Consider the following 273,867-nt stretch of genomic DNA (forward strand, 5'->3'; position numbering starts at 1 on the left):
GGGGTAAACCCCCAGGGCACAGGTAGAGAGGACATCTGGAGGCTTGTGGTGGCCAAATTCTAGAAACAAGGGATGCCTTCCTCACCTATCCTTCCCAAGCTGCTCCGCTGCCCCCCACCCTTTGTCCCATTGCCCTGGACCCTTAAAGTAGCCCCTTCGCTGGCCTCCCCACCTTTGCCCAAACCAATTTGTCCAAAGCACAGCCAGAATGACCCTTCTGAAATTGGGTACAGTCCATGATGCCTGGAAAGAGTGTGGGACCAGCTGTGTGGCCTGGGGCACAGCCCCTAAACCTGGGTGTCGACAGGCAGCACATCAGCCTCCCTTCACTCAATGTCATTGCCTGTTCTCAAGTTTTAAAGTCTCAGCTACCACAGACCCCTAAGAGTTCCTCCCCTGGCCTCCTTCCAAGGTCTGTTAGCAGGGCCCTACCCCCCCACCCCCCCAACTTATGACTTCCAGTTTCCTTTCCCCTTTTCTCCCCAGGGCTGTTTCTCATCTTCATGAGCCGAGTGTCACGAGGGCCGCCTGGGGTCGATGTGCTGGGGCGTTGGCCAGGGTTGCTCCCTCGCCTGCCTTCCTGCACGGCGGCCTGTGTGCCGTCCGCAGTCCACAGCGGCCCGCTCCTCACCTGCAAAGCCGGCCCTGCCTACCTGGTAGGGTGGCGGTCGAGATGAACTCTTGTAATCACGTCTGAGGAAGCCCTTTTCAAAGAGGGCTACACAAGCGTAAAATCTAAGGGGTGATCTCCCGGCTTGAAGACGCCCCATTACTTGCAGGATTAGATACGAGTAGAAACACCTCACCCTGAGAGTTCAAGCCCCCAGCACGTGTCCATCTGCCTTCCCAGGCTTGCTGCCCACCACCTTTCTGTCACCTTCTGTGAAGCAGCTGAACCAGGGGCCCGGGATGTGCCCTACTGTCCCCTCGCTCTGAGGCCTCTGTTCTCTTCTCTTCCACTTGAACCCCATTCTTCCGCTCCACTTGTCAAGGTGCTCCCTACCCCTTTAGGCCCATTAAAAACAAAAGTTTAGGCTGTGTTTTTCTGCAAGTTAGGAGAGTAACGCACACATACATTTTGTGATAGAAAAAGTAGGTCTCTGGCCCTGGCTGGTGTGGCTCAGTGGACTGAGTGCCGACCTGTGAAGTGAAAGGTCGTCAGTCCAATTCCCAGTCAGGGCACCTGCCTGGGTTGCGGGCCAGGTCCCCAGTGGGGGGCATGGGAGAGGCAACTAACTAACTGATGTGTCTCTTGCACATGCACATGGGTGTTTCTCTCCCTCTCTTTCTCCCTCCCTTCCCCTCTCTCTAAAAAATAAATTTTAAAAAAAAGTTGGTCTTTTTCTCCCTCTCTCCACCCCCCCCCCCCAGGGTTACTCCACGAACAGGCCTCCAGAGGGTTCCTGTGGCTCTACCAGCATATGCACGGAAGTTTCTTTGAACGTAGGTCAATGGAATTATACTAAACATGCACCTCGCTCTTTTTACTTGATGTTGCGTGGATGTATTTCATGCAGCACTGAGCGCGGCTTCTGCTTTTAGGAGCTGTGCGACACCACGACCAGTCACGCCCCTGGTCTATCCCACACCGCCCCCTCCGCGGGCAGGCGCTTGCCATTGCAGCCAAGGCTGCGATAATCACCCACACCGCTCGTCGCTGAGCAGGGGGCCATGTTTCTGAGGGGCGGCTCGGTACCATAGAAGGGCCTGAGTGGCTGGCCACCGTCTCCTTCCTGTCATGGGGCCTGTGGCTTCCACCTTCCCTACAGAGTGCTGGCCCTTTGCACACAGGCCATGCTGCACCCCCCACCCCCACGCCGCTGCATTTGCTCAGGGCCTGGGAGATGGGGAGAAGGAGACATGCCTTTCTCTGGACAATCCCCCCTCCCCCCTCTCCATTTCTTAACCTCCCACTCCCCTCCGGCCGGTGATAAACAGGAGGAAGGGGCCTCAGAAGCTCTGTGAGGAGCCAGGGTTTTGACCTGCCTCTGAGACCAGCCAGTCTCCAGAGGTCCAGACCCCCTCCTCCCACCCCCTCCCCCCAGGCCTGAGTCTTTCAGGCAACTCCGCTCAGCCAGGGAAGGGTGCGGTGATAGCAGCCAGTGGGATGGGTGTGACCCACAAAGTGAAAGGTTGCCTGCTGGATGCCGGTCAGCGCACAAGCCTGGGTTTGGGCTTCCTCCCAGTCGGGGCGCCTGTAAGAGGCAATGTTTTTCTCACACACTGATGTTTCTCTCCCTCTCTTTCCCCCTCCACATCTGGCCTGGAGGCCCTGGACAAAGCCATGGGTGACTTCTGTGCTAGCTGGGAGGCCAGCCCCCATTCTGCACCCCCTGCCTCCTCCCCACCCCCAACTACCCTGCCTGCCTGGTGGGGTTGGGGGTGAGGTGGGGGGGGTGGCGCGGGGAAGAGAGCAAGACCCGCCCCAACTCCAGAGGGGCTCTCCAGGCAGAGCGCATGAGAGATTGCTCAACATGCAGGCCCTAGAGTGATAACAGCAAGTTATAGCAACGGTTGCAATAGCAGCCACGTGCCCTTCAAGGGGCGCCTGAAGCGGCTAGGCCTTCTCTCACAGGGTAGGAAGCGGAGGCTGGGGAGGGCGAGGATGTGTCCAACACATCCCACAGGTGTAAGGGGCAGGGGCCGGATCTGAACTCGGGACTTCTGGCTCCACAGCCCCCACCGCCTCTGGTAAGAGTCGCATTAGCCAACAAGGCTAGGCCTGTTTCTCAGGTGCTTTTCACACCCTTTGAGAAGGCCAGGCAGGCTTAGCTCCTTTGCAGATTAAGAACTGCTTCGTAAGGGCTAGGCCCAGGCCTCCCTGCCTCGGAGGCTGACCCCGCCGCCCCGCCGAGCCTCCGGTCCGCACGGCGGGCACCCGCGGGAACCGAGGTTTTGCCCACGCAGCACCAAGCAAGGGCTGCAAGCTTGTCCCTACGGCAGACACGCTGCACGCTGTTGTCAGCGCCCCCTCGGCGCTGGGAACCGGGAGCGGGGGAGGGCGAGGGAAGTTGAGCAAGACCCGGCCTCAGCGCAGGAGCGCGCGGAGGAGGGCGGCCCGATGTAGTAAGGCAGAGCCGCGGTGGCCGAGGTCACAGAAGGCTCCCCGGAGGCGGGGACTGCCGCGGGATTCGGAGGACCCGGGACTCTGCCAGTGCGTGTCAAGGCGAGGGTGAGGGCTAACAAGAGCGCGGTTAGGCCCCCTGACCCGAGAATGGGGGTGCTGCGCGCAGGGGAGCGGGAGGTGGCTGTTCCTGGAGTGGGCTTTCCTGAGGGTGACAGGGTGAGGCCAGTTCAGACCTAGATTACGCGCTGTGTGAGATTACGAGGGGAAAACGGCGCCCGGAAGACAGGAGCTCCGGCGGAAAACGGCTCTGCCCGGGCAGGGCCCCCGCTGGGCGGAGCGGGGCGGGGCTGTGCCAGCCAGCCCCCGGAGCCCAAGAGCGCTCCGCACGGCGGCTGGTGCCGGCGGGAGCCCCGCCCCCAGGGCCAGGCCCCGCCCCCCGGAGCCCGGCCCCGCCCCCGGAGCCCGGCCCCGCCCCCGCCGGCGGCGCGCAGGTAGGGAAGAGGCGGGGCACCGGGGCTCCGCCCCCAGGCGCCAAGGCCCAGCTGCGCGGCTCGGAGCTGCGTCCCGGGGACTTGGGGCCGCAGGGAGGTGAGCACGGGCGACCGGCGGGACCGGTCTCTTCGCCGCAGGGCCTCAGGTGCCGGAAGGGCGCGAGGGGTCGCGCCCGAGTCCGCCCTGGGTCGGCGGTGCGAGGCTGGCAAGGGTGCCCGCCCTGCGGAGCTCTCGGGCCCCACGTGGGCAAGCCGGACGCCAGAGGTCGGGGTGAGGCTCAGACGGGGCTGTGGGACCAGGACTGCCGGCCCCCGGGGCTCAGTTCGGACTAGACCCCTAGGGAGTCCCAGGGCCAAGGCCCTCCCGATGTGGTGGCACGACGATTGGGCAAAAGTTTTAGAGCCCTGGGAGGAAGAGAGGGGACTGCCCCAGGGCAGCAGCGCGCAGTCCCGCCTTGGTCCCTGTAAGACCTGGAATTCACATCCTTCCCTCCCCTCTCTCTGGGCCGAGCAGCGTGTCCCAAGGTGGAAACAGGTGTGGGAGGCTGGACAGGTGTCGGAGCTCGGAAATTGGACACAGGCGTCTTGACTTACGGACTAAGGGCCTTGGAAAGGTTGGCCCCTCTTTTTTGGATTAGGTTAGAGGGATACGTCCCTTAGGGGACATAGGCCCTTCACTCCAGGGCGGAGGTGGAGCCCAGGTCTCAGCCTCTGCCTAAGTCCGTGAAAGACTAAGGTAAGGGAGCAGGCTGCAGGGTCGGAGGGTCTGCAGGCTTGACCCCACATGTGCACTGCCTGCTGGTTCCCAAATGGCTAGCTAGATTCAGGACTCCTGTCTGTGACATTTGCTGGTAAAATAATGAGCCCAGTATCTGTGTTATGTTTCTGTCACTCTCTATAGGCAGGGCAGAGGGAAGAGTGACAAGTGAAGCTTGTGGCTCTGGACCATGGGGGTGATTTTGTTGGCCAGAGGATGTTTGGGAAAATGCACGTTCTGGTCGTCACAGCTCAGGGGAGGGTGGAGAATGTTGCTGCCATTGGACATCTAGTGGACAGAGGCCAGGGGCCTGGCCAAACACCCCGCGATGGGTGAGACAACAGCCCCCACAGCAAAGAGTCATCCCACGTAAACCGCCGGCGGCACCGCGCCGCAGCCTCTGGTCCGCCAAGGAGCAGGCGCTCCTCCTTTTACCGCCATTTGCTTCAGTACACTTCACAGATGTTGCGGGTTTTTTTGTTTTTGTTTTTGTTTTTTTAATAAATTGAAGGCAAGAGCCTCCACCAGTAAAAAAGATTATGACTGGCTTTATTGCGGTAGCCTGGAACCAAACCCACAATATCTCTGAGGTTTGCCTGTGCTGACTGACTCCCCTGCCTCCGCCTCAGTTTCCCCAGAGGTTTGGAAAGGAACTTGGAACAAACCTAAATGAGATAGACCAGGAGGTGCGCGGGCAGTTATTCCCCCAGCAAGAGGCTGCCTTTGGAGCCATGGGCCTGCCTCTGCCTGTTCAAACCAAGGGCCCTGCAGGAAGAAGGTCAGGGTGCCACGGGCAGGAGCTGACACCAGGGGCAGGGGGCAGTCCTGGGGTGCTTCACCTCTCAGGCAGCCTCCTACAAAGGAGCCCAGATGTCCCTGGGTGTCAGCTCTGTTCTCACAGGTTTTCCCAAAGCGGGATTGCTGATGCCGTCATGGACAGCTGATGTCATGTGACCCGCTGAAATTTTCCCTTCTAAACACACCTAACTCCTCCAGTATTTACACCGGGAAAATCACACCCAAGGGGTACAGCAAGTTTTCTAATTCCTTGTGGCTCCCCAACCTGCTCCCCCGCTGCAAGAAAAAACTCCACTGTGGTTAGACCAGAGCCTGGGGAGTGGGAGCAGGACACCCCACAAGTGGTTGCCGAACCAACGTGAGAGATGGGGGGCATCAGAGCCGCAGGGCAGGGGGACCCTGGCAGGGAGAGCTCTGGATTGTTGGCGCTGGGCTGAAGGGATATGCTCCCAGCTCTTGGGGACTTGGGCTGACTACGGGCAGGGTGAGATGGAGCAGCCACCTGTGCCCAGGTGCCAGGACCCCACCCCCCACCCCACCTTCCTTCCCATTTCCTGGCAGTATCCGCTGCCCCTTGTCGTGTTCACTTCTGGACGCTGGAACCCTGGCAAGGCAAGAAGGCAGGTGGCTGTTTCTGGTTTGCCTACTGCATTGTGTGTGTTTGGTTTTTTTGTTTGTTTGTTTTTGCCTTTTAACTTTAAAAGGCTGGAGTGAGATTCCCATCTCTCCAGTAAAACAAGAAACCAGAGCAGTGACCCCCATCAGCAGTGTGCCTCTCAGGGTGCAAGGCGACCCCCACGCTTGCACAAGGCCGCTCTGGAAGTCGGCGGGGGGTGGGGGGGCAGCATTGACCCTGGGCTGCCCTTTCCCAGGCCCTGCCCTACGTCCTTGTGCCACCTGCTCGCGAACTGACCACTAGGTGACTCTCAGCGGGCTCGCTTGTTTCCGAGCTGCAGCTACACCTGGCGTCTCTCACGTACTCGCTGCTCGGGACGAGACTTCTGATCCTCTAACGGGGAGGTGAATCACACCCCAAATGCGCTGCAGAGGCCGCGGGGGCCTGAGTCTGATTCGGGGCCAGGAGTAGTGTTTTCACTGCGGCCAGAGCTCTGGACACTGCTGTGGCCGCGTCGCAGGGTTCCTGTCGACTTGCTGTGTAAACTCTGTGCCCGACTAGACCCCAGCCGAGAGCAGGAAGAAGACAGGGTGCGTGTGTCTGTGTGTGTTCACGTCCAAGTGGCTGGGTGCCTCCCCGGCGTCGGATGTGAGCGGTGGTGGAATACGGTAGCCCCGGCGCCCCGCCCCGCCATGCAGTGTCGGGGAGATGTCCTCTCCCGCGGCCTCTCCCCTAGCACGTCCTGTGGGTCCCTGTGCCACCCACTTCGGAGCAGGCCTCGGTGTTGCCCTGGCTGCCTGTGGGGATTTCCAGAGTGAGCTCACACGTCTGCTCCCAGTTTCCTACCCTGTTGAGCCAGGCGTGGGGGAGGAGTGGTGGGGCCAGCAGCACCGGCGCAGAGTCAGGGCAGGGAGCCTGCCAGGCGAGGCAGCTCCCAGGACACAAGCCGAGCCGGGAGGCGGTGTCCTCCTGGCTGCCCCTAAAGTCCCTGTCTGTCAGATAGGCAGGAAGGGAACCTCAGGGAATTTCAGAGGGCCACCGTGTCCCCATTCCCTCGTTCGGGAGATGTGTCCGGGGACCATCCCAGACACTGGTCATCTGAGGTTCCAAAGCTGCTGGAACGGGCCCCCCAGGGAAGTGGTGGGAAGCCGGCGGACCAGCCTGGGACACTGGCCCAGAGGGCGGGGGGAGCAGAGGGAAGGGGCAACATGCAAGGCCCAGAGGCCAGCAGGCACCGTGGCCTGGGAGAGTGCGGTCAGTATGGTGGGGGTCGCTTGAATAGCCTGTGCCTCGGTTTCCCCCTCTGTGCAACGGGTAACGGCAGTCTCCGTGGCAGGGTTACTGTGAGGATCCAGCAGCAGTTCTTGTAAAAGCTTGGCCGGGCTGCCACGCGAGGAACATGGCATGGGAGCCATCAAGATAATGGTATCGGCATCTTGACCGCTTTGGGAGCTTGGGAGCCGGCGGCCTGCGCCCCGGGGTCATCGGGGTTGGGGGGCTGCAGTGCCCAGGTTTCAGCCTAGGAGCAGAGTCGGGCGTGAGCCACCACCCCCGCCCAGGGGTTTTCCTGCCTGCCTAAGCGAGTGTGTCCTCACAGTGTGTGTGTGTGTGGGGGCAGGGATGTCACGGAGGTGGCGACCTTCATCTCTGCCCCTGGGCTCTTGGGGCCGTGTGCAGGGCAAGTGCCCAGAACCTTGGCTTTCTCCTCTGTTCCCCACATGTGCCCTGCAGCGCCACCCGGAGCACCCTCAGGCAGTCCTGCTCGTAGCACCTGCAACGGGCACCTTCTCCGGTCCGGACGGCTTGGCTCTTGCTAGGCCATGCCTTGTGTGGTCCCAGGAGGCCTGGAGGGGACGGGGGTGGGGGGGGCCTGTGTTCTGGAGCAGGACTGGAGTCTAAGTTTATTACCAGCCAAGGAAGATAATGAGATAAGGCCAGAGGTGAGAGATTGTGAAAGCCTTTTGATAAGTTGAGAGGAGCCATCAAGCGCTGGGTGGTGCCTTTTCTGCGTGAGGGGGTAGGAGGGGCTCATAAACCAAAGGCCTAAGCTCCAGGGCTGGCCAGACCTGGACTCCTCCCAGAGTCACGGCCCCAGCCCCAGGCTTGTCCTTTGGCCACTTTGTCCCACCATTTGAGGTTGACAGGAGGCTGCAGGATGTGGGCCCCACCACCTCCTAACGAGGGGCTTTGGACAGGTGGCTTAACCTTCCCGAGCCTCAGTTTCCCCACCTGTTAAATAGCGATCGGTTCCCTCTGGGTTCTTGGGTCAGGTCCAGAGACCAAGCGAGCAAGGAGGGCAGAGGTCAGCCAGGATGTCAGTAACTGGCCACTGTCAGGGCACCATGTGCTGTACATTCATGATTTCATGTCACCTCCACTGGATTTCGGGGGCGGGGCATCACCCCATTTCACAGCAGAGACAACTGAAGCTCAGATGAGGCTGCTGGGCCAGGTATCCCCGCAGGACCACCCCTTTACAAGAGGACCCACCAACGGGGGGGATGGGAAGGAGTGATGAGTAGGTTGTTTTTTTTCTTTTTTCTTTTTTTTAAGGGAAGGGAAGGAGAAAGAGGGAAAGAAACATCGATCTGTTGCCTTTTGCACACCCCAGCCGGGAACTGGCTGCCGTAACCCAGGCATGTGCCCTGACTAGGGATCGAGCTGGCAACCTTTTAGTTTAAAGCAGGACAATGCACAACCCACTGAGTCACACCAGTCAGGGATACGAGCGGGTTGCTTTGCAAGTCCCCAGGTGGAGTGGCCTGGATGGGCCCGAGGCCCGGTGCCCCGAAGCCCTGGCAGCCACGGCTGAGGTCAGCCTCCTCCAGCAATCCAGCAAGCCGCAGGGCAGGGTTCAGGAAAATCAGGTTTATTAGCTCTTTAATGACTGTTTACAAGCTAAAAGGTGTTTGCCTGGCATGTTTCCTCCCTGCTGGGGCCACCCGGCACCCTCTCTGAGCGTGGTACGGTCCAGGACCCAGGGCAGCTCAGGGCCAGACTTCCGGCTGGAAGACCCAGGTCAGGTGCTTACCCGTCTGTAAAAGACTTTGTCCCTCAGCTGGTGGGCCTCCAGGGCGAGCCCTGGCCAATGGTGACAAGGGCACCAAGCTTTCAGACCCCTGGGAGGCTACGCAGCATTTTCAGCATAAACAGATTCAGAGATGCCAAGTGGCTCGTCCAAGATCACACAGCACTTAGGGCTGAGCCTACACCCATCGCCCCAGTTGGATGGCGTTTTCACCGTCTGGAGCCAGGCCACAGGGAGCGGGTTGGAAGATGGGTGGGTTCCACCTTGGCAAACACGAGGCAGCCCCATGCTGGGCTCCGGGGGTGGCTGTGTCTGGAAACAGCCTGGTCACACAAGGCAGTCAGGGACCCCCCGAGCAGGACCGCAGTGGGCTTCCCTGTTCCCTACCCACATGGCACCCTGTCTTTCCCTTGACCACTGAGCACGTGCAGGCCTCTGCCCCTTGCAAGGACCAGTGAAAGCCCGACCCCTGGGGCCCCGAGATCCCGAGAGAGGCAAGTCCAGCGCGCGGCGCCCAGAGGGCTGTATGCACCCTCTCCAGGAGCCCTCCTGTGCCCAGGCGTCGGGTCCAAAAAAGACCAGGGCCTTCCGGGCCCCCAGGTGCTGCGTCAGGCCCTTCCCCTTGCCAGCAGTGCTCAAGGGGCAGCAGGGCTTGGCGGGGACGGCGGGGGGGGGGGGGATGGGACGTGCCACTGTCCCTAGGGAGGCTCTGGCCCGTGGGCCCCTTCTGCCTGAGGCCCCGAGCCATGGTTGCCTCCAGGCTCCGGGAGCCACCGCTGGTCCGGGTGTGGAAGGGCACCATCCCAGGCCTCCGGCCAGGCACCTGTGTCCCTGCCCTGCTGCTGTTCCCTTGTCTGCTTTGACCAGCAGCTTCTAGAGTCCCAGAGGGGCCCCTGAGAGGGCGCCCTCCTGGGCAGGGCCAGCAGCGTGTCCAGCTAGGGGCCCCTGGCGACGCTCTCCCTTTCCATGGTGCCTGCCCTGTGTGCTGCCAGCAGCCTCAGCACCCCGAGGAAGCCTGATGGGGGGTGCGGAGCGACCCTGGGGTCCGCACTGCTCCAAAGACACAGCCCCGCCCCCGCCCCCCATCATGCGTGCGCTGCGCCCATGGCAGCGCCCTGGGACCGGGCACCCGCTTCCCGTGCCTGTGGTTGGCCACACCACCCAAGGTGCTCTAACTGGGTCATGGGGAGCCCAGAACCTGGGGGCTGATGGGACAAGCCAGTGGGTCCCCAAGCACCTGAACCTGTCCCCCCCAGCTCTTTCTCTTCCGAACCGGGTTTGAGCAAAGCCTGCGGGTGGGGCGGCGGGGAGCTCGGGGCTCCCTGGGCAGGATGTCGGTGGTGAGTGGGACCCCTCCCCATGGGACGGGGGGCACGAACCCGCAGGTGGATCTGTTCTTGCTCTCTGTTGGGGGCAGTGCCCATGCAGGGTGCTCGTTTGTGTTCAGCTTGTGTCTGTGGACCGGCCCCTCTGGGAGGTGGTGCTGGAGGAAGGGACCCAGAGAGCCCCTTTCTTCCCCCGCCCGTCTCTGACTTTGATGATTGGGTTTCAGCCTCCAGAGGGGGCTGTTGGCTTCCTTCTCTTTCTCCCCAAATCCAGTCCTTCGCACTTTTGCTCCGGTTCCCACTCCTGCTTGCCGGGCGGGGAGGTGTGCAGGGTGTCACTGGCTGTGCAGGCAACTTGGGGACCCGTGGAGTGGAGGGGACCGGAGCCATTCCCCGAGGCCAGCAGAACCAGGAGTTTTGCGGGGATTGTGTGGTGGGGAGGGCCCCGCTTCCTCTTCACCGCTTTCTAAAAACGACCGGTTCCCAGAAGGGCTGTGGGAGGGAAAGTCGGGTTTCGGTTTCTGCGGCAGTCAGGGAAGCAGGGAGAGGGCCACTTCCTCACTCCCTCCCCCTGTCATCCTGTGAGTCAGCAGGGGACCATTGCGCAGCCCAGCCTCCCCTGCCCTGGGCCTGGCCACTGGCTCCCAGGTGGGGGGGCGGGGCGGGCGGGGCTGGCAGCTGGAAGTCACTTCTACCTCCCTGCTGAAGGTCCCCTCAACTTCCTGGTCACACCTCCTGATGAATACAGACCTGCCTCTCTCCTCTCGGGAGGGAGGGGCGGCTTACCTCTTGTGTCCCCATTTGTGGTCATGGGCAGTTTGTGCCCTCCTGCCTGTGGCCTGCCTGCTTCTGTCTGGGAGCTACTGCCGGCTCCTAAAGTCCTGGGCGGGGAGGCTCAGGGCCTGGGGGCATGGAGACCCCCTCCTCTTTTAGCGAGACCTGGGAGCCTTCAGGAACCAGCTAGTGTGTGTTGGTGGCAGAGTGAGAGGGAGGGGACCGCAGCTAGTCTCCTTGGTGCCATGGAACTGGGGGCAAGCAGGCAGACTGGGCGGGAGGGACACTGTGTACCCTGCTCTGTGTTGGGACGGGATTACCTGGCAGTGTGTCCAGCCCCGCCCTCGGTGGGGAAACCGGCTTCTCCTGCCGCATCAGCAGGTGGGTGCTGCGTCTGCAGTTGCGTGGAATGTTCCAGGTCCTGGCTGCCACTCGCTGGCCTCAGGCTCCTGGGTGTGAGGGTGGTGGGAGCGCGGAGTGGACGCCTCGGCCCCCACGGTACCTCAGGGTGGTTTGAATGCAGCACTTCGCTTTTTCTGGGGGTCTGCCCCACCCCTACCCCTGCAGGACCCCGCCCTAAACCCCTGCCCTCTACCCAGGCCCCTTTGGAGTCTCTTAACTTGACTGGGGCAGAGCCTGAGGCCCCACCGAGGCCGGGGTCCCGCCCAGGCAGGTGGCAGTGGCTTAGCTAGGCGGGGTGGGCAGGCCCTTGGACTTCCAACCCCACTCGCGGGCTGGGCGCTGCGGCAGGCCAGGGGGTCTCATGGGCCAGGAGGGAGCCCGGTCCCAGGATGTCCCAATTTCCTGAAGTGAGCAAGCACTTCTGGGGCGCGGGAGATGAGTGCTGGGCAGGGTGCCCTGAAGCTCCAGCCCTTTTTCTGCCTGGGCCCCCGCAGCCTGGGCTCCTCCACCCACTCCCCACTACTCAGGTTATGCCTGGCGCCCAGGGTGGGTGTGTCCACCCTGTGCTGGCCCCGCCCACCCTCACTTCCGGGCCCTAGGGGCGGGGCGGGGCTTCTGGTGCACAGGTCGGGGCAGGAGGTCTCAGGAGCAGCACCCCCCTCCGCCCCCGCCCCGATGGAGAGGGGCTTGGGGAAGGGAGTGTTTTTACACCACAAGTGTGGGCTTCCTGAGTGTCAAAGCCAGCTATCACTTTATCCAACTCCCTTGCTTGACCGAGAGGGAGAGAGACAGGGAGGGTGCTTCCAGGCCAGGACTCGCACTGCCCTACAAAGGTGGGGAAAGCAGCTCTCCTGGGCACCACCCCCTTCCCAGAAAAGGTGTCCCCACCTGTGCCTCTGCCCCCAGGGTGAGGCCATTTCTCCTGGGGACACCCAGAGTTGCCCTGGGGCCAGTCCCAGAGACCCAGTCCTTCAGCCTGCGCCAGTGCCAGCAGCACCGTGGGTCCTGGGCCAGGGGTCCCCGCAGGGGCGGTGCGGCCTCGGGATGGACGGGCTGGCCCGGGAGCGCGTGCTGTGTGGGGGGTTGGGACAGCAGGAGGGCCTCGGGGGACTTGTCCAGGGCTGTGTCCTCCATCCTTAGCCCTGGTGGCAGGGCCAGGCGGGACAGGCAGCACTCAGCGGAGCCTCCCCGAGGACCCGGCTCCGGGGCTGGCCACAGAACTGGGGGTGACAGTTTCTGCGCAGGGTTGCTGTGGCCACCTCCCACCTGCCTTCCATTCGGTGAGCGATGAAGGGGGCTAACTCCGTAGCTGTGAGGACACGGACAGGTGGGCTCCTCTCTGCAGGATGCTATGAGAGAGCAGGTGAGAAAGCGGTTGATTCTGTCTGGTGGTGACAAGGAAGACTTCCTGGGTGAGGTGACCTTTTTTCCCGTAAAGCAGTGTGTAGGTGTTGGCCAGGCAGCCAGGCAGGCCGGGTACAGGGCCTCTGATAAGAGGAGGTAGCAGCTGGGGGGATGCGGTGTGTCTGTTGGGGTGTGGGGACAGGCTCTGAAAAGCAGGGGGTGCCGACTTGTGGGGGTGTGATCAGCTCTGAGTTCCAGAAGGATCCTGCCTGTTTGGTGACCTTACTGGAGCTTGGCCTGGCAGCCCCATGCCCACCCCTGGCCTCCATCCCTGGTGCTGGTTTCCCAGGACAGCGCTCACCTGATGCCCTCTCTCTGCACCCCGCCCCAGGGAAGGCCAGACCAGGGAACCTTCCGTGCAGGGGCCCCAGGTGAGGCTGTTGTCCTGGAGCTGTCCCTGGAGCAGGCTCAGAGTGGCATCATCACGTGGCGCCTGCCCAACGCCGAAGCCCATCTTCCCCGGGGCCTGCAAGGCCAGGACACTCAGCACTTGGGTGTCGAAGGAAGGGTGCCTGAGCTTGTTGGTCTAAAGGAGCAGGGAGCGTCCTGAGCCCCCTGCTTTGCCTTGGCTTGCCCTCCACGGCCCTGCCACATCCAAAGCTCCTCACCTGAAGCTGGAGGATTCCAGCAACCAAAGACCCCGATCCGATAGATAAAGCGAAGGGCAGCTGCCCTGTGGCCCCGGGGGTCCCAGACCCCTGCTCCAGCCTCTGGTTCACCCCGTGGCAGTTCCTCGGGCGCCTCTGGGTGGCTGGGCCCGTGAAGAACACAGTTCGCAGAGAGCTCAGGTGCTGCCTAGGTTTCCCTGGGGATGGGACTCTCTGCTCTGTCTCCCTGAGGGGAGGGTCTTCCAGCCCTGAGCGCACCCCAAGTTCAGGGAAGGTGGTACGGCAGCAGTTTCCCAAGGAGACCTCAGGCCCTGGAGCCAGAGCAATGGCAGTCCCGGCTGCTCCCCTTCCTGGCTGTGTGACCTTGGGCAAGTTACTTGGCTCCCCTGATCCTCCGTTGCCTGCCCACAAAATGGAAATGACGGTGACCTCTGCGCCGAAGGGTGTGTATGCGCGGGAGGGGCGAGCAAGGCCCGGCGCATCTGCGGACCGGACCCTGCCCCAGCAGCCCTCGGTGACCTGCCCCAGCAGCCCTCGGTGACGCCTCAGGACGGCTTGTCATGCTGCGGGCAGCAGGACTTCTCAGAGACAAAGGGGGCGCCGCCAAGTTCTTCCCTTTTAAATGCCTGATTTTACGTTCGGGTGGATTTCATACCAATGACTTACTTAAAGCAAAACAACCACAATAAAGCACTTGCAGTTCATTCCAACACTGCCTTAAATATCTGGCCCTTTCAAATTGAAAAGAAACCTTAGAACACAGCCAACAACTCCTGGGTTTTTGAAGTTAAATGTTTCTGGTAAAGTGATGTAGAAACAAAAAAAAACCGTCTTGATTTTGGGTTCCCAGCCAAGAGCAGGGGTTTGCAGGTGAGCACCCTGAGGCTGGAGCCCTGGGCTGCGTAGCTCACCACCACCAGGGAGGGACCCTTACTCGGGGGATGGGGACACACCTCCTTTAATCCCTCATCCTTGAGGCCGGTGGAATTACCCTCCCATTACGGGCGAGGAGCCTAGGTCGGTCAGGAAGGTGCTCAGGCTCGTGTCCCTGACACAGCCCTTGAACTTGCCCTTCCCTTCTTACAGGCTTGCGAGCTGTGTGCACAAGGCGGCCGCCCTGCTTGACGGAGCCATCTCTTCATCTTTCCATCTGTCCCTGCATGTGTCCGCCTCTCCACACAGCTGAAGCTTGACCCCAGAGCACCCGTACAGAGTGAGGAAAGGACTAGAACATGCTCTGAAGACCTGCAGCAGACCCTGAAGCTGTGAGCTGAGCCCAAAGTCTGAGGGTAGGAAGCTGGTGGCCAGGAGGGTGGGCCCGCGGCGCTGGCTCCTGAGGGCCGGCACCTGTGGGCCAGCACTCTCCTGACATCGGGGAGGCAGCAGTGAATACGAGGCAGCTGCTTCAGGCAGTCACGGGGGGCTCCTTGGAGGAGGTGGCGCTCCAGCAGGGACTGGAGTGATGAGAAGGCCCCGCCCGCATTGTCGTGTGATGATCTGGGGACGGAGGGACCAGCACCGCAGAGGCCCGACATTTATGAAGCACCTACTTTTTTTTTTTTTTTTTAAAGATTTTATTTATTTACTTCTTAGAGAGGGGAAGGGAAGGAGAAAGAGAGGAGAGAAACATCCATGTGCGTTTGCCTCTTGAGCGCCCCCCCACTGGGGAACTGGGCCTGCAACCCAGGCAGGTGCCCTGGCGGGAACCGAACCAATGACCCTTTGGTTCACAGGTCGTGCTCAGCCCACTGAGCCACACCAGCCGGGGCTTGAGATGTTTTTTTAAACAGCATTATTGAGATGTGAGTCCCATAAAACTCATCCCTTTACGTAGTGTCCATTCAGTGGTTTTTAGCACATCCACAGGTATGTAGGACCGTCAGCACAGTCAGCCTCCGAACACTTGCAACCCCTCCGAGTGTGACCCCCGTCCTTCAGCTGTCACCTCCCTGCGGCCCCGAGCAAGCTCTTCTTTCTGGGTCTAGACTTGCCTGTCAGGGCCTTGCTCTGAAGGGACTCCGGTAGCACGTGGGCTCTGTGTGGCTCTGTCACTGGGTGCAACACCCGCAGAGCTCTGCTCCTGCTGTGCCCGGGCGCTGATCCAGGGCGTGGCCGCAGCGGGTCCCGTGGGAACAAGGGGGCCCTTTCCCGCTCTTGGCCTGACGAACACATCGCCGTGAACATCCCTGAACAGGTCCTGTGCAGATCCACTGCGCTCACGTGTGCCATATTCATCCTTTCGAGGCTCAGGAGGGAGGCGGTAACTCTCCCGGTCGCGGTGAGGATGTGGTGACCGTGGTCAAGTGCAGGCCCGTGTGTGCAGGTCAGGCCCAGGCTGCAGGTGCCAGTCTGTGCTTCTGACCCCGACCCCCAGCGCCTCCCTACAGCGCTGGGTGGGGGGAGACAGTGGGGGGCCCACCGCAGCGGGGCAGGTGGGGGTGGGCGAGGAGACAGAGCCACGCACGGGCCAGAGTTCCCAGTGAGAGTCTGGGCTTGATTTTAGGTGAGAACAGGGAGTCATAGGACAGTATTGAGCAGGGAGTGACATGGTGTGATTTGTGCTTTTAAAGACGACTTCCGCCGCAGCGTAGAGAGTGGTCACGGGGCGGGGGGCCCGAGGGCAGCAGGTAGACGAGTCGGGAGGCACTGTGACGATTCAGGTGACAGAAGATGGTGGCCTGGGTGGGTGCCGCGTAGAGACAGAGGAGAGGGACATTCGGAACACACGTGGCTGCCGCGTTGCCCTGTCGTCCCACACCTTGGCCCCGCGTCCCTTGGCCGGATGGCTCCTGCGTGACACTGCCCTTAGCCTGTGCACAGCCAGGGTTGGCACCCTCATCGGAAGGTGGCGGTGGAGTCCCTGGCCTCGTGCGAGGCCAGAAGAGACCAAACCTGCCCCAGGAGCCTTGGGAAGTGGGATGAGGAAAAAGCAAAGGACTTTGGTGAGAGAAAAAAGGAACAGGGCAGAGTGAGTGACGGCAGGCGAGCACAGGATGGGCAGAGCATGCTCATTCCAGTGGCATCACAGGGGACGTGGGGATTGGAGCGTGGGGTAAACTTACCCCGATGGGGGTAAATTACCACCTCCTCTGGGCAGGGCTATTTGGCAAGATCCGTCGAAATCTGGAACACACTTACTGTCCAGCCTGTCCAGCCTGGCAATCCCACCTCTAGAGCTGCCCTGCGATAGCGCTCAGACGGGCGCGCGGCGTAGTGGGGAGCGCGCGTTAACGCGGGACGCGGGTCCGAAGTGCTGGGTGCACCCCGAATAACCCCCAGCCCGGAACCCAGCGCGTCTCGGGGCAGTCCAGTCCCTGAAGCCTCTGCAGTCGCCAGGGCAGTTACGGCCGGTCGTCTGTCTGTCTGTGTTGGTGGGAAGTGTGCGCTCCGTGGAAGAAGAGGTGTGAGTGGGTGTGAAATAAGCGCGTGGCTTCTGTTCCAGGTGCAGAGAGGCATCTGGAAGGACAGGCACACGGCTCCTTCCCAGAGGGCGGGTGGCCAGGAGCTCGCTGTCTGCGTCCTCTGGTCTTCTGAGCCTGCTCGCCTGCCTGCCTGCCTTGCGTGAACCTATACCATGTTTTGCTGTGTGTGACGCGCACCCACGTTTTAGTGCGCACTATACACAGGGTTATTATACCCATAGTATGTAATCATTACACTCATGTATAATGTGCACCCTTATTTTTCCCTCAAAAATTTGGGCAAAAAAGTGCACATTATATCACTTTTCTCATTAAGGTAGAACATTTTTTCTCTATGAAAAGAAAAGTACGAGACATGTGGCAGTTTCAGTTACCTTTGAAAAAGGAACTGGGCAGCCACAAGCAACAGGGACAGATGGCTTTCTAGTTTCAGCCGCCACCTCCTCCCCTCCCAGCCCAGGGGCTCCTGTGAGAATTGAGCGGTGCCTGTGGAGGGGGAGGCGCGGGGTGGGGGGGTGGCTGTTAGTGGCACAGGATTGTTCCCTGGCCGTCTTGTCCTCCCCCAAGCCCGGCCCCGGGGACGAAGGCAGGGCCCAGCCGCCTGGCAGTCAACATCTCTGCAGGCCCCCGTCCCTTGTCCTCCTGCTCCTTTCTGTGTGTGGTCCTTGCCTGAGCTGAGCCCAGGGATGAACTGATGTGGGGAAACTGGGGACTTTGCGGACCCTACTGGTCCGGAATGCAAATAAAAGGGGACAGAAACAGACCTTCTCGCCATACCCACTCAGTTCGGTCTCTGCCACATGGTATAGTGTCTGGAGTTAGAATCAGCTTTTGGCAGGTGGTTCTCAGTCTGGGCTGCCCGCCCTGGCACCTAGGTCCCTGTGTCCCCTCCGGTCCTCAACACACCTGTGCCCCCCCGCCTCTCTTCCAGCCGTCCTGCCCCCCTGCCTGCCATGGCCTCTGCGGACAAGAATGGCGAGAGCGTCTCCTCCATGTCCAGCAGCCGCCTGCAGAGCCGGAAGCCGCCCAACCTGTCCATCACCATCCCGCCGCTCGAGACCCTGGCCGCTGACGAGCAGACCAGCATGCTGCCCCCGGTAAGGGGCGGCCGGGGCTGTGCCCCGCCCCAGGTGACAGATGTGCCCACATCTCACGCTTCGGGCAGTTTCGCTTCCTGGTGGAGGCCCCTTCCAAGCACGGCGGTCTGCGTGGCCCCCCTCTCAGGCCCGTACCCCTCCCTCCAGGCCCTGAGCGTCACACGCAGGGAGCAGACCCTGAACTAAGGGTCTCATTGGGGTGCAGAGAGAAAGAGAGGACGGGTCTGCCAGTCCCACTTGGGACCTGGCTGCCTCCATCTCCTCGCCCAGGCCCTTCCGAGGGGCACAGCTGTCTGGGACTCGGGTGAGGGGGGCCCTCGTGTCCTCGGCATCAGCGGCCTCACCGCCCAGTGCTGCCCCTCGGAGCATGGAAATGAATCAATGTGTCGGACAGGCCAGGCCATCGGTCCATAAAGAGCTCATTGAAAATGGGCTCCACACGGCGTGGGCCATGCACAGCCTGCAACATAAAGGGGACTATGTCGGTGCTGCCCACGTGCCCCGGGGGCTCTGCCACACGCAGAGAAACAGGCCAGGGCGTCACAGTGTGACGGGGGAGCACTCAACAAGGAACAGGGAAACGCCTTCTAGGGTTTTCTGAAACACATTAGAAAATGGCGAGTTTGCATTCAAAATAAAAGCAGCTCCGGGGTGTCCCTTGGGGTTGAGGTTTGTCTCAGAGTTTTCACATTGGTAACCAAAGAAGACAGAGCCCAGGGGCGGGGCCCCGTGAGGCTGCTGTGCGTGTGCACACGCCCACCCTCTGCTTCCTACCCGTCCTCCCACAGCAGCCCAGGAACCCAGCCTACTTGAAGAGCGTCAGCCTCCAGGAGCCACGGGGACGATGGCAGGAGGGCTCGGAGAAGCGGCCCGGCTTCCGCCGCCAGGCCTCCCTGTCTCAGAGCATCCGCAAGTGAGCCTGCGCCCTGCCCCGCCCAGCCACCCGCCGACGGCCCCGTAGCTCCGCAGGGCCTGTCCTGTGTCCCCATCATAGAAGGTGTAGGCTGGCACTAGTGAGCAGCCTCTGTGGAGAGGGGGACATGCTGCAGGTGGGGAGGCGGAGGCCCAGGGGCATGTGTGCCTCACCTAAAGTCACAGTGGGATTCCAGGGGGTTCGAGGAGCCGGCGGTGGACCACTGCCGCTCCAAGTGGCTCTCAGGGGCTGTCCCAGCCCAGGTTCTCATGCTCTGGACTTTGGCCATTGGGTACCAAACCAGGGGCTCAAGGGAAAGCTGATCTGTGCACACCCCCACCCCCGCCTCCTCTGCTGCAGGGGCACCGCGCAGTGGTTCGGGGTCAGCGGCGACTGGGAGCTGGCGCGGCAGCACTGGCAGCGCCGGAGCCTGCACCACTGCAGCGTGCGCTACGGCCGCCTCAAGCCCTCGTGCCAGCGCGAGCTGGAGCTCCCCAGCCAGGACACGCCCTCCTTCCAGGGCACCGAGTCTCCAAAGCCCTGCAAGATGCCCAAGGTGGGCATCATCGGGCCTCAAGGGGGCGGCCGGCGACGTGGCCCGGGGCCCTCGGCCCTGCTCACCTCGCCCTGCCTTCCAGATCGTGGACCCGCTGGCCCGAGGCCGCGCATTCCGCCACCCTGACGAGGTGGACCGGCCCCACGCCCCGCACCCGCCGCTGACGCCGGGGGTCCTGTCCCTCACCTCCTTCACCAGTGTCCGCTCTGGCCACTCCCACCTGCCTCGCAGGAAGAGGATATCTGTGGCCCACATGAGCATTCAAGCGGCTTCCGCCCTCCTCAAGGTGAGGCGCCTCCTCCCTTCCCCAAAGCAGCCCCCCAGAGCTCACCAGGCGCCTCTGTCTGTGCTCAGGGCCTGGGACCCCAGGGCGGAGAGAGACGCCCATGTCCCAGCTTCAGTTCCCTCCCGAGCCCCTGCCGCCTCTGTCGTGTGGGCAGTGGTTTCTGCCCCAGCGCAGAGGCTGGGAACTAGACGTGAAGCCTGTGGTCCGCACTCACCACCTGCAGTCCCTGAGGCCAGCATTTGCACTGAGTGCGGGGACTGCAGGCTGAAGGGGGCCCGTGTCGCTGCCCTGCAAGAGCCCCCAGCCCAGGTGAGGGGGGACGTCACCATTCAGGTGATGAGTGCAGGGCCTGGCCAGAGGGGGTGCTGCCTCACCTCGCCCAGGAGAAGGGCTGATGTCAGGGAAGGCACTGTCCCTGAGCCCAGAAAAATAAGGGAAAGAATGAAGGGAACAGTATTCTCAGCAGAGGGAACAGCTTATGCAAAGGCCTGGAGCCCTTGAGGCTTGAGGTGGGGAATTGGGGACTTCCCAGTGGCTCAGGTGGTTGGAGTGTCGTCCTACTATACCAAGGTTGCGGGTTCAATCCCAGGTCGGGGCACGTGCATGGGTCACCAGTGAATGAATGCATGCATGGGTGGAGCCAGTGGGTTGATGTTCTCTCTCTTCCTCCCCCTTCCTCTAAGATGAATAAATTTAAAAAATATATTTTTTTAAGTCCTGTAGGTAGGAGGGGGCATGACACTTTGGGGGAGCAGCGGGTGGTTCCCTGTAGCTTTAGTTACAGTGGCAGGAGATGGGCTCAAAAAGGTGGGCAGGGGCGCAGTGTGCCGTGCCAGGGCCAGGACTGTGGGGAGGCGGCCCGCGTCTCGAGAACAAGGACGCAGGATGAGTGGGCAGGTGCCCCCTGCCCAAGCCGGAGGGCACGAGGCTGCTGGGAAGAAGATGGCGGCACACCGTGGAGAAGGGACGATGCATTCGGGGCTGTGGTGGAGCCGGTGCCTTGTTCCTGGCCCTCCCTGCTCCAGGCAGCGTCCCACCTCCCGAGGCACCATCCCCAGGAGGAGGGTGGGCTTGACCGTTCCTCTGGTGTTGGGGGCGCCCGAACTGGGCCTGATGCCCATGCCTCCGCCCGTGCGCAGGGGCGCCCGGTGCTGGATGCTGCTGGACAGCGGTGCCGGGCAGTCAAGCGCAGCTTCGCCTACCCCAGCTTCCTGGAGGAAGATGTGGTCGATGGGGCAGACACGTTCGACTCCTCGTTTTTTAGTAAGGCAAGCGTGGGGTGTGGGCCCTTGGGGCAGGGGGACAGGGTGGCCTGGGAGCTAGGAGGGGTGGCCTGGCTGTGACCATTCCCTGCCAGGAGCCCCTGAGATCCAAAGGCACTTGGGCGGGATGGGATGTGCCAGCTTGTGGAGCTCCTTTTGGTCAGAGCAGGAGCCGGGGGTGAGGCAGGACGCCAGCCAAGAAAGTCGGCCCAGGGCCGAGCACCTGAACCTTCCATCCCCCTCCTGAAGAGCCTGCTCGTTCTGCCTTATCCTGCCCTCGAACTGCGCTGCAGGGGCAGTAGCAGGGGCGGGGACTCCTCACCCTGTCTCTCGTGTCCCCCACTCCACCGCCACCCCAGGAAGAAATGAGCTCCATGCCTGACGATGTGTTTGAGTCTCCCCCGCTCTCCGCCAGCTGCTTCCGGGGGATCCCACGCTCGGCCTCCCCGGTCTCCCCCGGAGGGGTGCAAGTCTCGCTGTGAGTTCCGGCAGTCTCTCCTGCAGGAGGAGGAGGGTGGCGTGGCCAGGAAGGGGCTCCCCCAGAGCCCTGTGACCCTGCGGGGGGCCCTCCAGGCCGCAAGTCCCTCCTGGGCTGTATGAGGTGGGCATCGGGCTGACCGCCACCGTCCCCGGCAGGAGGGAGTATGGCCATGCTCCGGTGCCTGCAGCCAAGCGCGGCAAGCGCATCGCCTCCAAAGTCAAGCACTTTGCCTTCGACCGGCAGAAGCGGCATTATGGCCTGGGTGTGGTAGGCAGCTGGCTGAACCGCAGCTACCGCCGCAGCATCAGCAGCACAGTGCAGCGGCAGCTGGAGAGCTTCGACAGCCACCGGTGAGCGGGCGGGGCCCCGTCCTGGGCCTGTGCCCTCCACGAGCACCCCAGAAGGCTCCTGGGCCCTCACTGCCTCTTCTCTACCCTCCCCAGATTTGGGCTCCCTGGTGGCAGTGCGTCACCAAACATTCATTGAGCTCCAGCTCACAGGCCCCGCGACTGAGCCCCAACAGACCAGAGCAGGGAGGACTGGGTGGGTCAGAGGGACAGTTAGAAGCTGTGAGGGGTCTGTGGGGGAAGACACATCCAAAAACCTTGGAGGAAGCCGGAGAATTGGGGGGCGGGGGGCAATTCTCACAGAATGGACGATTGTCAGTGACCCAATAGACAGTGTACCTCAAGTTACAAAAAATGAAGTAAAAACGGGTGTGGCGAGTGTCCCGAGGAAGAGGACAGAGAGTGGGGAGTGGCACTGGGGAGGAGGACAGCTGGGGGTGGGGTGCCTTCAGGGAGAGCGTCGGTGGGCTGGCTGAAGAGAAACGGGGAGAGCACCCCTGACAAAGGAAGCAGTATGTGCAAAGGCCCCGGGGCAGCGAGGAGAGGAAGGTGGCTGGGGCAGTGGGTGGGCACAGCAGGGCCTGGCAATCAGCGGGAGGGGGCAGATGTTAGACTGGAGCCCACGTGCAGCGGGAAGCCACCCGAGGGTTTCAAGCTGGGAGGGAGGCGCGTGCAGGTGCCTTTTGGAAGTCCCTGGTGGGGGACGGGTGGAAGGGAGCAGAAGCGGAGGGCAGGGAGCAGATGAGAGCCCGGCGTGGGGCGCTGACCCTGGCCTCTGCCGCAGGCCCTACTTCACCTACTGGCTGACGTTCGTCCACATCATCATCACGCTGCTGGTGATCTGCACGTACGGCATAGCACCCGTGGGCTTCGCCCAGCACATCACCACCCAGCTGGTGAGTGGGGCTGAGGAGGTGGGACTCTGCCTGGGGGAGTCCCAGCCCCCCCAAAAGGCTGCAGCATTGTGGGCCACCGAATCCTCCTATAGCAGCATTTGGCCCGGGTGGGAGGGTGCGCTAGGCTCCCATTGCTTTGCCCCTCAGCCCCTTCCTGGGGGACAGAACCCCCTGACCTCTCCTTCCGTCCCTTCCACCGCTGCACCAGGTGCTCAGGAACAAAGGTGTGTACGAGAGCGTGAAGTACCTTCAGCAGGAGAACTTCTGGATTGGCCCCAGCTCGGTGAGGGCCAGGGAGAGTCTGTCCGTGGGGAGCCCTGGGCCCTGTCTCCCCCGGCCGGGCAGGGTGGGGGTCGGCTTACCCAGGAGGCCCCCTCCTCAGGGAGCCTCAACAGGGCGGCCAGTCTGGGCCCAAGCTCACCCCCTCCCCCCACCCCAGATTGACTTGATCCACTTGGGAGCCAAGTTCTCGCCCTGCATCCGGAAGGACAAGCAGATCGAGCAGCTGGTGTCGCGGGAGCGAGACCTGGAGCGGGACTCGGGCTGCTGCGTCCAGAACGACCACTCAGGCTGCATCCAGACCCAGCGGAAGGACTGCTCGGTGGGGGCCCGGGACCACGTCCCTCGCGCCAGCCTTGTGGGGAGGGTCCCTACACAGGGAGGGTGCCGGCCTCCCCAGTGAGAGCCGGGTCACCCAGCTTGTGGGGGCCAGGGAGATGGGCCTGGGCCCTGGGAAGCTGGGGAAGAGCCCTTGTCCTGGAGGGTCCCCTGACCACCTTGATGGGCGTGGCCCTGTCCTGGCATGACCAGCCTGCCTCCGTCCCCCAGGAAACTTTGGCTACTTTCGTCAAGTGGCAGGACGATACGGGGCCCCCCATGGACAAGTCCGACCTGGGCCAGAAGCGGACGTCAGGGGCCGTGTGCCACCAGGACCCCAGGTGCGGCCCCAGGGTGGCCCTCGGCAAGGCTGGCTGAGGGGGCAGGGTTAAGGGTCACGTTGCCTGTGCCACCCACAGGGACATTGGCAATGGGTGTGGCAGGCTAGGGGAGCCACAGCCCTCATTTTGGACCCTCTGACCTCTGCTCCCAGAACCTGCGAGGAGCCGGCCTCCAGCGGTGCCCACATCTGGCCCGATGACATTACCAAGTGGCCAGTGAGTACCCGGGGCAGAGAGTGGTCAGGGAAGGGGGAGGGGGCTCCTGCTCACGGGCCTGCCCCCGCCGGTGCCCCGCAGATCTGCACGGAGCAGGCCAGGAGCAACCGCACAGGCTTCCCGCACATGGACTGCCAGATCAAGGGCCGCCCCTGCTGCATCGGCACCAAGGGCAGGTGAGCGGCGGGCCCGCCCGGGCCTCCCTGAGCTCCCCCACCCGTGCCGGCCGCTGTCCTCCCTCGTCCACTCCGGGGCCGCCTGTGGTGGGAGCAGGACAAAGGGGCGCTTTCCCCAGAGCCTGGGTCTCTGCAGAGGGGCCCCACCATCGGCCGGTCGTGCTGGCTGTGGCCAGGCACCGGCTCCAGGCAGGGCGGGCAGGGGTGCCTGCTGGGGCCCTGACTACCCCTGTCCCCCAGCTGTGAGATCACCACCCGGGAGTACTGCGAGTTCATGCACGGCTATTTCCATGAAGAGGCGACGCTCTGCTCGCAGGTGAGACGGGGTCTGGCAGGGGCCTGGCGGGGCCCTGGGCATAAGACACTGGACATGGCCGCTCGGGAGCTGGCCTCACGGTGCCACCCCGCACCCCACGTCGGGGCCGCCGCCCGGCCAGGCCCAGGCACCAACCTCCGTTCCCCCGCCCCCAGGTGCACTGCCTGGACGAGGTGTGTGGCCTGCTGCCCTTCCTCAACCCCGAGGTCCCAGATCAGTTCTACAGGCTCTGGCTGTCTCTGTTCCTCCACGCTGGGTAAGGCTCCCCGGGGCCCGCCCCCCCGACACCTGTGGCAGCCACCTGCTGGACCCCGGCAGAGGGGCCCCTGCGCCAGGGCACCGCCGGCGCCGCCCGCCAGGCCCCCCTTCTGCTGGAGCACCGGACTGGTGGCTGGGGGCAGTTGTGGGGAGGCTGATGCCGGTGTGTCCCCTACGCCAGCCTGGTGCACTGCATCGTGTCTGTGGTCTTCCAAATGACCATCCTGCGGGACCTGGAGAAGCTGGCCGGCTGGCATCGCATCTCCATCATCTTCATCCTCAGCGGCATCACCGGCAACCTCGCCAGTGCCATCTTCCTCCCCTACCGGGCAGAGGTAGGGGCTCGGGCAGGGCAGGAGGGTGGGGAGGGCCAGCTGCAGTGCTCCCCGCCCTCCTGCCCGGAGTCTGCCGCGGGCCATGTGGCCCCTGCCCTGCTGCGCCCCGCAGAGGATGGACGGCTAAGCTGGAGGCTTATTGGCTGATCCTTTAATCCCGAGCATTGAGGGAGCGTGTCTGAGTCATGCTCAGATAGTACCTCCACCCAGACCTTTCTGGACTCTCTCCCTCATTCTGTTCCTTTTCTTTGCCTCGTTTCTTATGGCCTTGCCACTGCCTGCCACCCTATCACGTAGGCTGAGCTGGAGGAAATTGCCAGGAGGGTGTGACCGTTCTTGACCCACAGGAGTGTCGGTTTTTGATCCATTCACCCTCACGCTGTTGCCCTGTTCGGTGTTTGGCCCCTCCCCCAGAGCACCGGCGCGTGGTTCTCCACCTTTGCCAAATGGGCAGGTGGAAGCAGCCTGGCCTCCGTCCAGCAGCTCGGGCCAGCCCCTGAGCCTCGGGGCGCCCAGACTGGATGAGGCAGGTCCCAGTGTTGTGGCCTGGCTGTGCCCAGGGCTCCCTGCACACCTGGGACCTGGAAGCGACCCTTCTCTGCGGCCATGCCACCCTGAAAACCACCCACCTCCTCTCCCCTTTGCACAGGTGGGCCCGGCGGGGTCCCAGTTCGGCCTCCTCGCCTGCCTCTTCGTGGAGCTCTTCCAGAGCTGGCAGCTGCTGGAGCGGCCTTGGAAGGCCTTCCTGAACCTGTCCGCCATCCTGCTGTTCCTCTTCGTGTGCGGCCTGCTGCCCTGGATCGACAACATCGCTCACATCTTTGGCTTCCTCAGCGGGCTGCTGCTGGCCTTCGCCTTCCTGCCCTACATCACCTTCGGCACCAGCGACAAGTACCGCAAACGAGCCCTCATCCTGGTGTCGCTGCTGGTCTTCGCCGGCCTCTTCACCTCGCTGGTCATCTGGCTCTACGTCTACCCCATCCACTGGCCCTGGATCGAGTACCTCACCTGCTTCCCCTTCACCAGCCGCTTCTGCGAGAAGTACGAGCTGGACCAGGTGCTGCACTGACCGCCAGCCCGGCGGGGCCGGGCGAGGCCAGTGCCCGCAGCGCCGCGGACGACATGGGGGCTGTGCCTGGGACCGGCTGCCTGCCTGCAGGGCACCCCACTCACACTCCAGAGACCCACCCATGGACTCAGTGCCCAGGCCCTGGGCCCTGGTCAGAGGCGGCCGTCAAGGCGGGTCCCCTGGGGGCCCGAGGGGACTCCGTGCACCCACTTCTCCGCGGCTCAGGGCTCAGGCCCCGACTCAGCTGCTGTCAGGACCGCCTCCTGGGAGTGGGCTTCTTTCTTCCCAGGGTCCTCAGGCTGCTGCCACCTCCCGCCTCCGCCCCCACTGTCACAAGTGTGCCTTCACCAGGGACGAGGCCTGGCATCCCGCCAGGTCCCCGCCCCCGCTTCTCCTCCCCCTCGGCCCTGCAAGCCCGTGCCTCCGCGGCCTGCTGGGTCTGCCTGGAAGGCGACCGGACGCTGTGGCCCGGTGCAGCGGAGCACACGGAGGGACAGACCGGGGAGCCAAGAGCCTTGGCCTGTTTGTAGCAAGCCGAGGCTGCGCCCCCTCCCCCACTCGGTGTTCTGCGTCATGGGGTTGGCTCAGACCACGGCCAGCCCTGACCCCCTTTGCCTCACTGCCCCCCAAGTTGGGGCAAGGGCCGGGTCACCCCATGGACACACTCCCAGGCATTGCCCAAAGCTCACTCAGGCCCATTTTATACTGGTTTATATCATGGTCCTAATTTTTAAAAGGAACGCTAACTTTGGATGGATGATGTCTAACACGTATTAAATGATATTCTTCAGGGACTGTTGTCTTTTGACCTGAGGACTTGGGAAGGGTGAACGCTGGAACCTTACTTTGGGGGTTGAGGGTGGACCAGCCAGGAGGAACTTGGGCGCAGGGGCTTGGCCCGAAGGGACAGTGGCAATCTCGCGGGACTTCTGGGAATTTGGAACAGAATCTAGGTTGGGGTCACGTGGGGGGTCCCTCGAGGGGTGGGAGTTAAATGTTTAGGCCTTTGACATCCCCCAGCCCCACCTGCCTGTAGGGGCGGTGAGGGGCTGGCCACCCCGGGCACCTCGGCTTGCTGGGCGTGGGCATGTGCCTCTCCCAGCCCTTTCCCCCAAGCACGGGAGCCACCAGGAGACAACGGGCACAGCCACTTCGTGACTGAGGGCAGAGGACCCGGGGTACCTGGGCTCCCGTGAAGGCGAGGGCAGCACCCTGGTCCTGAACCCCATCTGCCTGCCTGCCTGCCTGGAAGGCCCCCGGTGGCTCCTGAGGCGGGGAGCTCAGGCCGGGCCGCAGGAGCCACCCCCATCCCGGGCACGTTTGGAGTGTGGAAGGTCCAGAGGGTCTCATGGGGACAAACTGCAGGACACCACTGGGAGAGACAGCCATGTTCTCTTTATTTTGCACCTCCTCCCTGCCTGGGGCACAGCCTCCCCTCAAGCTCAGCCCAGCCAGGAGGGACTGGGCCCGGGGTGCTGCGGGCTGCCGCCCCACAGCGCCCTCCTAGCCCAGTCGCCAGCTCAGCAGCTGTTCCTCCTGGAGGCGGCCTGGCCCCGCAGGGAGCACCAGAGCTCCATGAAGGTCAGCGGGCCCACGGTGACTGCGCAGGGGCCCACGGGGCGGAAGCCAAACCTCTCATAGAACGGCACCAGAGGTTCCTCGCACATGAGCACGGCCCGGCGCACGCTCGGCTGGCCGCCCAGGTGGCACAGGTAGCGCCAGAGCAGGACGGAGCCCTTGCCTTGCTGCCGGAAGTGGCGGTGCACAGCCAGCACGAGCACGTGGGCCGTGTGGCCCCAGGGCCTGTGCAGCGTCAGTGACTCCTGGGGGCGTGCGAGGGACACGAGTCCGTATCCCCTCTGCTGGCACCCGCGCCCGTACCACACCACCCGGGGCCAAGCGCAGGCGTCCCCTGAGTGCTTGCAGTCAGGGCTCCCTCTCCCCCTCCCGGAGAGCCCCAATGTGGGTTTGCACCCCCAGCCTCATGGCAGACCCTTCAGGAGGGCTTTTGAGACCCCAAAGGGTGGGGAGCTCTACCTCTGGAAGAGGATTCACGGTCTGTGCTTGCGTGTCTGGTTTAGGGACAAAACCGCAGGTCTGGGCTCCCCTCCCCTGACTGTGTGTGGGGGGCCCTGCCCTGCCTCACCTGCGTGAGTCTCTCCTCATCCCAGAGTGAGCCAATGATGAAGGCCACGAGGCGGCCCTCCTGGAACCAGCCCAGGGAGAGCTCTGGACACACGGTCAGGAAGTGCTGGATCTCGTGGAGGTACAGGGGGCACTCCCCTGAGACGGAGATAAAGGCTGCCGGCCAAAGCACATGGGTGGGTGGCTGGGCCACCGCACCCCGTGCCCTTCCCACGACCCTCCCCACAGGAACGCAGGTGACTCAGGACTGAGTGTGCCCACAGAAACACGCACGTTCTGCTACCCCAGGGCCCCGGGGACAAGGACAGGAGGGGCAGGAGTCTCCCCCCACAGAGCGCCCGGGCCCTGGGTGGGCTGCTCACCCTCCCGCTCAATCTCAAGGACGCTGGCAGCATCCTGCGGGGTCAGGCAGCGGAACTCGCTGGCCGGGAGCGTGTGGCGCCGCTGGCTGCTCGGGGGCTTTGGCATCCTGGGCGGCAGGCGCAGGGCCACCGGCGTCCAGCAGTGGATGTTCTGCACGGACGTCCTCGCCGTTGGTGCTACCTCTGGGCGCCCTGGCTCAGGAACCGGCCTCCGCAGCAGAGGAGGGCGCCCGGCGGCTGCAGGGGAGGAGTGAGGGCCGGCGGTCGAGTCCTCTCCTCTAAGACGGACAGGCCAGGGGGACGGCGGCTGAACCTGGGGTGGGGCCGGCCCCCCAGCTGTTGGGCACACTCCCCGGTGCCTGGTCCCCAGGGCTGTTCGGGGGACTGTACCACTGGAGCTCTCTCCCCACTTCCCCGCTCAGCAGCCCCTCCAAACCTCCAGATTCTCGCCTCGCAGGCTTCAGGCATCAGAGCCCAGGAGACAGAGGAGGGCGGGCAGGGCTCGGGCTGAGCGGGGGAGGGGCCGAGGGCCTCCACTGATCGCTGCTAATGCAGCTGTGGGTTGGGGGGCGCGGTTTGTCTTACCTCCCCAGAGGGAGACTTTGCGGTCCTTTGGGTGCGCGATGGTGAGGCTGAGAGCTCTCCAGCAGCCTCGGCCCTTGGCCCTAGAGAGAAGCCCTAAATCCAAGTGACTCCTCAGGGAGCCCCAATTTGCCCATGCAACCTCTGACTGGGCCACACACCCACGGTGGGGGGGGGGGGGTGAGGGGGTTGGGGGAGCCTGGGGGCGCGGGGAGGAGCCAGCATGGGCCTGCCGATGTCCGGTCCTTGGGGGAGGCCAACCCCCCTCACAAAGCCCCACAGTTTCCACGTCTGCCCTTCCTCCTCCACCTTTTCTCCCCATGTTGCAAAGCCCCATGCCAGGTATTCCTATTTCTGAAGGCTGGGGGCCAGGGGTGGGGGCCACTTACCAGGGCAAAGGTGCCCACGAGAGTCAGTCACCCCGGGTGCTGCTCACAGGTGCAGGAAGCAGGAAAATAGGAGACACCCGGGTGCTGTCACGTAACTGCTGTGATAGCAGGTACGGCCTGGCCCCATGTGATGTCCTCGGAAATTTCCAGTTGCCCCAGCCTCACCTCCGAATTATATCCGGCAGCCCTGTCACATCCCTGTCCCTGTGAACTGAGAGTCAAATGTCACCGTCACTGTGGCACACTGGGCAGGGAGGGGATTATCGTGGCCAACAGAGGCCCAAGGGCTTGGGGAAGGGCATGGGACTAATCCCTGCTCTGGCACCAGCAGGGAGAGTCATTCACCCTCTGTCCCCTTGGAGCCCGGGCAAGCCCCCTCTGAGGGTCCTTCCAGCTCAGGCAGCCGAAGAATGCTGCCACTTATAGCTCTCGCTCGGGGCCAAGCCCCAGACGCAGTCTCCTTTAATCCACGCGACCCGCGAGGATTAACCCCATTTTACAGAGAAGAAAACTGGAGCCAGGTCCAACAGCCGGAGTGGAACGCGTGCGGCCAGGCCAGGTCCGCCGCCCCATTGCACGCTGTCTCTGCCTGAGCCATTCGGCCCAGTGCTCTCCCAGATGGCCCGCTCACATCCTCCTGGCTCTCCTGGTGGCCACCGGGCAGTGTCCCCAAGTCAGAGCCGACCGGCGCGAAGGGAGGAAATCCTAAGTCTGGCTCCAGGACGTGCAGGTAGAGCTGAGGAGCCTGGAGAGGCAGACGGGGCTTGCTGTGTGGACAATGGCAAGCCACGGACGGGGAGACCTGTCATGCTCCACCCCAGTCACCCACCCCACCAGGTATGTGATCAGGAAGTCTGGTTCCCTAGGCGTGATTCTCAGGAATACCCTCGGGAAAATTCCCAAACCAGGGGTCAGTCCTCATCCCCCCCCCCCCCCCGAGCTCTCACCACACCTGCCGTCGCTTATCCAGCTCTTACAAAAACCGACTCAAACAAGCAAAAGGCCCTGAAGAGTCACGCCCTCCTGCCATCCCGGTGCCGTGCCTCGCCTCGCGTGCCTGCCATCTCTCGAGGTCCTTAAGCCGGGGGTGGTGTGGTCTGGAAGCCTTGGGAAGAGGACCTACCAGAACTGGACTCACACTCACCTGGGACCCACAGTCCCACTCCATGTACTCGCCGAACATTAAAGCAGCAGCAACGTTCTCTAACTGGAAACAACCCAGAAGATCCTCAGGTGTGGAAGAGACTGTGGACTATACGCCCAAGGGAAGGTCGCCTCACAGAGAGAGCGGGCAAACCGATACAGCACAGAGGACCGTGGACGACTCTCAGCCAACGCCGTGGTGATGGAAGAAGCCAGAGCACGCGTGTCGCCGTGTGGCCCCACGGCTCCTGTTCCGATCCGCGTGTGAATATCAGGAGAGTGGCTGCCCAAAGCGGGGCTTTAGGGGCTGGAAGTGTCACGTCCACCGAGCGTGGACGTCCTGGGAGCGGGGGCAGCAGTTCATCAGGCTGCCCACTGCGCGCTGCTGGAAGTGCACCGAAGGGTTCGGGAGGCCGCTCTAACCTGCGCGTCCACTCCCAAGGGCCTCGACGGCCAGGGGCCTCAGCCCCGCCCCACTCCCACTGCTGTCCCCAGGGCTTGTCCGCACGCCCGCCGTGTGAGCGGCTCCTCTGGAATCCTGAGCCCAGCAAACTGCCTCCTGGTCTCCTGTCCCCCCTCACCCCCGGCCCCAGGCCCCTCTCTCAGTCCCCAAGACCCCCGTTCAGCTCACAGGCTCCTGCTCCCGTAGCTCTTCCCGCGCCACACGCGCCCCTGCCCCGCCAGGGCCTGGCCTCTGCGCCCGCACAGCAATGCTGGCCCTGGCCCACCCGCCTCGGGGGGCCTGCCCTCCCCTGTGACCCGGGAGAAACCGTGCGGCCAGCCCTGCCCGGCGCTGCCGGGCCGACATGGTCCCGACTCTGCGGTGGCCCCGGAGCAGCCCCCGCACACCCACGCTTGTCCTTTTCTCCCAGGGTCCCCCTGCTCTCTGAGGCCCAGTAGAACCTCCAGAGCCCAACGCGGCCCCTTCCAACAGCCACCAGGCAGTTCTCCTCCCACCGCAGGCCTGTCGGAATTGGCGGGAAGACCTCCTCAGGCTTGGCCTTCAGGCCTGGTCGGGGGAACTTGTCCGGGACCTGGGCTGGGCACCTCTGACCTCAACATCCCGGAAAAGGCCTCCTCTCTCCTCCTTGGACGCTGTGGCTCCCCTGCGCCCCCTGGTGGCCTAGCCGGAGAAGGGCGGGCAAGCTGTTCCATCTGCCTCTTGATTGATGATCAGATGGTCCTATCCTCTTTAGAAAACACCTCTGGACACGTGGAAACCCCAGGGAACAAGAGGAGTCAGTGCAGTAGGCATGGCTAACCCGCGGGAGCAGCAGAGGGGAGGGGAGGGGAGGGGAGGGGAGGGCGATCACAGGGCCTCTCCTGGTCAACTGGGAGAAAATGACAGACGCTACCACCGATAGGGTGATGGGGACGAAGGTAAGCATACCCTCTGCAAGAAAATGAAGAAGAACATCAGAGCACCCACACCAGGAGTAACGGCACTCATCTCTAGCCTCAGCCTCGACAAGTGACAATCTGCTGGGACGTTTACATCACCCGCCTCCTCCGGCGCGGTGCGTCCTCTCCACAGGCTGCAGCCAGATCCATCCGCCCAGCAGAGTGGCCTCAGGAAAGGCCCATCGCAAGGCTGCTGATTCAGCAAAGGACAATGCGGGTCTCCCGATGAGATTCGAATTTCAGGGACGCAACAAATAATTTTTTAAGTATGTCCTGTGCAATATTTGGGACAGGCTTATACTAAAACACTGTTTATATCCAAAATCCTGATTTCACAGGGTGTCTTGTATTTTACCTGGAAACCCTCTCTGTGAGGCGCGAGGCAGGGATGGTCAGCACAGGCCAGGGCAAGGGCAGCGAGGGAGCCAGGAAGAACCGTGCACCATCACGTGGCCGGTGGGGCGCTGTCTGAGCCTCCGGTGGAGCCAGAGCCCTTGGCCTCCAAACCCCTATAAGGCACATCCTGGCTTGAGGCCACCGGCCATTCCTGTCTGCTATTCAGCTCACCTTCCTTCAAAGCAGCGATTCTACACCACCTGGCTGCGCACTGGAATCACCAGGGAGCTTTAAGAAACTCCTCGCACCTGCGTCCCCCTCAGAGCTGCTGATTTTAAAGTTCTGGGGGAGACCGTCAGGAGTGCAGCCGGGGCTGAGAACCGCTGCCCCAAGTGCCTGTTCTCCAAGCAGCGTGAGGCCCTAACTTTGCATCCTGTGTGTCTTCCTCGAGGGAAGAGGGTGCTGGCCCCCACCCGGTGCCCCGCCTGGGGCTGTGCGCCCAGAGCAAGGGGCACACAGACCTCTGTAGCCCCAGGTCTTTTTTCAAGTGGAGGCTTTGGCAGAGGACTGGAATGTAAAACAGCAAGAGCCGCCTGGCTGGGACTGTGGCAGACTCCATGAGGGTCCCCAGAGGGACCTGTGGGACAAGGTGGGCGGCAGTGTAGGCCCCCGCGGGGACGCCTGGAGAGAAATGGAATTCCCCAGGATGCAGACCCAAAGCGCCCCCAGCCCTGCCTGCCCCTTGGGCCAACATCTCCACGCGCACTTCCTTCCTTGTTGTGATGCTTGGGACTTGTGTCCAGGGCTGCTGAGAGGCTTCAGAGGCTCTGCCCTGGCTCAGGCAGGGGCCAAATGAAGGGCAGCTCTAGCTGTGAGGCAGTCACAGGGGACATCGGGAGCACTCTAACTGCACAACCAGAGATGAGAGGACGAGACGATGTATTTAATATCAAATCGACCTAATCACACGTCCTGGTGCGGGGACCATTGGCTCAGGTGTTTCTTTCACACCCAGATCGATACGGTCTGACTCTAAACCACAGTCTTCCTCCAGCACCTGGTCCCATGAAAGGGTCCCCTAACCACCTCTGCCCCGGGGGCTGAGGCTGCTCATCCTGTCCCCACCAGGCTTCTGCGCCTGTGATGGCCCCCTCAGGGGTCCCGCTGGCCACTCCCTGCAGCCTGGCCTCCTGCGCGGCCTTCCAGCCCAGCAGGCAGGTCTAGGTGCGTCTGAATACCAGCCCCGGGCTGGGCTCCAGTTCTCTCCCACGAGGCTCTCTGGCTCCGGGCAAACTGTGGGCTCGACTGGGCCCCTGCCTCAGCACTCCAGGACATCCTATGACAGTTCGAAGCCAGGTTGTCCAGGGCACACAGAGAACCCCCAGAGGGCACGTTCCCTTCCTCCCTCCGCCCGCAGAGCCTCGCCTCTCACCGCTGAGCTCCCATCCTGCCGATGGCCTGACGCGGCAAGGACGAGGGGCACAGATTTGGCTCTCCTTGTGGTCAAGTAAACAACTGAGGCCACGGTGGGTGTCTGGAGAGCGTTCTGAGGGCCCACGTGTCACCACAGGGAAGTTAAGGGAGGGACGCTCAGAGGGGCGGGGCAGGGAGCCACTCTCAGGAAGAAAGAGGGATCTGAGCAGAACCAGGATCGGGACGTGTCCCAAAGCCCCAGGGACAAGACAGCCAGCAGCGTCACAGGGAGCCAAGAATGGAGAAGAGACCTCAGACTCTCGAGAGGAGGCCTCCGGAGCCTTCAGGAGAGAGGGGGGCAGGGAGGTCAGGAGCAGAGGAACAGCCTAAGGGGACAAAGCCGAGGTGGCCGCAGGGCAGAAGCCACCGGTTAAAGGCGCACTGACCCACCAGCATGGGGGTGCTGGAGAAGACTCCCCCACGGCGCCCCCAGCGCTGAGCCTGCGGCCGCCCTAGAGAGCCTGGCTCGGTATGGTAGCCAGCGTCCACCTGGGCCCAGGTGAGCGACACCCTGGTCCCTGGCCCCCCACCAGTTCCCCACAAGGGGCTGCTCCCGCTCCCCACTCCAATGTGACAGCTGCCCGGTCCCCATTCCAGCACCCAGAACATTCCACCTGAGGGACACCAAGAGGTGGGTCCCATGAGTGACGGCGTCCAGAGACACCCTGACGATGCCTCTAAGACCCTAATAATTTCCCAGGCTGAGCCCCATGGACAGGAGAGGCAGCCCTCTGGGCCCTTGCACGACAATTGCGTTTTTTGGTGGTTTTGACGGTGGCTTCTTTCTCTGAACCCCTCCCCCGCACGCACACTCGGCACGGAGCACAATTTGCCCGATCATCCTTACCTTCTCGAGCTGAGTCCGTCACGCAGGAAACCTAGGCCCGGGCTGCTCCCTTCAGCTGAGGGCGGTGCCTGCAGAAAAAAGCGGCGTAGAGTCAGCAGCAGCCCCGCCCCTGCGGGGTCGAGGATCACGCTCTGCAGCAGGGCGCGCCGTTGCGACGCGCACTGCGCAGCACGAACTTCCGGGGGCCTCGCGGAGGTGATAGATCCTGCAATGCGGAAAAGCGCTCCCATAACCACACACTCTGCGTATCCAACTTCACGGGCTGCCCCTCTGGACGGGGCATTGTCCGATTCCTGTCCTATTCGTGCCCAGGCCAGTGGCACCGTTGGTGAGGACCTGCGGCCCCTTCCACGCTCAGCCTTTCCTCTTCTGGGCGGCCCACTACTAAACCAGCTCCGTAATGTTGTGACTTAAATCTAGTTATTGATATCGTGCAAAGAGGGGAGGTAGAGTAGATCCTTGGGGTGAGGGTGGGTGGGGGGCAACCCACGTCTTGCAAGGAAGGGTTGTGGTCTTCAAGCAAAGAGAGTGCTGACCTCTAATGGGCTGGAGAGGCCCGCACCTGGGAGTGTCTGGCAGGCTCACGGAGAACCTGGTGCTTTGAGGCTGTTCAGTGCGGCCACCCAGATACCCCCGGATGTCTCAGAGCCCCGCGGCTTTCCAGTCGGGATCCTCTTTAGCATAGCTGGCTCGCTAAGGTTGAGAATTCAGCCTCGTCTGGGACCCTGCTACTCCTATGGTCTAGTTTTCTCTGTCTTCACGAGGTGAGTTTCTTTACATACAGCGGCTTTTATACTGATCCTTTGACTGGTAACCCGTCACCCACAGACTTACACCATCTTGCTCCAAGGCGACTACCCCCAAGGACGGCCGTGGGCTGCCACAGTCTTTAGGACTGCTTCCCTGACCTCTTGACACCCTCTCTGTCCCCTGGTATCCCACCCCAGCTCACTGCCCACGAACGTCTTAACGATTTCACCACTGCAGCCTGCTGGCGTGCGGAAGAGTCCACCCACCACCGGTGAGCAAGCAGGTGACCCAGCCCCGGCATTCCGGCTTTTACAGTCGGTTCTCTGGGACAGGCCTGGCACCAGCGGCTGTTACAGGTGATATCCCCAGGACACAGACTTTTTGACCCTGAGTTCTACATGAGGAGGTTTGTTGGGAGTGCTCTCGGGCCAACCTCTGTGAGGGAGCGAGGTCACAGATGTGGCTGGAGGTGTTGTTGACCTGAGAGGATGCAGTTGTAGCAGAGGCTTCAGCTGAGGCCAAGAAGAGCCCTGAAGCTGGGGTGGCCCTTCCCAGATGTCCTAAGAGGAAGCGAGAGGACCAGCCTTCGCCCCCCCGTAGGGAAGGCCACTGCCGGGGTGAGGCATCCTCTTTCAGCCGAGGGCAATCCTTAGAGAGGGGTGCAGCTCTGAGCCTTGGCGGCCGACACCCGGCGATGGGGGGAGGAGCTGCTTGGACCTGAAGGCGGACTCGGGCTCTGCACCACGATTCCCCCAAAAGCTGCCAACCCCTGGAAAACAGAGACTGTGTTGAAAGCGTGGCATTGTGCCACCCACACTGTAGGAGTCTACCGACTGTTGACTTCTGCCGAGGATGGCGCTAGGCTGCGTGACTTCCTGGGGGGTTATTTTGAAGCCTCCTTTGCATAGATAGGCTGGTCCACTGCTGGGCTGAGCCGGCCCATCCTTATTTGGGGTTCAATTTCTGCCATAGTACAGAGGCATTTCCTCAGGAACCTTCCAGACCTTTCTGGAATGACGTCAAAGGCAAGAAGGGATCGCCAGCTTCTGGAGAAAGAAGGGGCCTACAGCTCCCTGCACGACTGCAGTCCCTCTGTCTGTCCAGTGGAAAGATCATGTGAACCCTGCATGATTTTCAAATTTCTAGTAGCTACAAAGAAACATCTGAACTTGATTTTAATAAATGCTATTGGACCTAATACCTGTAAAGTATTGTCACTTCAACAATTAATCAGTATAAAATTGTAAGATATTTTATATTTTTTTTTGTTTGTTTTGGTACCAAGTCTTCACAATTCAGAGTGTGTTTTATACTTACAGCACATTCAGCCCGGCCACATGTCAAGTGCTCAAGAGTTGCACAGGGTTAGAGGCACTGTGATCAGCGACACAGATCTAAACGCCAGAGGCTAGGGAGAGGGCAACAGTGTGTGCGCAGGGTGGGTGTGGATGTACGTGCGGCGTGAGTGTGCATGTGTGGGCGTGGTTTTCACACCTAAAAAAATGGAGGGCTGGGGGGACTTGAGGGAAGATGGAGGGGTCCCAGAGACTTGATGCGCTGAGGGCTATTGGGAGAGGTTGGCTTGTTTTGTTCCATCATTCAACAAAAATCCATTGATCACGTACTGTGAGTTAGATCGGTGCCGGCTGCTGGGATACAAAAATGAAGAAGACATAGTCCCTGTCCTCAAGGTTCACAGTTCCGTGGGAGACACAGGAGTAGAAAAATGGTGGTAATAGAGGGTGAGAAATATAATCACACAGGTATTACCAGGTAAGTGGGGGGATAGTTGGGGAATGGGGCTCTTGGAAGCATTCATAGCTAAGAAGGCCCCTGATTCTTGAGCAACCCACAGCTGGAGGCTCAGGCAGACGTGTTCCTCCGGTCAGCCACTAAGGGTGGGGGTGGGGTTCTGCGGGGTGGCTCCCCGCCACCAATCCTTGTCAGCTGAAGCCCCCAGCGCTCAAGGTACCCTGGAGCCCCCAATCACCCGCTCCAGGGTGGATTTGCTTGCACAAAGAGGCTTGGAGAGGTGAGCTGGCCAGGGCTTCCCCAGGGGGCAGTGTGGGGCCCGTGCGGACTTCGTGGGTCTGGAGAGGTGGCCCAGTGGCCAGTGAAGATAAGGACAAGACGGGGCCTGCTTCCTCTAGATCAGTTCACTCCGCTGCCAGCTCTGCTGCCTGCTGAACCACACCAGTTCCTTAGCAAGGGGAGTGGCCAGGCTGGCTCAGTTTCTGGCAGGCACATTTGTAAATAAGCAAAATTCCCCTGAGAAGCATCCATAGCCCCCAAGAAGGACTGGGTGCTGGGGCCATGAGAGGAAGGGGTTTCTCCACTGGGGAATGAAGGATTTTTTTTTTCATTCAACAGTTATGAAAATCAAAACTAAGCAGGCACTCCCATCTAGGTTTACCCCACTTGCCAGCCCGGGTGTGCACAGACCATGGTTGGGGTCCTGGAGTCTGGGAAGGAATCGAGCCTGAACCCGTATCCAGAGCATTTCAGGCCTGACTGAGGTGAGGAGGAATGTACTGAGCCTTTCTCCCCGAAAGGGCCCACATGCAGCTCAAAATGGGGGCAACAGAAGGGCTTAGGCATAGCACAGCAGTTCCTTGAGTGTATGGGGGGTGGTATGTGGGGAGCTTACCAAAGGGAGGGACAGAAATCTCAGGCATTTGATAGGCACTGCACTAGGCGCCAGCATCACACACACAAATGCAACCTGATCCACATTCTCAACAGGGGCTGAGTAAGGGAGAGAACAGCATTTGAAGTCAAGGATTCTTATCGACAGCTTAGCAGGTTCCTGGTGTGTGTGTGGGGCAGCACAGTGCGGCATAAGGCTTCACAAAACAGGGGCTCATACTTCCTCCCTCACAGGGGGATAATCTATGTAAAACACTTAGTATAGTACCTGGCATTAAGCTGCCGCTCAATAAACAGTAGCTATTATTAGCCATTATTACAAGAAGCTGCAGAATAAACATGGAACATCTTTCTGGAGTGCCAATTTTACTCAAAGATCAGGGAGGGAAGGACATTCTTTTTATAACAAACCCAGGCATAAGCTGATGTAGAATACAAAACTCACTTGCATTTTTGACAGCAGCGATTTCGGGCCTGCATTGCCCTGTTGCTTCAGCCTACTTGCACACCTCCATCCTCCGAAGGATGTAGGAATTAGAAAAGCTTGCAGCCAGGAAACTTGGGGTCCAATTTGCACCTGCCAGTTACTACCTTGTGACCTTAGGCACTGAATTAGTATAATTACTTTTTATATTGTAAAACGGTAATGGGAGGCAGACCATAAGTATAACAGTTCTGCCAACCTAGAATTTTAGTGTAGGTAGGGGTGGGAGTGTTGGGATGTTAAAATAATAGTTAAACTCTATTGAGGGAACTGTATGCCAGGCACTGTTCTATTCCATTTAATTCTTCCAATTGCCAATGAGACAGGTACTGCTATTATCACTCCTATTTTACAGATGAGAAAATTAAGGTGAAAGAAGTTTATCGGCTTGCCTACCTTTATAAGATTAGTAAGTGGTAGTGCCAAAAATTACAATCTATGGCTCCCACTATTAACTATCTGGCTACCTTATCTCTTGCCATGCACAACAAGCCTCATAGAGCTTTGAACTCATCTAGATGGATTTATAGGCAAACCATAGGGGTCACTAATACAGTCTGATCTTTTCTGATCTTTCTCTGGGCCTCCTTCACCAACATCTTGACCAATTCCTAGGAGACATCACCTTCCAAGCTTTGCATGAAATTCCCTAAAACAATATACTTTATTTTTTAATTTAATCTTTATTGTATTTTTTTTCCATTATCACTTAGTCCCCTTATACCTCCTCCCCCCGACCATATACTTTAGATACACTATATAAATACCTGTTAATGCTTTGCTTACAAGCTGACATGAAGTCCCTTTTTAACTATTTAATGTGTACATGATTTTTCTCTCCAACTAGATTGTAAACACCTAGAAGACAGGGACGGTCTTGCTGTATCCGCATCCCTCAGACTAGGCTGGAGCCGCCAAGGGAGCTCATTGACTGTTGTTTACAGCCTCCAGACCATCCTCCGCTCCACCTCCGCCACTCCCCTTTTCCTCGGTGCCCACTCCACTTCCTTCACCTGGGTCCCCACCCCTTGCCGCTTCCTCTACTTTCATCTCCTCTGGCCCCGCCCCGCCCTCGTGGAGTCCATCCTTTTCCCCTTCCCGCTCCCAGCAGCAGCTCCAGCGTCCCCTAGCGACGAGGCGCTACCTAGCAACCGCATCTCGGTGCCCTGACGACGGCGGCACGTAGGGCCACGTCAGCGCGCTGTGGCCCCGCCCCTGGCGCCGCCTGGCCCCGCCTCCTCGCTTCTCGGCTGCCGCTGCCGCTGCTGCTGCTGCCGCCGCAGCCACCGCCACCGCCGCCGCCCGAGACTCGCGCAGAGCAGTTATGGCGGATTCCGCAGCGCTCGCGCCTGCAGCTCCGGCTCCCGCCCAGGTCCCGGCCGCGACCCCTGAGGTGGCCCCGGCCCCGGACGCGGCCCCGGACGCGGCCCCGGCGCCCGCCCGGGACTCGGCCTCCGGGCCGTCCTCGGACTCTGGCCCCGAAGCCGGCTCGCAGCGTCTGCTGTTCTCTCACGACCTGGTGTCGGGCCGTTACCGCGGCTCGGTGCACTTCGGGCTGGTGCGCCTTATCCACGGCGAGGACTCGGACTCAGAGGGCGAGGAGGAGGGCCGCGGGAGCTCGGGCTGCTCCGAGGCGGGGGGCGCGGGCCACGAGGAGGGCCGGGCCAGCCCGCTGCGCCGCGGCTACGTGCGCGTGCAGTGGTACCCGGAGGGCGTCAAGCAGCACGTGAAGGAAACCAAGGTGCGGCGGGCCGCCGGGCCGGGGGGCGGAGGGCAGTTGCCTGCCGGAGCCCTGGGCCGGTAGGGGAGGTGTGCGCGGTGCCGTCCGGAACGGTGCCGCTGCAGTGGGCCAAGGTGGGAGGACGAGCCTCAGCGTAGGTCCGCTCCCGTGCAAAGTCATTGCAGCAGCCCTGGGCGGGCTTTCCCACGCGAAGGGACTCCGAAGCCGTAGGAGGGTGTGGTGTGGGCCTCAAGGTTATGTACGTGGACCCACTACTGTGGGGGGCTCCTCGGGCTCTGAGGCGCCCCGGGCATGACACCAGGGCGGCGTTTTGCTCACCCCCAGGAGCTCCATACTGCATTGTGCATCCAGAGCGGAAGGCCAATGCTGGGTCGGGGCTGGCAGGGTGGTCGGCGTCCCGAAAAGGAGATACAGGTGGGAATTCGGGGCCACATGAACACCCAAGAAGTTCACTAGATTGGAGCATGCATTATTATGGGTGAAGAAAACTGACCCCTTTTGGGTGAAGAAACCTAACCCCTTTATGTTTTACCTTGTTGCCTCATTGTAATTACTGCGGGGAACTTGGTGTGTAAAATCACTAACAATCAGAACCGTGATATTAATAGTACTGGGGGAGGGGGATGTGACAGCTGCGCCTGGGATTGATGACTCCTAAGTGCAGTGGGACTTCTTGGGGGAAAAAATACTAGAGAACCATAGATGGAAACCTGAAGGATGTTTTTAACCTGAGGCTATGAAACAAACATCAGACTCCCATCTGGTATTCGGGTTAGGCTGGTGAATGTTGCAGTTCCACCAAACCAAGGGGCTTATCAGAAACCTGAAACCCTGAACCGAGGTTGGTTTGGTGGCTTTTGGTGTCTTGTTTTCCTGAGTGTGAATTGCTATCAGTGATTCACACACACGCAACCCTGTATCTTTCACCCCTTCTTCATGCCCTCCTCTCGTCCAAGAAAACATTTCTAAGCAAGAATGAGGTCTGGGTTGTTTTAGCTCCTGGGGACTGAGAGGTCTGATCTCAGGGGAGGGCACCTCAGAAGTTAATCTGGGTCCTCACACACCGGGAGACAATGGCAACAGAAACAGGGCTTCGTGCCACACTGCGGAGAGGGGCGCGATGAGGGCTTGGGCAGAGAACAAGGCCCCGTGCCCAGGAAGAGTGTGTGAGCTGCTTCCTAGGGGCAGAAGTGACTTCTGACACCAGCAGGGTCTTTTTCCTCCTTCGCCAGGGCACATGCACCCACACCCAGGACCCGGGCTTCCCCCAGAGAAGTGCAAACCAGGCGATAGCTTCTCAGACTCAAAGAGAAGACTATAAGGTCATGTGTAAAAGTACTTGGAAAATACTACTTCTTGCAGCAGAGCACTTGTTAAAAAGTTACCACCAGTTCTGTTTTGTCAGGAAGAGCTTTCTGCTCTATGCAGTGTTTGTGCGTTTTCGTACTAGCAAATGGGTGCTGGTGTGGTTCCCTGTTACTTTTTTTTAAGTGGATATCCCTGACCGTCTTCTCTGGAGGTCTGTGACTTCAGGAATGCGACTCATCCGACGCTGTCATGGCCTCCTGCCCTGGAGCTGGGGAGCAGGCCCAGCTCACTGCCCAGAGCTGCCCTGCTTATCAGTTGCTCCTGTTCAGCTTGACTTTGGTGGTTGACTTTGTTTACAGTTATGTGCCCTCTGCCCCACCCCCATGTGTAGTTATATGAAGTTTGACCTAAAATACCAGTTTTGGAACTAAATGGAAAATAACTTCAGGCACCAGCTTGGCTGTACCTTAAAGCTGCCCTCCTGTGACTTGCTGTGAATTGGTTGGAACCCTTGGTGACTCCAGTGGTGGCGGTTTCTTCTCTTCTGCCGGTGTAGTTTCTGCAGCTCCTGGGCTTAGCTGAGAGGCGTAGGAGTTCTAGGAAATGGTGGCATGTGGTGCCCGTTTATGGACGGCAGGACCCACTTCTTCTAAGACTTGAGAATAGGTAGGTTTGTGCGGGGAGGAAATTTATACCTGATAGGTAGTTCTCTGTTACCATGAACCCCAGGCACGGATGGCCCTGGTCACCCAAACATGTCTCCTGCTTTGCTCCTGGCCGCCGACCAGGGTGGCGAGGTGGATCCTTGCTTGCAGCGCTGTGGCTTAGGAAGGCTCTCCTTCTCACCTCCCACTCCTCATAAACGAGCCGAGATGGCTGCGCGCTGTCCGGGAAGACCGTGAGACCGAGGCGGAGCACGTAGGTTCTGATGCTGTCCCCAGCGCTAACCTGGGGGTGAGATTTGAGAACCCAGCTCTTGGTAGATAATATAGGGACAGTCTTGGGAGACATTTCTTTTTGAAGTTTTCATCTCTTGGCGTTTTAAAATTTTACCTATTTGTATTGTAGAGACAGGGGAAGGGAGGAAGAAAGGGAGAGAAACATTGATTGGTTGCCCTGACCAGGGACTGAACCTGCAACCTAGGAATGTGCCCTGACCGGGAATCAAACCAGTGACATTTTGCTTTGCAGGACAACGCCCAGCCGAGCCATATTGGTCAGGGCCACCTATCGGAATTTCTTAAATAGTGTCCTTTTAGTATGGAGTAGTTGGCCGTATTTTTGTAGTTTTCATGTTAATTTGGTGGGCAATGAGTCAAGGCTTAATACTAGTCTCTCAGTTTCTTTGAACTTTTTGATGAACAAATTTCTAAAAGAGAAGTGAACAGGCTGGCCAGCGAGCCCTATCCCCTCCTGGTCGCCTCCAGAAATTGCATCAACAGAAATAAAATAGATAGTTTCTCCTTAAAAGTGCGGAATTTATGGTCCAGGTCCTGAGATTTCCAGCAGCCGAGGTTAAGCCCCGTTAGGACTTGAAAGCGCCCCTTCCTTCCCTCACTGCCAGACCTCGCCTCTTCGGCCTGGGAGCCGATTTGCGCCCTGGAAACTCCCCGTTTGGCCACACGTCTCCTTGCGGAGACTTGCTCCTTCCCCATCAGTGGTCGCCCCTGTAACCTTTTTGAATAAAGCCAGGTGCTGCCCTCTGGAGCGCCGGCCGGCCTCGGGGGTCTCTCTGTCCCGCACCTGTCACCGTGGGCAGGGTGGCCTGCCCTGCGGGGAGGAGCCGGGCTGCCCTGGGTGGGCTCCGGCCAGGGCTTCCCGGCCATGCTTTCCTGCTCCCCTCCCTTGGGTGCTTCTTCTGCTTTAAGTTGCCACACACTTAGGGTCTCAGCTGGCTTGAGATTTAATGTCTCTAAATTAAAGCTGTGTCCATAACCACCCTGCTCTTTGTGAGGCGGGGTGTGTGTGTAACATCTCTGATGACATCTCCCTCAGGAACTGGCGTTTCGGTTTATTTTCGGCTCCCACTCAGGCCAGATTTCCGGGAAGAAAGCTATGTCGGTGTAGCATCATAGCATATAAAGTTTGCTTGCCTCGCTTGCCTCACCTGCCCAGGTACTGGGCCCATTAAAAGCAATTGTTCTTAATGAAATAACAGGAGGAAGTTATCTAAGGTTACCCAAGATGCAGGGCTAGTGCACCTAATTGTGTGTTGTTCAGATAGGATCACAGCGCTTATAGACTCTTAGAGCTCTTCTGTGATTTTATCCTTTGTCCTTTAGTTCCGTCCTTCTAGCTCTTGGGACTCGATGCCTTCATGGGGCCTCTGTCCGGCTTGTCGCCTGACTCAAGGGCACTGTCATCAGATGAGGGGCGTGTGCTTGTGTCCTGTGATTGGCAGTCAAAACCCCTGGGTGCTCTTCCTGGCTGTCCCCTACCCTGAGTGACCTTGGCCTGCGCACTGCCTCGTTTTCTCGCTGCATGAAATACGTGAAATACGAGGTGTACCCGTCCGGCCCCTGCAGTGAGCCTGCCCAGGTGGAATAACCAGAAGTGCAGGTGGGCAGTGCCTGGGGCAGCTGCTGGCTGTTAGCAGGCGCCGTCCCCGCAGACAGAGCCCGCCCCTCCCTTCAGGGGGTCGCTTCTGTGTGCCGCAGGTCAGGTCGGTGCTACCCCAAGGAGGCATCTGGAGAAGCAAAAGGTGTGTGGAGGGCTTGTTTCAGCCGCGTTAGAATTTTGTTGCTTGTGATCTGGTGGATTGCAGATTTGAGTTCTTCATTGAGCCTCTTCAGTAAATACTTATGAAGTTCGCTCCCCTGTTACTTTATAAGAAATTCATTAATGCACATTGAAAGAAGTACCTGCTAAAGTCCACCAACCTCCAGGAGGGAGCTGGAATGAATAGGTATGTATATTTTTCAGAATCTGAAAGACATCTTTTGAAATTCCTGAAAGACCAGTAATGCCATTAGGAATTATAAGCATGGTAGAGTACTGCTTCTGTACTTTAAGACAGGAAAAACAAACATTATGTAGTGTTACCATGTGCTGGGTACTCTAAGTACTTTATGTGTAGTATTACTCAATACCCACAACAATCCTGTAAATTAGGTATTATTATGCCTGTGTTTCAGAGGGGGAAGCTGAGGAAGAGAGAGGATAAGGAAGTTGCCCAGTGTCACACAGCTAAGTGGAGTACCCTGAGCGCAAATGGGAGTAGATAGAGTTTGCCCTCACCTGAGAATGTTTAAGTTCAGGATTTATAGATCATTACTGTGTCTGAATACCTTGATCAGACATGAGTCACAAACCCTGTGGTTGGCATGAATCAACCTGTTTTTAACACTTGAGGAGCGGAGTAGGAGTCGGCCCAGGCAAGGAGAGAGGAAGGAGCAGGGTGTCGGGACGCGTGGCCGGGGTGCCCGCGGCCGGCCTGGAGGGCGGCCGGCCTGGCGGAGGCCTGGCTGGCCGCGCAGCACTGTGTCCGCGCCCCGTGGGCTGCTTTCTCTCCTGCAGTTTTCCTCCCCTGGCCCCTCCGCCACGTTCAGGATACGTGTCAAAGAGGCCATGCTGTTGCTGCAGAATCCGTAAAGGCCCCTGGATGTTGAGTGAAAGCAGCCGCCGTGAGTCTTGATTCATTCTGACTCTGGTGGCTTGTGTTAGGGATAGGGAGTCCACCTTGGCTTCCTGCCCCCACAGACCTCCCGTCCCCTCTCTGGCGGCTGTTGTCGCCCTCCTGCTGGGAATGCTGAGTCACGAGACAGGGTCAGCAGGACGCCTTGGACCGAGGCTGGGTCCTGCTCAGCCCCACCTCCTTTCTTTCAGTGGCCCTGAACTTGACTGTGTGTGTGCTCATTAGAGCCCTTTGCACGCCTTCCCCACTGCTTCCCTGTACGCCTGCGTGTCTCTCTTCCATTTTCCTCTTCTGTCAAGAGGAACTTTTTCTCTCTTTTTTGCTATTTTACCCACAGGCCTCGTGGAATCTAGTGGAACCTCTCTGGGGCCGTAGTGAGAGGGTGCGGCGGGAGCGCCCAGCACAGCAGCGCTGGCCCGTGGCGAGTGTCGGCCGCCCCGTGTCTGGCCCCGCGAGCGGGATCTAGGGCGAGTTCTGTGATGAGTGGGCGCCCTTTGCAAGAGCCGTCCTGTAGTGTTCACCTGGAGAACATGGTCTGTGCTCTGATTGATGGAAGCTGGTCTCCGCCCAGAGATCAGCCTGTTTCTGGATTAGGGTGCAAGGGCGCTAATTTAAACGGATCCTGAAGCATGGGGATAGCAGTTGGGACATGCGTGTCTAAAGTGCTTTTTCATCTATAAGATGCTATCACTGTACTTACTAGGATTTTGCTGTTTTAACTGTAGCTCCTCCTCGAGGCTCCACTTGCCAAGCCCGGAGAAGGTCATGGTTTTAATGCTGCGGCATCCACATTCGCAGCTTCCGGAGCGGGGATTGCACGTTGGGAATTTGCTTGTTCCTGACAATCCCGCCAGCCTCAGGGGGCTCTGTTAGGAACCACCTGACATCTGTGTGGTTACAGACAGGGAGGAGCAAAGTGCTCACTGAAATGTTTTGTAGTTCAGAGTAAAATTGAATCATGTTCATGGATAACCCTCTAGATTCATCTTCTCCAAGGTTATTTGCCCTTGTTTTGCTCTTCAGCTGTGCTCCGCGGTTGAGAACTTCATATCCTTAGACCCAGGCTGGCTGTGCTGAATGGATCTCTGGTCAGTTTCATCTGCAGGTGTTCTGTATTCTTCCGAAGCAACATTGTGAAATGCAAATCTTTATGATTTTAACATTGAGGCAAATGACACGTCACTCAAAAGTGTTCAGTTGGGCAGTAAATACTAGAATGAATGTCCTTTTTGGGTTAAGTCTTGTTGAATATTTGGTTGTGGGGTTTTTGGTTTGTTTGCATATTTTGAGAGACTGAAACACTTCATTTTCTGCAGCTCAGTCAAATGAGTAAGACACTTAGCAGGTTCCTTTTGGTTTAAATTAGTAGCCTGGATGTATCAGGTGAAGATTCATTCTAACTATGACAATTTAAAATTGTTAAAACTAAGCTACTGCATAGTGCTAATAAAAGAGGAGGGGGGCAGCCCGGGCTGGTGTGCCTCAGTAGATTGAGTGCCGACCTGTGAACTGAAAGGTTGTCAGTTCGATTCCCAGGCAGGCCACGTCTCCAGTTTAGGGGCGTGCAGAAGGCAACCGAATCTCTCTCACATTGATGTTGTCTCTCTCCCTCTCTTTCTCCCTCCCTTCCTTGCTCTTTAAAAGTAAATAAATAAAATCTTAAAAAAAAAATCCGAAGAGGCCCTGTCTGGGTAAATCAGAGCATCGTCCCAGTGCTCTAAGGTTGCGGGTTTGATTCCTGGTCAGGGAACATAAGGAGCAACCAATAAGTGCGTACATAAGTGAAACAACACTTCAATGCCTTTCTCTCTCCTCTCCTCTGTAAGTGCAGTGAAAAACCGTCCTCAGGTGAGGAAAGAGAAAGCGGGGTGGGGGGGTGCAGTCAATCCTATTCAACAATACAATTAAAATCCCCAGCTAGCGGAAGAAATTCCTGCAGTCTTGAAAAAGAGCCTTCTTCATTTGCATCTTGCAAGTGAGAGCTGGTCTTTCATGCTCCATGCTCCGCAGCCCTGAGGAGCTTTTTCCTCCTTGGTTCAGTTTTGATCCTTTTTGTGGGAGAGGCTGCTGCGCGGGGGGGGGGCCGCCGGAGCTACCAGGGCGGGCATGGCCACAGGAGTGCCCTTGCCCCCAGGCGTGGATGGGAAGGACGCGGGCGCACACCCGCATCTCTGCAGGGTTTCCGGGAACAGCAGGGCCTGATGCGGTCCATGCTGAAAGCAGCCCAGAGTTCGCTCTGTTTAATTACTTCAGGGAGCCTGGGGGCCCTGAAGGGTCCTGATGGCATCTTCGGCGGAGAAGAAAGAGCATCTCTCCCTGCTCTCCATGTGCCTGGTGGGGAGGGGGCGTCCCTGCCCCTGGGAATGAAGCGGGCCTCCTGTAGGTCACAGGACACAAGCAAGCTCCTGCTCACTTCGTTTTCACCCACTTGTTCTCAGTCTGTCACACGTTGATCATCTCTCGTAGGGAAACATCCCTCTGTAGGGTTTCGTTTCCAGGCTGCCCTGGAGTTTTCCCCTTCGCTGGTGTCTGTCTGCGCAGCGCCCGCTGAGAGTCTCCCGGAGGTCGGGCTCTCCGCCCCTTGCCTCCCTGCCTGGTCGGCAGTGCCCTTGCCCTTCCCGTAGCCGAGTGTCCCCTGCGTTTACACGCCTGCCACACCTCCCTGCCACAGCTCCGTGGGTCCCAAGTGCTTAAGTGACAGTGCCCTCAGGTCCCTGGAGCCTCCCGCTTTGTGGGGTTAGACCGGAGGAGTGTGGTGCTCCTGTCCCCGAGTCGGTGAAGCTCTGCAAAAATCTCTTTTTGTAACTTTTTATTGTGAGAAATCTTCCAACATAGAGAAAAGTTGAAAACCAGGCTGGTGATTACGAACTCCCAACCGTCACAGGCCGCCTTCTGCCGCCCTTGCGCTGTCGGCGTGAGAGGTGCGCGTGGTCCCCCTGGGGCCATCGGGAAGCTCACGGCCCACAAGGTGACACGCACCTCAGCGCACTCAAGCTGGTGTCTTTTAAGTCAGAACATTTGAGAGCATTTAAAATTGACCGCTTTGGGCCCACACCGTAATATTTTTTTCTTTAAAAATTATTTTTATTGCAAAATTCACATAACATAAAAGTTACCACCTCAACTGTGTTTTATTTAAATCATCCTCATACAAGGTCATTTTTTTCATTGCTTTTAGAGGGAGAGGAAAGTGGGGGCAGAGAGAGAGAAAGAGAGAAAAATATCGATGTGAGAAACAGTGATTGGTTGCCTTCTTGTACGTGCCCCGACTGGGAATCGAACCCATGACCCTTCCGTCCGTGAACGATGCGCCAACCAACTGAGCGGCACCGGCCAGGGCACCACCTTAACCGTTTTTAAGTGTGTGGTTCCGCGGTGTTAGACACACTCACAGTGCTCGGCGCCCATTGCCGCCGCCCCTCCCCGTGGCTCTGCTTGACTTGCACAACTGAAGCTCCGCACCCACGGAACAGGGACCCCTCCCCCAGCCCCTGGCAGCCACGATTCTGCTCTCCTCTATGATTTTGATTACTCTAGGTGCCTGAAAGAGGTGGAATTGTACAGTATTTGTCTTTTTGTGACTGGCTTATTTCACATAATGTCCTCAAGCTTCATCCGTGCGGTAGTTTGTGCCAGAATTCCCTTCCTTTTTAAGGTTGAATAATATTCTATTGTGCGTATGTACCACTTTTTGCTTCTCCATTTATCTGTCGGTGGACACTTGGGTTGCTTCCATGTTTTAGCTGTTGTGCGCAGCACTACCGTGAACACAGGTGTGCAAATACCTTCTTGCTGTCAATACTTTTGGGTATATACTGAGCAGAATTGCTGGGTCTTATGGTAATTGTATTACTTTTTTGTAGAACTGCCTCATTGTTTTCCCCAGCAGCTGTACCATTTTACATTCCCATCAGCAGTGAACAAGGGTTCCATTTTCTCTACATCCTAGTTAACATTCGTTATTTTCTGGTTTTTTAATAGTAACCATGCTAATGGTTGTGAGGTGATATCTCATTGTAGTTTTGATTTGCATTTCCCCAGTGATTAGCAAGATTGGACATCTTTTCATGTGCTTGTGGGTCACTTGTATGCCCTTGGGGAAATACCTGTTTAAGTGCTTTGCTTGTTTTTGAATTGAGTTGTTCCGGTTTTTTGGTTGAGTTTTAGGAGTTCCCTATGTATTCTGGGTGTTAATCCTTTATCAGATATATGATTCACAAATATCATCTCCCATTCTGTGGGCTGCCTTTATATTCCGTTGATAGTGTCTTTTGATGCATAATATTTTAAAATTTTCAGGAGGTCCACATTGCCTGTTTTTTCTTTGATGCCTGTGCCTTTGGGGCCAGGCCTCTAATCACTAATCTAATTTGCCATCAAACCTTTCTTCAGAACGTCTCTTAGGTCCCGCGTGTTTTCTTCCTACAGTGCTGACTCGCGCTCCGACTGCCCCATGCCTGGGCTGACCCCACCTGGTCGCCCTGCCTCGAGACCCTCCTCAGGCCTGCGCAGAGGCTGCGGCCGACCTTCCGGAAGACGAGCACTGCTCGCGTGGCGGCAGGACCCTGCCACCTGTCACGCCCTGGCTGGCGGGCATTCCGGGCCCCTCACCTGGGTCTCGCACTCCCCCGCCTAGTCAGCTGGCTCCTGCTTCAGGTTCCCCAGTTCGGCCGCGCTGCTCCCTCTGCCTCTGAGACCCCAGAGCCCGTAGGCGACACTCTTGGATTCGCTCTGGCTTGGAAGCTTCTTGAAAAACAAAGCTCTTGTAAAAGCTTATGTTCGGCTTCGCCTTTGTGGTAGAGTTGTGGGAAGCATTTGAGTGAGTGACCAGGTCCCTCCTGCCCACCTGCAGAGTAGTAGCCTTTTCCCAGAGGCCGCGGGGCTCTGTGGGGTCTCTGCTGGAGCGGTGGGGGGCCCTTGCCAGCTGACATATCCCCGCTTAGTGTGCCGGGTAGGCTGACCGTGTAATTCACTGCCCACGCAGCCCTGTTGAGAGCGCGGTGGTGACCACTCCGAAAGCGGGCCCCCGTGGGGACCCCAGTGCTAAGAAGGGCCGGTTAACCAAGAGCACCATATTGTAGTTGACTGTTTCAGCAGCTTCTCTCGCGAAGCCCCCCAGGCAGAGCACGAGCGTGGTGGGCTGGCACAGAGCTGGCTCGTGCTGGGGTCCCCGTGGTAGACATGCAGTCGTCTCTGGTGGTGAAGCCCAGCGGGAGCTGGGATGCGCTCCTGGCCCCAACTTCCCGGGAACACGGGCTGGAATGGTCACTGAGAGGCTGGGTCTTGGGAAGCCAATGAAAAGCCTCCCCAGTGGTCACCACCCAGCTCGCCTTCAAGTTCTTGGCACAGTGGCGCTGAGTGATCTGAGAAAAGCGCAAGTTTAACACTCAGAAGCCGCTGGAGTTCCAGCGCCTGCGGTCAGGTCAGAACCGTGGTGGGAGCACCCCACTCCACGCCTCGGCTCATCAGATGGGGACGTGGGCTGCCGGGGGAGCAGCTGGGAGCAACAGGCAAACCTGCACTGGCTCGTGGGGCTTTCTGGGTGGTGACCCGCAGGCGGGCCTCGCCGCAGGAGGTGGGCGAGTTTCCAGTGCCGGGCGCCTCTGGTGGGGAGAGAACGCCCCTTGGCTGCCGGCAGGCCAGGAACCCGGCCCGGGCTGGCGCTCTGCCTGCCTCGCGCTTGGAAGGGTCTCGAGGGCGCGGTCCGCAGCTGCAGTGGCTGCTGCTGGGCCCGTGACTTTGAAGAAGTTGGGCACCAGCTATTAAAATGGATATAACCGACCTGTTCGGGGTGGGGGAGTGTGGCCGGGGAAGCGAAATCAAGACCAGCACATGTTACAGGCCGAAGTGCAGGGGTTCGCCTGGGGCTCTCGTCCCTGCAGATCCCTCCTAAGCTGTCAGGCGGGGCGGGCCGGGAGGGTGCGTGTCCCCTGCGCTCCCGGTGACACAGGTTCGGGCTGGGCTACCCTTTGAGCTGGACAGGTGTGTAGGTCCTTCTAAAACCCTGTTCATGTCAATAGGTTCAGTTTTTTATTCCCCACCCCCCACTCCAAATTTTAAGTATATAACTGCCAGAAATTGTCAAAATACAGGCCACAGAAGGAGGAGGGAAATTGGTTAGGTGGCCCCCGCCCCCAAGCAACGCTTCCAGGTCACGGAGTTAGCGTTAGAAAGTCCCCTCCCCACCTCGGCCAGCTGCCAGGGTTCCTGCCCAGGCATTGCTGAGGTGCTGCGCCGGGTCTCGTTCCTGGTTAGGGTATAGGTGCATCGTTGCTGAGAGTATGAAGCAGCCCTTCCACGAGGAAAACGCTGGAACATGGCTGGGATTTGCTGCCTTTTGTCCAGCCGGTGTCTGCGGGTTCGCGGGGAAACACGCTTTGCTTGTGTCACCTTGCTCTTTCCCTGCAGTGGCCAGTGTCCCCATTTGAGAGAGGGAAAGACTGAAACCAAGGGGGGAGGCCTGTGCCTCGCCTAGGGTCACCCAGCGGGCGAGGCGGGGGCCGGATGTCTGTGCCCAGGGCACAGGCGCCAGGCACTGCCCTAGCGCTGCCCTGCGGCAGGCCCGCCAGTTAGATTGTTTCCAGTTGTAAATAGTGTAAATAACACGCTGGATACTTTTAGTATCTTTGTCTATGTCTTTAAGTTTCTTAGCATAGATTTCCTAAATGGAATAACTTGGGTGGAGGATTAAGAATACATTTTTAAGGCTTGGTTCATTTTACCGACGGTCCGCCCCCAAAGTGACCGCCACTCGCACCCTGGCCAGACTTTTGTGTGGCCTGGGCGGGAGGCTCCAGCTTGCTGGCAGCTTCTAGAGGACTGGGACGCAGGTCAGCCGACTGGGCTTTTTTCTGACTGTACCCTGCTCTTGCCAAGAGTAGGGCCTTCTTGTGCCAAGGGGTGTCCCTGCACTCTTCGGGGCAGGCTGGCCAGCAGGCCTCCTGTGCCTCCGGCTTGGGGCATGCGCTCCCCCAGCAAAGGGCTGAGCCGGGGGGCGGGGGGGGATGGTTGAGAAACTGGGGAAGGCGGGAGGTGGCTCAGGCGCGGGCTGTGGAGCCGGCGTGTGGACTGCGACGGCCCAGGATCCATGACCAGACAAGTAGAAGGGCCCTTGTCCGCTTGTTGGGAAGTGGATGAGATCGCCTCGGGCCAGCACCCGGCATAGCACTGACCGGTGGCCACCGCGAACCGGGAAGTCAGTCAGCTCTGCTTCGGTTTCCTGTCACGTTTGGGAGCTCACACAGTAAATGCGATCGCCGGTTTCAGGGGGAATCCTACTGGTTAGCTTGTCCGCCCCGTAAGGCTGACTTTAAACCTAAATCTCCATCTCTGGGTCTGTGTCTGTGTATATTTAAACAGATAATATATGCGATGCCAGCATTCAAAAGATTTAAGAGAGTATGTAGTGAAATGTTTGTCTCCTTCCTGCCATTTCTCCTTGCCGGGGACTGCCCGTGTGACCAGATTATCTCTTCTCTTCTGTGTGCATTATGCATATTCTAACATGTATGTGTGCGTGTGTGTGTGTGTACATACTTTTAAAAAACGTAAATGGTAGCTTTCTGTACAGGTGTTCTGGATTCAGGCAGACCTGGGTCAGATGTTACCTTCCCCTTCATTAGCGCTGCGTCACTGGACGACTGACTTTGCCTCGTCCCTCAGCGCTGTCCCTGGCATGTCACTTCCCTTCTTTCTCCACTCTGAAGTGTCACCCTTCGTGCCAGGCTGTTGAATGGGCTTCGGTTTGATGCCACTCCAGGGAGAGACCTGCTCGCTGCTGGGGGCCCTGCAGCTTAGCCTCTGTGCCTGCTTGACACCTGCTGCCAGGCTGTCGGCAAGGAGGGTGTCTCAGGGCCAGAGGCCGCCGCCGTGAGGGGGCGGGGCTCAGGAAGCTGTGTGAGTTAAAAGACCGGAGGGGGGCAGTATTTGTAAAAAGCATTCCCAGAAACATCCTCAGTGCCTTCCACCTCCACCCGCGGCATTTTGCCCCAGCGCACATTGCTGATGGACTACCCCCGGCTCCCGGCAGACGCAGAGGCCAGACTCAGGGATGCTCTGCAACCCCCGTGCAGTTTGGGGCCGTGGGCAGCGGGCCCTGTTTCCCTTCCCTGGGGGAGGCGTGATCCAGGTCAGCGCTCGGAGCCCCGTCCCTTTCCTGTGGCTCCATTGAGACAGTTCTCAGGCGACAGGGCGCAGAGTGGGACTGTGCCCGTGTCCTTTACGGCGACTCCCCAGGGAGGAGTGTGCTGCCGGCACGGCGGGGTCCCCATCCTCTCCGTCTTCCACAGGCCCTTGCACTCAGGCTTCCCTCCCCTGCGCCGGGACGTCGGACTGCGAGGGCCTGGTCGGCTGCCGGGGGCACGCTGCTGGGGGGCTCGTCAGCTGCACCCCGAGAGGAGCGCCATGGGCTGTGCATGGGGACTCGGGGGGTATCTGGGCCCGAGGTGGGGGGCTGGGAGGCAGGATTTGGTTTGGCCCCTTCTGTTGCAGTTGAAGCACTAAGGCCCGAGAGGCTGAGTGATGAAAGTTGACGGAAGCCACAGATGACCAAAGACACTGAGACTTAAGGAAAGAAGAGTCCACAGAAGGGCACCATCTAATTTCAAAGAGTAGAAGTAGATACAGCTGTTGGTAGTGCCGATGGTAGTTTTCTGGGGACTTAGTTACACTTGAGCGAGGTTCTGGTATTGGACTTGAAAAATACAACCTCTAATGCAGAGGATTTAGAGGTTTTACACTGTGATTCAGGAGGTACAGCTAAGAAAACTCCCTACTCAAGCGCGTAGGACCAGGCAGTCCTGTCTTGCCTTTAAAAAAAAGCAAAACAGCTTTATTGAGATTTAATTCACACACCATAAAATTCACTCTTTTAAAATGTGCGATTAAAGTGGCTTTTAGTATATTCAAAGATTTGTGCCCCTATCATCACTCTCTAGATTTAGGACATTTCATCACCCCCAGAAGAAACCCCATCCCCATGAGCAGCGATACCGCATTTCCCCTCTGCTCCCAGCCCCTCGCCACAACTCCCTGTCTCCGCGGCTTTGTCCGTACTGGACTTTTCGTATAAATGGAGACACACACTGTGTGGCCTTTGATGCCTGGCCTCTCTCGCTGAGCATGTTTTCAAGTGTCCTTCCTGTTGTGACATGGATCCGCCCTGTGTTCCTTCTCGTGGCCAGGTATCGTTCCGTGATGTGGATACACCGCATTTTGTTTATCCATTTGTGAGGTGGCGGGCATGGGTTCTTTCCACTTTCCGTCTGTTTTGAAGAAAGCTGCTAGGAGCACTCATGTGCAGTTTTTTGTGTGGACATATGTTTTCAGTTCTCTTGGGTGTTATTCCCAGGAGTGGCCTTGGCTGGGCCACATGGAAACTCTGCGTTCAGCCTCTTGCGCAACTGCCAGCCTGTGGTGCAGAGCGGCTGCACCGTTGAGCACTCCCACCCGCGACGCGGGTGGGTCCCCGTGTCTCCGCACCCTCGCCAGCACTGGTGATTGTCAGTGTTTCGATGGCAGCCGCCCTCGTGGGTGTGAGGTGGCACCTCTGTAATGTGCACTTGCCTAATGACTAAGGATGTTGAGCATCTTTTTCATGTGCTTATTAGCCATTTGTGTATCTCCTTTCATGAAACGTCTGTGCAGATCAGTCCTTTGCCTGTTTTTTTAATTAGGTTACTTGTTGGCTGGCCGCTCAGACCCTACTCTTGGGCCTTCTCTCTGTCCTGTGGAGTCCACAGGTGGGCACCACCTTGTGCAGCGGGTGCCCTCTTTTGTGGTGTTAGGTCTGTGCCAGGCGTCTTGCATTATGTTAAGATTCAGCCTCCTTTCCTACTTAAGTATGCTCTAGGGGAGTTGAGACCCTTACAAGCTGAAAAGCCTTTAAGTTCCACATCTTTCCAGGAACAGAGTTCTTGTTGTCCATCTGGAGCTGCGCAACCATCCTGGAATAAGAAAGGGGGTGCTGAATAGGTCTTCCTGGACAGTGGGGTAAGCGTTCCAGTGTTTTCCAGTCACACAAACCACAGCACGCCAGTTACAGTTTAAGTTTTCAAAAGCAGAGACTGTACCATCTATTTTTTATGGTGTTCTCTCATAGTCTGGATTATAATATTTCTTCTGCAGTAGGATGATGAAATGCTTGCTGATTGACATGACTGTACTTTGGTAACTGAGTCGTTCCTGCAGCCACTTGGCAGGTTTAAGGCGTGGCTGCGCTCAGACGTGTGAGAGGGTGCCTGCGTGGGCCTGGTAGTAGGGGTCCTGGGCTCCGAGCGTGTCTTGGCTCCTGCCTCGCAGACCCTCCATCCTTAAGCAGGGTGGCTGTCTGCTGAGGGGCACGTGTGCTGCTCTTTATGTGTTGTGACTTTCTCAGTGATTGTTTTTAGTTTAGCATTTAAGAATCTAATTTAATTTTGTAAGTGTGTAAAGTGTTGATTGCCCACGCCTGCCACATGACATCAATAGTCTCCTCCGCTCAGAGCCCGGCTTTGTCCTGGATCAGTTCTGTCAGGGTTCAATCACAGCCCTCTATGGAATTTAACGTTTTTTTTTAACTTAGTGATTTTAGAGAGAGGGGCGGGGGGCGGGGAGGAACAGCGATTTGATGTCTCACTTACTGACGCACTCGTTGGCTGGTTCGCACTTGTGCCTTGACTGGGGGTGGAACCCTCAACGTTGGCATATCCAGGTGATGTTCTAACCTGGTCAGGGCTGGGATTTAAAGTTTCTCTGACATTTGAAACTAAAGCCCTGTGTAGGAGCAGGTAGGCCGCCCCTTCAGATGCAGGGGAGTTGCTGATGGAGCTGCGTGTCCCTTCGCTTCCCACTGGTACAGCTCCTGCTCGGGAGCAGTGGTGCCCGAGGAGCCCTTGGAAGATGAGCTGGTCTCTAACTTACATAGCGAATGGCGAAACGAAGGACTTTAATTTCTGAATTTGTGATTTCTTGTTTTTTTTTTTTGACGTGTCGTTATCTTCAAATATGTCCCATGGTTGTATGTACGTGCTCTCAAAAATTCAGACCAGAGACCTCTGGTTGGCGTACTTTAGGCAGACAGTAGATTGAATACATTCGCTTATCTCCACTTCCTCCAGAAACCCTGCTGAAATGACAGCAAGATACATATTTTAAAGTATGAAACCATGAGGACGAAGAACGGGAGAGAAGATAATGGAGAAAACATTTCAAGTCGGGGAGATGGGAGATGAGCGAAGCCTGAACAAGCGGGGCAGGCTGAAATGCCGGCGCTGCAGGGAGCGCCGGGAGGAGCGCCGTGGAAACAGGAGGCCCCGGGCGCCGGTCCAGGCGGGAGCGGGGTTGGGCCTCCAGGCAGCAGACAGGGATTAGCTGAGTCTGTGGGGAGAAATAAACTCCCCAAGTCACCTCTCCATTTTTTGCAAACCAGAGAATACTCAGGCCCTTTGCCGGTGAGGGAAAGCGTGCTCAGGGAGGGCCGAATCACAGGGGCTCCAGGGTGAAGGGCCTCGGGCGCGGCAGAGGGCACGGGGCTCCCGAACCTCTGTGCACTGAGAGGGCTGCCACCGGGCGCAAGGGCCGAACGCGCCAGGCAAGGCCCTGCGCGGCCAGCAGCTGGCAGTCCGTCTAAGCAGACGCTAGGTTCCATCCTGGCGAACAGGGCCCTTCACAGCCTCCAGCCTTGCTGTGTCCACAGGGTTTCTATCTTTTTATTGCTCTTTTTTTTTTTTTACTTTTTATTTTTAAATAATTATAGATTCACAGGAAGTTGCCAAAATGGAACAGAGTTGTCCCTCGCACCCTTCAGGTTCCCCCAGTGGGAACAGCTTACATAACCACAGGACGCATCGAAATCTGGGGGTGCACATCAGGACGCAGTGCACGTGCGGCTGTTGCCATTCCATCAGGAGGTGTGTCACGGGACCCCCACCGCGGGCAAGGGGCAGAGCTGCTCCTTCACCGCAGGGCGCCTCACTGGCGCACTGCTACGTGGGGATGGATGGCCGGGGGTCCCTGAGCGTGCTCAGAAAGCCGCCCGCAGGAGCGAAGGAGAGCGGCTGCAGCGAGCAAAGAGAAAGGCGGGTCAGAGGAAACAGAGTCCATACTGAAAACAGAAGAAACCCCCCAAACACAGGATGAGTGTCCTCAGAGAAATAAGAGCCGATGTTTTGTTAATGAAATAAAACAGGATGCTCTAAAAATGAGAACAAGAACATTCTTGGAAAGTAACATATTGGGGGAGGGGGAGAGTTGACAAACACCCCTAGGGAAGAAAATAAAAGCCCCTAAAGTGGAGGTAGTCTATAAAGAGAGGGGAAATGAAGGGCGGCAATGTGTCAGGTCTGGAATGTTTCCAGAATTGATGGTCACAGGGTTCCAGGGTGGTAAATAGAAAAAGTCCTAACTGGCACCATGTATAATTCCAGAACACTGGGGATAAAGCTTTGAAAGAGAGAAATGGGTCGCGTGCAAGAGACTGGGGGTGGAGATGTGTGGAACTTGGCGGCCGCATGGGCAGTGGTGTGGATTTCCAGTCTGACGTGGCAGACCGAGCGCGTGTCGAACCGCTCCTGCTTAGCAGTGCTATGTAAAATGTAACAAGACTTTCAATATATAGCTGAGCTTATAGGAAAGTAAAGGGATAGTGAGAAACCGAAATCAAAGGGAATTGGAAGCCAGAGCAGAGTAGGCCTCCTGACAGGCAGCTCTGGGGGCGGGGGCGGTTTACTGGGCCCCCAAACAGCCCTGAAATGATAGAGGCTTGGGTTTTAATGAACGTGTAAACTACGGAATTGAGATACAAATCCCCTCAAAGGGCTCTTTCCTGATCAGAGGGATGCGAGCAGATCCCCTCTCTGGGGCCAGAGAAGGGCAAGGGGGCTTTTCAGTGCCCGCCTCGCTGAGGTGGTGGGGAGTCCCCCGTTACACCCAAGTCTGAAGTTCCCGCGTGCGTCCGTCGTCCCCGCGCCAGCCCCAGGCTCCTCGCTGCAGGAGCAGCGAGGCCCGCAGCGCCCCCGCGCTAGGGTCCCGGGGTGGCCCCGATGATGCGCTCGCTGGGAAATTGCTGAATGTGCAGAAACTGTAAGCCAGAGTCAGCCAGCTGTCACAACAAAAAGGGTTTCCAGCTCTTAAAAACTCCGGATAATAGGAGAGATGATAAAATATAAAGCGATTGAAATAACGGTAGATGCACAGGAAGTTGCAAAAATGTCCTTTCGGAAGAAGGGAGCTAAGCCCAGGAGAAGGGGGAGAGGTGAGTGGTGTCCAAAACATCAGAAGCGTGTGGGGAGCGCCAGATAAGCACGCACTCACGAAGCAGTGGCCGCTACTAATGTGAGGAGAATTAAAAGCAAAAACACGGACAGGCAGACTGCGGGCGTGAGAGGGGGCGGTTGGGTCAGTGCGTTCTAAGGTGGTCAGACTGCTGGGAACGGGGAAGCTGGGTCTTGGTTGGCTTTGGACTTTGAGTCAAGTAGACGTTAAAAAGTATACAGGGAACCACCAAGATACTAGAAAAAGGATTGGAGGCTTTCAAACCAGTAGAGGGGAAATACGTGGAATCATAAAACGCAGGTCATTATTCTAGAAAAAAGAGAACAAAGAAAAAGTATGGCCAGTAGAAAGCCCTGAAGGCACTAGAACTAAATCCACATGGTCACCGTCAGCAGTATCAGCAGTGACCGTCCGACAGAGGCTCCCCGGGTGGGAAGTGGCGCCAGCGCGCAGCCTGCGACATGAGGGGCAATTCCACATCCAGCCCAGTTACTCATGTCATTCCTCTCAGGCAGGCGAGGACGGTAAAAGCAGTGCCTTCCACGGGCCCCTTAACCAGAAGCTGGTGGGAGGTGGGCCTCACTGAAACAAGGGACTTTCCTGGGGTCCCGGAGCCGAGCTTCCACTCGAGTGGGCTGCACAGGACAGTCCACACTGGAGAGGCAGGGTGGGGTTTGCAAGGGGAGAACCCCGGGAAGAGACAAAACCCAGAGGCTGCCGCAGGGCTCTTGGAGCAGGCTTGGGGAAGTTGTGTCTGAGCGCTGGACGGAGCGCTCACTGTGGAGACAGCCGTGTGCGCACAGAGCGCCGCTTGGCTCAGTCTCCTCCGTGGACGTGTTTACTCACAGCGCGTTTGTGTTGTGTCAGTCAGCGCAGTAGAGCTGGTGGAAAGAGGGCTCAGGGTAGGGGGTGTCGGGGGCAGGGAGGAAACAGGAAGGCAATGGGTAGGTAGTGTCGGCACTAGGAACTGGAGGCGCCAGCACGTTGTTTATGTGTTACGGGTAAACAGTCAAACTCCTGCGGAGGGAGAAAGTGGCTGACTCGAGGGGGCTCTGTTGAGACAGTAAGACAGGGACGCATTTGACTTACTATGTTTTTAAATTTACAGGTTTAAGCCAACACTGTTCCATAGAAATACAGTATGAGCCACATAGGTAATTAAAGGGGTTTTTTAGTGGCTACATTAAAAAAAAAAAAAAGTAAAAAGGAACCGGTGAGGTTCATTTTAATCAATCTTATTGAGGCCAGCATAGATCCAAGATATCGTTTCAACGTGTAACAAATACAGAAAACATTACTGCAGTAGCGCACACCGCATCCTCAGCCTTTGAGGTCCCGCCTGTGCTCTGGCACGCCCATTCCGAGGCGGGCGCGTTTCAGGTGCTCCGTAGCCAGGCGCCACTCATGGGCCTCCTGCTGGACAGCGCCCGCGTGGCCCGGGAAGGAGAGGGAAGTATCTGTTTCCTGTAGGCCTGTCCTCAAGAAGCCCGTTCTGGAGGGAGTTCCTGACCCCGGTTTCTCCCTTTTGCCCTGCTGTCCCTACTTTAATTTGCATTGTCACAGACATGTAGACTTTATCAAAGTCACCTGCCCTGGTGAGCTTCACAGTCTGATGGGGTAGACAGACCTCGCAGACACAGGGAGCGGTGAGCTCTATGGAGAAAAATAGAACAGGGGGTGGGATAGGGAGTGAGGCCGAGCAATTCTGGGTGGGCGGTCAGAGGAAGCCTCCCTGCGGGGAGACGCCTGAGCGAAGACTCGGGCGCAGCTGTCCTGGCAGACGGAGGGCCGCGGCGGTTGCCTGGCGCGCACATCAGTATGTGACTGCCTGTTGAACCGTCTGTCCTCCCCACCCTTCCCTTGGCTCCGCACAGGCCCAGCCTGTTTCCTGGTGTTTCCTTAGCATCTAGCACAGTGTCTGTCATCTCGTGGGTAGTTTGTTGAATGACTGGATGGATGGATGGTCAGCAGTTGATGAAGTGAGCAGCATATAATAAGTGTCCAAGCCCAGACTTTTCCCCCCTGGCTGGTGTGGCTCAGTAGGTTGGGCATCGTTCTGCAAACCAAAAGGTCGCTGGTTTGACTCCCAGTCAGAGCACATGCATGGGTTGCAGGCCAGGTCCCCAGTTGGGGGCATTCTTGATTGATGTTTCAGGCAACCAATTGATGTCTATCTTACCGATGTGTGTGTCTCTCTTTTTTTCCCTCCTTTCCCCTTTAAAAATAAATAAATAAATAAATTTTTTTTTTTTTTTTTTTTTAAAGGCTCAGACTTTTCTACAGGGCAGACTGTGTCCCTGCAAGCCCCTGATAGAACAGAGACAGGATAGGAGCCCCAGCCTGAGAAAAGCCAGGTGAAGGTCAGATGCCTTCAGTCACGCCCTCTTCTGAGTTCGGGTACAGCGTCTGTACATCACCTGTTTCAGGACGGTTCAAACTGCTGCTGAGACAGGGAAACTCGGAGATAATTGGAGGAGCGTTACGGAGGCGGGGGGTGTGGGAGGGCGAGAGAAGGAACGCTTTTGATTGCTTACTGCATGCCGCACATATCTGGTGCTTAGATCTCAGAACCATCGCTGTGTGCCCGCCCTGTGGCTTGGTTGGCCCCTACAGGAAGGACCGTAGCAGAGCCCTTGAAGCGTTGCCATCTGTCCACGTCTTCTCCACTTCAGGCTCTGGTCCTTGAGAAGGTCCGGATACAACCCACTGCGGGCGGGAAGTGCCCTTCAGGTGCCAGCCTGGCGCTCCCTGCTGGTTCTCCAGGCTTTCGGGTCAGCACGTGGGTGGCCCGGTGCTGGGACCCACAGGCGAGGGAGATATAGCCAGCCCGGGTAGAAGAGAAAGGAGAGCTGAGGTGGCTATTTCATCACAGGGGAAGCGCGCCCCAGGAATGGGCGGGCATGACGCCTGAGGGCATCCACTGTCACGCATTAAAGCACCCCGGTGGCGCTCATCCCTGCCGCTTTTGGGGGAGCACGGTATATAGGTGCACGAGCCGTGCCCCATGCTCTGGTGGCCTAGGCGAGGATGACGCTGGTGTTTCATTCTCTGGAGCGGGGAGTAGACAGTGCAGCGTCGGCCACAAACTGACGGCAGGCTGTGACTTCAGTGTGCAGTATTTCCTTACAGCTGGGCGCAGCAGTGGGGAGCAGCTGCGGCTGTGAGCCGTCCCGTGTCCTGCTAGAGGACCAGGCAGCCTGCTGGAGGCAAACTGGGAGCCCCAGTCAGTGTTGCCCCCTCGTCTCTGTCTCCGCCAGCTGGAGGCAAGTCCTCCCCGTTTTCCAGCCGTGCCCGTCGGCACAAGCTCAGCCCAGAAACAAGCTGCTGAATGGATTTACTTCTGCTTGAAATCTTTGCTCAGGAGGCCGGTTACCTGATCCTGTCCTGACCTAGTTCTAGTGGCGCGGGGCGCTGAGAGAGGGAGACGTCACTGTCAAGGCTGGCACCGGGAGTGTGCAAGCCATGTCTGCCCACCCCCAGCGGCGGCGTCCTGCCCGTGGACTGTGTGGCTGCGACTCCAGGGGTGTGGGTCATGCCCATTTGGAGGCTGTCAGAAGAGTCACCAAATGACACCAAAGGATGCAAGACCCTGGCTTGCTGTCAGCCGCGGGCTTGTGTCTCGTCCTTGGTTCCCTGTGCTTTCACCAAGCCCCTGCTCTCCTGGGAGGAGGAGCGTTGGCAGCACGGCCCCCTCGCCCCCCGCTTGTCTCGGCCAGGTGTGGTTTTGGACTAGAGGAGAGCAGAGAACCAGCGCTGTTCTGACGTGGCCATTCTGGGAAGGAGGGTGGCACCTGCCTGCCCCTCCAGGGTAGTGCCCCTGTGCCTGCTGCCCGCTCTCCGCTCCACCCCTAGTTCGCTGAGAACCTGGCCATTAAGGAGAGAGTCTGCCTTGGCTCAGGCCTCCGGTGTGTTATTTTTACAGTCTTTTTCTACCACATTTGCATTTTTAAAAATAGCAGTGCTGAGTGAGTCCCTTCCCATCTTAGTCTGCCTCAGAGGGTAAGATGCATTTTGCAGAGAGTGTGGCTATTGATTGATTCTCAGTGTTGGGCATCGGGGCCAAAGGGGCCGCAGGTGCGCTGGGTGGAGGTGAGACTGGGTATCTTGAGCCGCCGTCAGAAAGGATGAGGCCTCAGCTCTTTGCTGACCGAAGACGACGTCATCTTGAAGACTGTGTCATTTTTCTGAGGGTCCACCATGGGGAAGGTGAAGAACGGGGCGGGGGTGCCTCTGAAGCCCAGGCCCTGGCGGCCTCTGCAGGGTGGGGAGCAGCAGCGACACTTCCTTCCTGCCAGTGCGGTCTCCCTCTGGCTGGGAGCTCTTGGGTGCTGGGGGAGCCAGGTCTGAAGCACCAGCTCTTTCCCATACAGAGAACTGGCTCTAAAAATCAGGTTCTTGTGGTCACAGCGCGGGCCCAGGAGCTGCTTCTGCCTGGAAGTCTTGGAGGCTGCCTGCCTGGTGCCCAGGTGCCTGCAGACACGGGCTGGTGGAAGCTGGTCAGCGGGGTGCAGAAAGCTGTCCCAGAGCCTGGGGCTTTGTTCTCGCTTCTGTCGGGAATTGGCCTAGATGGGGGCCTGAATCACCCGGGCAGAGGCTGGTTAAATTGGGGCCCCATCATTTTGGGAGCCTCGTGCCTGCACGTCTGTTCAAGGATGAAGCACAGGGGTCAGGGGGTTGAGGGGGTGTGGAAGGGCGGATCCCCGTCGGGTCTCCCTTGGGTTATTTTAACCCACCTTGCTTTTGCATCTTGAGCCCCAGAATTAAGTCTTTAAAGTTTTATAAAAATATAAAACAAATACCCCTAAGTAGTTGGGGTGCTCTTGTGTTCTAGAGGATAAGGAAACTTACTGGATGAATTAGAACAGTTTTAACCAGGTAATTACTAGATTTACTCAGGAAAATTAAGAAATAGATTTCTGGCTTTATCCAGAGATTCATTCAGTAGATTGGGATAACAAATCAGGAATGTATTTTGAAAGAGATCTGAGGATTCTAGTAAATAGTTGCCACAAAGCGTGGTCCTTCTCCTCGCAAGGGGCCTGTCGAGCTGCCTCCGTTTTTCTTCACAACCTCTGCCGTTCCAGCACTGCCACGGTAAGTAGCCTGGCCCCTTCCACTCTGCTGTTATGGTGCCGTCTCCAGCCGTTGCTCTTCAGAGGCGGCAGTGGGATCAGCCAAGACACCTTTTTGCAGCTGCTGATTCTAAGGCATGGTGTCCAGAAGTGGGTGTCCTGTCGTTCCAATAAATTGTGGCCGCTCACTGGCAGGAAACGAGTCATCCTCCAGGTTTGCGATAATAGGGGTTCTGGCTGAGAAGTCCTTCCTGCACAGGACCTAGAGGGGTGCAGAGGAAGGAAAGGGGGTTCACGCCTAAGTGATCATCAGAGGCTGGAGTCCTGTGTCTCCCGGGATGGGGTCTGTTCACGACCCAGCCTCGCTGCCCCAGCACCCCAGGGGCGCCGCGGGGCCGCGTGGGATGGCAAGAGCGTCCTGGTCGCGGGGTGGGACTTGGCAGAGGCCCACTCCAGTGTGTCCCAGCCCTGCAACCGCCCCTGCACCTGGTTTCCTGTCTGAAATGGGGCCGACCCTCGCCCTGAGGTGGCTCTGGGGATCGAATGAGGCCTGTGAAGCATGCACACGCCTGTTCCTCTGACCTCCTCCGCGCTCCCACAGCCCCAGTCACCTGCCCTCCAACCCCTCCTGCGCTCGGCCCCCCGGCCCGGTCAGAGCGCCCCTCCACACTCTGGTTCCCTCTGGGTTGTATCCTCGTCATCGCGGGGGGCGTGTCCGCACTCATTAAAAGGGGGGCACTTCGACCATGTAAGTAAGAGGGTGGTTGTGTGCACACCAGAAGACCTCCTGTGGGTGTCCTTGAAGTAGCTCTCCTGGCAGAGCTCAGTCCCTTCCAGTACTAAAAGGTTCCCAGTAAGGCATCTCGGTCAAGAGGCGCCTGCACGTTAGTTCGTGCGTCTCGGCTCAGTCTGCGCAGTGTCCCTTCGTGACCTTGTTTTCTCCAGCGGCTGTAGGTTCCTTGGAGGGAAACTGTCGGGGGCCTGGTTTAGGTGGTGCCCTGGTGCTCCTGCCCCTGGGCTTCCTCAGGCCGCGCAGACCAGGGGCATTTTTCTCTTTCGGCCCGCCTGCCGGGCGGGTCTGTGGGGACGCAGACTCCAAAGACCCGCACGGGCACTGGGCAGGGGGAGGCTGGGAGATGACGGGGTGTGAGCTCTGGGGCTGGTCCGCCTGGGCTGCTTGTCCCCGCTGGTGTCTGGCACCCAGGGAGGTGACGGGACGCCTCAGCATGTGCAGCTGAGGAGTGGCAACGCTGGCCCCGTGCCACAGGGCTGCGAGGCGCCCCCGTGGCCGGCTGCGGCCTCCTCTCGCCGCAGCCCGGGGTTGGAGGGAGCCCTCCTCCCAGCCTCGGTGACTCTGCTCTTTCGTGCGTTGGCCCCGGCTCAGTGCGCTGTCTCAGCCTGAGACGAGCTACTGCGGGTGAGCCCTGGGGGAAGTGGCGGCGGCAGGGTGGACCGTTGGGGTTTTATGGCCTAAAGAGCACGCCAAGAGGTGACATCAGCCCTCAGGAGCGGGCAGGCTGGCTCGCACCTGTGTGTGTGAAGCCCAGCGCCCCAGGGTGGACACTTACCTCATCTGCCTGGAACACTGACCGCGGGTGTTTGAGAAACGGGCGGGGGTTGGTGCGGGGTCAGGATGGCTCTGTTTCTTCCACACGAGGTCTCTTGTAGGGAGTGGGCCTGGCCTGCCCTGCTGGACTTGGTACCGTCCCTTGTAGCTTTTTCTCGTCTTTGCTGTCTTTGAAATGCCAGTCAGGATAGCCAGGACTTGGGGATGTGTATCAAAATCACTTTGGGAACGTCTTCAGAACGTGTATTTCCAGAATACCATCCTGGGGGCTACGATAGACAGCGAGCATGGGGCTGGCCCCTCCCTGTGCTCACACCCCTCTGTTAAGAGCCCCTGTCCTGTGAGGACGAGGTAATGTGCACACGAGTCACCTGGAGACCTTATGAGCCTGTGGCGTCCAAGGCAGCAGGGCTGGGCTGGGGCCTGAGAGCGTGCGTCTTCACTGAGCCCCAGGAAGAGGCCAGGGCTGCATCGGTGTCCAGCTCGAGAGTCAGTGCGGCGCTGATTGCCCTGGGGGCCGCCGGGGCCCTGCTGGAGGGCCACACGTGCCAGTGCGGAAGGACAGGCCGGCACAGCCAGGGCTCTCGGGCGCGGGGCCGGGCAGCCATGGTAGGTCACTCACCTCTCCTCTGTGGAGTGAGAGCGGTGGCAGTTGTGCCCTCGCCCCCACCCCCGTGGGGGCAGGAGCCTTGCAGGAGGCCAAGCAGGTAGAGCTCCTCCCTGCAGGGGACAGAGCTCAGGGAAGTCTGTCCATGTGGTTACCACTGCGGCCATCGTTCCCTGAATGAACGTGACATCTGACAGCTGGGGGTGGGGGCCTGGAAGGCAGTGGGAGGCCAGGTGGTCTCGCTGCCCCTGGACAGCTGGACTGCTCGCCGCTGACTCTCCAGGACAGCAGCCCGGCCACCAGCACAGAACAGGAAGTCATGCTGTCTGCTTTTACACCTTTCCACTGTATTTCTTAAGGAGGGAAGCCTTCTTCTAAAGCTTTGTGTTTGTCCCCTCCCTTCAAACCCAGGAGCCCCGGGCTGTCTGGTCCTTCTTGAGGCAGCTTGCCAAGACAAGGGTGTGGAGCTGGGCTCTGTCTCCCCGCTGGCTCTGGCCGCCGGCGTGCACTGAGAGCCGCATCCCAAACACTGCAGCGTCTGCAGAGACCGGGCTCCGCTGCCCGGCTCCGGCGGGCCTGCTGCCAGGAGCAGCTCCTCGGTCCTCCCCTCACTTAGCCAGCAGTTGGACTCAGTCCCCCTCTGTCCCCTTGGGCCGGCTGTGCCTCCAGGCCGTTCCAGTAAGCTGGCGAGCTGCAGCTTCCAGGCAGCGACGCGGTCGTGCTGCGTCTGCGGCCGGTGTGCGCTCAGAGGGGGTTGCTGGGCTGGCCCCGGGGGCTGAGAGTACAGAGGCCTGGCTGGTTCTCCTTGAAGCAGGGGTGTTGGGGGGAGTCCTGTCACCACCCCCCACCTGCGTCTGTGTGGACAGTCCTGTGCAGCCCAGCCCTTCCTGCCTTCCCCGCCGGCCAACCAAAGTCGGGTTTTTGTCCCATCACGCAGCTCAGCAGCCTATTTACTGTGTATCAGTGTTTTCAGGTATTTTATTGTATATCCTCACCTAAGAGTACGTTTTTAAAAGCCACGGCACACTCCTGTATATTTAGACTCCTGCCTCATTCTGAATTTATAGCAAACACTCAGAGTCCTTGGACTGGTCGGCATCGGCCTTCAGCGGAGCGGGGCTTCTGGCGGCGGTTTCTGCAGCACCTGCCTGGCGGGATTTCCTCGTTAGGGGCAGTGACACTTGTCTTGCATGCTGCTCCACCATTTCCAACTGTCCTCCCTGTGCCCCGAGCCTGGGAAGCCCCCTGGCCCCTCGTGATTTGATGATAAACTCTCCTGTCCTTGGGTGGCAGCTTGGTGATTGCCGGGTGTCACGGGCCCAGGCACTGCACAGTCAGCTGCTCTGAGAAAGTCCTTACACTGGCAGCCTCGAGAGGCACTGACCCATCATAGCCCCAAGTCCAGTCGGAGCTGGAAACCGGGCCTAGGAAGACGCTGCGGAGGAGCCCAGCTCCCACCCACAGCCAGGGCCCTTTGCTGCCATGCTTTGTTTCTTCACTGCGCCGAAGGCCGGTTTCATGACAGTTTAAAGCCTGTCAGAAAGAGTTCGAAGTTCTCCACCCCCCAGTGTCCGTGTGTAAGCATCGAGGTCCTCGGTCTGTCTGTGTTTGCTTGTGTTTTGGCTCCAGACCAGCTTCTGATGAGAAGAGTTGTCTTTCCTCTTGATGTAACTGCCAGGACCCTGGCCAGAGAGGAGGGAGACCGGTCAGCCCAGGGGTCCTCACGCGGGGGCACTTCTGCCCCCAGAGGACATCTCTGGTTGGCACCACTGGGGCAAGGGACTCCTGCCAGGGATGTTGCTAAACATGCACCAGGGCACGTTCTCCCTCAGTAGGCCCTGTACTGTGACTGCCTCACCGGCCCTCTGCTCAGAGCCCTGCAGGGCTCTGTTTCGCTCAGGGCGGGAGCTCAGGGCCCGAGCCACTCGCCACGGCCCCTCCTGCTCTGGCGCTCGCTCTGCGCAGCCTGCCTGGCCTCTGCTGAGACAGCCCCCTCTCTGGTGCTCTTCGGGGTGGCCCTTTTGAGTCGTTCGTGCTCCGCTTCCACGGCCAGTCTCTCTCACACACATAGCCAGCATTGCCTTGTTTTCTGTATGGCGCTTAGCACTGCCCGGCCTGTGTCCATCTGTCTGTCTCCCCACGGCACTGGAAGGCAGCTTTGCGAGAGCAGGACCTTGGGCCCCAGCCAGTGTCGCTCAGATGAGTGCGCTCTCTGGAAAGCAGGTGTGGGGCGCAGGGTTCGGTGCTTGGCTCCAGCAGGACCGGCCCGCAGACACATCGCGAGCGTCCAAAGTCACGCATGGGCATGTCTAAAGCCCCTCACTCAGAGGCACGTGAGTTAGCATTTGGGTGTTATCTTGTCCTTTTTTTTTTTTTTTTTTTTTTTTAAGGATTTTATGTATTTGTTTATGAGAGAGGGGAAGGAAGGGAGAAAAGAAACATAGATCAAGTTGCTTGTCTCATGTCCCCCACCGGGTACCTGGCCCACAACCCAGACCTGTGCCCTGACTGGGAGTCGAACTGGCGACCCTTTGGTTCACAGGCCAGTGCTCAGTCCCCTGAGCCACACCAGCCAGGGCTCTTTTTTCATTTTTATGTTCAGAAACTTCTGGTAGCTACAGCTCTGTCTCAAGAAATGCTTAGTTCACATCAGAGGTTCAGAAATTTAGGGGACTATTAAAATCCGTTCCACCTCAGAAGCATCCTGGTAACACTTTTTAAAAAACTACATTCAGGGTGCACCTACCAACAACAACAAAACAACATGGTTCTGTTCCTGGCAAAGTTTTGCTCTGGAAGCTGGCATTTCCCTAGAGCAGATGCAGCGCCCTCTAGTGTTAGCCTCTGGGGCATCTGGTGCTTGTGACCTGGGCACACGCCAACCTGATGTGTTATGGGTGGGACGAGGAGAGGAGGGCTTCTCCCACCTGAGCCCTCCGGAGGCGGGTGCTTGGGTACCGGCGGCACGGCAGTCAGGCCACCGCAGCCGCCTTTGACAGGCCTCAGACGTGAGCAGAGCATTTCTGCCTTCGCGACCAGGAGAGAGGCAGCCGCTGTCTGAGACTAGTCTGAGACTAGACCGTGTGGGCCTGCCCAAGGCATGCTCTCCTGGCCCTCCCTGCAGCTCCGGGGCCGGGGGACTCTGGGGCTAGGCGGCCCGGGGTCCAGGCCCGGCTCCACCACCCGGGGGCTGTGGGGCTGTGAGCAGGTTGCTTGTTGTCCGCCTGTCTCCACGCGCCTCTCTGTACGATGGGAATGGCGGTAACGCGCGCTGACCCAGTGGAGCCTGGGGGCGGCACAGGCTGGAACTCAGACTGCGCCGAGAAAACGGCCGGGAGCGAAGACTCCGGAGCCGTGTCAGGAGCACAGCGGTCCCTTCCAGCCTGGGGTGCGGGGTGCCCGTGACGGCAGCAGGGAGCAGAAGGGAGGGCATCGGGGAGGCCTGCTGAGTGACGGGCGGTCTCTGTGGGGAAAGGCAGCACCCAGGGTGGGGGCGCGGGGCGGGCGGGGGAGCTGTGAGCCCTTCCGGAGGCCTTTTCCTCGTTTTCTGGGATTCCCAAGGGAGGGAATGTCCCCAGGAGAGTGGCTGCCCAGCACTTCATTCTCCCTGCCGCCCCCGCCCTGCTTCCAGCCACGTCAGGGCTCTAGAGAAGTGTCGCTTCTTGTCCTGGAAGGTTAGCAGGGCCGGGAGGCCAGCTTCACCGGAGAGTGGAGTCACGCCCTGGCAGGGCCCGAGAGGCCCCCCCAAGCTAAGGGCGCCCAAGCCTGGCAGTGGAGCCGGGCGGCTTGCGCGGGCTGCGTGGCTGCTGCTTCAGCCTCAGGGCAGGAGGTCCTGTTTCCCCCACACCGGGCGGAGGGGGGCAGTGTCGCATCAGAGACCACACTGATTGAAGGTCTGTGCCTGTGCCACTGTCCTGGGAGCCCTCCTGGAGACCAGCACAACCACCGGCAGGGACACGATGGGCAGCCCCCGCTTGGGTCCCCCTTGGGGACCCCGAACCGGCCATGCAGCCCACACCTTCCCTCCCAGTGTGCCCAGTGCAGCCTCTCCTGTTGAATTTCCTGGGGCTGCAGCTTCTGGGGCCTGGGGCCTGGGACACGCTGGAAAGACCTGCGGTCGCGGTTTTGGAAGTCTGAAATGAGAGAGCGGTTTGAGATGGAGTGTTACAGGGTAGGGTGTTCTTTGAATTAGAAATGTGGCACCGTCGGACCACCACGCTCTTAGCAGAGCGCCACGTGGCCGCTCACAGCCTCCTGGGGCCTTTGAGCAGAACCAAGGGCTAAGGGCTCAGGACTCAGAAGAGCCCACGCCCCGGGGCAGTGGCATCCAGCAGAGCGGTCACAGCCAGCGCTTGCTGAGCACTTAGCGTGCGCTCGCATTGCCTTATGGGTCCCCTCCACCACCTGAGATGGCTACTGTCACCTCATTTTGTACCCATGGGCGTGAGCAATTGGCCTGAGGTTTCACAGCTGGCAGATGTGCGTGTGTGGCTCGAGGACCCCCGTGCTCAGCACTGGGCTCGGTCTCACCTGGGTCACAGGCTTATGTTCCCTGTAGGGAAATCTGACTGCTTATTGATGGTGGGGCCCATCACTTCCCCCATTTTTGTTTTTGTTTGTGTAAGTCACAGTCTAGTTCTAGAGGAGTTGGTTTCAGTCATCAGTGCCCAAAAAAAAATTTCAGTGACCTTGAGCCAGTGTCTCAGGTCTCCTGCCTGGGGGCCACCTTTCCATGCCCCAGGGCTTGTGACTGGAGAGAGTGTTTGAGGGAAGAGCTCGTTTTGAGGACCCACAGGTGCCTGTCCCTGACTCAGTGAAGAACCACAGAGGAGTAGTGGCCCCAGGCGGGGGAAACCAGCAAGAGCAGACTGGCAGGCTTGGCAGAGACCCTGTCTCACCTGGGCTGTGGGAGGGGGATCCTGTGCCGGGGGCAGGGGGTGCCTTTCCTGAGGCCCGGATGTCTTCTTGGGGGAGGAGGGTCCGGTGCCTGCGGAGCAGCTGGCCGGGCTCCCAAAGCCACCCGAGTGGCTCAGCAGCCCACAGGACTGCGCAGCACAGCAGATAAGGAGCAGGCTGCAGCTGGGCAGGACGGAGAGCCCAGATTAGAGGGTGGTGTCGGGTGATAGCCGGCTGCAGGGCGACCAGGGTGACCCGCACAACCCGGCGTCACGCTCCTCCTCCACCCCACCCTCCTCGGCCCTCGGCTTGGGGGCGGAAGGCGGGTGCTTGCACGAAGGAGCAAAAGGATTTCACTCCTAACAGAATGTTTCCCTCTCTGTAGAGCAGGCTCTTGCATCTGCAATTTAAATGCTGTTTTGTGTGATCTGTCATTTAGCCACAGTCTGGTCAGAGTGGCCTCCGTGAGCCTAGTGTTTGCTTTTGCTGGGGGGGCTCATGCTTGGCGTTCTGGAGCCCCTCGGTCGGGTGCAGGGAGAGGGTAAGTCTGTGAAAACCGAGCTCGGCGCCGGGGGCCTGTGCGCCTTGCTGCAGTGGGTCACCCTTCCCAGGAAGCTGGGAGAAGCGTGTACCCTGGGCGGCGCCAGAGGCCAGTCTCTCACACCGGCGTTTTCTTGTCCAGCTGAAACTAGAGGACCGCTCTGTGGTGCCCCGGGATGTGGTCCGGCACATGCGATCCACAGTGAGTCCTGTGTCCCAGGCCTGGCGGGGGGTTGCGTGGGGGTTGCCTGGGCCGGGTCTCCCGCAGGGGCTCGCGCTGGGCGCCTGCTCAGGCCTGGATGCTGCCTCCTCCCCAGGACAGCCAGTGCGGCACCGTGATAGACGTCAGCATCGACTGTGCCGTCAAGCTCATCGGCACCAACTGCATCATCTACCCCGTCAACAGCAAGGACCTGCAGCACATCTGGGTGAGCCCCGCCCGCCGCTCCCTTCCCCTCGCCCTGGGTCCCCTGGCCGAGGGACTGTGAGTGTTGCCCCGCCCGGGCGGAGGCCCAGCACAGGCCCCGCTTCCGCGCCCTCCCTTCCGAGCCCTCCCTTCCGAGCCTGCCTGCCTGGGGCGGGCACACCTGGCGGAAGTAAGGGGGACGCCCCTCCGGTCTCCAGCCCCCAGGTGGCTGCAGGTGTGGCCTTTCCCTACTTTGCTTTCATCCTCTAACGCTTCTTTTTTTTAATGCAAGTTTCTTTTCAGTAGTTTATTTTTAAATGAGTTCAAACTTCCCGGAAAGTTCTCGTATCCCAGCTTCCTCACAGTTAACACCTCACTCCCTTTGCCCCGTCACCTGGCCACCCTCCCCCACATCTCGTCCTCTCTCCTTAGCCTTTTTCCCCTCAAAACCTTTTTTTCTCAGACATTTGAGAACAAGCTGCAGATATGATGCCCTGTGGCCCCTGAATACGACAAAGTGTATTTCCCAGAATCAGGAACATTCTCCCACATGACCACCATTCCCCCAAATCAGGGAGCTGGTACTTTACCATGAGATCCACAGGCCCCATTCCATTGTCGCGACAATACTCTTCCCCATCCCGGTCCAGAATTCCATGCGGGGACACACTTTTGTATTTGCTGGCCAGCCAGCTCTTTAGTCTCCTCTTCTCCGGGCCAGCTCCCCAGTCTCTCTTTGTCTTCCATATCCTGACACGTCCACCGCTCGACTCTCAGCGTGCGGCTGCCGCCTCAGGTCCTGCGTCCTTGGCGGGGCAGCCCCAGAGATGCTACCCAAGCTCGTCCCTGACCCATGATAGCCAGTGGCGGCTCCGTGGCGATGTTCACTGTGATCCCTGGTCCTGTTGGTGTCTGCCGCATCTCCCCACCATGAAGTCACCTTGCGCCCCTTGGCAAATAAGTCGGTTTTCTGGGGAGACATTTTAGGATCGTGCACATCCAAGCCTAGGCTGCACGCCTTGGCCTCCGTTAGCAGCCCCCCCTCCCGGCCCCCCGCCAGCCAGCACTCTGATGGTTGCTAAATGGCCGTTTTACGACACCGCCGTTGCCGCCTTGGTTTTATGAGTTGGCTTCTACTGTGTGGGAGGGTTTTGCCTTCTGCCCGTCGCTTTATTTATTCATCCACCTTGCACGTCAGTGTGGATTCGGACGTCCCTGTTCTGTGCGGCTTGTGCTCCATTACCGCCTCTATTTGTTCTGTTGCTTCAGTGGCCCCAGGTGTGGCCAGTGGGAGTCCCTTCAAACTGGCACCTGTGACCTTTTGACCGTCTCCATCGTTTTTTTTCTCTTGGCTCTTTCTTAGTTTCCATCTTGTATTTTATCTGATCCAGCCCTGGAATCAGCCGATTCTCCAAGTTCCTTTCAGTTCTCCTGGTTCCTTTCAGAGGAGACAACCAAGTTTCAAAAGCCAAGATGTGGGTGTGTGCCGGGTGTGCTAACGGCACCAGGCCTTTGCAGGACAGAACTAAGACAGACGTGTGTGTGTGTGTGCATGTAGACAGACACACATCTAAATTTGTCACTGCCTGTTCTTTAATGTATACATTAAAATAGGAGCTCATCCTGATACCTCCAGGTCCGGTCCTATGCCTCAAACACTTCCTCTCCCCGCGCCCCCTGGTGTGTTAGTGAGAAACTTGGCCCTGGGTATCCTCAGTATATTTGATTATTTGCTTAAACCCCTGGACTTCTTGTCCACGTCACCGACCTCCACAGCCTGCTCCCACCCAGGAGTCCCGTCTCCTTGAATGGCACAGGTCCCCATGTGGCCCTCCATCACCACCAGGCAGCCCCCCGCCGCCTCCTCTCTCCACTGGGAAGGGGAGTTGGGGTGCAGCTTCGAACCTGGGGGGCAGCCTGCCGCAGCAGTTACTTAGGTTCAGTATAATCAGTCCAGGCAATAAGCTGTCTAGGTCCTTCCTCTGCGTCTCAGTGGGACAGAGTGGGGCTGGCGCCTCAGACACTGCTGTCTGCTGCCATCTCTCACGCCCTTGTGCCCTGGTCTGCAGCCCTTCATGTATGGGGACTACATTGCCTACGACTGCTGGCTGGGGAAAGTCTACGACTTGAAGAACCAGATCATCCTGAAGCTGTCCAATGGTGCCAGGTACGCTTGCCACAGAGGAGCCGTCCACTTGGCGGGGCCGCTGCCAGATGGCGGCGAGGGGGGAGTTTCCCCTGGGCCTGGGTCATAGGCTTCAGTGAGGGCTGTGCAGGTGCCGTGGGCAGTCGGGGCCTGGCCCTGGGCAGGTCTCCTCATCGCTGAAGTATGGCTCTCGTGCTCAGTTTCTGGCTTTTGCCCCATCTTGCTTCGGGGAGAGAGAAGCAGTACAACTTCGGGTATCTGCTGGGAGCTGATTGATTTAGGCGTTTCAATGGCGCTGAGCCCTCAGATACCGGGCTAGGGTCTCGTTCATTTTAGGAGAGTTATTTGTACCAGTTCAGAGGTGGAGCTGTGGATGGAGGAGGAGTGTGCCCTTTGAGGGCATGTGACATGCTGACGCCTCCGGATAGCTCCCTTTGAAGCGGACCAGCACCACGCCTGGGCCCTCGAGACTCGGCCATTGGGCCGAGTGGAGACCAAGCCCGTGTTCACTGTTTCAGGTGCTCCATGAACACAGAGGATGGTGCCAAGCTCTACGACGTCTGCCCGCACGTCAGCGACTCAGTACGTTGGCGGGGGGCGCGGGGGTTGAGGGGGCTTGGAAACACCATCCTCCAAGGAGTCACTGCTTACAGGGACTGTTCTCTGGCCCCATGTCCTCCAGGGTCTCTTCTTCGATGACTCCTATGGCTTCTACCCGGGCCAGGTGCTCATCGGCCCCGCCAAGATCTTCTCCAGCGTCCAGTGGCTGTCGGGAGTCAAGCCTGTGCTCAGCACCAAGAGCAAATTCCGGGTGGTGGTGGAAGAGGTAGGGACGGGGCTGGGTGGGAGGTGGAGGGGGGGCCTCAGCCTCCAGGCCCTGGAGCTGAGCTGCTGCCCAGGCTGAGCTCTTACCTGCTCTGAGAGCGAAGCCCCACTCGTTGGCCTTTGGGCCCTCTTACCTGAAAGGGCTTTGAGGATAAGAGGTACCTCGGCCATGGTCATGGGGCGATCAGTAGGCAGATGTCCCCCAGCCTGACCGACCCCGGCTGAGCAAGGTTGGGGGGCGGTGAGTAGCAGGCCCACTGGGCCCTGATGGGCGGGGAGGAGGTGACAGGGACCCCTGGTGGGGCTGTAGTTGCGGCAGGGCCTGCTCTAGGGGTGTTGTTTCTGGTGCGACATTGAAGACCTGCATTCTGCCCTGGAGGTCAGGCAGGCTGTGGGCAGCTGCTAAAGAGAGGGCTGTTGGCACCTGCTGACCCTGGCCCTGTCCCCTCACTGTCCCCAGGTGCAGGTGGTAGAACTGAAAGTCACTTGGATTACCAAAAGCTTCTGTCCAGGGGGCACGGACAGTGTCAGCCCCCCACCCTCTGTCATCACCCAGGAAAACCTAGGCAGGTGAGCAGCTCCAACGTGCCACCCGCTCAGCCACCTCCGTGATGAGTGCTGAGTGTGTCCCCGGGCCACAGTCACAGATGGAGGGGGGCGCCGAGAGCTGCTGGCCCAGCCCCGCCTCTCCTCTCCTCCTCCAGGGTGAAGCGTCTCGGATGCTTTGACCATGCTCAGCGGCAGCTGGGGGAGCGCTGTCTGTTTGTCTTCCCGGCCAAGGTAGAGCTGGCCAAGATTGCCTGTGAATGTCCAGAAAAACACTGCGCCCAGGGGGAGGGCTCCATGGCCAAGAAGGTATGTCCTCGGGGTTGGGGCTGGTGGGCGTTTGAGGAGCAGGCCTTGCACAGCCAGGAAGGAGAGTCAGGCCTTGGGGGGCAGCCCTGATGACCCTTGCAGGCCACTTAGGTGTGTATGGCTGTCACCCGCCCCCAGACCAAGCCGCCTGGGGTCAGGCCTGCCGGGGTGTCGCGCGCCCGCACGTGGTCCTGCTCGCCGCAGCTCCCTGCCCCCTGCTTCGCCCTTACAGGTAAAGCGCCTGCTGAAGAAGCAGGTTGTAAGGATCATGTCCTGCTCCCCGGACACCCAGTGCTCCAGGGACCATTCCGCGGAGGATCCAAGCAAGAAAGGAGGGGCCAAGGCAAAGAGCGCAGCGGGGTCCGCCAGCCCTGAGGAGACCCCCGATGGATCCTCCAGCCCTGTGGAGATGCAGGACGAGGGCCCGGAGGAGGCCCAGGAGACAGGCGAACAGCTGCCCCCCTTCCTGCTGAAGGAGGGCGGAGACGACAGGCTGCACTCGGCCGAGCAGGATGCAGACGATGAGGCTGCTGACGACACGGACGACACCAGCTCGGTTACCTCCTCCGCCAGCTCCACCACCTCCTCCCAGAGTGGCAGCGGCACGAGCCGCAAAAAGAGCATCCCCTTGTCCATCAAGAACTTGAAGCGGAAACACAAGAGGAAGAAGAATAAAATCACCCGTGACTTCAAGCCAGGGGACAGGTACACCCAGAGGATGCCCTGCGCCTGGCTGAGTGTCCAGCCTGAGACCGCCCGCTTGGCCTCACGTGCACGTGCACACTGGGGCTCACACGCACACGCTTTGCAGCCTGTCAGGGCTCGGGGTGCCCAGCTGAGGCGCGCAGGTGCCTGGGGTTGGCCCAGGGGGAGAGGAGAGAGATGGGAGCAAGACAGAGGGTGCGACGGTGGCCTTGACCCCAGGTCTGCCTCTGGGACTCCCCTCCCTTGCGGTTTCCCAGATGGGGCTGTTCTCAGGAGGGATCGCAGGCATGGACACTGTAGGCGAGCCTCCACTGGCCTGTCTTCCTCCTTGCCTGGGATTAAGAGTCTCGGGCCACCGAGCTCACAGGCAGGGTGGAGGGCAGGGGTCCTGCCCTCGCCTCCAGCAGGCCTCTGAGGCCTTTTGCGTGGCCTGGCTCACTGCTCCCGCCCTACAGGGTGGCAGTGGAGGTGGTGACCACGATGACCTCAGCAGACGTGATGTGGCAGGACGGCTCCGTGGAGTGCAACATCCGCTCCAACGACCTCTTCCCGGTGCACCATCTGGACAACAACGAGTTCTGCCCGGGAGACTTCGTGGTGGACAAGCGAGGTAGTGCCGGCCCCAGGAAGCCATCCCTGCTCAGGGCCTGGGCGGGCCTGGGAAAGGGGCCGCCAGGCCTCGGGGTCGGGGGAGGCTCCCCCTTGAGGGTGGCTTGCTCTTGAGGACTGGGAAGTCTTCTCTGTGCTCTGCTGACCTAGCCTGTGAACACGTGGGACCTGTGCCCTGTTGTGCGTGACACATGGCGGGTGGGTGGGCGGGCGGGTGCAGGTGGCGCCGCCAGGGCCCCTTCGCCAGTCGTGTGCTTTCTGGTTCCCCAGCCCAGAGCTGCCCCGACCCCGCTGTCTACGGCGTGGTGCAGTCTGGGGACCACGTGGGCCGCACCTGTGTGGTGAAGTGGTTCAAGCTGAGGCCGAGTGGGGATGACGTGGAGGTGGGTGTGCGGCCCTGCGTCTCCCTTCAGGGTGGGCTCCGGTGGGCTGCGTGTGGGGCCCTGGGCTCATGGCAACTCCTCCTCTGCCCTAGCTGATTGGAGAAGAGGAGGACGTGAGCGTTTATGACATTGCAGACCACCCTGACTTCCGGTTCCGCACAACGGATATCGTCATCCGCATTGGCAACACTGAGGACGGAGCTCCTCACAAGGAGGATGAGGTATGTGCCCCATTTCCCCAAGGTCAAGTTCTCATAGGTGCTTCCCCACTCCAGTGTAGCAGCTGCAGTACTTGGTGGTGCCACCAGGTGGCTCCAGGAGATCAGCCCTGTGAGTCCTCTGGCTCATCCTTAGCTGCCACTCAGCCGGGCCACCTGCACAAGGGCACACCCGCCTGTCTGCTGGGGTCAGACGGCACTCATGCAGCTGCCCCCGAGCCCCTCTGGTTGCAGTCACTAGGGAAGCTGTGTTCCTTCCCCTGAACACCATGGACACGGCTGTTAGCCGGTGCAGGAACACGGGACAGGCTGGGGGAGGTGGCCTCAGAGCTGGCCTTGGAGGACAGATGGGGAGTGTTGGCTGGGGTTGGGCAGACCCAGCAGAGGAAGAGTAGGAGCCAAGTCCTGGGGCTGGAACCCCATCCTGAGAAGGACAGGCAGCCTAGAGAGACCAGAATGCCGCGGGAGGGAGGAGTTAGCGGGCGTGGTGCACTCCCCAGGCGGGAGCTGCGGGAGCTGCGGGATCTTGGGACAGGGCGCGTTGCAGGTGTTTGAGCAGGAGGATCCCTGGTTTCAGTGTCTCACTGTGACCGCCTCTGTCTGGTGCCCACACCCCTCCTGTTTCATGGCCACACCCTTGCACCCACTGCTGGTGTTCCTGCTCGGACGTGCTCTGGCCCTCGCCCTCCTGGAGGGCGGGAGCCTTGACCCTGCCCCATTCGCCCAGCAGCCATCAGTCGGCCAGGTGGCCCGCGTGGACGTCAGCAGCAAGGTGGAGGTGGTGTGGGCTGACAACTCGAAGACCATCATCCTGCCCCAGGTAAGGCCCTGCTGAGACAAGCCACGCCCTGTGCTCCCCACCACTCCAGGAGCAGGTGACAGGCCCTCGCAGCCCCCAGGGAGGGTGTCCTCTGGGGCGGCAGGGCCTGAGGGGAGGCGTGAGAGGGAGGGCAGCAGTACCCGCCACGCTCCGCGGCCTCGCCTCCCACAGCCTCCCCGGTTGCCTGTGTGTAGGTTTTCACAGACCTCCCGGCTCTGCCTGGATCCCTCGCTTGCCGGCTGAGGAAGTGTAGGCTATTTCCTTTAGATGGTAGAGCCACCGACATGTCTAGGAGATGGTAGAGTCACAGAACAGGAACGGGGAGGAAAGGGGTCGGCCCCGGCCAGCGGGCTCTGAGCCTCAGGCTGCTCTCAGTGCCATTCCTTGGCTCCTCGTTGGTGCCACCCTCAGGCCCCAACTCGCCTCTCCTGGCACCCATGTGGGGCAGGGCAAGAGAATGCTCACCCCTCCCCCAGGGATGGGAACACAGGTGACCCAGGCCAGCGGTCCCCTCCCTCCCCCTCCTCTGGCATGTTCCCAGCTCCCAGTGTAGCTCTGCAGGGGCCTCAGGCCTGAGCCTTCTGGAGGTGCAGCTGGGAGGCAGAAGCGGACTGGGGGCACGCAGCGGGGGAGAAACATGTCACTGGGGAGGAGTGGGCGGAGCCACCTCCCGGAGACGGGATTCCGCCTGGCACGGAGGAGCCGCCCGCAGGGCCCCCAGCAGGAGAGGGGAAGGGCGCAGCGTGGCCGCCGGGGCCCTGGCCCGCGGGTTGGGCCCCCGAGCCCAGCACAGCTTCTGAGCCCCCCATGCCCGTCTGCCCCCAGCACCTGTACAACATCGAGTCCGAGATCGAGGAGTCGGACTACGACTCAGTGGAGGGCAGCACCAGCGGGGCGTCCTCCGACGAGTGGGAGGATGACAGTGACAGCTGGGAGACGGACAACGGACTGGTGGAGGACGAGCACCCCAAGATAGAGGAGCCCCCGGTCCCCCCCGCTGAGCAGCCGGCGGCCCCTGAGGAGGACAAGGGCGTGGTGATCAGTGAAGAGGCCGCCACGGCCGCCATTCAGGGGGCCGTGGCCATGCCTGCCCCGGTGGCCGGGCTGATGGAGAAGGCCGGCAAGGACGGGCCCCCGAAGAGCTTCCGGGAGCTGAAGGAGGCCATCAAGATCCTGGAGAGCCTCAAGAACATGACGGTGGAGCAGCTTCTGACGGGCTCCCCCACCTCCCCCACAGTGGAGCCTGAGAAACCAACTCGAGAGAAGAAGTTTCTGGATGACATCAAGAAGCTGCAGGAAAACCTCAAGAAGACCCTGGACAACGTGGCCATCGCAGAGGAGGAGAAGATGGAGGCCATGCCGGACGCAGAGCGCAAGGAGGACAGGCCCGAGGCACAGTCGCCTGTCAAGGCCGAGTGGCCCAGCGAGACGCCCGTGCTCTGCCAGCAGCGTGGCGGCAGGCCCGGCGTCACCTTCACCAGCGCCAGGGGCGAGGTCTTCTCCGTGCTGGAGTCCGCGCCCTGTGAGTGAGCCCCTTAGCTGTGCAGACCGAGGGCGGGCCTGCCCCCCTCCGGCCCCACGGCTGCCCCGGGGCCGGGGTGGGGACAGGGCGTGTCCCTGGGGTGGCACGGGTCCTGATGCCAGGAGAGATGGGTGGGGCAAATGCTGGTTTATTCGCCCGCCGGGGGAGCCCACCCCGCAGCTGCCGCCTCCGGACCAAGCTTCCCAAGGGTGGCGGCTGCTTCCTCCTGGAGCGCTCGGGGCCTTGCCATCGGGGACTGAACATTCTCTTTCCTCCTCTAGCAAATCACTCTTTCAAGAAAATCGAGTTCCAGCCTCCAGAAGCCAAGAAGTTCTTCAGCACGGTGCGGAAGGAGATGGCACTGCTGGCTACCTCGCTGCCCGATGGCATCATGGTCAAGACTTTTGAGGACAGAATGGCAAGTAGCCTGGCGTGGGCTGGCGCAGATGCGCTGTGCGGGCGCCCTGACCTCCCGGCTTGAGCGGCCCCTGAGCGGCACCCACACCTCTGATAGGGCAGGGACAGGCGCGGTCAGGCGAGGGACCAAGTCTGTTACCTGTGTCTCAACCAGATGGCTCATTCTTTCTGTTTGAAAGTTAGTTTTAAATTATATAATTATTACCAAATTCTGGTCTTATTTTAGAAAAATTCGACCATCACAGAAAAAACTGAAGTTGTCTTGGACTAGCCCTCACCCCGCCCTCGGGGAGCCTGACTGGGAAGTTGGGTGCATCTTCCCAAGGATGACATTTTTAAAATTTTGACATTCTCGTGCATCATCATAAAGACATACTGTTTTGTGTGGTTTTATTTAAATAGCATATCATTTTATATACATCACCTGTAATTTGCTTTCTTTACTCTGCAGGGTAATCTCGAGACCACCCACGCTGGTTCACGTGGGCGTAGGTCATCCCTTTTTAGCTACAGGACAGCGCCCCTCCCGCGACCGTGCGGCTGTCGCGGTGGCTGGGGCCTGGGGTTTGAGTCGCGCGGCCCCAGTCAGCGTGTCGCTTCCTCTTTTGTTCCAGGAGTGGGCAGGCCCCTTTCACCTTCCTTTATTTTATTTTTTAAATCCTCACAGAGAAGAGTAGGGAGAGAGAGAGAAACCTTGATTGGTTGCCTCCGTTACGCATCCCTAATGGGACTAAACCCAAAACCTTCCCGGTTTACGGGATGATGCTCCGACCAACTGAGCCACGCTGGCCGGCACCTTTGCCTTATTTATTCAACAGGCCCTGCTGGGCCCCTCTGTGTGCCGGGCACCCTGCAGGACAGAGCGAGGGTCCGGCCAGGTCTGACCGAGGCCTCAGCTCCGGCGCCGCCCTGGAGTGAGGGGCCAAAGCAGGGCCCACAGAGGGGTGCTGCTCAGGTGGCGGCGGCGCTGGAGGCCGCAGGGGAGGGCAGGGAACAGATGTGGGCCGCTGCTCAGGGTTCTGAATACTTTTGGTTTTTCTTGGGTTTTAGTAAAATTCTTTTTGAAAATTCCAACCTGTCTCAGCTCTGCTGAGGGACAAAGGAAATAGTACTTTTTGCTTTGTTCTGTTTTTTTCCCAATCTCCCTCAAAGGGAAAGGGAAGCAGTGCAGGAACTGGGGGCCCGTGGGTGGCCCCCAGGAGAACGCGCGCAGGATCCCAGCCCTCGCCGGTTCTCCCGGGCGCCATTCGCCGGCCCTGGCGGGTGACCTTCCCCGCCCCAGCACCACACTGGTGGCGGTGCTCCGTGGGGAGCTGCCCTGGTGGCTTAGTGGCCCGAGTCCCTTTGGTGCTCTCCTAGCGTTTCTCCTGGAGCTCGGGCCCTCGTCCCTCCAGGCCCCGAGGAGTGTGAGCAACCTTGCCGTCCTGGAGCGTTCGGCAGTCTTCTCGCCAGTGGTCACTGCTGCCTGCTGTTTGGGCCTGGGCTCAGGGCAGCTGCTTTGCAAAATACAACTTCAAAATAATGATGTTTGTGGGGGTAAAACCTAGCAGGGTAAAACCCAGCTTGGAAAGCTCCTTGGGTGCCGGGAGCTAGAAGGTGCCGGGTCTGCACAGGGAGGCTCACGCTTACCTCCTCAGTTGCGGGCAGCGGTGCGTCCCGGGCGCTGCTCTTGCGCCCACAGCGCCCGCAGCACCCTGGAAAAGCGCAGGACCAGATGCCGCGTTGAAGCCACTGCCAACCACAGCCTCCCCTTCCCCAGGACCTCTTCTCCGCCCTGATCAAGGGCCCCACTCGCACCCCCTATGAGGACGGCCTCTACCTGTTTGACATCCAGCTTCCCAACATCTACCCGGCCGTGCCCCCCCACTTCTGCTACCTCTCCCAGTGCAGTGGCCGTCTGAACCCCAACCTCTATGACAACGGGAAGGTGTGCGTCAGCCTCCTGGGCACCTGGATTGGAAAGGTGAGCAACACGCCAGCACCTGGGCCACGCGCGTGACATCCCATCGGGGCGGTGTCTGGGACGGAGTTGACCGTGCTGTGTGTGTTTCAGGGGACAGAGAGGTGGACGAGCAAGTCCAGCCTTCTCCAGGTGCTCATCTCCATCCAAGGTACCGTGGGTGGGGCTCGGGGTGGTGATCCGAGGCTTCTGCGTCCCCGCCCCCGCCTGCGGGCCTGGCTCTGCCCTGGGGGTCGAGGCCAGGCCAACCCTGACGGGCCTCCCCCACAGGTCTGATCCTGGTGAACGAGCCGTACTACAACGAAGCCGGCTTCGACAGCGACCGGGGCCTGCAGGAGGGCTACGAGAACAGCCGCTGCTACAACGAGATGGCGCTGATCCGCGTGGTACAGTCCATGACCCAGCTGGTGCGGCGGCCCCCCGAGGTCTTTGAGCAGGAGATCCGGCAGCACTTCAGTGCCGGCGGCTGGCGGCTGGTGAGACGCATCGAGTCCTGGCTGGAAACCCACGCCCTGCTGGAGAGGGCTCAGGCGCTGCCCAACGGGGTCTCCAAGGACAGCGGCTGTGCGGTGGCCGAGCTCCCGGATGGCGGCCAGGCAGAACCTGAGGATGGCAGGCTGGCCCCTGGGGAGGCCTCCCAGGGCTCGGACTCGGAGGGTGGTGCCCAGGGCCCGGCCACAGCCAGCAGGGACCCCACAGACCAGACTTCGGAGGCTGCGCCGGATGCCTCGGCGCCGCCCAGTGTCAAACCAAAGAAGCGGAGGAAGAGCTACCGGAGCTTCTTGCCCGAGAAGAGCGGCTACCCCGACATCGGCTTCCCCCTCTTCCCGCTTTCTAAGGGTTTCATCAAGAGCGTCCGGGGGGTTCTGGCGCAGTTCCGGGCCGCCCTGGTTGAGGCAGGCATGCCTGAGTGCACAGACGACAAGTAGCCGCCAGCCCTGTAGGACGGAGGACCGCGGTGGGAGAGGCCAGCTGCTGCCTGCTCATCCCTTCCCCTGGACCCTCCCCTCTTCCCACTCTCTCCTCTGTCCCCGATGCAAGCCCCCCAGGCCCCTTTCTTCCCAAGGTGAGTTTGATGCTGACGTGCAAGAAGTCTCTTGAGATGCTGCCATTTCTATTCCGAAGCAGCCTTTCAACAGGCAAGTCCCCCGTGCAAAGCAAACCTGAACCCTGTTGCTGATTTCCCACTTGTCACCCAGGCGACGTGTCCCAGCACTTGCCCCCTCGCCGGCTCCTCTCGGGGCTGAGGAGTGCCCCCAGGGCCCAGCGCGGTGCGAGCAGTGGCGGGACGGGCGGCCGTGCCGCGCGTGCAGTGCGGGTCGCTCCCGCAGCTCCCCTCGTCCTTCCCGTCCTCTTCAGTGCCATGGTAGCTCCCTGGGCCCCGGGCCGGCGCCCCCAGGTCCGCCCTCGCTCCCCAGCATCAGCACGTTTTCCTGGGAGTTACAGCCGCTGTCACTGACCCTGGCTCTGTTCTGGCCCAGTTGCCACAGGACAGCCCTCAGGGGCCTGTCGAACTTGCTCTCTTAGAGACCGGGCTGGGTTCAGGGTGACACCCAAAAGGGGCGGTGGCCCTCACATGCCAACACGGAGCGAGGACCAGGGAGCTGCCGGGAAAGAAACAACTGTAGGTGCCTTGCTCTCCTGTCCCCTGTGGCCATGGGTGGGTGGTCCTGGCCTCGAGGCCCCGTGTGCATGACCCGAAGCCAGTGTCTGCCCCCTGCTGCGGCCGGGCCCAGGGCCCCAGGAGGCGGGAGCGCAGGGGCCTCTCCCATGCCCTCTGTTCCTCCCCTTACCAAGTGCTCGTGCTGGGAGGCGGCCCTCTCCCCCGAGACCAAGGCCACCTGTCAGCCCTTAGCTTACCAACTGCGCAGGCTCAGTCGGGGGGGGGGCAGTGGCCGGTGCGGGGTCTCCTCCTCCGCAGAGACAGACCCAGAGGTTTACAAGTTTTCTAAGCTTTTGATAATGTGAAGCTCCAAGTTAAGAGGATGCTGTGAGCACATTGCAGGTATGTAATTTTTGGTGTATGTATGTAATATTTAAGGTTGACAGAAAATAAATTTCAAAAGCAAAGATATTAACTCTTACTAGAAAAAAACAAAAAAAGAAGCCAAAGCATGATGCGTCTCGTCCGCCTTAAGCTGGCTCCTCCCCCGAGCAGCGACTTTCCACCCAGCGGGCGGCAGCCCCGGGGAGGGACTCGTGTGAGAAACACCCTGAGCGACTGGTGGGGCTGTGCTTCCCAGGGCGTTGTTCGCGTGGAGATGTGAATGCCTACTGCTTACGATATCTGTATAAAGTGCTGTGTGATTAAACCTTTTTTTTACTTGCATTTTTTTTTTTTTTTTTTTTTTTGGTTTGGCTCATTACAATGTACAAAAAAGACAAGGTGGTACCATTAAACCTGCCTCTGCCATTCACCTGGGCTCTGTGGCCTTTCTTCTCTGGGCGGCAGCACCTCCGCCGGGCTTGCCGCGCTGCCCTGCCGTCCGCCATCCCAGCTGTGGGTTCCCAGAGCCTGGGAGGTCAGGACCTCGGGTGTTGCTGGGTCAGTGCTGCTGCCTCTGGGCACGGCTGTTTGTTCTGCAGGAGCCAGTTTTAGCCGGGCTGGCCACCTTCCAGACACGGGGGAGAGGACATCGCAGCACCTGGCCTGGGCTGTGAGCCAAAATCTTTGCCCAGTTTAGAAGATTGGTATCTGCCTCCTCCCTGCTGCTGTCTTTTAACTGCCCACCGGCAGCCCACAAGGATGGGGCGGGGCCGGGACAGGGCTAGGGGCCTTGGCGGAGGGGCGCCAGACTTGTCACATGGACCTGGGCCTGCCACTTTGGGTCTTGCCGCTCCTTGCGTGTCCCTGGCGCCCCTCCTTAAGGTTATCTTCCTTTTCGCATGGAGGCGGGCCAGCTGTGCAGTCCCAGGTGAGAAAGACGTGCTGGCTCTGAGCCTGGCTGCCCGTGTACGGGCTGAGCTCCCAGACCTCCAGGCTGAAGGGGGTGTAATTCTAGGGCAGAGCTCTCCCCTCTGCAGAAGCAGCTGTGGTCCCGTGCCCGTCACCAAAACAACTGCTCAGCCCAGGAGGCACCACTGGGCATCATCGACATTAAATACCGGAGCCTGGCTGGAGCAAGCCCACTGCCCCCACCTCAGCCCCTAGGATAAGGCCAGGAGGCTGGGAATGTCACTTAATTCAGGTTTAATTATTGGGTGGAGCTCCCAAAACAATGGTGGGGCTTCCACACCACAGTGGGGCCCAAGCAGCTACTCCTTGCGAAGCACAGCCTCCATCCAGCCTTCCACAGGAGCTGTCCCCTTCTCCCCAAGGGAGCTGGGGCCGAGCTGGGACCAGCCCTCCTGTCCCAGGGGAAGAGGGGAGGGCCCCGCGCTCGGGGTACCCTAGGTAGACAGACTAAGGCACAGCAAGACCCAAGGAGTCACGAGGGAAGCGGTGGCGTCTGCTGAGCCTTCTGGCTGGGCGGCAGCCGCTGCGGCTCCAGAGAAGGAGGAGGCTCCCCGCGGCCACTGACCATCCAGAAGTAGTTTGGGTGCACCTGGCCCTGCACAGCCTCACTGACCATCATCTCCCCATCCACTGCAAACATCCCCTTCCCGTCCTTGGGCTCCAGGCGGAAGGCCACCACAGGCACATACACCAAGTAAGGACAGTTAAACTCCATGTGCCTGCCCTTCTCCATGGCCAGGAAGAGGCGCAGCAGCATGGCCCGAGACACGCCCGCCCGCACATAGAACAGGTGCATGGCGCCGGCCGCGCGGGGGCTCATGGGGGCGGCAAACATTTCACTGCCCAGGTGTGAGTGCAGCAGCACCAGGACCAGCACAAAGTCCTGCTCCGGCACCACCGTCCAGTGGGCGGGCACCGGCTCCTCCAGGGGCACGAGGTGGGCGTCCACAGGGCCCTGCCGGTCCTGCCAGTCCAGAGGGGAGGTGGGTGCCTTGGAGACCCCCTGTTCTACGGGCAGGTAGGCCAGCCGGCCGCGGTAGATGCGCAGGGCTGCCAGGCGCAGGATGGTGCCCACTGTGAAGCGCATTTCCCCGAGACGCCGGAACTTCTCGCTTTCGATGTCCACATCGGCGATGAAGCCCCAGGCCAGGCTGAGCACGGAGAAGACTCGCAGACCCGATACCATCTGCAGCGACAGCAGGTTCATGGGGGCCAGCTGCCTCCGGCACAGCAGCAGTGTGCAGTTGTTCAGGAGGTCTTCGTTGGTCACCTGCTCGTAGCTGCAGGGGCAAATGTCTTCATGCACCCTCCCCTTCCTCCTCCCAGGGCCTGTGGCCAGGCAAGGCCACCACGCTGGGTCCCCAGGGAGATGGAGCGGAGAGAGGCAGCCAACTGGCATCGCCGAGAAGGGGCCCCAGAACTGAGGGTGGAAGCTCCAGAAAAGACGGGATGGAAGTTCCCTCAGCAAATGGGAATTTGTAAAAACCAGGCAGTGAGGCAGCACTGAGGGGAAACCGAGGCCCACCCTGGCCCTGGGTTCTCACCCAGCGTAATGATTCACAGAAGCTGCCAGCGCATTGCCAGAGCCGGCTGGGAGGCTGCACAGAGGCTTCCGGATGGCGGTCTCCCAGTCAGGCCGCTCCATGAGGCCGTTCACCACCTGTTGGCGCACGGGGGCCTCAGCCTGGGAACGCACCCGCCCTGCCCCGCACGCCCAGCCCACTGGCGCAGGCCTCACCTCGTGCATCAGCCCGTCTCCAGACATGACCACCAGCGCGTCCCAGCGTCCCAGCTCCTCCGCGCGCACCAGCTCCCGGGCGTGGTTCCGCCGTTCTGTGAGGAGGGTAGATGGATGGCTCTGGAGGGGGATCCGTGGCCCGATGCTCCCTGCACCACCTCCCCCCCAACAGCCCCGCGAAGGCACTCACCAGTGAGCATAAGCCTGAAGGAGACGTCAGCCTGGGCCAGCAGGGGCTGCACGTGGCTCCGGAAGAGCTGCAGGGCCTTGCCTTTGCCACCGCGTGGGTTGAGCAGCACCAGCACCAGGCAGGGCCTTGGGAGCTGGCTCCAGGGGCCCCGGGCTGCAAAAACCAAGCCCGAAAAGGCCGCGTCCTCAGGGGGCACAGGGTCACACCAGGGGCTCTGAGATGGAAACTGGTGCCTGGAACCTCTGGGTAACTGATGCGGGAGAACCCGGCCAGGGGCAGCGGCCTCCCCCAGGGACCTCCAGCGGGGAGCAGGGCACCCGTGACACCCCCATCCTGGACTCAGGCCCAGCCCCGTTTCTGGACTCGTCGGAGACAGCATGTCTCCTAGCATCCCCAGCCCTTCTCTTCCGTCCAGCCGATCCTGGCCAGGGAGAGAGGGGTCCCCCTAGAGCCCTTCCAAGCCGGCCCCCACAAACCTGGATCCATAACCTGGACCCGCGGCGTCCCCTGCCTCGGGTTCCCCAGCGCTGTCGGAGCGCTGCCCTCGGCATTGGCTGCTGCCTTCAACTTCTTATCGGTGCTGCCCAGGCGGGCGTCGGGGTGCCGGCTGTGGGGCTCGCCTTCCCCTCCCGGAACCCGGGCTGTGGAGGCACCCGCGTCATCCCCTCCGGCTGCCGGATCTTGGGGAGAGGAGACAACGTTGCCGGAGGCCGGAGCGGCTCCCCGAGGCGAGGGGCGCCCCGCCAGATCCTCGGGCCCCGCGGGCGTGGGGGGAGCAGCGTGCTTCGGCATCGCCGGACGCTCGGAGCTTGAGGACTTGGTGTTTGGAGGGGTCCAAAAAGCCAGGGCCGGGTGACACCGAGGGCGCTCCCGTCCTGGAACTGAGCAGGGATGGCGGAGGGTGTCTTCCTGGGGCCTCAGCCTCGGCCGGACGGATGAGTCGGAGCCCCGTAACTAGCTCTCCGTCGGACCATCCCCTCAACCCCTCCCAGGGGCTGCCAGGGGGAGTCCAGTTGCGTCAAAATCCCAGAACTTGCACGAAGTTTGCGGCGAGAGAGCCGAGCCCCGAGTCATCCCGGTAGCCGGGATCGCGCTGAGCCCACGCCCAGCCGCCAGCGGCCGCCCCCTCAGCCGAGCGCCGAGTGGGCGCGGAGGCCTCGCGTGCGTGGCTCAGTTCTCCGGGCCACCCGGGAGCCACGAACCGAGAGAGGGCAAGGCGGGCGGGCGGCCGGCCGGCCCTACCCAGTCTGTCCGGTTTGCTGGGGAGGCGCCACTTCGCTTCCCTACAGTGGCTTGGGGCGGGACGCAGCTCGTCCCGGGCTCAGCCCCGCGCCCGAGCCGCACGCGCCGACTCCCTGGCTTCGCTGCCTCGGGCCTCAAACTTTCTGGTCAACTTGGCCGCCCCTCGCCGCGGTGCGAGAAGGCGCCGAGTCCCCGCGCTCGGTCTGGCCACGCCCTATGCTCCGCACGCCGGAGGGGGTGGAACCGCACCCGGCTCGGCCGCGAGGAGGCCCCCGACTGGGTCCCGGGGCGTAACTAGGCGCCCCCGCTGCTCCGAGAAGGCGGCCGGCAAAAAGGTGGCGCCGCGGCCAGGCCTGGGGAGAGGCGAAGGCAGTCGGCGAGGCGCGGAGCCCAGGCCCGGTCGCGAGCGGCGCGCCGCGAGCGCAGCGATCCGGACGCGTGAAGGTGAACGCGCAGCGCAGGCCCCATGCGAACTCGCGGCGGCGCCCAAAGCCGGAGCCGCACGCGACGCGATGCCGGGTGCTCGAGGCTCGTTGCTCGCGGCAGACCCTCGGCTGCCCTTGGAGGCTGAGACCTCCCTCCCCGGGGCCTTCCCCCTTCCCCAGTCCCCAGCCCCCCCGCCCCGGAATCCGAGGCCTAGCCCCCCGCCTTTACTGGGGAGTCTCTCCTACCGCCCCTGTCCTCCCTCACACGGTTATTTTTAGCTTCTTGACGCTGCAGCAACAATCCAGCCCGAGGCAGCGAAGGGCCACTTCCTGGGGAGAGCGGGAGGCCGGCCTGGGGCGGGAGTCCGGGGCAGGCGCCTCAGAAGTGGGATCCTTTGCCCCAGCGGACTCCATCGAGGCTCCTCTGGGCCAAGGAAGCTGCCCCTACGTCTGGCCACCAGGCCCGCGGCCCCCGCCGCCCCGAGGACAGCCTGGCAGCGTGAAGGGGTCCCGGGCGTCGGAGAGCCCGGCGTCGGGGGCGTGTCCGCCGCTCCCCGCCGTGGGCTCAGCCGTGAGATGCGAAAGTGCCCGGGAGTTTTCACTTCACGGAGTCACACGGGGACGCGCCATGTTAGCGAGTGTGATACAGACAACCACGGGCGCACGTCCGCGACCAACACGTGTTAAATTCCCGGGGGATTGTTTGCGGAGACCCCCAAGGAAGAAGTTTCCCAAACCTGGCCAGGTAGGGCCGAATTTAGAAAAAACCAAACCCTTGTAGGGGCTGAGGTGGCCGTGGCCCAAGCCCAGGCTGCGACACGGGGCTCACGCGTCCCCCCCGCCCCTACCTGGCCCCTACACAGCTCTCGCCGTCGCCCCTTAAAGTGTGGCCAGGGCCGGTCCCTCGGGCACGCCTCCCCGGCCGCGATCCCCTACACCTGAAGGGCGGACCCCGGGGCTGTCCAGGTAGGCGGGGGCTCGGCGGGGCTGCGCGGTCCCGGGCCCGGCGCGCTGCGCGGCGGTGCGCGTCGCCGCTCTGCGCCGCCCCCGGGCATTCCAGGCTGGGTCCTGAGCGTCCCGAGCGCATTCCGAGAAGGTGACTCAGCGACGTGCTCACCGACCGAGAAACCCCGAAACTAAGGACGGGGGGAAGGATCTAGGCGTCATCAGCCTCCAGCAGCGCCGCGGCGCGCGTCCTCAAGGTCCGCTCTGTGTGCTCTCGGCCCCCCAACCCCCAACCCCCGGGACTCGGGGAGGGGGGGCCGCGCTGCGGCAGCGGCGCCGCGGTCCCGCGAGGCGGGGGCCCCGTGCAGGAGCCGGGAGCCCGACCCCGCCCTCCTGTTCCCTTCCTACCTCTCCCCACCTCTCCCTTCCAGCAGGGGTCGGAGTCCAGGCTTCGGCGCCTAGGGGGCGCGGGGCGCGGGACGGTGCTCCCGGAGACTGCAACCTTGGAGGGAGGTGGCTGCGGACGCGCCCGGGACATCCTCCCCTTCATTCTCCCTCGCTCGGGAGGGCACTCGCATCAGACCTGAAAAGCCGTCGCCTTAAACTGTGGGGTCTGATGAGAAACTGAGGCACTGGGAAGGGAAGACGAGGCTGTGCCCGAGTCCGCGGTGAGAGCCTCCGCCTGCCTCGGGGCCCCTGGCTTCCTCCCGGGGCCCCTGGAGTCCGGGGCTGGGTGGGGTTGGGGTTGACTGGAAACCCAGCGCGGGAGGGGAGGCGGGGCAGCCTGCTGGGTTCTTTACCCAGCCCCGGAGGCGCGGGGGGGGGGGGGGGGGGGGGGCGCGGGTAGTGGGAGGGAGGTGAAGCTCTCTGGCTCCGGTTCTGACCCAGACAATGGCTCCTCTGTCCTCCCTGCCGCCTGTCCCCTGCTCCCCTCACCTCTGGTCTTTGCTGTGCCCCCCTGGTTCTTGTCGTTCACCTTCCCCCTCCCAGGCTGCCTCTCCCCAGCCCCTCTGTAAAGAACTCTGTCTCAACTCCGGAAACTCACCCATCAGCAGCATCCCCGGCCCCAGAGACAGGACAGGCCCAGGGCGAGGTGCCTTTCCCTTTGGCAGTTGGGGGAACTGAAACCCTGAGAGGTGACGGGTTTTGTCCAAGCCACCCTGCCAGGTGCCAGCAGAGCTGGGAGGCAAACCCAGGAGGCCTGACCCCCAGCCTGGGAGGCTGAGCCTCCCCCAGGCTGCTCACTGCTGTTGGGGAGTCGTCCACTGGCCCAGGGGTGTTTTCCACCGAGCTGCCCCACTAACCCCGCTGCTCAGTCTTCCTGAGAAAGAGGAAGCGTCTCCAAAGCTCTCTCCAGGCTTCATCCTGCCCCCAGCACCTAATGAAGCAACCAGCCGCCTAATGAAGCAACCAGCCAGGTGCCCAGCCAGGCTCACCAGGGGCCTGGCAGCGGGTTTGAGCCGACCTGATCGCCAACCCAGAGCTTGGCTCGCAGGTAATACTGGTCTGACAGGTGAAGGAAAGTGCTTTTCCATCTCCCCCAGCTGCCTCCCCAGCCCCTGCTGTGGGCAGCCTCCCCAGCTCTCAGGGAAACTTGGAGCCAACGCGGCCAGATGGCAATGACTTGATTTTTATTAGGAGAGGCCTCCTGCCCCTTCTGCCTTCCCTGGAGCGACCTTCCCTGGGACGTGGCAGCTCCGGAGCTGGCTGACCTGCAGGGCCTCCCTTGACCTCCAGTCTTTCTGTCTGGGGGGCTGCAAAGGCAGGGGAAGGGAGGAGTCCAGCTCTGCAAGCTCTTCAAGACGCATGTCCTCGGACACCTAGGACAGCGTCCAGCGTGGTGCTGGGGTCTGCCGCCTGTGGGGGTCCAGGAGAGCAGGCAGCGCCTCGCGTGTGTGGTGGGCAAGTTTCGCTCTGTTCCTCGGGTGGCCTCCTTGTGACAGTGGGCGTCCAAGCCGAGGCTGGGAACCCAGGTCGCACCTGCCTGCGGGCTCTGCCTTTCACACAGGCGTGCCCTCCCCCGCAGATGCACTGGTCCTGGCTCCCCTTCAGGGTAATTAGCTCCCGATCCCTCTCAGCATTGGAGCCCCGAGGCCACCCCACTCCACCACTCCCTGCAGCTGCCTGCCCACCATCTGTCTGAAGGCAAGTGCACCCCTTTCCTGGGATCGGGCCCTTGTAACAAAGTACCACAAACCAGGTGCCTTAACAAATACTGTCTCCTGGTCGGGAGGCCAGAAGTCCACCAGCAAAGTGATGGCAAGGTCCCTCCTCCTGAGGCTGCAAGATCGGTCCCAGGCTTCTCCCCCTGCTTCTGGGGGTTGCCAGCAGCCCTTAGGCTTCCTTGGCTTGTAGATGCAACACCCCGTCTCCGCCTTCATCGTCACGTGGCCTTCCCCCCGAAAGATTTGGCTGGGATTTGCTCTTCTAGGGTGTGCATTATCTTCCGTGCGCATGTTCTCTTGCGAGTGCCAAGTGCTCTGGGAGGGACTCTAGTGTGAATCCATGGATCACATTTTAAGCAAAACATAAATAAATAAATAAATACATATATGAAACAATACTAGGGGTCTGGAAAAGGGAATTAGCGAGTGCTCACACGGGTGTCAGAGGGAGGGGCTCTGGAAGCAGGATGCCTCCCAGTGTTGTCCTCGCGTCTGTGGGAGGAGCTGTGCGTGGGTGCCTGCGCCGCCCTCGGCCTGCCCCAGCTCCACTCCCTCTGCTTTCAGCTCTTACCTCCTATGGTGGCTGCTTCGGGCGAATTTGGCTTTTGAGCCAGTAGGTTTGTTCCCCAGTCCTTGGAAGAACAAACCTGAGTTTTGTGTTGGTGTATTAGGTTCCTGTTGTTGCAGAAATCTATCGTCTTACAGCCCTGAAGGGCAAGGTTTAAATGGACCGGCAGGGCCGCGTTCCCTCACCTGTTTTCGATCCTGGAGGCCGCCTGCATCCCGTGGCTCAGGGCCCCTCCCTCCGCCCCCAGGGCCAGCAGCGGAGCATCCTCAAGTCTCTGACTTTGGCTTCTGCTCTCACTTCTGCTCTGACTCGGACCTCCCTGGCTCCCTCTTACAGTGCCACCCCCGCCCCTGTGATTGTACTGGGCCCGCCCGAATAACCCAGCATAATCTCCCCATCTTAAGAGTCTTAATCTTGGAGGGATGTAGAAGAGGGTAAAGGGGGCATAATGGTGAGGGGAGGAGACTTGACTTGGGGTGGTGAACACAGTACAAAATATAGATGATATAGAATTGTTTACCTGACACCTATATACTTCTGTTAACCAATGTCACCCCAGTAAATTTCAATTTAAAAAATAGCCTTGCCCTGTCTGGTGTGGTTCAGTGGATTGAGCGCTGGCCGGCAAACCAAAGGGTCGCTGGTTCGATTCCCAGTCAGGGCACCTGCCTGGGTTGTGGGCCAGGTCCCCAGGAGGGGGCGCTCAAGAGGCAACCACACATGGATGTCTCCATCTCTTTCTTGCTCCCTCCCCCTCTCTCTAAAAACAAATAAATAAAATCTATTAAAAAATAAAAGAGAGCCTTAACTTAACCACAGCTGCAAAGTTCCTTTTGCCGTACAAGGTAACACAGTCATAGGTCCAGGGAGCGTGACATGGACCTCTTTGGGGGGTCACCCTGCTGCCACCACAGATGGCAGGAAGGTAGTCTGGGACCACCCTTACTTGGCTACAGAACCTTCCTTCTAACATTCCCCCCTGCCCAGCACTACCAAGTGAACACACGCCGGGACCTTGCTATTCCCCCAGATAAGTGTGTGTCATGTGAGGCTGGAAACCCTCTTGCCGGGACCTGCACATGATTCTGTAGATCCGGGGTCTCTGGCTCAGCAGGCAGAGGTTCCTGCCGCGCAAACCGGTTTCCATTTTTAAAAAGTACCCGAGAGCGAAACGGACATCCTGACTAAAGCGGTCACAGGGTTACCGGCCTCTGACTTTTCACCTGAGGGCAGGGTGGGGAGCGGGCCAGCCCACCCCTTTCTGGCCTGGCAGAGTTTCCCACCTGGCTCTGCAGGAAGGGCTTGCCACCGGACTCGGCCCCCCTGGGGACCAAACAGGAGTGTGTGGCCTGTTCAGATCCTGTCATGTGACATCGCAGTCCAGCGGCTTCTACTCTCTGGTGGTGAGGCAGGACCGGGCCTGCCACAGGAACCCCGCGGCTAGGAAGGGACGTCCCCACCGGCTCTGGCTGGCAGCCGACTTGGGCTCTGGCCCGGTCCCCAAACCCAACCCCACATCCCAGACGCTTGTGAGCCCATGCCCGCCCCACCCAGGTGTGCTTTGTACACACCTGCCCGTTTGTACTGGCTCTGAGTGGGGCCACTGGTGGAAGTCCTCATTCAAGGAAAGAGAGGCTCGCTGCCATCCGTCCGACCTCCCTGGACAATTCCCAAAAGAAAACCTGGGGATCAGGAAGAGACCTGGCACCTCGCAGCAGGAAAGCCAGCTGCCTTTGTCCCTCAGTGCCCGCCACTGCGAGGGGATGGGCGTGTGTGCGGGTTTTCCAGGGGCTTTTTGTTAGGGAATGTTTTTCACTTTCACATGCCTCTAGAGCTGTGTCCTTGGGCTGTTCCCAAAGCAAACAGACAGTGGGCCGGACACGGCTGCGGTCAGGGCCGTGCCTTTGCACTGATGCTCTGGGGCTGTTTGCTCCCACCAGGGTGGACGCCCCTCTGTGCCCAGGGGAGGCAAAGTCCTTCCTCGCTTGCCGGAACGTGCACATGCGCGCACGCGCGCACACACAGAGCCAGTGGGACCGCTGCTCCAGGCGCCCTGCTGGCCCCTGCTGGCCACCTGGGGATACATCCCTTTCATCTTTTACCCCAGCAGTGCAGCTGCTCTGGCTTCCAATGCAGAAGTCAATTTGGGGGTTGGGGTGCCACAGAGGGGCACGGTGCTGTGCTTTGCCAAGCACGAAAAAGTCGCGGAGGCAGGACTGGGGTGTGCCTACCCCGGCCGCTCCCTACGCGCATCCCGAAAATAGAAATTGCCTTCTCTGGAGGCTGGCCTGCTGAAAGTCCAACCCTTCCATCCTGTTCCAGGAGTGCCAGGGACACAGCCCTGGGCATTTATATAATGACTGTACAGGACAGCTAGGGAGCTGCGGCCAGGAAAGGGGCTGCGGCAAGGGACGCCGAGGCCACACGCATGCCCTTGAGCCTCTGTGGGGAGAAGGAGTGACGCTGCGTTGCTGTGGCGGGAGGGCCGTTTCCCAAAGCAGAGTCCCTCGTCCTCTTGGCTCCCTGCCCTGGAGTCCTGAGCGAGGCGACATGGTTAGCTTCTGAGACTGAGATGAGATGTCCTTTCTCCTCCAAGTCACCATCCGATGGCCCAGCAGCCTTCTCTGAGACTCACTCAGAGGAGTTCGGTTTCATACCCGAATGGGGAACCAAGTGTTACCTGTCAACCCTTACAGACTAATTTGCTAGTGAAATTATTTTTTAAAAAGACTTTATTTATTTTTAGGGAGAGGGTAAGGGAAGGAGAAAGAGAGGGAGAAAAAAGCAGTGTGTAGCTGCCCCTCGCGCACCCCCAACCGGGGACCAGGCCTGCACCCTGACTGGGAATCGAACCCTGCAACACCTTGGTTCTCAGACCAGCGCTCAATCCGCTGAGCCACACCAGCCAGGGCTGTTAGCGAAATTATTTTTAAAAAACAAAGCATGGACCAGGCCTGAAGTGTGCTCCTGAGCAGCAAGGAGATTCTAGGTGTTGGCTGGAGAACATTTCTCTTTTCGTCTCTTCCCTAGGACCGCAGCCTGCACCCTGAGGTCCTCAAGAAATACCCGGGGGCTGCCGTCTCCCCACCGCATCCCTCTGGCAGATGCAGGAAGCCTAGCGGAGCACCCAGGGGAGGGAGCTGCATCGGGCGCCAGGTGGCCGCTGCGACGCCTCAACGCAGAGAGCCCAGGAAAGGCATGGTCCCACAACCCACCTCCTGGCTCTGAACAAGACTGATGGGTCCCCAGAGGGAGGGACAGATGGCTTCCTGACTCCGCGTGGCCTGGAAAAATCCATAGCATCCGAAGTTGGCACTTGCAGACAAGCACAAAGATCCTGCTGAAACCAGAAAAGTCAACGTTCGGGCTGCCCGTCACTACCGGAGCCAGTAAGCAGAGGCAAGGACCGAATCTTTATGGGCCCTTTATTCAGAGGCCAGCAATCTGAGAAGATGGTGGGTTATGTACCCTAAAAACTCTCATGTCAAGCCGACATTATTGTAAGGAGAAGAAAATGGTAGGTAAAGGGTTTGGAATTCAGGGGAAAGAGTAGGTAAAGGGATTGGGATTCAGGAGAAAAGGTTACTTGGATCAAAGCTGCAGTCCAGCGATTTTCCTAGCTTCCCTTCAGCCGCCCACCTTTATCTGTGATCTGGTCGGCGGACTTCTCTCCCCAGAGCACATCTTGGTGGCTGGCAGACCCCCGAGGCACAAAGGTGGAGTTGCTGGCAGGCCTCCTGGAGTCAGGGTGGGTCGGTCGCGCATTCCAGTTCTTGCACAACAGTTTTCTGCATACATTAATCACTAAACCAATTAACTGTAGTGCTCAATTTTTTTTTTTAACTCTTAAGTTCCACGCCCCCCCCATGACCATTTTAGGCTGAGTTCCGGTTACCATGTGAAAAGTTCCTGTGACCACTTGGTTCTCAGATGGAGACCTTTGAGCACTAAGGAGGAAAACATTCAGTAACTGCAAAATATGATCAGGGTGGGATCAGACCTGCCGCCTTCCTCTCTCAGCGGGTGGTGGGATTCCTAGGGGAGAGGCGTGTTGAGTTCTCAGGGGTGGATCTGTTTCCACGTTGTGCAGCCTGTAGCAGTAACATAGCCAAGAGCCGCACTGGCTGGGCAGAGGCAGCTGGGAGCCATAGCACAACCCATGACACCCAGGGCCACACGAGTTCCCAGGCCCTTCTGAAATGCTGGGGGCGCTGAGTGGAACAGCGGGAGCCTAATTCTAATTCTAGACCAAGACCTGCCTGTTGTGAGTTCCCAAAAGAGACTAGCTGGTCGACCATGAAAAACTGATCCGAATGCACATGGAAGACAAAGGATTATCCACTGGCGCTTAAGAAAAACATCTTTTAAAAACCCAGAGACTCGCCCTGGCCAGGTGGCTCACTCGTGGTTGTCATTCTGTGTACCAGGAGGTCGCCGGTTCAGTCCCTGGTCAGGGTACATATGAGAATCAAGCAATAAATGCATGAATAAGTGGAACAAAAAATCGGTGTTTCTCTCTCTCTCAAAATGAATTCAAAATAAATGAACTCGCGTGTTCGTAGGTCTAGTCACAGGAACCGAAAGCTGGAAGCCACCCAGGTGGCCGTCCAGACGGCCACAGGAACAGTGTGGCCCATTCACATCCTGGAATCCCACTGAGGCAAAAATAAAAACGGAGCACTGCAGTGTGGATGAACCGCAAGAATATTACACGAAAGCCCTGACCAGTGTGGCTCAACCGGGGGCGGGGAGGGGGGCGGTGTCCCGCAGAGTGAAAGGTCACTGGTTTGATTCCTGATTGGGGCCCATGCCTGGGTTGTGGGTTCGGTCCCCGGTTGGGGTGCATACAAGAGGCAACCGATCGATGTTTCTCCCTCACATCAATGTTTCTCTCCTTCTCTCTCCCTCCCTTCCCCTCTCTCTGAAAATAAATCCATAAAAATCTTTATTTAAAAAAAGAATATTATATGAAAGAAGCCAGATGTAAAAGACCACATATTGTATATTAGTGTTTATATGAAACATCTAGAATAGATAAATCCATAGGGACAGAAGGCAGGTTGGTGGTTGCCAGGGGCCAAGGAGAGGGACGTGAGGAATAACTGCTTAATGGACATGGTTTTATTTTGGGGTGAGGACAGTGTTTTGGAACTAGATAGAGGTGGTGGCTGCACAGCGTTTAAATGCACTAAATGCCACTGAATTATTCATTTTATGTTTGGTGCATTATATCCCCTCCCCCTTTTATTAAATGAGGGGCCTAAGGGAACCAGCGAGGCCCCTTTCAGGATTATCATTTTGTGATGCACAACCTGTCCGTCTCTAGGCTGCAGCTGAAATTCTGATTTGGGTGGTGCTAAAGAAAAAAGTATTCAAGGCGCTTGTTAAAGGAGGCGGGTTTTATCCCGAACCATCTCGGTAAGTGCGGGGACCATGGCAGAGGACAGTGTAGAGGCTGGTCTCAATAGCAAATACGGGAAAAGTGGGAGTTTATAGCCAAGGAACAGGGTGGGAGTCAGTGGATGGAAAATCACTAAGAAACCATCAGAAGTCGGTGGGGGGCCCCAGCTACACTGACCTAGACCTTGCTGGAGGCTGGCCGGGTGATCAGACCACGCGGCGGGGGTGGAGGGGTGGAGGGTGAGGAACCTGAGCCGATCAGACGAGGAGAGGATCGGACATGGAGGGCGGGGGATTCTGGCTGAGCTGACTTCGGACTCTTGCTAGAACCGGACTCTACAGGGAAGGACATGGTCCCTGGGTTGGAGGTTTAGTTGAAAAGGGGGTTCAGATGAGCCCGATTAGGTCCAGGAGCCCGTGCTTGTCCCTGGGAGAGGGTGGCGGTCCCCGCTGCGTCTCCGAGCAGCTCCCCCATGGCCCTAACTTGTTTGGAGTCCAGTATTTGAGGCTCCGGTGACTTTGCGACCTTACAAGGCTGGGGAGTGCTGCCAGCACTTCGGTGGCATTATTTGAAGGGACTGCACTTTGTCTAAAAAGTAGTGTCACTTGTGAAGGCCCTCGGTGCCGATCCTTGGTGGTCACTGTTTTCTTTTTCTCTGTATTTCTCCTTTGTAGTTACACATTATGTTTTGTTTTTTTTTTTTCATTGATTTGAGAGAGAGTGACATGGATTTGATGTTCCACTTCTGTTTTCCTTTAAAAAAATTTTTTTTAATTTATTTTTAGAAAGGGGAAGGGAGGGAGGAAGGAAACACTCATGTGTGGCTGGCTCTCATGCGCCCCCTACTGGGGACCTCCCTAGCAACCCAGGCATGTGCCCTGACTGGGAATCAAACCAGTAACTGCTTGGTTCACAGGCTGGCGCTCAATCCACTGAGCCTCGCCAGCCAGGGCTGATGTTCTACTTCTTTATGCATTTGTTAATTGCTTCTTGTATGTGCTCTGATCAGGAATTGAACCCACAACCTTGGTGTATTGGGACAACATTCTAACCACCTGAGCTGCCGGCCAGGATGCCATATGGTTTTTTGGTTGAAGTATAAATACATACAGGAAAGCACACAGACCGTAAACTATGAAGGAACCAACACACCTACATTTAAAAAATGATGACATCCTAGAAACCCCTTGTGCCCCTCCCAGCCACTGCCCCCGCACCCCGCCCAGGAAAAACCACTCATGCAGTGTATTTTTATATTTGGGGAAAAATACTTAACATTTAATCAAAGTAAAAAATAGGTTAGAGATGAAAATTTTTTAAAATCCAGCATTTTTTCTCTGTGAAGGCTCCACCCAACAGCTCAGACGTGGAAAGTGCCCGATGCACCTGGCCCGGGGATGTTCCCTGGCGACAGCAGCTCTGTCAGGGCGGATAGCAGGCTGCAGCCCCGGGACGGCCTGACGGGTCACTTGGGTCATTTGGCGCTGAGACTCCCACACCAGGAAGCACATCGTGGCCCTCGGGAACCTCAGCCCTGCGGATGCCTGGGTCCCGCCCTTGCAGGCCAAGATTGAGCCGGTCTGCCCCGCGGCCTGACCTTCGGAACTTCTCGGCGATCCTCAGTGATTCTACGCGCAAACTGGGGAACCGCCGACTTGGCAGAGAAGGAGCATCCAAAGCTGTTAACCAGGCCGGTGGGCAACCTGAAAGCACGCACAGTGGCTTCTGTGAATGCCACCAGAAGCTCCTTCCCGAAGGGCGCCATGAAATGCGACGGTCCCCGCGACCAGGGCGCGCCTGGAAATGGATCGGGCAGAGTGCACAAATGACGCACACGCGTCCAGGCTCCCCCGCATCCTCCCGGACACCGGTGTGGGCGCCTGGGGATGCACGGGGACCGGGCCGGCCGCCGCCCATGTCCCGGGGAAGGGGCAGCCTCCCCGGCTCTTACTGCCTCTCCCGCTGGGTGGCGCTGCAGCGGGCACGCCCAGGACCTCCACGCTCAGTTCACTCTGACTGCCCTGTTGAGTGGCAATACGATTTTGACTTCCAGTTTTGGCTTTCTCTTAATATCTAACCGGTGTTAATTAACAGGGAGTTCTGTTTTCCCTTGTGTGTGAAAGGAAGGGAAGTGATCTTACGAGGACTTACCAACCGCCGCCCCACCCCGCCCTGCCACTCGCTCAGGGACTGCGCCTTGAATTTCCCTCTCCCTCCACCTGGCATCGCTGTGTGTCCTGCTACCAGTCCGCTTTCCGAGCACATGACCGTGTTTCTCGGGGGTCGTTTTGAAATAGCGGTGTGACATTTATGGCGGGGGATGGGACAGGAGCGACAGGCAGGGGAGAGGGGGCAGGACGGAGGAAGAGGCAGGAGGGGCGGGCACAGGGCTGGAACACCCCTGCCAGGGCCAGCCGGTTGGCGGGTCAGGCCTGTGTGCCGGGTGGACCACGGGCCTGTAGTGCTGTTTGCTTTGGACCCCGCCACCAGCCCCGGGAGCCCATGCGTGCAAACCCTTCCTGGCAGCCGCTAGAAAGACAATTAATTTTTCACCCAAGAGAGGAGCTTCTCTTCCCGAGCTTGGCTCCTGGGGGAGGCGTTCTAGTTATCTGTTCCTGAGGCAGGACGTGCCCTGGAGCTCCGTGCGCGCCTGGAAGCCATAATGCATGAGGCGCTTTGTGGGCTGCCTGGACTCGGCTGGGCGGCTCTCACGTGCGGTCAGTGTCCATGGGCTGAACAGTTGGGGTGGGTCCCTCACAGGGTGACCGTTGAGGCAGGCTGTCCCCTACCGGCGGCCTCGCCATGTGACACGGAGGCGTGGGTTCTGGGAGGGAGCGCGAGGAGCAGTGTGAGGACACGGGAGAAGGAAATGAAGAGAGCTCTTTCCGGAGACTCAATTACCCACCTCAGAAAGTAAGAACTGGGACGCTTTTAGGGAACTGCTTCCCCTTTAAGGAAACCGCTTTGTAACTAGGAATAGACTCTTTCTAATAGGTTTTAGGACCCCAGAGCCTTGCTGATCAACACCCCAGCATCCTTGGGCACTTTGACAGAGACCAGCTACCAGGCCCCTCCCCATCCCGTGGAGGCTGCTGATTTTCCACTCCCCTCCTTTTCTAAAACAATTTGTTGACTAGAGGGGGCGGGGAGGAAGGGAAACAGCGATCTCTTGTTCCACTTATTCACACACTCGTTGCTTGATTCTTGTATGTGCCCTGACTGGGGATCGAACCTGCAACCTTGGCGTAGTGGGACAACGCTCCAAGCCACTGAGCTACCCAGCCAGGGCCTCCACTTCCCTCTTCATACAATATGTATCGAGCTCTTATTCTGTACCGGGTAAAGTTCTTTCATGTACTAAGTGATGCACGTCCCTAGTGGTTTTCATGACGGAGACTTGCCTTATTGAAGTGCATGCGGAGGGAAGGTTTTAAGTTTCCCAGTAATGACCACCAGCTGTGCTCTATCAAAACCCCCTTTCCCACCGGGCACCAGGCCCCCCGTGAAGGCGCCTCTGTCAGATTCCACTTTTCCGGCCCTTTTGGTTGGTCATACAGCCTCATGGGGGCCTTTCAGACTCGCCGGTTTAAAAAGTCAGACTTGTCTCGAATCACCCCCACGCCACCCCTCACAGGCCAGGTCCTCCCCGCCACATCCAGGAGGCTGAGGCGGGAAGAAAGGAATGGAAAACAGATGTGTTTCCGGTGGTGGCTGGCGGGTGGCGGTGACGTGTCTGGCTCTTGGCTGCTGAGCCAGCTCATTCTCCAGAGCAGGTCGCTCGCCCTCAGCGGGCTGACATGCGTGGGCTGGGCGCTGTTTAGCAATGTCCGCGGCCTCTGCCGGTAGTGCCCCTCCGCCCCCATCGGAGACTGAGTTGTGCAACCAAAAATGTCTCCAGCCGTTGCCAGTGTCCCCTGGGGGCAGACTTGCCCTGGTGGGTCACTGGGGCCCCGAGCAGTGACTCCCCACCGGGCCGCGCCACACAAGAGGCTTTAAAACATGCAGTGCCTGCCTGCTCAGGGGCGTGGACCTCTATTCCCCCGGGTGGTCAAATTAAAAAGGAACAGCAGCCGACACAGCAAGAGCTGTCCAGTGTGAATGAATTAAAACTATACCTTTTTTTGTTCAGATTGGCAAAAAATAGATTTTTTTGGTGCGCTGCAGAATTTCTATAATTAGTTTACATGTGCCAGGAGATGGAAAAGATTGACAACGGCCCCGTGGAGGCTCTGTGTGGACCGTGGGGGCCCCACAGGCCCGATGCTGCCGCTCTTCCGAGGGACTCTCCTGGGTGGTATGTGCTTGCTGACCCTCGGAGGCGGCCTCGTGCCACGCTTCCCCGAGGAGGTCCCCCAGTCCCAAGTCCTGGACTCCAATTCCGCCCATGCCCTGGATCCAACTCTGGGCCCATGGGAACAGCATCCATATTCTGCAGGGAGGGATGGCCCCAGGCCTCCTGGCTGACCGCCCGCCGTGCCAGCTCCGCTGGGCTCTGTTCAAAGGTCAGGGTGCTCAGGGCAGGTTCACCAGCCCACGGCCAGGTGCACGGCCAGGTACACAGCCACGTAGGAGGTGAGGCGCTCCTTTCTACTGTCCCACGTGCTTTACAATGACTCCACTGTGTCCCCAACCTCCCTCCCCCTCACCTGGTTTTAACAGACGCCAGTTAAGTCCTCATGAAGAAGCGGGGCCTCTCTGCATGACACCCACTCTCCCCCTCCTCCCTCATCGGAGGTGGGACGTACTGACACCAACTTCCCGACGTTAGGCCAAACCTCACAGGTTCCCGGGCACTGTCCCCCGCAAGACTCTCCTCACTCAGACGCCAGCACCAAGTTTGGGAGGCCCCAGGCCACCCTTGCTTTTGACCCGCTGGCTAAAATCTGGGGGTTCCCACTACCCCGGAGGTTCAACAACCCACCAGAACGACTTGCAGGACTCAGGAGGGCGCTGGACTTGAGATTAGGGTTGAATGATGCACAAGGGTTCCAATCTGAGCCTGCCACCGGGAAAGACATGAGGTCCGGGAGGGTCCCAAACTCAAAGTTTCTGGTGTCCTCAGGAACGCAGGACCCTCTTGGCATGCCGATGTGTGACAGGTGGCAGAGAACTGCCAACTGGGGAAGCTTTAGTGTCTAGGCGTTGTATTAGGGTTTCCTTATGTATACGTGATTGATTAAAATGATCCACCATTGATTGAACTCAGCCTCTCCCTTCCCCAGAGACTGAACTGATACCACATGGTTCGGTTTACCATAAACTATCGGGTGGGGTTGGAGGGGCCCTCCATGAATAACAGACACCCCTCTTAGGAAACTCCAAGGATGCAGAGGTGACCTTTCAGGACCCAGGGGCCGAGGCCAGACCATTCTTGATTATAAACAGGATTTACAGAGGCGGTGCTGAGTGGCGTCTCCCAAGCACCCCCCAGCCAGCGCCCCAGCCAGCAGAACCTGGGGCGCATCTCACTCCTGGAAGGAAGCAGTGGCGGGGTGGGGCGGGGAACACAGCCACCAGGTGCCAGCAGCAGCGCCCAGCTGGGAAAGGTCCTGACTCAACACGGCCTCCCAACAGTGCACTGGAGGAGGAGGAGGAGGAAGAGGAGCAGGAGGAGGAGGAGGAGGGAGGGAGGGAGGGTTGCGTGCAAGGCGGGGGTTTAAGACAGGCTCTGGTAATTCTTGACAAACAGGTAAGATCCCACCAGGCACCTCCCTCCACCTTAACTGTAAACACATCGGTTAGTTTTGTTCTCACAATCCCCAAAGCACTAATTATTGTGAGCACCGTTTCCTGAAGGAAGAAAGAAACTCAGGTGCAGGTTGAGGGCCGGCCCTGGGTGGGCCCCAGGACAGGCTGAGTCCAGGTGGGTCAGGCTCCAGAGCTGGGCCCTCGTGGGCTGGGGGGCCGAGCCTGGCGTAGTCCCCCCAGCTCCCCACACGGCCTCCGCACTGCCCCTGCGCCTCCTGCCGGCCTGGCCTGCTCCTGCCTCTGCCCTGGGGTTGCCGCCTCAGCCCTCCGGTGCTTTGCCCACTCCTCGCCTGGGGCATCTCTTGTTAGGCTCCTAATCTTCTTGGCTCCAAGGCCTTTGGAGAACAGGCAGAACCTTGGGATCTGGTAGTTGCACCCCCTCCCCCACCACAACCTCTCTCCAACCTGGAGGGATCTGCGCCCTGGTGCAGCCTCAGCAGCACCAGCTGGACCCCACACCCTGGATGCCCCTGAAGCCCGCGGTGCCCGTTTCCTCCCTCCACTGTCAGGCTCTCCTTCAGGCCTGGCTTTAACCCTCTGGCCTTGCACCCGCCCCCCCCCGAATCCACTATCAGGAGGGGGAGTGGAGGCCATATCCAAAGCCAGGACCTGACCGGCTCCCCATGCTGCCGAGACTCCGCTGCCATGTCGCCCCTGCTCCCAGCAAGGGGCACCGGTGGGTCCCTCGCGCTGGAGGAGGAGGAGGAGGAAGGGCCAGCTCCTTCCCATCTGCCCCCTGGTGCCCTGAGCATCGCCCTGGCCATGGGACACGGGGTTTCAGGTTCCAGTGCCCCCACACTCGCGGAGGCAGCCTCCCGGTGCCTCGGTGCCCCGCAGAGAGGCCCGCACGAGCAGGGCCCTGCCCTCCCCAGATACCTGAGTCCCAGCTCCAAGGGGCTCCTCCAGGCTTCGGGGATCCCGTGACCCAACCTCTCCTCTTGTTCCCCAGCCAGAGGGGTGGGGAGGTAGCTTCCTGCCATTTCTCCCTCTGCCCCCCAGTGGCCGCTCCCTGTCACTTCTGTCCTGCACTGCTCAGCTCACCAATTCTCAGTACGAAGCTGCTGAGATAATGAATGTGGTTTGTTTTCCTCATTGTCCCAACTAATAAATACATATGAACCGTTCCCATCTCACGTGCCAGACCCTGTTCTAACTGCTTGGCAGGTATTAGTTCGCTCGGCCGTCACAAACCCCTCTGGCTGGCAGTTACCATTATCCCCAGCGCACGGGGGAGAAAAGGGAGGCGAAGGAAGGAGACACAGTGTTTGCTCAAGGTCACCGAGTTGGCTCCTGACACAACACTCAGATCTCAGCAGCCTGCGGCCTCTGGGGACAGCCGTGAATCAGTAAGTGACCACACAGTGTTTCCGTGCACGGATGGGCTGTAGCCGCTGTTGGACACCTGGATTGCTTGAGGGTTTTAGCTGTCACAGAGCCTGGATCCCCTTGAACCTGACAAAGTGGCCACCCTTGAGCCGGGAACCTTGTGAGTTTCTGAATTATTTGGTCCGTGACTTGTTACAATCTGTCTCCTTAGTGTTCGCCTCATCCCTCTGAGCCCCTCCTGCCCCCTCCTTGCTCTTCTCTCCTGGTCCTTCTCTTGATTCCATCTCGCAAGTGCTGCTAGAGATCTGGTGATGGGGGCTGAGAAATGGTGCTTCTGCAGAAGCTCTAGAAGGCTCTACCTGGCTTCTGGTTGAACCAAAGCCTTCAACGACACGTGAGTATTTGTGATACCCTGAAATACCTCTCCCAAGACCCACTGAAACCCCACGGCGGGTGAGGTTCTGTTCTGCGCAGGCCTGTGCAACGCGATTCCATTTCGGATTTTCCAGCGGCCAGCACAGCAGCTGCTGTCTACCACTGTCCTTGCAGAAGTTGGGAAGGGTCACTCCCAGCATGCTTGGCTCTGTCTGCCCAGTATTTTGCTCTTGCCCCAGCATGGTTTCTGGTGTCCTATAGAGAGAATCAACTTAGAGATCCAAGTTGGTCTTATTTTTAGAAATAAAGACATTCCATCCCAGCTTGCCTAGGCCTGTTCAGAGAAGGGAAGCGGAAAGGCCTGATAGTTCTCCAAAGTTCAAGTTGGAGCAGTGCAAAGTGGAGGCAAAACTCCTGACTCACTGCCTGAAATGCTCTTCTTTGTTGCAAAGACTGACCTTGTCTTCCAAGCAGCGTGGCTCTCGAGGACAGGGCCGAGCGGTCCTGTACACAGGCCCCTTTGTCTCGCCCTGTCCTCCCTTGGACAAGGCCTCGTGCCAGCCCTGAGTCTGTGCCACCCCTTGTCTCCTTTAACACAGTGCAGATCGGATTTCCGCGATTCACGTTGACCCTGCAGCCCTGTTAACAACAGGATCATTTTTTTAAACCTTGAAAACGGAAATTGGATTGAATATGGAAAAATGTCACCTTGGGCTGGGCAGGGCTGTTTTTGTCCTTGTAGGAAATGTCCCATAGGTCTGGAGTCTCGAGGGTCAGCCTGGTCTATAGAGAAACGTTACCAAAAAACCCCCAAAAAACCCACTGGATCTGGTCAAATGAAGCCTCCCTTCAAACTTCAAAAAGGACGTTCTTTAGAAAATGAGCGGAGGCTTCTTTCTCCTACTTCAGACCCTGTACTAGGCAGGGTGCCCCAGAGAGACAGAGCCAACACGATGTGGACGCGTGGCAAATGTTGGAAAACTAAGAGGGGAAAAAACCTCCGCCATCACAGACAAGTAGATTAAAATTAATGAAGATGATAGACGGTTTCATTAGACAAACTGGATCTGACCAACATGTACAGACCATGCGCCACAAACCTGCAGGACACACACACTCTTCTCAGGTGCCCAGTGGGCACTGACCACCACCGGACACAGGCCAGGCCACCAGGTGCTTCTCAGTCCATTTCCGGGGATCAAAGTCACCCAGAGCATGTTGTCTCACCAAGTGGAATTAAATTAGAAATTAATCATAGAACACTAGAAACGTCCCAACGTTTAGAAATCAAGCCACACACTTCTAAAAAGTCACACACACAAAGAAGAAATCATAGTGGAAATTACAAAGATTCCTAGCTGCAAAAGAAAAAAAGAAAAAAGAAAAAAAAGCTGTCATTTTTGGCAAGTGGCAAACAGTTCAGAAAGGCCACGCACCTGGAGAGCGGCCTACGGCAGGAAGGCAGGAGATGAGGATGGAGGCTTCGGCCAGATCAGGCTAAGAGTGGGGCTTGGAGGTGGCGGAAAACTCTGGAGGCTTTTAACCAGGGCGTCTGGGGGGTGGGACGTGGAGGGTGGGTGGGCTAGAGCTATTGGAGGGGAGGGGGGATGGAAAGAGAATGTAGTGAGACCAGTTGGGAGGCCATTGGCCCATAGGGCCCTGGTCAGGTAGCTCAGTTGGTTAAGAGAATCATCCCAATACACCAAGGTGGCCGGGTCAATCCCTGGTCACATGCATATAAGAAACAACCAATGAAGGCATAAATAAGTGGAAAAACAAATAGGTACATGGATAAATGTAGCAAGGAAGGGGAAGAAGAGTAAAGGATGACCCTGGGATTGACTGACTGGGAACCTCATGGTTATGCTCACTTACAGGGGGCAGAGAGGAGGAAGTGCCACTTAAGGACAATTTAGAAAATGAAGAATTCCCCCCCATTCCTGGGACAGCTGGTAACTAGTGACTCAAATGGTTCCCTGCTCTTCACTTTCTTCTTGGGCCTTACTGAACAAGTTATTGATTTGGGTGTCTCTGGAATGCATAACACTGCCCTAAGCACTGAAATACAGAGCTCTAATAAGCGATCTCGCCCCTAAGAGGGATTTCATCCTAGTTGGGAAGACAGGTGTTCACAAAGGTGAATACAAATACAAACTACTACACATGGTGTGGTCCAGCGGGTGCCGTGGGTGGCAGGGATCGGCTTACAGTGATTGAAGTGATCTAGAAAAACTTCGCAGAGCAGGTGATTTGCGAGAGGGTTTTTGAGGAACCAAGCATGTGGAAGGGGAGGAAGGAAGATATTAAAATCAAAGCAAATAGCGTCAGGAGCGCCTTTGACTCTTTCAGGAAACCTTGCCTCACACGCAAATGTAAGGTTGGATTGCGGAGAACAGTTTTCGGGCTCAGCAGTACACCACCTTCGGGGAATTTCTGTATTGCGGGCAACCAGCGGGAAATAACCCCGCCCTCCAGTTGTAAAGCCTTCCCAGCTGAACGCATGCGCCTAGCGCCGTGTTATCATCGAGGCGTAGAGCTAGAGCGTCATCTTTCCCAGAGGCCGCCATTTAGGGTCCTGGCATAAACATTTGGAAAAGGCTGGGACCGCTACCAAGTCAGGCTACACAGCCCAAGAACGTGAAACTGAAGAGCTCCTATTGGACGACAAAAATCAAGCGGCGGAGCGAATTCGCGATGCTTCTCTAGGAAGAACATGCTTTTAGAGTTGTCCCCCCGTGCCCTCATCTGAGATGGCGTCTCTGCAGGCGCTCTAGCTGGCGCCTCTCAGATTCCCCGGATCGCCTGAGGGGGCGGGGGCCCAGCCACAGGCGCCCTGGAGACTGCAGCGCGGGTCGCAGTGAACGCTGGTTGCGCCTGAGCTCGCTGTGGCTTTAGGTACCAGGAGGGTGAGGGTCTGGGAGCGCTCCTCTTCTGTGCCGGGCCCCCTGGCCTCGCGGCCGCCTCAGTCGGAACCACTCCCGGCTGCAGCCCCTCGCGGGCCGGCGGTAACCACGCCTCGGGCCGGACGATGCCCAAGAAGCTGTTGCTACTGTCCCCGCTCTCCGTGTCCTCTGCCTTCCGCGCCCCGCGAGCCAGCCCCGCCGCACGTCAGGCCATGAACGCCGCCCGCACCGGCTACCGAGTCTTCTCGGCCAACTCCACGGCCGCCTGCACCGAGCTGGCCAAGCGCATCACCGAGTAAGAGTGGGGGCGGGGGCCGGGGACGCCCCGAGGGATCCCGGCCCGGAGGCCGTCTGTGCTCCTCTTCCCCTCCACGCCCTCCCGCAGGCCGAGGGATGATTTGGCCCCTCGCCTTTCAGCTCGGCGAGGGGTTCGCAGAATCCTGTCATTTCGGGGCTGAACAAGCCTTTAGAGATGAAAGGAAGGCGTCCCGCTTTGCCTCTCGCCCCACCCGCCAATTCTGCAGGCTTTCAGTAACTAACACGCCCGCCCCCACCCCCATCGGGGTTGCTGGGACCCCTCGCCCTCCTCCGTCATGCACTCCCGCTGCGCCGTGCGGTGGGGGACCCTGTGGCCCCAGCAGGAAGCGCCTCGGAGAGGGCTCTGGGCAGGCTCCCTTTCCCACGGCCAGAGTTGACCCAGGAATCTGGCCCTCGCCATTCCCAGGCCTCGCTCCTGAGACGGGGGTCGGGATGCAGCTACAACGCGGGGGCAGTAGGCCGGCGGCGGCGGCCACGGTGTGGCGAGCGCCCTGAGAACGCGTCAGCTGCAGGCCAGCAGGGCTGTCGGAGCTGGTGCTGGGGACGGTGGGTCTCGCTTGGTTTCCAGGTCAGCTGGAGGCGGATCGGCCGTTTGAAGGCAGGCCTTTGCCTTTCCCTGTCTGCCTGTCCCCAGGACGCCCGCGGTCTCCAGCGGCCTCCAGGCAGCTCTGAGACGTCTCCCGGGCTCGCCCCTTACGAGCCAGGCGAGATCGTTGTGCCGCTGAGCGAGGGACGTGGTTGTTCCGAACCGCATTTGTAAAACAGGGATGATTGTGTCTACGAGGCAAGAATACTGGGAGCACGGACGAAAGGATGCCCACCGAGCATCTCGCAGGGCCGGCGCCCCTGGGCCGCTGCTCTGCGGGCCCCTCGGGGAGGAGGGTCCCAGAGCCCTCGGGACCAACCTGCTACTGGCGGGAGGCCTGGTAGAAATAAAATAACTTGTCTTCTCGCACTTAGAGTCAATTTCCCATTTTAAGTAATTTTACGTTAGCCTCCCTCTGAATTTTCCCAAGTTGATGAGTAAAGGCGTGGTTATAATTTAAATCCTAGATGGGAATGAAAAAGAAAGGGAAACTTGAGTCATGTTTTATCAGTAATGCTTATTTTCTTTTCCGTTAGAATTTTACTCGCGAACAGTGTAAAAAAACAATCCTTTTGCAATCTCCTGCCTAGTTGCTATTTCTAACCCCAGCCTTTTTTCTATCTTGAGGCCAACGACAACACCAGCTTTAACTACAAAGCTTGCGTTTGTTTGTTTTGGGCCACGTTTCCCACACACTGACCTTCCAGAGATAAAACAGAAAGAAAGACACAAGGAAAAGGCCATTGGTTTTGCTTCTTGGTCCCGAAAGTTTTTAACTTACTGTGAATAATAAATACTTGCAGGTATTTCTCTTATCTGTTGCATATGTTGAATTTCTCAGTAAGATTTTATTTGAAAGAAGGGTTTTCCCACTGAGCAGAGTTTGAAGATCGGTAGATGAGATTGACTCCTGAGGTTATGACATTTCCATGATTCCTTTTAGATCTAAATGCCTTTTCATGATGCACTTTTATTGTATGTTATAATTGAATTTATTGGGGTGACACTTGTTAATAAAATTATGTAGGTGTACAGGTTTGTAATACATCAACTGTCTATCGTACTGTGTGTTCTCACCCCCCACGATGATGCACTTAATAAAAAAGTCAGGTGCATGACATTCCCAGCATATGTGTAAATTACACATGCATTGTCATGAGTGCCCCCCCATCTTTCATCCACCTCACTTTGTTCATCTTGTTTCATCCACTCCACCTATCCCTCACCTGTTGTGCCTGGAGTACTTAATGGTAAAATACATAACAGAATTTTCCATTTCAAAGGGTACAGTTCAGTGGCATTAAATACATCCAGTGTTGTGCAACCATCAGCACCATCCATCTCCAGAGCTCGTCACCGTCCCAAAACCGACCTCTGTTCCCACGAAACACCGACTTCCCCGCCCCCGCCCCCCAGCCCCTGGCCAGCTGCTGTGTGCGCCTGTGAGCTCGCCTGCTCTAGATCCCACCTGTAAACAGAGTTATGCAGCGTTTGCTTTTTTGTGTCTGACTCGTCTTATAAGACTTTCTTCAAGGTTTCTCCGTGTCGTAGCACGTAACAATTTCAGTCCTTTTTAAGGCTGAATAATATTCCATTGTGTACTTGGCTGGAGTATTTTTAAGCAGAGTCCACCTTACATTATGTTATTCACTCATAAAATGGTAATGCTAACCGATAAGAACTGAAACAACAACAAAAAAGTGTAGCACTATTAATTCCTGAATGTCATGTAGCATCAGCCCTTATTCATGTTTTCCTGATTGTCTCCAAAAGGGCTTTTTACACTTGATTTGTTCTAATTGGGATCCAAACAAGATTCATGTTGGTTTTGGTTAATGGCACTGAAGTCTCTATGCTTTTGATAATCGAAGTATTTACTTATGGCTTATGGTTTTGGAACTATTGCTAGTAACCAAGTACTTGTTTGGGAATGATTTTCCGAGACATTTATTCATAAAACAGTGAACTAGACATTAAACTTTGGTTGTGGGTTCCTTCCAGTAAAGCATTCTGTTACAAAATGGTGAGCACGTGAAGCTGCTGTGGACTGACAATGGATTTTTAGTTCTTAATCAATTAAACTTTGTAAATTGTGTTTTGGGAAGGAATTCCAGTCCAGTTATTTTAGTCTTTTTGTTAAATTTATGCATATGAACTGGAGTTTTTTTAATAAAAAGCACTCTTAATTACCTTTTATTTCCCTCCCATAGGCGTCTTGGTGCAGAATTGGGGAAGTCTGTAGTATATCAAGAGACCAATGGAGGTAAGGTTAAATTTATTTCTTAAATATCCTTTGCTCTCTAAACTATGCTTAGTTGGCTGGCGTGTATTTATAAGGCAAATATTACTCATGTTTAGCACAGAAACATTTTTCTCTTTAACGTTAGAGGTATAAACCATCATTCTATAGGTTCCTTTAAATCTTTGTTCTCCTTAAAGTCTCCTTTCATCATTTTGGAATGTAAAAAGGAGAACTGTAGAGAACGTTTTTCTTTGTTGGGCTGTGTTGGGAAATGCTCCTTGCTTTTTTTCTCTCTCTCTTCAGGCCATCAAATGGCATCAAGAGCGATGTGGTATGAGGTAGGGGTGGCTTATTAAAAAAACTCCCTTTCTGTTCTTTTCACCTCTAAACTTTTCTCTCGAGTCTCTTGTAGACTCTCGCCTGGGCCGGCGACCTGTCTTTGCTGCCCTCTGGGTTTCCTTGGGCAGCTCCAAAGTGAAATGACCCTGCTCGAAGGCGCCGTGTGATGGCCGGTGTCCTGGGGAACGCTGCAGTATAAATCGCCGGGGGCCGCCTGCCCGGGTTGCAGGGCCCTAGTCGTGGCAACAACGAGTTAGTGTTCAGTGATTTGGAATCCTTTTTCAAAGTTGGAGGCCTGAATTCACGATTCAGTGCTTCCTTTTCTCTTTCTGAGGTATAATTATCTATGGTATAAGTAGCTTGAGGAGATAATACTAAGACATAATGATGTTTGAGGATCTAAAGCAAAGTATTCTGTTATTTTGCACAAGATGGCAGCATAGGCAGACATGGCTTGCCTCTTTGCACAACCACATCAAAATTGCTACTAAAATATAGAACAATCATCGCTCAGAACCATCAGAAATCGAATTGAGTGGGGGCCTGACAACTACAGAATTAAAGAAACCACATCCATCTTGACTGGTAGGAGGGGCATAGATGCGGAACGGCCTGGTCCCATACCCATGTGTGGTGGATAAAAATTCGGGAGGATATCTTGGGAGCGAGGAGTCCCAGCCCCACACAAGGCCTCCCAGTCCAGAAGTCCAGGGCCGGAAAGGTAAGTCCCCACAACTTCTGGCTGCAAAAACCAGTGGGGATTGAGTTGGTGTAAGAAGTTGCTGGAGCCCCAAGCAGTTCCTCTTGAACCCACACACGGAGTCACCTACATCGACTTAACTCCCTCTGAGCTCCAGCGCCGGGGTAGCAGCTTGAAAGGCACCAGTGATATATAGGAAGAAACGGAAGTATCTGGCATCAAGGTGCATAAAGGCCATTGTCCCTTTTCTAAACCCTCCCCCTACAGAGCCAGCAAGCTGGTGCCACATCTGAGACTCCATCAACCTGGCTAACACTGACCCGCCTTGGAGATCTCCAGAGAGTCCGTGTAGCCCAACTTATAGGCCCTCCCAAGCTGCGTTTCCAGATGAATGGCTGGTCTTGACTCAGGCTTCACTACTTTCTTAAATCCTACTAAACAAGCAACAGCTGGCCTCAGGGAGCTCCAGGCCCAGCATTAGCAGCAGCCGTCTTAGATTGACAGCTTGGCTTCACTTGGGAATCTCCGAGTCCAAAACAAGTAGCAGCCATCTCAGATCGCTTTATAGCTCAGGCAGGGTGCCCCGGATAAAACACAGGAGGGGGCTGACTTTGGCCTGCACCTCCTGGGAAACCCCAGGGCCAGCACACACAGTGGACAGCTACAGGCCGCATTGGAGCACCACCACCCTGCCCCTGCACAGCTGATGCTCCATGGAGGGCAGAGGTTGGTGGTCAGTGGTCACAGCCAGTCCTTGCAGCTGACTGGCCTGGGTAAATCCCTCCCATTGATCTGCCATCAGCAGCTAAGGCTCAACTGCAAGAGGAGGGTATACTTAGCCCACATGAAGGGTGCACCTCAAGTACGCAGCCTGGGTGATAGGGGAGGCTGTCCCAGTGGACCCTATAGGACACCTACTATGTTAAGACACGCTAGAAGACATGGGGAGTCAAAGCAGCTCTGCCTAACACATAGAAACAAACACAGGGAGGCTGCCAAAATGAGGGGACAAAGATACATGGCCCAAAGGAAAGAACAGGTCAAAACTCCAGAAAATGAGCTAAACGAAATGGAGATAAGCAATCTATCAGAAGCAGAATTCAAAACACTGGTTATAAGGATGCTCAAGGAGCTTAGCGAGGACCTCAGCAGCATAAAAAAGATCCAGTCAGAAACGAAGGATACACTAAATAAAGAACATTTTATAGGGAAGCAACAGTAGAGTGGATGAAGCCGAGAAATCAGTGATTTGGAACCTAAGCAAAAAACAGCCAATCAGAACAAGAAGAAAAAAAATCCAAAAAAATGAGGGAAGTATAAGCAGCCTATGGGGCAACCTCAGGAGGTCCAACATTCACATCATTGGAGTGCCGGAAAGAGTAGATCAAGAGCAAGAAATTGGAAATCTATTTGAAAAAATAGTGAAAGAGAATTTCTGTAATGTGTTGAAGGAAATAGACATGCAAGTCCAGGAAGCACAGAGAGTCCCAAAGAAGATGGATGCAAAGAGGCCCACTGCAAGACACATCATAATTAAAATGCCAAAGTTTAAAGATAAAGAGTATCTTAAAAGCAGCAAGCGAAACGTAGTTACCTACAGGGGAGCTTCAATAAGACTTTCAGCTGGTTTCTCAGAAACTTTGCAGGCTAGAAGGGATTGGCAGGATGTATTCAAAGTCATGAAAAATGGACCTTCAGATGAGATTGCTCTACCCAGCTAAGCTATCACTTAGAATTGAAGGGAAGATAAAGAGCTTCCCAGACAGGAAAAAACTAAAGGAGTTCATCACCACCAAACCATTATTATATGAAATGTAAAGGGACTTAAGAAAAAGAAGACGATCAAAACTATGAACAATAAAATGGCAAAAAGTACATGTCTATCAACAATTGAATCTAAAAAACAAACTAAGTGTACAAGAAGAACAAAGAATCATGGATACTAAGAACGTCTTGATGGTTGCCAAATGGAAGAGGGGTGAAGAGGTAAGGAAATTAAGACCTACAAATAGGTCGTTACAGACTAGCCCGGGGGATGTAAGGTACAGCATAGGAAGTGGAGTAGCCAAAGAACTTAAACGCATGACCCATGGACATGAACAGTAGTGAGGGGATTGCCTGAGGGAGTGAAGGGTGCTGGGTGGAGGGGTGCAAAGGGGGAGAAATCAGGACAATTGTAATAGCATAATCAAAATATAATTTTTTTAAAAAAGCAAAGTATTCTAAAAGGCAATGGTAGTGTAATGGGAATATCCCAGGATCTATATAAATTACACGTGTATTATAATTAACCCCCAGGTGACCTCTGTCTGGCTTCTACACTTAGTGACTTTTTACTTGGTGGCTTTAGAGCAGGTTAGGGTGTGTTTGTATTTAAAGCCCTGAAGGGGAAGGCGCACAGGTGCGTTCATCTACTTGGCAGTAGCCGTTTTAATTCCCGGTGATGGCCAGGGGGCACCTCCTGACGCTCAGCACTCGAGGAACAAAAGGAGCTCAGTGAAGGCCTTGCGCTCCCCGCTGCCATCACCGTCGAGGCCGCCGCTCGTCGGGCGCTGTTGATGTGGCTCGCAGACAGGCCTTCGACCTCCGTCTCCAGCCGCTAGTCCGTTCTCACCTCCACTAGACGTGTCCAAAGTGCAAAGAGTTTTCACGTGCTGCAGCTTCCCCTCCTGCGGGCTCGGGTCCAGCCTCCTCTGCAGCCCCGGGGCCCCTGGGACCTGGGACCTGGGTCCTGCCCGCCTCACTTGTCTTCCGCCAGGCCCATCAGCACATCTGCTCCGACTCCAGAGTCCTCTCAAGTCCAGCCACTTGTCACGGCCTTCACTGCGCTTTCTGGGCCATTCTACTGTTTGTCGCTTGTCTGGATTCCTTCAGCAACAACTGGAATGTCCCTCTGCTGTCCTGCCACATTTTTCTTCACACAGCCGTCGGCGATCACCCCCTGCCATCCTTGAATCCTGCGCCGGCTTTCCCGTCACACTTAGAATGTAGCCCAGAACCCTGTGTGGTCAGGCCCCAGCTGGCTCCCTGACCTCCTCTCTGTCCCTCCTCGTCCACTCTGCTTTCTGCGTGGGCAGCCGACCACCTCTCCGCTTGGCCCACTGTCCCCACACTTTTGCCTGTTCTCATACTCCCTTCCTTGCTGCTCTTCCCATAGCCCTGAGGCCGTTGCTCCCAGCCCTCTGTTCTTTCTCCCTCATGGGGCTGGTCTTTCTCTGGCCTGCAGCCCCGCAGAGCTTGCCAGCCTTCGGCACTGCCGCGTCTTCTGGGTCAGCCCTCACCCCCGTGCAGCTCTCCACGTGGGGACCCCGGCTCTGGCCGGCGCAGAGCAGGCCTCAGCGTCTGTTGACAAGGACATTAACCTTCAGCCTCTCTATTTGCTGTAGACTACCCTCCTGAGTATCTTGTCTTCTGTTTTTTGATCCTGAGGTTTTGTGCAGACCTGTTTGTTACTTTTGCCTTCTTGTCTGTTTTTGGCTTATTTTCCCCTTTGCTTGACTTTTTATTTTAATAGGTGAACATGTCCTTCTGAGATCTCTAAGAGGGTTTTTGGTACACTAAGTGAAGTGCTGTCTGGTTTAGATTCATCTTTACTCCTTCCAGATGCTGCCTGATTTTTTAAATATTTATTTATTTTTAGATTGGGGGGAAGGGAGGAAGAAAAAGAAGGAGAGAAACATTGATGTGAGGGAGAAACATTGATTGGCTGCCTCTTATAGGTACCCCTACTGACCAGGGACTGAACCCACAACCCAGGAATGTGCCCTGACTGGAAATCGAACTGGCGACCTTTAGCTTTGTGGGATGATGCCCAACCAACTGCACCTCCCCGGTCACGGCAGATGCCGGATTATTGCATCATGAAGTGCTTTTCTTAAAGCTACAGGACATTTTTATTTTTCAGAAACAAGAGTTGAAATAAAAGAATCTGTTCGTGGCCAAGATATTTTCATTATACAGACAATACCCAGGTAAGAGTCAGCACTACTTTGGTATAATTCATTATCGTTTCATGTGAACAACAATTCTGTTTTGTAGAATTATAAATGTGTTTGCATGTTAAATGGTTTTTCCTGAGTTCTGTGAACCACTCCAGCAAGTTCATAACCCTCGGAGCGGGTGATGGGACCCTCTGGTTCATAGCGGGTCCTCCACAATCACAGGTGACAGCCTGGCCTTGGCGTTTGTCCTCTGAAGTGGGGATGGGGGGCGTCTGGAGGGAGAGAGCCCTTAGTCCGTGGGAGCCACTGCTGTTCTCCAAGGAGATGTGTCAGGATGGAGTTGAATTTTAGGACACCCAGCTGGTGTCCGGGGATTCTGAGAATTACTCGATGTGGGAAAAACCCCGCAGACATTTGGTGACAGAAGTACTCAATGTTCTGAATGTACAGCCTCCTGTGAGAAAACTGTCTGTAGGAGACTGAGGACCAACGGGTCACAGAGCGAGTTGTTTGGTCCCAAGAGTAATGGAATTCCCCTGCGGGGTAGCTGATAGATACTAAGTGCTTTGTTTCTAGTACTTTTTCTGATTATAAAAGCAATATGCATCACTGAAAACACAAGCATTATAGAAATGTGTATCAGAAAATAAAAATTTCCAGCCCTCACCCACTTCCCAGTATTCCGAGATAACTACTTTAAACAGTTGTTTGTTTCCCTGTATTTTCTATGTGTGTACAAACTTAGGCTCAAAACCAAAGTACAAGTAATTGTAGCTTATCTGGACGGTTCAAGCTTCAGGAGCGCACAAAGACGTGCCTGTGCCCTCTGCCCAGCCTCCCATCCCCCGCCCCGGGCCACAGTTGTTCTCGATTTCTTAGACGTTCTTTTAGAAGCAGTGCATAGTCAAGCATTTGCTTATATATTTTTCTTAATTTTTATATAAAAATCTAACATACTATGTGCTGAGCTTTTAAAAATAAAATGGTATCCTGTATTAGCACATAAAGGGCTGCCTCATCTTTTAAAAATTCCTATTTTGAAACAATCACAAACTTTCAAAAAACTCGCAGGCATGGTGTAGCCATTTGTGCATCGTCGCCAGCCTGACAACGCCGCGCCCCCAAATGCTTCGGTGCCGTGCGCAACCCCCCCAGGCAAGGACGGTTGCAGCAGCCCCGCCTGGCGGTCAGAGTGGGGGCGCTGCGCTTCTCTAACCCTCCGACCCCGCTCACGGGTGTGTTCGGTTTTTAAGATTTTATTTATTTTTCGAGAGGAAAGGAGGGAGAAGGAGAGGGAGAGATACATCAACTCACTGCCTCTTGTGTGTGCTCCAGCTGGGGGCCTGGCCTGCAACCCAGGCCTGTGCCCTGACCGGGAACCGAACTGGTAGCCCTTCGCTTTGCCGGGTGACGCCCAACCAGCGGAGCCACAGTGGCTGGCAGACCCCCTGCACGTCTGTCCGCTGTCCCCGTGCGCTGTTCACAGCACCAGGAGCCAGGAGCGTGTAGTGGTCGTGCCTGTTGAGTCTTCCTCAGGCTTCGCCTGACTCTCAGAACTTTGATACTTTAGCCAGTTGGTTGAATATTACTCAGTTCAGGCTTGTCAGATATTTTCTTATCTTAACGTAAAAATAAGAAGGCCAAAGCGAGAGGCAGCAAGCATTTAGTCGCGTTCCCAGAGCATAGCCGTTTGGGAAGCCCTGACGCAGGCAGGAGCCCGGCAGAGCTCTGCCCAGCGGGTGCGGGCAGGGCGTTCGGCGGGGGGCACGCTTACATGAGGGGAAGGGAGGCGTTTTCTGTGGGTGTCAGTAAGTCAAGGAAAAAATTTCGAGAGGTGTAAATAAGCTAAGTTATTTTTCAGCTTGGTGTGATGGCGCTAATTCTGACAAATATTCTTAATTTCAGCCTGAAGCCAGGGTGTCTGCCTTCCTGGTGGCGCTGCAGACTGTGGTCTGGGGCCTGTGCTGCCTTGGCCGGTCCGAGGCGGTTTGCCCGTTCAGATACCCCGAAGCGGGGGCAGTGAGGGGTTCAAGGCGGCTCCGCCGGGGTGGCAGCCCCGACTCCAGTTTGGAGTGGCCCAGTTTCCATTGTTTCTCACAATGATGCTGGGATTCATTTGTGCGTTTTCGGAAGGCACACCACAGGGGAGGAGCTGTGTTCTCCTCTGGTCGTATTGCTGCTTCGTAGTGTGTCACAGGGACGTACCAAAACTTACTCAGCAGGCACACACCCGATCGTTGCTGGCCTTGAGCTAACACGGTAGTGCCGCAGCGGAGCACCCTGGGTGTCTGTCACATTGTGCGGGTCTCGGGCAGCTCTGTGGGAAGATCCTGAGAAACGGAATGGCTGGGTGTGAGGACCCTTGCGCTTGTGGTATTGATAGGGGTGGCTGCATCGATAGACATGTGTAATATTGGTAGCACTGGGAGGTACTTCTGTACTGCCCCTCATCGAGGATGGACTGATGGACACTTCCTTCAGCAGGTCTGGTTTTCTGTTGTTCGCCTCCCAGTGGTTTTGTTTCACACTGCGTCTTGGAAGCGAGGGGACACCTGAGGGGCCTGCCTAGGAGTCAGCGCGCACAGCGCTTTGGCGCTCCAGGACCGCTCGCTGGCCTCCTGTGCTGCCCTGGGTTTTGTGGGTAGTGTTGTTAAGGTTGCAATGTCATCACTTCGCCCCCCAGACTCTGGAGGTCCTTAAGGCACGGGGAAGAGCCACGTTTGACTCGAGGTCCTTGGCTTGGCCACCTCAGACTACAGAAAGCCCTTGACCAGATCACTGAGGAGCAGGGGAGAGCAGGACAGGGGCACCGCCGCCGCGGACAGGCCAGCCCTGTCCCTGCTCCTCTGGGGCGTCGGGCCGAAGGCCACAGCGGCGGGGTTCGGACAGCTTCCTCCCACTGCCTGCCCTGTGGGTTTATGCGGCAGAAGACTGTCATGAAGAGCATTGCTTATCTTTAAGAAATCTTAACATCGCTTCACAGGTCTGCATCTTGATTTGGAATCGGAGCTCTGACTTTGAACTCCCCCCTAGGAAGAAGGTGACTTGTTCCTGATCGTTGTCCCTGGGACGCAAGCAGCCGTGCTGTTGGCAGCCTTGTTCTGCTCCGTGTATTTGGGGATTGTCCTTGAGCTGGGAGAGGCCCCGGGGTTGTGACCCCCTCACAGTTCTGTTGGGTGGCATCAGTGACCGGGGGCTGGAGGAGCCGCCTTCCCTGCGGTCAGCGAGATGCTGACAAGCTTTTCATTTTCAGGATGAGCTGGAATAGCTGAGGCTTTCATGCCTGGGGTAAAGTGTAATCTTTTTTGATAAATTTTTTGATCATAGGATTGACTTAGTAAGACCGAAAATTTTTATAGCGCATTTTCCTGAGGCTATTGAGTATCCTTTCTCCTTTGCTTTTATTACAGGTTTAGGGAGTGGGGAAGAGATGCACTAGTAGTGAGAGCCCGCTTTGCAGTGGCTGGTTTGTGCCAGGTGCTGCTCTGCAGGCTTCAGGTGGGTGTCCCACCTGGTCCTCGTTGCCGCCTTCTGAGGCGGGTGCTATTTTCATCCCCTTTGTGGTCTCTAAGTGCACATTTCTACATTCGGGGGCCCCGAGTGCACGGGTTCACACGTGTGGGGTGGAGCGCGCAGCCCGACTGGCTTCCGTTTCTGGTACGGCGCCTCTCCCTCCCTCTGCATGAGAGTGCAGGCTCCATGAGGGTGCAGACTTCTCTGTTCAGTGCTGGGTGTCCAGCACCCAGAACACTTTCGTTTGATGAACAAATGGACTCGGACCTTCTCTGTGAGCGCATATATAGTCCCCCAAGTCCTTGTGGAGTGAGTTAATGAATACTGCACAATTTTTGTACATTTTCCTCTTCATAAAATAATCGGGACCCCCGCCTCAGTGAGTCCCTGATACCTGATGTGACTTTCTTTCCCACTGCATCTCATCTGAAATGGAAAGGACCTTTGGAATTTCTGTATATGCTTTGAGATTCCTGGCTTTAGTTCCAACTTGGTTTAATATGTCAGAAACAGTCAAAGTTTGCAGTTTACTGGCATGGCAAGGCAGCATCCACGGTTCACAGGACCGTCCTCTTGGGATCTCAGAATGCTGTGTCGCTGGTCTCCTTGGCAGGAGGCATTGCCCTTGATCCGGTCCTTGGTTTCTCTCTGGGACCCGAGCACGCCCGGCGTGAATATGTGATGCACACAGCGCGAGTGACGCGGGGCGTGCTGGCTTCCAGGGGAAGGACAGAGTAGCGCACGGGGAAAACAGGTCAGTCAGCAACTCACTGGCAAAGGTGCACGCTTCGTTCTCTGGTGCTTAGGGTGTTAGAAAGCCTGGCCAGGGGATGAGGCGGGAGCAGCCTGTGGGGCTGCAGCGGAGAGCGTGGCTCAGGTGGAATGAGCGTGTCGGCAGCTCTACTGAGCGCGGTGTCGCACCACAGGCGTCCTCGTTCTGCGGTTATTCAGAAGCCATGATTGTCTCCCCAGAGGTCCCTGGTCGGCAGCCTGTGTGTGTGACATGCGATCGCGTCATCTCCAACTCCTGGCGACCCTGTGAGTGAGTGACGGCCCGCGGTCCTGTCCTCACCGGCCCGGCGCCTGGAGACTCCCGCCCGCGGCTTCTTGTGCGGCCTCACCTCAGAGCGGGCCTCCGTCTTTTCCTGCTGCCTTCCGTTCTTCCCAGCACGGTTTTCTTCGTCAGAGAACCCCGCCTCCGCACAGCATGTCCGAAACAGAACAACTTGCGTGCCCTCACTTTTCCCTCCAGTGGTGCTTCAGGCGGAAGCTGCGCTGGGCGCACTTCTTGTCTCCCTGGTGGTCCGGGAGGTCCGCACTGTTCTCCTTCAACACCACGTTTCATATGAATCAGTTTTTGCCCTGGCAGCCTTCTTCACGGTCCAGCTGTCACACCTGTACATAGGGACTGGCAGTACGAGGGCAGGGATGGTCTAGCCTTGGTCTCTAATGGCACACCTTGGCTGTTGGGGACCTCTCCTAATTCGTCGCTGCTGCCCCTCCAGGTCTCAGCCTGCTCTTGACTGCTTGGCCGCGGTCTCCATTTGCATTGGTGACTGAGTCAAGGTCAGCAGGACCTCCAGCAATTTCAGTCTGAGTTTGGTAGTTCACTTCGCAGGTATCAAGGCAAAAATACCCTCACCTGGTAATTCCTGTATCTCTTAGGATGATGGGGATGGGAGAGGGAAAGTTTGGAGGAAGGACAAGAGTGTGTGTGTCGTATGGATGTGTGTGTATGTGTATCTGTGTCCCATATAAAAGATTGTGGGTTGCCACAATGTCCTGGGAGCTTTATTGCTTGACCACAGATACTTTGGCACTAACTACAGAACACGGAAGGCTAGCTTTACAGCTCTGTGTAGTTAGAGAGCTATGACTAGTTGCACAGATCAGGGAACGTAGCGCACAGATGTCTGTGGGGAAGACGGGGATGCTACCCGAAAGCAGTAAGGCCGACTTCAGACAGACAGCCCAAAGCTCAGACGGGCACGTGCGCTCAGCTGCCTTCAGAGCCAACGTCCTGAGGCACAGTGTACAGTCAGTGCCATGGAAGGAGGGGTATGTTCTGAGAAACGCGTCATTAGGCGATTCCGCTGTGCAAACGTGACCAGGCGTGCGTGCACACTCCCGGATGGCACGGCCCGCCACTGTGGTCATACGCGCTGCACTTCTATACGCCTGGCTGCGAGGAGGTTTGTTCACACCAGCGTCGCCACAAACGCGTGAGCACCGTGTTGCACTGGAGTGTTAGGATGGCTGCAGAGTCACCAGGGGATAGGGCCCTTTGGGCCCCATTCCAGCCCTGTGGGACCTCTGTCGTATTCTGCGGTCCCTCAGTGACAGAAGCCCTTGCACAGCACACGACTGCACAGCTTTCTCCGGTGCGGCGGCTGCTCTGACAGCTTTGGGAAGTGTCTTCTGGAGCCACTTTCAGAACTTGCAGCGTATTCCTTTCGACCTCTCCAGCAGCAGTAAAGTTTTGGTTGTTGAAGATGGATTTTTGGAAAGAGCAGACAGCCGTGCCGAATGGGATTACGTCGAGTAATGGAAATGTTTGTCTGTTTCTGCGCCCACCCCCCGTGTGTGCGGGCGCTTCTCCCGCACCAGGCAGTTGTCCGACTGTGCTCAGCTCAGCTGGGATGCTGCCTGCCCGTGGCAGCCGCGGATTCCGCAGTTGAGGCCCAGTCCTACGAGACCACCCTCCCCGACCTCAGACATCGATCGTAGGTCCAGGTGGTCACCTTGCCTCTGTCCCTCCAGCCCGGCGACCGACTGACCGGAGGTTCCAGTGATGCCTCTTCGGGTTCAATTAGTGTGTTAGAACGTTTCACAGCTACAACTCGGTAATAGCCCAACAGAAGAGACATGCAGGGTTGGGTGTGTGGCAGATGGGGCGGAGCTGCCGTGTCCTCTGAGGGCGCCACTCACCCGCCTCTTCCTGTGGTCGCTGGCCCCAGGCTCTCCCCACTCCCCCCTTTTTCGGTTTTCCTGGAGGCGCCATCTCTGAGGCACAGTGGATGAAATTGGCCACTGGCAATTTTTGAGTTAACTTTCAGCCCCTTCCCTCTCCCTGGAGGCTTGGTGGGCGGGGCTGAAAGTTCCAAACCTCTCATTACACTTGTTTTGTCTTCCTGGCAGCCAGCCCACTTCTGCAGGTGCTGTCCTAAGTCGCCTCATTAACATACAAAAACCTCTTTTCTGTTCTCATCACTCAGGAAATTCCAGTAGTTTTAGGATCCCTGTGCCAGAAAGAGGGAGGAGGGCCAAATACATATATTTTGTTATAAATCATAACGTCACGGTGTGGTATTAAGTAAAGGTTTTAAATGAAGTAGATAGGAAGCTGACAAAGTGTTTTTTTGAAAGACGATTTTCATGTTGATGTTACATGTGGATGTAAGAACACTTACCACCGACTTGCTACAGGCGATTCCTTGTTGGAGGCGGGCAGGGTCGCCCTGCCCCACGCGTGGGCCTCCGTGCCGGCCGTGGGGTTGGTCTGGTCGCCGTCCTGGGCGGTAATTGATGTATATAAACCACGTCTATTTCCTCATCGCACATGCCTTTTTGCTCATCAAAAAGGGCCGAGTTTAAGATAGGATGTGATTCTCTTGGAGAAAAGGAACAAGTTTAATTGATAAGCAATTGAGAGTGTTGCTACTACTTAGACACAAAGACGGCAAGAATTAGCAGAGACGTATTGGGGACAGTCGGAGGGAGCAGAGAAGCGGGGCTGCCAGCCAGCTTTTCCTTCCCCTGCGCCTACCGCGTGATGGCCTGGTGTCCAGCTTGTCCAGCGTCCCTCGGTGAGTGGGGAAAGCCAGTGTGACGGAGGCCCTTTTGTGGCCTTCCTGACCAGTAAGGAGTGGGGCATGGAGGCTTTCCATAGCCTCGGGCTGGAGAGCACTGACCCCTTGGCACAGGTCTTAAGAAGAGGAAAAAGTGGAAACTAAAAACCTCAGGTGAGGGACTAGTGGTTATGGACGGAAAGCTCCTCTGAAGTCAAGGCCCCTCCAGACCAGCCCTTTTCGTTGCCTTAGGAGCCCACTAGGTGGGCCTGCCGCGTGGTGTGCCCCAGGCCTCCTGGCGCCGCGGCGGCTGTGTACGGGGAGCGCTCTCGCAGGGCCGCGTCAGGCCCACAGCCGGGACAGGCCGTCTTCCAGAGTCGGTCACCGGAGCCTCGGCTCCGGACGTGCTGTTGGCACGGGGACCTGGTACGAAGCCAGGCCCAGCGGAGCTTTTCCAGGGCTGCACAGCCTCGCACAAGTGGGGGCTAAGAACGCTCTGCTCGCATTTCTAACGTCGACAAGCCACCTGTATGGAAGGGGACTTTCACTATAGTATAAACGGCGCCTGGTGTTTAGTCAGATACGACTCCTGGGTTACGTACATGCCGCCCTGCACACGCCGCGCGGCTCCCGCTTCACTCTCAGCGCCCACAGGGCACCAGTTTCGTGGCCCTGATGTAGGAGGGGAAGGGAGTAAGTAAACACGTGTCTGGCGAGGGAGCGATCTCATTACATGAGTTAGCTGTACTCCTGGGGACAGATGGTTACCACCCAAGTGAGCCGGCGTGGTCTCTGGTGTCCCCCGGATGTGGCCAGCCTTGCTGACCCCTCCATCTCCCCTCATACAGTGCTGACCCAGGTTGCTCAGTAAGTATTTGTTGAATGACGAGTGAACTAAATTTGACCAAGTATTATGATTTCCTAAGTACTTTGAAAGTCCCTATTATACCAAAAGGTTGTATGTCCTCTGACCTTTTATGCCTGACTTGGGAGGACTGTGGACAATAAAAGGGCGCTACACTAAGTCGTAAGTTCCTGACTGAGCAGGTCAGGCGAGCAGGCCCGGCCCGGTCAGTTCTTTAGCGAGAGGTTTGAAGCCCACCCCCTCCTTTGTTCCTGCACTTCAAGGTGAACACTTTTGAAATGCTGGCAAGTAAAACCCAGTGGGTCCTGTAACCCAGCCCCTCCCTGCGTTCCTTCTGCCTCCCTGGACTCTTCCTTACTTCCCCTCGGTTTCAAATGCATAAAAGCTGCTGCAAAAGTATTATCCTTCAGCACATTTGAGATTTCTCTTCCGTCAGTTGTCATTGGTTTGGCTCAAATAAACTTACAAAAATTCTCTACAGGTTTGGACGTTTCTTACATTGACAGTGTGAGGGAGAAAAATGCTCCTGCTTATTTCAGAGGAAGGAATGTAACTGGAAAGGGCCCTCTTGGTCTGGGGAAGGCCGGGGATGTACACTCTTGACGCAGAAGAAAGGGTGTCTGTTTAAAGGGCAAAGCCCACCTTGGGCTTGACCAGCTTTGGGGAAGTGTAGCGATCCTTATTCCTTGACATTGGAAGTGGCCTTTTCTTTGAACAACTTTCAGATTCACATGTCCTCCTGTGTTTATTGGGGGAATCTTTGCCAGGACCCTGTGCAGCTCAAGGAAAGAAGCAGTGGGGAGTTAAGTTCGAGACCTTCCCGTTCCCTATCCTACCCTTCACCCCCAAAAGAAGGGAGGTCCCAGATCCTTTCTGGTAATCTTCCTTGTCTTCCCTCCTGAATTTCAAATGCATAAAAGAAATTGGGAACCTCAGTCAGTTCTGATGAGCGGCTAAAGAGAGGAGCAGGTGGGTCCCCCTCGGCGCTCACAGGAACACAGGGGCCGACCCGCAGGCCTGAGTCTACACCCCGGGAGGGGCCACAGGTGCTGGCTGACTCTGGCCACCAGCAGCTGATGTCTGCGTCACACACCACCCTGGTGACTGTCGCTGCTAGAAGGTCCAGGCAAAGGTGACAGGGGATAGCTGAGCTGAGGATTTAAGGAACCACGGGTGGAAGTGGGCATTTACGTAGCTAAAGAGAAAAGCTACGCTGCTTTCCCCACACTCATGCGGTGCCCCCATAAGCTAGTGTGGTGACAGAATGCCTGTGACACCCGTCTGGGCGGCTCCCGTTAAATTGCTCTAGTCGAGGCCTTATCTAGGGGATAATGAATGAGATTAATCGCAAACCTCACACTCCCTCTGCTGCAGGGACGTGAACACAGCTGTGATGGAGTTGCTGATCATGGCTTACGCGCTGAAGACCGCCTGTGCCAGGAACATCATCGGCGTCATCCCTTACTTCCCCTACAGCAAGCAAAGCAAGATGCGGAAGAGGGGCTCCATCGTGTGCAAGCTCCTGGCGTCCATGCTGGCGAAGGCGGGTGAGTGCGGCGGGGCCGCCGCCCGCGCTGCCTTCTGGGCGCTTCCCTGCCCGGCCGAGTCCGGGCCTTGTTTATTTAGCTGGGGACCTCTTTTTCTCTAGGTGTCACTCATTAGTTGCTTTCTCTCCTTTCCTTCTGCGTAGTGCCGGTTAGGGGTGTGTGAGCGAAGGTATAAATTCTTACCCTTTTCTTTTCTCTCCATCTCAGAGTGCCTTTATCTGCCTCAGTGCTTTCTGCTCTTCCCCCATCCCCGCCTCTCTCATCCTTCTGTTCGCCTCTGCTCCGCCTCACCGCGCTGCCGTCCCACTGTGACCGGCAGCCGGGGCCGTGGGATGCGATCTTTTGAGCTTCGGGTCTAGATTTATGTGTTTGCCTTCGTTAGCTGAATTCTGTTTACGTACATACTATTAAGGCTGGATTTTTCTGTTGCTACTTCTTCAGCTTACACACTCTCGTTCCCTCCTGATTGTCTTTCTGTACAGCAGGCCATAGTCGTTGCTTTTATTCTCTGTGTCTTTGTAGTCATGACATACTTTCTGGCCTGTGAATCAAGTGTAATAACACTTCACAATTATTGGAATCGTATTTCCTTGGTATTTATTTAAAACTCTAACAAAAAAAAAACCCCCAAAACACCACTAATATTAGTCCTCATAAACATACATGAGTTTTGTTTGGGCCTATTGATTGTATTAGTCTGTCTTCATTGCTTTTCTATAAATATATTTCTCGACCTAGTCTTTTATGACACATAGAAATTGTTCCAAACCCTTCAGTATCTTATCTTTGTATTACATGAATTTCTTTTTTTCTAATATGTACATTACTTTGCTTTTGTACATTACTTTCTTAGTCCTTCAGCCTTAGCCACCGTCTGTTAACGTTTCTTCCTAAATTCTTTAATCAAGGCCTTACTATTTTTTTACATCAGTTTTTGCTTCAGTATTTATTAATTCCATCCTCATATTTTTGCTTCTACCTGAATTTTCTTTTCTCGATTTTGTGGGCCAAGCTGCTAATAACAGCAGAGGAGCGCACTTTTCCCAGCTTCGGTTCTTTGTCTGTGTGGAAGGCCGCAGACTCCTTTCCGTTAGGTTGGGCGGGCCCCTAGTTTGTTAAGTTTTGTTAAGGTTACAAATAAAGCCAGTAACTAACATGTTTGGCCACAGTGTCCCCAGCCTTCAGGCTTTTGTCAGGAAGCAGGAGCCGGGCTCTAGTTTGTGTCCCCTGTAGCCATTAAATTGTAGGGGTGAACTTGTAATTCTTTGTTTTAAAATTTCAGGTTTAACTCACATTATCACTATGGATCTCCATCAAAAGGAAATTCAAGGCTTTTTCAGCTTTCCTGTGGACAACCTTAGAGCCTCACCTTTCCTGCTTCAGTATATCCAGGAAGAAGTGAGGAGTCACCAGCAGACACCCTATTGTCCTCACAAGCCGCCCTCTGTAGTTTTTCTGTGGTGCCAGATTTCAGCATTGAGAGGCACATCAGTGATCTGTCCCCGAAGTCTTGACGCTGAGGCAGCCAGATAGGGTCAGCGCCTAGGCAGGGAGGGCCCTGTACTTCAGGGACGTCAAAAATGGGTTTCCTTCTATGTATTTGTAGTGATTTGCTTATGTTTTCTAAAATGAAGCTTTTAAGAGTTAGTTACTTTTTATCTTCTTGATGTGACAGTACTTTTGCAATGTGTGAATGAAGTTCTGGCATATGTAATTGCTAGTATAGGTAGGCGTTCTAAGAGGAAAGAATGTAATACTGGCATCCAGGTATAATTTTTCAGTATTTTCTTTTTCCTCCAAATCTAGATTCCAAATTACAGAAATGCAGTCATTGTAGCTAAGTCTCCTGATGCTGCAAAAAGGTAAATAATGCAGACACTTACAGAAATCCCTCGTGGGTACTCTCTGTGTTGGTGTCCAGGGTGTGGCCGCGAGCGGCCTGGGAAGGCTCCTGGGCCAGGCGTTCCCCGCGCCCTTGCCCTGTCCCACACCACAGCGTTATCTAGACCAGCCTCCAGACTCCGCGAGCGGTTCTCAGAACAACCCCGCTTGCTTCTGGGAGGAGGTGCAGCTCTTCCTTCAGGTGCTCAGGATGAGGCAGGCAGAAGGGCTAGGGGCCCTTTTCCAAAAAGGCAGCCGTTTGTAAGAGGCCTGCTTCAACAGAGCTCTTTTCTTCTGAAGAAGAGTTTAGAACATTGGACAAAGGGCAGCACCCGCATTATCTGCAGCCAGGTGCTAGCCCTCATCTCAACTCAGGTGCCACTTGAGGCGTTTACCTTCTGGCCTGGGCCCCACGTTCTGTTTTGTATGAAGAGCATCCCTAAGTGCATCCCTAGGAGGTAGAAGGATGTTTTCATTTTATGATTAATAAGATGGAAAAACAACGCTTGGGTTCCCTTCTCATGAACATCACCGTTTCCCTGCGTCTCTCTCCTAGGGCCCAGTCGTACGCTGAGAGACTCCGTCTGGGTTTAGCCGTCATCCACGGGGAGGCTCAGTGTGCGGAGCTGGACATGGACGACGGTCGCCACTCTCCCCCAATGGTCAAAAATGCCACCGTCCACCCTGGCCTGGAGCTGCCATGTAAGATTAGCTCTATTTTTTACTTTATTTGTAAATTGAAACAAGTATTGAATAATATGAATGGCTAGGAGTTAATACGTACATGGGTATGTGCTTTCTTGGTATTTTAAAATAACCGAGGGGTGTTGCATTGATGCCGCCTTTTGTGAAAGGAGATTGTGTTGTACACATTTGCAAACTATGTAAAGACAATGGCACTTATCTGGGTGGCACTTAGCATTCAGAGAGTATGACATAATTTCAACCGCAGTGAAAAAGTTGTATGTATGATGTTGTGAAATATTAAGCTTTTATATTTTGGGCGATAGCCACTGTTGATCTAAAACCAGGCTCTGGCGATCAGGTGCCTGTGAGCACTGGGTCAGTGATACAGCTCTTGGACCGAACGCCCGCCAGACTTCGATCAGCCCAGCAGGGGCAAGGCTGCTGATTTCCGTGGAATTTTTGAGTGGCAAACCCAGCTTTCTGTCCTGGAAGATGTATTATGCCTTTTAGAGGAAGGAGATTATTTCTTTTAAAAATGGGTACCTATTTGTCATGCCTTAGAAACATACAGACATTAACAGGTGGAAAGAGAATAGAATGGTTGCACCTCACAGAGCCTCCTATCTAAGGGGTGAACATTCTGATTGTTTCTAATTATAAGACGCAGGAAACTAACATGGTTATAATGCTGTTGTCCAGTCTTTTTTACGAGCTGTCCAACCAATGTCCTTTAGAGCAAAAGACAATAGTTTTTTTCTGGACTAGAACCCAATTGAAGATAACACATTGCATGCAGTTGTCATTTCTCTTTAGTCTCATTTAATCTGGAATGGCTTCTTTGTCCTAGGTCTCTTATGACCTTGATCCTTGATAGTTTTGAAGAGTACAGGTTGGTTATTTTGTAGAATATTCCTTAATTGGGGCATGTTTGTTTCCTTGTGATTAGGTTGACTCAGTTACTACTGTGGTGGTTGTCAAATGGCGATTTTTCTAATTCTCCCTTTTCCCTCCTGGTTCATTCATTTGTGTCAGTATGGATTCTCAGAATCTTGTCTTATTCAGTGTATTCTAATCTAGTCCATCGCTACTATTTATTTTACTTTATTTTATTTTTAAATATTTTATTTATTTTATTTTTAGAGAGAGGGGAAGGGAGGAAGAGAGGGAGAAAAATATCAACGCGTGGTTGCCTCTTGCGCGCTCCCTACTGGGCACCACAACCCAGTCATGTGCCCTGACTGGGAATGGAACCGGTGACCCTTTGGTTCGCAGGCTGGTGCTCAGTCCACTGAGCCACACCAGCTGGGGCTACTATTTATTTTAATGCTCAAATTGTCTGAGACATGGCCAAAGAGAACTCTAAACCTCCAGTGTTCTTTTGACATGTCCCTATAATTTTTTGACACTTTCTTACTTTCTGGTATAAGATGTTCCCTGGTCATCTTGTGCCTTCTTAGCCGGGAAGCAGCCCTGACTCCTTTGTGTAAAGGGCATTGGAAACCAGGGTCAGGCTTCACAGTGCACATTCGGTCACCACACTCTACTGCCTCCAACTAACCTTGACTTACAGTCTTTTGTCAGTGACTGAATCTATTTATAGGATAAATTCCGAGAAGTAAAATGATCGGGTCAGAGGTTATTCTGATAGACACTGGTAACCTCACCGGGCGGTAGGTGTAAGACTCTCCATTCCGAGAACGCTGCTCCTTCCCTCAGACTGCAGCCCTGGTTCCCCAGCCGCCGCCGTGGGGGTCCCGGACGCCCGTAAAGCGCTGGTCTGTGTGCTTACAAGTTTCACGGTTGCCGTAGGTCATTTTTCTGTGGTTCCCTTTTATAGATTCAGTCGGGAGAATTCTGAAAAAATGGTATTTTTTTATGTGTAATTGAGCCTTCCAAACTACATACGCTTTGTATTTATTTATTAGTTATGTTTTAGTAGTTTATTTAATAGTAGTGAAGATGTTAGAATGTCAGGAAAAGGCCAAAGGAAAGCAAATACTCACCCTTGGAGTCCTCGCATCTGAAAGACTGGAACCCGGTCCTTTAGAGCGGCCATGGCTCTCAGCAGAGGGCGACTTTGACCCCCGGGGGGTTGGCAGTGTCTGGAGACATTCCCGGCCGCCTCAGCCCGGGACAGCGGATGCTCTATCCGGTGAGCATCCGCTGAGCGTCCGGAGGCCAGAGGCGCTGCTGAGCATCCTTCCGGTGTGGCAGGCAGCTGTCCGGTCCGGAACGTCGGTCACGCTGGCTGGAGAAGCCTTGTTAGAGGAATGGGTTAAAAGTGAAGTTGTGCAAATGTCCCCGTGTGGTAAGGCGCCACTGACGCCCCTCCGACAGTAGGGCTGCTGGTGAGCGTGGGGGGTATGTGTCAGTGGCTCCCCTGAACGCTGCTCTGGGTTCGCCGCAGTGGGGACAGTTGGCTGAGCACAAACGTGAGAAGAAGCCTCCTGTTCTAGCAGGATTTTCCTGGCTTGTTAATTTTATAAGTGAAGTGTTTTTCATCATTAAAGTGAAACAGACATTCACTGTCCTTGAGCATCTGTTAAATGTGAATTTTGACTTGTTTGCATGTAGAATGACAAGTTTGAGAATAATTTCAATTGCAGTTCTACTGGAGAGTTTATTTCTCATCCCTTTAATGTCAGTCCGACAGTAAAGTTTGACATTCCTTTGAACTAGAAATAGACCGAGATTAAAATGGGTGCAGAATGAGAACTTCTTCGTAGTCCTTTTTTGTTCTTTATTTTAGGAGAGAAAGGTTTGGTTAATTGGGAAAAGAAGGGAAAGTGTGTGTATGTGTGTGTGAGTGTGTAAAAGCTAAGGATGGTTATAAATACAGCATTATTTTACTTAGAAAATGCTAATTTTACAAGCAAACAGTGTTTTCTCCTCCTTTCATAGGAACATTAGAAATTATTTGCTAAATTGACATTTTTACTGCAGCAAGTTGATACAGTTTTTACAGTGGTTTCTGACCACAATGGATGGTGCTCAATTCATTTATTCTTTTTTTTAATTTATTTTTTATTGTCCACATACATTTGTCTCCATTTTTCCACCACCACTTCCCCCTGCCCCACCCCCCACAATTCATTTATTCTTAAACAGAGGGGTTTTGTTTGATAACGAGGAGAGTAAAATCGTAACATGAGATAGTGTAAGCTCCCTTTATCCCTGACCTTCAGAACATACATTACTTTCACTGAAAATGTTAAACTTTTGGTATTTTATTTTCTGGGCAAGCTATTGGAAAATTTTGCCATTTTTCAGCCCGTCAGGTACTGTTGTTTCTGTGGACCCTGTAGCGGGGGAACGAGCCCATGGGGAGCAAAGCTCGACTGTGAAAGCCTTTGTGGGCGTCAGTCCTGGCTGTGCTTGTTTCTCATTTTAAACTCTCAGACGCTCCCCGGCTGGTGGGGCTCGGTGGGTTGGACGCCGGCCTGTGAACCGAAGGGTCGACAGTTTGATTCCCCGTGTTGGGGCATAGGCCTGGGTTGCGGGCCGGGTCCCCAGTTGGTGGTGCGCGAGAGGGAACCACACGTTGATATTTCTCTCCCTCTCATCCCCTCTCTCTAAGATAGATAGGAAGAAAAAAAGAAAGAAACCAGAAGTGCTTTGGGAGAGGCGGGGTCATAGAGGCGTAAGCAGGAGGGCTGGCCGGGGCGTGTTTTCTGCATCAACCTAGAGCTGAACTTCTGTTGATCTTTGATGAGGGTACTGGCTTGCAACCTTTTTCTTTTTTTACAGAGAAAAATGGTCAAGAAAAGGGACTCCGTCTCTTTAAGAAGTGGGTAGGCCAATAGAAACACCTACCTACGTGGTGTCATTTAAAAACAATTTGAGGAAGCCTTTCCTAATATTGGTGATTTATTTTCTCCTTCTTAGGTGATATTTATATACAGAGCCGTTTCGACTGTCCAAATTAAAGTAATTGCCCTTGTTTCTGGGATGGGAAACCAGGAAATGTCTGTTAAAACTTGCCAGTAAAATAGTGCTGAATTTCAACTCATTTAATTGCCCTCTAAAAGGCATGCCTATTCTCTGAGGTTTATGGTTCCTATAGGTCGGAATCAGCTAAAATGGACTGTGAATTACTAAGTGGCTGCTAGTTACTAAACTATGTAATTACTCTGAATTTTTAAATTTCTCCTCCCCCACTACTAGTTTAATACATGCTTCAGAATAATAAAAAGCTTTCCTCCCCTGGTTGGTATGGCTCAGTGGACTGAGCGTCGGCCTGCAAACTTGAAAAAAAGGTCACCGGTTCAATTCCTAGTCAGGGCACATGCTGGGTTGTGGGCCAGGCTTTGGGGTCGTGTGAGAGGCAACCAGTCGATGTTTCCCTCTTTGTCTTCCTCCCTTCCCCTTCTCTAAAAATAAGTAAATAAAATCTTTAAAAATTAAAAATAAAACTTCTTTCCAAAAACATAGAGTACTTAGCCTACCCCCCTGAAATACTTGCCTTCTTCTCAGTTTACACACCTCCTTTCGAGGATGAGTTCTGGTTTCCCTCCCCTGCGCTGCACTTTGTTTTGTACGCGGATGGGCCTTTTCCAGAGAAATTTTTCAGTGAGATAAGAAGCCACTACTTTGAGGACTAATTAAAGCAGGAAATGATGGTGGACTCGCAGTCATTGTTTTCGGGTTCCTCATTTTCAGGAAGCTTTGATTGTGTCCACAGCGCAGTTGTCTGATAGTGAGGTCACGTTGTCCCACTGAGGCCACTTGGGAAGAAGAGGGTCCCAGCCTCTCCCCCGCGGCCCTGCCTGGTGAGGCGCCAGCAGAGGGTGGGGCTTTCCCGCCCCTCCGTCCTCGGAGGCGGGCGCCCCTGTGGCAAGTGGCCGGGCTGTGCCGGGGCTGCGTCCGTGTCCGCGAGCCCTCCCTGGCCGCTCCACTCCCACACTCGTGCCAGCGAGAGCCTGGCGGTGCCTGGCCGCCTGTGGCTGTCTCCACAGTCCTGAAGCGAGGCTGGTCCCAGCGAAGTGCTGTGTGTGGCGTGCCCCCCAGATACCGAAGATTCAGTGTGAGAACCATGTAAAGCATTTCTAACAAATCTGCGTATTGATTACACATTCAGATACCATATTTTGCTGTGTGTAATGTGCACTTTTTGGCCCAAAATTTTGAGAGAAAAATGATGTGCATTATACATGGGTAGTGCCTGAAATACCTTGTATCTCTTCTTGTGTTTTGTAATTATTACATAAAGTTTCTTGTACCATATGTTCAAAAATTAATGATAAAATTCCTTTATAATACAAAAACCAAGTATCTAAATATAAATAAATAATTGAATTAAAAGATTAAAATGAAAGACTTCCTGAAAGTTTGGGCCGAAAATGTGGGTGCGCATTTTCACAGCAAAATATGGTAATATTTAGACATATTGGGTAAAATAAAGTATTAATTTCACCTGTGTGTTTTTAATGTGGCCACCAGAAAATGCAAAATTACATGTATGTCACCTCTGTTCCTGTTGGACAACGTGCTCTAAACGGTCTGTCTCAGAGAGTTGTTCCCCGGCCCCCGAAGAGGAATCTGCTGCTTTTTCTTTGTCCACAGTGGCTTTGCCGCCACTTGCAGAGGGTGAGGCTGTAATCACATTTACTGTGTGACGCATGACTGATGTCTTGTTTCTCGTTTTGTTTTGCTAGTGATGATGGCCAAAGAGAAGCCGCCCATCACTGTGGTTGGAGACGTTGGCGGGAGCATCGCGATCATAGTGGTAGGGCTGTGTGTCTCCCTTCGCGGGCAGAGTGACACCTCTGCCCTTGGGTGCCTGTGCGCTTCGGGTTGTATGTCCAGTAATGGGGAGAGCTGTGAATGGGCCTGTCCGTCTGTTCTTCCCCAACCCCCTGAGCACAAGTAGCGACTTGTGTAGAGGTGAACAGGGACTGTTCTAAGCAACGTGTGGAAAGAGCGCGGTCACTCCTGAAGGGAAACCCAGCCCCACGCGGAACCTTTGTCTGAGGCTGCACGGCCCACCGCACCAGCTGCCCGGCTGTACCGTGAGCTTCAGGGCCATGGAGTGAGCTAAGGATGAGCTGTCCATGCTCACTAACAAGCACACGTGTCTCATCCTTCATAATTTAACATCATGTATCTGCTCCCAGCTCCAAATGTCTTTGCCGGGCCAGAGGATCATCCTTCATAGTGGCTCGCTTTATTTCTGTGTACCTCTCACTTAACCTTCTCTTAGAGAAGCAAGTGGGATGCTGGCCGTGTAGGATCAACCTGAAATTGAAACAGGAAATAAAGCCTTGATGGTCATGAGCTCTGGCTGTGTCACATATGACTACAGCTTTGCTGCTTAGTGCCGACAGCCATGTGCGGTCCACACAGTTCTGTTGCCTTTGCTGCATGTTCGACCTTTGACCCAGGCAGATGGCTCTGATTTTTGAGTCGCCATCCTTGGGAACGGGCACAGAGAAGGGCTGACAGTGTGTGTTTGCAGACAGAGTGGAGGGTAGCTCCCTGACACCGATGCTCGTCTCTTCTCAGGATGACATCATTGACGATGTGGAAAGTTTCGTGGCCGCCGCAGAGATCCTCAAGGAGAGGGGCGCCTACAAGATCTACGTCATGGCCACACATGGCATCCTGTCTGCAGAGGCCCCCCGCCTCATCGAGGAGTCCTCCATTGACGAGGTCCGTCTGCTGGTCGGGGGCTTGGGACGCTTCGCTGAAGTCGGTTTGCAGCTGGCTTGTCAGTGACGAGGGAGATGACTCAGCTGGCAGTGCTTAACCTCTGCAGAGCACCTGCGATGGCCAGCGTGTGTCAGGGCAGACAGATGTTTAGGAATACATGTCTGTTTTCATAAGGAGCTGCTTTATGTATTTCGGTATAACTTGTCTTTCAATATGATTTGATACTGAAGCAGCGTTCCTCTAAAGACTTGTGCTCTTCCCCGGCGGTAGGGAGCTTGGTGCAGAGCTGGGGCTCTCCCGCCACCTCTGCAAGCGAAGGCCAGGGCCTTCAGGATCGTAGGCTCTGAATCATGAAACCGTCCCTTGCGTAAAGTTGGTTCATTTAGTTTGTAAAAACCACACTCAGTGAAGTAAGGTTTGGAGGCTGGGACTCAGGCTGTGGGTACTAACTGTCGGGTAGACTTTTCCGAGTAGCCCCGCGGGACACGTCAGTAACAGTGTTTGTTTTTCCTTGCTGCCGTGACTAGGTGGTGGTGACCAATACTGTGCCTCACGAGGTGCAGAAGCTGCAGTGTCCCAAAATAAAGACGGTGGACATCAGTCTGATTCTCTCCGAGGCAATCCGGAGAATCCACAACGGAGAGTCCATGGCGTACCTCTTCCGGAACATCACCGTGGACGACTAGCTTTCGCCGTCGCCCTGGCCCTGGAACTCCCAAGGAGAACCGCCGTCAGCCGTGCGCACGGCGTGCCTTATGAAGGGAGTCAGAGTCAATCTCGCTGCGTTTGTAGGTAGGAGGCGTTAAGGTAGACAAGAGGGAGACAAAGCTAATGGCTGAGTGGCCTTAAATGTGTGCCCTTGTCATCCTGCTCCTTAGAGAAAAGTGACAGGCACTTTCTTGAAAAGACTCTGAAAATCTTTCAGTGTTAAAAAGGACTTCACTGCAGATCGAGTGTAACTCCATAATGTTCACTCGGTTGTTTCAGCCGCAGGGCAGTGCGCGTGGACGTTGAACTTGGTTAGGGAAGCTGAGCGCCCTGGCTCTGTTCCCATTCCAGTTGTCCTGTCTGTAGTCAGCCTCGTTTAATCTTTTCTAGAGAGTCATATTTTTCTCTAAGAAGCTTACAGCCATCGAACAGCGAGGCGTTTGCAGCGTTACTCCCTGGCGGGGACCAGATCAGAGGAGGCGCCCTCTCTGTGCGTCTGCATTGCTTTTCAGTTGCAAATAAAAGAATCTGCTGTCTTGCTGTTCTCTTCACACCATTGCACTGCCGTCCCGCCCACTGTCGTGCCTCCTGGTGGCTAACTTCGGTCCAGACTCTGCAGAAGACAAGGGACATACCGCACAGTAAAGGACGGCGGGGCCCACGGCTGGTCCCAGCCCTTAGACACGCGTCTCCTTCTGCAGGCCCTACCCCTCCCTGAGCATCAAGGTTAAATCTTTGTTGAATGATATAGTGAAGATCTAAATTTGTAAAAAATAGAACTAATTGTACCTCTTTAAAGCAATTATAGATGACACCTGTGTTTATTGCATTACCTAGGACTGCACTTGGCCCTTCTACCTGCCATTTAAAATTACACAATCAGAATTCTAATTTATACCCAAGCACATGTCTCATTCTTCGTATTTTAACACGATGTACTTGCTCCCAGGTTCAATTATAGGTGACACTTGTCTTTATTTGTTCCCAGCTGTCAGGTAGACCTTGCTGCAAATATGGTATAAACTTTCTGTGCCTTTGAGTCAAATCCAAGTCAGGACTGAATGTGTTCCCGGGAAGGAGGGGTGTCTGCCAGGCAGTGACCTGGAATTGTTCATGGGTTCTGGTCGTTCCTAAGACTAAGGGAAGGCAGTTCGCACCTTCTGCACAATGGCAGGCCTCTGCAGGCAAGTTTCGTTGACATTTTTATCTCCTTCCTAATGAGTACAAAAGTTCTCCACGCACAGTCGAGACTTCGAGCACATTTCAAGCGTCCAGAGCTCCCCTCTGGTAATAGGCCACAGCGGGGCGTGTTGAGCAGAGAACCTCATTATGCAATGGTGCGCGTGGTGGCGGAGGGAGAGCCATGGCCTGGCCCTCGGGCACCCCGCTTCTCCTTCTGGGGGCGGGTGGGCGGCTAGTCCTTCCGGGGCCTCTGTCATTGGTAAGTAATAAAAAGGGAGGTTTGGAACCAAAAGCTAAGGTCTTCTCAACCCAAATTCCATTCATACTCTCTGTTTAGTGTTTTCTCTGTGTCTCTAAGAGTAGAGATTTTTAATGTACTCAGTGAAAGCCTGTAGTAGAATGTGTTTCCTGGGATTAGAATGAGGGTATTTTCCACCAGCAGTTAGAGAGCCCTCATGTGCCTGGCAGGGTCCAGGCCTCGGGTGTGAAGATGAGAATGGGACCCCGGGAGTGGATGGTGGGCCGTGGCCAACGTAGTGTAGCAGGAGCGTCCTTGTGGAAAGTCACTGAACTTGGAATTGAGGAAGCCCACGCAGCCTCCACGGCAGCTGATGCCTGGTCCTGAGGCTTTGCCCTGACCTCCGTGGTCGGCAGCGTTCTGTGAGTGCGTGAGTGCCCAGGAGAGCACCGGAACTGCGTTCTCTGGAAGAGACCAGCCAGCACCTGAAGGCTCGTGCGCCGGGCACTGGGACTCCAACGGTGAATGGCATCTAGCGTTGTGCCCTCACGGAGCCTACAGGCTTGTGTTTAGCTCCGTCCCCGGGGAGCACTGATTTGTGGGGGGGTGGGGGAGCAAGGGGTTTGTTTCAGTTAAATTTTACCAGCTCAGACTAAACTAAAAATCTGAATTTGAAAGGAGTTAAAATAGGAGTAAGTAGAGATGCAGTCACAGGTTTTCTTCAGCTTCCCTGAATATTTCACACATTCTGGAATAACCTGGTGTGGGCAAGTTGTCAAGTGCTGAGAGCCCTGAGCTGGCTCAGTCCTGTCTAATCCTGCCTTGTAATGAGCTGAAATGCTGGCACTTGATGAGTGTGTTTTAAATTAGGCCAACGGAGCACGGAAAAGCTGTCACCTCGTGACTGACTGGCACCGCGTGGGTGGGAAGGGGTCTTATCGAAGCCACCCTCCCCTCTGCTGGTGCAAAGCGATGCGGAGACTGCCCCCCAGGGGCCAGGGTCCCAGGGCTGTGCCCTTAGATGTCTATGTGCCACTGCTCAGTGTAGTGGAACAGCGAGGGGCACAGAGCCTTGCCGCGGTGCCCTGTACACCTTTGTGTTCTCAGTGGCCTCCAAGGGCGAGTGAATCATGGGCCTTTGTGGGTAAGGGACGGCTGCAATCTGGGTGACCCTTCCGAGGCTCCCCGTCTCCGAGCCGATGTGCTTGATAAAAGGCCTTGGGACTGGCCTGTGCCACCTCTCCCCCGGGAGCGCTCACTGAGAACAGAACCGGGCGGCGCCCGGGGGTGTGGCCGAGGCTTCCCCAGGTCCCTGTGGGAAAGGCGCCCCTGGGGACTTTAGGCAGGTCCGACGAGGCGCGGACTTCTGCGGCACCCTCGGGCACGCGGGAGTCACCGCCGCGGGGTCGCCCCCGCCCTGCCCCGTTCCAAACGTCCGGTGGCCGAGACCCGGCGCGAGAGGCTGGCGGCCCTGGGCTTGAGCAGAGACAGCGACGAGCCGGCGGAGGGTCCGCGGTGCCCCAACCCCGCCCGTTGGCGGGTGCAGGCTCGGCTCAGGGAGCGCAGAGCGGGAAGCCCGGCGGCAGCGGGGTTCCTCTCCGAACTCCAGGCAGACGCCAAGCTGAGCCCAGAGGCAGGGCAGGACTCCTCGGGACCCCGCAGGGTCCCTGAAAGGCCACAGTGGCCGTGAGCGGTGAGGGGCATGGCCAACGGTCTGGCAGCGGGAGGTGACCGGCCCTGAAACCGCGCACGATGCCGCCTGCGACGCCCTCCACCTCGGTCTCCCTCCGGGAGCTGGCCGACCTGGCCATTGGCACCCCGGAGGTGGGCGCCGTCAACTTCACGGCCCTTCACACGCTCGTTGTGGCCATGCTCAAGAAACTCCACTTGCAGGACACGAAGGTGGACTTCCAGACCCTGTCGCCTGAGCAGAGCCGCTCCTTTGAGGGCCCTCGGGCCTCGCTGAGCATCCCGCAGGTGGCGGCGCCCAAGGAGAAGCGAAAGAGCAGCATGGCCAGGATGCCGGCCCAGATGCTGGAGGTCCAGGTGAAGGACCTGGGCGGGCAGGTCCAGGACCTCGGCCAGCAGTTCAAGACCATGGACAGCCAGGTACAGGGCATCCTGAACCACATGCAGTACTTCACTGCCCTGGTAGGTGGTCTGGACGCGGACCCCCAGGAGTGGCTAGGGAAGTCACAGATGACCACTCCCACTACTGAGATGGCCACGCCCACTACTGAGATGGCCACGCCCACTGCCCGGATGGCCACGCCCACTGCCCGGATGGCCACGCCCACTGCCGACGTAGCCATGCCCGCTACTGGGATGGCCACGTCCTCCACCGAGAAGACCAAGCTTGAAATGGCCACACTGATGCCCAGGATGGACAAGCCTACGCTGGGGATAGCCACAGCAGCCAGTGAGCTGTCCATGGCAGTGCCCAGCATGGCCACAGTGACGCCCGAGAAGGCGCGAATGGGGTTGATGAAAATCTGGAAGGACAGTCCCCAGGTGAGAGCGTGCCGAGCTCCTCCAAACCTCATGCTCAGGCTGGGGCTGAGTCCCAAAGACGCCCACCAGCACCCACTGCTGGGGGGAGGCGGCCAGTGCGGGCCGGCGCGGGGACGGTGGGGTTTCCAGGCCTCGGTGCAGCCCGGGCCCACGAGGCCCCCACTCTACCTTGCAGGCCATGGAGCTGCTCCAGAATGTCGTGGAAGACGTGAAAACCCTGAAGGAAGCGCAGAAGAAGGTGCAGGAGTCCCCCGAGTTGAACCCGCAGGTGAGGGTGGCTGGGACCCCACCTCTGCCTACGGGTCCCCCTTCCTCGCGGGGTTTGCACGGAGGCCCACCGTCCACTTACCAGACACCCAAGGATCCTGAACCCACCCGGAGGGGAGCCGACGACGTCTCAGAATAATTCCTTGAATTTCTTCCAAAGCATAAAGAAATAAGGTGGTAGGAGTTGAGAGACAATGCTCAGTCGGGGGTGGCGCGGGGGGTGGGGTGGGGCGGGGGGGGGGGCTGGGGCGAGAGAGTGCTGCGGTCGCCCCCTCAGCAACCCAACCTCCACCTGTAGGCGCAGCCAAGCTTTCCCCGGGCTCTTTGCTTTTTTGGAGCGAGAAGGATAAATCCTTCCGCAGAGCGAAGGGGTGCTCCAGACCGCGCTGCTGCCTCCGAATGTCCGCGGCCTGCGGAGGGGATCAGAGCCCAGGACGGGAGCACGGAGAGAGGCCGAGGAGAGGCTGGAGGGGAAGGGCACCCTCAGGGGAGGCCAGGACTCGGGGCACCGCCGGGCCGCGTTTTGCCCAGCTCGGGATCCCAGGCCTTGCAACCCGAGTGGAGCTCATTTTTGCTGTGGGAAGCTTTGCTTTTGAACGTGTGGTGGTTTTAGGTTTTTAGAGAGAAGACATTTACCTTTAGATTCTTAGATTCTGAAGGTTTGCTGAAGGTGTAAATTCCAGCAATTTGCTTTTAAACACCACAGCGGCTCAGAAGCCCTCCAAGTGCCCAGCGATGCCTGTCCAGGGGCAGCGAGGCCAGCCCTGTTCTGCAGCCGCGCACCATCTCCCCGGCGGCTTGAGTCCCAGGGCACCCAGCCCACCCCAGCCTCAGCTTTGGCTCCCGGCACACCTGGCCCCACGGCCGCCCGCCAGGCCCCATGGCCCTTCTTCCTGTCGGCCCACCCGCCTCCCGTGGGTCCTCTGCTCCTCTAGGGCGACACGGCTCCCCTCCCTGCCCCTGTGAGGGCGTGTGTAGGGGCCACAGGGGGGCCTGCGTTGACGCTCTGCCTCTGAACTCTTCTTCCAGACACTCCTGCAACGGATTGAGAAAGTAGAGAGGATAGTCAGAGACCGGGAGGAAGTCCTGGTAATGTCCGCCAGTCCTGTGGGACGGGGTCCCGAAGCGGTGGCAGGAGGGGGAGAGCCCACAGCCCGGCCCCCTCTCTGCTCCTCCAGGCGCCTGCCCTGGACGTTGGGGCCCCCCCACCCCCGGGGAGGACGAGGCGCACCCTCTGCCTCTCGGGCGCTGCCCCGGGGTGGAAGGGAAAGACTCTCCTTCCATCCCTGCCCAGTGCTGGTCACAGCCCACGTGGGACAGGCAGCCAGTGACCCAAGACTCCCAGGGACCTCTCCTTGCGGCTCGGACTGTGGCAGGACTGGCCCATCCTGTTAGCTTGGTCCTGAGATTAAACGAGCTGCACGTGCTCCTTTTGTCTGTTGCGGGCAGGAACCCTTGAGCCGGAAACTCACTTTGACGCCTGCAGGGGAAGAAATCACCATGGTCACCTGGGAGGAGCTGGAGCATGCGATCAAGGACGGCTGGAAGGCCTTACAAGGGGTGAACAAACGGCGGGGTCGGGGCGGGGCGGCAGGGGCCGGGCAGTGGTCTCCCCCAAACCTCTCCCTTTTTACTGTTGTACAGGGTTCCATTATGTGGCTGTTCATAATTTACTTTGCAGTCTCCTATTATGGATACTTAATGCTCCATGTGACATTCACAAGAGTGAACACAGGCATAGGGTAAAGTCCTAGCAATGGAATGTGCATTTGTGGTTCGAGGAGCTTTGGGCAAATGGCCTCCTGCGGGCGGGGTTCCCATTCAGACCCGCGCCAGCCACTAGGAGGGAAGTCGCGTCCCGTGGCCCCCCAGTGCTGTCCACAGGGGTGCGGTTCTTTGAGCCTGGCCAGCAGGCTGCATGGAAAATGGTCCCTGATCGACGTTTGCAGTGCTTCAAAGTCCTTTGGCAGCTCATCCTGAAACTATCAGAGGGCTGAGGTAGACCAGCCCTGGCAATAACACCTCTTTAGGCGCCCTTTGCTGACAGGACTTTTACAACGCGGGGAACTGGCTCCAGGGCGCCCATCTGTTCAGAGACAGCTCACGGGATAACCTGTCTTCATCTGAACAAAATGGGTATTTTTACATGACCTTCAAGGACGAGGATCAACTGACGTTTGGGCTTGACATTGCTGTTCCCCTGGCTTCATGCATCTGGGTCCCTCAAAAAGGGTCACACAGATACGGAGACACAAGCAGGGGGAAAGGAAGGGACCCTTTGGCGCCACCACGTGGCCACCTGGGGTGCGAGAAGCAGGGTGTCTATTGTACCGTGGACACAGCAGACGCCCTGCTGGTCCCCGGGACTGTTTTCTGACCTCTGGGCTCTTCTTTGGAGGAAAGTGCCATCAGAAGGTTTTGGAAGAGAAGTCTGCAAACAGGAGGGGGCCTGAGAAAGGTGGCTTCTGCTTTCACTGTTTTAAACGTTAAAAAAGTATTTTTTCAGTTACAGGTACCATGCAATGTTAGTTTCAGGTGTACAGCATAGTGACTAGACATTTCTACGCTGTTTTTTTAAAAAGCTGAAGCTGATTTACACCTACCACTGTCGCGTGTTTCAAGTGAGCACACGTGTTCTTGGGGAGCCAGCAGAAGGCACCTGCGAGACTATAAATAAGCAACCACATAAGCACCTGGAGACATTTTCCCTCCTCCCAGAGCTAAGAAAGTGTCAGTGTTTTCATAATCATGAACAACTCCAGAAGCAAATGAGAGTAAAAATGCTACAAGGTTTTGAGAAGCAAGAGGGCAACCTCAGGCGATGACAAGCATTTGCCCAGGATCATGTCAACGTCTGTCATTACCCGAGGTTTGACAGCCCCTCCCCTGAGGAGCCTGCAGACGCTGTCTTCCATTCTCGTAGGCTTCCTGATGCGAACTGAACTTTTCTGGTGCTCTGGCCTCGTTTTCACCCGTACGGCCAACCGCTGGTTGATCATTTCTTGGTTATCCAATCTTCCTTCAGGCACTTGCACTCTTTCTGTTCTTGATTTTGCCCGAGAACAGGAGCACAGGCAATCAGCAACATCCCGAGGTGCAGGGCTGGGATGCAGGCGTCTCGATGGTTCGGTCTTCTCCCATCCCCCTCTCCAAGGGCGGTGTCCCTGCCCATTGGTGCTCATCCCCGAGTCCTCCCTGGGGTCATGTTCTTGGTTCCAGCCTGCCAATCTCTGCCTTCTGATGGGAGTGTTTAACTGCTGATAAAGTAGGGCTTACCCCTTCCGTTTTGCTGTTTATTTTCTGTATGTTCCTCCTCCTCTGTTATTGTACCATGTGAATTCCCTTGCTGTTTTTTTGCCTGTACATTTTTTATTTGTTCTTTTAAAAAAAGATTTTATTTATTTATTTAAAAAAGATTTTAAAAAATCTATTTATTATTTTTAGAGAAAGGGAGAGAGAAAGAGAGGGAGAGAAACATCAATGTGTGGTTGCCTCTTACACATGCCCAACTGGGGACCTGGCCCGCAACCCAGGCCTGTGCCCCGACTGGGAACCGAACCAGCGACTCTTTGGTTCGCAGGCTGGCACTCAGTCCACTGAGGCGCACCAGCCACAGCTGCGTTTGGTTTTTTTTCTTTTCCCCATATATTTTTGTGTTATTTTCTTAGTGGGTCCCCAGCAGTGTTCAGTGTAGAGCTAATCATTCTCCACTCCTGAGACCACACCTTTCTGAGGACTTTGCCCCTTGAATCCCGAGTGCCTTCCAGACTGGCTGGTAGGAAGAGGCACCGCAACCAGCCTCGCGAGAACGGGGGGCGCCAGTCCCTCCCGCCTGGAGGATGGTTCCTCTCCCAGCCTCAGATGGTCTCCTCCCGGGTGTGCTGGTCACTTCTGCACAGACGCCCGAGGGGGGCCCTCTGCAGCCCCCCGAGTCATCTCTGTGCATCTGCTTTCTGCTTCTTCACCCTGTGGCCTCCATCTCCTGGAAGAATGTTCAGCTTTGCCCCAACTCAGGGGGCGTGCTGGGCGCCCATCAGCCCACCCTCCTGCACTGCAGCCTGGAGGCGCCATCGAAGGCCTGGGGGAGGCAATGGTGCGGCTCACGTGGCCTGTCTCCCCGGCTTTCAGGGACTGCCAGCTGCATCAGCTGATCGCCGGGGCCTAGAACTCCGTGCTCTCACTGTTGTTGGCTTTGGGTTTTGGATTTTGGTTGTTAGAGAAAGGAGCGCAAACCCAGTCTTTGTTTCTCCATTTGGGCTGGACATGGAAATAATCCATTATTCATTCTATTTAAACAGATTTTTAGTATTCTTCTGTATGGGTGCACCATAAACACATCAGCCCCTTATCGATAACGTTTTTTTGGTGTTTTTTTTTATAAACAGTGCTACAGACGCGGTCTTTGTACATGCATCTTGGCATTCTTTTGTGAGAGTCTGTAGAGAAAATTTCTATCTATGGAAATTCTGGGTCTGAGGGTTTGTGTGTTTGCATTTTAAATATATGGTTCGGTTGCCCCGCAGTGCACACTTCTGCCCTCAGCAATGGGCCACTGAAGAGGGAGGCTTCATATTTTAAACTTAGGGAATGACTCGTGTTTTCTGCAGTGTGGATCACATGTGCTTTGCAGTGCACATGTGATCCCCTCTCTTTTCGGTGGGGAGATTTATGTACTATGATGACATTTGCAAATGTACAGAGTCTCAAAAATCTGGAGACCTGTCCTTCAAGAGTGCAAAAGTCTGTCTTTGTGTCCAGCTTCATTTTGGGGACCAGGGGGGCCTTTGTCCCAGGAGCCTTAAGTGATGCTTTTCAGATAGGCCCGATATCCCTCCCTCGAAGCCTTATAGTATTTTTCACTTGTAGTCTCTGCTTTCTTTCTTCCTCTTCAACCAGGGCTCAGAGTCAACAACGGGACTTGTTAAGCGCAAAAGGAAAACTTCCTTATCGTCAAATGATATGATTCCAAGTGGGGCCGCCACCAAGAGTTCAAGTGTTGACAAGGGTCTGGATTCAGCCGGTAGTCTGGGCCCAGATCAGGTCTTACCAGGGGCCAGCGGGTCAGGACGCCCCTCTGAAGGGGTTCTTAGCAGGGAACGCGGCAGGCATACCTCTGCTGCTGGGTTTCCTGGGAGAGAACAGCACCCAAGGGCTCGTGACGAAGCCAGCCCGGCTAAAACCCCACGCCCCTCTGAGCCCCAGCTCAGAGTGGAGCCTGATCATCACAGGCCAGGAGAGCAGCTCGGCTTAGTGCATCCAAGAAGAGATGAACAAGAGGGATACCCTCGCCCAGTTCAACAGGACTTAGCCTCAGCTAGAGGTGGGCATCAACAGGTGTCCCCAGACCCACGCAGAGGGGAGAAAGTTGGCCTGGGCCAAGCCTATGCAAGGCCAGACCAGCATGGATCAGAGCCACCGGACCTGGATCAGCTTGAATTGCTACAGCCCAGAACTCACCCCCATGGCGTGTTCCCCTTCAGCACGAGTCAGCTGGGCATGATGCCGCCTGGAATGGTTGGGCAGGAATCAGTGCTCCCTGGCATGGGTCAGCATGACGTGGTGCCACCATGGGTACCTGGCAGAGAGCAGCAAGGATTGGCACTACCTAGCATGGAGCAGCCTGGTATGGTTCCACTTAGCACACATCAGCGAGGTGTGAGACTTCCTGGCACAGACCAACGTGGTATGGCGTGGCCTGGCATGGACGAGAGTGGCATGGGACCATTTGGCATAGATCAGCATGGATTTGCAATATTTGGCGTGGATCAACAAGGATTGGTTCTACCTCTTGCAGACCAGCGTGGGCTGGAATCACCAGGTCTGATGCAAGCTGTTACAGAACCGCAAGGTTTTGTGCGTCTCAGTTCGGAAATGCCTGGCTTCATACAACCTGGCACACAGCGGCATGATGGGATCCAGGCTAGTGCAGGTCAGCCTGGTTTGGTCCAGCTTGGCCTAGAGCAGGGTGGGTTGGCCCAGCTCAGTGCTTATCCACCTGGCTGGATACAGCCTGATGCATATCCTTTTGGTTTGGTCCAGCCTGGAATGGATCAGCGTGGTTTGGTCCAGCCCGGAATGGATCAGCAAGGCTTCGTCCAGCCGGGAATGGATCAGCATGATTTAGTCCAACCTGGAATGGATCAGCAAGGTTTGTTCCAACCTGGTGCAGGTCAGCCTGGTTCAGTCCAACCTGGTGCAGGTCAGCCTGGTTCGGACCAACCTGGTGCAGGTCAGCCTGGCTCAGTCCAACCTGGTGCAGGTCAGCCTGGTTCAGTCCAACCTGGTATAGTTCAGCCTGGTTTGGTCCGACCTGGAACAGTTCAGCCTGGTTTGGTTCAACCTGGTTTGGTCCAACCTGGTTTCGTTCAACCTGGTTTGGTTCAACCTGGTTTGGTTCAACCTGGTGCAGGTCAGCCTGGTTTGGTTCAACCTCGTTTGGTTCAGCCTCGTTTGGTCCAACCTGGTTTGGTCCAACCTGGTGTAGGTCAGCCTAGTGCAGTCCAGCCAAGAGCAGGTCAGCCTGGTTTGGTTCAACCTCGTTTGGTTCAGCCTCGTTTGGTCCAACCTGGTTTGGTCCAACCTGGTGTAGGTCAGCCTAGTGCAGTCCAACCAAGAGCAGGTCAGCCTGGTTTGGTCCAACCTGGTACCATTCAGCCTGGTTTGGTTCAACCTGGTGCAGGTCAGCCTGGTTTGGTTCAACCTGGTGCAGGTCAGCCTGGTTTGGTTCAACCTGGTACCATTCAGCCTGGTTTGGTTCAACCTGATGCAGGTCAGCCTGGTTTGGTTCAACCTGGTACCATTCAGCCTGGTTTGGTTCAACCTGGTGCAGGTCAGCCTGGTTTGGTTCAGCCTGGTACCATTCAGCCTGGTTTGGTTCAACCTGGTACCATTCAGCCTGGTTTGGTTCAACCTGGTGCAGGTCAGCCTGGCTTGGTTCAGCCTGGTACCATTCAGCCTGGTTTGGTTCAACCTGGTGCAGGTCAGCCTGGCTTGGTTCAGCCTGGTACCGTTCAGCCTGGTTTGGTTCAGCCTGGTGCAGGTCAGCCTGGCTTGGTTCAGCCTGGTACCATTCAGCCTGATTTGGTTCAGCCTGGTACCATTCAGCCTGGTTTGGTTCAACCTGGTGCAGGTCAGCCTGGTTTGGTTCAGCCTGGTACCATTCAGCCTGGTTTGGTTCAACCTGGTGCAGGTCAGCCTGGCTTGGTTCAGCCTGGTACCATTCAGCCTGGTTTGGTTCAACCTGGTACAGGTCAGCCTGGCTTGGTTCAGCCTGGTACCATTCAGCCTGGTTTGGTTCAACCTGGTGCAGGTCAGCCTGGTTTGGTTCAGCCTGGTACCATTCAGCCTGGTTTGGTTCAACCTGGTGTAGGTCAGCCTGGTTTGGTTCAGCCTGGTACCATTCAGCCTGGTTTGGTTCAACCTGGTGCAGGTCAGCCTGGTTTGGTTCAGCCTGGTACCATTCAGCCTGGTTTGGTTCAACCTGGTACAGGTCAGCCTGGTTTGGTTCAGCCTGGTACCATTCAGCCTGGTTTGGTTCAACCTGGTACAGGTCAGCCTGGTTTGGTACAGCCTGGTACCATTCAGCCTGGTTTGGTTCAACCTGGTACAGGTCAGCCTGGTTTGGTACAGCCTGGTACCATTCAGCCTGGTTTGGTTCAACCTGGTACAGGTCAGCCTGGTTTGGTTCAGCCTGGTACCATTCAGCCTGGTTTGGTTCAACCTGGTGTAGGTCAGCCTGGTTTGGAACAACCTGGTACTGTTCAGCCTGGTTTGGTTCAATTGGGTACAGGTCAGCCTGGTTTGGTTCAACTTGGTGCAGATCAGCCTGGTTTGGCTCAACCTGGTACAGTTCAGCCTGGTTTGGTTCAATCGGGTACAGGTCAGCCTGGTTCGGTCCAACCTGGCGCAGGTCAGCCCGGTTCGGTCCAGCCTGGCGCAGTTCTGCCTGGTTCGGTCCAGCCTGGCGCAGTTCTGCCTGGTTCGGTCCATCCTGGTGCAGGTCAGCCTAGTGCAGTTCAACTGGAAGCAGGTCAGTCTGGTTTGGTTCAGCCTGGTGCAGGTCACCCTGGTTCGGTTCAGCCTGGTGTAGGTCACCCTGGTTCGGTTCCACCTGGTACAGTACCGCCTGGTTCGGTCCAACCTGATGCAGTTCTGCCTGGTTCGGTCCAACCTGGTGCAGGTCTGCCTGGTTCGGTCCAACCTGGTGCAGTTCTGCCCGGTTCGGTTCCACCTGGTACAGTACCGCCTGGTTCAGTCCAACCTGATGCAGTTCCTCCTGGTTCGATCCAACCTGGTGCAGTTCCGCCTGGTTCGGTCCAACCTGGTACAGTACCTCCTGATTCGATCCAACCTGGTGCAGTTCCGCCTGGTTCGGTCCAACCTGGTGCAGTTCCGCCTGGTTCGGTCCAACCTGGTACAGTACCTCCTGGTTTGGTCCTACGTGGTGCAGGTCAGCCTGCTTTGATTCAACCTGGTGCAGGTCAGCCTGGTTTGATTCAACCTGGTGCAGTTCCACTTGCTTTGGTCCTACCTGGTGCAGGTTGGCCTGGTTTGGTTCCACCTGGTACAGGTCAGCCTGGTTTGGTTCCACCTGGTATAGGTCAGCCTGGCTTGATCCAACCTGGAATAGATTACCAACATTTGGTCCGACTCAGTGAGGCTCAACCTGGTTCAGTTCAACCCAGTGCAGGTCAACTTGGTTTGGTCCAACTTGGAATGGATCAGCGCAGTTTGATCCAACCTGATGCAGTTCAGCCTGGTTTGGTGCAGCCTGGGATGTATCAGCAAGGTCTGGTCCAACCTGGTGCCAGTCAGCCTGGTTTGGTCGAACCTGGTGCCAGTCAGCCTGGTTTGGTCCCACCTGGGGCAGGTCAGCTTGATTTGGTCCCATCTGGTGCAAGTCAACCTGGTTTGATCCAGCCTGGTGCTGGTCAACCTGGTTTGGTCCAGCCTGGTGCAGGTCAGCTTGATTTGGTCCCACCTGGTGCACGTCAGCCTGGTTTGGTCCTACCTAGAATGGATTGGCGTGGTTTGGTACCGAGTGGTGCATATCCACCTGGTTTAGTACAGCCAGGAACATATCCCCGTAGTTTAGTTCAACCTGGTGCCTATCCGCGTGGTTTGGTCCCACGTGGGGCCTACCCTCATGGTTTGGTCCAGCCTGGTGTATATCCACATGGTTTCATGCAACCTGGTACGGAGCAGCGTGGCTTGGTTCAACCTGGAATAGATCAGCGTGGTTTGAGGCAACCTGGTGCAGACCACCGACGCTTGGCACCCTCAGGCCCAGAGCTTCACGGCTTTCCACTCCACTGGGATTCTCCAAGTTTTGGACCTCCACGCCCCTATCAACATGGTATGGTACCTCCTGGCAGAGATCAGCATAGCCATGCGTCACCACTCCTAGCCAAGCAAGGTTTGGTGTCACCAGGTATAGACCACGAGGGTTTGGTACCAACAGAAACTTATCAACATGGTTTGCTGCCTCCTGGCACAGACCAGCATGGTCCAACACCATTAAGCACAGATGTGGAATCTGCACAATCAGATCAACAGCATTTGGTATCACCTGCTCCGGATCAGCGTGGCCAGGCACACTCTATTCCGGACTCCCATGGCCTCATGTACCCCGGCCCGCATGGCCCGGGGTACCCATATGCTGATCAGTACGTCCAAGTAGGTTTGTATCCACACCAACCTGGGGTTTATAGTCAGACTCTGCCCCACCAAGACACCGCTTCTTTCAGGAGTACAGACAATTTCAACCATCTCTACCAAGTCTCACCACACAGAAGTGACATCGAGGATGACAGAGAAAATTCCCTGGACAGAGTGGCTCCCAGCTTCCCCATCGCAGTGGAAACATTGCGTCTGATGGGAGAGCTCATCAGCCTCTACATGGAAATAAAGGATACCATGAAGGACCTGGATGAGCAGAAAGCTGGCCAGACCGACTTGGAGAAGTTCCAGTACCTGTTCTCCCGGATGGGTGGGTGCTGCTGGAGGGGAAGGAGGCCACGGTCTTTGTTCTGAACTGATTTCATCTCCCTGTGCCCTCCCAACCCCCGCCCTGGCCTCAACTCCTGGCAGCCAGGCTCCTCCCTGAGTCCCGGAACATAGGACGTCCACTTTTAGCCATCCTGGGCTCTCCCAGAGTCTTCAGGGCCCAAAGGTGGAATTAAACCCTCAGGAGTGAAAGAGCCTCAGGAAAGGAATGAGGCAGGTCCTCGTGCCTTTGTCCCACTCTGTGGACGGCCTCTGGGGGAAATGTTGGGGGAGGGGACACCAACAGCATTAGATGAGGGTGGGAGGACAGACTGTTCAAGGTTTAAACTTAATCTTTGTCTATTCGCAGCTCTAGGTCCAGAGAATAATGAAGACTTTAGAGTTGGGTGGAAGTAGTGGGTCCATGGTCTCCAAGCCCGTAGGACATGAAGCCTTAGGTGGATTTTTTATGGGCTAAGGACACCCCGTCTCCTTTCTTCCCATGCCTTCCCCCCATTCATGTGCTTTTGGAGGTAGCTTCATTGTGGGGGCTGGCAAAGGGGCTTGGAAGCCCACGGGACTAACATTTCTGACTTGAAGGCTTCCTTCTTCCACAGTCCAAAAGACCATACCACCGGACCTGCAGGAACAGCTGAAGAACATAAAGACCTTGACCAAAGAAGTTCGGCAGGAAAAAGCAAAAGTACGTAAGGGCGGGCGTACCTCCTTTGCCTTGCGCCAGTGACCCGTGCCCCCCCCGCCCGCCCCCGCCCCCGGGGCCGCGATGCCTGACAGCCCTTTCACTCTCCTGCTGAGCCACCCAGGTCTTGACCGTCCCGTCAGGTAGGAGGTGCCCTCGGATGTCTCTGTGCTCATTTCCTGGTCATAAAGCTGACCCTCAAAGCTGTTAAGATGCCGCCCAGCCAACAAGGAGGCCCGTGCACTTTCCAGTACCTGCAGCTGTTTCCAATAAAACCCAGGCCCTGGCACAGCCTCGGAGCCAAGCGTGTGGGGCTGTCCGGGGCCAGCGGCCACAGCAGGGGGCTGCTGGGCCTTCAGTGGCCTTCTTACTGCCTGTGGTCTGCATCCCTGGGAAGGATGGGTGGACGGGCATCAGGAAGGGACCTTGGTGTCTGTCAGAAGGTTGGAAAGGGTCAGGGCACGAGGGAGGAGCTCGCTCAGGTGAAGAGGCGTCAGAACGCCGAGTGCTCCAGCATGGAAGACCCTCCTCTTCCCCTGGGTTTGTAGGTGGAAAAGATACAAAAGATCCTGCAGGGCGAAGAGCAGCCAGGGACGGGAAAGGAAATGAAAGGTGGCCAGCTGAGTTTGCAGCTGGGCACCCTCAGGTAACTGCCCCTTCCTGACCACACCTGTCCTCAGCAGGGAGGCTATGGCAGCCGTTGGTGCACCCGGGTGCTGACCCAACCACCGCCTTTGCCCTGGGGAGTGTCCGCTCTTCAGTTTGCCCACATCTAGTTCAAGTTCCTGATGGAAGTTCCCCAAGTTCCTCAAACAGTTCTGCACCAGGGCTTGAAAGAGCTCTCCCCCCTCCCCCCTAAAAAGCTCCTTAGACTCTGTCCCCAGTTGGAGCTTTTTAGAGCCCCTCCGAGTCCTCTCTCTGCATCGCCAGGTCTCCCCTGAGGGAAGCACGCTGGGCACCCCCCACCCGGGACAGGCAGGGCCTCGGGCTCCCTAGACAGAGCCTGCTGGCAGGGCTCAAACAGCCCTGGCCTGTCCTCCCCCGCGACGGCTGGGCCAGCCCCGGAGGCCTGGGGCCCAGAGCTGGTGGTGGGACCAGGACGTCCCTGTACCCGCAGAGTCACCGTGGCCGACATCGAGAAGGAGCTGGCTGAGCTGAGGGAGAGCCAGGAGCGGGGCAAGGTCAGCATGGAACATTCGGTCTCTGAAGCTTCCCTTTACCTGCAGGATCAGGTGAGGCTTCCACAGTCCTCGGCGCAGGGGCCAGGGCCTACTCAGGGTCGCCGTCCAGGTGGGCGCAGCCCCCTCCGTCCCCCTGCCCCTCCCCCGTGCATGTATGTGAGGGGGGCTGTACCCAGGATCCAGCCTCTCGTCACCCAGAACCAGCTCTGAGGCCGCAGGTGCAGGAGGGGACAGGCGCGCCGTCGCGGCCTGTCCACCTGTGCGCCATGAAGTCTTTCCCCCCATGTTTTAAAATTAGATAATTTACGCACCGTGAAATGCACCCTTTGAAAGTGAACGAGGTCGTCCTTGGTACACTTACAGAGTTGTGCAGCCATCACCATGACCGAATTCCAAAACGTCCGTCCCCCCGGAAAGAGACCTTGTCCCCGTTAGCAGTCACTCCCCGCCCCTGCCGCCCCGGCCCCTGCCGGCCCCTGCCGGCCCCTAACTGCTCTCCATCTCCGGGGAGCCACCTGTTCTGGGCATTTCACGTAAATGGAATCATACAGCATGTGGCCTTTCGTGGGACCTGGCTCCTTTCACGCCGTGTGATGTTTTCGAGGCTCCTTCCTGTCACAGCGCGGACTTCAGTCGCTGCTGCGGCTGAGTCGTGGTCCATCGGATGGCTGTGCTGTAAAGTTTCGTTTGTCCAGCCATCGGTTGAAGGGCAGCTGGCTTGTTTCTACCTTTTGGCTCTACTGGTTTATGGTGCTACAAACATCCGTCTGCAAGTTTTTGTGTGGACATACGTTTTTAGTTCTCTTGGTTGTATACCTACGAGTGGAATTGCTGGGATATATGGAAACTCTCTGGTTGACGTTTTGAGCAACTGCCAAAGTGTTTTCCACAGAGGCTGCACCATTTTACGTTCCCACCAGCCACCCATGAGGGTTTCAATTTCTCCTCGTCCTTACGAACGCTTGTTTTCCTTTTATTGAGTTAGAGCCGTCCTAATGGGTGTGAAGTGGTATTTCGTTGTGGTTTTGGTCTGCATTTCTCTGGTGGCTAATGATGTTGAGAATCTTTTCATGTGACTATTGGCCATTTGTGTATCTTCTTTGGAAGGATGCCTATTCAGATCCTTTGCCCATTTAAAAATTGCATTATTTGTCTATTTATTGTCTCGTTGTTGAGTTCTTTATATATTCTGGATACTGGGTTCTTATCTGATATGTGATTCACAAATATTCTCTCCCATTCTGCGGGTTGTCTTTCATTCTCTTGACAGCGTCTGCTTTCAAACCTCGGGCGATGCTATCGGCCACACCGGAATGTTCCGGCAAGGCGTGTCTGACAGGGGCAGCCCTCTGAGCACTCCCAGAGGAAGCAGATATGAAAGCCCGCTGGGCCCAGGGGCTGCTGTCTGCAAGGGTCCAGCTCTGGGCCACCCGCAGGCTGGCTGGGGTGGCGGTGGCGGTGGCACCGCGCGGGACCCCAGAGCAGGCTGCTGCGTGTGAGTCATCTGTCATTCCAAAGCCCGCGTCTGAGCTCGGCAGCCTCCAGGTCGCTCCCAGGTTCACGCATGGGAGAGAGTTCGCTCCCTGCTGGGCAGCCAGGCCCCCACGCCCAGCTCTCCAGCCGCTGGGTTCCTGCCTTTCCTCTCCTAACACACTGCCGCTCTCCCCGCTGCCCGCCACTTACTCTTCCCCGCCTGCTAAATACCGGTCGTTTGGGGAGCGTCTTTCTGTCTTCCTGAGGGAGCCAACCCACGCTACTGGTCCTGGAGCCTCTGACAGGCTTCTCTGGACTCTTTAGGAGGGGAAGGTTCTTCTGGCTATGAGCAAGGGAGTCGCGCTGAGCCCAGGCAGAAGGGAGCTTGGTGGGCAGCAGGTACATGCACAGGGAGCTGGAGAAAAAGGGACAGTCCAGGCCACTCCCTCTGCCTGTCTGTTTTGGGGTGTATCCGTGCCCCTGTGTCTCTTTCCTTATCTTCCTCACGCAAATACCCTCACATCTCCTTTCCACTGTGCTCTGGCGGCTTTTGCATCTCTCACTTGTGGGCCAGAATGACTGCCCCAGGCCCGGCCACGCCCCACTCTTCCCCAACAGGGTCTTGGGTTGGCCCAGCCCCGCGCTCTGAGCCGGGCAACACGGCACAGGCCTTCGGCCAGCCTAGGGACTGCTTGCCCTTGAAGGGGGTGCCTGTCTGGGACCAATCATTTGTAGGGACAAAGCACCATGGGAAACAGCAGAGAGCAAGAGGGCCAGCGGAAGGAGTTTGTTCCAGCCCAGCCCCCGAGAGTGCCCTGGAATGTTTTTGTTAGTTGCGTCCATGCTGGGTGAGGACGACATGAGTGAGAGGCTGCCCCTGCCATCCCCCGGCCCGAGGCCGTGCCTGTGTGTCGTCAGGGGCCTCCAGCAGATGTCCGCTCTAGGATTTAGCTGGAGGAGCTGTGTCGTCACCTGGCACCAGCAGGCTGGCCGGAGAAAGGTCCAGAAGGCCTTCTCCCGCAAGGGCTTCATTCAGCACCGATGCTGCCCTTCCTGAGAGCCCTGGTCACTGTTTAATGGACAGAAGTTGAGCGCCTTCCCCATGCCACATGCCCTGTGAGGCACTGAGGGCGCGGCCACTGCCCAGGCCCCGGCAGGCGAGGGGCGGAAAGCACAGGCCGGCGGTGACAGTGGATGGAACGTGGCCGTGCCCTGCTCACCACCCTGCGCCTGCCCCCTCGCCTGCCCCCAGCTGGACAAGCTCAGGACGATCATCGAGAGCATGCTGGCCTCCTCCTCCACACTGCTGACCATGAGCATGCCGCCTCAGAAGGCCCCGATCACCTTGGTGCCCGGCGAGATTGACCCCGAGGCCACCTGCCCGGCCTGCAGCCTGGACGTGAGCCATCAAGTCAGCACGCTGGTGCGGCGCTACGAGCAGCTCCAGAACATGGTCAACGGCCTGGCGGCCTCTCGGCCCTCCAAGAAGGCCAAGCTCCAGAGCCAGGTGACCCGCCGGCCGCCCTCCCGCTGCAGCTGCACGCGGCCCCTCGGGCAGGCCCGTAGGGTGGCTAAGGGTTGGTCTTTCATGGCGAACCCCTTTACTGACCTCACAGAGGTCCCTGGCCCTTCCTAGCATCACAGCAAGGAGCCCTGGGAATGGGGGTGGGGCGAGGGGTGCTATGGGCTGGGGAAGCGCAGCTGGCCCTTGACATGCCGCAGGGACATGCCGCAGGGACATGCCGCAGGGACGCTAGTGTAGCTTTGGGAAGCACTGACTCGCTCCACGCCTGGCTTCCAGACCTTTGCCCGGTGCCCCTCCAAAGCGGGGGCTTGCTGGTGGGGTTGGGACAGCCACAAGGCCCGAGCCCTGCCTCTTGGGTTCCAGGATTCTGACCCAGCCCAGGGCAGGCAGGCCAACCGGAGCCCCCATGCCGGCTCTCCGGGGCTGGAGGGCAGCTCGCTCCCAAACCTCGTTTGGTCACCTCTACCACCCGCCCAGACCCCGGCCGACCGGCTCCCCCGCGGCTGGTCCCTAGGCGGGAGGAGGCTGCAGCTCCTGTCCCTCTGGGTGGGCGCACAGAGAGAGCGAAGAGTCCCCCACCGGGGGCAGGATGCTGCAGAGGCGGCAAAGGGGAGCCAGCCTCGGTGTGCCAGGGGCCTGTCTGTCGGGCAACACTCTCGGGGCCGCCGGGTGGGCCCCCCGGCCTCAAGGAGCCTGCCCCGTCCCTCCCGCCCCAGGACGAGGAGCTGCTGGGCCACGTCCAGAGGGCCATCCTGCAGGTGCAGGGCGACTGCGAGAAGCTCAACATCACCACCAGCAACCTCATCGCGGACCATCAGCAGAAGCAGAAGGACATTGAGGTGCGTGGCCAGGGGCAGCCGGGGTAGGGGGTGTGGCGAGCCCCCGGCTGCTCCACCCTCTGGTTCCTTGCTCCCTATTCTCCGCATCCTTGGCCTGCAGGCGCTGTACCAGGGTCTGCAGAAGCTCGAGCGGGAAAAAGCCAACAGGGAGCACCTGGAGATGGAGATTGACGTGGTAAGCGACAGGCTGGGGGGCCCTGTGTCCCTGGGAGGAAGGCCAGGAGTGGAGGGGACCCCGCGGGGGGATGTGGGCTCAGCGTCAGGGCTGACCCCTCCCTGATAGAAGGGAACCCTCCGTGGCTCTCTTCTATCGGGTGGCCTCCTCCTCTCTCCGGGCAGAAAGCCGACAAGAGCGCCCTGGCTGCCAAAGTGAGCCGTGTCCAGTTTGACGCCACCACAGAGCAGCTGAATCACATGATGCAGGAGCTGGTGGCCAAGATGAGCGGGCAGGAGCAGGACTGGCAGAAGGTGCTGGACCGGCTCCTGACGGAGATGGACAGCAAGGTGAGAGGAGGCAGCAGGACACTCTGGGCCGATCAGGGCGGCGCTGCCTTCTCCTGGCCCTGCCCGCCCCCACCGGCTCCCCTGGCGCTCACCTGGTTCCCCCATACCCCGCCCCTCCCCCCGCAGCTGGACCGCCTGGAGCTGGACCCTGTGAAGCAGTCGCTAGAGGACCGGTGGAAATCCTTGCGACAGCAGCTCAAAGAGCGCCCCCCACTCTACCAGGCTGACGAGGCAGCATGCATGCGGAGGTGAGGCCGGAGACGCAGACGCGAGGCCGGCGCCGCCCCGCAGGGTCCCTAGCTGTACGGCCCCCAGGGCCCACGCGTGCGCTGGGGGCATGGCCGGTCCTGCCGGGGACGGCCCCCCAGTAGAAGCAACAGTGTTTTAGGGTTCAGGCCACTTCATATTACAGTGAAAAATAGAGTGGGAGTCCCCCATCTCCTGTCCCCCGAGCTGAGACCACTCCTTGGGGCCTGGCCGAGGCAGCCTGAGCAGCAGGATTTCCACTGCTGACCCCCAGAGGGCGCCCGCGGTGCACGCAGCGCATCCCCCCCGGGACGGGCGGGGTAGGCAGCCCAGCTGCCGGCCTGGGTGCCCGTCGGTGAGATCCAGGGGAGCAGGAACGGGGCGGGCTCCCCATCCCTCCCGCCCCAGGCCCTCACCCTCCGTGTGTCCCATTCTGCACAGGCAGCTCTTGGCGCATTTCCACTGCCTGTCGTGTGACCGTCCCTTGGACACACCTGTGACCGGACAGTGAGTGCCCACACCGGGCTGACCCAGCTGGATGGCCACAGTGGGGTGGGCGTGGCGGGGCTGCACCTCCTCCGTCCTGTGCCCGCTGCCAGCACGCGCCCTCTCCTTCTGTCCTCCCGCACGGCTCCAGGCCTGTCTGCCGGGACAGCGGCCCACCCCTCGCTCCTTCAGGCAGGCGGCACGTGGGGCGCGGGGGTGGCTTTGGACAGTGGGGCTTCTCACACCCCGGCCCCCGCTCCTCTCTGTCCCTGCCTAGACTGATCCCCGTGACCCCCGTGGGGCCCAGCCTGCCGGGGAACCGCTCCACCCGCCCCTACACCATCTTTGAACTGGAGCAGGTCCGGCAGCAGAGCCGCAGGTAGGTGGCAGGGTCCCGCGCAGGGGTTTGCGGGAGGCAGGACAGACAGGCGATGCAGGGCCCTCCTCACCGCTGGGGCACTTCTGAGCTGCAGCAGCTCTTTCTAGGGCGTCGGAAAACAAGAGGCGGGACCAGGATCACCTGCTGTCAGCCCCGTGGGGAGTCCTGGTGGGACCTGGCCAAGGGGGCCGGCCGCCGTCCCTCCTCACACCCCCAGACCCTCCAGCTGTGGCAGTAGCCCTCGCGTGGGACGGCAGGGCAGCGTCGCTCAGCGAGAAGGCCACTCCGCAAATGTGGGGACAGGGCAGGCTGCCCGCCCCCCTGCAGCCTTTCCACCTCTTGAGGGTCAGTGGAAAGGAAAGGAGGGCTTTCACACGGCGCTCAGGAACCTAGGGGTTCCAAGTGTGCGGGACTGGACATGCGGGGACGGGGCAGGACCCGCCGACCGCCCCAGGTTAGCTGGAGGAGCTGGGCTCCCCTCTGCGCGGCTCTTCTGCACCTCCCGCCTCAGGACCCCTCCCTGGCAAGCCTGCTCTCGTTGCCTTGGGGACTGCGGAACGATCTCCTGCCGCCCTGGGGCCACTGAACCGGGGGCAGGCGTGGGTGTGGGCGGGCCGGGGTTCTGCCTGCACACGGGCTGCGGCCTGTGCAGCTACCTCACCCTGCTTCCTGTGTCCGCAGCCTCAAGCTGGGCAGCGCCACCTTCTCGCGGGCTGACCTGGCACCCATGGAGCGGAGCGTGGGGCGTCTGCACACCATGCACTCCAAGATGCTGATGGACATCGAGAAGGTGCAGATCCACTTTGGGGGCTCAGTCAAGGCCAGCAGCCAGATGATCCGCGAGCTGCTGCAGGCCCAGTGCCTCAGCTCCCCCTGCTACAAACGGTAGGGCGGTAGGGTGCCCTGGCCATGGCGGCTCCTCACCCCGCGGCTCGGGGAAGCCCAGGGGAGGGAGGGAGCAGGGGAGGGGTGTGTGTGTACATGCGTGCATGGTCTTCAGGAGAGCCGGCCAGAGGCTGACCTGTCCCTTGCCTGCCTGTTCTGTCCCTTGCTTGCCTGCCTGTTCTGTCCCTTGCTTGCCTGCCTGTTCTGTCCCTTGCTCCTGCCCTGGCTCCCAGAGACCCCTGAGGATGGCTGTCCTACCTCCCTTGGGCCTGGCTGGTCCCATAGGTGTCCCATAAGTGTCCCATCGGCATCTCATCTGTTCCCAGTAACTCTGTGGTCTCCATCACAGGGTGCCAGATATGGCTGACTACACCTACTCAACGGCGCCCCGGCCCTGCGGGGGCAGCCACACACTCACCTACCCCTACCGCCGCGTCCGCCTGCAGCACCTGCCGCAGGGCCTGCACCCTGAAGAGATCCAGCTCGCCCTGAAGGTCTGGGCGCTGCCGGGAGGGGGCCCTGACATGACCCAGGTTCTCGAGTCCTCTGGAAAGTCCACCAGGGGTGGCCTCATCCCGCCCTCTGCCTGGAGGCAGTTTCTTAATCAGTCCTAGTTAAAGCCCCAGTTCTGACTCTGCTGGGGACAGGACCGCCCCACCTCCACCTGCCACCAGTGCTACAGACCTATAGCCTCCACTTCCCCCTCCTGTCACCCTATTGCCGCTCCCTGGTGCCCCTCAGAGCCCCCGGGGTGCCGGGACCGGGTGAGGACCGTGCCCCGTGTGCCAGGCCTGCGTGGGGACAGGGGCAGAGGGGAAGCTCCGGGCGCTGCGTGGTGATGGGTGCCTGTCACCTCTACAGCACGACGAGGTGGATATCTTGGGCCTAGATGGACATATTTACAAGGGACGGATGGACACAAGGCTGCCCGGCATCCCGAGCAAAGACAGTGAGTGTCCGGTGGCCCAACCGCCCCTCAGGCTCCCTGCTCGGGTCCCATGGGACCCGCCCCGCCCCGCTCCCGGGAGGCCGCGCGCTCTCTGGGGCCGCAGGACCCGGCTGTCTTCTCTCCTGCCTCCCTGCGTGCAGACGTTCAGGCTTCCAAAGGCCCCAGGCCACTGATGGCAGGTGGCCACAAGCAGTCTCCTCCTGAGGCTGGCTGTGCCCAGCAGCCCCCCCCCCACCCCCACGGGCCCTCACAGGGCTCTCAGGCGCTGCCTCAGGGTGGCCCCTTCTCTCCACCGCCCCCGTCAGGCTCCGGGGTCATCAAGCACAAGGCCAAGCCGCCCCGGCCCCACGTGCACCGGCAGCCGTCCCTCAGCGACAGCGGCCGGCTGCCCTCGCGGCCGCAGAGCGCCGAGACGCTGGCCGGCAACACCCCAGGTAGTGTCCCCCTGCACGGGCGCCCTTCCGGAGGCCTCGGGCCTGCCAGTCCCCTTTCCTGCCCAAGGCTGGTGCGTCCCTTTGTCTCCCTGGGCGGGGGGCGGGTGATGGGGAGGAGGAGCGAGAAGCCCCACCGCTACTGCGTGCTGGACGTGTCCCAGGTCCGAGGGGTGGGTGCTACCATGCGATGTCCCCATCTCACAGGAGAAACAGCGGCAGGGTCGCAGCCCGAGACTCCAGCTGCGGGCCCGACCCTGGCCCTGCGCATGCGTGCTCCCGGGCTCTGCACGGCCGCTGCTGCTCTGGCTGGCCCTGTCTGTGGAGCCCTCAAGTCTGGAAGGTCCCTATACTCTCTGCTGTCCCTGAGGGGCTAAGTCCTGCCTGAAAGTTGGAGGGCTGAGGGCCCCCCAGGGTTGGGCCACATACTTGGGGGCCAGAAAGCAACACTGGCCTGGAGCCAGGAAGCCAGGTCACTTCCAAGCACCTCTAAGCAAGGCCACCCCCGCCCCTGCCCCACACCTCATCTGTCAGTAAAAGGGGTGGTGGTGAATGCTCCTTCGGGTCAGGTCCCCCGTGAGAATCTATGGAAAGAAGGCGCTGGCCTCATGGCTGCAAAAAGCTACGGGCCCACAACACCTTGCAGACGCTTGGAGGAGGGCCCAGGACCCCGCCTGTGACGGGGACACTGCTGGAAGGGGGATGGCTGGTGACAGTGAGGGTCACCCGGCTGGCCCTTCCTGAGGGCTCCGGCCCGCGGGGCCGGCCCCAGAGAGGAGCTTCACACACACATTTCGGTCCTCACGCCGACGTGGGGAGGGAGGGAGCCCTGTGAGCCCCCCTCCCAGCTGAGGAAGCCTGGCAGGTTAAAGGACCCGGCTAAGGTTACCCAGGGAGGGAGCTGCAGGGCTGGAGTTCAAAGCCAGGCTGCGTGGCCCCAGGTAAGGGACAGGGAGAGCAGAGCCCGTGGTGGACAGAGCGGGGTGCCGGGCTCCTTCCGCCCCGCTGCCTGCACCGGGCACCTGCAGCGCCCTGGGAGCAGGGGAGGCTCCTCTCAGGGAGCAACCCCTGCGCTCAGCTCACCTGTGGGACTGTTGCCTAAACAGACCCTGTGTTAACAGGAAACACGGCCAAGGGGCAGGCTCTTGGCCCCCACGTGGGCTTGTTTATTTCCACTCAGCGACTGTAAAGGAGCTTTGCTTAGGAGCTCTGTGAGGACAGCACCCCCAGGCGCGCAGCAGGCTCCCTCCCGCATGTGTCCCGGGCTCTGGCTGGCACGTGCAGCCCGTGGGTGTGCGGCGTGAGGCAGAGCCATCCCCGCACCTCCTGTCTTGCAGCAACTTCTCGTCCGCGGACAGAGAGACCTGTCTCCTCGCAGGGCCGCCTCTCCCAGCCACTCAGCCCCAGCGAGGTGCCCGCGGGGCCCGAGATGCACATGGACGTGCCTCCGGGGGAGGGGCTGGAGGAGCCCACCCGGGGGCCCAGGTCCTCCACTGCTCACTGAGCAGAGCTCTGAATAAATGTTGAGGAAGCAGCTCGGGCGGAGGTGAGGCTTCTCTGGTCCCGGCTCAGGAAGGTGGAGCAAAGGGAGGGCCCCTCCAAACCGATGGAAAGCTGTTATCCGAGGGAGCTGGGGCTCCCGGGGGGCCTGCCCTCGCAGCTGTGGCGCCTCCTGGCCCCAGCCAGACAGGGGCTGCTGCCTCCCCCGGCTACGGCCCTGCTTTCCTCTCGCTGGCCGCCCCGTGTCTGAGCATGCTGCGCCGTGGGGCAGAGGGGAGGGTGGTGGCTGCCCGCTGCTCTCCTGCTGCTGGCCCAGGGCAGTGCCCACTCCGCACTCAGAGCCCAGGGGAGCACCGCCACCAGCCACCTGGGAAGGCCTGTTTGGGGCCCCCTGCCGCTAACTCTGCAGAGGCGGGAGGGGACTGGGCCGCTTCCCTGCTCCCTCCTCCTCCTCCGCCCGGCCCTGTGAGAGAGACAGGTGTGGGGCCCCCCTGGCCCGGCCTGGCCAGCTCCAGCCCGGGCAGCTCCAATTGCTTCTCCGCTGGCCCCCAACACGCAGAGGGCTCACTGCCGAGTCATCGTGCTCGAGGCCTCGGCAGGCTGGAGGGGACAGAGGACCGGGAGCGTGGTCAGGCTCAGGCGGGGCAGCAGCTGGAAGGGACAAGTCCCTGCCCTGAGGCCTGTGAAGTCACTGAAGCAGCCCTGTGCCTTCAGGTCTGTTCTCACCGGCTCCCTCCTCAAAGGTGGGGATGTCCCCACCCCCAGTTCCCACCCACCCCGCCATGGGAAAGCAACATCTGGGGCAAGAGCCTTGCTTTGGGGTGTGAGGGTGGGGGCGGCAGAATCAGAGGAAAGTGTGGCAGGAAGTGCCCAGAGGAGGCTTCTCCCCAGTCCCTCCCGTGTGGGCCACGGGGGTGGGGGGGCTGCTGCAGGTGCTCCCTGCAGAGGCACGTCCCCCTTCCTTCCCGGGGCCAAGCCCCGTCCACTGCTTAAGCAATGACGGAACCCTCAGCCCAAGTGGCAGGAGGGAGCGGCCCCACACGGGAGCCCTTGCCTCGCTGGGGCAGGGCCGGCGCCAGCCCCGCTGCTCCCGCCAGGCTCCTGTTTCCCTTGCCCTCTGAGAAATGTCAAAATCCCTGGCCAGGAATCCAAGCTCACCAGCTGGGCAGGGAAGGGTGGCTGTGGGGACAGGCCAGGCCTCCCTCACACCCACAGAAGGGCGCGGAGCGACAGTCCCCACGAGGCCCAGGACAACCAACCCCACACCGGGGCTCGCCACTGGCCCTCCCCCGGCAGTGCCCACCGTGGGGGTGGACCCAGCCCAAGTCCCAGGCGGCACCGCAGGCCCAGGGGCGGCCCCTCCCAGCCTGGGAAAGCACAGGTGGGCAGGGGCGAGGCTGGGAGGGGCCTCAGGGGTTTCCAACCAGGAAACAAAACTGAAAGGACAAACCCAGCCTTCAAGGCAAGATCACAAGCAGGGGCTGGGGGCAGCCCCGCAGGGCGGGCTGCCTGCCTTGCTCGGCAGGGTCCTTCTCAAGTGTCACTTCACTTTGGGCCTGAGCCTGTGGTCCCATCGTGGGGCCAGGGACTCAGGGAGGAATTCCCGGGGCCAGGCTCCTCCTCGCCCACCTGACCTGGCTGCCCTGCAGGAGCTGAGACAGGGCCCTGCTGGGCGGGGAGCTGCCTCCTGCCCGCCTGGTGCCTGGAGGCTGGGGGAAGGCGGACTGAGTCCCTCTGAAGCCCGCCCTGTCTCTGGGGCTCCCTGACCGCCTTGGTTGACCTCTGGGTCACGGCCACACAACGTGCACACAGGGTCAGGCTACCCTGGAGGAAGCCGGCCAAGGGCAGGGATAGCAGAGGTGGGCCCAGCTGGAAGCGGCTTGGGGTGCCCTCAGCAACCCCCGCCCCAAGACAATGGCTGCAAGACGAGCCTAGCCTGTGATGAGCAACAAAGGGAGGTGAAGGAGGGTCACAGGGCCCAAGTCAGGGCCCAAGTCAGGACCCGTCGTTCCTCTCCCCACACCCGACTGAACCAACCTGTCCCATCGATGACCCCCGGGTCTGGACACCCAGACCAGCTACGTGGCCAGGGGCCCCTCCTGCAGCCGCCGCGGCCCAGAGCCCCACTGCTCCTCCTCCCAAGGACAGCGTGCTCCCTCCTAAGGCAAATAAAGGCACCGCAAACCAGGGAAGTTAGAAAAGTCTCTTTTTAAAATTAAAACGTCTCCCTGGTGAAATGATTGATTTAGGAAGTAGGTCCAAAGGCAAGCTCTCCACTCAGCCAGATGGGGGGGGGAGAGGCAGAGCCCGGGCCTTTGCCCCTTGCTGGCTCTTCCGTCCCAGCAGCCAGCAAGGGGTGGGGACGTCCTGCGATGGCAGAGGCCCCAGACCTTTGGCCCGCAGGCGTCTGCAGAGGCCACTCCAGTAGCCACTGCCAGCTGGTGGCCCTCTTTTCCCCATTCTGGAAGGTGTGACCTTTGAAAGGAGGCAGCTGGCAGGCACCTTGTGCCTGCAACATGGTGCCACCTGGCAAGGCGGCACCTGCCCTGGGACCAGGGCGGAGGAAGGGGTGCTGACCACAGGGGAGGGTCTTCTGACCCTTCCCTCTGACCCCAGGCCGGCCAGCCCCATTCACATACATTAGTTACATTTATATATTATCGTTATATATTAAAAACAGAAAAAACTTGCCTGAAGAGAAATTCCTGAAGGGCCCAAGTGGCTCAGGAAGTCTACTACCCCCCGCCCCCCCAAATTCCTTTATAAAATCTTCCAGTGCGATCTTCAGGAAACCCCCGCCCGCCCCGGCCCCCCGACCCCGGCCCTCCTCTGTCCCCACGACCCCCGACGGCCCAGCGCACGGCGGCGTCCAGTCTCATCTCTGGCCGTCCGCGGCAGCCATGGCCTTCTGCTGCGCGCCCCCCTGCTGTGCTCCGGGGGGCCACGCGGGCTGTGGGCGGTGGAGGTGGTGGAAGCTGTGGGCCGTTGGGGAGGAGGGCGGCATCCAGGCAGCCTGGTGGCTGGGAGGGGACGAGGCCCAGAAAGGGCTGAAGTTTGCGGGGGGGGAGCAGGCCACGGCCGTCATGGGGCTGTTGCCGGTCTGCAGGCCCTCGGAGGTGCGAAGCTTGGAGAACATGGCCAGGGCGTCGGGGAAGTTGGGCGGCGTGGCCGGCGTGTTGCTGGGGGTGCACATCTGCTCGGAGAGAACACAGGCGTCGGAAGGGCTGTGTCCCCGGGCCCCCCGATCCCGAGCCATACTCCGCGGTCCCAGGGAGCCTCCGTGGGGCTCGCCCAGGCCGGCCCCTCCTTCCTTCCCACCGGCCAGTCCACAGCAGCCTCAACAGGGCAAAAGCACCCTCTCGCCCTGAGCCAGTAAGAACGAAAAATAAAGATGAACCCAACAATTTTTATCCAAACCAAGAGTGTTTCGGGACGCTCAGGAATGACACCCTGAGGAGGGTCAGGAGATGGCCAACGCCGAGCAGAGGCGGGGCGTCCGATCCAAGTGAGCATGACGGGGCAGCACGGGACCTCGGCGACCTGGCCTGAGCCATTCTGAGGCCGTTGGTCAAGGGGGGGGGCGGCGGTGGCCAGGCCCAGAGTCTGTCTCCCGAGCCAGCCTCGGAGAAGCCACTTTCTCAGCGTTGGCTTCGTTCCATGAGAACCAACCAGCCAGCAAACATCTCACTGCCCACAGCGGTGCTCGGTCCTTTCCATTCTCCCTGGGTGCAGACAGGAAACTGGGGCCCAGAGCTCAAGTCACGTGACCAAACATACACCCCTGCAGGGAACCGGTGAGGAAGAGGGTCCACAGGCCCAGGCTCTTCGCCTCTCCTCAGCCCCGCCCCCTCACACACGCACGCACAGTCAAGTACTTGACGCGGGGCTCCCTGGGGACAAACAAGGGACTTCAGTTTCCCGTGTCCTCAGCATTCCCCATGCTGCTCTTGGCCAGAAGCTGGCGAGTGTCTCTCCAGCTCTGCTCAGCCCACTTCCTGGGGGTAAGCGCAGATATCCCGTCATCCGCTGTCCTCTGCCATTACCCCAGGAGGGGGCTCCCCGAACTCTTCACTGTCCCCTGCCATTTCTGATCAGGGAACCTGAGCCAGGAATGCTGGTCCTTCCTGGAACTGGTCCTCTCTCTGTGAACGTTGGGGACTGTAGACCCGCGAACCCCGCAGTATAGGGGGTGGGGGCGCTGCACCAGGGGTGTGGGGGAGAGCCAGCCTAGAAGGCCAGCGTGGAGCCAGTTGGCTCAGACCTCCCCAAGCTTCTTCCCCCTCTCCCAGGAAGTCCATCTTTGAACTTCTAATTTTAGCAACACTGGCCCCTCCCCCAGGCACGGGTGTGGGAGCAAGATTCTAGGACAGTCACCTGTCGGAGCGGGAGCTTTCCCAGCTCTGCAGTTAAAGCCCAGCAGGAAAGGGGAACGGGGAGCACCCCACCCAGTCTGGCAGCTCCATCAGCAGCGAGGAAGCCCTGGCCATTGTCTTCCTCAGGGGCAGCCACAGGGCCTGCTGCAGGCCTGGCCTCACCCAGACCGTTTCCCTCCTCCCTGCAATACCCCCCACCCGCCGCTTGACTTCTCGGCAGCAGGAAACAGTGAATGGGGGTGGGGTGGGGGGGAGTAGAAGCCAATTGCATCACAGCATCGTGACCAACTTCCCCAGTTCACTGAGCCAGCCAGCGTGTGTACAGACTGTCTCCGGGAAGAGCATCCCTGTGCCTGCCTGCCTGAGTGAGCTCGGGCAGGTTCCCTCTCCTCTCTGGACCTGCAAAGCAGGGGCTCAGAGCAGACGCTTGGAAGACGGCGCCAGCTCTGGGCTTCTACCAGCTCTGGAGGGAGCTTTCCAGCTCCCCGCACACTGTGCCCACCGTGCCTGCCTGCGCCCTGCAGCTTCCAGTCCACGGGCCCTGCTCCCCCTCCCTACCCTCCCCACCCAACCCAGGAACCCCCTTATCTGAGGACATGCCTCCAACTGCGTGAATGTCCAGCAACCTACAGACAACCACTTATCAACTCCTCCTGCCGGGGTCACTTCTGAGACTGCCATCATGCCAGGGCTGTCTCTGCTGTTTCTATTTAACTGTTTCCTTTGATTTCCTGTCTCTAAAAAAGCAACCGACTCCTAGCAGGCAGGGTGCTCTCCACTCCGACCAGGCACTCGCTACGATACGATGGATCTACGGATCCTAACAGGCAACCCAACACCTGCCTCGAGGGAGGAAGCTTCGAAAGGATTTCAATACCTTGGGATTGCAGATAAGGAGCAACAGGACCTCCAGGGACCTCCAGTCCCGGCTCTGGCCCAGGAGCCTGGCTGTCACAGCGCCACAGAATGGCTGTGCTGGAAGTCACAGGCTCCTTCCAGTCACTACCCACCCCTAAGGCCAAGCAGTTGTCTGGGTTTTTTTTAAAACATTTTTAGACCAAAACTTTGTGCTCTGAAAATGTGAACCTACGTTAATGTACACTAAATATAACTGCAAGGGAAAAAATAAGACTTTCTTAGTCACTAATATCCTAAGCCCAGAGATTTTTTTCCCCTTAAATTGCCGGACCTCACCGAGTATTTCTTTCTACCGTCTTCTAGTAAAAAAAAAAAAAGTGTTATACAGGCCCTGGCTCTTGATCCAGCCGTCCCGGAACACAGACTAAGGCCCTTCTGAGAGGACATGGAGCAGGGCGCTCCCGGGCTCCGGAGCGGGCGCAGGGTACAGGGTGCGAGGCAGGGCCAGAGCGGCCCTGCAGTCAGGTGCAGGGCAGGGTCTCCTCCAAACGGTCCCCTCGGGGTCCTAAGAGCCCGGCCCCAGCAGCCACGGCCGCAACCGGCACAATTCTCCCATCATATTCCAATGGCATTTTTGTTTTTTGATGGGTATACAGCATGAGCCATTCCAAGAAAAAGCTGGTAAAAAGGTCAAGACAGACCCTTCTCTATTTGTCCTCTGCAACCAGATGAAACCAGGGCACCAAGGACAAGACACAGCAGAGGAACCGCCTGCAGCTCCTCCGGGCAGGGCAGCAGCTCTGGAAAGGGAGCCGTGGGCAGGAGCGCCTGCGTCAGGAAAGTGGGAAGCGCCCCCCAGACGCCACACCAGCTCTCCTGGGAATAAAGGGTTACAACCCCTGGGCCGGGGACAGTCCCTTCTCCCCAGGCAGGGCTAATAGGTAACTAGGGGGGTGGGGAGGACAGCATTCCAGCCTCCAAAGCAGAAGGGACAGCCTGGGCCGGGCAAAGCAGGATACCCCACAGCAAGGTGGGTAAAGGCTCAGGCCTGGGGGCCAGCTGGGAAATGAGAAGAGAGCAAATCCAGGCCCAAACCACTTCTGTTTCCTGCACTTCTGTATGTTCACACACTGAGATTAAAAGCAAATGCTTGGCATTTTCTTGTCAAAATCTGTATGTCCTCCATGCTCAGGGTACGTCCTTTTTCCATAAACAGGAAAGAGAGAACATACCTCTGTGGGAAGAGCCCAGCTCCCAGCCGGGGTGGATTTATCCCTTTCCTGTTCCCTGTACAGCTGAGTTGTCGGGGTCGGGGGCTGCCAGTCCAACAGCAAGAGGAGCCTCCCCGTAAACAGACGCCCCAGGTCGCAGCCCCTCAGGGGCCTCTCTTCACTGGACCCCCAGGTCCCCAGACGTGTACTTCTCATTCGAGCCCCCTCCCCACTCCCTGCCACCCTCGCCTCCCTCCTACCCCTCGCCATGGGGAGGGCCCCGGGCACATGACTTTAGGTCGAGACTCAGCAGCCCAGGAGGCCGGACCACAAAGTTGGGCGAGCCAGCCGGCCGGGAGCCGCTCTTTCCTGGAAGACATTTTGGCTCTTTGTTTACATCGCGGCGCGGCGCTCCCCGGCAACATGGCTGTCACCGCCGGCGGCTGACAGCGGCCCCCGGCCCCGCGGCCTCGGCCCCCGGGGGCTGCGGCCCGGGGCGAGGCCCGCCCTCCCGCCGGTACCGGCCGTACTTACCATCTGGTGGTGGTGGTGGCTGTTGGGAATGTTGGTTTCTTGGAAAAACGTGCTCAGGGCGGTCTGCGGACAAACACAGCGGCGGAGAGGCGGTTAACCGGAGCGGAGCAGGAAGCCCATGGGCCTGCCTCCTCGCCTCGGCAGGGTCCGCGGCGCCGCGCTCAGGCCGCCGGGCTCGACCCCTCAGGCATCCCCGGGCCGCCCGCAGGGGTACCGGGCGGCGGGGCCCTCCGCGCCGCCCCCGGACCCTGCGCCCCCACCTTGCGGCCGCGGATCGCCTTACGGGCGATATAAATAGAGCTCCCCCCGCCGCGCGCGTCGCGGCCCGCGCCCCCGCCCCGGGAAAAGGGACCGGCCGCCGCGCTCGCTCCGGCCCGCTCGCACCTCGAACTGCCAGTGGGCCGCTTGCAGCAGCTGCTTCGCCTGATCGGCCGCACAGCCCGCGGCCAGCACGAACTGGTTGATCATGACCTGGTGCCGCAGCTCATCCGTGTTCACCGACATGGCTCCGGCCGGCACGCAATCCGGCTCGGCGGCCGCGGGAGGCCGGCCGCCCTCGGCTCGCGCTCGCCGCCGCCCGCGGCCTCCGGACCCTTGCCGCCCCGCAGCCCGCCCGGCTAGTGTTGTGGTCCGGCTCCCGCGGCCGCCGACACACAAACAACAGTGCGGGGCGGGGCTGTGTCCCAACGTTCGGGGGCCGCGAGCCGCCGCCGCTGATTGGCCCGCGCCGCTCGGCCTGCTCCCGGCTCGGAGCGGACGTTCGGTTCGAATCCTGCGGCCTGAGGACCCGCACTGTTTCTCTTTTTGCCCGGCCGCGCCCATTGGCGGAGGTCGGCGCCTTGGGGCGCCGCGGCATTGGCCGGCTGCTGTGTTTTGACTCGTTCAGGCTCGTGGTTGGCCACAGCCGGGAGTTTGGGGCGGAGCCGCGCGCGCTGATTGGTCTCCCATGGGCCTGTTTGAACTCAACTTGAAAACCTTGAGTGCCTGCTGATTGGCCCAGGCCCCTCTGTTTGGTGTTGTAGGCTTGGGGGTGGTGCGGCCAAGTTCATTCATTACTTCATTGAAACTGAACATGCTCAGCTGGAAAAGCAAGACAGAGTGGCTTTGACTCATTTCCTCTGAAAGATGTGGTCATCTCGAGAAACAGAAAGATCAAAATAGAAAGCAGATAGAGCTTTTGCAGCTGCTCAAGTCCCAAGATTGTTTATTTTTTTAAATCATTCAAGCAGCTCCACTCTTTTTTAGCCTTTTATTGAAATATAACGGACCCCTTTCATGCCTCCTTCCCGTCACTACCCACCCCAGAGGCCAAGCAGGGGTGTTTTTTTTTTTCTTGTTTTGTTTTGTTTTTTACGTTTTTAGATCAAAACTTTTGCGCTCTGAAAATGTGAACCAATGTTAATGTACACTAAATATAATTGCAAGGGGAAAAAAATAAGACTTTCTTAGTTATTAATATCCTAAACCCAGAATCTTTTTTTTTCTTAAATTGATTGACCTAACCAAATATTTAATGTGTACCATCTTAAAAAAAAGAGAGAGAGAGAGAGAGAGTGTGTAATACACACACTGGCTCTCAGTCCTAGCCATTTGAAAACAAAGCTTGTTTATAGTGTCGCACCTTCTAGATTAGGATTTCACCTCTAGAGCTGTGTTTGGGAACTGTGGGGGTGGATAAGAACTAGGAGTTTAAGCAGACTGAGGAAGGAGCAGGGAGTTGTGGAAGTGGTAATTTTAAGGATTGAGTGTTAGAATATCTCTTTGTGAAAAACTTACTAAGATTTGGATCTGAAATGCCAATCCCAAAGGATATTCTGAAGCTTAGAAGAAAGCCAGCCAAGACTCCATTTTGAGTTTGTCTAAAGTGGATTCAACTCTCCATCGAAGAAAACTTGACCATATAAAAAACAGAATATAAATAGGGAAGAAATTACACCCAATGTTTATTACTGATGAAAAACAGCCTCAGACACTATCACGAGTTTATCGCATTGAGCTAGTCTTTTGTTTGTTTGTTTTAAAGGGGTGGGAGTCAGCCTTTTGCCTGCTGAGTCCCGGTTCTCTGGCTGTAATTAGACGTGGCCACCCCGTAGTGTGCACAGGGGACGCCTGGAGTGTGGCTGGGGAGCCCAGCACAGCTCGTGCTCCCCCCTCCCAGTACTGCAGGGTGAAAACAAAAGTAAACAGCCAGCAGCTTGTATTGCCAGGGCGCTCAGGCCCTCTGCAGCCCCAGAACAAGGAAGCACTGTCACTGTGGGAGTTCAGCTTTCACAAGTGCGTACAGGTGTCAAACATGCCAGGGCCATGAGGACTAGGATCTACCTGGGCAGAGCGTGGCATCTCAGGCAGCAGGCGCCCTTAGGTCTTAAGTAAGACGTTCTCCAGGAAGCCTGGGGTCTTGAAAATGCCCAAAGCCCCAGACCTGTTGTCTTTCCTGAAGATTTATTTAATGTTTACCATTTGCAGGGCTCAGCTCTGGGCACCTGGGAGAAGCATGGAAGACAAGACCCCCAAGCCAGAGAGACCCGGGTTGTGGTTATCTTCTGTGGACAGAGGCCACTCCGGGCTGAGTGAGTCCCCTTCTCAGGCGGGGTAAGGTAGGCGTGCCCCCCTCCTGGGAGCGCAGGGAGAATGAATGAGGTCATGTTTGCAGAGGGCTTTGAGCTGCGGGGATGAAAGCAACTCCCCAAGTGCAAGGTATTATTAGCTAAAGGTGTTATTATTTTAATCTGTGAGGACAATGTGCAGCAATAAAAACATGTCCATTAACAACAAATTAAACACAGTAGTGGCTTCCGAAGGAACAAAATCCTCCTCACATCAGAGGGCTCGGCTGCAGAAGGAGCCATGATGCCACAGCTGAGGCGAGAAACAGTCTTAGCCAGTGTTTCCTTGGAGTTGGATAACAAGGATGTCTTAGATGGAAGTCGCTGAGCTGCTGCTGAGACCGGCAACAGTAACTGAACCCTAGCAAACAGCTGCCACTTACCAAGCACTTCCCGTGAGCCATGCGCCGAACAGTTTAATATCAATCAACTCATTTCAGTCCTCACAACAACCTCGGGGGCCACCCCACAAGCGAGGCGGTTAAGGCACAGAGGACAGGAGGAGCTTACTACCCAAGGTCATCCTAGAAGGTGGTGGAGTCAGGCGCTGGTCCAGGCTAGTTCCAGAACCTCGTGGTTAACCATTACCCCACACTACCGTCCTTAATGCTGCATCTGTCGCCTCAGTGGGGCTCACATGGGGGCCCTCGACAAACAAGCTCTGTCAAGGGCACTGAGATGATTTCTACCGGGGAGGCCTGAAAATGCGTGCGCCTCCGTGGGGCACAGGGGCACCAGCTGCCTTGAGCGATCACGGAGGAGGCTGGAAAACGGATTCATTCCAACCTCCTCTCTGCAGTGCATTCGAGTCCTCTTGCTTTTGTCCTCCTTTCTATGTCTTACTTCCCTAACCCGAAAGGACCCGCCAAAGCTGAGGGGAGGTAGAGGGCGGGCTCCCCGTGAAGCTTTGTATACCTCTGCGCAGCATTTCTGACTTGGAACTCCCGATTGACTCGAGGCTCAGAGAGAGCAAGAAAGCTACCCAAGGTCGTACAGCCTGCCTAATTTACGGTAGCCATGGGTCGGGCTAGATCGGGTTTGACTGATTCAAGAGCTCATTGCCTTTCTCCCCTCCCGTGAATTCTTATTTTTAGTTTCCCTCTTGTTGCTTTAGGATGCCAAGACAAAGGGGCAATGGGGTTGGGAGAAGCAGAAAGATATTAAGAGAACAAGAGGATGATGGGAAAGGACGCAAGTGCCCACACAAGGTAAACGAAGTGAAGCAGCGCCCAGCCCGCTGGGCAGCACTCCCTGAAGGGCAGCCTAGGAGGTGGCGGCCCGGGCTCTGAGCGTGGGACAGCTCCCCTGTAGCAGGGACTTCAAAAGCTGTTGCTGGCTGGGTTTGTTTAGTGCGACTGAAATTTGTTATTGTTACTTTTCATTGCAGATTGATGCCGTTTCTCCTAGACGGTGGGTTAGGTAGACCTGCCACTTTCGAAGCCTTCCTTTTTTCCTAGTCTTTCTCCTTAAGGCAGAGTGCTTCCTCTACTCCAGGCAAACTCCCGCCATCCTCTGCGACATCCGAGATGTACGTCTATTGAGGATGGGCTATGACTCCAGCTCTGCTCAGCTCTGTATTTGGATTTACCTTAATTACTACAACAGGCCAGCCATGTGGGGACTGTGCGTCAACAAATGAGGAGGGCAGGGTCGGAGAGGTGAAGTGACTTGCTCCAAGTCACTCGGCTAGCTCGGGGTGCAGCTGGGATCTGAACCCACGTACGTGTGGTTTCCGCCAGGGCTGGCGCCCTCAAATATCACGTTCTGCTTTCCAGCCTTGCCTGCGTCCTGAGCCCAGCTTATTTTCTCCCTCAGGGACACTGAGAAGATATAAAAAGCTTGTCTGTGTCGTTCGAACTAGCAGGAAGTTCGGAGCCAGTCCCCAAGGGGATGAGTTTATGCGGGTTGATACCAGATTGCATTTTCACCAAATGTCATATATCTTGCGAGGGACAAAGGCCACACCACTCCCAATGTAGTTAATGGCATTTTCCAAAGCAGCATTGGTGGGCTGTACTCTCTGTCCTGTACCTGCCAGCCCGGTGATAAGGTGGCCTCGCCTCCGGTTGCCAGGCGTGTCCTGTGGTGGGTGAGTCCCCGGCAATCATTTCGAGGGGACACCAGAGGGTGGGTCTTTGCCAAGGGGAAGAGGCTGGCAGGGCAGAGCAACAGCTTTCCAAGGAGGGCCCTCCCTCCTTCTCCGGAGTCCGCGACTGCCAACTGGGACTCAGGTTCCCGGCCCCTTTCCCTCAGGGGACAGGAATTGATCGGCCTGGAGCCGGGCCTCTCTTCGCTCCATCTCGCGTCCTCCGCGCGGCAGGCTTGTTGCTGTGGCAGCTGCTGACCTCCAGGTTGGAGGCAGCCTTCCCACCTGGATGCCGTTTTTTTTTCCTTAGAAATAAATCATACACCAAGAGTTTATGTGTGTATAATCTATGCACAGTTTGAAAAATCACCCATGGACCCAACCTAGAATTTAAGAAGTCCAGAGCCAGTGCCTTTGAAAACCCTCACATGACCCTCCCCAAACACATATTCTTTCCTCCCCAGAAAAACTCATGATCTTAAATTTGCATTAATCATGTCCTCGGTTTTCTTTGTCATAGAATCCTGTCGGTGCGTATCTCCAAACAAGGGGGGGTGCGGGGGGCGGGTGATAGATTGATTCCACTGAGTAAGGGTGTCGCCTCGTGGCCGGGCTCAGTCTCTCTCTCCACGGACTCTGCGGTGCGAGCTCAGCAGAGCGCACTTACGAACGAGGACCACCGCGGCGAGGGCGGGCTCGCTCCTGTCCCGTGACCGCAGGCGGCAGCTCCCACCCAGTCAGCAGCCCCAGGTCACCAGGAGGCCGGCGCGGAGAACTGAAGCTGGGAAGGAACGGGGTAGGCAGAAGGAGAAGGAAGGGAATTTTGGAAGAAAGAACAATGGAAACCAGAGCACAGAGCTGCCTTAGAAGCAAGCGTAGGGCCAAGCGCCCTCAGGGCACCTGTGGGAGCCATGGCTGGGGGAGGGGCGAAGCTTGGAGAGTCAGGGCCGGAGTCGACCTGCTCTGGGCAGTGGGAAGGAGAGCGGTTAGTACTGTCGCCTTTATCCACAACCACCGCTGCCACAACAGCCACAAACGGCCCGAGCTTTCACAAGGAGGTGTAGGGACTCCTCAGATGAACCAGGTTAGGCCAAGCTATGTTGACGTAACGCGGAATCCTGAAGTCTTCCTCCTCCCCCTCATGAAGTTCACTGCCATCTGGTGACTCTCCAGAAATGCTGCCCTCTGGGCAGTGACCGAGTGACCCAGGCTGTGGGAGCCCCCGGCCTCGCAGATCTGAGTTGGCAAAACACAGCCCTCCAGCTGCTGCCTGTTTTTGTCAACAAAGTCGCATTGGGGCCTGGTTGTGCTATTTGTTTGTGTAGTATCTCCGAGGGCTCTCTGCTAGGGCAGGGTGCGCAGTTACAACATGGACCACAAAGCCTAAAAGAGTTCCTCTCCGGCCCTTTGCACCGTCTGGAACAGGCCAGCAGGCAGTTAAGTGCTTTAGCCCGGAAGTAACACACTCCATTCACAGTTCACTGTCTGGAGGAACCATGTGGCCACTCCTCACTTCCAGGGGCAGAGGCTGGCCCTCACCCCACCCCCGCACGCCGGGTATCTGCGCGGCTGAACACCTGCCACGCTGCTCCTCCACTCGGCAGGCAACGTGGCTGAGCCTCGCTTCCCTTGCTTATCTCTAACTCTCCCAGCCAAAGAGGGAATTGAAACAGACGAGGGCTCAGAACAAGGAGAGAGATGTTGAAGGGGTCTGGTGTTTCTGATGAAATGCTGCTTGAGGTTTCAGGAATCGTCATTTTTGGATCACCACACTCAGACCCTATTAATAAGCACAAGGCTATGTTCCCCATAAAGAGGAAGGAAGTATTTACTGAGAACGAGCACACTGGGTTGTGCACGGCAGCGCCGGGAAACCACCAGCAACATCCGTGCCAGCGGCCCGGCCCTGGCGGCGGTCGGAGCACAGGCCGCGCCCTGCCCTCCGGGGGCTGCCAGGCGCGAGCTGCCCGCTGGCCCGACTGTGGCTGGAGCCCAGTCGTGAGACCTGGCTGCGCAGGGAGACGGGCGTCTGTCCGGGCCTGAAGGCAGCTACAAGGCGCGAGGCTCACCCAACCGCCTGTGGGGAGGCAAGTTATTCACCCGCCAGAGCTCGCAGGATGAAGTTCAAGGCCCAAAAGGACTTCCAGAGACAAGAGGAGATGGAGGGTCAAGGGCTTGTTGAAAATGGTCCTCATGCGCACGAGGAGATTCTGTAGAAGGAAGTGGGGAGGATGAGGAAGGCAGATTAAACTTGGAGGGAGGCGGGGTGAAGGGGAGGCGCAGAGAAGTCCCCACGCCCAGGCTTGACCTCTGGTGCCTCTGCAGACGGAACTGCTGCCCATCCCCACTCCCCGCCCCCGCCGGCCTGGCGACCAGCAGGCCTGGCACCGGGGAGGGTTTTCCCCGGGAAGGCTGGGAGGACAGTGGGACAGGCAACCTGGGTGAGGCCTGGGACTTCGAACTCAGGTGAACCTCAGGCAAGTCCGTGCTCTCTGCACCTAAAGCAGTGAGCTTCCGGTTTCCCACCAGGGAAGCGGCGGCCACCGTGGGGCTTCTCTCTTCGGATGGCTTTGCAGATGACAGGAGGCGATTCGCGCAAAAGTGCCCAGGTGGAGTCATGGCTCAAAAATGATTGTGCTCCGTGCTGCTTAACTAGTCATTTATTTGGTGAGCCCTGACTGTAAGGGAAGCACCTGTCTTCCCCAGGCGGTACCGGGCTCTGGGGAGGGGAAGCCCGGGCGCATGGCGCTCACGGTTTCTGTGGTGTCAACAGTCCCATCACGGCCAGTTCAAGGTACCGAAAGTGTGACAAGGAGCTGGCAAAATTCCTGAATAATCAGCTCAGGAGAGCAGGCCAACTCCATGAGTTCCCCTTATAACCCGCAAATAAGTGAAAAGTTAACATGAAAAGTGGCTCACAAACCCCCTCCCGCTTCAGAAGGGTCCAGGCACAGGGGCCCGAGGGCCGTTCGTTGAGGGGCGACATTCACTGCTGCTGCGGAGGCGCTTCGGGGAGAAGAAAGCGGGGCTGGCTTCTCCTCTGGCCACTCAGCAGCCATCACACGCAGGAGGGTAGACGTGTGTGCCCGGCACTTTGAGATCCTGTGCGCAAGACGTGATGATGTCTCAGGAGGTCCGCCCCCCCGCCCCCCCATCCCATGTCCTGCCCAACGAAGGCAGGGCCTCCAGGGCACATCCTGGCTCTGACATCCTGGAACTCTGACTTTTAAAACCTATCTTTGGAATCTAACCACTTCACAACAATTTTTTTTTTAAGTTTAAAAAAGTTAGCATTTAGCCCTGGCTGGTGTGGCTCAGTGCATTGAGCGCCAGCCTGTGAACCAAAGGGTCGCCGGTTAGATTCCCAGTCAGAGCAGGTCCTCAGTGGGGGGTGCGTGAGAGGCAACCACACGTGGATGTTTCTCTCCCTCTCTTTCTCCCTCCCTTCCCCTCTCTCTAAAGATAAAAAATAAAAAACAAACAAAAAAAACCCCCCTAAAAAATGAAAAGTGAAGTACAGAAAAAAAAAGTTAAAAAAGTTAGCATGTATTGAGCACCTGCTGTGTGCCAGGAGCTCTGCTAGGGTTTCACAGGCCTTTGTCTAACTGAATGTTCAAACCCCCTTTGTTATTCTCACGTCTATTTATAGGTGAGAAAACTAAGGCTTAGGGAGATTGAGGAACTTTTCCCAAGACACACAGACAATAAGGGAACTGCTGGTTTTTGAACCTGTTCTGTTTGGCTCTGGAGTCTGTGGGCCTTTTGCCATTGGGGGCTGGGGATGGCCCGCATATAAGGATCGGATGAATTATACAGAATATTATCCATCAGTAAGACGTTGGAGGAGGAAAGCCAGGGTCTGAGGGGAGGCTTTGCAGAAAAGTCCAGGACTTCAGCTGAGTGGAATTCACCTGGGCCTGCAGGAGTTGGCAGGGTGCACGCCGGAGGGTTTTTCATGAGCAAACGTGAGGAGACTGACGGCTGCGTTCAGGGTGCAGGCGGGTCCCCGGATGAAGCATCTGTTTTGTGTGAGGTAATAGGGAGCCACTGAAGGTTTATGGGCAAGGGAGGAATGCGACGACTGCTGCACATCAGGGAAGTGAACCTGAGAGTGGTCCTTTTTTATTCTTTTAAAAAGATTTAATTTATTTAATTTTAGAGAGGGGAAGGAAGGGAGAAAGAGAAACATCAATGTGTGGTTGCCTCTTGTGCGCCCCCTAATGGGAACCTGGCCCACCACCCAGGCATGTGCCCTGACTGGGAATCGAACCAGCGACCCTTCGGTTTGCAGGCTGGCGCTCAATCCACTGAGCCCCACCACCAGGGAGGGGGTGGTCTTTAGAATGGATGAGAGGCAGGAAAAACAGAGAGGAAGCTAATGGAACTGCCAGACCTCGTTTTGTACACAGATTTTATCTTGGAATATAAAAGATAACAGTATACAACTAAGCAATATAATAAACATACACCTCATGGTGCCTTTAAAAGATCTAAGGCTTCCAACAGTTTACTGTGGGAACCACAACAGTAAGGAGCATTTCTGTTTATTACTGTCAGGCTCCCTAATGAGGAGAGTGGTTATCACTTAACTAGACAAGCAATTAGCTCAGAAATAAATGTGTCACTGTAAATGAGGTCATTGGATTGCTGGCGGGTGGTGGACTTTAGCCCGGACTCAGACTTTAGCAAGGACACACTATGTGTGTGTATATGACACTCTTAACCTACTTGTTGAGAACCTATCGAACGCCTGGTGGCTGACGCTCCTTTTTTCTCCTCACCCTCTGGTGCCTGCGCTGGGAGGAGCTGGGTGGCTATGGCCTCGGCTCCAGTTTCAGGGGAGTCGGGGGGGAGGGGTCAGAAGACTGCGGCTCAGAGAAGCTGCGGGGCTCGCTTACCCCGGCTTGAGGCCCGCGATGACAGCTTCCGTGCAGGAACCGACTCTTGCGCGTCAACACTGCACTTGTGCTAGGATTCTGAGCTTTGTCCTTGACTTGCTCTCTCCTCTGGCACGGGCTCTAAAAGACAGCCTACTCCGCCAAAAAGAAAAAAAAAAAAGAAGAACAGAGAAAAAAAGAAACCCAACCAGCAGCACGGGTTTCCCACTGCGAGGCCCAGTGCCTGCCGCCCGGGTTCCCGGGCCTGAGCAGCCGCGCACCCCTCGCGCCCCTCGCTGAGCTGCGGCTGCTCGTCTCCCTGGGGCGGGGCGCTGGACTCCATGACCTTCAGGCTTCTTCCAGGTCTGAAGCTCCAACCCAAACACCCATTGTCAAGGAGCCCTGGGAGAAGGAAGAGAATTCGTTCTCCTCCTCTTCGTTTGTGTCTTAGTGACGGCGGCTGCACATCTGTTCGAGTGGCGTGAGGGCTGGCACCACGCTGCGCCTCCATCCTGGTTCCTCCGCGCAGCAGGAGGAAGACGCTGGGCTCTTCCCCGGCCTGGTGTGTTTGCCCGAGAAGGGCAGAGGGGCCGCTGATCTGTACCTACTGGGCTGAAAAGTGTTGCTGCATTTTCACACTGGCTCTTTCATGCCGTGTGTGGGGTTGAGCTCCAAACCAAAAGCAGGGCAGGATAAGCGAAGGCAGAGGTGACTGTGTGCACAGAAAGGAGCTCACCAGGCCTGGTGCTTGCTAGGAATGACTTGGGGCAAAGCGGAGGCAGAGAGAATGGACTAATCCTTTACACTGGTCCTCGAGGGGGATTGATGCCAAGCACCCGCCTGGCACTGAGAGTGAGCGCCAACGTCAGGGTCGCTCTCTAGGCGCTCGCGCTCCTCCCCCTGGGCCCGGCCGTGCTGTCTTCCATTTGGGTCTTCGCTGGAAAAGTAGATTAAGAAGCTACAAACCCGTGGAGTTTACAGCTCTTTGAACAGGTCTCCTTTGTTAATGGCACATAGCAGAAGAGGAAGTTAACAGTGAGGCGTTCACAGGTGGCCAGAAGCAAACTGTGAAAGCCCATTGCTGGTTTCCCAGGGGGCGAGGTCGTTTCCCTCAGCAGGACCTCAGGCTGCCAGAGGAACCGTCTGCAGGGTCCTTAAGCACTTAGGATGGCCCTCGTAGGGATTAGCTGGCACAGCCTCGCCCACTGACCTGGAGCAGGATGCGGAGTTCTCTGTTGGTGGTTTTAGCTTTAATCCGCTGAAGCCACGGCCAGGGATCAAGAGAGAGATCAGAGGCCGTGGGCTGCTATTGGGCCCTATCGTTTTGTTTTGTTTTGTTTTGTTTTTTTAAAGATTTTTAAAGAGAGAGGGGAAGGGAGGGAGAAGAAAAGGGAGAGAAACATCAATGTGTGGTTGCCTCTTGCGCACCCCACACTGGTGACTTGGCCTGCCACCCAGGCATGTGCCTGACTGGGAATTGAACTGGCAACCCTTTGGTTTGCAGGCCGACGCTCAGTCCACTCAGCCACGCCAGCCAAGGTGGGCCCTATCTTTTGGGGAGACTCTGCGCTTACTCAGAACAGCCAGGGCTCCAATCTTCCTATCCCCTCGCTGGTGTGGAAAGGCCAAGCCAACAGCCAAGAAGGGGCCCGGCTCCGCTCCTTCCTGTCCGCGGGCGCCCCAGCCCAGCGGCCTTGTGAATGCCGAGCTACAGACACGCCAGACAGGGCTGCCAGCTGTTCCCCTTCAGGCTCTCTCCTTCCTGTTAAAGGGATCCAGGAGAATCCTTGAAATGGCTGGATGTGTTACAAAGGTGAGCTGAAACCAGGACAGCCAAAATGAACAAAATTAAAAGCCCAGAGGGATGAGCTGACCTGGAAATTATTCGTCCATGTGCTTCCCCCGCACACTTCTCCTTTTTCCGTCAGACCCGAGGTTGAGAAGGGCTCAGACCCAATGAACAATGTTCTCGGCTTTTGCCTCCCTGCATTCCGCAGATGCTTAGAGGAAACCCCTGAGACCCTTAACGCCGGGCGCTCTGTTGGGAGTCTCCGGGCGGCACCCACAGCCGGGGCTGCCTCGGCTGCCTCGTGGCTGTTTACGCGAAGGGTACATGGTGTTTGCTGGTGAGTCCCCTCTGCACGCTGTACCCTCCCCAGACCGTTTGTTCATGTTAAAGGCATTTTTATACTTCTCCCCAGGGCAGTCACTTCTGGGTTTTTTTCCCTCTTGTCTGTGCCCTCCTGTCCCTCAGGCCTTCTCCCTGGCCCAGATCTCTAGCAAGGGAGCCAAGTGGCGCCCAGGAAGGGCCAGAAAGGAATGCAGGACAGGTGGCCGGAGGGGCTGCTCCAGGGGCGTGGGCGCTTATCTGCCCTTTGCCCTGGACACTGGCTAAAGTTCTCTTTTCCCAAACTGTAGCACTTTGTGACTACATTGTAGAAAGTGGGGCTCTGAGTTAGTTCACAGAAAGTCTCTTTGATCTAGAATTTTCTCTGAACTGCCTCCTATGCCTTTCTCTCCTGTCTCATGACCCTAGACAGCTGGCCATTGCTGCTTCTTCTCCTCCTCCTCCTTCTTCCTCTTGCTCCTCCTCTTCTTCCTTTCCCTCTCCCTCTTCTCTTTCTCCTTTTTCTTTTTAACTGAGCCTGAATTCAAATATTGCTGGAGGGCTGGCCTATTTTGGAGACTGATACTTGCTACTCAGGTCTGAGTCCAAAATTACCCAGTGGTTAGGCTGCCAATTTGTCCAACTCAAAACCCAGTGCTTTTTCTCTGCCTCAGTTTCTTCACCTATAAAATGCCAGTGTTACTAGCGTGCGCTTCATAGGATTGCCGCAAGGGACGCAAGCTTCAGCGCGCGTGAAGCTTTAAAAAGGGCCTGGCACATGGTGTTCGGTAGGTGTCCACCGATGTCATGGTGCTATGCTTTGTTTCTCTTGACTGCTCCAAGCATCGGTTCATGACTCGTCAGTGGGCAGTGAAACCTACTTATAGGCTTGGGGGGCTGCAGGCCGACTGAGGTGGGGCCGGAAGAGATCCGTGGGAGCAGCAAGACTCGGAGGCCCGACGGAGCCCCTTCCGTGCCTGGCTCTGGCTGGGAAGAAGCAACCCTCAGGCACAGAGAAACCCCCAAGGGGGGTGGTACCCCTTTACAAATTGCTGAGAGCAGGAGGAACAAAGGTTTCTGAACGGAGCCCAGGGTTATGAGGCAGCAGTTTGCTCTGTGAAGTGCTGAAGGCCAGTCCTGAAACTTCCTGCCTTGTAGTTTGCCTTTACCCAGTAATTACAGGTAGGACCGTGGGTGGGGAAAGATGCATCAAGATGGACACCGGTTCCCACCCAAAGGTACGTCTGGAAGCTTTATAGTGGTTGGGGCCCGGGGCTGGAGGGAGGCCTCTGACCTCTGCCGGAAGCGCTGGGGCTCGGGAGAGGCTGTTGGCATCCTGTCTGGGCCGGTGACTCGCCCAGCCATTCAGTTGGCTCCGTGTCGGTCCATGTAAATGACCAGAGAGGAGCTCCTGCCACCCTGGGACCTTGGGGAAAACCAAGGCAACGGGTCTGTTGGCTACTGCAGAAAAGAGGGCGATGGGAAAGGCAAAATGTCACCGGGCAAAGGCAAGACTCTAAAAAAGTGGTGTTCCTAACCCAATCAAGGAGACCAGACACCCCAGGCTGTGCATTAAACCTTGCTGAGGAGTTGTGAAGTCATGTTCTAGCAGCTGAAATTTTTGCTGATCAGTCCACCCTGTCAGGAAAAACAAAACAAAACAAAACACACCAGACCTACAGATAAAATAAAAGGTTTAAAACACAGGTGTCTGTAATTAAGCTTTGGAATGACGTCTCCTGTCTGTCCAAGCTCCCCGCTGTTCGGGTGTGGGGTTTTATCAAGAAGAGTGCCCCTGCTCTGCCTGCGTTGCCCAGGGTTGATTCCCTTGGAACCGGGCCTTTTCAAAGTTTTCAAAAGATGCCATCGGAGGTCGACTGTCCGGATCTTATCTTGGTTGATGCTCTCCTAAGTCCAGGGCTGCCGGAGCTGGACGCGTGACCCCATACACAGATGGCGTCTGTAGAATCCTGCGATTTGCAAGATGCTGCCCGAGAGGGACGGCGGGTCACAAGCTCGGACTCATTCCCCCTGACCCCTGGGAGGCGGGATTGGCAGTGCACTTTGGGGCTGAGGCGCCCACTGTGGGGCGAGGGATGCCAAAGCCTCGTAACCCTCTGTGGGCGCCCCTCTGCGGGGTTCGGACGATCGGCTTTGCAGATGCCTAGCTGGGGCTGCCGGCGGCTGCCTCCCGGCCAGGAAGCCCCGGGCCGCCTCGGGTTTGGGGGACAATGGGGAGCGGACGCGGCCGGGCCTCGCGCGCCGCGCGGTCCTCGGAGCCGAGAGGAGCGGGCTCCGCCGGGCCACGCGCCCTCGGCCCCGGCCCCCGCCCAGGCCGCGAGCCCGGCCGCCGCTCCGCCGCATCCCGCCGCCCATTGGCTGGCGCCGCACGGCCGCTCCCTCCCCGCCGCGCCATTGGCCGTGGCCGCCGCGGTCCCCGCGCGGAGCCGCCGCTGACATCACGCGGCCTGAGGCGGCGGCGCCCCCGGCCCACCCGCAGCCCCCGTCGCAGAGGCGCCGCGGCGGGGCCCGGCGGAGGATGGTGCGCGGCGTGCCGGGGGCTCCCCGCCGCCAGGGCCGCAGCGCCGACGCCGAGGCCGAGGCCGAGCCGGCCGCCCCGGGCAGCCGACCCCCGCTCCGGGCGCGGGGCGAGCGGCCACGCTGAGACGCCCAGGCGGCGCGGGAGCAGCGGCCATGGGCGCCCTGACCAGCCGGCAGCACGCGGGCGTGGAGGAGGTGGACATCCCGTCCAATTCCGTGTACCGCTACCCGCCGAAGTCCGGTGAGGGCGCCACCTCGGCTGGGGAGGGTGTCGCGGCGCTGCTGGGAGGGGGCTCCGGGGGTCCTGGGGACCGAGCGCTCCCCGTCGCCGCAGAGCGATCTTGGAGGGAGGGTGGTCGTGCAGGAGGAATGCAGGGGTGCTGGAGGGGCTCGGCGGGGTCGCCGCGGGGGCCCGCCGTCGGCCGGAGGACGTGAGCGGCCTGCGCCCAGGCTGTCCCGTGACAGATCCCGTGCCCGGGGGACTGCGACTCCTGAGGGGCGGGGTGCCCTGGGCGCAGGAGCGTCTGCCGGCCGCAGCGCCAAGTCCCTTTCTTTCCTGCCGGGGCTCCCTTTCCCTTGGGGAGCTGAGGGGCCGAGGGAGGAAGGCTTGGCATCGGAAACATGCACCTGCGCTGGGTGGGGGCCCTGGCCGAAGCACCCAGGCCCCGGGAGGGACAGGCGCCGGTTCGAATTCGGTTTCTCAGGGGACAGCTCCCATTGGCTGCTGGAGGACGGAGGCCGCAAACGGGTTTTCAGTGCTGATGCTGTTCAAGGGGCTGTCAGGAGGAGCGAGAAGTGTTTATTTAACAGAAATGTTTGGGAATCGAAGTAGGAGTCACCCGCGCTGTTCCTTGGCCAGAGTAGCAGCAAGCCTTGGGTCCGGAATGGGGACAGCTCCGGGACCCCGAGCAGGCGTTTCAAATGGACACAAGTATTGTGTTTGTCTTCGGAGTCATTGAAAAGAGCAATGTCTCCAGCCTCCGGGCTGAGGCACCAGGCATTGGAGACAGAGCAGGGTTTTGACAGCGAAGGGGAGAGGCTCACAAGCTTGAGCACCAGCCAGCTCTGCGGCTGGTGCACGACCAACTCTGCTCTTTGTTTTTTGTTGCTTTTCTCAAGACTTCTGGGGGCCTGTGACCGTCCCCTTCTCTTTGGCTTAGGACCTGGTGGGGCTTTTGGTGATTTTGGAGAGGTGTCAGAACTGGACAGGAGAATAAAGACATGCTAATGAGACGAGCCAGCTTCCCAGCAGCGTGTCCTGGCTGTGCCAGGTGGAAGCGGGGAACCAGACAGTGAACCCGCGCCCCTGCGGAGCACCTGCCAGAGCTGCGTTTGTCACCGCGGTGGTGCCAGAGAAGGAACCCTTGCAGACCGGAGCATGCTCAAGAGCCGTTTTAGAACAGTCTGAGGTACAGCGGTGGGTCACCCGAGTTTTAATGGAGCTCTAGCGAATTGTGACCGTGTGAACCGGGTGCCAAGGAAGCATGAGTTTTGCTTTTTCATAGGTGAAAATAAGCACAAGTATTTGCGATTTTTTTTTTTAATTTTTCTGAAATCACTTAGCTTTTATTGATCAGGTTATGGAGCACGGCTTGCTGAGGTTGGAGTTTCTAGCAGAGTTTGCCTGCTGCAGAGCATCCACGTCTCCGTTGCGTATGGGAATTCGCGCAGGTGATGCACGGGAAGGCTGTTCCCCAGAGGATACTAATATGAGTATGAATCTTGGCTGATGGTAATGGAAGGATAATGGACCAAACTAAGTCTTTTCTGAGCCAACACATTCAATGCCTACAGTCTTAAATAATCCTCTCCACTCTACCAGTTTTTTAAAGTTGAACCTAATTGTTACTCGTTTTTTACCTTTTTAAAAAATCCTCCCCCCCCAGGACACGCTTATTGATTTTAGAGGGAGGGGAGGAGAGGGGGAGAGAGAGGAAGAGAAACGTCCCTGTGAGAGAGAAACATCAGTCGATCCGTTGCCTCGCGCTCGCGCCCTGACCGGGGGTGGGACCCGCAGCGCAGGCGTGTGCCCTGACCGGGAAGCAACGGCAGCATCGCAGTTTAACGGGACGCCGCTCCGACCCGCCGGGGACACCTGCCAGGGCTGTCCCTCACTTTCGATCAGAAATTTTGTACGAGAGAAATCTTTGCATCGAGTGGACCAAATTATTTACGTTGCAGGTAGAACACAGAAAATAGGCAGCGGAGCATTCACGCCCCAGCCAGCAAGCTTTTGTGTACTTGGACATGTGTGTGAGCTTGCACATACCAGCATGCACGGGTCTAGCGGCATCTCTGACTGTTCCCCTGGGCTTTAAGTTGACCTGGCTCTCTATGGGGTTATAGTATTTTAGACCCGAAAGGGACCTTTGAAAGAATTTGGCCTGAGACCCACTCGTTTTGCCGGCGAGCCAACCCGCAGAGGGATGCGCCAGCCTGCCCGGGTGACTCGGCGGTGCCCGCCTGACGACCCGTCAGCCTCTGCCTTCCGCAAGGAAGTCGGTTTTGAACTTGCCCTTGATGGCTGCGGCATGGAGGCTATTCTGTGTCAGAGCTGAAACAAAACCCAGAGCCCTGTCCCTGTTGAGGACCCAAACTGGCTTGATTTCGAGGCCGCCTTATCTCAGGCCTGGCAGGGCACACAGCCGGCAGTGCGGTCCCCCGGGCGCCGGCGGTCTCCGCGGCCTGCGCCACAACCATTCCAGAAACCAGCGCTGTCGTCTGCCCCGTGGTGACGGTCCCCGTGATGGCCGCCCCCATGCCCAACGCAAGTGGCTTTTCCTTCTTTCGTAATTTTAAAGGAAACCCTTAGTTTTGTATGCGTACTGAACTGGAAACATTGAAAAATTATTGAGAACAGCCGATTTCGTGTCAGAACTTGGGTTTGTCGCTTTTTAATAGAGGTAGGTGAAAATAAAATAGCCTAAATTATTTAGAATTACTTATTTTTGGAATAACTATGTAGTCACACAGTCAAAGTATAAAAGGATGGAAAGGCATCCTGTGGCCGCCCAGCCCGCCTGCCCGCCGCGCCCCGCCCCGCCCCAGACCTGAAAGCGGCTCTCAGCTTCTTCCAGGGTTCCTTGTGGAATCGTAAGCAAAGCAGGCACTTTGCACTCTTCTACACCTTGTGTTTTCCACTTGGAGAGATACTGGAGATATTTTTATATTATCTCCATATTGGAGAGTTTTTTTGGTTCTTTTTAAACAATTGTATAATACTACTTTATATGCACGGGACATTATTTATTTTTTTTAACATTCTCTCCTATTGATGGATATTTGGGAGGTTTCTTCCCAGTCTTTCACCATTACAAACCATGCAGCGATATGAACACTGATCATTTAAGTAACAGGAGAAATGGTGGCTGTTTGTTTCTCTATAATATTCCTGCCTTAGTGTAGAAAGGCATTTATGTAGGGCTCTTCTGCATTTGTTTTGGGCTTGGTCGTTTTTGAGTTAGAAGCTGAACATGCTATTAAATACTTTCCTAACGTCTTTGCTTCTTTCCACAGATCGTGTGTTTAGCAAGGGTTGGCGTTGCCGAGCGATGGTTTTTAATGCCCGCCTGCCCATCTTGTGAAAGGGGTATCGCATTGCTAACAGGCGGCTCTTAGGCCTGTTTCTCTATCCAGGAAGCAAAGGCATGCTATAAAGACCATTTAATTTATTTTAATTCAGTATCTGATCAATCTAGTGCGCTTCCCACTGCGTATTTGAGCAAACTGAAGAACAGGAGGAATTAATTTTGCTCACGTGTTAAGAGGTAAACCTCTTACAGGAATTCAGGACGGTCGTCAGAATCCTGAGCGGCTCGCGTTGCTGCTCTCCACTTCTGTTGTGCTGGTGCACGTACGTGCTCGTCCCGTAGGTTGGTCCTGTGGCAGGAGCAGTTTGTAAAACGGGGGCGATAAGTCTTTGCCTGTCACATAGAGAAGTTTCCCTTAGCTTTTAGGAGCATCCGTTTAATGTTAGTTTCAAAATGAGACACTTAAAAGTATGGCATTTACTACCTAATAAAGAATTATTTGATTCTGCCACAGTCTGGTTGGTACTTTAACTGAAATTAAGTAGGTTCCTGAAATTTGTAGTCAATGCATTTAATACCAGGAAAAGAAAAACCCCCAACTGTCATTCTGTTTAATGAGGAAGTCATTGAGATCAAGAGTTCAAATGCTGCTGTTATTTTTTAAACACTTGAAAGGTGGTAACTCTGCTACTTAAGGAAATTCCAGTGTTTTTTTCTTATTTGTACATTACTTCATTGAGCCCAGACTGTTTGCTTTCACTTCTGGATTTTGTCTTGCGTGATGGCGGTTATGCTCTTTTGTTCTTCAGCGTCCCTTTTCTCTTTCTCGTCGTCACCGCCCGTGCGCCTCTGCTGCAGGCTGGGCGCCGCGCTGTGCGCCAGTGCACGGACCCTGGTCCTGTGCCCGGCGCGTTTCATGCCCATGGCGAGCAGCAGGACAGAAGCCCCCAGATCACCTTGGTCATTCGCTGTGTGGAGCCCAGAGGGCCCATCAGCAGCACAAGGTGTTCGGTGGCTGTGTGAGTCAGGATTCTCCAGAGCAAGAGAATAAATGAGTATATGTAACAGTTATTGGCTCGTGTGATTGTGGGGGCTGGCAAGTCTAAAATTTGTAGGGCGGGCCGGCAAGCTGGCGACTTAGACAGCAGCCGACGTGGAGTCCTGAGTCTGATATCTGGAGGGCAGCCCGGCCGACTGGACACCCTCAGGCAGGATTTCTGTGTCAACGTCTTGAGGCAGAATTCCTCCTCCAAGGAACCTCAGTGCTCGCTCTTAAGGCCTGAACCGATTGGAGGAAGCCCACCCACATTATCACGGGGCTAGTCCCTGGGTAATCACCCTCCCAGCAGCCGCGGGCTAGTGTTTACCCTACGCCAGCACCGTAGCCTAGCCAAGTTGACAGGTAAAATTGTACATGGTGGCTTCCATTTTAATTAATTATTCTTACTACATAAATGCTAAGCTCGAATTTTCAGTTGCTGAAAGAGTGCTTGTATTATGAAAATGTTTTTTTAAAAACCAGACATTACCGTTTTTAAAAATCATTATTTAAAAATTAGGTGCCTTCCAAAATTTCAGAGCCCGTCACCTGGAGTCAGAGGCAGAACACATGTGCGCAGGGACAGAGAGGAAGACAGAATACACCGTGGACGAGTGGGATCTGGCCCAGGAACGCTAGTCTGGTTGAATAGCCAAAGAGTCAATCCATGTTAATGCACCACATTAGTGGATAAAGAAAAAAAAACCCCACACGATCATTTCAAAAGATGCAGACAAAACATGTGACAAAACCCAACACTCATCAATGATCAAAACTCTCACCAAACTAGGAATAGAAAATAACCTTCTCCACCAATAAAAGGCATCTATGAAAAGGCCACATCATACTTAATGGTAGAGAATACAATGCCTTCCTGCTAATATTAGGAACAAAGTAAGGAACTCATTATTGACTGGAGATGCTAACTAGTACAATAAGGCGAAACAAATAGACACCTAAAAAATTTTTTAAGTCATCTTGATTGTAAAGGAAGATGTAAAATGTCTTTATTCACAGGTGACATGATCTTGTATATAGAAAATACCAAGGACTCCACAAAAAAACCCTGCTAGAACTAATAAATGAGTTAGGAAGTTTGCAGATACAAGACCAATGTACAAAAATCAGTTGTGTTTTTATATAGAATAATAATCTGAAAACAAAATTAAGAAAACAATTCCATTCCCGTAATATCATAAAGAATAAAATTTGAAGGAGTAAAGTTAACATAAGACTTACACGGTGAAAATTCTAAAGTATTGCCAAGATGAATACTTTAACTGAAGAAGTTTAAAGAGATCTAAATAGATAGACATCTCATGTTCATGGATTAGAAAACAGTATTGTCTAGATGCCAGCGTTCTCCAAACTCATCTAAAAATTGAGAGTACATTCCTGTAAAAATCCCAGTGGATTTTTTTGTTTTTTTTTCAAAATTGACCAGCTGATCTTAAAATTTACATGAACATGCCAAGGACCTAGATTTCCAAAAACAATTTGGGAAAGGAAGAACACAGGCAGAAGGCTTTCCACTGCCCAATTTCAAAACCTAGTCTAAAGGCACTGTTATCAAAACAGCGTGGCACTGACACCGTGAAAGGCATATCGATCCGTGCAACACAGCTGCAAGCCAGCGATAAATCCTTACGTTTACGGTTAGGTGATTTTGATGAAAGTGCCAAGATAATTCAACAGGGAAAGGACAGCTCTTCAATGAATGGTGCTGGACAATTGGATATTAATAAGCAAGAAATGAATTTAGACCCTTTCTTCACATCACCAAAAATTAACCCAAAATGTATCATAGAATGAAAACACAACCCACAGAATGGGAGAAAATATTTGCAAATCATACATGTGATGAGGGATTTGTATTTAGAATATACAAAAGAACTTGTACAATTCCATAGCAACAACAACAAATAAATAAATAAAGGAGCAACAGTCTTCAATAGACATTTTTCTTAAAAAGATATACAAATGTACAACATGCATATGAAAAGATGCTCAACATCATTAGCCACTTGGAAATGGAAATTAAAATTAGTTAGATACCACTTCATACCCCCTAGGATGGCTACAAGAAAAAATAAGGACTCAGCAATTCCATATATATGTATGTGTATATATCCAAGAAAACTGAAAAAAAAAATCCATACCAAAATGTACACAAAAAACAAAAACAAAAGCAAAACGTGTACATAATGCTTATTCATAGCCACATTATTCATATTAGTTAAAAGGTGGAAATAACTCAAAAGTCCATCAACTGATAAATGAAACAACTGATAAATAAAATGCAAATCCACATACAATGCAATATTATTTGGCAATAAAAAGGAATGAGGGATTGATACTAGCTACAATGCAGATGAACCTTGAAAACACTAATGCGAAGTCAAAGATGGCCAATGTCCAGAAAAAGTGCAGCCATTGTCAATATAACAAGACAGTCTGTGTGACATGATGGAACCTGGCAGCCAAGGAGGGGGGCCTGGAACGCGCATGCGTGAACAATGACGACTTCACTGTACTAGTCAGTGGGGCCGGTAGATGCTGTTGAGTGAGCCTGTGTACTGTGTGGCTGTTGCATTCAAAATGACTGAGTGAGTAGAGCAATGAATCTGCATCAAATTTTGTGTTAAGCTTGAACATTTTCCCCTGGAAACTATTCAGATGACTCAGAAGGCTGCAACTATGGGCAACTGGTGATTGGCAACTTCATCACAGCAATGCACCCACTCATACATCAGGTCTCGTGCAGAGTGTTTTGGTGAAACATCAAATCACCCAGATATGGTGCCCTACGACCTCTGGCTTTTCCCAAACTAGAATCGCCTCTAGGGAAGAGATTTGAAACTGTTGATGAGATTCAGGAAAATACGATGGGGCAGCCGATGGCGACTGGGAGACCTGTGTGAGGTATCAAAATGTTGACATTGAAGTGGACTGAGGCGCCGTTGTCCTTTGTATAGTGTTTGTCGTATCTTGTATCTTCTTCAGTAAATGTCTCTATTTTTCATATTGTGTAACTGGATACTTTCTGGACAGACCTCATATATTGTATAATCCCGTTTACATGAAATGTCCAGAAAAGGCCAATCCATAGAGACAGAAAGCAGATTACCGACTGCCAGTGGCTGGGGGCGGGGAAGTGAGGACTGCCTGCTCATGGGTTTCCTTTTAGAGTAAGGAAAATGTTCTAAAATTAGGTGGTGGCGAATAGTTGCAGAACTCTGTGAATAGACAAAAAAGCCATTGGACTGTACCCTTTAAATAGGTCATTGTATGGAATGTGAATTATATTTCAGTAAAGCTGATTTTTAAACGGGCCATCAACCTAAGTACAAGAGCTGAAATTATAAAATAATCACAAGAAGCTCTAAGAGAAAATATTTATTTGATTCAGATTGGGCAAAGAGTCATTGATACACCACCAAAAACATAATCCATAAAAAGAAAAAAACCCTGATAAGTTGGATTTCATCAAAATTGAAAATGTTTCTGCTTCAAAAGACAACATTAAGATGAAAGACAAGCCGTCCTCTGAAAGAAAATGTTTCTAAATCCCATGAAGGATCTGTGTCCAGAATATCAAGAACTTTCGCCACTCAATTGTAAGAAGACAAACAACACAGTTTAAAAATGGACAAAGAGTTGATTAGACATATCACCAGCGAAGATACAAGCCTGGCTAATGAACACACAGAAAGATGCCAGGCCTCAGTAGTTCCTGGGGAGGTACAGTGAAAACCACAGTGAGACAGCACCTCACGACCACTAGGGGAGCTAAAATAAAAAAGACCCCAGTATCGAGTACCGGGGAGACGGCAGAGAAACGTGCGTTGTTCCCGGTGGTCAGAAAACTGGAATAACAAATGTCCGCAGACCGGTGAACGCTTTAACAAGACGCAGAGTATTTATACAGTGACACTCTGTTCAGCGATTTAAAAGGATGAACGATGGGCACACGTGACACAACATGGATTAACCTCGAAAACAGTCTGTTAAGTGAAAGTGGCCGAATGCAAGAGTGTATCTTGCATGAGCCGATCTGTATGAAATGGCTGGGAAAGGCAAGTCTACAGAGGGAGAACGGAGAACAGCATTTGTCCAAGGCTGCGGATGGAAGCGGGAATTAGTTGTCTACAGATGGGAGGGAACATTTCGGGGTGATGGGACATGTTTACACTAAATCGGGGTGCTAGTTAGCAAAGGCATTGAATTGTACACTGGATGGATATTATGCTGTGTGTATGGGAAGCCTCAATAAAGCTGTTTAAAAGGACAGAGCAGCGGGACTTATGCTGGGTGAATAAAATAGAGAAGAGCTTGATCGCTAAGGGCGGGGTTCTTGGGGGCAACGACCGTGAAGGCAGAATGGAACTCTCAGGGAGTCGGGTGTCGAAAGTCGTTAGTAACGACCTGAAGGTTGCCAGTGCTCTTGACGGATTTAGATGATAATGAATAGGTTAGTCGGTTGAGGCAGAGAGTTCTAGAAAGCTGGTGAGAAATAAATTTAGAAGCCAGGTAGCAGCCAGCGTTGAGAGGACCCCAGTGGCGTCCGAAGGAAGATTTATCTCATAGACACGTAGGTTGGAGGGGAGAGGCCGGAAGCACAGAGGTTTGCTGGGGAACTGAGCGTGGGAACCCGCTGTAACCGAGCATGCAAAGGCCGGAGGTCTCGACGAGGAGGCTTTCCAGGGGTGTCCCACCCGCAGCCCACGGGCCACATGCAGCTCAGGATGGCTATGAACACTGCCCAATGCAGAATCGTAAATTTACTTAGAACATGATGAGATTTCTTTTTGTGATTATGTATTGCAATGTATTTAATGTGTGGCCCAAGACAACTCTTCTTCCAGCGTGGCCCAGAGGCGCCAAAGGTCGGACACCCCTGCCACGAAGCACGCACTCAGGGTTTTTGGAGCTTTGATGACGATGACATTTTTAGCCTGGGGGACCAGAGGAGTGGAGCACCACTGACAGAAATTGGGAATCTGGAGCAGACATGGCTTTTAGAGTGAGTCCCAATGTTGGCTGGGGCATTACGGTTCCTCAGGGTCAAGGCCAATCAGATGGAAGCCCACCTACTCCCTCGGGTCACAGCGCGCAGACTTCCAATGTCCCCGCCTAGATTGCTGTGAACTCCCAAGTGACTCATGTCCCGGCCTTGGTGGGCCCTGAGCTCCGGCGTGCTGTCTTTGCCCCACCACAAGTGTGACATCAGTGCCTTCTTCAATGTCTCCAAAAAATTCCATTCCCAGGAAGTATTCGAAGCGTAGATTCTACTGAGGCTTTGCGGAGGGAGGGGCAGTTGGGGCTCACGTCGCAGAAGCCCAGGCGGCCGAGTAGCTGGCACCGGCCCGCCGACCTGGCCCTCCCATGCGGAGCTCCGCTGGCTCCTGACTCGTTGGCGCCTGCCCTTCTCTGTCGTAATGCCTCTTCCCCCTTAACTCTCCTGGTTTTGACCCTCCACTCCTCCCTCTGAGAAGAAAATCAAATTACAAAGCACTTTGCATCCCATCGAGAAGCAACGGAAGTGCCCATGTGCTTGGTGTGGCTCTCTGTTCTTCGGTGGCTTCATAAGGTACATTCCAGAAAAAGACTCCGCCTCCCCAGGAGGAGTTCTCATGCCAGCTCTTAAGATAAGATGCGCTTTACTCCATCTCCTTCCAGAGGAAAAAGTTATTCACAGAGTTTCAGGCGAAGATGGGATATCCAGATGAAAAGACAGGGCAGGTGGTTAAAGATCAGGACTGAAACGCTAAAGAGAGATGAGGGAGGGAGGTTTGGAAGTGGAGTGGGACAAAGGAGAAGCCGACGTGTATCAGTTACCCATGGTGCCTAGCCAGCTGCACACTCGTGGATCCCAACAATACTCTTCTTATGAAAGAGGTATTATCTCCATTTTACAAATAAGGAAACCAAAGCTCAAAAAAGTTGAATAATTTGTCCTAGGTCACACGGCTTGTAGAAGGCAACGTCGGCATCAAATCCGGCTCTATCTTAGGTCAAGGCCGAGGGAGGGAGGGAGGGAGGGAGAATGGATGAGAATGAGCAAATCGAGGGGAGGACTGAGCTCCTAGAGACACGTCCATGCTTAAAGCCTGGGCAAAAAGTGGAGCAAGTGAGAGGGAGGAAGAGACTCAGAGACTCAGAACTGGGAAGGGTTTCAGAAGCCAAGGAACAACATCCTCAGAAATGAGGGTCGAAGTCTTCGGAGAGTTCTAAGGTGAATGAAGTGTGAAAAAGACCGTTGGCCTGGTGGGCGTCCCGGAGAGCAGCTGCAGCGCAGTGGCGGGAACCATGGTAGAGACTTGGGGTGTTGCTGGATGTGGGATGGGAGGGTGGATATTAAGGGATGGGAGGTGGAACTGGTTCTTGCACTTGCTTTTTAAGTTGCGGAGAGAATATGCTTGTGTGAGGGAAGTAAAAGCCAGTGGGGAGAGAGGAATAGGAATGTTGAGAGAGGGCGGTTGTCGCGGTCTCTAGGAGGCGGAGGCAGGAGGGAGTGGGAACTTGGGTGGAGAAGTGAACCTTGGAATGAGGGCGGAGAATACCTTCCGGAGGCCTGAGAAAGTGTGGCTGGAAACATAGGCTGAGCTCCTGTAGCGCAGGACGCCCCGAGGGAAGCGCCACAAAGGAGAAAGACGGCAGGGGCAGGGCTGGGGGCTCGGGGGTGCGGGAAAGGTTTGGGTCCGCTCACGAGCGCCTTGCTCTAAAAACTTGTAAGGTAGCCGTTAAACTCTGTTGTGCTGGTTCAGAATAGAACAGGGCCTAGATCTAGGTATGTATAGCATGATAAAAATAGTATTTCAAATACTATTAAAAAATGGTATTAGTAAAGTTTCCTATTTGGAAAAAAGTTTAAATCCTTATCCTACACAATCCACAAGGACAAGTTTCAGGTGTGAAAACACTCCAATATCTCATATATATATATGTGTATATATATATATGTATATACATATATATATTTTTAAATCTTGGCCTTCGGCGAGGACATAGGGTAAAGGTTAAGAGCGCAAACAGGCTCTGAAGTAAAAGTAGCTGTGGCTTTGGGGCCAGGCGCTGCGTCTTACCAGCTGTGTGACCTTGGACAAATTACTTAAACTCTCTGTGCACTTATTTCCTTTTCTGTAAAATGAAAAGAAGTTAGTACTGCAACGAGAGGGCCAGGGGAGGAGCAACTGTTGGGAGGGGCGGCGGGCGTGGGACCCGCCGGCACAGAGTGGCCAGAGGAAGGCTCCGAGCGAGGCGTCGGGTGTGCGCTGGGAGAGCTGGGGGGTCCACTCCCCGGCACCGGCCTGGGGAGATGCCCGCGGGACATGAGGAGGAGAGAAAACAACTTGCCGATTAATATATGTAATGCCCCAGTTAAGTTAAAAAACAAAATGGGGCCGACCGGGAAGCCTGAGCATGTATGTTCACATGTGTACAGGGAGGTCGGGGCGGCGCCCGCCCGTGGGGACAGCGGAGGAGCTTCTCCTGGGGCAGAGCTGGAGCACCACTTTTTTATTGTATTTATTAGGGTGACATTGGTTAATAAAATTATATAGATTTCAGGGGTATAATTATATAATTGACATTCCGTGTATTGTGCCATGTGTTCAGCACCCAAGTCAAGCCTCCTTCCGTCACCGTTTATCCCCCTGCACCCTCTTCTCCGCCCCCCCCACCAGCTGTCACCACATAGTTTGTCTGCGTCTATGAGGGGTTTTTTCTTTGCTTAATCAATCCCTCTCCTTTTTCACTCAGCCCCCAACCCTCCTCCCCTCTGTTGGCTGCCAGTCTGTGCTCTGTATCTGTGAGTCTGTTTCTATTTAGATCTAGTTTATTTCATTTATTAGATTCCACATGTAAGTGAAATCATATGGTACTTGTCTTTCTCAGACTGGCTTATCGCTTGACAGATTTTGAAGACTCCATTCCATACCAAAAAAGAAAAAAGAATGTAAATAGTTTCTTAATAATTTTTTTATATCAATTGCATGTTCAAACAATATTTTGCATATATTGGGATATCCAATATTGGGATAAATAATATATATTAAAATTAATTTTGCGTGATTATTTTTACTCTTTAGAACTGTAGCTATCAGGCCATTTAAAATTGCGTGGCTTGTGTAATGTCTTTATTGGATAGACTGATCTGAAGGAAAAGTACTAGTATAATTTTCTTCCCTTAGAAGTAATTGGATTTTTTTGCCTGGATGCCTGTTTTTCTTTAAAACTTTTAAAATATATATTTATTTTACTTTTAGAGAGAGATGAAGGGGAGGGAGAAAGAGGGAGAAAAACATCAACGTGTGGTGGTACATCAATCGGTTGCTTCTCACACCCCCCACAACCGGGGACCTGGTGCCACCCAGGCACATGTCCTGACTGGGGATTGAACTGGTGACCTTTCTGTTCACAGGCCGGCACTCAGTCCTCTGAGCCACACCAACCAGGGCTCTTCAATAGTTTTTAAAAAAATTTCAGTGCTCACTTTGACAGCACATACACTAAAATTGGAACGATACAGAGAAGATTGGTACGGCTCCTGCGCAAGGAGCATTCATGACACGTTCCATATTTTTTTAAAAAAGAAAAAAGCATTTTTAAATTATTGTTGACATACAATATGATATTAATTTCAGATGTACAACACAGTGATTAGACATTTATATGCCTTACAAAGTGATCACCCCAATAAGTCTAGTGCCCACCTGAAGTTATTGCAGAGCTACTGACTGTATTCCCTGGCGGTACGTCACGTCCCTGTGACTATTTTTATAACTGGCAGCCTGCCCTTCTTAATCCCTTTCACCTCCACCTTTTCGCCTGGCCCTGGATGCTGGCCTTGTACCAGTGTTGGTCATTCTGGGACCTTACAGGATTTTTTCCTTGACCTCGAGTTTTACTGTGGTAAAATATCTATAAGATTACACCTACCACCTTAACCATTTTTAAGTGTATAGTTCAGTAGTGTTAAGATTGCTAGAACATTTCTTTCTTGCAAAACTGAAAATCTATACCCTTTAAACACTCATTCCCCTTCTCCCTCCCACTTGTCCCTTATGTTTTAAATGTAATTTTGGAGGGCTGTGTATGCCGCATCTTCCTTCCTTTCCTAGCGTTATTGAGGTGTAATTGAGATGGAACGTTGTGTAAGTTTTAGGCGTCCAACATGATCACTTGATAGAGATCTTGCAGAATGATTACCACGAGATGTGTCTTCTTAAAGCCCACAAAGAATTCTGAATATGAGTTTGGGTTAGGAATTCGAGCTAAAGCCCTGGCCAGTGTGGCTCAGCTGACTGGAGTGTTGTTCTGTAACTGAAGGTTGTCAAGTCAGGGCACATACCTGGGTGGCGGGTTCGAGCCCCGGTCCGGGAAGGTATTGTCCCCTGTCTGGTGTGTATGGGAGGCAGCCAGTCCCTATTTCCCTCTCTCCTTTCCTGTCTCTCTAAAAGCAATGAAAAAATGTCCTCGGGTACAGATATATTAAAAAAAAATACAGCTAAATAATAATGGAAAACTTGTCTTTCGTGTACGAGTCACACATATTTTTTCCTTTTAGCAAATAGGCAATGAAGCATTTTGGTACCATTCTTTTTCCGGCTGCCATTTATGATCTTAGAGTGCAGTTCATGCTAAGGATGGGCACAGGTTGTCCAAAAGGCACTTTTTCAGGAGCTGTTGGCGTGTTTGGTGTTGGCATGCGCTCAATCCCTCTGGCTTGTGCCTGTGGGCGGGGTCAGATGGCCAGAAAGCTGTACCCAGACTGCACATGGGGGGTTTGCTTCTTTCTCTTGGTCTCATTGGGGTGGGTTTTTCGGGGCTCCATTTCAAAGAAAGGAGAAGGCAAAATTTTGGTGCGGCTTATTTTTCCTTCTAACGGATGAGCCATTCCTTTAAGTGCACCGCGGAGATCTGCTTTTTAAAGGAACTTTGCGTTGATGCTTCTACTGAAATGAAATAATTCTTTTTTCATCTGTGAATTCTTGACCCTAATTTTTTAAAAAATATTTTATTTATTTATTTTTAGAGGGGAAGGGAGGGAGAAGAGAGGGAGAGAAACATCAATGTGTGGTTGCCTCTGGAGCACCTCCTACTGGGAACCTGGCCTGCAACCCAGGCACGTGCCCTGACGGGGAATCGACCTGGCGACCCTTTGGTTCGCAGGCCGGCGCTCAATCCACTGAGCCACACCAGCCAGGGCTTCACCCTAATTTTTGGTCCTTGTGTATTTGGGCTCTTGATTTTTGATGTAAGGCAAAACTATGGTGAGCTCTAACGCTATATTCTTGATCATTTCTTTTAATATTATGGCAAAAAGGGGGACATTTCCAATGGAACCCTGGCGCCTTCTTTAACCCTTTAGCCTCCCTCCCTCCCCCGTACCATCAGTGCTGTTTTCTGGCTGGGATTCCGGGAGCTGATTATCCAGGCATGTCACTGTCCCCACACCCCTCGCCCGACTGCTCACCGGTGTCCCACACTGAACTTGCCCTGCACCACGCCAGGCCCCAAACCTGCTGCTCTCTGTTACTTATTCACGATTTGGGCAAGCCATCCAGCCATGTGAACCCTTTAACTTTTCTAACTTCACCTAATGCATAATAAATACATAATTTCTAATGTATAGAAAATATATTTCACTGAGGCTCCACTGTAAACGGCTTACAGGGTTTGAGCCGGCTGTTTCTCCTTAAGGCGGCAAGGCCCCTCCCTCTGTATAAATTATGCACTCGGAAAATAGGGCCCGCCCGCCCTGGGCGTGAATAATTGAGATGAGGCTCTCCTCAGCGAGGACTTACACACTCCTCTCCCGGCACAGGGCTGCCCTGCGCATTTTTCAGTTTTGATGGGTGGCCGTCAGGGCCTCCTCGGGGATCGCGCTGATTGGGGTGGCTAGGCAGCTTTTCTGGCTTGTTGTTTAATTAAAAAATGGCCTCACTGTGTGGTGAGTGATTTTATCCAAGTCGTTTTGTCTAAAAGGTGTTTCTGGACTAAAGCTCCCTGTGTCAAGAATCCGAAAGTTGAACGTTTGGTTCGGTTTTTCTGTTGGAATTGTCCCCGCCTTCCTTCCTGTGGCTCCTTCACAGGCTGACAGCGGGTCGTCTGATTTTTGTAGGGTTTGCTGTGACCCTTCCACGAAAACTAAAGCTGATCCAGGGAGTTTCATCTGCATCCTAGCTGACACACACACACACACGCCCAGGAGCCTTTGGACATTCCATAGTTTCTCTGTATCAGTCCAAGAGTCGGGGCATCCGAGAGCGTGGATGCGGCTCACCGCCTGCGCGTCCTTCGCCCCGGGCAGCTCCGGGTCACGGGAGGACGAGAACGTGGAAGTCCGGGTGAAAGGACCTTCATTTCACCATCAAAGTGGGACCGAATTCCCAGGTGGACTCTGCAGAGTCACCCGAGCCTCCCGTGGTGGCCGGTCAGTGCCACCATGTGCCGGCTCAGCACCCGGCTCGGTCTGGAGGCGGCTGCTGAGCATTCTGACCCATGCCTGCTGATGGCACCTGGTTTTTGCAGTGTAGGGCAAAGGGGCCTGTCGCCACTGATACCCCGCAACCTTGGCCACTGGCACGGTTAGTGAATTTTGAGACAGGGGAGGGCGCGGGTGGCTTCCTTTCATAGCGCTGAACTGCATCCAGCGGAACCCCGTACCCTACGTGCGAGCGCCGGGCACAGCCAGGGCCAGCTGTGTCGCTGCCACGTGCCGTTCAGCGGTCTGTTAGAAGCACGCGAGAAACATGAAGAGCCTTCGTGTAGAGGGCTATGGGGGGGGTCACACACATGGTGTCAGGGAGGTGGGGGGCACTGAGGTTTCTTTGTGTGGGGGTATTGGCTGACTTATGAAAAGGAGGCAGAGGAATGTGAGTCTGTGCACAGGCCTGTCCCTGTGGCTAAGATCCCTGAATACGCGGAGGACAGAAAATAACCACTTCGACGGTAAGGGGGAAAATCAGAGACACAGCTCATCTATGTGTTTGATGTGCACCGTGCCGCCTTCTGATGTTCTGGCTGATGGTGTCAGAGATGGGTCAGGGCGAAGACTGAATTAAGAATGTCAAAAGGAGAACAACGATCTATTTGATGTTTGGCATCTTCCGTTCTCACTGGTATCATTTTGCTTATTTATTTTGTGCCATTGCCCCGGATCAAGAGGAGAGAGCTCTCCCGGGGTTAGCAAGTGCTCCAGTTATTTGTCTGCAGGGCTAACGTTTTTTCAGTCGGCACTTCCGCTTGATTTAGTCTGACTGGTTCCATGTGGTCTTTCTGTCTCCCCGTCTCTAGGAAGCTATTTTGCCAGCCACTTCATCATGGGAGGAGAGAAGTTTGACTCAACTCACCCCGAAGGCTACCTGTTTGGAGAGAACAGCGACCTGAACTTCCTGGGGACCAGACCAGTAGCGGTAGGCCTGGGATCTTCCTCCATGGCTTACTTCCCCCGCGCGGGGCTGAGCGGCCGCCTCCTACCATCGCTGGTTCGGCAGCGTTTGTAGCTCGGTCTGAGGCGAGGGAGTCCTGGGCGGCAGATGGCCGCCTCCCTGGCTGAGCTGGGTCCCTGGCCCCCGAGTCTGAGCCACGGAAAGGCAACCAGAGTCTGCCCAGGGTGGGGGGGCCGTCTCCCCAAAGCCGGCCCTGCCAAGAGGCTCAGACCTCCGCCCGCCCTGCCCCGCCCCCCCCAGCGGGCGAACTTGCTGTCTCCCTGGTTCTTTTTCCCCTTCGTGGCACTTCATGCCATGTAAGCTTTTACTTCTCTGTCTCGCCTTCCGTGTGTTATCTGCCTCGCCCTTCAGAACGTGGCTCTCATAGGGCAAGGAGTGTTTTTCCTGTCGCGTCCCAGCACCTCACACAGCCTGGTGTGAAGATGGCCCCAGATAAAGGCCGCCTTGGTGAGTGACGGAGGAGCTGCCCTTGATGTCTGAGTGGAGGCGAGGCTGCGTCAGCCTCTGCCCCTTCCGCTCGCTCGCTCCGCCGACTGTTACGGAGCATTTGCTCTGCGCTCAGCACCGAGTTTGGTAACGGTGGCTGCCATGTGGCCACTGGGTGGCTGAGGAAGGTCCCAGGCACTTCAGACATTATTTCTAATCTTTATTTATGTAACTTATTTTTGTATTTATTTATTTTTCTAGAGGAGTTACTATTAACCCCGTTTTGTAGGTGAGAGAACCGTGTGGTAGGTTCCGAGAGGCAGAGAACAGTACAGCCCGCATTTGCAAAGCACGTGCTCAGTGCCAGGCGCTCTTCCAAGCGTTTCATACGAAACTGTCCCAAAGTCACATAGCTAGGCCTGCCAGGCCACGGCACAACAGCCTTTCTGTCCACTGCTTCTCATTGCTTCAGAACATCCCACCTTCCTGTAGAAACTCCCAGTTTAGCTGGGCAAACAAAACAGACGAACAGGAAGAGTTTAAACAGCAACGAAGGTCGGACGTGATGGGAGGCTGTGGGACTGGGGCTGGGACTGGGCAAGGCGAGGGCAGACTGCCCGGTGCTGGGAGGGGGCGGGGGCGGCCCGGCTGCCCGCGGCGGGCCGGGGAAGCGGCTGTGCGGGAGCAGGGCGCGGTGCCCGGGCCCAGACGCGGTGTGCTGTCGCTTAGTCAGCACACGTTCACTCAGCAACGGCCGGGCGCCAGGCACTGTGATAGGCTCTGGGGATACAGAGCTGAAGTGAGCACGGTTGGCTCCTCCCTGGGACAAATAATGAAGCCAGTCCCGTGGGAGGGCACGTCCCCTGACAGCCAAGCACGATTGGGAAGGGCGGGTGGGCTCCGCCGCCCAGGCAGGTTTCCGACTCCCTCCTGCCGACTGCAGGGCGTGTGGATGATGTCCAGGCAGGTAAGTGCCCTGGAGAGAAAAAAAGCCTTTCCGAAAGATGGGTCCGGTGGGGGTCTTCCATCTCGAGCTGTGACCTAAAACCATCTCTGTTGGGGGCTTTGTTGTTTTCTTCCTTTCCGTCTGGAGCAGCCCCTCTTCTCGTCCTTAGTCCAGTAGCACGTTTCCAAATACTGAGCTTTTTCGGCCTCAAAGTAAGTGACTCCAGCCGAGGCTTATCCAGTGTCCACTCTGATTTTGCTACATCCACCCTGGCAGTTGGAGAAGAAAGGTCTTTTCTTTCTCACTGAGCCAGGGAAGACTTTTTCTTACTCACCGAGGTCAGCTCACGCTTGGAAAAGAGCCTCTTACGGGGACGTGCCCCTCACCTCAGTTCCTTCCTTTCTTTTCTCCTGCCTCGAGTCAGAACAGTGTTTCTGTCTGTAGATTCATTTTTACATTTTTCATGCCATAAAGATGATTTTAAAACAAGCCCACGCTTGCCTGGGTTCAGTTCGAGGCTTATGCTGACTGGCAAAGCTTCCCACGGGTTCGCCACGTGCTTCCGCGGCTCCGGGAGCCGGGGTGACTCGCGGGCTCTCCCCAAAGCGCGGGAGAACAGCCTTGACCAGAGGCTGGAGTCTTTTTCCCCATGGAGATCCACGCGGGCCTTTCTGCTGTTGCTTTCATGCAGTCGTCATTAACCATGCTTCACGGTGTTCCGAGCAGATGTTTTTCCAAAAAACATCAAAATTTCATGTTAAGAAAGCAAATGAGAAATAGTCAGGGGTGTGTAAAGTGCAGCTGAGGGAACACAGTAACAGTGTAAATACTACGTACGGTGCCAGGAGGCCCGCTTCGTAAAGTATACGATTGTCTGACCACTATGCCATACACCTGAAACCAATACAAAATAATATTGAATGTCAAGTGCAATTGAAAAATAAAATTAAAAAAGGAAAGCAAGCAAATCAGGTGACTTCATATAGGTAGACAGAAATAGAGTAAGCAGAATGAATGTAGTGCGCTCTCCCTTTTCTTTCCCCTATGTTATTTAATACTAACTAGAGCTAACACTTATTAAACACTTACTGTTTGCCAGGCCTGGGTGTTCTAAGCTCTACGGGCATGTTGTCCTCACGCCCTAATGAGGAAGGTTCTCGCTTGACAGATGAGGAACACGGGACACAAAGAATTTAAACCAAGATTCCAAGGCCTGTAAGTGCCTGCGGCAGGACTCGAACCCTGCAGCCCAGCCCCAGAGCCATCTCTGCCCTCAGGTCAGGCGGCCTCGGGAACTCTGCCCTCATCCTGCCCGTGAGCCCGAGCGGATCATCCAGTGCACTTGGGGAGACGCAGAGAGATGCCTCAAAGCAGACTGAGCGGCGGCGACATGTTCCCCTGGAGTGTTTCCTGAGAGCGTGCTCTCGGTGTGTAATTCCACCTGCCAACCGGCCCCCTGGGCCCGCCACCCCGCACGCCGCGCTGGGCTGGGGGAAGGCCCAGTGATTGCGGAGCTGACTTCTCCTCCCTCGTAACTCGCCTCCTGGGTCAGCCCGGGAGCTTCAGGTTGCAGAGGGAAGAGAACAGCCTTTTAAAGCCACCCAGCAGCTCGAGGCCAGAGCAACTCCTCTTCCCAGAGAGGATGAAGGCAGCGGTTTAAATAAATTGTTCTATAAACTAGAAATGCCACAGACTTCCTGGCTTCTGAGACTTGTGGTCTTTCCTGGCCTTTCTGAATGGTCAGACTGAAAAGAGTATCATCTGATGGGCCACCACCCTGCCTGTAGTTTCTACTGGTGCCGTACTGAGCCACCACTTAGGAGAACCCATGAAAGTCAAGTTCATCATCAAGTCTCAAGGGTCAGATTTAAAGAACTGGAGTACATGTAGGCACAGCGTTCGCGTGCTCGGTGACGCGCGCCATGAAAGAATTCACAAAGAGAGGAAGTTCAGGGAACAATGTTTTTATTCACCCTCCAAGAAGGGCGAGGGGCATGGTGTGGAGAGATCCACCAGCTCCGAGGGGTGGGGGCTGTGAGCTTTTATTGGATTATAATCGGGTTAAAAAGGGGGTGCTGCGGTGCGGCCCCGGGGCTGCTGGGCGTTGTAACAGGAGGCCGCAGCGGGTTCCAGTGTTCTCTTCCGCCTGTGGCTGTAGGGAGTGGTTAGTTCTTTTCTTGCTTTCCAGCAATTTCCAGTCCTGGGGACATAAGCTCAGAAGAGTAAAATGGCAGTCACGGTTTAACAAGGTCACAGGCCTTCTCGGCAAATCGTGCCACAATAGCACATGGGGCTGGCTTTGTCCTTTCACACAGCAAGATGATTGAAGAGAGGTTGGAATCAAGATTTCAAGGGTTTTTTGCACCTTAGCATTATACTCTCTGCAACCTTGGCAAGCCCATGGCTCAGGCTCTCAAATCTCCCAGCCGCACAGCGAGGGGAGCTCCGCCTTTAGAGGAATGTGCCACTTGAAATGTGCCCTGATGTCGCCGGGTGGAAAGGAGCCCGGAGCAGCGCTAGCAAGACCTGCTAACCTTTCAGGTCCGCGACTTCTGCAGCTGCTGATGGTTCCAGGCGGAGAGGAGGCTCACTGGTCTTTGAGTGACCGTCCTCAGTGGTGAACAGGGTTTCCGCAGGCCTCTGTGCTCAGGTCCCTGTGCGGGCAAAGGCCATTATGTCCGTACATCACAGTCATCAAATGTTAAATAGAGGCCGCCCCTCCCCGTCCTGGCTGGAAGAGCTGAGGCTGCTTTTTGGCTTCTTTATTGTGTTCGATCTTGTTTTGTAGGTGAATTGCTGCTCAAATCTCCGTTATTTAGAGGTTTACGAATGTAGGAATGTGTGGGCTTTCCACACATCAGGCGGGAACTGTTAAATAAATTATGAGAGGGGACCCTCTCAAAAAAAACAACAGAATTATCTCGTGGAGGGTGGGCCCCTTGTACCTCAGGCTTCCCCTGCTAGGTGAGTGTTGTAGGAGCACACCTGGGCCAGTGTACCAGCTGGCGTTGTGGTGAGAGGCTGCATCTGGCTTCAGTGAATTTTTCTGCAGATTCTTTCAACGCATTTGCCCATCTCACGATGGGCGATTTATAAGTGCACCTGCCCACACCACGCTGAGTGTTTAGCAGTTTTTGACCAAAAATGGCATGACCCCCATGTCCCACCTTCCCTATTCACTTGATTTCAGCACAAGTGACTTTTCCCCTCCTCTGGACGAAAAAAGTCCTCAAAGGGAAACATTTTGCCCATGTGGAAGAGGTGAAACAAAAAAATGACAGAAGCACTAGAAGGCATCAAAATTGACAAGTTCAAACACTGTTCTGAGCAGTGGAAAAAACATCTCAGCAGGTGTATTGCATCAAATGGAGAGGACTTTGAAGGCGACTGAAGTTCAAACATGTAATAATAAGCACAGTTTTTTTAATAAATAAATTCCAGTTTTTTGGGTCCTCTCTCTCATGCAGTATATCCATACTATGAACTGGTATTCAGCCAAAAATAAGCTAGATCTGTACCCGCTGAGATGAAAATATCCCCAAAACCACATCGTTTACGGAAGAAAGCGAGTTGCTCTATATAATGTAGAGTCTGATTTCATGCGTGACAAAAGTAACAGCGTATGACAGTATCTGTGTGTGTATACACATTTATATTTATAGATGCATAAAAGGACATAAGACCGATGCCTTTTAACCTGTCACAGTGATAGCTCTTGGGTACATCATCATATTCTTTTACATGTTGTTTGAATTTTCCCCCTGAACATGTTTTCATTTTTTTATTAAAAGCATTTAAATTTTCTTAAAATACAGAGAAGGGACAACTGCTGAGTGGAGAAAGGAAGGAGGTCTAGGAGACTATATAGAAGTAGGGAAATGAAGGCAGTTCATAAAATAATGGGAGTAATTTTTTCAGTGAACAGCAGGAAGGGTGTGGCCTGCTGGGTCGGGGTGGGAAGTGGGTGGGGCTTGTGGAGAAGGACAGAAAATCGGACTAAGCAGCAGCGGAGGGAATGGAGCGAGGTAGCCTCACCCTCTTGGAGCATTGGACCCAGAGCGGATGTGCCTGCTGTTTAACAACCTGAGGGTAAAAGGAAACCCAGACCATGGAAGAGCTGAGCAGGGAATGAATATTCATACTTTCCAAGTGGTTTAGGGCTCTGCAGACAGTTCTACTTAAGGATTTTAAAACAGCATTTTTATTATACGTGGCTCGCTGCTCCTAGGCTCTCCCAGCCTGACTCCCCTGCCCGGTTCAGTAAGTGATCTTCTCAACCATTCACCTTCAGGTTGTTTTTTTTTTTCTTAATTGTGACAAAATACCCGTAACCTAAAATGAGACATCTGAACCATTTTAAGTGTGTAGCTCAGTTGTGTTAAGTACATTCACGTTTTATGCAACCAATTCCAGAACCCTTTTCACCTTATAAAACTGAAAGCCTGTACCCATCGAACATTAATTCCCCACTTTCCTCTCCCCACCCTGGCAGCTTCCCTCCTACTTCCTGTCTCCATGAATTTCCGCACTCACATGCCTCACGTAACAGGAATCTTGCAGTCCTTGTCTTTTGTGTGTGGCCATTTCACCGAGCATAATGTCCTCAAGTTCATTAATGTTGTAGCATGAGTCAGAATTTCCTTTCTTTTTTAAAGATAGTTTTTTTATTATTTATTGATTTTTAAAGCAAGAGGAGGGAGGGGAGAGACACGGAGAGAGAGACTGATTTGTTCTTGCTTTTATTGATGCACTCACCCGTTGATTCTTATATATGCCCCGACCAGGGACCAAACCCACATCCTTGGTGTATCTGGAGGATGCTCTGACCAACTGCGCTCCCTGGCCAGGGCAGAATTTCCTTCCTTTTTAAGGCTGAGTAATATTCCATTGTGTGGATAGACCACATTTTGTTTATCTATTCATCCACTGACGAGCACATGGCTGTTGCGATGTTGCTGCTGTGTACGTGGGTGTTACGTTCAGCTTTTGAGGCATACAGGCGCACCAGTGTTGGGCTAAGGAAGAAATGATTATTCAGTTTTGGAAAATTATATTAAGTGAAATTAGTTTAGTTCTTCCATTTTGAAATTTAGCTTGGTTTTTATTCTTAACCAAAGAACTTATTCCACCCTGGCTAGGTGGCTCACTGGGTTGGAGCATCATCCCTTACACCAAGAGATTGGGGATTAGATTCCCGGTCAGGACACATAACCTGGGTTGTGGTTTTAATCCCCGGTTGGGGCACATGTGGGGGGCGGCCAGTTGATGTTTGTCTCTCTCCCTGCCTCCCTTCCTCTCTCTCTCAAATCAGTAAACACAGTTTTAAAAAAAATTTTAAAAACCTTATTCCATCTATGTTACTTTTTATACTTAATAAAATGAAGAAATTATTTCAAATGCTTTCTTCTAGGGAAAGTTGCTTCAGTCACTTAGGGAATAAGTACTGAATATGTAAACAAAGACTTTTGCAGTATGGAGATAACATCATAGTCACATCCCCAAGGAACCAAGTTGTAGGTTTTATTCAAGAGTTAGTTTCAACTCTTTCTTGATTCAGAGGTAATATGGAAAAGCTGGTTCCTTGTATGTGGAGATAGGATAGATTTTTTGTTTGTTTGTTTGTTTGGTAGATAAGAGGGTAACAGAGGAGACCTCACAGTAATTGCAGAGTCAGCCACATCTTTGGAAAACAAATTACTGTGAAAAAGATGACTTTCAAAAGCTAGTTGGGTCTGGGTGTTTGCCGCTTGGCCCTAAAAGAGGACTTTTACGTGGCTCCTGTTCTGAGAGCTCTCTGCCCTGAGACCTCGGTTTGGTGGAGCCGGGCGTCTGCAGCGCAGGCCCATCAATGGGCCAGGGGTCCATGGGGGCAGGCGGCTGCGGGCCAGGGGCCAGGGACCGCAGCCACACCTCAGGCCGCACCCGCACTCCCCACGATAAGGGGCTGCTCCGAGAGATGAACTGTCCCCCCTTTTCTGACTTTCTCTTTTGAAAACAAGAAACAACTGCTTTAAGTTTATTTGTATTTTTATTTTGCTTTTAGTTTACCTTCTCTTGTTCTTTCTTTACTTTTTAATTCTGAATTGCAAAATATTTATGTGTCAGTGCATAAACGGTACATCTACATTTTTAAGAAACTGTGAACAAACATCCTTGTAACCACACCCAGAGCAGGCCGGAGCACGCAGCGCCCTAGCTGTCCTCGGGGCCCACCCTGTCCCCTTCGGCGCTACTTCATTAAATAGCGGCTTTATTGAGCCAGCGTTGACCAGGGGCTGAATTTCGGTAGTGACCGTCTTTCCTTTCGTAGTTAAGTATCTTGGGGAAGAGAGTTTGAAATCACTACCTAGATCCTTTCTTTCTTTTTATGCAAAAAGCATCACCCGAGCTTGCTCCTTTCTTTAGCTACAGATGCCGCGTTGGTTGAGGTTAGCGAGTAGAAAGCGTGTGTGGATCCACGGCATTGCTTTGACATGTGAGGCAGGGATCGTGGGCGTGTGAGGCAGGGAACGTGGGCGTGTCTGGAGTGCAGATTTCAGGGTGTCCTTTTAGGGATTGAAGCGATAGGAAGGGGTTGCAATGTAACCTGAAATGTTCCAAAAAGAAGAAGCGTCTCCCGGGAGGAAGCTCGTCTGGAGCCAAAGGAGCAGCAGGGGCAGTTCTCAGTAGCTGTTAGCCTGACGGGGTGCCCTTCTCCGTATGAGAATTTCAAAACCAGTTCAGACTAAAGCTAAGCACTGGGAGAAGGAATTAGAGGAGGAGGAGGAGGAAATGGTTTCTTCTTTGTTCTTACCTTAATTTAGTGTCTGCAGGACGTTTTCGTCCACCGCGGTTAGGCCACGCCCATCGTAGATCTCCCCCTACCATTCATTACACAAATCCTTGCTGCACTGACTCATTGTTCAGCCATTCCTTCATTTTACTGAACACCTGTGATACTCCAGGTTAATGGTAAGCGCTGGTGATATGAAGACAGATAAAAGGCAATCCCTGCCCAAAGGAACTTAGCCTATAGCCAGGAGACACGAGCAGGTTGGAGGGCCCAGAGGGGAAGCGTGGGGGATGCGGCGGAGGTGAGGCTGTGGAACCAGGCCTAGGCTTGGACTTTGACCCTGTGGGCGTGGGAAACCACTGAGGGGTTTGCCACTGGCAGCCACATAACATGCACGTTGAAAGATCGCTCAGACTAACTACAGTGTAGAAAGTGGCCTAGAGGCCGTGAGAACAGAGCAGGGAGAGCCGGCTGTCTGGACGAGGCCGATGGAAACCGGCTCTCGGGAGTGGAGGCGGCATCCGCGGTCCCCGAGGCAGCACCATGCTGGCAGCAGGGTCACTGGCAGCGTCCAGGCTCTGGCTGCCGGAGCCTCGGCCCTGCCGAAGGGCGTGGCCCGCTCCTGGGTTTTCCTGTCGCTTGCGGCAGATCCACGCCTCCTCCTCTAGGCCGGTCGCTCTTTTCTTGCAAAGGCTGCCGTGCAGCCGCTGGAAACATTCAGTGTGGTCCACGGCTTTTCCCAGCTCCCAGGAGGCCCCGTCCCCCAGCCTATACTAGATGCAGCACCCTTGTCAAGGCGCTCACTCTGTCAGGAGAGGATGTCCCCACGGCCCCAGGCTCTTTCTCCCTCAGCTCCGTGTTCCACGCCCCTTGACCAGCACCTCAGGATCCCTTCCGCACACGCTGCCCGTTCCTGCCAGTGCATGTGTCAGCCTGGTCCCACGGAGACTGCCGTACCCCCTCCTCTCTGGGCAGGCCCGGCGGGCCCCAGCTGAGCGATGTGGAGGTTTGACCCCAGTTTTGGGCTGGTGGCCACGGAAAGATGGGGGCAGGTCCTCTGTAGGGCGTTGCCTCTTAAGCGCTTGTCTTGTCTGAGACGAGGGCATGGACTTTAAGCAAGGGGGTCCCTCTGGCTTGCAGGGAGAGGGGGCTGCCCACTCTGCAGGCCCGGGGACTCTGGGTGTGTGGCTCCCAGGTGATTACACAGACGCCCCACCTGCAGCCGCAGCGCTCACTACTTCCCCAGCCCTGCTTCCCCTGACTTTGGCTTCGGAGACTTGCCGGGGCTGAGGGTTTTAGTTCTGCCGCTCCTTCAAGTAAGTGTTCCTGGAGATGGGGCTGGGGGGGGGTTGGCCCACCATCCTGCTGGCTTTAAATGGCTGATAGCTGTATCTGAGGCTGTCTTTTTCCACTTTCAATGATCTCTTAGTAACAGCCGCCCAATTCCAGTCCTGAATGTAACTGTTGCCCCCGGGCCTCCTGTACCACGGACAATACACCGGCCACATATCACGCAACCACACATGCCAGCGGCCACAACTAGTGGCGGTTCTCACTGCCCTCCGGCTGCTGGGCCATCTGCCCCCAAAGTCCCACCCACAGAGCCCACTTTCTTACGCACGTCTGGCACCAGCCGCTGCTGGAGAGCTCCCTGTGCCCGGAGAAGGGGCGCTGGAAGTCAGGGTGCAGGGAAGCGGCGCTAAGCGACAGCGAGCTTTCCCAGATGTGTTGCCTGGCCCCTCGGGAAAGCTTTGGGGTGCGGCCCGCGGTCCGGCCCGTCAGTGACTTCCTGGCAGCCGGCTGTCCTGTGGTGGCATGATGGAGGAGGAATCAGCCAGCGGCACTGACCGCGCGGCCCTGGTTCCTCATTCCCGAGAGGGAGCCGCTGAGGAGCAGCCGCGGCGGGCTGTGTGCCGCCAGCACGCGCAGCCGGGTGGGGGCGGGCGCCCGCGTGTCGCTGCACTCCCCGTGCACACCTCTGCCCTTGCCTGTTAATCGAACAGCGCGCCTTGGAGGCCGCTCTAGATTCGCTTACACAGGGCTGGCTCATCCTTTTTTAAAATGATGTTTATTGAACTGTGACAGACATACAGAAAGTCACCAAATCACACGTGCAGTTGATTCTGACAAAGTGAACACACCTCAGGGACCAGCATCCAGATCAAGACATAGCCCGCGGCCCGCCCCGCCAAAGCCCCGTGGACCCCCTTCCCACCACCACCTCTGACCCAAGATAACCATGAGCCCCACTTCTGTCCTGCTTTGCACATGACGTGAGTGGAACTATGAACCATGTGCCTGTCTGTGTCCGGTTCCTTAACTCAGAACGTCTGTGAAACATGTAATCGTGGCCTGTGGCGACGGCTCATTCATGCTCGTCGGGTACGTGCCCCACGGGTCAGTGAACCTCAGTGTTCCCCATGCTGTGTACGGCACCGGCATTGTGTTGTTGTGATCACTTCAGCAACCACAGAGCGCTGCTGTGGGCGGTCCGTTGTATGGACGTGGCTGAGCAAAATAGAATAGACAGGAGGAGGGTAAGAACAGTATAGGAGATGGAGAAGCCAAAGAACTTATATGCATGACCCATGGACAGGAACTAAGTGGGGGAAGCTGGAGGTACCGGGCAGAGGGGGGCAAAGGGGAGAAAACGGACAACTGTAATAGTATAATCAATAAAATATACTTTTAAAAAAACTCCAGTGGAGTGTAGGGGGAGGGTGGAATTCACAGGAATTCTGCAAAGTCACAGCGAAGGGAGACGCGTCCCAGCTGTATTTGCTCCGAGCACTTTGGTGTTCTTAGGTGAGAGATACTATCTGATTACTGGTATTTCACGTGCACATTCTTTTACCCAAGTATTCCAACTTGCATTACAGGTAGAATTCTTTTTTATTTTTTTTAATTTTATTTATTTTATTTTTGGAGATGGGAAGGCAAGGAGAGAGAAATACCAGCTTGTGGTTGCATCTCGTGCGCCCCCTGCTGGGGACCTGGCTGCCGCCCAGGTATGTGCCAGACACTGGGAATCGAACTGGGAACGCTTTGGTCCGCAGGCCGGTGCACAATCCACTGAGCCACACCAGCCAGGGCTGGAAGCCTTTAAAGAAGACACTGTCTTCACTAACGATAATCATTCCACTAATGTTAGCCTGTGTTTGTACAGCTCTGCGTGATTGTGAACACATTTTCTACTTGCCCTTAATCACCCTACGAGATAGGCAAGGGCTGCAGATTGCACGGTCCGGGCGAGGAGACTGATGCCCTGGGCCTTCTGGCTCCTGCTGCCGCAGCAGTTTTACAAAGGCATCTCATTTTCACTCTCCAGCCTGGCCCACAACTCCCTGGCGGGGCCAGAGCGCCTCAGCTCCTCAAACCCTGTTGTACTGAAAAGCCCACGGCCCCCCGTTTCCGTTATTTCATGAGCATTAATTGTGCCAGCCTGTCATTGAGCCTGAGGGACAAACGTTCAAAATTTGGAGAGTTACCGCAGGTGCATGCAGTAGTCATCCAAAGACCTCGTCCACCCATCTGTTCTACTAACCCCCTCTGCCTTCCGCTGCGGTGGCCTCGTCACTCCGGGTCACACCGAGACGAGGCCCACGTGGGCTTGCCCTCGCACAATCTCGTGGGAAGATCAGACACACACACCCGGGGGCGGGGGGGAGAAGTGAGTGAAGCGTAGACTGGCTCCCAGAAGCTCAGAGAAAGGAACTGGACGACATACGTTGTGCTGACTTGGAACACGCCACTGAACGCTTGAACTTTTGGTTTGTTGTCAAATGCTGGGTTTCTTCACAAACCAGAGAACAGAGAACTCTGCGGTGTGCAGCCGCGAAACTGAAGCAAGGGTTGTAGGAATTTCCTCGAAATGTCTTTGAAACGCCCTGAAACCCGGTGTGCACCCTCTCATCTCTGTTTCCTGTTGTACGCCCCACTTACGGGAAACTGTACTTAGTGGTGTTACATTTCAAAGAAAAATTTGGTTAACTTTTTCAGCTTTTAAAGACATGCACAGTGGCCGGAACTTGTAATGAAACTGTTCTACAAAAGCCTGTGGAAGTCAAAGGCCTGTGGGTCAAACAGCTTCCCAGGCCGTTCCACGCAAGCGGCCTCCCCAAGCAGCACACCGGTCCGTTCTCCGACAGGGCCTTGCCCCGCACAGCGGCTAAAACGGAGCTGAACCGTGACCGCAGTGGCCCAGACGTAGGCGTTGTCTTCGGAAGGCAGCCCCGATGAGCGCGCCTCGCAGGGAAGGTGCTCCAATTACCGAATAGAATGCGGGCCCGAGCCATGTTTCCCATTTATTAAAACTTTAACTGCTGTAAGCACCAGGGGCCTATCTCCTCAACGAATCCACGCTGTCATGTATTTTTTAAAGAAAGCGAGGGGGAGCGGGCGGTTGGTCTAGGAGCTTAATAGCCGCCATGATAAAAATAAGTAGCAGCAGGGGATATTCACACTCAAATTCTTTCACTGGTGACATTGGAGCCGTAGTCTTCCAGCCGCAAAGCAGCCTCTGATCGCGGGCTCCCCCCCTGCCGCTGGGCTGTGCCCGCAGCATTGCTCCACGGCCCGCAGCTCCCTGCCGGGCTCTGCCAACAGGGGGCGCCAGGAGGTGCCGGGCTAGAGGTTTGAGTCCCAGCTTCAGGGCGTGTCTCTAGGATCTGATAACCCCGAGCCCCAGGGGTGATAGCTGCGTCCCTCTTACTCTCTTTCAACCCCGTGTCCCCTTGTGGTGTTGCAGTTGTTTAATTAGTCCCTTATATTAAACTCTCTCCATGAAAACAGCTGGTGTGGTTTCCGTTTTCCTGGCTTAGCCATTCACCTCCCCAGTGACGAGGGAGCTGCTACAGAGCGTATTTCACAGGCGGGGAGGGGCAGCCTCGTGGGGGCACAAGGGTTTGTCTGAGGTCACGCGAGCGCCGAGACCTGCGCCGCCCACGTCTCGATCCTCGGCTGTCCGGCTCCTCTCAGCACTTCTCTTGCTAAACTTACCATTTTAAAGCCTATTCCCCCCTCACGGAGGAACCGCAGTGAGAGCAGAGGATTCCCGCACACCCCTCGCCCAGCGGCCTCTCGTTAGCAGCGGACAGAACCGCGGGCTCGGGCCATACCAGCAATTCGCCGCGGCGCGCTGTGTTTAAGAAAAAACCGCAGGCTTTATTGGGACGGCACCTGCTTTCCCACCATTGCCCCTTTTTAGTTCCAGGATCTAACCCAGGATCCCATGTTACCTTTGCTTGTCCCATCTCCTTCCCCTCCTTCGGCCTGGGACAGTTTCCCAGGTTTTCCTTATTTTTCATGAGCGTGATGATTTGGAGAGGCACCGGTTAGGTCTAGTCTTGCAGAACGTGCCTCCGTTTTGGTTTTCTGATGTTTCCCCTTGACAGTGGCAGGGGGCGGATGGGTGGAAATAGCGCCGAGGCCAGGGCCCGGCCCTTCTGCGCTGGATATGACATATCACATACATAACAGCTCGTGACTGTGACTGGTGATGGCGACCTTGACCGCTTGGTCAGGTGGTGTGGCAGGTATACACGCTGCAAACCTGTCCTCATCCATTGTTTATTTGCCGGAAGCCAGACCCTAAATCCTCCGGCCGAACTTTGACTCTCCACTTGATTATGGAGACGGTGCTTTCTTGACAGATGATTAACTAGAAGCTTTGTGTTAATAACCAGGCCAAGATCACAGGGCCCGGAGCCAGGCCATCCGTGTCAGGAGGTCCGACCTGTGATGCTTCTCGGGGAACTGCTGTCCGCAGCCGCGCCGTCTTTGCTTTGCACCGTGTTTAAACCTGGTGCTTGGCTATTTTTAGTCTCAGAAAGCTCATGGTTAATGCTCAGACACCTGTTTATCCTTGATGAACTGGGGTCACCTCTGACAAGCCCCGAAAGATGACCAGGAGCCCAGAGTCTCAGTCACAGGCAGGAAATCAGTAAAAAGAAGGGGAGCCCCTCAGAGGCGGCTGCTGAGAACAGGGGAATTGGAGGCTGTGGCTCAGGAATGGAGACGGACGGGAGGGCCGGAGAGGCGGTCGGCGCCGGCCATGGAGGGAGGCGGAGACCTCAGGTGGGAGGCCGAGGAGGGGCCCGGGCCGCGGCACAGGGTGAGAGAGCTGCCAGTGACACAAGTCCGCCGTGGAGCTGGACTCTGGACATGACATATTGTGGCTATTTGTCTTTTGTCTCTGAATCATCATCTAAAACACGATAGTTATGTTACGCCTCTTTGGAAAAAATATGTGTTGTGTATTTTTAAATGCCTATTTTGACTGATATGGTGCTTATATAATTCTTTACCTACAGTATCAGGCATCTGGAAATCTTCCTTACAAGTGGGTTCTTATTTGTGAGCCGGGCGATGAGTCTCTGACCAGAGGAAACCCAGCGGTCAGGCGTCTAGAACGCGGCCCTGGTCTGGCTGGGGAGCCTCTCTGCGGGTCAGTGTTCACCGACTCGCTGGAGGGAAAAGACGGCTGTTTCCGCTTTCCTGAAAGCACTTCTTTGTCCCTTTTAGCGCTCCTTAAAATTAGCTGGTGTTAGGCAAAATCCCTTGTATCTAAAAACAGCTTGTTTTGAGGAAGGTACTTTTACGTTAGCAGCGCGGTGTGACCGGGAGGTCCTGCCCTGCTGGGAGGGGCCCTAAGTCAGGAGGTCGCACTTGTCCTCGGAACAGCACGTAGAGCCGCACGGGCCCGCTTGGTGTCAGAGTGGGGCCGAGCTTGTGGCCAGGTCTCAGGAGCCCCCGTGAGAGTCAAGACCCGACCGCAAGGAGAGGGACACAGTAGGTCTGCGGTGGCCATGGGAGGGCTGCGCGATGTGATGAGGGGCGATTTATTCTGGGACAGGTTGGCCGCTGGTCCCTTATCACCGGTTAGGGTGAACAGAGGGAACTGGCGAATCGGGCCGACTCAGGCTGGGGATTAAACGTTTTGGAAAGGGTCCACATTAGATGCGATGTCACATAGCCAAGACATCGGTCCCGTGTTCTCCCTGCCAGAGGACCCAGCAGAGTTGTTAACAGACTATAAGCAGACCGCCTTCCTGGTCAGAACCTTCGGTCACCAAGCCTGGACACAGAGTACCTTTGGGTGACGGTCGCCTTGTGACCCCCGCTTGCTGTCTCCCTCACGTCTTTGAGTCGAGTGGAAAGGATGTCTTGCTTCTTGTCGGCTTTCTGCTCTGGTGATTAACTCCCCACGAGGACTGGGTGGGAAATGAGCGAAAGGGGGTTTTTCTGCTGTAAATAGAGCCCCTTGACGCCCGAGGCCGCAGCGGGCGAGGCAGCCTTCCCCGGGGCCGCAGCTGCCGAAACCAGCGGGCTGGCCTTCACGGGCGGCGTTCAAGCCGGGCCCGGCCTGTTCTCCCCTGACGCTGATCTGAGAAAATGTTCTAAAGCATCACCAGTCTAAAAATATCTACTGGCAAGCCTTGGACACACTGCATTTCTGAGAAGAGAGGAAGTAGAGAAAGCTGAGAAAATAACCAGGCATCAAGTAAAAAGGAACTGAAATTTAAATATAAAAGCCCTGAAATCTATAAAAGAAAGGGTTTTTGCAGCACTGTAAATAAGTTCTTCATATGATCCAGATGTTGTTCTCCCTCGTAACTGTCATTTGATTCTTTGGCATAAATATTACACATCTGCTAATACATAAAATGAGCGCCTTCCTCTTTTAATTATAAATTGTCTAAAATAATTTTCTTTCTCTTTGGAAGCAGGTTTTTGGCATTTGGGGCTTTCTGTTTTCCAAGTAAAAACTGCGTTAGTGCATAGCAGTCTGTTTTCTCCCCTCCCCCTTTCAAATTAAGATTCCTTTCAAGAAACGCTCATTGCGTCACTGTTTCTCATGGTGAACGTGGAAACGGCCATGTGTTCAGCAAAGACTCATGAGCAGAGGAGGCCCGAGGCCGACGGCCCGGAAGGAGCCAGGGCTCCTCCGGACGTGGTCGCCTCCCGGGACGGGGCAGGAGACCCCCGAGGGGAACCTGGGACTCCCTGTGGTACCGGACAGAAAGGGGGTGCTCAAGAGTGATGGGGCGGGTCAAAGGGCACCGGCGCCCGCTTGAAGGGCCTCCCAGGGGCCAATCGGGGGTGCGAGAGGCATACGAATGTTCGCAAATGACGTACTTTTTAAAAAACTTTTTAATGAAGGTATTTATTTTTTTTGAGTGGATTATAATCCTTTTTATAGACTTATGGGAATTGCCCCATAAAATACAACTGAAACAAGATATCCTACTATCTCATACTCATTGTGACCCTATTTTCTACAACAAAAATGTGAGTGCATTCATAAAGGTAGTTTAACAAAATATTTGAAATTAGAATGGCTTAAAAATAGGATGGGGGAGGTTAGGGGTGGAGGGATTGAGCGGAAAGGAACAAGGACTCATGGACGTGGACAACAGTGTGGTGACTGCTGGGGGCAGGGGGTGTAAGGGGACTCAATAGTAATGGGGAAAATACAATAAGGATTAGATCAAAAAATGTCTAGGCCGTATGGTTGATATATACAGACATATGTGTACATACACACACAGTGGCAGTTCCACATTTGGTCACCAGGTGGCACTTTGCCAATGTAAAGCCCACGAGAGAGGAAATTGATGACCACCAGGGTAAAAGGCCAAAGAGAAGCTCAGCATCACACACAACCTTGTCTGGCAAGCCCCCGCCCCCCACCCCGGGCCCATAGACGGGGTTCACCTGGCTGAACCCGTACTGTACTCCCATCCTGGCCTTGAGGTGTTTGGGACTTAACTTGCTCTGAGATTTGGGCTTAATTCGGAATGGACACCGCAGGCTAATCCAAGGAGGGTACTGTGCCGAGTTCAGGGGACCGGATGGAAGCCCGCAGAGCTCTGCCCCTACAGACGGAACTAAGAGAGGTTCCTGGTCCTTCTCCGACCCCCAGGCCTGGCAGGGCATAGCAAGAGTGCGGAACGAATGGGCAAATGCCTTGGTCCTTTGAAAGTAGTCTAGAGGAGAAACCTCCGTGTCTGCCAGTGACACCCGTTGGCGCATCTTGGGCAGAGGGTGAGCGGTGACCACCCCTGCCGCGGTGTTCTGGGACGTCATCACACCCCAAGTGGCCGTCCATGTCTTCTGCGGGTGCTGTTAGAGATTCCAGACTAGGACTTTGTCAGGCTGTGCTCCGAGAGAGCTTTTCCCTGAGAAGACCTGAGACGCTCCTGTTAAAATGTAGGGGGAGTGTGGCTCGGGTGAATTTCATGCGCACGGCCGCCCGAACAGAGGGTGTCGCCCGGGGGGCTCGGGCCAGCTCCAGGAACCCCACAGGCTTCTGTACCTTTTCCAGCGACTGTTGAACTGTCAGGCCTACACTCCACTCAGGTTTCTAGAACATCTGGGCTCACAACAGCCTGTAGACCGGCACTGTGGCCGTGGACGCAGAGCTTCGCTTCTGGATTTAAATCCTGGTCCTGCTGAGACCCTCGGCGATGGCATGGATCTTTTCTTTTCTTAAAGATTTTATTTATTAATTTTTCGAGAGGGGGGGAGAGGAGCATCAGTGGGTGGTTGCCTCTCACACACCCTCCACTGGGGACCTGGCCCGAAACCCAGGCAGGTGCCCTGACTGGGAATCGGACCAGCGACACTGGTTCACAGGCCGGCGCTCAGTCCACTGAGCCGCACCAGTCGGGGCGCGACATGAATCTTTGGAGTCTCCACTTCTTTATAAGCAGTGGGGGGTGTCGGTGCTGACAGCCCTCATCCATGCAGCCAACCAGCACGTTTTCGAGTCCCCCCCATGTGTCAGACGGGCCTCCAGGAATGCAGAGCCCGGTGGCCACAGCAGACACGAGGGCTAGTGAGCAGAACATTAAACAAGGACAGGTCTAGACTGGAGTTGGGTGACGGTGAGGGGGCGTGACACGGGGATGTGCTCAGTGCCACCAAGTGACATCCTAAGTGTGCTTAAGACGGTCAAGGGGGCATATTTTATGCGATGTGTATTTTATCATAACTTAATAAAGTACAATCGGCGGTAGGGGGGACGAGCAGGGCAGGAGAGAGCAAACGGGGGAAATTGAACAGTAAAAAAATGAAGTAAAATCAAAAAAGAGATCTGAAGAACCCAGCACAATGCCTGGCACATAGTAGGTACTCAGTAGAGGTCTTACTGTGTTAGGGAGCAAGTGCAGACCAGGCAGACCAGCTAGAGTCCTTCCTCCCGGGTGCCAGCTCCCGGCGGGCCCAGGCCAGGAACGGGAAGGCGGGCCTCCTCTGTCCCGCCCGCAGCCTGTGCCAGGCCGCAGCTGGGGGCGCCGCCAAGCCCTCTGCCTCGTCCTCGATCCCGCCTCCCGCTCAGTGAGGCTTCTGGGATATCTTTCCATTTCTCAGACGTCATTCTGGAGTAAATAAACTCGACAGCTGTAAAGGGCCCCTAAATGCAGCTTCTAGAATTCCATTTCACTTTTCATAATGAAGACAGGCGTTCGGTACAGACAGGTGGTCTGCCGGGGGCCTTACGAACCAGAGTGTGCGCGTCTGTACCTTTATGGCAGAGAATCAAGGCTCAGGTAGTATACTAAATGGAAGTCTGAGAACGCAAGGCTTTTGTGTCTCCTCGCCCCTCCCCTATTGTCATTCTCTTTTTGAAGGGCGTGGGGGACCCTTTTCTTTCTTTTTTTTCTTTTCTTTCTTTCACTCAGGAGGAGTTGTGTGGCTGACTCCCAAGTACCTGTGCAAATGTATATGATTAACTTTGCTGCTCCAGAAAACAATTTTTTTAATCCCAAAGTCATTTATTTTGGCTTTAGAATAGACTAGCATTTGTGTCGGATTTTCCTGCCTAATTACTTTTTGCTTAAGCTTATTTTAAAATTGTTCTAAATTCCTTCAGTGTGACAGGTGAGGGGAGGGGGAACGGGCCCCAGGTGGGGTCTGCCCTGGGGTTTCAGCGTCCTGGTTAAGAGCCTCCTGATACGCCCTTCATGGAAGAGAAAATTGGAATCAGCTTTCTGGAGAACAGTTTGGCAAAAATATTTTCAAAAGTCTTAAAAATATGCTTACTCTTTGATCCAGTAATTCCACATCTAGGAACTTGTCCTAAGGAAGTAATCAAACAAGCATGCAGAAATGTAGGAACAAGGCACTCACCACAACATTTATAGCGGCATAAAAAATACAAGAAAGTAAAACCAATGTATGTAAAACATTGAAGAATATGGAATTGATCAAATCAAACATGTTCCTATCATAACATGTGTGGTCATGTTGTCAAATTACAGACTTTAAAAATGTACGCCCTGCCTTTCTAAGGGAAAGAGAGACTATAAAACGGTACGTTCAGTTTGGAGCGGCCTGTGGATGCAAAGATGGGAGGATGGGCGGGGGCACAGATGGCTCCCGGGGAAGACCTTCCACAGTGTTAACTGTAGCAGCACCGAGTGGTACAATGGTGGCTGATTTTGTACTTTTTTGTGTTTTTCAAGTTTTCTGCTTGACTATGTATTGCTTTGTAATTAGAAAAGCCAACTATTGCCCTGACTGGTGGGGCTCAGTGGATTGAGCGCCGGCCTGCAAAGCTAAGGGTTGCCAGTTCAATTCCCAACCCGGGCACAGGCCTGGGTTGCGGACCAGCTCCCCAGTGGGGGACCCGGGAGAGGCAACCACACATGGATGTTTCTGTCCCTCTCTTTCTCCCTCCTTTCCCCTCTCTCTAAAAATAAGCAAATAAAATCTTTGAAAAAAGAAAAACCAACTATCATGTATTTTAAAAGAATACATGTTTAATGTATGAGTGAAAAAAAATAAAATGTTGTCATTCAATACCCACAAAGTGGGTCATTTGGACGCACATCTAACAATTTAGATTGAGTGCATTTTCTTAAGGGTCACGTTCATACACATGAAATATCAGCAGTCATATCAAGTCCCTCAGATGAGAGGCACTGCAGGTCGTGTGTTCCAAGTGAAACCACCACATTGAGCAGAAATCCATGAAGGCACCTCCGAGTGTATCGTGGGGGCCCGGTGCCAGGGGGTAGACAGCCTCTTCTAGAGCACACACACAGTCCAGTAGGTTCTCTATAACTTATAGGCAAAAATTGTTAATGCCCCCCAAAACATCAGAACAATCCTGGGAACATTTTAAATCGTTCTTAATCTTCTGAAGGCAGCTCCTGGTTAAATTTGTTGCCGTTTCTCCTTTCTCACGTCCTCACTGTCATCGACTCAAGAGTGAAAGTTAAGGTAAATGCTGGGCAACCACAAGCCTTTGACGCCCCAAAGGAGCCCAGGCTCGCGTTTGAAAAATGCAGCACAGGGCGGGATCGCGGGCTCCTCTCTGACCGGGTTCTTTTATTCACGGCTCTGAAATTCCTAAGACACCAGGCGGCTCCACGGAAGGAAAAACCTTGGAGGTCTGGCTCCCTGTCATCCAAGGTTGGATGGAAAAGCCTTCGGTGATTAACTCGGCCCGGTGTGTCGTTGGTCCTGGGAACTGCAGGAGGCGTTTTTGTTAGTTATCCACATTCTAAGCGCTGGCTCGGATAAGCCTCCCGGAGTGGGAAAAGCAGAGAAACCTTGCTTTCCTGACGCCAATTCAAAGCCCAGCTCTACTAGCTGTGACCTTGAGCAAGCTCACTTGCTGTGTCAGATGTCAGCATCCTCCCGCAGGTGGGAGGCTGGCGCCTGTCCCCCTCGCCTCGCGAGGCTGTTCTTTGTCTCCCACGCTGCCCCGTACCAGTAGGGGACAGTCATGGGTCTTTATAAACACACAGCCTCTCCTGCTCTGTTTCTGACAGTTTCCGTATGCTGCCCCCCCGCCCCAAGAGCCGGTGAAGACTTTGAGAAGCCTGATCAACATTCGGAAGGACACACTGAGACTCGTCAAGTAAGTCCCCGGCACTCGGGCTAGGGGCCAGGCCGGTGCCCTCCCTCGGGCGGGGCAGCCACGCCCCCGGAGCCCCTCAGGGCAGCTGTGCCGGCCCAGGGGCTGGCCCTCGTCTCCCAGGGCCGGGCTGTCTGCCTCTCGACTGCCCAGACTTCATGTCGTTCTCCGTGTTCCTTCCCTGCCTGGAAGCGGTGACCCTTGGCTCCATGGATTTTCTTAAAAAAAGAATTATTGAGGGAAAAAGTGAATGTGGCCGATACCTCAACGGGGCTGTGTAAAGATGCGGTATTTGCACTTGGAATCTGAAATCCTTATTTGTTGCCTATGTTTAGCATTTACATTTACCCTGAATCTATGTGCCCTTCCTCCCGCTGAGGAACGCGGAGTGGCCGGGGCTGGCTGCTTAATCTCCGTTGTCAACACTGGCGCTGGCGCCCCGTCTTTGGGCTGTCCCCAAGGCTGAGGCCACGTCAGCTTTAAACCCGAGCCGCCGCCCCCGCTAAGCGCATTGGCTCCCTGGGGAGACGGGTTTGGTCAAGGCCAACGGAAGTCCCGCGTTTCTCTGAGGACAAGGACGGTGGCTCCGACCCCCTTGTGCTTGTGTGGGTCAGCCTCGTTAGCACGAGGGGTTGGTTTCTCTCTGGTTGTTTTGCTTTAATATTTTCACTTTATTGAGCTATAGCTCACATACCATACAACTCGCGCATCTGAAGCAGACAGCCCAGTGCTTTTTAGTATATTCACAGAGCTGTGCCGTGGGCACTTTGTCTAATTTTAGAGTATTTTCTTTGCCCCCCAAAGACACCCCGTTCTCATTAGTGGTCACTTCCCATGTCGCCCGAAACCCCTCTTCCAGGCCCAAGCAGCCACTAATTTAGTTTCTGTCTCTCTTCCTTTTTATGCTTTATTTGTTTCTGAAGTTAATTTATTGCTTCCCTAAGTCCTCTTCCAGCCCTGGGGTCAGCTCTGGGGACAAGGGGCCAAGGAAGCGCCCCTGCTGCAGGACAGTCTCCGGGGACAGAACGGACTGAGGCTCCCGAGGCCACGGAGCCTCCAGTGGTCAGCTACTCTGTCCCCCCTGTGTCTGTCACCAGGTGACCTGCCCACGTGTTTGATGGGGGCAGGTGAGGGGCCGGAGCCACGGGGTGGCTGAGGCGGTCCTGGCCCCGGATGGGCCGGTGGGGCCACGGCTCTGGACCAGGTGGAGCGGCTGCGGCGCCAGGACTCAGCGGGGAGCAGGACACGGTGCGCCGCAGCCCCGGGGCTGCTTGCCTGAGAGTCGGGTTTCTCGTGGGCAAAAGGGGGTAACCACCGCGGCTTTCACGGCTGTCGTCAAAAGCGCACGAGATAATGGAAGGGAAGACACCTGGTGCTCAGTAACTGTTAGGGCGAAGGGCGCTTTTGTCTTGGTTTTCTGAGGGTATGGGGACAGAGTAAATTCCGAGTCTCATATTTCCGGGTGAGGATGGAGGGCTGAACATCTATTTTTGCTTTCTCTTAAAACTCCACTAAGGAGTACTTTTAAAAGAATAACCCACAAGAATTAGGAGACTGGGAAAGGGCCGGCAGAAACAAAATTCTCAAAGCTGGAAACAGATGGTGCATGTTAAGTTACTGAGCAGATCCAAGAAGTCTGAACCCTGAGCCAGCAAGAGGAAGCGCAGAGAACAGCCCAGTTTGTGTGGTGACATCCCCAGAGGCTGAGGGACTGGCAGTAGCAGGTACCTCTGGCCTTCGGCTGGAAGATGATCGTGAGGAGGTTCGATGGAACGTCTGCTTACAAGGTAGTCAGACCGCCCCTTACACGGCGCAGCCAGGACTCCCTCCCCACACCCTGCAAGCCTTTAGCGGAGAGGTTCAGAGGAGTCCTGGACTTGGGGGACCCCGGCTCGACTAAATGCTGGACGCTGCACTAACATCGGAGGGATAAGTGATTGTAGGCACACTGGGCCCTCAGCGCCCCGGGCTGTCCCCTGTCCCTACCCCCATAGTGCCCGCAGCCAGGCCTTTGTCAGAAAACAGAGGAATTGGACCCACCTGGGTGGAAAGACCAGAGGAGCCCGCAAGGAAGCCACGAGTCCCCGAGCCCCACTATGTACTCAGAGTTCCAGTCGGGTCTACGTTTCTTAAACAGAAGCAGGCAACCACGGATTCTCAGATGTGTAAGGAACGCCTGTAATGTGAAAGCCAGCGGCAAAACAAACTGACAGGGGGAAAAAAAACTAAGTGGAAATAAAAATTCTGCAGGAAGAGGGAAATTGCATGTGTAGCCTCAGACACAGAGAAGGTCCTGTCTTCTTATTCCATGCATGCAATGTCACAGAGCATTTTGGGAACAAAAAGGCCCTTAGAAACTAGAAACATGTTAGAAAACATCAGTGGAATGTTGGAGGAAAAGTTGAAAAATTCTGGAAAGTGAATAAAAAAGCAAAGATCTGGAAAACAGGGAAGGAGAGATACGGAGAGCAGAGCAGCAGCTTGGAAGGCTTAACGTCCAGCAATGCTTTGGGGGTGAGAACAGAGGACAGGGGAGGAAGGAAATCAGCAGTGACATGCACTATAAGAATTTTTAGCCCTGGCTGGTGTGGCTCAGGGGATTGGGCCTTGTCCTGCAAACCGAAAGGTCGCCAGTTCGATTCCCAGTCAGGGCACAAGTCTGAGTTGCAGGCCAGTAGGGGGCGCTTGAGAGGCAACCACACATTGATGTTTCTCTCCTTCCCTTCCCCTCCTTCTGTAAATAAATAAATAAATAAAGTCTAAATTGAAAGGACCACCGAGCACCTGACACCATGGACAACAGAAGAGATTCTGTCTCAAAGGAAAAATGGATCAGCTATTGGGATGGAGCTGAGACGATGTGGAGGCTGGATGATAAGGCAGCGACGCCTTGGAATGACTTTTTAAAGTATTTGTAACCAAGGATTCTTTACACAGCCAGACTTTCGATGAAGTCCGCCTGACTGTACAATGAAATCTCAGAAACTTTATCCCCCAACACGCCCTTTTCCGGGAAGCTACTGGAAGCCATGCTCCCCCCAAATGGAAGGAAGCCAGGGGAGGCGGGAAACAAGCGGCTCCCCAAGAGAGAGGCAAAGGGACGCAGCAGGGTGACGGGCGGGGAGGTCCCGGGGGCGGGGCTGTGTGCAGGGGCCAGGGCCCAGGGTCCAGGCAGAGCAGGCCGGAGGCTCCAGAAGGGCCGGCCTCAAGGAGACGAAATGCACAGAACACCTAGTGACGCTGAGCGTCCAGAGAGTTCGACAGCTCACAGCGAATTTGGATTTGAGTTAGGGATGAGGTACATAGAAAACTAAGCAACTGAGGAAAACAAAATGAGCACAAATGCTAAGGAAAATGTACACAGTCAAAAAACGATGATCAGGGACTCTGTGAATAATGTTGAGATATTCGCAGTACTGGAGGCGCTAATGGACTGAACAAATAAAATCAGGCTGTCGCTTCACTGGGGGGTGGGGGGCAGGGGACCCGCATAGGGCAGAGCAGAGCGGGCAAAGAAAGACGTCCCCGTTTCTGTATTAGGAAGTCAATCAATGATGCCCGAAGCTGAAAACACAAGGAGAAACGCAGGCACGTTATTTAGAAACAGGCCAGTAAATGGCCAGGAAGGAGCACGTGGAAGGGGTTTCCCTTGACGAGGTGGGAGGGGGAAGGAGTGGGGCCCCTGGAAACTATTAAACTATGTGAGGAATAACGGTGATTACAATGAAAACTAAAAATAAAGCCAGGCAAATGCACAGGGGAGCACTGTGAGACATCAGAAATCACCGAGCGCCCCGCAGCAGCGGCAGTGACGTCCCCTGTGGGCGTCCCCTAGGGAGATGCAGGCCAGAGGTCAGGGTCGTGGAGAGGAGCTCACAATATAAGTTTAAAAAAACATAAATTCAACAACGCAGCGACCTGGGTTGTCCCACCCTGGCAAATACCTAAGGCTCCACTCTTTCCAACGTAACAGGCACGCAGAGACACAGAAATAGCCCAAATGAAAGAACACATCAAAGCTCCAAAAATAGAACTAAGCCATGAACAGATAGCCAACCTATCAGATGCGCAGTTCAAAACACTGGTAATCAGGATGATCACTGAACTGGTTGAACACGGTCGCAAAATGGAGGAAAAAGTGAAGGCTACGCAAAGTGAACTAAAGAAAAATTTACAAGGAACCAACAATAAAGATAAGGAAACCAGGACTCAAATCAACAATTGGGAGCAGAAGGAAGAAATAAACATTCAACCAGAACAGAATGAAGAAACAAGAATTCAAAAAAATGAGGAGAGACTTAGGCACCTCTGGGACAACATCCGAATCATAAGGGAGCCAGAAGGAGAAGAGGAAGAGCAAGAAATTGAAAACTTATTTGAAGAAATAATGGAGAACTTTCCCAGTCTGGCCAAGGAAATAGACTTCCAGGAGAACCACAAAGCTCAGAGAGTCCCAAAGAAGCTGGACCCAAAGGAAGCACACACCAAGGCACATCATAATTACATTACTCAAGATGAAAGATAAGGGGCTAATCTTAGAAGCAGCAAGAGAAAAGGAGACAGTTACCTACAAAGGAGTTCCCATAAGACTGTCAGCTGATTTCTCAAAGGAGACCTTGCAGGCAAGAAGGGGCTGGCAAGAAGTATTCAAAGTCATGAAAGGCAAGGACCTACATCCAAGATGACTCTGTCCAGCAAAGCTATCATTTAGAATGGAAGGGCAGATAAAGTGCTTCCCAGATAAGGAAAAGTTAAAGGAGTTCATCATCACCAAGCCTTTATTTGAAATGTTAAAGGGACATATCTAAGAAAAAGAAGGGTATCAAAAACTATGAACAGTAAAATGACAACAAACTCACAACTATCAACAACTGAACCTAAAAAATAACAACCCCAAAACCAAAACAAACTAAGCAAACAACTAAAACAGGAACAGAATCACAGAAATGGAGATCAGAGGGGAGGGGGAGGGAGGAGAATGGGGGAAAAGGTACAGGGAATAAAAAGCCTAAATAGCAGGCATAAAATAAACGGGGGGAGGTTAAGAATAGTGTAGGAAATGGAGAAGCCAAAGAACTTACACGGGGGACCCTTGGACATGAACTAAGGGGGGTGCGCGGGGGATGGTAGCGGGACGGAGAGTGCAGGGCAGAGGGGGACACAGGGGAGGGAAAAAATGGAACAAATGTAACGGCATGATCAAAATTATATATTAGAAAAATAATAACTTTGAAAAAAGAACCTCAGGCTCTAAGGCTTCATTTGCATATTTTCTCACGGCCTTGGGTGCTGGGACAGGACCAGCAGAAAGGGACCGTGCAGAAGCCAGCGCGGCGCCTACGCCCCACGCTCGCCTTCCCACGGCTGCCCTCAGAAGCGCCCACTGCGGAGCCTCCGCCCACCTACGTGAAGGGCCCGGTCAGTGTGGAATCACCTCCCAGCATCTCCATATAAAGAGCAGCTTCACTCAGCTGGCCGGAGCCTGAGATCAAGAGACTGAAACTCAAAGAATCAGACCATCTTAGAAGATTTCAATATGCCATGGGGATTGGAAACGGAAAAAGGCCCCGCACCTTCTCTGCCATGCAGCGCTGCGCCGGAGGCCTGGGGGACGCGCCTGAGGCCGGATACAAACTGACCACCACGTGGTCTGTTTTTCCTTCTTCCATTTAAATCATTTCTTCAAAGTGCGGTTTCCTAAACAAAGCCGATCCTTGCGTACACTGAAACAAAGAGACGCTCAGTGTAAGAAGTTCCCTGCTGCCTGGGAAACTTTTAAATGGAAAAAGGAATAAACAAACAAAAAATAAACAAACGATCTCATTAACTGAGGAAGGCACCAAGAATGGGGTTAGAGGAGAAAACTGGAAGGAAGCAGACACCAGGCCACATGTGGAGAAGTCCGTGGAAAAAGAGCAATAAATAAATAAATAATATAAAATAAAATAACAAAACAGATAAATTCTAAAATACCGACTCACTACCCGTCCAACGCTGAGTCTTCCCGGTTCCCTAGATGTGCTGAGGAAGTGAAGACCCCAGGGGAAGAGGCCAGCAAAGCTAAAGTCCACTACAACGTGGAGTTCACCTTTGACACTGACGCCCGCGTGGCCATCACCATCTACTACCAGGCCACCGAGGAGTTCCAGAACGGCGTTGCCAGGTAACGGCAAGAGCCCCTCCCTTCCCGGCTAGGTTGGGGTCCGAGCCTTACGTGCTCAGCTGTGGGGGAAAACATTCTTTTTCTCCAGCCGGGGGAGATCTGGTTCTCAAATTTGGATTTTCCTCTACCGAGCCCCACTCCCGCATCTTTTCCCTCTCAGCAGCGCCCTGTGGGTGCTGTGGCAGACGGCAGCATAGCCCTTTGGGTCATTAAGATGCTGGGAAACTCCATTAAGCGGCCCTCCTGTCGCTGGGTGGGTTGCAGAGATGAGCTGAATAGCATTACCAAGCAAACGCAAAGGAGATTGATAACAAACGAGGTCTGGTCTGTTCTACTCGGTGCCCAGAGCCTGCGGACAACGTGCCAAGGGAAACAGTCCCATCCGTCTGGGCTGCGTACTAACTCTCGCTTTGCTTCCTACTTGGATCCATAGCTACATCCCCAAAGACAACAGCCTGCAGTCGGAGACGGTGCACTACAAGCGAGGGGTGTGCCAGCAGTTCTGCCTGCCCTCCCACACCGTGGACCCGTCCGAGTGGGCTGAAGAGGAGGTGAGCCGCCTCCGCTGGAGGGGGCGGGCTGTGGGGCGAAGGCTCAGGGCAGGATCCGCACTCGGCCCCGGGTGGACCTGGGAGTGCGTTAGGACCACGGCCAGCAGCGCACAGGCTGCCTGGGTGCTTGAAGGTCATGCTCACCTTCAGCCTCGTATCCTTCATACTCTTAAAAGCATACGCCTAACCTCATGATTTTTCTATCCAAGCTAGCCCATTAGCCTAGGGTATTTCAAGAAATCCACGCTCAGAGAAAGGATCCTGGAGGTTACAGGGCTGTACGTCTATGAAATTTTAAAAAGAAACTGGGGACTTCCACCCGGGGGACTCAGGTAGCTTCAAGTGGACGGAGGAGGAGCAGAGATGCGGTTCTTGGCGACACCTCCCTTTCCGATGGGTCCCTGTGCCATTTGGACATGTGAAGTCCTTCTTCGTCCTTACGTTCCGCTCTTTCCCTTCAGCTTGGCTTCGATCTGGACCGAGAGGTCTACCCTTTAGTGGTCCACGCTGTGGTGGACGAAGGAGACGGTACGGATGTCCTTTCTTCCTTGGCTGACACCCTGCCCTTCTGTGGCGCAGGGCCCCGGGTGGCATGGTCTCCCGCGTGGGGGTCACTCGGGCAGTGTCCACACCCCCCCCCCGCCCCCTGCACTCACGTGCCCAAGGCCCGCGGGCTGACAGGAACACCGCTGGGCTCCGCAGTGTGCCCCTGGCGTGACAGCGCAGGACGTTTGCCCAAGGCAGGGACCCGGGGAGGGTCGGCGGGCATCCAGGGTATTGTTTGGTTTCTGTCTCCACTCGTGTGCCTTTATTTCTTTCAGAGTACTTTGGCCATTGCCACGTGCTGCTGGGCACTTTTGAAAAGGTGAGTGGCTTTATGGGCCTCACTTTAGCATGTTTAACTCTTTTGTGGGAGGACGTCTGTCAGTTTTACTGCTGACTGCCTGAGCACAGCAGATGGGGGGGCGGGGCGCGGGGAGGAACACCACCACACGCGGGGCCACCCTGGGCCTAAGTTCCAGCTCTGGCACCCAGTTGTGCGTGACCTGCAACCTGGAAGGGCTCGTTTCCTCTTCTTCAAAAGGAAGGCTTAGACCAGCCCTGGGAGTCGCAGTTCCAGCGGGGCGTCCCCAAACTTGTGCAGCGGAGAGGAGTAACAATGAACAGCTGGGGCTCCCTGGCCTTCCTCCCTGTCGTAACTGTCATATTCTCATTCCAGCACACAGATGGGACCTTCTGCGTCAAGCCCCTCAAACAGAAACAAGTAGTAAGTATTCCAAGGCCAGAGACTGTTGGCATCTTTCCTTTCTCCCTCCCTCTCTTTCTTTCTCTCTTTCCTTCTCTCTTTCTTTCTTCCTTTCTTTCTTTTTTTTCTTTCCCTTCCTCTTCCTCTCTCTCTTTTACTCTTTTGCTGAACACACTTCTTTCCCTCCCCACCCCCATTTTTAAGTCAAAGAACAACAAAAGGGTAATGCTTTTTTTTATATGTTAGAAACTACTTGGGTGGCCTGAAAGGAATACTGATTTTTGGTGTCTTTATTGTCCCAGAATTGTTGGTGTTGAGTCAGCCATTATCTGAGCAAAGGACTCTTGACGTGAAAGGACAAGATTTGTCTCCTGACATCAGGTTTAGGGAGCACTCCTTTTGTCTGAAATGCCACGCCTGAAACATTTCAAGCTAAAGGATAAAGTGCTGGCATCCAGTTCAGGGCCAGTTGGCTTAATTTATCCGACTAACGCTTTTCTAAAAGTCAGAGTTTGCTGGCCACCCGCCCCCTCCGGAGCGATCGGCAAGTCCCACACACGTCTGCCAGGACTCCTACCCCCGCTGGTGCCGCGCTGCCCGCTGCTGCTGCAGAAGGAGGAGGAGCGTCACGGAGGGCGAGGTGGGGGTGGCGCCCGTGCCGTTGGCAGGTCCTCCCGCGGGTGGCAGGTGGCGGGCATCTGAAATCCCACATGACTCGGTTTCGGAGGGTAAGCGCTATGCCCGCTTAACGAGGCCGCTAGTCGTCAATAATACCTTCGCATAAATTAGTTGATAGTGTCCTTCCTAATATAGTCGCTGAGTTGAAATGGGTTTTGAGAGGGACCGAGGAGGAAACAGACCCCGCGCCCAGGGTGCTGCCTCGAAAGCCGGGCACTGCTGAGGCCCCCGCAGAGGCCCAGCTCCGCAGGTGCCCGGCAGGGGGACGGCCGCCCCCCCGCCCAGGAACATGGTTTCTCTCTCTCTGTTGCTAGACTGGCATTGGTGGCAGGCCTCGTCAGACTGGAGAGGGGGACACAAAATCGGCAGCAGCCTGGGCCTGAGGGAAGCATCCAGGCGGAGGAGGGGCGTGGCCTCCAGGGGAGCCACAAGAGGAGGGCCCGCTTAGCGCTGCCGCGGCCCCGGTGGCATTAGTGGCGGTGAAATCGGATGTTGATGTCGGAGTTTTAAGAAACAAGGCCAAGAGGCGCGACCTTGCCGCGTGTGGCAGACTCCGCGGCGGGGAAGGGGCTCCCCTCTTGTCCTTGCCCATTTCCTCTCTTTCTTTCTCCTCCATTCCTTTATGTTTATGACGTCTAAACCTAACCCTTACTTCATAGCCAATGTTATATTTTGAGGCGTATTCTTCCGTGCATTTCTACCTGACACCTTTCTTAGCCGTCGGCGACGTGTGGCAGGACAAACATGGCCGCCTTTGTGGGCTCTCCCCTCCCCTGCTGGTGACTGGTGGTGAATTCAACACCTTATTTTCTTTCTCCTCTCAAAGAGAAAACCTAAGTAAATGCAAGCATCCTTTGCTTGTCTAGGCCTTTGGTTTTTTCATTGTGAATCTCTCGTCCTTAGTGACAAGGTTGGCGGGACGGGGTGGGAGCGAGTTCCCACTCTTCTCTCTCAGTAGAGTCAGCCGCCTGCCCTTGAACTTCCCGCTCTGTTTGCTCCTCAGGTGGATGGGGTCAGCTACCTCCTTCAGGAGATCTATGGGATTGAAAACAAGTACAACACGCAAGATTCCAAGGCAAGTTCTACCCGAAATTCTGCATGTGCTCTTCCCAAGAGGCAGAGTGAGAAAAATCTCCGAGAAAGCCAGGACCGAGGAAGGTCGGGTGCTGAACTTGAGTCGGTTTGGCCCTAGAAGGGTGTTTTCCTGTTCCTCCTTTCAAATGATTACCCGTCAGTCCCTTTGGAAATGCAAAAGCAGGCCAGTTTGGGTTAGTTCTCTGCAGAGTGTGCCCCCTCCTTTGCTGGCAGGGATTTCTGGGTGCTGATCATTAAACCCCTCTTCTTCCTGGGTGGTCTCCTCGGGCCCCACAGCTCAGCCGGTCAGAGAGGGCCAGACCTGAGCCTCGTAGGGGGAGCGTGAGGTAACAGTTCCCAGAATCAGGGGGCTTGAGTCTGTGAACGCACTTGGTAAACGGAGACGTCCAATGTAAATAAATGCAAGACCTCGTGCTTACGACTCGTCTCAGTTCTTCGGGCACACGGCCTGCGTGGAAAGCCTGCGTCTCCGTCATTGGCTCAGCTCCCGTCTCCCCGGCCAGGTGGCTGAGGATGAAGTGAGCGACAACAGCGCTGAGTGTGTGGTGTGCCTCTCGGACGTCCGGGACACCCTGATCCTGCCCTGCCGCCACCTCTGCCTGTGCAACGCCTGCGCGGACACCCTGCGCTACCAGGCCAACAACTGCCCCATCTGCCGCCTGCGTAAGCCCCGGCGGGCGGCCCCCGGGGGACCCGGGGAGGAGGGGCCTCGCTTTCTGTCTGACTCCTGCCCCCCATCATCCTTCCCCTCCCGCACAGCCTTCCGGGCTCTGCTTCAGATCCGAGCCATGAGGAAAAAACTGGGTCCCTTGTCCCCAACCAGCTTTAACCCCATCATCTCCTCCCAGACATCTGACTCCGAAGAGCACTCGGTAAGTTTTGCTCAGAGCCACAACCACTGCCGAGCAAGCTCGGTCGTCTCCTGGCCGCCTCTCCTCACCTTCGGCCCCTGGCCCCTCCGGACGGCTTTGCCGCAAGTGAGTAAACCCAGCAGTGGGAGGAGCTGGTACACGGGCTGAGACCAGGGTGCGTGAAAGCTGACCTGCAGGACCGGAACCGGGATACTGAGCCTTGAACCCCTTTCCTGCTTGGGAACCTGGGGCCCAGGTGGCGCTGCGTGTGCCTGGAGCCCTCCTGTCCTTCCGCCAAAGGGGCCAGCTCTGGGACACCCCCCCACGCAGAAAAGGGGGGGCGCTGTTTCAGACTGGAATACGGTTCACTGTCTGTATCCGAGAGAGCCGAATGCCGACCACGAGGCCGCCAGGGATACTGTCCGTATCTGAACCCCAGAAGGAGGGACGGCGGTTCTTTATCCCGGTTCACGGCTCCAGGGGCTGGGAGCCGAGCGGCCGGGCCCCTCCTCCTGGTCTCGGAGTGCAAGGCGGGGTCCTGGGGGGAGGGCTCAGAGCCGTGTGGTCACAGCCTGGCAGGTACTGACTTGCTCTGCATTTACACTCCAGTGGAAGAGACTTATCGTCCAGGAAGCCAAATCAGGATAATTAGTTAGCTATTCGGGGAAGAAAAACCAGTTTAGCGCTTCGCTCCTTACCAGATAACAAATTCCACCTGGAGTAACTAGTGAACTATATTCCAAACAAAGCAACCAAGCAAAACATTAAAAATCTAGAATAAATTGTCAGTGATTCTTTGATGGACTGTGGATGGGAGAGGCTCTCTAAGCTCAAAAGAAAAAAAGACTGCAGATTTTACCACACAAAAATTTTCAAACTTCAGAGGTGTAAAAGATGACCAAAATTAAAGGCAAACAACCAACCATGTGAGGACCAAATATGCATTCACAACATTTACAGCAGAGGGAAGGCTCAGAGCTTTGCTGTGGCTCATACATATGAAGAAAACAGCAGGGAAATGCTCAGAGGACACCAGGAAAATCCTCAGAAGAGAAATTCCTCAGCAGAGGAAACAGAGCCGGATAACGGTCTTTTTTTCTTTTTCTTTTTTTAAAGTCAATCCCATTAAAAATCAACGAGCAAATTAAAATGAGATACCCATTTTTTACCCTTCAAATTTGAAAACCTTTTTAAGGTTTTCTGCTTTTGGGAGTGTAACTAGAAAGATTGTTGAAAAAAACAAACCAGTTGTATATATCAAGAGTTAAACACATTTCTACCTGACACTCCAAGGTCCAAGCATTTCATACCAAGAAAATAGTCTGAAAGAAAGAGATTTATGCACAAGGACGTTCCGCAGAATGGTCACTGTCAGAAACGCCAGACACAACTAGATCCCTGCACCGGCGGGACCGTGAGGGACTCTCGGTGTCTTTGAAAAGCAGACGTGTATAAAGGAAAATATTTCTATTTGGCGAAATAAGCAGGATATAAACCTGTGGCTGACAGATAGGCTTTAACTGTGTAAATAGTACAGAGGAAAAGATGGGAAGAAAATACACAGAATGCTGGTAAAGTTATTCTTTTGGGTGATTTGATTGATGGGTTTTTTTTTTCCCTCCTTTCTATTTTTATGTAGTTTCCAAATTCCCTGTAACAATGTATATTTCAATTATACAAAAAAAAAAATTCAGAAGTTCACGTATAAGCAGAATCGAGGAGTGTGGGGTCCTTTGGCGTGGTACCTTTCTTTGGCCTCTAGTACAGAGCTTTTTGTGACAGATGCCAGACTGGATGTAAAAAAAAGACATTTTTCCAGTGCAGAGAAAGAAACACATCATTCCATAAAACGAAGAGCATTCCATTAATTTCTCAACCTGCCTGATCCCCAGTCCTCCGAGAACATCCCGCCCGGCTATGAAGTGGTGTCCCTTCTGGAGGCCCTCAACGGGCCGCTCACGCCCTCCCCGGCGGTCCCTCCGCTCCGCGTGCTTGGCGACGGCCACCTCTCGGGGATGCTGCCTGCCTACGGCAGCGAAGGCCACCTGCCCCCGGTCAGGACGCTCTCCCCCCTCGACCGCCTGTCCGACTGCAGCAGCCAAGGACTGAAGCTGAAAAGGAGTCTCTCCAAGTGCGTAGCCGGCGCCCAGCAGCGTCGGTCTGGGGTCCCCGGTGGGGTGCGTCCAGCCGTCCCTCACCTCTGGGGGGCCCGGGGCAGAGGGCACCCTCTGGGCAGTTCCCAGAGCGTCCCATGTCCCTGAAGACCTGGGGCGAACACCTGGGGGAAGCCTCTCCCATCCCTTAGGAAAATAAGCTGGCACACAGGGACCTGGGAGGGTCCGGACAGACGAGTCTGTTATTCTGTTTGGGGGGCGGGATGGGGTGTAGGGAGCACCCCTCAGTCTGAAGACAAAAGCAACCTTGTGATGTAAGCAGTTAAATCCAGCGAGGCATAAGTCATGATAAGTAAAAGAAGGCGTTTTATAGGTGAAAATATCAAGACACTGAAACTGTCCGTGGTTTTTCCCAAGTTCAGACCCCAGTTACGGGAGGAGCTGAAGGGAAAACGCAGGCGACCCGCCCCCCGGGGGAGCCCCTGGTCCCCTGCCTGGTGCTCTCGCACCTCCCTCCTCCCTCGCGGTCCCCCTCGTCCGCCTTCCTTCCTTCCGGGCGAGGGCTCAGCCGCTGCCCCCTCGGGCTGCCGCAGGTCCGTCTCCCAGAACTCCTCCGCGCTGCGGGAGGAGGACGACGAGCAGTCCTGCAGCGCCTCGGAGACGCGCCTGTCTCAGGGGCCTTCGGCCCCGCAGCTGGAAGAGGTAAGCGGCCGGCCCTCCCTGGCTTGGGTGTCGGGCTCCAGGACTTGCGTCCGCAGGGCCACCTGCCGACGTTGATTCACCAGCACCTCTGCACAGTCTCTGAGATGGCAGTTTTGTTCCATTCACTCTCTCATGGGGGAGCCTGTTCTTTACCTGTCCCTGCTCCACATGCCGAGGACAGCAGCCGTGAGGAGACCGCAAAGCCCCTGCCTGGTGGTGCTTATGTTCTTTTTTTTTTTTTTTTAAGGTTTTATTTATTTATTTTTAGAGATGGGAAAGGAGGGAGAGAGAGAGAAACATCATGGTGTGGTTGCCTCTCGTGCGCCCCCTGCTGGGGACCTGGCCCGCAACCCAGGCCTGTGCCCTGACTGGGAGTCGAATCTGAGACCTTTCGGTTCACAGGCCAGCGCTCAGCCCACTGAGCCGCACCAGCCAGGGCGCAGTGCTTCCATTCTTGATCGCGGGCTGGGGGTGGGGGAGACGAAGGGCAGTAAGTAAAAACGCGTGTGGATGGCACTGTGGGTCACTGGGCGGATAAAGGAGAAAGGGAGTGTCAAGGCCAGAGGTGCGGTTGCTGCCTTTAAAAAGTGGCCCACGAGCAGAGAGCAAAGGCAGCGTGAGAGTGAGCTCTGCAGACGCCCAGGAAAGCAGGCTCTGGGCCCTGCCGGCCAGCGGAGCAGCCCCAGAGGCAGCACGGTGGGGGGCGGGGCAGCAGTGCTCCCCTTGCAGATTTCAGTTCACACGGGGTCACGGGGTCATTACAGCCACCCCCAGCCAGGGAGGGAGCTCGGGGCCATGGAGCATGCAAAGGTGACAGAGAGGGTCCCGTCCTGAGGGACTGGCAGTCTAGTGGGGACAGGACCTGTCCACAGGTAACAGCACCATGCCTGGCACAGAGCTGTTGCTCAGTTAGGAGTTTGTTGAATGAATGAATGAATGAATGAACGAATGAATGAATTGAACTGTAGGAAACAAGTGTACCCAAAACAGGGATGAGAAAGTGCTGTGGCAGATGTCAAGTGGAGGAAACCAGGAAAGAGGGCAAGGGAGGACCAGCGTGGAGCCGAATCTCAAGATTTTTAGAAATGAAGACAGAGGCGAGCGAAACTTTGGGCATGGGCGGAGGGGGGAGTCCAGGCCCTGAGCAGGTCAGGGGTCCCTGGGAGCTTCGGTCGCGCAGCCCCTGCCAGAGGAGTGGCAGTGGAGGGGGCGAGGCGGCTGAGCCAGGAGCTGCTCCAGGGGCGCAGGCGAGAGGGGGTGCCGGGGAGATGGGAAAGGACTGGGTTGCAGAGCGAGAACCTGGAAGGCTTGGCACCTGCCCAAGGTGGGGTCAAGCCACCGGCCCAGGTGACTGATAGGTGCGGTGTCAGGGCGGGCGGGGGGAAGGGCGGCGCTGTGTCCTCTGCACCGGGCTGGAACTGACCCGGAGCCGTGTGCAGGAGCCCAGCCGGCAGGGCGGCCTCTGCTGCTTTTGTGTTCTTTTCCTTCAAAAGAAAAGCTGTTTATGATCCCAGGGAAACCTGGGGTGTTCCCATGTCACAGCTGCTGGGTGACCTGTGTCACCTGAGCTGCAGTCTTTGTGCGGCCCCAGCAGACGCTGTGCCTCGGGCCGGCTGTGCTGACTGAGTCGGCACCTCCCCTGGGAGACGGCCGCGCGGCCAGGGCTGGAGAGCAGTGAGGGCAAAAGGGAAGCCGCCTGCCTCTGTGCGTCGCTGATGTTGTGACCGTGGGGACCTCAGTCCCACCAGGTGTCCCCTTCCACTTCCTCTCCCCCTGCGCCCCCACCCTTTCGCCTGCCCTCCAGTGTGTTTGACTCCTGCTCCTCCCTCACCCCAGGAATGTGGTGTCACCCCAGACAGCGAGAACCTGACCCTGTCGTCATCGGGAGGCATCGACCAGTCGTCCTGCACAGGGACGCCTCTCTCTTCCACCATTTCCTCCCCAGAAGGTACCCGAGGGGTCAGGGAGGGACTGCATGTTCTCCCCCGCCAGCCCAGTCCTCAGCGTTCCTGTGTGTCCCCTCAACAGACCAGGGACCTAAGTGGCACAAGGAGTAGGCCCCACACAGAGGGAAGGGGGCTTGCTCTCCTGGGATGGGTGGCAGTCGCCCCTGAGCTGGGGGACAGGCAGCTGTCTTATTCCCAGTCCTGCAAACCCCTGGCCCCCCAAGGCTGAGTTCTGAGCTCTCAGAGTGAAGGAGCAGAGCCGTGGGAAACCTTAAATCTGAAACGCTTTTAGGCGAGGGCGAGGCCGGGCCTCTGTGGTCCCCGCTGCACGGTGCAGGGAGCGAGCGTGCTCCTCACTCGGCCCTCAGAGCCCACACCTGACCTCCGTCTCCTCCCTCCACCTCCTGTCTCCAAAGACCCCGCCAGCAGCAGCCTGGCCCAGTCGGTCATGTCCATGGTGTCCTCCCAGAGCCGGCACTCCCAGATCAGCACCGACACCGTCTCCTCCATGTCTGGCTCCTACATTGCCCCCGGCACCGGCACTGGCACGGAAGACGAGGGAGAGGCTTTCCCTTCCCCGCTGGCCGCCAGCAGGGCCGCCTCAGAGGAAGGAGAGGTAAGGGAGGGGTGCAGGGACACCCCGTGCGACGTATCCCAGGTAGCTCGCTGCAGCGTCTGTCTGCCTGGGACATCTGCAGAGCCCCGCCGTGCTCGATGCTTGGCAGGGGAGCCGCGGAAATGAGGGGCAGTGTAACCCAAGGCCCCCCTCGGACCTGGCTCTGTTTGGCACCGCTGTCCGGCAGGCGTGGGCAGGTTCGCTGCCAGACCAGCTGGGCCTGCATGGGGCCGGTGTGTCTGCGCCTTCATTCTTGTTTCTCTTGCAGGTGATGCCAGCGGCGTCTCCAGACAGCAACTTTGTTGGCCTCGCTGAAGAGCAGGATGCAGAGGTATCACCCACAGGGAATGGTGGTGCTGACTGGGGGGAAGATAGGGTGGGGGCTGTCCCAGAATAACCCTTCCCAGGTGGCGGTTGGAGCCAGTGTGGTCTGGAGGTCGGTGCACTGTCCGGCCAGCAGAGGGCGCTGGTCTCAGCGTAACTAACGGGCCTGGAGGGACCTCTGGAGGGCGCTCCTCCCCACCAGGCCCTGGGCCTTGACACTGTCCTTCGTCACTTAGTGACTGTATATACAGGACGGCTGTGTCGCAGGCGCTTCCTGGCACTTGGGGTTGCAAAGACCCGAGCCACTGGGTTTCTGCCTGCCCCCCACCCTCTGTACCTTGAGGCTCGGGGGTGGGCGGAGACAGTCACAATTCCGCTGAGAAGTGCTTTGGAGGAGCTGTGCGGGAGGGTCCTGAAACGCCCAGCTCACAGGGAAGGCTCTAGAACTTTTTCTTGAATGACATGTTCTCCCAGGAGTGTCTGGTTAGGGTTTGCAAGGCTCAGGGGTTTTGGAAAGTTCTAAGATCTCCCCATTTGCTTTTCCATGGGCCTTGCATCGCCACCAGGCCCGCCGGGCCTCACGGAGCGGAGCCTGCCTCTGCCCCGCCCCGGGGTTCCTTACCTTCAGCAAGATTCGTTCAGTCTTCATTCAGCCCATGAATATCCAGTTGACCCTTTCCTTTTTAAATTTTAATGACAATTAATATTTGAGCCAAACAGAGGGTAAACCTGGAAGCAAGATCTCAACAGACTGAGAAAAACGCCCCTGCCGTGGACCCTTGACCAGCACAGTTCAAACCCGCGTTGTTCCCGGGTCACCGGTATTCGCAGCTGCCCCTGGGAACGTGTGTGCTGAGGGCCGGCCGAAGTGCCCTGTGGACTTTCGACTGTGCGGGTGCCCAGCGCCCCAGCCTCCACACGGCTCACGGGCCGATTGCCCTCCCTTGACTGCTCTAGGGACGCACCGCGCCTTCCTTCTCTTGCAGGGCAACGATGTTATGGAGGAAGACGCTGGATCACCCACACAGGAAGATGGTAAAAGACCTGGTCTTTTGCTCCCTCTTTTTATATTCTTTCCTGGGTGTGCTGTGAAGGGCCCCGAAGGGGGCGCTGGCCTGTGCGGGCGGCACTCCTGCGCGGTGCGCCCCTGGGGAAGGGTCGTCTTCCTGACGGGAGCCCGCAGGGTGCCCAAGGACCGCAGCGGCCTTCCAGCTCGTCCTGGGCTCAGCGCCAAGGCTGTTGGGAGGCGGGTGCCGCGGGAGACCCCGCAGTTCTCCGTTGACATCCAACAGGCCCTGGGGCTCCTCGGCGACCCCCGTGGCCTCGCTGCCCACTGCGGCTGTTCGGCCCCGTGCCCGGGAGCTGCTCTGGCAGCCCCCAAGTTGAGCGGCAGAAAAGGGACTCTTAGGCCGCTGGTTTGGTTTTGCTTTAGCCAAGAAAGTGGCTGACGGTCCAGTAACAGGGATCTTAGGAGCCAGCAGCACAGGGAAGGTGTGGTAGCGACCAGTGTTCTGTAACTGTTCCAGTGATTTTCTCGTGCTTATCCAAGCCTCAGTTAGAGCTTCTGTTGGAAGAGTGTCGTTTCTAGTGCGGCTAGAAGGGAAGGGATGGTCTGCAGAGCGAGGGAGCAGGAAGGAGGGGCGGGCTGGGACGCCCCTCCCTGGGATGGACTTCACGGGTCCCAGGAACCAGCGTCTCTCCCTCCACTGCTCTGAGGTGCCTGCTGTGGAAAGGCACCTCCAAAGCAGACCCGGACGCCGGCCGGGACGCAGATGTCATCCTAGTTGCTTCTGCTTTAGCGCTGGCCATTGCTTGGGAGTTCAGGGGCGTGCATGCGGACTTGACCACTCTCGCCTGGCCAAGTCGCCCTGAAGGAGGGCGTGGCCGCCTCGGCTGAGCCTCCGCCTCACGTTTGCTCGCCAGCCCCAGACGGGCCGGCGCCTCATCGACTAGGGCGATGTCGTCAGTGCTCAAGACCCCCTTTGTGACTGCTCCCCCGACAGAATATCTGCTTCTGACAAGTGCAGGCCGCAGGGGGTTTCCACTTGACATTCCATATAGCCCACGCGGTGGGTTTACGGTTCTTCCTCTCTCGTTCACCAAGAAAAAGAAAAAGAGGGAGCTTGAAAAAAGTAACTTCTAAAAGTTTCCCCTTCCCCTCTCATCTGTCTGTAGGTTTCAGGTCACTCCCTGAGAATATACTCAACAAATTTCATAACTCTCCTAAGAAAATAAATCGTAATTTTGTGAATGTGGTGATTCTGACTTGATGTGCAAAATTACGGACCCTAAGACCTCCCGTTGTTGTTCTAGTGTGTAGCATTTGCAGAGCCTTCTGGCGATAAGCACACCCCACAGCACCGGCAGACACAGGCAGGAGCAGGGTGGCTTCACCAGTGGGTCCCCCAGCCTGTCCCAGCCTCTGGCAGAGTTCCACATGGGCCACGTTCCCTGGGGAGCCTGCGACCCGGTCAGCAGCCCTTGCCAGGGCCTGACTTGCTGTGGATCCGCGGCTGGAAAGGGGCCGATTCGGGAAACAGAGCAGGATAGCTCAAGAACACACACAGTTTGATCCTATTATTGTCCACTCTTTACCCACTTAATTATTGTCTTTTTTTTTTTTTTAAACACATGATTTGATTTTTTTTGTCTCCATCCTTAAGACTTTTATTTTAAGGACAGCACAGCAGAGAAAAATCCAGCCAGCCCCTGTCTAACTGCATTAACTCCGTTACAGGCCAGAGGACATGCGCATTTCTAGGTATGGAGTGTGACAATAACAATGACTTTGACATCGCAAGCGTGAAAGCACTGGACAATAAGCTGTGCTCTGAGGTCTGCTTACCCGGTGAGTGGCAGTCTGCTGAACATGAACTTGGTGGGAGACGCTCCCCTGCTCGCTCCCCTGCTCTCACCCTGGGACGCCCATCTCCTGCCTCGCAGCTCCTGCAGGAGCCGGGGCTGTGCCGAGATGCTGGAAGCCCTTTGCGGAAAGGAAGTGAGGAGGCCTCAGGACAGCCCTGAGAGAGAGTGTTAGGACAGCACGGAGGGAGAGCGCTTCCTGTCCTTCCCGCCGGGCCTGACCGGCCCCTCCACCACGATCTTGGCCGTCCCACGGCGATCCCATGGCGGGTGGCCTGGTCTTGTTTTCACCGACCGGAAGGCAGGCAGACACAGCTCTCCAGCCTGAAAAGGGCCCGAGCGCTTGGGAAAGGCCCCCGCAGCTCCTCAGAGGAACCTGTTCCGTTGAATCAGGGAGGAAGGTGCTCGTGGGTTACCAGTCGCTTTGTACTTGTTAGCTCTGGAACCCCAAGGAGAGGTCAGGGGTCGAGGGTGACCGTGCTCCCTGGAGCCCTAACTTGAAATGCCACCGGGGCTGTCAATGTGCCCCTTATTCCTTCTCACGACACGAACCCGAATCTGGGCCGATTCCTCCAAAGGAACCCCACTCATCACACGTGGAGCCCTGACCTCCTCCCACCCGACGTGCTCGCTCCAGGCTCTGCGAGCCGCGGCTCCAAAGCCAAGTCTCGCGCACGTGGACCCGGCCAAGCCTGCCCTCCCGGTTTTACGGCAGCCGCTGTCCTTCACGTGCGCTTGTAATCTCTCCCACACCCCCCGAAACTTAGACTTACGTCAGCCTCAGAGCAGCCCCGTCACATCCTGGGTCCAGTGCTTTCCTCGTTCAGCGACGTGGCCAGAGGCGTTGGAGCCACACAGCCTCCTGTGGTTGCCATGCTCCATCAGCCTGTGAAAGACACGGGTCCTCACCCGCCCGGCCCCGCCCGGCCCGGCCGCGGAGCCGCCCCTCTCGGGAGCCGCTTCCTCCGGCCTTCCCGGGGGCTCGGGGGTCATTTTCCACTTAGTGCTGGCCCGGTCAGGTCTGGACTTCACTTCCTGCCTCCTACTCCCTACCTCGCTTCTGTCTGTCCGTTTGTTTTTCACGTCCTTTTGCCAAGTGTAAATCTGTCTGTCTGGTTTGTTTATTTTTCAACTCATTTTCGTTATCTAGACTCCGTACGAAAGTTCATGTTCGCTCCGTGCCCACACTGCCCGCCCCGGCTATGCTGCGCCCGCCCCCGCGCTTGCTGGGCCTGCGCACACCCGAGAGGCTCTTGCTTAGGGTCCCATTCCCAACTGCCAAGGGCCCGTGCTCCATATTCTACGATGGTCTGCGGGGAAACAAAAAATTTGCGAGGATACATTCTTCCCTGTGCCAGAAGAACGGGGGTGCTTCTGTGCAAGGGCGAAGGGACAGACCGGCTCTGGCCAGAGAGGACGCCTCAGCCCTCACTCTGCCCTGTGCCTGCGGCAGCCACACCGCCGTCTGCTCGCTGGGCTGCCAGGGAGAACCGAGGTTCCTGCCGCCCTCCAGGGGCTCCCCCACTCTTCCCCATATTTTGGCAGAGGGGGCCGCTGAGAGCTGCTCTAGCCGACCACGCTGGTGGAAATTTGAGCTTATCCCTTCTGCTTCCTCCTCTTCCTAACTGCCCCCGCCAGCCTGCTTGGCGAGACTTACTCCGCTCTGTGGGGTTGCGGGAAGGGCGTGAGGCCTGCCAGGAACGAGGAACCCCTGAGGTTCCTTGTGGTGATCTTGGAAGGGAGCCAGCCCATCTGAGATGAAGCTGGGTTCACAGTTGAGGCCAGACATGAACCAGGCGCCTGTGACGACTGCTGGGAGAGGGACACGGCTGTAAGCCCTCACGGAGTCCCATTGTCCCCTCACCGGGGGTCTCCACGTCTCTTGCGGAAGAGGGAGAGCCTATCTGCTCTTGCGGTAGAATGTTCTCGGGCTCTGCTGTTTTAGCATCATGCGGGTGGCCAAGGGCTGGGGAACTGTCTGGAAGCACCCTCTGGGCTAGTTGACAGGTGTACCCACTTTGGTAGGTCCTGTGTAAGGAATAGGCGTCTTCTCCCTCAGCTGGGAGGTTGAACTTCCATCCTACACCTGAGGTTCCCGCCGGCCAGCTGGGCTTCTTGGGCCTGTGGCCTCAGGACAGCCTCCCAGGACCTTGGTCTCTGCTTGACCAAGGTGGACAGAGGGCCGGTGGGAAGCCAAGCCTGGGGACCATCCCACCCCCATGCTCACAGTGCTCTGGGGTCGGGGGAGACCCAGGCTGAGGCCCAGCTGGTGGGTGGCGAGGACCTCGCCGGTCCCCTTGGTCACCACTCTTGTCAGAGTGACGCTGGGAGGGCACCTGTATCTTTCCAGCCCCTCTTCCCCTAAGAAGCTTCTGGGTATTCTTGGGCCTCAAAGCCCAGGGGGTGGGTGTGTTCTGAGATTGTCCTGAAAGGTTCTCAAAGGGAGGAGATTTCGGTGGCCAGGTGTAGGTGGGGAGCAGACCGGAACCTCGAGACCACGCTGAGTAGTCGTGGTTCCACGGGCTCAAGGGACAGTCACGCCGGACAGGGGCCGGGGAACCGGCGGGAGTTCTGTGAAGAGCCTCTGGGGCGGGTGCCGATGGGAAGAAGCAAAGATGACTCGGCTGTAGTGGCGCAAAGGCAGGCGGAGCTTTAGCGGCTGCTTCGAGCAGAAGGGGGGGTGTCTAATGAAATCTGAAAGCGCTTGCGGCAGAAACTCCAGGGCAGCGACCGGCCCAAGACCGAGATGCTCCTGGGCAAGTCCCCATGTTGGAGGCACTAAGGGAGCATCTGACCCAAGCTCTGTCCCCTGGAGGGAAACTCTGCAAGACAGCTGACCTATCACAGCCCTCGAAGTCAGCCACAGGGAAGGGGTGCACCGAAGGGCCTTAAGTGTGCTCCCCAAATCCACCCCTAGAGGTCTCTTCATCCTCCCGTTTCTGATTCCTCCAAATGGGAATGGAAAGCACCTCTATCCCCCTCCCTCCAAGGGCTTTAAACCTCCCAGCCCCGGTTTCTGGCTGAAGGTGGGACGGGATGGTAGTGCTGTCTCAGGAAGTTGCCCCCAGCGCCCCGGGTCTCCTTTCTGTGGCCAGGATCGCCCTGACCAGGTGAGCGAACGCAGAGCAGGGCTTTGCCGAGGGCCCGTCAGCAGCCGGTGGAGGGGAAGGGGCACCACGGAGCATGGGTCTCGGAGGCCAGGGAGGACAGACATCGTCGGGGCAGAGTCTTGAGGCGGCCCCAGCAGGAACGGGTGCCGGCCTGGCTGCAGGCCCTAGAAAGGCGGTGTCCGCTGCAAGGGCGCCCATCTCCAGGCAGGCCGCCCGCTGGCCCCGGGCCGCTGGCGAGCTGGCGGCGGCGGCGGCGCGGTTTTACTTTGTGCATGCGTGTGTGTCTTCTCTCCTGTTCACCATGTGCTTTTGGTCTTTCCTACCAAACAGCCGCAGTTCCGGAGTCCTGCCCCATAAACATTGAGGAATAGGTATGAGATCTACCCAACTGTACAAATGAACACACAACTCCTGTCGCCGTGGGGTTCCTAGCGGGCAGGGCAGCCTCGCCTGCTCTTCCTCTTGTCACCTGCGGAGTGCCGCCCTCAGAGGGAAAGAGCACCGCTGGCCGTGTCCCAGGCTTCAGTGCCCCAAGGGCTGGAGGTCCCCCGATCCCAGGGGGGCGTGGGAGACACCAAAGAATTTCCTGTTCTACTCACTTCCCCCTCCTCAGACTGTTACTAGAGCCTTAGAGGGATTATCCCACCAGGGCATCTCTGGGATAGAAGCAGTTTATACCCTTAATCCCAGTGTTTCTGCCCGTAGACCCCACACGTTGGTGAGCATGAACGCAGCGAGCCTCAGGCCCACCCTCCAGAGCTGTCGGCCCAGCCGAGGGCGAGCTGCCGGTCTCACGGAGGCGGTCAGGGCACAGTGTGAGGGGTAGGGGGCCGCGTGGGCTGCTGGGGGAGCCCTCCCCCTCGGAGCCCCAGGGCCGCCTCCGGCAGGGGCCCAGCGGGCAGGATGTAGGGCACTCCAGAGGAGGGAGCCGTCCCTGACCACGGAGCAAGGTCTCATCCTGAGCGGTGGGCAGCCAGGGCCCTGCCTCTCCTCTCCGGGAGGGAGAGGATGGCACAAAGGATGCAGCGAGGCTGTGGGCTTGGGGGGTGAGCAAGGGGATGTGGAGGGAGAGATGAAGGCAGCCTGAACGCAGCCTGGGGCGCTGGCACTTTCTGCCGGTCGGTACCCGCTCAGCACTCCCCCGTGTGACCTCATTCAGGCCCCGCGGCAGTCCTGTGAGGTGGTACCGAAAGTGACCTGCCCGGGCCCACACAGTCAGGAAGCCAGGACCTGGGAGGGGGGCCCCGCTGTTCTGACGGCAGTTCAGACATCCTCGGGAGTGGTGGGCTGGATGCAGAGCGCAAAGGGGAGAGCCAGGACGGGATCCGGCAGGGCGGCCGGACTTGGGGGAGGGCGGGGAGGTTAGTGGGCGACGCCTGGGGGGCCCCAAGGTCCTTGGGCTAAGTGTCTGCCGGGGTTGACGGCACCAGCGGAGAGCAGGCCTCCGCGGGCTGCTCGGGTCAGAAAGGGACGAAGCGCAGCGCGTGTGGGGGATGATGGGGTGCCGAAGCCGTGGCACTGTCCGTTCCCCCCCCCCCCCCCGTGTCCCTGGCACCCTGCTGGGCGGCCAGCCACTTCCTGCCCCGCCCTGGCTCCGCAGCAAACTCTGGGCCCAAAGGAACACACTCTCCTCCCTCCGCTGCCCTTCTTCCTACCCTGAGGAAAAGCTCAGCTGGACTCGGCTTCCTTCTCCTGGCCCAGCCGCAACACACGGGCCAACTTCAGCACAAGCGGGATGCGAAAGTGGGTCCGGGGGCAAGTTCACAAAACGAGAAGCGCCCTGAGTGTCCCCCTGCCAGTGGGCCGCGGTGGCTGTGACTGTGTGTAGCCCAGTGCAGCTGGCGCAGCCCCTGCCCACTTCTCCCGTTGCTCTCTCGCGCTGTGGCCAGCACAGGAGTTTCAGGTGACACGCGTCCTGCCAGCTTCCATGCCGAGCTCCCGGGCTGCCCTGCTGGAGACACCATCTGGGCCTGGCCAGCGGTCTGGCTCCTATAACCTCCCTCTTTCTTCTCCAGGCACCTGGCAGCCCGATGACAACGTTGCCAATTGTCGGAACACGCAGCGCCGGCGCCTGTCGTCCAGCAGCCTGGAGGACGCGGAGAACAGGCCCTGCGTCTGGGGTCCCCTGGCCGTCTGAGAGCCCCGGCCCCGCCCAGAGCTCCCTCCTGTGCCCACGGTCCATCCTGGCCTCCCTGGACCGATGGCCTCCGGGGCCACCTCAGCAGGACACACGGAGACTTTTACACCCACGTGGAAGCTAGACATTGAGATCAGCCCACTCCTTCCCCCAGCCTCGTCTCCTTCCGCAACCACGATCCCTCCCCCCTCAGAACGGACCGGAAGGCTCCTTTCTCCTCGCGGCCGAAACCACTTGATGAGCTGCAGCTCGGGGGGTCCTTCGCAGAGACTCGGGAACGGCCCCACTGTATCGTGATCTTCAGGTGGAGCCAAGGTCCACAGGCCGGTGGTTTCCTGAGCATCTTGTTCCTCCTTGGGTGTCGACCAAGAGGCTTGGAGTCTTCGTGGCTCGTAACAGACACCGTCTGGCATTTTCTGGTTTCTGGGACATCATGACCAATTTGAACCCTCCTACTTTGGGGGGGGGGGGGTTGGGGGTGACTCCCGGGAGAGGGGAAAGCCACATTGCACCCTCCTCAGTGGAGCTGCTCTCAAGGACAGGAGAGATGGTAGCAACCAAAAGGACAAATGGAACAACGGCCCTTGCTCCTGGCAGGCAAACTTGTCTCCCAGGCCTCATGCGTCCACCTGCTTAGGGAGAGGGCCTTGAATTGCAGACTCCCCCCGCTTAAATGATCACCCTCAGGAGGGTTTCTTAGGATCAGGTGCATTCGTGAAGGCCTGGGACTCCACCCGATGGTACCATTTCAGAAGCCACACATTTGACCACCTCCGTGTGCCGGGCGCGTGTGAGGAGCTGTTCCATCGCCGTGGCCCCGGCAGGTGGCATTCTTATCCCTGACTTCCCCATCTCTGCCCTCGTTGTTCATAGTGGGAGAAATAGGACGAGACGGGGGTGGGGGCGGGGCAGTGATCCTCCCCTGGTACCCCGGAGCCCCCAAGGAAGTGGTGGAGAGCACTGAGCTGTGGCCAGCAGGGAGCTGGGAGCCTCCCACCCCGCATGGCCCCCCCCCACCTCCCCATGCTCCTGAGCCTCATAGGAGAAGGGGAGGTATTGCCTCCATAGGCTCATTGAAGATTAAAAGGTATTGTTCCCATCACGTGCCCCCCCAACCCAGCCTAAGGCACCCAGGCAGAAGACTGACGCAGCGAGGCCGCACTAGCCCACATGCTGTTGGGTGTTTCTCTTCTCTGAGCCCCAGCACCGTGGGTTCCACACAGCCCTCAGGTGGATGCTCTGTTGGCTGGCTTTCGGAAGAGGTGGCTATTCAGTGGAGCACGGGATCGGAAAGCAGAGTGGGGTCTGAGGCTGAGATGTGGAGCCTTAGGCTGTCCCCATCCTGATGGCTTAGTATTTGGAATCGTCACTTGAGAAGAGCTTCTCAGAGCCCTTCCCAAGGCTTCAAAGAGAGCCAGCGCCCCCCAGGGGATCCTTGGCACCTTCTACATGGCTTCCTTGCACCGCCAGGCGGGGTTGGGGGGCCCTCATACCGCCTAGTAGTTGTGGCTCACGTTCTGCCCTGGTCCAAGGGGAGGCCAGTTGTCCCGACAGATGACAGATGCGACATTACCGGAGCCAGACTCCAGGCTTCTGTCTTCAGTTGCCCTCTCTGAGCTCCTGCAGTGGCCTCTGCCCTTCAGGCCCTGCTTCCTGTCCTCCCTCCCCCTGGTGGTCTTTAGCCCCTTTCACATTTAAAACCTGAGCAATAACCCCGCTTCCTGATTTCCTTGAAGTTTAAGCTCCAGAAACAGCAGGGGAGGGGAGCTTCCCTTAGCCTGGGGTAGTGGGACACACACCCACCTCCTCTCCAGGCAGGTAGTGTTCGCGGTGTGGTGTTACCTGAGATGAAGGAGATGCAGGTAAACAGGAGCCCCAGTGGCCAGGAACCCCAAGAGGAAGCCATTATCTTCACCCTTTCTGGGGGGTCTGTGTCCTCTCCCAGGAAGATTCTTCTAGGCCTTGGTTCCATAACCAAGACATCTACGTTACAGAATGGCCCTTCAGTCTTTGTTTTTCAGACATTTCCTATCCTGTTCCCCACCCTGGCTTCTTTGTTCTCATTTAGATCTTTGGCAAACAGAAAAGTCCCATCCAAAGAGGCTGGTCCTCAATCAGCCTGATCAGGGAACAGGGCAGCTGCCAACCCTGCTGTCCCATCCGTCAGCTGGACACCATCACGTTGTAAGCAGCGGACCCCGGGAGAATGGATGGGGCCCGGCTTCCCACATGGGAGCAGGGCACGGACTCACTGGAGGCCGGCAGCTCCTTCCTGCCCCACTCAGGTCTGCGGCCTCCCGTGGCCGCCAGGTGGGGTGGGGCTCCCGGGCTGCCCGCAGAGCTGATGTTCCTTCTCCTGCCCAGCTCCATCCCAGAGTGTATGCCCACGCGGGAGCATCTCCAGGGCACGGACCCGTACACTTTAAGCCACCTCACCTGGAGAGAGCGAGTGTCCTGTCCACCTGACCGTGGCACGCTTGTTGTTCGCTTTGCTTTAGGATCTGCACACCTGGCGTGTGCAAGTGTGTCTGTGCACTGTTGTGCCACTGTGTGCCCCTCTCCCTCCCTGGAGTTCCACTCGGGGGGCACGCTACAGTGGGGACATCAAGGATGCAATATTTATGGATTGCTGCATGACTCCTAAAACTGAATAAAACTGTTTACAAGGGAAGCAGCGCATCGACTGCATGGGCTCATTTGTGCAAGTTCCCATCTGACTTGCTCCAGCGGCCTTTAATGCCTCTGCTCCAGAGGATGCAGGAGGGGAGGAGCGGGAGAGGGCAGGGGCAGGGAAGGCCGGGCCCCCGGGCAGGCGTTGGGGTGCCCTCCCCTGGGCACAGGCTTCCCCCCGAGGCCTCCAGCTCCTGGACAGAGGCCTGAGTAAGGAGCCCTCGGCCCCACCCTTGCCCTTAAACCGGAGAACTGCCAACACTGCAGCTCGTCAATAATTGAAGAGCAGGAAAGCTGGTGACAGGAGGGAGGCCAGGGGACGGGCGGAGGAAGGGCCGCGGTCTCCTGTCCCTCCACCCTTAGTCCCTGTGACTGAAGGCTTGGTGAAATGAATGCGGCAAATGACCCCACCAGGAGAATTGGGCGAGTCCGTGGCCTTTCTGGGTTTCACCCGCCGGCTCTGCCTCCTCGGCTCTCTGAAGAGGAGGGAGAGCCCTTCCGCAGAAGCCTCTGGAACGTCAGGAGGGGTGGGGAGGTGGCCGCTTACCGGGAAACTGGATTACCCTGCCCGCCTTGGTGCGTCTGCAGCGGACCCGAGCGGCAGGTGGCATCAGAGAGGCAGGCCGACGCCCGGGATAGGGGAGAGCGGCGGCCGCACAACGGGAGCAAGTGCCCCTCGCAGCCCAGAGGAGAATGACACCCCGCTCTCGGCTCTGCCCGCGCCCGGGGCTGCACCCCAGGGGCCATCGAGGCCTCGCAGCCGCCCGGACAGGAAGGGGGCGTGGCGGGAGTGCGGCTCCAAGGGCGAACGGCTCCCCTGCGCGGCCGAGCCCCGGCGGGAGCGGCGAGCCGCGCGCTTCTCCGAGCCTTGCGCGCGGCCCGCGGGCGGGAATGCGGGCGGCCCCGCCGCGTTGGCGGGTAGGGGGCTGGGTGGCGCGGGAGAGGGACGCAAAAGGAGGGAGTTCGAAGAGAGTTACCGCCTGAGAGAGCAGTCGGGGCCCGCGGTCACCTTGGAAACGTGATGGCCAATGGCAGAAGCGAAAGCTGTTTATAGGGGCGGAGCGTCGCCATGGCAGCCGGAGAAGCCTTTGGAGCCGCTACTTAACGCCGTTCCCCGGGCCGCGGAAGCTCAGAGAGGCACCGTCGGGCTGGGGCGCGACGAGGGGTGCTGGCGAGGACCTCCAGCCGGGGGCAGAGAGCCGCGGGGGGTGAGGGTAACTTCTTCCAGAACCTTCCTTTGGCCCGGGCTGCGCTCTGAGCCAGGTAAGGTACTGGGCGGGCTGTGGGGCGCGGGAAGGGAGAGCGTTGGTGCCAGCCCACCTCCCATCCGTCCCGACGGAAGTGGTGGGCTGGGAACTGACATCTCCGGAGTTTGGGGGTACCTCATCTCTCGCCCCGCATCACAGTATGTCCTACTCCCCTCCTTCCCCGTGGCCTTCCATCTTAATACCCCTTTTCGAAAATCAGATGAACTCCCCGGTCCCCCACCCCGTCGACCTGCCCTCCCTGGCCCCCTCGCCCCTTTTCCAGGTGTCGCAGGGCGGGGGCATCTGATTGCCCCGCCGTGGGGAGAAGGGAATAGCCTTGGGTGCTCCTGCCCTCTTCCCTGATTTGGCTAATAAATCTCCCGTCCAGTCTCGCAGCGGAAAAGAAGAGCGAGGCGACCCTGCTGGGGTCTGGCCTCAGGGCCCTGCTTCTGTCCCCCAGACCTCGGCACTAAAAGACCCTCCCAGCTGCGGGGACGATTTTAGAGGAGCCCCCTACCCCGGCACAATCCCTCCCCTTGGAGGTGGGCGAAGAGCCCTCAGCTCCTGCCGTGCTGCCCGCAGGCCCCCCATTCGTATTCGGAGGAGGCGGCTCGCGGCACAGAATGGAAGCGCGCGTCCGGGAGGCTGTGTAGCTGGCGCCGCGGGAGCGAGAGGCCAGAGAGCGCGGTGGGCCACCCTCGGCTCGGCCGTGGATGTTGACCGCCCCCTCGGAGGGTCCCCGCAGACATGGCGGAAACCTGGCTTCGCCTCTCAGGAGCAGGGGCGGCGGAGGGGGCCGGGCCAGAGGGCGGCCTGGAGGAGCCCGACGCCCTGGATGACAGCCTGACCAGCCTGCAGTGGCTGCAGGAATTCTCCATTCTCAACGCCAAGGCCCCCGCGCTGCCCCCGGGGGGCGCCGACCCCCATGGCTACCGCCAGGTGCCAGGCTCGGCCGCGCCAGGGTCCCCCCTGGCGGCGGACCCAGCCTGCCTGGGGCAGCCACACACGCCAGGCAAGCCCACGTCGTCGTGCACGTCGGGGAGCTCGCCCTCCGGGCTCCAGGCTCCGCCCCCCGACGATGTGGACTACGCCACCAACCCGAACGTGAAGCCGCCCTACTCCTATGCCACCCTCATCTGCATGGCTATGCAGGCCAGCAAGGCCACCAAGATCACCCTGTCGGCCATCTATAAATGGATCACGGACAACTTTTGCTACTTCCGCCATGCTGATCCCACCTGGCAGGTAGGGGAGGTGTGGGTTGCGGCAGTGCCTCCCAAACTTCTCCCTCCCTCTCCACTCTTGCAGGACTCCACTCACTTCAGGTCTCAGATCCGCAGGTCAAATAGGCAGGCGCAGTGCACCCAGGGCCCCAGGGGATGAAGGCCATCGAGGAAGGACCTCCAGGGAGCCGGGTGCTTAGAAATGCCCCTCATTTGACTTCGGAGAGCGAGGAGGAAGGGTGTTCAGAGGGCTTTAGGGGTGAGGATGCTGAGGTTCAAGGGGCAAGCACTTGTTGCCCATCCAAGAGGCTCAGTCCAAAGACTAGGGCCAGACCTTGCCCTGGACACAGCCTCCCCACTGAAGGTGACAAACTGAGGGACTCATTTTTGTCCCAAGCCTTAAAATTCCTAGACACTGCCCTGCCCAAGGGCAGTTTGTCAGGACCTGACGGAGAGGTGACAGTTGGATCCGTGCCCCCTGCCGTGCTCCGCATCCTGCCCAGTTGCGGCTGGGGGGGGCGGGGGGCGCTGCGGGCTGTGAAGGCCAGCTGCGTCTCAGCGGAGTGGGTACGGGGCCCTCCTGAAGCTGCTGTCCCAGCCCCCACTCCAGCCCCTCCCCAGTTTTCTGCTTCTAATCCTTTTCCTCTTCTCAGTCAACCTCCCAGGGGGGACAATTACCTGAGCCAGGTGCTTTCCACAGGGGCTCGGCCTCCAGCTTGGGCTTCACGTTCCAAGTCTCCGGGATCTGGCACAGAGCAGCCAAGGGGCCAGGCCGCCACGTAAACATCCCAGCCTTGCCAAGGGGCACTACCCACCCATCTGCCTGCTGGCCAGGTCCCTGGCCCCCGGCCCCTTTGGGGTTCGAATAAGACTACGCCCCTAGGAATGAACGAGACAGACAGGGTGGTGATCAGACATTGCCCTGAGAGTCCTCTCCCTTCAGGCCCAGGGCTAGTTGGGCGCAGAGGCCCTGAGGATGCCCAGGCTCTCCCCTGGGGCGCCCGCAGGCAGCAGGCCGCACAGCACAACAGTCCCGAGCTATTCTGCACTGGCTTGGGCCCTGACTGGGGCAATGCCACCTGCAGCCTTGGTGAGAAAGCCCCCCACCGCCCCCACGCTAAGATGCTTGGGCTGCGGGAAATGGGCCCCAGGAATGAGCACTATGCTCTTTGCCGGGTAATAATCAACGGAAGCCAAGCAGCCTGGGGAGGGGATGGGGGGTGGCCAGAGCCGGGGCCAGCAGCTGGTTCAATAAACAAGGGAAGTCATCAGCGCGCACCACACTTCATCCCTACACACACCCCGGGCAGGCGCGCTTGCGTGCGCGCGCGCGCACCCTCACAGCCTCCATCGCCCAGTGCCACCCACCCCAACCCCCTCACTCACTCCACACACAGGGAGGGCCGGCCAGGCCCTGGCGGAGGGAGATGGCCAGCCAGGCCCTGGGGGAGCTGAGGCGTTTGGCCAGAGGCTGCAAGCGGTGGGGTAAGGGAGGGAGGGCAGGACAGGGTGGCACTGAGAGCCACCCTGTGGCTCGGGGCTCGGATGACTGAGCAGGCAGATATCCCAGCAACAGGGAACAAAAGCCCCCGACAGCACTCCTGGCTCCCCGTGCCCTGTGGCTGGTGTCCCAGAGCCTCTGTCCCCCTTCCCCCATCAGAGAAAAGATGGCAGGAGGACAGGCAGGAGCACTAGCCACCACGTCACCGACCCGTCCTTCCCACTCACCCAGTCCTCTGTCTCTCCTTCCTCCCTGTGCCCAGAATTCCATCCGCCACAACCTGTCCCTGAACAAGTGCTTCATCAAAGTGCCTCGGGAGAAGGATGAGCCCGGCAAGGGGGGCTTCTGGCGCATCGACCCCCAGTACGCCGAGCGCCTGCTGAGCGGGGCCTTCAAGAAGCGGCGGCTGACCCCGGTCCACATCCACCCAGCATTTGCCCGCGAGTCCACCCAGAAGCCCAGCACCGCCCCATGGGCCGGGCCGCTGACCGTGAACACCGAGGCCCAGCAGCTGCTGCGGGAGTTCGAGGAGGCCACCGGGGAGGCGGGCTGGGGTGCGGGCGAGGGCAGGCTCGGGCACAAGCGCAAACAGCCGCTGCCCAAGCGGGTGGCCAAGGTCGCGCGGCCTCCCAGCACCTTGCTGCTGACCCAGGAGGAGCAGGGCGAGCTGGAACCCCTCAAAGGCAACTTTGACTGGGAGGCCGTCTTCGATGCCAGCGCTCTGGGCGGGGAGCTGGGCACGCTGGAGGCCCTGGAGCTGAGCCCGCCGCTGAGCCCCGCCTCACACGGGGACGTGGACCTCACTGTCCACGGCCACCACATCGACTGCCCCACCACCTGGGGGCCTTCCGTGGAGCAGGCTGCCGACAGCCTGGACTTCGACGAGACCTTCCTGGCCACGTCCTTCCTGCAGCACCCCTGGGACGAGAGTGGCAGTGGCTGCCTGCCCCCAGAGCCCCTCTTTGAGGCTGGGGACGCTACTCTTGCTGCCGACCTGCAGGACTGGGCCAGTGTGGGCGCCTTCTTGTAAGATGCCAGGCCCCGCCCCACCTCTGGACAGCGCCCCATGCAGGGACCAGACCGCCCCCCCACAGGCCCATGGACCCCGACTGCCCAGGCGGGGGCTGGGCCCAGTCCCCGAGGTTGGCCCCAAGAGGCCATGTGTCCCCCAGCCCAGGCTGCCCTCAGCCTCCAGCCCAGGGGGCTGAAAACGGGCTCAGGACCAGAACTGCTGCCTCCCCTCCCAGCCCCGCATGTACACAGTGTTTCATCGACCCTCATCTCCCTGCCCCAGGGACCGGCTAAAGAGCCCCACACGGTGACAGCTGTGACCTGGAGGGGCCCTGGACAGGCTGGGGAGCAAGAGGACAGGGCCGTCCCTGAGCACCTCAGCGTCAAAGATTCTCCCTCTCCCACTTTCCTCCCCAGGTCTCTATCCAGAGAAAGTTCCCAGGTACAACAAATGCTAATTAGGTGACTGCAAATTAACCCCCTGGAGGGCTCTCTGGGCAAAGCCTCCCTGGGGCTGGGGCTGAGGCGAGCAGCAGACGGGAGGAGGGGGCAGAGAAGGAGACCGAAATGAGGTCCAGGTGCTGGAGGGGGCAGGGAGATTTTCTAAGGCGTCTGGGGTCTTCTCCTGGCCCCGTCTCGAAGTGGGGGGTGGAGGCAGGGCAGAGGGTAGAAATCCCTAATTTTTGACCCCAACGGGAGGCTGAGGTCAGCAAGGAGTTGGGGTTCTGGGAGACGGGGGCAGGGGCAGCCAAGCTGCGGGGGGCGGGGACAGGCAGACTAACGTAGTGCGAGTAGTATATAGCTGAGCTTTAACAGGGAGGGACGTCCAGCCTTCCCAACAACCGGCCAGGAAGGGGTGGGGATCTCCCAGTGCCCCTGCCTGCACCGTGGGAGGGAGCGCCCTGCTCCACCCCAGCACCCCAGGCTGCGTCCCAAATCCATCCTCGTGCCCCATGGGGCAATTTAACCTTTTTCATGGAAAATTATTTACAATAAAAATTTTTTGAAAATAAAATTTTTAAAAACCTGAAAAACGAACCTGCTTGCAACTCTCTTTGGGTAAAGGGGAAGGCAAGTTTTTGAGGGGAGGGGCCTTGTCTTTGATGCCGAGGGGGAATGACCGGGAGGGAGTTGGGGGGGTCACCGAAGGCCTGAAGACAGAACTCCCCACTGTCGGTGAACTCCCCGCAACCTCTGCGTCCCCAGGTAGAGAGGGAGGGAGGGAGAAGCAGCCTCGGGCAGCGGGTTGCGGGGACAGGGGATGCCCGCAGCGCAGGCCTCAGCGCCTCCATCTGCGCAGTGGGGAGAACTGCGCCCACAGCCCCTGGGGGTGCGAGAAAGGAGGCACAGCCCCCTCCCCGGCCCTGGGGACCCACAAAGGCCGAGCCCGCCCAGGGCTCCGCTCAGGCGTCCCCTGCCACGCGGGCCTGCCTGGGCTTGCCTGCCTGGATCTGCTGCCCCCGGCCCGGGCTGGCCTCCAGCACCTCCCTCCCTGGTTCTCTCCTGGAGCGGACGGTGTGAGGTCAGAGGGCCCCAGCCCAAGGCCCCCACGTCCCTCCCTGGCACGTGTTCAGCAGCCTAGCGCCTTCCCCCCGGCCCACCGCAGGCCGGAGCAGGAGGAAGGCCACCAGGGAACTTGAGGGCCCAGACCCTGCTTCCCCACGCAGGCGGGCAGGTCTGCTCCGTGAGGCAGCCACCTGCTGGGGTTCTGATGGGGAGTGTGAGGCACAGAGCATGTGATTGTGCAACACACGGTGGCACCTCTCGGTCCCCTCCCCCCAGCTTTGTCTGGAATCCACCTCTCCACGCGCCCCTGGGGGTGCTCAGCCCCTCCCCCAGCAGATCCCCCACACACACTGGCACAAACGGGCACTGTCCCACACAGTCCTGCTCGGCCTCCACGGACCCCGTCCCCCCCCCAGCCTCTTTCTTTCCCTTCAGTCAAGCCTGGCTCTGGGCCAGCCTGGCATTCCGCTGGCTAACTTGCTGCTTTCACTTGCTAATTATTCCAAATATTTCAGAAGGGCACACACACTGCAGGACTGGTGGGGTTGGGGCCTCACTGAGCCGGAAGCCAGCCTACCCGCTTCCCACTGCCTCTCTCTGACTCTCCCCTCAGCCCAAGCAAACCCTCCTTCCCTTCCCTCGCCATGCACCAGCCTAACTCGCTAGTGGCCCCCAGCAATGGCGGGGGGGGCGGCGAGCTGGGCTTCTCCACGGGGTCCTTCCAGCCAAAGGGGTTACATCTTGGATCGACAAGCAGGGCACGCCACCTTCTCTCTCTCCTCACCCTCTGCCCTGGCCCAGAAGAAGGGCAAGGTCAGGGGCAGGTAGAACTGCCCAGGGAGTGGAGCAGAGGCTCTGTCTCGCCCCTGGCTGCAGGGCAAAATCACTGGGAGCTCCTGAAAATCTCTGTGCCCAGGGCCAGAGTAGGGATCCAGGCACCAGCTTCGTTTAAGGGTCCCCAGATGCCACCAAAGCCAAGAGGCTGCTGGAAGGCACAGGCCTTCCCAGGCGCCCACGCAGGCAGCGCCGGAAGACGGAAAGCGTGAATTTCAGAGCCTGTCTCTCCCACTCCTCCCTGCCTTGGTGGCTTTTTAAAAAAGACACTCGTTGACCTCATGTTTGTTCAGGATGCAGTGTAATCCCAATCCCAACACTCGGCAGCATCGGACAGTAAGCTGCGGAGACAGTACTGCTCATCAGCACCAACTGCAAGTGTGTGCACGCCCATAGAACAAGAACATTCGTACCTAACCTCTGTGCCACCGTCGACCTGGTGGCCCATCTAACCTCAGACCCCGTTCGCAGGCTGCAGACCGCCCCCCCCGGAAGCCCCTCCCCACCCAGCACCCCAGCCCGGATGACAAGGCGCCCTGAGCGGGTCCCTCCTCTCCTTTAATCCCCACTTTTGAGATGAGAAGCCCCTAGACCACTTCATTCTTGGGTGTAGGGGACAGCCCTTCCCAAAGAAAAGGCCGCCTTTCTGTCCCCTAACTGGCTACCTTTGCCCCATCCTCCCTCCTCCATGGATCCTCAGCCAGGAATGTGATGGGGGCGAGGGCAGCAGCTTCGACCTTGGGGGCCCACCCCCTCCCTGCCCAGAGCACATCCTGTCCCTCTGGACAGGCCACCACAGGCTCCTGTGACTCTGGGCCGTTTGGAAGGCGCCTGGGATTCCCATCAGCCCCCAACTCTGCACTGTCCCCTAGCAAATGGCCAGGCACCCGCAGAGCTGAGTTGAGGACAGGACTCCCTCCCCGCACCCACACAGGGACGCAGACTTTTAGAGGGAAGAGGGGGAGCTGGAGGGCGGGGGAGAAGGGGTGTGACGTGTGACGGCAGCAGCGGCGGGGGGGGGGGGGGCAGGAATCAGGAGCACTTCCGCCCTGGGCCAGGCCCAGAGGTAAACAGGTGGACGTGGGCTCCCAGCAGGGGGCGTGGGCAGGCCCGGGCCTGTCCAGGTGGAGCTGTGGCGGGTGGGGGGCGGAGGGGGCTGTATTAACAATGGGTGGAGAGCGGCCCAGGTCCTGCCGACACATTCTTGTGTAACGGTGAGGAGACAGCGCAGGTGACAAGGGAGGGGAGGCGCGCCGAGGCCGTGGCGGGCTGGCTTCATGAGGGCAGCCATGCTGGGGCTGCGCTGGCACGTGGGAGCTCTGGGGGGCCACCACCCTCCTGGGGCACAGGCGTCTGTCCCACACCACGGCGACTCCAGGTGGGACAGGGGCAGGTCAGAGCCCTGTAAGGAGCATGCTGGGGCCTGATTGTTCCCTGTGTTCTTCAGGAGCTGCAGGGACCAGCTGGCGGGTACTGTCCCCCAGAAGCCAACCATCCAGAGGCGGGTGTGCAGGGAGACGCAGAGTGCACACTAACTAAGAGGGTGGGGTGACAGGGCCGAAGGTCCAAAGCCTGCTCCCCAGCTCCGGCACAGCCCCGCCCCCGCCTGCTGCGCCGGCTCTGAGGGCAGGAGAGCGGCCTGCTCCCCGTGAAGGAAGCAGCTCGCCCAGCTCCCAGGACAGCAGAGTTCCAGGAACTGGGGAGGGCAGGCCATGTGCCCGCGGCCCACCCCGCCAACGGCCCCCGGGGCCCTTTGAAGCCACAGCCAATGCCCACGGCCCTCCCAGCTGTTTGCCCAGGGAATTAAGCTGAGCGGAGAGGCCGCCAAGCGCTCTTGCCCCAGCCCCTGCCCCCCTGTCCCCCTTCCTGCTTCACTCTGGACACCAAGCCCTGTCCCCACCAGCTTCCTCCAACTTGCTCACAGTGAGCCTTGCTGGGCCAGGGTAGCGGGTGGGCCGGCCGGGTGGTGAGCAGGGATATGCAGACCCTGCGGCCCAGTTTTCAGTCTCAGAAGCTGTGGAGTTGGCAGACGCCTGTGTGCGGAGAAGCCGCCTGTCTTGCTCGGCCCTCCGTTCACAGCATGAGGTACAGGGTCCGGCGTCTTCAGGAAGGACTGAACGAACGTATGTGCTGCCTGGGCAGGGGGCACAACATAGAGAAACAGCCAGGCGGCCTTGGCCGACTTCCACGCACGCGTGACCACGGAGGCAAGGGGGCTGCAGAGGTGGGGGAGAGAGCACTCAAGTCAGCAGGCTCTTGGAGGAAAGCCCCAGGCTGCCCTGTTCTGGGAACAAGGGTTGTGGGGGGCTTTTGCATGAGACAGGGGGCCCCTGAGTGCCAGCTGAAGCTGAGCGGGACGTGTGGCAGGTGCGAGCCAGGCGAGGAGGGGGCGGGGGGACAAGGCAGAAAGGGTGGCAGGAGGTGGGCGAGGTGCGGCCTTCCTCACCCTCACCCTCACCCTCACCTGCTCCTCTGGTCCCCCATCCCCTGGGCCCAGGTCCCGGCGGCGGGGATCACAGAGGGCCAAGGGGCAGGGCTGCTGTGGGGAACCCGGCATTCAAGCCTCCCCCTCACACCCTCAGGGTCAGCAAACGGCCTTTCCACTCTCGGTACCCCAGCTACAAGGTCGCCAGGACAGAGCTGCGCCCGGCTCAGCTGTTCCTGCCTTGTCCCACTGGGGCCACAGAGCGGATGCCCCTGGCAGCCCCGCTGCCCCATCTCCGAGCTGAGGCCGGGGGACCTGGGAGGAGCCCGAGAGCCCCCAGCGCCTGGTGCTTGGCTGAAAATGAGCCCTCGGCTGGCGAGGCGGGGCCAGAGGCCGGCGCTGGCGCACAAGGCCGGGCGGGGTGGAGGCCGCCCACTCACGGCCAGCTCTGGAGACAGGGCATGGGTGGCCCTCACAGCGGGCCAGGCCCCAGGCCCCAGGCCCCATCCACGTTCCTTGGGTCCCTCTAGGGTCATGTGTGGGTTTTATTGGGCTGAGTGGGACACGGAGGGTCTTCCAGCCCTGGCAGGAATCCAAGCAGGGGAGAAAGGGAATCACCAACGAGGCCCAGCTATTGTACCTGCTCGAAGAGAGGGGGTCATGAAGAGCGGGCGCCCCCACCCTGGCCCCGACCCAAAGGCTCAGCTCAAGGCCTCTGCCACCCTCTGGCCCAGGGAGCTCTTGTCTGCAGAAGAGTTTGGGGAGGGGCACGAGGCTGCTATGACACCTGGTTCCATGTGGCCTGGACCAGCGAGCTGGCCAAGCTCTCAGTCTGCAGAGGAGGGAACTGACCTCTGTGGTTCCATCCCCAACTCTGGAGTTGAGTGTCCCCATGACCTGGCCTGATGGGGTCAGAGCCCAGCTGATGCCCAAAGAGAGAACAGTCCCTACGCTAGGCTTGAACTTTGACCTCCACCAAACTCCCAGACCCACCCCTCCACCTGGATGACGCGTGGGAAGGGGAACTCCAGCCTAGGAGAAGACACAGGTGTGAGTGGCAACCAAAGATGCAGCCCCAAACAGAACGTTGATCCAGCCGGAAAACATCTAGAACAGTTGGAAGGAGCAGGCACGTAACGGATACTTGCTGAATTCACAGATGAATGACTAACCGTATGAATTAGTAAATGAAGTGGAGCCAATTTGGGGAGGGGAGGAGATGACATGTCAGCAGGTCAACCCAGGTCATGCAGTGGGGACAGCGGAGTCTGACGGGGAGGGGGCACCACGAACCGGAAGGACATAGAGCTGGGCTAAGATGCCGTCCCAGGGCCACCAGGATGAAGGTCAAAGTTCAAGCCCAGACGTGCACGGACTCTAAAAACTGAGACAGAAGAGGAGAAGAGAGATCGAGGACCGAGGCTTGGAAAGGGGCCATTGTTAGGGCCCCCTGTCCCTCCCACCACACACCACACCTGTTCCAGGCAGGCCCCGCCCCAAGGCGCCTGCCCTGAGAGTCTACAGGCCAGAGCGGGCTCAGGAAGGAAGCCAGCGTGTGCCCAGGGGGGGCCCCGCACCTCCCATGGGGCATTTCCTTAGCGGTGCCGGTAGAACCCAGAATCTGAGGGCAGCCGGCGCAGCTCAGGGTTCAAAACGGTGAGAGAGGCAGGGGCGCATGGGCCGCGGTGAGGACGGGCCCCAGGGCAGGGTTTCTAAGGTGGTGAGACCCCGCGTGTTGGAAGGGGAGTGTGTTTTTAAGGGAGCAGGCATGGGTACTGCGCGGGAGGCAGCGAGGAGGGATCACGGGCAGGAGACGTCCGCACGAGGTGGGAACCCGCCGGGCCGGCTCAGCGCAGGGGAGGGTTAGGGGCCAGCATGGCCCTTCTCAAGTGCACTTCTGAGCACGTCACTCATCTGCTAAGGACACTGCAGTGACTTCCCTCTCCCACAGTCAAGTTCTGCCCCCGCCGCCATTCACCTTCTCACGTACCCATCTGTCCCTCTGTGACCAGCACAGGGATCTCTGTCCGCCCTCCGCCCCCTTCGCCTGCCCTCTGCTGTGAATGACCATCCTCCGCCTCTCCCTCTTTACCTGGGTTGCTCCCTCCATGACTTACTCTCAGGGTCCCATGGCCTCCAGCTGTGGCCCCGCTGACAGAAAGCCACCAGCCTGGCGACACTCGGGCCAGCCCTGTCTGCGCTCCTGCCGGAGAAGGCGGTTGGCTACACACATCAGGACCCCGGGCGGGCTCCCCAGTTGGTGACAGCACCGGCAGTGCCACATCCTCCAGAAAGGGTGGGGCAGGCTGGAGCAGTGGCCCTGGGCACCTGCTCGGCCTCCAGCTGACCGCCCACGGTCCCCTCCCAACCTTAAGCCCTTTCATCTGCAGGATCTAAGCTCAGTTTGGGGGGTGACCTCCAGCATAGTCCCTTCCCCTGCTTCACCCGGCAGCACGTTCCTGACTCAGAGCCAGAGGACCAGTGCTCGTGCGCTTTCCCTGCGCCGGCGCTGACGGCCTGCCTGGGGCTCCCGGCTGCTGCCTGGGGTCCAGGTCTCCAGGAGAAGGCCCAGGGCTGGGCTGCTGGCAGACCCCAGGCTCCAGTATGTTCTAAAGGAGGGGTGTCCAAACTTTTGGCGTCTCTGGTTCACACTGGAAGAGGAAGAGTTTTCTTGGGCCACACGTTAAATACACTGCACCATGTAATCACAAAAACATCTCATTATCTTTTAAGTAAATTTACGATTTTGTGTTGGGCCGCATTTGTAGCCACCCTGGGCCACACGCAGCCTGTGGGCCGTGGGTCGGACACGCCTGGTCTAAAGGATCCACAGGCCCAGGCGCCCGGGGTGCAGGGTGGGATGGAGAGCGAGGCTGGACTGTTTGCCCCGCCTGGGAGGGGGCACAGCCAGAAAGGCCCGCGGTCATCGCAGCAGGGACTTGGAGGCTGCAAGGGATTTGAGGGGCCTTCTCGTACCACCTACGGATGAGTGAACTGGGCACAGAGGCAGGACACAGCTCTAAGGCCATCAGCATAGGCGAGATTGGCTTCTCCTGGGTGCTGCCAGCTGGGGCCTCTTCCAGTCATTTGTCACCTCTCCACTCACTGCAGGCCTCACGCGCCCCTTATTTCACCACAGTGGCAGTATGCGTGCCTCTCCTGCCGGACGCGGAGCTCCAGGAGGGCTGAGGCCACGCCTGGTTCTCCGTGACACCTGTTGGGGAGGGGAGCGGCACGTGGCGTGTGCTCAGCAGAGCAGGGCAGACCGGGCGGTAGGCACGGCCCAGTTCTCAGTGACTTATCGGCAGAGCCAGACCCAGAAGCCAGAGCTCTCCACTGGGCAGACAGTGGACAGCCAGGAGAAAGGCAGCGGGGGCCTGTCCGCCTTGCTGTGGGGACCCCAGGCCTTACCCCCAAGCCCAGTCCTCCTCCGTGGCCTCATTAAAAAGCCCCTGCTGAAGATCTAACCCTGTGTAGTGTGCTGCAGGTTGTGTGCTCTGGGAACCACATACACCTGGCACTGGCCTCTCTCTGGTCACTCACTCATTCGTTCATTCATTCATTCATTCATTCAACAAATCCCAGCCCGAGGAGACGCCCCTTCCTTCCACGGCTGTGGAGGACATGCACACAACAGAAGGCCAAGCACGCAGAGCAAGACCAGGTGGGTCCCACAAGCGTGCTGAGGACCCCCCCCTACACACACACAGCAGCCTCAGGTAGGGTCCTTTCATTCAAGCCCCTGCCCTAGGGCAGCTACCACATCTGGGAAGGGGGCCTCCTGGTTTCCGCCACTGAGGCAGGACCCACCAGTCCTCAGCATCAGGGAAAGATGTGGCCTGTGGACGCTGAGAAGGAAGATACCTACTAAGAACAGCTCCCGGTGGCTAACTGGGTTCAAATGTTTAAAAACCAAACCAAACCAAACCAAACCAGAGTCTGGCAGGCATTTCTGCACAGGGGGGCCTTTTGTGCAAACGGCACTTCAGGAGGAAGCCTGCACTGACCTACCTGTCTGAGCAGTGTTTCTGCCCCCGAACCTGCCTTAGGCCTGAGGCTTCCCCCTTCCGTCTGGAGCTGCACAGCTATAGCCCCAGCAACATCTTCCCTGACCAATCAGCTGACTTCTGACCCATCGGGACACCTTTTGGACCAACCAAACTGTGAGGATTTGGAGTCCTCATTTGCATGAGGATGGACCAATCACAGGCCGATGGCCGGGACTTCTGTCTATATAAGCCAGCTTCCCTGTGTTTCAGGGAGTCCAGTTTCCCTTGTTGTGGAGGGGAGGTGGGTGTGTTCTTGCCCTTGGCTGAACTGAAATACTGAAGCTACCGCCTCTGAGCACAGCAGCACAGAGCAAAGCTGCGGGGCCACAGCAGACCAATCAGGAGCAGAGCCCAGCGGCTAAGGTGTCCACAGCTGTAGCACAGTTGAGCTGTTTTGCACTAAATAAAGTGTCACCACATCCCAAGTTGGGGGCTCCTGTTGGTGTTGAGTGCCAGGGTACCAGGGAGCATCGCCTGGCAGCCCTTGGCCAGCTCCAGGCAGGACTTCCCTGTGGCCCCCTGCCCAGCCGGCAGCCGTAGCGTCTCCCCGGTGCCTCACCACCCGAGCGAGCCCATTAAGTGCCAGCTTCCTGCACCCACTCTAGTTACTGCCCAGATCACTGTGGTGGCCTGTTTAACTTGTGTCCCTGCCCCGGGCCACCCTGCTAAGGAGCTCCACCAAATACAACCCACCCTTGGCTGCTTTGTGCTGTCTGAGGTACCGTCCCTCCACTCCTGGCCACTCCAGCCAGACCCTGCTGTCCTCTCTAGACACCCTGACCTGTCCCCTAATTCCCAGCTGCCATGAGGCTAGCCACTTTCCTGGGGTTCTTCCCAATCCTCAAAATCCAGTCCACACAGCTCCGTGTCCTGAGGCCTCCCTGGCCTACCCAGGTGACTGTGAAGCTATTTTCCCCAGTTCAGGTCCAGGGCCCTCTGTTTGCCTGTGGCCTGTGTCCAGGGGCTTACAGTGCACCTCAAATTCCCGATTTTTTCCGAGAGGACTACCAGTCTTTGCAAACTCAGCCTGCAGGAGCGGTCTGCCCCTTGCGGGGGCGGGGGTGGGGAGTGGGGTGGGGGTGGGGAATCTGCTCCCTCTTTCTGCTGACTACGGTGGGTCCTCGAATTAATGAACAAATGATGGAACTCATCCCTCACCCTATAAACATCTACCCCACCCAGAGGGAGGGCATGTGTGGGGGCCATTCCTCTGCTGGGCTCCTCCATGCCCCAAGCCCGCAACAGCCGGGTGGGGGCCCTCTGAGGCCGTGCACTGAAAAAGCGCTGAGTCACGTTGAAGGCAAGCCGCCCCTGGGGCAGCCAGGCCTGCCAGGCGCAGGGCTGTGGGCTGGGAGAATGTGCCCCAGGGTGCTGGGCTGCGGGCGCGCCCAGGAGGGTCTCCAGGGTGCGGGGGCGCGCCCAGCGCCGCGGGCTATGGGGATGTACCCGGGTGCGGTGGTGCGGAGCTGCGGGAGCGCGCCGGGACAGGCGACAGTGGGTGGCCCGGCACCTCTGCGGAGGACTGACCGACCGCCGGCGTCCTCCGTTGCCTGGAGCCGCACGGCCGAAATGCCGCGGGTGCCAGCGGCGACGTCGCCACGGCCCGCTGGCTTGGACCTCCTTCCCGGCCGGTGGGGGGAAGGAGAGGAACGGGAAGAAAAGCCGGCAGCGCTGGCCCCAGCCTCATGGTTCTCCTTCCTGCCTGCCGCTCTCCCCGCTGTGCCTGCTACGTGCCCTCTCGAGTTTTGCTCGTTTGCTGGCTTTCTATCCGCCTCCATGCTCCACTCCTCTTCAGGGTTCCTCCTGCCCCCCTTTTTCTATTTCCACCCACCCACTGCCCTTGGGCCGCCCTCCTTCCCGTCTTTGCCCCCCAGCCGTTCTCGGAGGTTCCTGCCCCGGGCTCCCCTTCAGGGCCCCCTTGGCCCGCGCACTCGTCCTTCGCGCCCTCGCAGCCCGCGTTGGGCTCCAGCTCCCGGGTTAGCGGGGTGAGTGCGCCCCCCTGCGGTGCAGCCGCGTCCTCGAAACCCGCTCAGAGGCTTCTGGAAAGCAGCAGGGGAGACCTAAAGAAGAGACCTTGAGAGGAAAGATGCCCCAGGGACAGTAGGCTGGGGAAGGGCGGGGGTCAGCCGCCACGTGGAACACATTCCCAGGGGAACACGTGTCCCAAGCCAGACTCCCACCTGCCCCCGGGGCCTGCCCTGGTCAGTTGGGGTGGGGGCTCCGCAGACAGGCAGGAGGCACTGGTGCATCTACTCAGTCACATCTCGGTGAGGTGTTGCCTCTGCTCCCCGTGAGCATGTCACTGTGATTTTCAGGGCGGAGAGGGTCCAGTGGCCTTCAGCGGCGCACCGACCTCCTTCCCCTCGGTCCCCGACTCTGGAACACACACCCACGAGCCATCACCTAATTGCTTATTTGTCCATCACAGATTGGGTGGGCACCCTCTGGGTCGGGCCAGGTGCCCGGAGAGGCAGCCGAGGTCCACCTGCACCCCGATACCACCCTGCCTGGAGGCCCAACGCCCCCCTGACCACCACCATTTGGTTACCCAGCTGTGAAGACCAGTTGCTTCTTGGCTACCTTTGATCTGCCCTCAGCGGGGCTACAGCCCCTACCGGGGAGCCCCTTCTCCTGCTGTGGCAGCTTCACCAGCCGCCCTCCCTTCCTGGGGTCACACTTTGCTTCTATCCCCGAGGGGGCTGGGATCCCCGGGACATCCCGCCCCCGCGCCCCTCCTCGCCCTCTTTGAGGACCTAAATTCAATTTGCAGTTGTGAAAATGATTTTAAAGCTCATCTTTAAACAAAATGAGAAGAAGTGGGGTGTTTTTTGTTGTTTGTTTTTGTTTTCCGGGGTTTGTTTTTTTTTTTAGAGAAAAAAGCCAAGACGGAAATATTGAACATGAAATATATAATTAAGTTACACAATTCCATTGAACCAGCTTTGCATATCAGAAATAAATCCCACTTTGTTGCGATGTGTAATCCTTTTTATACATTGTTGGAGTCGATCTTGCTAATATTTTGAGTATTTATGCAGCTACATTTGTGAGAGATATTGATCTGTAGTTTTTCTTGCCATGTCTTCTGCTAGTTTTGGCATTAGGGTAATGCTGACCTCGTAGGGTGAGTCAGGAAGTGTTCCCCTGCTTCTATCTTCTGACATGCCTCTGTGTTACTTAATGTTTGGTAGAACTCATCAGTGAAATCATCTGGGCCTAGTGCTTTCTGTTTTGGAATCTTTTTCATTGATTCAATTTTTGTAGTAGCTATAGGCCTATTCAGATTATTTGTTTCTCCTTGTGTGAGTTTTGGTAAATCTGTCTTTCAAGAACCAGATCTGTTTCACCTAAATTGTCAAATGGAAGGGCATAGAGTTGTTCATAATATTCCTTTAGTATCCTTTTAATGTCCATGGGATCAGTAACGATGCCCCAGTTCGTTCCTGGTATTAGTAATTTGCGCCTTCTCTCTTTTTTCTTGATTAGCCTAACTAGAGGTTATAAACTTTATTGATCTTTTCAAAGAACCAACGTTTGATTTCCTTGATTTTTCTCTTTCAATTTTATTGACTGCTACTGTAATTTTTATTTCTTTTCTTCTGTTTATTTTGGATTTAATTTGCTTATGCTTTTGCTTTTGCTTTTGCTCTTTCCAGGTTTCTAATGTAGAAACTCCCATTACTCGTTTTAGATCTTTTTTTTCCTCCATAGTGTGTGCATTCAATGCTATAAACTTCCCTCTCAGCGCTGCTTTCATTGCGTCCCACAAATACCGATGCATCGCACTTTCCTTTTAATTTAGTTCAGAATTAAATATGAGATGCCGTTTTTCATCTATCAGGATGGCCAAAAATGTTGAAGTTGATAATACATAGCGTGAGTTAAGGTGTAGAGGAACAAGCATATGTACACTTTCATATTGACAGACGAGTCCAACCACTTGGGATGGCAATTTGCACATTTCTGTAGACATTTTAAAGACATATATGTTTTAATTTAGTAACACATAGATGTCTGTGCAGGTGTGGTTGTAGCTATTCAACGAAAGTCTAGGCAAAGAATGGAGCATCTCCATGATACCGATACTGAAAGATGGTCAAGGTGCGCTGTTAAGTGAACCTGCAGGCTACGAGAAAACGTTTAATGTGATAGCATTTGTGTTTTCTATAAGAGTAAAAAGAAAGAACTTATTCTGTATATAATATGCCTGGATTTGTATGAATTCATCCAGAATGTGTTAACTGCGGTTACTTCTGGGACAGGGATGCTTGGAGGTCAAGGCAGAGGAGGACACTGTGTGTTTTTTACTACACACCTTCTCTGCAGTTTGAATAGAATTATGTGGGATTTGAACATAGTTTTAAAGCCAGACTGCAAGTTTGAGCCCACACGTGGCTGAAAGCACTCTAAATATTTCCTTTGCTCCCTCTTCCTTATAAGGAAGCACACAATAGGCTGCCCACTCCCGGGCTTTGCACACCCAGGTCCTTTCTCTTATTGTATATTTAAAAGGATTTCAAGGGGGAAAAAACCCTCCTGAGAACTCTTGTCAGATGCACTGTCGACAGCTGGTAGTTTCTAAATGGGGATGGGGGAGACGGTTTTTGATCATTACAGAAAAAAGGAAAATTTGTTTTCTTAGGAGCGTTTCAGTAGAAAGGTAATTTAAACTCACCATCTTTAGAAACTAGGAAAACTGAGAATCCCTTGTACTAAACTTACCCTTTTAGTGTCCTGTGGTGTTTCCCTGAGGTTGTTTGATTGTTTGTTTGCAATGCATCTATCATTTTAAATGGCCGTAATTCCAGGGAACAGACACCGCTGTGGTTGTTCGCGTCATAGCATACACATTTTCGGCATGGCTGCAGGGCCCGGAAACGTTAATTTGGAGGAGTGTTACACTCGATGCCTCCGAAAAAGCACCAAGCCTGGAATTAGGAAATTTCCAAAGAAAGAACACTGTTGGGGGAGCAGGCTCCTCCTCCGCCCCCCCCCCCCCCCCCCCCCCCGAAAGAGTGTCTCTGTGAGTGGGCAGAGGGGGCTAGGCTGTGACCGGCACCTCCGCGTCCTTTTGTGAAAGAGCAACAGGCTTCTGAAACTGCAATGGAAGCGCCACTTGCTCCTTCCGCCGCAGCAGCTTGTACTCAGTATATTTGGGGAATGACAGCTTGTCTTGAATCAATGCCTGCCTGTCAACACATGCCTGACATTGGGTTGAGAATGATTTAAACTCACGTTTTCATTCCCTCTACCTTTTTCTAAATGTGGTTGTCAAATATACGACCTGCTTTTCACAATGGATTTTCTTGAAAGTCAGATTGCAGCTTTGCATAGCAACAAACCAACCTCCTGAGCTTCCCACCGAGGGGGAGGTGGGCAGAGGAGCACCCGCTCCGCCAGCTGTGTTGACTTAGCACAGCGGACCTCGCAGAGCCTGAGGTTCCTGAGGAAGTTTACTGTGAGGATTAGACAAGACAAGGAGCAAGGAAGGTGTTTGTAACAGAGATGGGCAAACAGGAGGCTCTCAGTACTTGGCAGCTGGCTACCAAACTACACTTAGTGAAGGAAATTTGAGAAAGGACAAACCAGCACACACACCCATGTGGAGGAGGAAGCTCCTCAAAATGGAATTTATTTAAGAAGAAGTGTGTATTTATCCTTACACGTTTAAATTTCAGTCACCGTCAAAGTACGCTCCATTTCAGGCAATACACCTATCGAGATGTTTTTCCACTGCTCAAAACATTTTCGAACGTGTCGATTTTGGTGCCGTTTGGTGCTTCTGCCGTTTTTTGTTTCACTGCTTCCACATCAGCCAAACGTTCCTCTTTGAGGACTTTTTTCATGCAGGGAAACAAAAAAAGTTGCTCAGGGAGAGACCAGGTGAATAGGGAGGATGGGGCATAGAAGCCGAGCCATTTTTGGTTAAAAACTGCTGACCACCCAGCACTGTGTGGGCAGATGTGCTCCTTCCTAAATCACCCATGGTGCAAACCCGCTGAGTCTTCACAAATAATATACTGAAGCCGGATGCAGCCTCTCACAACACCACCAGCTGGTAAACTGATCCAGACGGACTTCTAGAACACTCGCCTGGACTACAATGCCTGACCCCCCACCCCAGAAGATAATTCCGGGTTTTGGGGTTTTATACAGTTCATTTACAAAAGTGCAATAACATTGGACAAAGTTCCAAGTATTCGTTCACAATCATAGAGAAGCCCCTTCCTACGGCCTATAGAGCAAGACGTTAGCGATATTTTTCCTGCGCTAGGCGCTCTTCAGAGGGGTGACGAGCTGAACGAGGCTTTCCAGCCTGACCCCTGGCGAGGTCACACTTCCCAGCCACACTTCCCAGCCACACTTCCCAGCCACACCCAAGATGGCTACCTACCGCAGCCCGTCCCTGTGCCTCGCGCAGGAGCACTTCCGGCTGCCACTCCCAACAGGGCGCCAGCAGCGCGCTCGGGGGCGGAGCCAGTGGCGGAAGTGGGCGTGGCAGGGACGGAGGCCGAGAAGGCACGCACCTGAGACAAAACCCTGGAAGTGGGAGCCGCGGGGTCGCAGGGATGATACCCCCGCAGGAAGCGTCCGCCCGACGGCGGGAAATTGAGGACAAGCTGAAGCAGGTGAGGCTGGGCTGGGGCTTGGAGGCGGCGGAGGAGGGGAGGCGAGGGGCCGAGATCGGGCCGCGGCATCCACTCAGGGAGGAGGCGGGGGTGAGTGGGGCACTCCCCGCACGGAGATGGGCTCGGCGGCTAGGCCGTGGGGCCGCGGCGCGGTGGTCTGCGGCCCGGCTGCTGCTGACGCCCTCGCCTGCGCTCCCGCAGGAGGAGGAGACGCTGTCCTTCATCCGGGACAGCCTGGAGAAGAGCGACCAGCTCACCAAAAACATGGTGAGTAAGCTCTTAGCTAGGAGGAGCTGACAGGCCCCAGGTCCTGGAGGGCAGCGCTGCGACCTAGGGGTTCCGGTCCGTAAGGCCTGGGGCTCTGGCCGGGGCACTGATGGCGGTAACGGGTGGTTTCTCTAGCAGAAGTGTGGCCTGTCTCCTACCTAGCTCCTTTCCCCTTGTCCGCCTCCTCGCCGAGGACGCTGCTGCCCACGCCGGCCTGCACTGTCTGCTTTCTCTCCAAGCTCTGCATTCCTTTCTCCTCTCCTTCCGCAGACATTTGTGAGGCTGACTTAGGTGGGCTGCGTATTGCTCGTATGTCATTCTCAACGCAAGCGATGGGAGGGCGGAGGGCAGGGTTAGCCCTTCTGAGATTCCTGAAGGCAGATGGAACTCAGCCTTCACTCCCCGAGGGCTGTGGGGGTAGCAGGAGCGCCGAAGTCAGATCTGACAGGTAACTCAGAGGTTCAGTTAACTCATCCGATAAACCGGAGTCGATGCCAGCCTCCCAATGTGGCTGTGAATGTCATAGACACTAACACATGGGAACACATCTGATAGTTTGCCTGGTATACAATAGGCGCTCAACAAATATGTTTTCTTTTTTATTTCTAGAGGAGACTGTAGCACAAATTGAATAAATACAAACTTGGGCAGGTACTTAGTAACACAATCATAAAGTCCTAGTCCTCATTTAATGAGATTCATCCTTAGAGTAGCTTCTGAAAATGCCAGCAATGCATTTGAGGCTACTCCGTAGGAAACTACTTCCTGTTCAGCCTAGGAAAGCCTCAGGAAGAACAGAAGTTGAGCTTCGGCTTCAAAGGGTGGAAGGGAAACCATCCTGGGGTGATTATCTTAGGAGGAGTTCATTTGATGTTGGAATTGCCTTCAAATCAAACTTCATCCGATTTATTTGGACCGCCTCCTATGTGCTGGGCTCAGAGTCGGTGCTGAGGATACAGCGGTGAACAGCTACACCCCCGTCCCTTCCCTAATGGAGCTTATGGTCTAGAACACCAGAGAACGGGCGGCAAATGGCCCAGCCCGGGGGGAGCTAGCAGCGGTGCTGGGAGGGCAGTGAGCCTGAGAGCCGGGGGTCCCCCGCAGGTGTCCATCCTGTCGTCCTTCGAGAGCCGCCTGATGAAGCTGGAGAACTCCATCATCCCTGTGCACAAGCAGACAGAGAACCTGCAGCGGCTGCAGGAGAATGTTGAGAAGACTCTGTCCTGCCTGGACCACGTCATCAGCTACTACCATGTGGCCAGTGACACGGAGAAGATCATCAGGGAGGGGTGAGCTAGGGCCAGAGGGTCACATTCTTAATGCCTCCTGGACCGGCGGCCCTCGGCCTTGGAAGGGAGGGGCAGAATACGTGTATATTTGAGCCTCTGTATCAGCGCTCACCCTTCCCCTTCCAAATACCGTTCCCTTGGTCCTCCTCTCCACCTTCCACCCGCCGGCTTACACGGCTCCTTTCCCTCCCAGCCCCACAGGGAGGCTGGAAGAGTACCTGGCGAGCATGGCCAAGATTCAGAAGGCGGTGGAGTATTTCCAGGACAATAGCCCAGACAGCCCAGAGCTCAACAAAGTGGTAAGGGGCTAGCAGGGTGGTGTGAGGGGTCTGGGGACACCAGTCCCTGCCCTGGTCTCACGAGAGACTGAACCAGCTTGAAGGAGAGTATAGTGGGATAAACAGGACTAAATAATACAGTACACATACCGTAGTCCTTAAGACCTCTGCCTCAGGAGTTGCGGGTATACGTTTCTATTGCATTTGTATAATTTAAGTAAATTATAAATTACATATACAGTATAATTTGACATTTGATTTTTATAAATGCATTTGTGGTTTTTTTATTGTGGTAAAAGTACATAATGTAAAAGTTTATCAATTTAGCCATCTTTTAAAATTTAGTTTTTAATTGCAGTTGACATGCGATATCTTATTAGTTTCAAGGGCGCGATTAGACATTTACATCCCTTACGAGGTGATGGCCCCACTGCGTTTGCGCCCCTCTGACACACGCGGAATTATGACGATAGTACTATCTGTATTCCCTGTGCTGTGCTTTACGGCCCTGCGACTATTTTTATAACTCCAATTTGTACTTCTTAATCCCTTCCCTTTTTCACCTGACTCTTCCCACCTGGCGACGACCAATTTGTTCTCTGTATCTATGTATTTATTTCTGTCTGTTTGTTCATTTATTTGGGGGTTTGTTTGTTGGGTTTTTTTTTGGATTCCACGTATAAGTGAAGTCATATGGCACTTGCCTTCCTCCGTCTGACTTATTTCACGTAGCATGATGGCCTCTCTAGGTCCCTCCACATTTCAGCCATTTTCAAGCACACAGCTCGGTGGCACCCAGGCCCTCCCCTTGGTCACTCAGCTGTCACCACCCTCCTCTCCAGGGAGCTTCATCAGCCCGGACTGGGCCTCTTATCCGCTCAACCCCAGCCCCTCCTCCTTTCCCTCCAGCTCCTGGCAACCATCATTCTACTTTCTGTCTCTATGATTTGGCTATTTTAGTCCATAATCACTAGTCCATCTTCTGCCTCTATAGATGTGCCTTCCCTGGACTTCTCGTATCAGTGGAATCACACAATTAAGTGACCTTTTGTGTCTTGCCTCTTTCTCTCAACATTTGCAAAGTTCGTTCATGTCGTAGTGTGTACATATCAGCGCTCACTCCTCTGTGTTGCCAGTTGCCACCTTGTGTGGTTAGGCCCCGTTGCCTGTGTCCATTCCTCACTTGGCGGGCACTCCACCTTTTGGCTGTGATGAAAAATGCTGCTGTGAACCCTCGTGTACACACTTTTGTGTGCGCATGTTTTCACTTCTCGTACATGTTCTGGATACCTGCCCTTTATCCCCTTATCAAATATGTGATTTGCAAATATTTTCTATCATTCTGTGGGTTGTCTTTTCATTTTTTTGATGGTATCAGTTTCAGCACAAATGTTTCTAATGTGGCAGAGTTCAATGTATCTATTTTTTTTATTTTGCAAACCCTTTTCTAACAAGAAGACAAATAGTGCAGTGAGGAAATAATCCACCAATATTCATGAAGTATCTACTTATAAAACCCTGCGTTCCACCTGTGAACATACAGTTTGTGAGAACACGAGGCAAAGATATAATCAAGGAAGCCTTCCTGGCATTTCCTCTCTGGGTTAAAGGAAGTGAAGGCCGAGGAGAGGGAGGCGAGGGCCAGCCGAGCGTGGGAGCAGCAGCAGACCCTCTCCCTCCCTTGGCTCCCGCAGAAGCTGCTGTTTGAGCGCGGGAAGGAGTCTCTAGAGTCCGAGTTCCGCAGCCTAATGACCCGGCACAGCAAGGTCGTCTCCCCTGTGCTCATCCTGGACCTGATCAGCGGCGAGGAGGAGCTGGAGGTCCAGGAGGAGGTGCCCCTTGAGCACCTGCCCGAGGGCGTGCTGCTGGACGTGGTCCGCATCTCACGCTGGCTGGTGGAGTACGGACGCAACCAAGGTGAGACCTGCGCGGGCCCGTCTCTCTTTATTTCTTTGATCCGCCTGCGGTTTTTTCTTTTCAATAAAAAGTTTAATAGGAAATAATATAGCAATAAATCTACAGCTTGTGTATCAAATTCCGAGTCTAGCCAAATCCAAGCTGTTCTTTACATACCTTATTTTCCTGTTTCTTTATCTCTTATTTTGGATTAATTGTAAAACTTTCAAGTAGCACACAAAGCCTCAGCTGAAAAGCAAAGGTCCGCCTCCTCGCTTCCTGGATGCCCACAACATTATGGCCCAGATACGAGCGCTGTTACGGTTGGGTCACACCCTTCCCGAGGCCCCTGCAGCGGAGGGGATGTGAGTGAGAGTGTGCGCCCGTGTGCCCTGCCCTCGCTCCCCAGTGGATGGCCGTGTGCCGAACTCCGCCCCGCGGGCGTTCGCGGTTTGTAACCTGTGAGAGGCCTTGGGCTGCTCCATGGCAGCGCGCGCACGTTTGCTTTGTTTTTTTTTTAATGTCCACACGATATTCCATGGTGTGGCAGTGCCATCATTTCTTTAGCCAGCCCTCGGATTAAGAACAAAAAATCGTGAATTAAATATTTTAGGAAACAAAAATTCCAATGAATATTTACTTTTAAGCTTTTTAGCTCTCTGTGCTCTTCCTCTTGTTAGCGTGCGCGCACACCACGTTCTCGGTGTGCACTCCCGTCCTCCCTGCCTTCCCGTGAGGACCGCCTGGTGGCAGGTCCCAGGACCGCCCTGCACCAACCGCATAAACATGTCATGGCGTGTGTGCTGAGCTGGGGGGCTGTCTAGGTCTAGGTCAGGCGCCTTCTTGGATAAGAGGGAGGCCAGCGGACGCCTCCAGACTCCTCTTCACCCTTCAGACAGCCTCTGTGCTCCAGCCCATTTTCTACAGTGGGGTTCCTCGCGACACATTTGTGGGGAAGTGCTGAAATGCCCCAGGGGTCCCCCCTTTTCCATGCTCAATTGCATTTTGGGGTTTCCCAGCTTATCAGTTCTGATAAGGAGCGTTGCTCTGAGCACACTTGTGTGAATTGCTTTTCTTATTTAGGGAATTCTTTAGGGTATTTTATCAAAGGTGCAATTAGGTAGCGAGTTCCTCTCCAGGTAGATGGGGACATGTGACAGCTCTGTTACTTGTTCTTCATTAGAGCTGTCACAGTTACTTGTTCTTCATTAGAGCTCACAGTCCTCTGATCTTTTTTTGAAGGTCTTATTTATTTTTAGAGAAAGAGGGAGGGAGAAGAAGAGGGAGAGAAACAGCAATGTGCGAGAAACACATTGATCAGCCACCTCCCATGTGACCCCTACCGGGGTCCTGGCCTGCAACGCATGCATGTGCTCTGACTGGGAATGGAACCGGCGACCCACCAGTTCACGGGCTAGCGCTCAGCCCACTGAGCCACAGCAGCCAGGGCTCCTCAGATTCTAAAAAGATTTTCACTTTGTCAATGGCTAAAAATAGGGTGGGTTTTTCATTCACTGACATTAGTTGTCTCTTTGCCTCCTATAAATTGTTCACATCCTTTGACTCCTTACCAAGTTGAATCTGGATGTTAGCTTTATATTTTTTATCTTAAAAAAAAATTGGCTTGAGAACTTAAAAATGATCCGTTCTGTTGGGGGATGCTTTCCCTTTTCAGAGTCTGCCCGACTCGAGATGAGGCCCTGTGGGTGGCTGTGAGCAGGAGCGGGTGCTAGGGGAGAGTCAGCAAGAAGAATCAGCGGGCGCCACCACCGCCCCGCGGAGCTGGTCTAGAGGGGCAGGCAGGGCCCCAGGCTGGCCGCCACAGCCCTGTCGCCCCGTCTCTCCTCAGACTTCATGAACGTCTACTACCAAATCCGCTCCAGCCAGCTGGACCGCTCCATCAAGGGCCTGCGGGAGCATTTCCGGAAGAGCAGTTCTGCCTCCGGGGTGCCCTACTCCCCAGCCATCCCCAGCAAGAGGAAAGACACGCCCACCAAGAAGCCCGTCAAGCGGCCAGGTGAGTCCCCGCGCCGGCCTGGAAGCGCCAGCCGAAGGCGGCGTGGGCCCTGGACTGCTGTCGGCCACCCTGGCCGTAGCCGCGTCGGCCCCTCCGGAGCTTGTCCTCGGAGTAGCCCCAGCTGCAGGTGCGCGGGACGGGAGGCACGTGTCTGCTCACCCATCGAGGCCCCCATCCAGCGAGGCTCTCCCTTCTACTCAGCAGAGTCTGGGGGTCACATCGGGGTCTTTGGAGTCGGGAGGGGAGTCACAGATGGGGGGCAGGGTGCCGGGTGCCACGGCAGAGCCACTCGCTGGGCCCCTTTCCCTCCCCCGCTATCCCATCGGGAGGCTCGCGTGCTGCTGCAGCCATGACCGTGGGATGGGACAGGGGCAGCCTTCACTTTCCAGAAGGCCAGGGTGGCTTGAAGTGGCATATTGCTGAGAGGGGACAGCTGACACTTTCCGTCAGTCCAGAAAGGAAGAAGTCTCAGCCCATTCCCCGCCCCAAGGAAGTCCCTCT

At 56.6% G+C, this 273,867-nt stretch overlaps 10 protein-coding genes and 1 pseudogene across 17 annotated transcripts in view; 8 read left to right on the plus strand and 3 right to left on the minus strand.

Moving 5' to 3' along the window:
- Positions 1–3,593: 3,593 nt before the first annotated feature.
- On the plus strand, positions 3,594–26,160 carry RHBDF2 (rhomboid 5 homolog 2). Its single transcript, XM_054593294.1, has 19 exons — positions 3,594–3,655; positions 14,357–14,559; positions 17,624–17,789; positions 18,578–18,702; positions 19,063–19,258; positions 19,341–19,544; positions 20,684–20,807; positions 21,170–21,284; positions 21,443–21,637; positions 22,419–22,530; positions 22,739–22,813; positions 22,970–23,131; positions 23,359–23,468; positions 23,621–23,684; positions 23,766–23,860; positions 24,101–24,176; positions 24,332–24,432; positions 24,616–24,769; positions 25,419–26,160. The coding sequence occupies exons 3-19, from the start codon at positions 17,646–17,648 to the stop codon at positions 25,836–25,838; spliced, it is 2,472 nt and encodes an 823-aa protein (XP_054449269.1). The 5' UTR covers positions 3,594–3,655; positions 14,357–14,559; positions 17,624–17,645; the 3' UTR covers positions 25,839–26,160.
- Positions 26,161–27,358: 1,198 nt separating this feature from the next.
- Positions 27,359–35,567, minus strand: AANAT (aralkylamine N-acetyltransferase). Its single transcript, XM_054593085.1, has 9 exons — positions 35,480–35,567; positions 34,517–34,721; positions 34,211–34,283; positions 30,461–30,523; positions 29,948–30,061; positions 28,931–29,075; positions 28,346–28,582; positions 27,985–28,139; positions 27,359–27,661 (listed from the first exon to the last, which is right to left on the minus strand). The coding sequence occupies exons 1-9, from the start codon at positions 35,565–35,567 to the stop codon at positions 27,359–27,361; spliced, it is 1,383 nt and encodes a 460-aa protein (XP_054449060.1).
- Positions 35,568–39,702: 4,135 nt separating this feature from the next.
- On the plus strand, positions 39,703–84,256 carry UBE2O (ubiquitin conjugating enzyme E2 O). Of its 2 annotated transcripts, none has more exons than XM_054593227.1 (18): positions 39,703–40,137; positions 71,155–71,214; positions 71,330–71,440; positions 73,488–73,585; positions 74,083–74,146; positions 74,247–74,390; positions 74,850–74,959; positions 75,094–75,244; positions 75,477–75,949; positions 76,405–76,559; positions 76,829–76,941; positions 77,034–77,162; positions 77,887–77,979; positions 78,805–79,501; positions 79,783–79,919; positions 81,678–81,881; positions 81,972–82,029; positions 82,149–84,256. In XM_054593227.1, exons 1-18 carry the CDS (start codon positions 39,721–39,723, stop codon positions 82,805–82,807), a joined length of 3,873 nt encoding a protein of 1,290 aa, XP_054449202.1. In that variant the 5' UTR covers positions 39,703–39,720; the 3' UTR covers positions 82,808–84,256. The 2 variants fall into 2 exon arrangements, with proteins under 2 accessions (XP_054449202.1, XP_054449203.1); XM_054593228.1 differs by having other exon boundaries at positions 77,890–77,979.
- Positions 84,257–85,082: 826 nt separating this feature from the next.
- On the minus strand, positions 85,083–87,945 carry SPHK1 (sphingosine kinase 1). The gene is made up of 5 exons (XM_054592892.1): positions 87,239–87,945; positions 86,763–86,915; positions 86,573–86,667; positions 86,379–86,494; positions 85,083–86,114 (listed from the first exon to the last, which is right to left on the minus strand). The coding sequence occupies exons 1-5, from the start codon at positions 87,552–87,554 to the stop codon at positions 85,307–85,309; spliced, it is 1,488 nt and encodes a 495-aa protein (XP_054448867.1). The 5' UTR covers positions 87,555–87,945; the 3' UTR covers positions 85,083–85,306.
- A 19,816-nt stretch (positions 87,946–107,761) lies between these two features.
- Positions 107,762–136,564, plus strand: PRPSAP1 (phosphoribosyl pyrophosphate synthetase associated protein 1). The gene is made up of 10 exons (XM_054593301.1): positions 107,762–108,155; positions 110,975–111,027; positions 115,950–116,016; positions 125,527–125,699; positions 126,982–127,097; positions 127,506–127,561; positions 128,137–128,282; positions 133,922–133,992; positions 134,769–134,915; positions 135,443–136,564. Exons 1-10 carry the CDS (start codon positions 107,986–107,988, stop codon positions 135,599–135,601), a joined length of 1,158 nt encoding a protein of 385 aa, XP_054449276.1. The 5' UTR covers positions 107,762–107,985; the 3' UTR covers positions 135,602–136,564.
- A 2,231-nt stretch (positions 136,565–138,795) lies between these two features.
- Positions 138,796–160,907, plus strand: QRICH2 (glutamine rich 2). The gene is made up of 22 exons (XM_054593086.1): positions 138,796–139,554; positions 139,730–139,822; positions 140,851–140,910; positions 141,271–141,381; positions 144,718–145,990; positions 146,441–147,274; positions 148,895–149,809; positions 150,423–150,508; positions 151,054–151,151; positions 151,623–151,737; positions 154,412–154,666; positions 155,401–155,523; positions 155,624–155,698; positions 155,863–156,027; positions 156,154–156,275; positions 156,715–156,780; positions 157,037–157,138; positions 157,820–158,023; positions 158,373–158,517; positions 158,885–158,972; positions 159,278–159,406; positions 160,741–160,907. The coding sequence occupies exons 1-22, from the start codon at positions 138,796–138,798 to the stop codon at positions 160,905–160,907; spliced, it is 5,985 nt and encodes a 1,994-aa protein (XP_054449061.1).
- A 2,833-nt stretch (positions 160,908–163,740) lies between these two features.
- Positions 163,741–168,608, minus strand: UBALD2 (UBA like domain containing 2). The gene is made up of 3 exons (XM_054593387.1): positions 168,264–168,608; positions 167,880–167,942; positions 163,741–164,096 (listed from the first exon to the last, which is right to left on the minus strand). The coding sequence occupies exons 1-3, from the start codon at positions 168,381–168,383 to the stop codon at positions 163,779–163,781; spliced, it is 501 nt and encodes a 166-aa protein (XP_054449362.1). The 5' UTR covers positions 168,384–168,608; the 3' UTR covers positions 163,741–163,778.
- Positions 168,609–181,978: 13,370 nt separating this feature from the next.
- Positions 181,979–247,191, plus strand: RNF157 (ring finger protein 157). 4 transcript variants are annotated; one of them, XM_054593191.1, is made up of 21 exons: positions 181,979–182,337; positions 198,966–199,084; positions 220,044–220,132; positions 226,146–226,292; positions 226,726–226,843; positions 227,305–227,371; positions 227,665–227,708; positions 228,063–228,110; positions 228,595–228,729; positions 229,771–229,842; positions 230,366–230,525; positions 230,622–230,734; positions 232,606–232,844; positions 233,421–233,529; positions 235,366–235,477; positions 235,892–236,091; positions 236,360–236,422; positions 237,402–237,450; positions 239,153–239,263; positions 242,718–242,758; positions 244,403–244,502. In XM_054593191.1, the coding sequence occupies exons 1-20, from the start codon at positions 182,250–182,252 to the stop codon at positions 242,756–242,758; spliced, it is 2,124 nt and encodes a 707-aa protein (XP_054449166.1). In that variant the 5' UTR covers positions 181,979–182,249; the 3' UTR covers positions 244,403–244,502. The 4 variants fall into 4 exon arrangements, with proteins under 4 accessions (XP_054449166.1, XP_054449165.1, XP_054449168.1 ...); XM_054593190.1 differs by lacking the exon at positions 242,718–242,758 and having other exon boundaries at positions 244,403–247,191; XM_054593193.1 differs by lacking the exon at positions 239,153–239,263.
- Positions 195,152–195,250, plus strand: LOC129086726 (uncharacterized; annotated as a pseudogene).
- A 1,997-nt stretch (positions 247,192–249,188) lies between the features above and the next one.
- Positions 249,189–252,195, plus strand: FOXJ1 (forkhead box J1). Its single transcript, XM_054593038.1, has 2 exons — positions 249,189–249,686; positions 251,428–252,195. The coding sequence occupies exons 1-2, from the start codon at positions 249,189–249,191 to the stop codon at positions 252,193–252,195; spliced, it is 1,266 nt and encodes a 421-aa protein (XP_054449013.1).
- Positions 252,196–267,478: 15,283 nt separating this feature from the next.
- EXOC7 (exocyst complex component 7) overlaps positions 267,479–273,867 on the plus strand; it is a 16,813-nt gene continuing 10,424 nt past the window's right edge. For 3 of the 4 annotated variants that reach the window (XM_054593348.1, XM_054593349.1, XM_054593351.1), the window contains exons 1-6: positions 267,479–267,619; positions 267,821–267,886; positions 268,991–269,175; positions 269,369–269,474; positions 271,148–271,370; positions 273,199–273,366. In XM_054593348.1, coding sequence (XP_054449323.1) covers positions 267,560–267,619; positions 267,821–267,886; positions 268,991–269,175; positions 269,369–269,474; positions 271,148–271,370; positions 273,199–273,366 — 808 coding nt within the window. In that variant the 5' untranslated portion in view covers positions 267,479–267,559. The remainder of the gene's footprint in view (positions 267,620–267,820; positions 267,887–268,990; positions 269,176–269,368; positions 269,475–271,147; positions 271,371–273,198; positions 273,367–273,867) is intronic. The other variant, XM_054593352.1, reaches the window with a different exon arrangement.

The sequence above is a fragment of the Pteronotus mesoamericanus genome, unplaced genomic scaffold (assembly GCF_021234165.1).
Source record: "Pteronotus mesoamericanus isolate MK-2021 breed Mesoamerican mustached bat unplaced genomic scaffold, CSHL_Meso_final scaffold_408, whole genome shotgun sequence".
NCBI classification, from domain to species: domain Eukaryota; kingdom Metazoa; phylum Chordata; class Mammalia; order Chiroptera; family Mormoopidae; genus Pteronotus; species Pteronotus mesoamericanus.

Coding starts and splice junctions, on each gene's coding strand:
- FOXJ1 (XM_054593038.1), top strand. CDS start 249,189: ATGGCGGAAACCTGGCTTCGCCTCTCAGGAGCAGGGGCGGCGGAGGGG. Junction 249,687..251,427: donor ATGCTGATCCCACCTGGCAG/GTAGGGGAGGTG, acceptor CCCTGTGCCCAG/AATTCCATCCGCCACAACCT.
- AANAT (XM_054593085.1), bottom strand. CDS start 35,567: ATGCCGGGGCTGGGTCACCTGCTTGCTCACCGGTGGTGGGTGGACTCT. Junction 30,524..34,210: donor GGGAGCGGGAGCAGCCCCTT/GTGGGGAACTGG, acceptor GGTTGTTTCCAG/TTAGAGAACGTTGCTGCTGC. Junction 28,583..28,930: donor CAAAGTCTCCCTCTGGGGAG/GTAAGACAAACC, acceptor CCTCCCCTGCAG/CCGCCGGGCGCCCTCCTCTG.
- QRICH2 (XM_054593086.1), top strand. CDS start 138,796: ATGCCGCCTGCGACGCCCTCCACCTCGGTCTCCCTCCGGGAGCTGGCC. Junction 149,810..150,422: donor GTACCTGTTCTCCCGGATGG/GTGGGTGCTGCT, acceptor CTTCTTCCACAG/TCCAAAAGACCATACCACCG. Junction 156,276..156,714: donor GAGGCAGCATGCATGCGGAG/GTGAGGCCGGAG, acceptor CATTCTGCACAG/GCAGCTCTTGGCGCATTTCC.
- RNF157 (XM_054593190.1), top strand. CDS start 182,250: ATGGGCGCCCTGACCAGCCGGCAGCACGCGGGCGTGGAGGAGGTGGAC. Junction 230,735..232,605: donor CTGACTCCGAAGAGCACTCG/GTAAGTTTTGCT, acceptor CCTGATCCCCAG/TCCTCCGAGAACATCCCGCC. Junction 236,092..236,359: donor CCGCCTCAGAGGAAGGAGAG/GTAAGGGAGGGG, acceptor TTTCTCTTGCAG/GTGATGCCAGCGGCGTCTCC.
- UBE2O (XM_054593227.1), top strand. CDS start 39,721: ATGGCGGATTCCGCAGCGCTCGCGCCTGCAGCTCCGGCTCCCGCCCAG. Junction 75,950..76,404: donor GACTTCAAGCCAGGGGACAG/GTACACCCAGAG, acceptor CCCGCCCTACAG/GGTGGCAGTGGAGGTGGTGA. Junction 76,560..76,828: donor CTTCGTGGTGGACAAGCGAG/GTAGTGCCGGCC, acceptor CTGGTTCCCCAG/CCCAGAGCTGCCCCGACCCC.
- PRPSAP1 (XM_054593301.1), top strand. CDS start 107,986: ATGCCCAAGAAGCTGTTGCTACTGTCCCCGCTCTCCGTGTCCTCTGCC. Junction 116,017..125,526: donor ATTATACAGACAATACCCAG/GTAAGAGTCAGC, acceptor CCTCTGCTGCAG/GGACGTGAACACAGCTGTGA. Junction 127,098..127,505: donor TTCAGTATATCCAGGAAGAA/GTGAGGAGTCAC, acceptor CTCCAAATCTAG/ATTCCAAATTACAGAAATGC.
- RHBDF2 (XM_054593294.1), top strand. CDS start 17,646: ATGGCCTCTGCGGACAAGAATGGCGAGAGCGTCTCCTCCATGTCCAGC. Junction 23,469..23,620: donor GTGTGCCACCAGGACCCCAG/GTGCGGCCCCAG, acceptor CTCTGCTCCCAG/AACCTGCGAGGAGCCGGCCT. Junction 24,433..24,615: donor TCTCTGTTCCTCCACGCTGG/GTAAGGCTCCCC, acceptor CCCCTACGCCAG/CCTGGTGCACTGCATCGTGT.
- UBALD2 (XM_054593387.1), bottom strand. CDS start 168,383: ATGTCGGTGAACACGGATGAGCTGCGGCACCAGGTCATGATCAACCAG. Junction 167,943..168,263: donor CGGCCCACTGGCAGTTCGAG/GTGCGAGCGGGC, acceptor GTTTGTCCGCAG/ACCGCCCTGAGCACGTTTTT. Junction 164,097..167,879: donor GCCACCACCACCACCAGATG/GTAAGTACGGCC, acceptor CTCTCCGAGCAG/ATGTGCACCCCCAGCAACAC.
- SPHK1 (XM_054592892.1), bottom strand. CDS start 87,554: ATGCCGAAGCACGCTGCTCCCCCCACGCCCGCGGGGCCCGAGGATCTG. Junction 86,916..87,238: donor GGTCCAGGTTATGGATCCAG/GTTTGTGGGGGC, acceptor TGGTTTTTGCAG/CCCGGGGCCCCTGGAGCCAG. Junction 86,668..86,762: donor CTTCAGGCTTATGCTCACTG/GTGAGTGCCTTC, acceptor CCCTCCTCACAG/AACGGCGGAACCACGCCCGG.